The following is a 212,881-nucleotide window of genomic DNA, read 5'->3' on the forward strand; positions in this document are numbered from 1 at the left end:
ACACCAGTTGGTTCATCACAGGCCTTCAGGTCCGGTCCAGTCCTGGTCCCTCAGGTCTTTCTGGTCCAGTTTATTAAAGAAAGTATCAAACACTTATACAGCAAATAATAAGCTTATGAATATTCTGTAAGCCAAGCAATCTATTGGTTAAACTATAGCATTAACTCATCCTCATTCCTTAGGGGTTACATCTCTCTTTTCTCATGTCTTTTTCACTGTTTGTTATTATACCACAGCTAGGCCCAAGGACACTGCTATCTGTGCAGGTGCAGGACTTGGAATTAGCCATGGTTTTGTACTTTTCCATTTTCTAGCAGCTAAATTCCCAACATGTCCCTGCCCCGTTCCAGGCTGCGTTTTGGGGATATTCTGATTAATCTCACACTGCCCTCTGGCTTTGCCCTGCCTGGCTGGCTCAAGGGAACAGCACCGGCCGCTGCTTCCCTGCTCTGCAGCCTGGTGGCAGCACGAGTGCAGCAGGAACGCTGCTTTTCTGTGCCATCGACACACCCAGAGCGCGTCCGGGGTCAGTGCATCACCCGGGTAATCCCAAATTCCTGCCTTGCAGCTCCCAGGCCCTGCCCCAGCACAGATCCTCCTGCCTTCGAGCAGGCAAGGGACACATTCCCTGTGTTCTTCCCTTTTGTGCTCTGATTCATTCACCTGACTCCACATGCACTGCCTGGAGTGCCCCAGGCCAGGCTTGGAGCACCCTGGGACAGTGGCAGTGTCCCTGCCCATGGCAGGGGGTGGCACTGGATGGGCTTTGAGATCCCTCTCAACCCATACCAGGCTGTGATTCTGTGAATACAGGGACAACGATTTTAAAAATATAATGGTTAAATTTATATTTCAGTTAAAACAAATTTGTGGGTTGGAGTTGGGTAATCAGGAGTACATAAATAAAAATTCCAAATGCTGTTTTTTCCCACTTGTTTTACCTCAGGACACATAAAAGAACGTGGGAAACATCAATAAAATAGTTAGTAGGAAAATTAAACAGTAAGTGCCTTCTGTAATTTATTTGAAAACAGTTATTATTTTAAGGAGACAACATTTGTTCAACCTTCATCTCCAGTGAAAGGAAAAACACTGTAAAACCAGACTGAATATGGGAATAGCTATATTTAAATAAACAGTTGGTGTGTCTCCAAAACAGAAACTACTTGGACTGAACAGAAGCACAAGTGGCCACAAGTTGAAGTGGCCTAGGGAGGGAATGGTTTGGAATTGCTTCACTGGCAGCATTTGGGGCCTGGTTCAGCCTCTCCCCATTGCTCTCCAGGTGATCTCTCCCTGTTGCTCTGACCTTTAGGCCTTTCCTGCCTTAGGGCACTGTGAGTGTGTTCAGTGCAGAGACACCACAAGGGACTGGCCCTCGTACCTGCTGTCAGCAGCTGCTTTTGCAGCCCTCAGGGCAGTTCCTCTCTCCCTCTGAGCCCAGCTCATTTGGGAATGGCATTCCCTGCTGGCTGACATTCTGCAGTCTGTCACAGCAGCTGTCTGCCATCCAGTCTGCCTTTGCTTCAACTCTTCACAGTTTTTGAGAGATTCCTCTGGGAAGTGCAGCTAAAAATCCCCATGCAGTTGGTGCATGAGAGTGTAGAGGCAGTGGCAGCACAGGAGAGCAGCAGTCCCTGAGGTGATTCCTGTTCCACAATAGGATGGCAGATGCTTTTGCAGCCTGGCCCCACCTGACATGGATGGTGACTGTGCCAACCACCATGGGCCTTTAGGATGGACCTGACTTGTGGGGTTTGGCCCTCAGGACCCCTTGCAAGCAGTCTGGGCTCAAGCCCTTTGTCATTGAAATTATTGTGAGTTTGCATCAAACGGGTGCCTGATTTCCTCCTGCCCTAACACTGATTATTTGTTTCGGTTTTCCCCTGGACTTAGCTCAGTACAGGCTCAGAGTGCCTTGGGAGACACAGGCCGTTGCTTTGCAGTTGTTTTTCACTTTCCTGAGGTGTTTTTACAGGAGCTGAGCAGCCTGTCGAGTCTGAAGAGACTGACAGTGATGCAAGTGGAGTATAAAAACATCTTTATCCAATTAAGGAAGCTGCTGCTGGGCTCCCTGAGTGCCACCTGGAGCCGGGGCCTCGCTGGGGCTGGGATGCAGCGGGGCTGCGCCATTCCCCGGCTTCGCCTGCCCTCTGCTGCCCTCCCGGGCAACTTCAGCGCTCACAGCTCCACTCGCAGCTGCTTTATTCTGCCTTTCAGGGGCTTCCACAGCATGCACAGATGTAAATGTACAGAGGGATGGAAATCACAGCATACTTCCACAGTGCTGTTACTGGATTTAATCCCTGGAGTGGTGAAACTTCCACAGTGCAGCTGTTTGACAGCTCCAAAAACTGCATAGCTGCAGTGACTGATCCTCATTAGGGCTTTAATTACATCACACAACTTAAACATGTGCTCCTGGGTGCTGCTGTTTGTGGGCCACTGTTTTGTGCTTTATTTCAGGAAGGCTTTTCCCTGATCGATTCCCACAAGTGGCTGAAGATAGTGAGGAGAGCAGATTGCCTGCTGCTCCAGGCACAGGCCAAGGTGAGCTGAGCTGCTTCCAACATCCCTAACATGTAACAGAGATGGAGGAAATCTCTCCCTTTTAGCTAAATTAACTAGAAGGTGTTAATTACCTATGTAAATTAGAATATTTTTTTTTACTCTAGATACTAAACAAGAATGGATTAAATATTGATATCTTTTATAACTGCTAATATTCAGTTTTTAGACTGCTGAGAGTTAGCTGCTAAAACAGCCAGACTGGTTTTATTTCCCACTCTAAAATGAAGCAAATCTTTTCCAAGATTCCTCTGAGTCAGACTGCACTTCAGCAAACAAACTCTGTAACCAAGCAGTAACTGAGGCATTTTGTGGCCCCTGGCACAGCAGCTGCAGGGTGGTGGTGAAGGTGTTTGGTACTCAAGGAAACAAAATGGACGTGGGTTTCTGGTCAGCCACTCAGCTCTCCTGATGGAAAGTGGTTGGTTTGCCTTTAAGTAATCAAACAGCACTTTTTTCTTACCAATCTGTGCAAAAATCTCAGGGTTTTCTGTTCTGTGATGAACTCTGATACTCTGTAAGTACCTTAATGTTTTAAATTCATGGGTTATGCCTGAAACCAAAACACCTCTGCACTCTGCTTTCTATCAGCTTGTTAAAAACCTGGCAAACCTGAAGGCAGCTGGGGCAGGAGTTAGTTCTGATGAACCTGCAGGCTGTTCCTTCCCAGTCACCAGAGCCAGTCCCCCAGTGCAGCATCAGGGGATTCTGCTGCTCCTCACCAAGACAAAACCAACATCACACTCAGTGCCAGGCTCCAGCACAGCTCTGAGGGGCACCTCAGGAAAGGAGGAATTTTAACAGCCTGAAATTAATTTGGTGCATCCCAGTGTTTACTTACCATAAATCCACACAACTTCAGCTGCAGTGATTTTACCACACAGCTTCTCTACTTCGTATCCTAACAGTGGATGCAGCTTCTGGGCTCATCTTTATGATAAATTTCTGGTTTATCTTGTACTCCTTGTTTTTTGTAAGTCACTTACAGTGCAACTTGCTCATCACTTCAAATATGGCTTCAGTAGGACACTGTGGCTCTTAGCCAGCACAAGATTAATCTTCTTAATAATTTTGCAAGAAATAATTTCCCTTCATATTGTTTTCCTTGAGCTCATCCCCCCAGCCCAGCATGGAAGAGGTACAAATGTAATGATTCCATGACATCAGGGGTGTTTAATACTTGAGTTTTTGTGTGGTTCAGGTGTGACTGCCCAGGCCTCAGTTTATGCTATAAACCTTGACATATCACAGCTCTCTTTCCACTAAGGAACAATGTTTAATTTTCAAAGTCCACTGTTGTTTATGAACTGCAAACTAAAGTATTTACCAGTCCTTGTGAGAAACCCAAGGGAGTCCAAATAGTCCAGCCCCAAAATTAATCTGGGGATCTAAACAAGCAAGTGCTCTTTGAAAGTGTCCTAAGGACACTCCAGCCAAGTTCCTTTTGTGAAATCAGAACTCACCTGCCTGGCACTGCCTGGCTCTGGGAGGCTGCCCCAGTTCCTTAATTAATGAGGGCAAATCCAGCTGGGCACTGGCAATGAGTGCCACACTTCACATTAGTTTGACATTTTTCCCTTTAGAAAAGCACTGAGCCAGGCTTTTGTGCTTACCCTGCCCTAAAAATCTTTTTATGGGATTCAAACATCTTCAAGCAGCAGGCATGTAAACACAGGGGCTGTCAGCAGGAGCTGCCTCATCTCTGAGACAGGAGCTTTAAAGTGAGAGGTGTCCTTGTGTTCCAGCAATGTGGGATTAAAATGGGCATTGAAAATGGGGCTGACACTGGAATCTCAGGAAGATGAAGACCTAAATAAGCCAGGCTGGGCCAAGGAGAATTTGCTGCTTTTCTTGTATTTTAGGTTTTTTAAAATTGAAATTTCAAGATCAAACCGAAAGTTCCATTAATTCACTCTCTGAACACTGAATATGCACCTCCCTCACGTCAGCTCCAGGTGCTCAGGCCAAGCTTATCACACACCAGAGACTCCATCCCCATTTCAGGGCACTTTGCTGAACCTGGGGCACTTATTAAAAATACCAATTATGGTACAGCCCAACAACCTACTCTGGGGGGTCAGAGCTATCTGGCAGTTTTCAATAATTTTTAGTAGCATTTCACTCTTTGAAGTAATGCATTGAATTTCCTGCACTCCTTTCAACGTGCCAGTTTCTGTTCAAGGAACATTTAGGTGAGAGCCAAAGTGAATGTGTTGGTTTAGCTCCCCACAGGAGCAGGCAGACCAGGAACATAAATCCTAACTGGAACATGCATTCCCAGAATTGCTAGTCCAGATCCAGAGTTAACTTCTGCTTACTCTTGTGTCATTTTTTGTCACAAATAACAGTGCAGAGCTGGCACATCTTACAGGACAGTACCTGCAGCAACAATAAAACTTAATTTTCCTGCTGAGTCCTGGCAAGGCTTGCCCACTTGGCTAAACCTTGAATTAGTGACAGGTGGCCTTGCATCACTCACCCTTTTCTTGCATATTTTAACCTGATTTTCAAATCAGCAATCACAGTCTTCTGGTTAAGCTGCTGGGAAAAACTGAAAATACAGCAATTTGTTTTTAAATTGGCACAGTTATCCACAAATCTATTGCCTTGTTCCCAACTCCAACAAGCATGGATTTACTCCGAGCAGCTGGAGGGGGCTCCAGGCTGATCTGCTCTCCCGTGTTCCCAGCAGAGCGAGTGCCGCATGTTCCGCGTGCAGTTCGGAGGCAGCTGCAGGGAGGAGGTGCAGGAGCGCTGCAGCAGCTGCGTCCACAAGCTCAGGCAGTTCCTGCCCGTGCAGGGGGCTGAGGAGCAGAGCCCCAGCCAGGACAGCCAGGCCATGGACACCGAGCACGCAGTAAGTGAGCACACACACCCAGAAGCACTCACCTCTGGAGTTTCTCACAGCTCTGAGACTGCCTGCATCAAATGGGAGTTGGGAAATTGGACAGGGCAAAAAATGATCAGAGCCACCAAGTAACCCTGGCTCCTGGCTCCTTTCTGTGTGTTCCTGCTTTGCAGTGGCAGTAGCTGCTACAACTGCTTATTTACAATTTAACCTAACCTGGCACATCTCAGGAGGAACAGAATGTTTCCCCTCTCCAAGTCCTGAGATAACTGGAAAAGGCAGAGACAAACTGTCGCAGACATTTCTTCATAGAAATCCTTTCTTTGGGATTTGTCCATCTTCTGGGAAGCAAAGGGCCCCAGAAGAAGAATGTAAACAAATTGTTATCGGCTGTTGTGAGATGTGGCAGGTGATCCTGTGATTGGCTCATCTTGCATGTTTCCAACTAAGGGCCAATCACAGGAGCAGCTCAGGGGAGATTCCCTGAACACAGAACTTTGTTATTCATTCCTTCTATTCTATTCTTAGGATAGCAGCTCTCTGCAAGCTCTCTCTTTATTCTTTTTAGTATAGTTATAATGCATTATATATTATATATCAATAAATCAAGCCTTCTGATCAAGGAACAAGATTCTCGTCCTTCTCTCACCTCAGCGACCACATCAGGTTGCTGTAATAACAAACAGCATTTTCCAGGGTGATTATTCCAAAATCTCTGCTCTCTTGGGTATTTGGATCCATGGAAAAGAAGCAGTGTGCTCTTGTGAGCATCCATCCAAAACATTCTTTGAAGTTACTCCTAGGAAGTTGTTTGTGACTTCAGTTTAGCCATGAGCTAACAGGCCTGTAGTTAAACTGTCATGTCTTTCATTTTTAAAGACTGGAGCAGATGTGCATGCAGGTTCCATAAAAAGATGTCATTTTACTGCAGAAGGTAGCTGAGCACATTCCCTTCCCGTCAGTGCTAAAAATGGAACTGCTTCCCCCCCTGCACATACCCACACTCTGCTTGGTAACAAGCCCTTATTTGCATTTGGTATTTTCTAGCCAGATGAGCCTCTCCCAGACTCCTGCACAAGCCTTGGAGAAAGAAGATCTGTAGCACAGCTTGCACAGGTAAAAAACAAACATCTCCTGGTTAGAGTCTGTAACTGAGCCTGAGAATGAGCTGTCTCAGATTCCATCTGGGAAATGCCTTCCCTGAGCATTGGGATGCCATCATCTACACCAGCAAAACACTGGGTCTGTGTAATGATCCAGAGCCAGGGAATCAGCAGCAAAACAAGGTGTTGGGTGGTGTAATCACCCCATCTGAATAGGAACAAATGACACACTGAGAGCAAAGAAATACCCAGAGGCAACATCCAAATGAATGGCTCTGGCACTGGGTTGACTCTGCAGATCAGAGCTGAAGCCTGCAAATATCAATCAAGGAATCACAGAATATCCCATCTGGCCCTGCTCTGGCAGTGAGAGCCCATTCTCCTTTGTCCCCAGTCCCTCTCCAGCTCTCTGGGAGCCCCTTTAGGCACTGCCAGGGGCTCTGAGGTTCCCCTGGACCCTTCTCAACCCCGACCCACAGCAAAGCATCCCCCTATTCCATGGACAGCTTCACTGAGCAGTTCTGGGTAAATACCTGAAGTCAACTGTTGCTCATTTACTGGAATTCAGGCCAGGGCAGAAGCAGGTGAGCAGAAAACTCTGCTCTTTTCTGGTTTTGTGCAGTTCCTTCTCTGTGTCTTCCTTACCCTTCTTTCATAGCCACTGGCTGAGCACAGAATCCCAGAGTGGGATGGACTGGAAGGGACCTCAGCGGTCACCTCATTCCAACCCCAGTGCCACAATGCCCAGAGTTCTCCCATCACCATGGGAAAAAGCTGGGAGAGGGGATTAAACAGGGGTAAAAAGGAAATTTTAACATAAAAGCCCCATACTTCTAATGCGTGGGGGCGTGAACGGCCCTGGAATCCGGCTATCTGGTGAGGGGCGAAGGCCAGGGCCCCTGCGCATCAGAAAGCAGCCCCCTCGGCGTCTCTTGGCCTCGGGCTGAGCTGGGGGATAGCTCGGAGCAGTGCGGTGAGAGACGAATTAGGAGGCGACCACTTGCTGGGGGTAAACTGTCGGTTTATTACAGAAGAACCAACAAGGAGGGGAAACACCCAGCAAATGGCCCCGAACAGGGGGCAGGAGAGGATTTTAAGGGAAAAGGAGGGAAGAAGGCAGGGAAACCCGGCTATCCAATAGAAATACATATTTGGAGGTACGAAACATAACTGATATACTAAAGTAACCAACTGTTATAAATCATAGGAGGGGCTCCGGGGCTACAGCCAACCATAACTCCCAGAGAAAAGAAAATTCTCGAAACCTGGGAGGAGAAAAGGGGTGATTGACTGACCCCAAGGAGGAAACAACTTTCACTTTATAAGAGAAACCAAGGGAGGAGCAGTTTCATTTCCATAGCAACCTAACTGGCAGGGTCCTGGGAAAGGAAGAAACCATTTAATACAGAAAATGGGGGGAGCAAACTAACAAACTTAAGAACACACCACAGCATTCTAAAAAACATTTGGCTAAATGAAAAGCTTGCAAGTGCATGCTTGGTTATCCCCACACATCCATGTGGCAGCAGGTACAGCTCATACAGAGTGTAGTGATTACAGAATGGATACCCAGCAGGAACCACAGTACCCAGGAGATTCCATTTCCAGGGTCCATTTCCAGCTGAAATAATTGCAGTGTAAAAGCTACACTGGAATCACACCTGAGCATCAGAGAAAAGCTCACACACAGAGAAGCTGTCTGATGGCACTCCAAGAGCACCAAAGCCAGGCAGCTCCCTGTTCCTGCAGCACCGGGAGGGCTGGGCTGTGGCTGTGTCCCTGTGTCCCAGGCAGCACCAGGGGGGCTGGGCTGTGGCTGTGTCCCTGTGTCCCACTCAGGGCCCCTTCCCACCTTCCGTTGGCAGTGGGTGCTGCGGCAGCGGCCGGAGCTGCCCCCGGTGCTGCGGCAGCCGGCCTGGAGCGCCCGCGAGCTGGGAACCTTCATGCGCCTGTGCCTCATGGACCAGCACTTCCCTGCCTTCGTGGAGGACGTGGAGAAGGAGCTGCACAGGCTGGCCAAGGAATAGGCACACCTGGCACCCCAGCTCTGCTGATTAAAGGTTCAATAACAATGCCTACAGCGGTTTTTGTCGGTGTTTTATTTTTAAAAACAGGTGAATCCACTTTTTATACATCATTGCACTTCAACAAATACACAGAACACGAGTTCATGCAGCTACAGTTACGCACATCATGAGAACCCTGGTGGGTCTATTTCTACAATCTTTAAATCATGAGAAATTACAGTGTCAAACTAAAGAGGAATAACTAGTTGCATAGAATATCACCATGCTGTAACATTTCATCATTTAAACAAAACAAAAAAAAAAAAAAAAAAGAAAATTATAAAAGTTTGCCTGAATTGAATGTACAAGAATATGTCGAACACATCAGTGCAAAAGGATTTGAGAATTTACATGAGTTAACAAAAAAAAAAAAATCACTTAAAAAGCAATCATATATATATATTTATAAACTGAAGGTTTGTTTTTGTTTCCAACTGCATCCCACCACCACCAGCAGCCCCTGGCACCACCCAGCCCCGACGCCCAACAGGACACCCCGCGCTCCATGGTTAAAGCCCTTAAGGAAATTCCAATGTCCCTGCTGCGAGCACCGGCCCGGCATCACTCCCTCCTTCCAGCCATACAGTAAGGAATGAATATCAGCAGCTTCAAAATGAACCACAACGACTTCTGGTTTCCCCTCCCCCAAATATAAATATATACTGTATATATCTTTAAGTTTCGCTGTACTTTACAAAAGAAGTCTCACTAGATGGCAGCGGTGCGGTTTGAGCGGTGCCGAATTTAACAGCTACAGGAAGTAAAAAACAGCGCATGCGTGAACCCGCCTGGCTACTGCTCGTGTAAAGAGAGGAAAGGAGGAAAAAAAAGCAACATTCACAGCACATCAAGCCCAAAAGAGTTTACACCTTCTACACGGAAGCATTATTAAAATTCATCTGGCTAGGTCATCCTTGCAGGAGAGGCTAAATAAGGCATGCGTTAGACAGTCATATTGTTGCTCACTTGGAAAGGAAAGAAAAAAAAAAAAAGAAATCAGACAGAACTGGAGTTCTAGAACCAAGAGTTCCAACCCTTAAATTTAGCAGGTCATATTGCCATCAGTCTCTCAGAAACTTAAAGCTCTAAAAAAGAAACGAGAAAGAGGTGCTAGTCAATGGTGAACAGCGCGAGCCGCCGCAGCCTGCAACCCCCGCGCTCCCACCGGGGCTCCGCTTTTTATGGGAATCAATCAGGAGGGCTCGGCAGCCTTGCCCACATTTTAGCAAGCAGGGCCTTAAACCCCCCGCCTGTCTGAGGAAATCAATGTTTGGTGCCCACCCGTGGTCCCTGAGGTGCAGCAGGAATGTTTAATGTTTAATGTTTAATGCAGGGAAGGCTTTGCTGCTGCCCCCCAGCACTGAGGGCAGGAGGGCTGGGCCTGCCCGCTCCCGGCCGGGCGCAGGCAATACTTACATGATGAGCATTTTTAATTTGTGTTTCTCTGACGTAAGTTTTTGTCTTTGTGATTGTTTGTAGAATTGGTTTTCCTGCAGAAAGAGATGGGAGAGAAATGCATCAAAAATCAGTCACAGGTACAGGGAAAATGGATGTTATTTGTACTTCATTAGGCAGCGTTTCAGCCTTCCTTCAACACAGTTTTAGCCTTTGTATTTTAGCCCAATATTTGTTTTCTAGCAAGATGTTGCTTTTCTTTCCTCCGGTGCTAAGAAATGCACCAGAAGGCCCAACACCATCTGTAATGTCACATGCAATATCAATCCTATGATTTATCACCTCCCACAACCCCCCAGATTTTTTTCCCAAAAACACACTTACATTGGCCCAGCTGGTTCATCATCTGCAGCAAGCATCCCGAGGCACCAGGGAGAGACAAGGGAAGGAAAGAAAAAGAGAGTCAGTGTTTGTAGGGGGCCACAACGAGCAGCAAAGTGATCTATCTACAGCATCAAAGGCCATTCCAGTCGGGAGTGCAAGGATCATGGAGTTACTGCTCTGGATTCGGGTTTAATGGCAGGTATGTTGCTTCAATGGGTTTAGTTAACACTTGGAATGCTGGTCATGAAGGACTGCAACTGTAGCGGACAGATTGGTGCAACATGATCAAGACTCATCTTGTCCCCAAGTTCCAGTGGTTCAATCTCATAAAAAATAGATGAGGAGACAAACCAACGGTTCAGTTGTAAAATCCTGCTGGATGTTTGCTTGCATTGACTTTTTAAAAATATTTATTTTAATTTTTAAGCTGTTTTTCCACTGCTGATGGGTAACTCCTGGTATATACCCCAGAGGGTACACACCCCACACTCATTTTTCCCCACAGATGAAACAACCTCTACACTCCCCTTTTTTCTCAATGTTTAATTAGAAGGGACCAGGTTAGGAGGAGGCTGAAGGGGAACACTCATTTCCAGCCCCAGCCATGGTCCTTGGGCAGCAGCATCCAGAGTCACCAGGAGGAGTCGGGGTGCTGGGACACCTCTGGACACCCTTCAGCTGCAGAGGACTGACAGCATGTCCTGCCCATGGCCCTTGGCAAAACTCATTTAGGAACTGGCAGGGGGCAGGGAATCTGCCAATGAGGAATGTTTCATATCAACTCTCACGACCAATTGGGCTTTGGTTTGGAATTCTCAAACACCATTTTCACCCACGCTGTAGTACAGAGGACAAAAATGCATTTACACAACAGTACAAGAGTCAATCCAGGAGCCTCATGCTCCCACAGATGGATTTTGGGGGGACCAATTCAGGCCCTGCTGGTTTTGGCACTTGACAGTTGCCGTTCCCACCTCGTGCCGGAGGGATTTTTCAGGGAAGTCTTTGAGAAACTCTCAGCAGGATTCCACAAGGGTGCTTAGTGCACATGAAGCAGTTATGGAAATTACAGTCTTACAGTGTAGGCATCCGCATGAGCACACGCCAGGAGTAATGTCAGGGAGAGGGGACATTACTCCACCTGGGCCCTCGAGGCAACAACGGAGAGGCAAAGCCACCGCTAGCACAAACAGTGACCAGAACAGAAAATACTTCAAAAATAAAGAACTAACCACAAACCAAGAGCTTTACAGCCAAAGTAACAGACTAGCGACACACCGGTGTCCACAGAATTCCAGTACCAGCAACAGTAACTATCGGACACGGTACAGAGAACTGGGACTAGGAAGGACAGCCAGACATCAATGTGCTGTTGTATATACAGTGAGATATACAGAGACACATCAGGTACTCGAACACAAAGCACAGCAGAGGAATCTATGGCTTCCTTCCACAAACATCTCTGGGAACCAAGGATCCGAGAGCAGCCCAGCTCCGGGGGGACAGCGAGCCCTGGCCCCGAGGCCAGCGCTGCCTCCGAGACCCAGCTCGGCTCCACCAAGCACCATCCACTGCTTTGGGAGTTTGTTTGGCTGGACTTCAGCAATAGCAAACTGCACCGCGGACACTCGCTACAAAATAACCTTTATCCCTTCTCTGCTCAAAGATTTAAATGCCCGCTTCACATCAGCAAGTTTGTGTTGTCAAAAAAAAAAAAAAAAAAATTTAAAAAGCAGCTTCAAATTGATAAAGGCTGCCATTGGTGATTCCTCACGAAGATCCCACAAAAAAGCCTACTGGGAATACTCTGGTGGATCCTCACGACTGCTCCCTGTCCCATCTCTAAGCTAAACCACAGATAAAAAGACCAAGGGAAATTCCCAGTCAGTCATTAAGTGCTGGCAAAGCATCCCCAGTACAGTACAGACACAGACCGAACCCTCAGCGAAACCAGGGGCAACAGAACAACAGAAAAACCAGTACAAAATCAGACTAAAGAAAAGGTTCAAAACAGCAAACTGAAATCCAAATTAGTTGTGAACGTGAATGAGGAAGTTTTCAAGAGTGTTAACGTCATGACTTGTGCGTTGTATAGACTGAAGCGGAGGTTAAACAAACTCCAAAGCATGCAGAGCTCTCACTTACCACCATTTTTTAAGGGTATGATGCAATTGAAGGGGGGAAAAAAAAAAAAAGAAGTCATAGTAACCGACAAGATCAATATCACCCAAAGCTTTAATGCCACAGCCCTGCTCTAGGACAGTCAGCAGCACCTATGCACAGAAAGGTCCCCCAGCACTGGGAGCAGCCACTGAGCCCCTCCTGCAGCACCTGCCCTGGCACTGGGATCGCCACAACCCCCCTGCTCAGAGCACAGCAATGACCCCTGCCACAGGCAGGCCTTTCCTCAGGCATGGAGTGACCATGGGCTCCCAAAACTGCACATTCTGAGCCAAAATGGGAGATGTGCTGCTTGGCTTAACACAGGTAATCAATCCCTGCAGGCAGAAATAGCTGGGACTTAAAACTGGAAGATGATGACAAGTAGATCTCCCTTAGCTCCTCCACTTGGATGGGAATGTGTTTTGTGCCCCCCCTCCGATTTTCAGCCTTAATTTACAGGCATTTTGTATGTCACTCAGTTTCTTTCACCGCCTTTGGAAAGCTACAGGGTTTATTTTTAGTATCAAATTAATCCTGGGTAGCATCTTGTGACTGGAGAAGTTAAAAATGAAACACTAGCGGCTTCTTCCAGCACTAAGATTCCAATTTTTGCTTCTGAAGGGATTCTACATCTCAGCTCATGCTTTAAAACCTGGAAAGAATCAATCCCAGCCTGGTTTGGGTTGGAAGGGACCTTAAAGCCCATCCAGTGCCACCCCCTGCCATGGGCAGGGACACTTTCCACTGTCCCAGGATGCTCCAGCCTGGCCTTGGGCACTGCCAGGGGTGCAGGAACAGCTCAAAGCTCTGAAGGAGCAACCAGAGCCTGTAACAACTCAGGGTCCTGTGTCCATTCCCACTGGGACACAGCAATGCTGCTGGGAACAGCTGATGGATATGGCCTCACTCTGTACCTGCCTCACCACGACAAATTTAAAGTGTAGGAGAGAAAGATGTGCATAAAGGGAAAAAAAGCCCCACCAAAATCATTGGTTACAAAAGGTAAATGGTTGCAGTTAGAACAGTTTGTTTCTTTCAATTACTTACAGTAATAGCAGGAACAGGGAAAGTCAAGAAAAAAGCAAAAGAGGGTTAGAAAGAATGTGGGGATTGGGATGGAGCTTCTGCAGAGCCAGGAGAGGAAACACATTTAGGGGAAGTCTTTGGATTAGGCTGAGGAATGAGAGGGGAAGAAGGAAAAGGGAGGTGTTATAACCCAGTCACCCCAGGGCTATGGATTTCCAAGTACAAACCACTCCCATTCCTACGGGGAATGGAGCCAAGGGGTTTTACCTTCTACTTACCCCAGAAAACCCTTTAAGCCAGGGGCTGTGCTGACTTTAGACTACTGGATGCAACACCAGCAGAAAACCCTTCCTTTAGGAGCTCTGCTAGGCTACCCTCAGCTGGTGCTGGCTGAGCCAAGGAAACCCAGCAGCTCAGGCTGCACTACAGAGACAAAGCCATTCCCCTCTCTCCCTGCCCAGGGCAGCACCCTGGCATTCCCTGCTGGCACCTCCTCCCCTGGGCATGCAGCCACGTGCCAGGGCATGCCAGCTCATGCAGCTCTGACCCCCAAAGCCATGGAAGCTGCCTGTGGCCAGCCCCTGTGGGTGTGCCAGCCCCCTGTGGGTGTGCCAGCCCCTCTGGCTGCTCTCTGGACGCTGCCTTGCCAGGTGTAAGGCAGGTCAGAACTGACGTTCTGAGAGGATGCAGGAATTCAATCTGAGAGGATGCAGGAATTCAAGCGCCATCTGCCCTCCCTTCCTCCTTCCAGCACGGGATTTGGGTGTGCTGGGAGAACATCCACAGCAAACCCTGCTCCAGGCACCCCCTGATGCCACTGCTTTGGTGGAAACAGGGATTTCATGGGTGCAATGTTCCTTTTCCTGCTCTCCAGCAGCAGGAAAAACAATCAGCTCCCAAATCAGAGTCCTGAGAAGGAGGAAACATCAGCCAAGGAGCTCCTGAGCAGCCCTGGCCCGAGGCACACCAAGCAGCTCACGGACACACAAAGCCAGGTCCATGCAAAACCGAGGCCTGCAGTCAGGAAATGCCAAAGTTAAAGGAGAGTCCCTGCTCTGCCAGCGCCTCCAACAGAGGGAACCTTTACACTGAACTGCCCCAAGTGCACCCTGGAGCCCATCACCCTCCCCAGCCTCCCATGGGCACGCTGAGCCAGGGCACGGGAAGCCTGTAGAGCATGGAGATCTGAGGGAAAGGGAAACATTCAATTGTTGCTTTGGGCTGGCCAGGCAGAATTTCCAGGTGCTGGGGAAAAAGTTCCAGAGGCCTGAGGGATCTCACCCAGAGAACACTTCCCAGGAACTTGTCCCAGGACCAAGTGGGCACTTGTGCCCAGCACCAGGCTGGTCTCACCTGAGGAGCTGACCCAGCACACCCCAAACGTTGTCATTTGTGCAGGTTTAACTGAGCCAGCCCTAAAGTATCACCTGGGCACAGCATGAGGTGAGAGCTCAGTGTGGGCACCTGCAGCTCCCAGCAGAATACAAAACCAGCAGCTCATCCTGCACTGCCCAGTCAGGAGCCAAGGTGTGCTCCAGCAGTTCATTAACAGCTCCTTCTGCTCCAAAAGCCTTTGGTTTTCCTGAGGAAGTGGATTTTCCACAGGAAGTGGCCACGTTTAGCAGCACTGGTTTTCTCCAAATTTTAAAACCAATCCTTAGGAGTGGTCTGAGTAAGCCACACTTCCAGTTCTCTGTGCACTCCTCTCAGCAGGCCAGAGGGTGGCCAGGCCATCAGAGGACACCTGAGGGACAGTGGCAGACACCCTGAGGTGGACGTGTGGCACCTGCAGAGTGGGGACACCACAGGTCCAACAGCTGCACCCAACCCTCGGGCTCTTTCCAGGATCTGCAGCCAGAGCCATCCCCCGGCAGGACGTGCAGCAGATCCAGTGGGGCCACCCACTCTCACACTGCTGTGGGACACAGGCTGACACACACCTGGGGACGCCAGAAGGGCGCTCCAGAGTTATTCCACCCTGGGAAGAGGGGGTGATGGTGCTCATGATGAAACAATCCCAGTGTCTAAATCTGGAGAGGTCCAAGAAGAACACTCCCATCCCAGCAGGAAGGGCAGCACCACCTCACGTGGAGCTCTGCCATGAGCACATCCCTAAAGGTGAGCAATTCCCACTGACACCAGGGCTGGAAAAGCCAGCAGAGCTCCTGGCTGTGCCAGCTGCTGTGGAGAAGGAGTGCTGTGTGTTTGGCCTCAGTGCTGGCTCAGCCACAGCTCCCTCTGCAGCAGCGGAGGCGGAGGTGGGATTTTGGGGGGGAGCTGAAATCCCAAACTCCGAGCGCGCCGCTGCATTCCAGCATTAACTTTGGCATTTCGTAACCATGTCTTGAAAATAAGAGAATTCAGGATAACCCCAGTCAAACATCCCCACGTGGCAATCAGGAGGCTCCTGATGATTTCCCACGTGTGCATTTGTACGTGCCATGCCCCTGGGGCGTTCCCCACCACGGCAGCACGGAAAGCTTCGGTGCCAGGATGGAAAATGCACAACTATCCAAGGAATGTGGCACTCAGGGTGGCATGGTGCCAGCTGTGTCCATCAGCCAGGCAAACCTCATCCCCAGCTATGGACTGTCACACTCAGCATGGATTTCTCCTGCAGGAAAGGGGACAGGGAGAACATCTGACCCCTATGGAGGTGTGCCATGTCACTCCCCAGGGCTCTGCCTTCACAACAGCAGCCCCAGTGAGCACTGGAGTGACCTCAGCTCCCCGGCTCATCATCCTGGGCAGCTCCAGGGGGATGATGAGCCTGCATCCCTCGGGTACCTGGGGAGTGGCCACACCAGCCAGGAAAACTCCAGCCTTGGAAAGAGGCAGGGAACTCTTCACCTCCAGTGTGAGCTCCAGTGTGATCTGCTCACACCGCAGCCAATTCCTGTTGGATTCCATCCATTTGGGGCTGTTGGCAGGGAATATTTGTGTATCAAATTCCCAGGACCTTGTTTTGGTCCTTGTGAAACCCCATCCAATGAAAATTCTGAATGTGGGGAAGTGTGATCACTGACATGGAGGAGGAGGAAAATAAAAATTGACTGTTCCAAGTTTTCCGGGCTGGTGGAGGGCCCTGAGGCCACGCTGAGGGCAGGACAAGCCCTGGAGCCACTGGAAGCTGTTAGTGATGCACAGAACATGCACTATGGTTCAACGGGGAGCTCCACCCTGAGAGCAGCCCCCACACATGCTCTGTAAGCAGTTAGTAAGTGCTACTCAAGGCTTACAACCAAAGCTGGTTTCCTCTGGGGATGCACTACCTCAGCCAGTTCTGATCCAAGCCTCGGCCCTGCTCCCGTTATTCCATTTGCTGTGCTCCACGAGCTCCTCTCCTCGCTGTGGGTCCCGTGGGGGTGGCTGTGCCCACCCCACACACACATCACTGTCCCACAGCCACACCCAGCTGCCCTGGGGAACAGCTCTCACTGCAAGGGCTTGGCCAGCCCAGGATGGTGCTGAGGATCCCTCCAGCACGCTGCCCTCCACCTGCCCCATGGCTGTTCCATCGAGTTCCTGCAGCACCACGACATTCCTGCTGCTTCTCCCAAGGAGTCCTCACAGAGGTTTTCTTGCTACAAACTGGAGTAAGCTGCTAGCAGCACATTAAAGGCTGTTTCTCAGCATTGGTCTGGCAAATACTCAGCCTCACACTGCCCCTTCCCCCAGCTGTGCACAGGGGAAGGTGTGCAGGAGTTCATAGATAAAAGTTACTACTAGTTGTATGTACCAAACACAGATGAATTAATTAATTATTGCTACCATCAAACCTGATAATAAGCCCTATTTTTATAAAATCTAATCAGAGGCTACAATAGACACAGGTTCCAGAGCATTCCTTAACTACAGATTCAGCTACACAGCAGAGTAAGAGCCCTCCCCCCCTCTCTGAACCCTGCACACATTTTAGTTCTGAAGCACCTTTGCAGCCCCAATCCCTTGAAGTGCAATGATTCCTTGGTTGGAGTGTAATGTCCCCCGACAGCCCCAGCCCAGTGTCCATCCACGGGGAGAGGGGAATGCCACCAGGAGTGAGGGTGCTGCCAGCTCTGCCCTGTGCTGCTCCTTGGGGCGCACACACAGAGAGATGCGACAAAGCTTTAAAGACATCCACAACCCCCCTGAGACCCCTGAGATCCAGCCCTGTGGGCTTCATGTCCGGAGAGGGAGGAGAGGAGAAAGGCAGGAGCGTGGAGCGGGGCGGGCTGTGCTGCTGGTCCTTCCTGCAGAGCGGCTCCTCCAGCAGCAGCAGCAGCAGCAGCAGCGGGGCCGGGCGGCTCAGCGGCGGCGCGGGGCGCACTTACCGTCGGGAACTTCGTCCGGCCGCTTCCGCTTCTCGTAGATGACGATGATGACCACCAGGATGACGATCTCTGCCAGGATGCCTAGAAAGGGCCACAGCGGGGCCAGGTGGCTGCGCACGCGCAGGATGGTGGTGACCGACACGGAGCCCACCTGGTTGGTGGCGTTGCACTGGTACTCGCCGGGGTCCTCGTTGATCTGCAGGTTTGTGATGCTCAGCTCGGTGTAGTTCTCTTTGTTGGAAATGAAGAACCTGCCCGAGGAGTTGTTGATGTCCTGGCAGAGGGACAGGGGTGGGAAATGGGAACAGCTTTAAGGCCTTCGTGGCACGGGAAGAGGAGATTTGAGGGAGGAGGCCAGGCCTGGTGTTTGTCTCTATAAACACCACAAAGAGAACCTGCACTCGGGGCTCTGATCACTGCCAGCACTGAGCCACTCCTTAAAACCTCCAGCTCACACTCAGCAGGGAACACTCATCCCATCCTGCTATTTGCTTCACATTCTGGCTCCATCCATCCAATCCATGCAGCAACAGGAAACAGCTGGGCTGGAGGGGTTGCAAATTCCAACTCCTCTCTGCTATTCCCACTGCTGGTCACATTTTCCTGCTCACTACATCACTGGCTACATGGAACAAACAGATCACCCAAGCTCCAACAGGGATCACTGCCACCTCCTCATTTAAAGTCTTGTGAGCTCAACCAGTAAAACTTGGAGGAACTTATAACCCAGTGTGTTTTTAAATCACATTTCTAAGTCAGTCTTGCAGTTTGCAGCGAATTTCAGAAAATCGTTTCAGGGTAAGTTCTTAAATTTGCCCAGCAGTGCAGTGAGCAATTTTTTTCACATACCAGTAATATAAACATCAAGTTTGTATCTACATATTTATTTTACATATTTATATTATTTATATATAAATATCAATTTTATATTCACCCATCCATCCTCCCTGCTGCCAGAAATACCCACCTTCAGTCACACTTAGGAGGGACTGCACGTTGAGCAGCCACAAAGCTCCTTTAACAGCCCATGCCCGACCCCAGGGTGCTGCTGTCCCCCCCCTCAGGGGGTCTGGGCAGGGTTCCTGACCCCATTCCTTACCTCAAACACGCCATTGACCTTCTTGCGCCACACCCACTCGGGGTGGGGGAACCCCACGGACTTGCAGTACATCAGGGCCTCCTGGCCCTCGTTTTTGTTCTCACTCCTCTTGTGCCCAGTGATGTCAGGAACGGCTACGAGACAACAGAGCAGCTTGTAAGTACCAACAGGCTTCTTTCACTCCCCTGCACACAAATCCCTCCTGCTCCCTGGAAGTTGGCATTGCCACCCCAGGGATGTTAGGGATGAACTCTGTGTGTGTGTGTGTGTGTGTGTGTGTGTGTGTGTGTGTGTGTCCCTCAGCACAGCCCTAACCCCTGTGCTCTGTGTGTGTCCCCTCAGCTCTAACCCCTGTGCTCTGTGTGTGTCCCTGGGAGCAGCTCTAACCCTGTGCTCTGTGTGTGTCCCTCAGCCCTAACCCCTGTGCTCTGTGTGTGTCCCTCAGCTCTAACCCTGTGCTCTGTGTGTGTCCCTCAGCTCTAACCCCTGTGCTCTGTGTGTGTCCCTCAGCTCTAACCCTGTGCTCTGTGTGTGTCCCTCAGCCCTAACCCCTGTGCTCTGTGTGTGTCCCTCAGCTCTAACCCTGTGCTCTGTGTGTGTCCCTCAGCTCTAACCCCTGTGCTCTGTGTGTGTCCCTCAGAGCAGCTCTAACCCCTGTGCTCTGTGTGTGTCCCTCAGCTCTAACCCTGTGCTCTGTGTGTGTCCCTCAGAGCAGCCCTAACCCTGTGCTCTGTGTGTGTCCCCTCAGCCCTAACCCTGTGCTCTGTGTGTGTCCCTGGGAGCAGCCCTAACCCTGTGCTCTGTGTGTGTCCCTGGGAGCAGCCCTAACCCTGTGCTCTGTGTGTGTCCCTCAGCCCTAACCCCTGTGCTCTGTGTGTGTCCCTCAGCTCTAACCCCTGTGCTCTGTGTGTGTCCCTCAGCACAGCCCTAACCCCTGTGCTCTGTGTGTGTCCCTCAGCTCTAACCCCTGTGCTCTGTGTGTGTCCCTCAGCCCTAACCCCTGTGTGTCCCTGGGAGCAGCTCTAACCTGTGTGTCCCTCGGAGCAGCCCTAACCCCTGTGTGTCCCTCGGAGCAGCCCTAAGCCCCCCCGAGCTTAGGCTGGCTCAGGGCAGTGCCTGGGCTGACCCCTGGCCCAGCAGATGGCCCCAGGCTGCAGGGCCCACCTTTAAAGCTGCAGCTCCTAATTACAGCACACGTGGCTGGATGTGTGATGGCAGCTCTGAGCTGTTAATCCAGCCCAGGCCAGCCTGGCTGCTCCAGGAAACTGGAATTTCCTCCAGAGACTCCCCTGCTCCACCAGCACACTCCCTGCAGGTGCACACAGAGCCAGCAATTCCAGCTGCAGGCTGAGATCATGAGGGGAATTTCTCAAAAGGAACAAAAGCTCTCGTGCCAGCAGACAGCAGCTGAGCCTGCTCTCCCCAGAATTGCAGCACTAATCTTTGGGAAATGCCTGGCAAGCTGTTCTGCTTCCTCCTGTGCTGTGTCAGAGGGGTTTGGGTGCAGGGAGCATCCCGTGCCTCAGATCCTTTTTGGAGTGCAGCAGCATTATCCAAATGAGATTGTGAAGCACAGCAAAGCCAGGGCTGTAGGAAAGCCTGGGCTCCAGCTCCTGCTGGTGTGTGTTCACCTGGGCAGGCACACAGGAGAGGCCCCAGGCATCCTCCAAGTGCCCATGGGAATTCCAGCAGCATTTCCAACTCAGCATTTCCAGCCCAGCACTTCCTGGGCCTTGCAGGAGTCCTGTCCAGAGGATGAAGCCCAGCCAGATGCCAGCTCTTTAGTTCCAAGATGATGCCAAAACCACTACACCATGATAGGTAAGAACGGGCCAAGAACAAACCCAAGGGGTTTATTTAAGAAAACTGACACCCAAAATGTGTCATATTGCCATATCATCAATATGGCAATGCCATATCATCAATATGGCACAAACATATTTTATGAAAAATCCTTTCCTTAGGATTTTTCCTCCTGAGAAGCTGAGAGGCCTCAGGAACAAAATGTAAACAATGATTATCTGCTGCTGTGGAATGCAACAGGGGGATCTGTGATTGGCTCATGTGGTTGTTTTTAATTAATGGCCAATCACAGTCAGCTGGCTCAGACTCTCTGGTCAGTCACAAGATTTTATTATCATTCCTTTCTATTCCTTGCTAGCCTTCTGTTGAAATACTTTCTTCTATTCTTTTAGTATAGTTTTAATATATCATTTTCTTTTACTATAATATATATCATAAAATAATAAATCAGCTTTCTGAAACATGGAGTCAAGATTCTCATCTCTCCCCTCATCCTGGCACCCCTGAGAACATCACCACCCAAAATGCATCTTTCCACATCAGACATAAAAATACACTGAGAGACATAAACCCTGACCTGCACGAAGGCACCAGATCCAAACAACCCCCTGGCCTTGCACAGACAGGAGCTGCCAGAAGCTGAAGGAAGCTGGAGGAGCATTCCCCACCTGCCAGGGGCAGAACACCTGGAGCAGCTGGAGCTGCTGAGCTGAATTCGTGTGCTCAGGCAGGAAATCACTCAGCCCTGGGCTGGCAGTGCTGGGCTGCTGCAGGACCCAGGCCCTGTCCCCAGCCTGAAAAATGGCATTTATCCCAAATAATGAAGGCTCCAGAGGGGACTGTCACCTGGGGACACACTGAGAGGTGCCACCACTTCCCTGCTGGGCCTGGGACCTTCTCAAAGCAGCACCTGGGTGAGCCCCCTGTGGCTTTTGCTTCCTGGAGGAGGCCAAGGAGGGATCTCCTCCAGCCCAGCGGTGACAGGGACAGGATCCCAGAGGTGGCACTGCTGGAATGCCACCAGGGGCTGCAAATGGGAACACTCCCATGAGGAAGAGCAGCAGTGGCACTCAGCAGCTCCAGGCTGCTGGCTTCCAGTGCCACCCTGAGCAGGGCTGAGCCTGGAAAAGGGGACAGGGCCAGCACTCCCAGCTGGCCCAGTTTGTGTCAGGCTGCTGGCAGGGAGGGAAGGGACAGGAAAGGACAGGGAACACTTTCTGGGACACCTGCACTCCTGCTGCAGGGTGACACAATGACATTGCAGAAGGAGAGGCCAGCTCCCAGGGTGCTCCCAGGGAGATCCCAGCAGTGCCCAGAATACCTCAGCTCCTCCCCGGCTCTGCTGGGCCAGGGCTATTCCTGGAGCACCCAGGGGCTCTGGGCACTGCTGGGGTTTCAGTGCCACCAGCAGACACCAGCCCAGCACTTTCTGTCCCAAACAGTGCAGGAAGCAGAGTCCTGCTGGCCCCACATCCCTGCAGCCCCAGCTTTAGCAGGGCTTCCCTGGGAAGCTTTTCAAGCCAGGACTGCTCCTTGCACCATCCTGCTCTGTGCCAGCCAAAGCCCAGGGTTGATTCCTTAGGTTTAATCTTTCTGTTCTGTGTTGGTGACAGCTTTAGCTTTATATTAAGTGTTACTGGGATCTTTTCACAGGACAGTGGAAACAAAACAATCCTTTTCTAGCTGGAGACTCAAGGACAATCTCTTCAAACTTCAGGCCCAAAGCATGAACAATGTGAGAAGAGGAGAGCAGGCAAGCAAGCAAAGAGGATGAAACTTCATCATTTGAAGCTGTTAATTGGACAGTTAACTCCTATATGCAAATGGACTGAAACTTATAAAAATGTGAGATCTCATGACCAAGCTCTGTTTTGCTTCCATCTTGGAGCCATTGGGGCACTGCCAGGGTGCACCCTTTGAGGGCACTTCAGTAAATCTCCACTTTATTCCCCTTAACTCCATCCAGCCTCTGCTCCAGCTCCTCAGGGCATCAGGGTGAGGCAGGTTTAGGTGGGAAGGATTTGGATTTCAGCTCCCTCTGCTCTGTCTCTGCTGATCACCAGCACCAGCAGAATGCCCCTGGCAAAGGGAGGTTTGGATTCCTGAAAAATCCTCAAGGTGGGCTGGAAACACCTCACAAAGAGCAAAAGGAAGCAGAGTTAATTTAAATTAACTGCTACAAAACAAAGGGAAAATAAATAGACATTCAGGCATGCTTGACATGAGAGGAATTCTAAGCAGCATAGTTTTAAACCTAAACACAGCAGGAAAGGGGTTTGTGGCAGGGTGACCATGGGGCTCCCAGCAGGCACAGAACTCAGTGTGCAGCAGCTTTCCCAAGGGTTTGGGGGTCACACAGCCAGGAAAATTCATCTCCTCATGTACAGGAGGCCCTCAGCCCTTCCAAGCCCTTTACCACTGTAAAGGAGAGGGAAATTTAAATGTGTGACACCTCCAAAGCATGGCCCAGTTACCTTCAAGTTTCTCATTAATAGACAAAATTAAAGCAAGGGCAAAGCACCTAAAAATATTCCTGCACTGAGGGGTGACCTGAACAGGGCTCTGGGAAGTTTCTTTTTCTGGTTATGACTCCAACCCCTGTCTCCCTGTGGAGCTTGAAGGCACCAGGAGAAGGGGGAATGTGAGAGGATTTTTGTGGGCTCAGAGTGCCCAATTGAATTTATTCCTCTAGAAAGGAGCCAGGCTGCAGCAGGGGTTTGCTGAGACAGCCAGGAACTGAGGTCAGGCTGTGCCCCAGGAACAGGAAGGTGCAAAGGGAGCAGGAGGAATCCCTTGGTGAGGCAGGGGCAGAAAGGCCGGGCAGGAAGGGGAATTCAAAAGGTCCCTCCAGCAGCTGTTTCCTCTCCCCTTCTGCCAGGATCCTGGAGGAGCAGGGGCACTGCAGAGCTCTCCAGGGCTGCACTTCATTGTTTGGGGTTCTTTTCATGCTCAGGCCTCCAGAGCTCCCCACCAGCACTGCAGGGATGCTCCAGGTGGAAATGCAGCAATCCAGGATTTCCTTCCATGGGCAGGAGGGGTGCCCTGGCCAGGCCTGGCAGCTCCAGCACCACCACCCCACCAAAACCACCCCAGCCTGCTCCAGTGCCAAGGAAAAGGGGACACGAGATCCCTGCTCCAAGGGGCCCTTTCCCTACACCCAGTATTTGCTGGATTCCCTAATTCCAGCATTTCCCTAAATTCAGCATTTGCTGCATTCCCTAAACCCAGCATTTTCCTAAACCCAGCATTTCCTGGATTCCCTAAACCCAGTGTTTCCCTAAACCCAGCACTTCCCTACACCCAGCATTTGCTGCATTCCCTAAATCCAGCATTTCACTAAATCCAGCGTTTCCCTACATCCAGCATTTCCTGGATTCCCTAAACCCAGTGTTTCCCTAAACCCAACATTTGCTGCATTCCCTAAATCCAGAATTGCTGCATTCCCTAAACCCAGCATTTGCTGGATTCCTAAACCCAGCATTTCCCTAAATTCAGCATTTGCTGCATTTCCTAAACCCAGCATTTGCTGGATTCCCTAAATCCATCATTTCCATGAATACAGCAGTTGCTGGACTCCCTAAACCCAGCATTTGCTGGATTCCCCAAACCCAGCATTTCCCTACACCCAGCATTTCCTGGACTCCCTAAACCCAGTGTTTCCCTAAACCCAGCATTTGCTGGATTCCCCAAATCCAGCATTTCCCTACACCCAGCATTTCCCAGATTCTCTAAACCCAGTGTTTCCCTAAACCCAGCATTTGCTGGATTCCCCAAACCCAGCATTTCCCTACACCCAGCATTTCCCAGATTCTCTAAACCCAGTGTTTCCCTAACCAGCATTCTGATCCAACCGCATCTCCCTACAACCCAGCATTTGCTCAGCCCCAGGTTTGCAGCTCAGGGCTGCCCCCACAGCTCTGGGGAGCTGAGCAGGAACAAACCCCCCCCCAGAAGTCCAGCAGAGCTGGCTGAGGGAATCCAGCTTGGAATGAATTCCCAGGAAAGGCACCAGACACTGCCTGGATTTCCAACTGCTCTACATCTCTGCCCTAAGGATTTTGTTTGTGAAAAAATCCCACAATGGTTTGGGTGAAGGGACCTAAAGCCCATCCAGTGCCACCCCTGCCACGTGCAGGGACATGTCCCACTGTGCCAGGCTGCCCCAGGGCCATGGCAGGGACAGCAGGCACAGCACACCAGGGCAGTGGCCCTGCACGCCCTGGCTGCCTCTGCCACAGGCTCTGGGGAAGCTGTTCACAAGCTGTCAGAAAATCCCTATTTTTGGAGCACGAGCACTTTGGCATTCAGCAGCCTCCTTCCCCTGTGCATCAGCAGTGAGAGCTGCACCCTAATTACAATCAGCATCATTACAATTAACTCTGAGTGTAATTGCTCGAGCACCAACAGGAGCCATGCAGGTAAATATGAGATCACAGGTGTGATGGGCACCCAGGTGGTGTCACTGTCCCCACAGCTGCTCCAAGTGCAGTCCCCATTTGCTGTCCCCACTTTCCCAGGAGAGCATTTAGGTGTAAATTACCTGTGGGAAGTGAGTAGGATCAGTTCTCCTGGCATTCAATCACAGCAATTGCCATTTCCTCCCCCAGAGTGAGCTCCCAGCTCCCTGCCAAGCTCTGCTGGTGGCCCTGCCTGGCAGAGCAGCAGCCAAGCCCTGTGGCAAACATCCCAAGGGCCCTGCAGGGACCATCAGAGCTGGCAGAGCTCTTGCTCCGCTCCCAAAGTTGCATTTCCCCCCTCCAGGAGTGGTTTGTCACCTAGAGCAGCCCAGAGGAGCCAGCAGGAGCTTTGCATTTTAATTAACATGAGGAGATTCAGCAATTAGAGCAAAAGGGCAGGATGGGATAGAAAATCCCCAGGAAAAGAAAAGGAGGAAAATGGAACCTCTCCAGCTGTGTGCCCTGAACACCCAGCCCAGCTCCTCAGGGTGGTGGAATTCCCTTTCCCACACACTGACAAGGCCTGCCAAATTCCACACAAATTCCCAACCTCAGCCTGGAATTCCACTGGGAATTCCTGACACCAGCACTGCTCTGTGGCTCCCTACACCCACATCTGTGGCAAACCTTGCCCACTGTGCAGCTTTTATTCCTAATTTCAGGCTCCAGGATGTGCCCATGACCCAGTGCCCACAAACCCATGGCTGCTCCCATCTCTGAGCTCTTTCCCTGGATGTGTGCCAGCCTTTCCCTGGAAATCACAGCTTTTATCTGTGATAACAAATTATTATTTCTGATATGAACCCAGGCATGGTGAGGAGGCCTTTGCTGTGTTGTGGGGCTGCTGAGGGAGTGCCAGGGGAGGGGACAAGGGGACAGTGAGGGTGCCAGCAGTACCTCTGACCTCGATGGTGGCGTTGGCCACGGGAGAGCCGGAGAACACGAACACACACAGGTACTCCCCTGACTCCTCTGCTCGGGCCTTCAGGATCCTGCAGGGACAGCACACAAGAGCTAATTAACACCCCTTAATTGCACCCACTAATTGTGGGTGCAACCATGGCACGCCCACCCTCCCCAGCACACACCGAGGCAGTTTCCTCCCCCAAAACACTCCTTTTTTATTATTTGTATTATTCTTTTTCAAATTATTCCTTTTTAATAATTATTTTATTCATTATTAAGTATTTTATTTATTATTAATTATTTTATTTATTAATAATTCTTGTCTTTATTATCCTTCCCTTTTTTAATAATTATTTTTCAATCAAGTTAAAAAACCCCCGCAGAAGAGCACAAACCCTGCAATAAAATCATTTGATGACCCCTGGAAACTGCTGAGACACATGGAAAAAGCTGCTCACTTCAGGCTGAGCGCTGACACATTTACACACCCAAACTCCAGTTACAAAGTGAATAATTTCAGATAAGGAGCTCTGCAATGGCAGAGCAGCTCAGCAGCACACTGAGCCCCTGCAGGCACGCCCAGAGTGAGGAGGGGAAGGACAAGGGGGGTGCTGTGACTCTCCCCAGCTCTGGTGGCCATCAATCATTCATGACACAGCTCAAGGCTCACAGGAGCTCCCTGCAGCTGGAGCAGCCACCCCGAGCTGGATGAAGGGTTGGGAGAGGTTCACCCCACTGCCAGTGCTAGGAGAGGCAGGATTTTTAATTGAAGCAGTTTAATCTCTAAATTCTGGAGTTTTCTGGATGATAAAAGTAGCCAGCTCTGAACTCCAAGCACCAAAAACATCTGACAGCAAAACAAAGTGACTGAAAAAACAAGAACTTGAGAGCTTAAGGGAAATAAACAGAATATAAAAGATGAACCAATGTAAAATATAAATAAATGGGGGAGGGAAACACCCTCTGTCAACCACAGCTGTGCTGCTGCTGCTTTTCACTGAGAAAACCTGGAATTCCTGGATTTAAAATGTAACCAAAGCACCAAAGGGCAGAGAGAGCCTGAACTCCAGCATCAGCAAAGCAGCCCAGGAGTGCTCAGGAATTCAGGATCCACTCTGCAATGGAAACTTGGGATTTCTCCAGCTGTGCCTGGGATTGCTGGGAGTCCCCCATTCCCTGGGGACTGTGGTGTTCTCCCACTTCACTCCTTCCCTCCCCAGCAGTGCCTAAATCCTCCTTTACAGAGGAATTTGGAAGGAAAAATCCAGCCTGGCTTGGAACAGCCTCAGCCAGGCCCTTGCTGGGCAATACTGGGCAATTCCCAGGAACCCTGAGCAACACTCCAATCCAGGGAAGCCCCCAAAGCTCAGGCCAGGGCTGAACACTGCACTGAGGAGGGTCAGGAAGGAATTATGAAAGGAAATTAAATTCAGTTTTCAGTTGCAAAATTAACAAGGTAATTCAAAATGAGCTAAAGGGGAAATTGAAAGGACAAATCATTAATCAGGGTCAAACCAACTTCCAAAATGCTGTGGGTGAGAGGCTGCTTTGCTAAGGCCATGGAAACCTGAACATCCCCTAATCAGCATAATTACAATTAAATATCCCCTAATACAGCCTAATTCTGTTTCAGTGAAGCAGGGGGGAAGGGGCCCCTCTGGAGACAGAAAGCAGCTGGGACCAAGCTGTTAAAATGTCCCCAAAGAGCTCTTTAGCTTGGCTTAGCATGGAACTGGAAGGTGGGTTTGCTGTGCATGGAAAGGAAAAACAGGGCAAGAAAAGCACAGAGGGAACAGACTCTGAGGGCAGCACTGAGGGAGCTGCACGGGATCATCCCACAGCCACCAAATCATGACCAAACCACCCCAGCAACACCTCAGGGACACCATCCCAGCCCATCCCCATTTCCCATTCCAGCTGGGATTCTGGGCTCCAGGACAATGTGCAACACCAAACCCACCCATGAGCCCTGGAGAAGAGCTCTGAACTGGCTGAGCCACCACTGTGGGACCACCAGGAGTGCCCCTGTCCCCTGGCTCAGCCCAGGCCACCCGGACCTCGTGAATACCTCAGGAACCATCCCTGCCCATTCCCATTTCTCATTCCAGCTGGAATTTTAAGCTCTGGGATGATGTGCAACACCAGACCCACAATGAGCCCTGGAGAAGAGCTCTGAACTGACAGAGTTTGAGCCACCACTGTGCCCTTCTCCACAGAAGGGAGCCCAGGCCACCCACACCTCAGGATCACCATCCCTGCCCATTCCCATTTCTAAATTTCAGCTGGGATTTTGGGTTCCAGGAGGATGTGCAGCAACAAACCCACCCATGAGCCCTGGAGAGGAGCTCTGAACTGCCAGAGTTTGACAGAGCCACCACTGTGGGACCACCAGGAGTGCCCTTGTCCCCTGACTTATCCCAGGCCACCCACACCTCAGGAACACCATCCCTGCCCTCCCCAGGGCACAAACACCATCCCATCCCTGCTCTTCCCAGGGCAGGAACACCATCCCTACCCATCCCCATTTCTCATTCCAGCTGGGATTCTGGGCTCCAGGAGAATGTGCAGCACCAGACCCATCCGTGAGCCCTGGAGAGGAGCTCTGAACTGACAGTTTTACTTCAGCCTGTGTAAACTGTGAGAACACCAGGTGTGCCCTTGTCCCCTGGCTCAGCCCAGCACCCACACCTCAGGAGCACCATCCCTGCCCATTCCCATCTCATTCCAGCTGGGATTCTGGGCTCTGGGAGGATGTGCAGCTACAGACCCACCAATGAACCTGGAGAAGAGCTCTGAACTGACAGACTTTAACTTCAGCCACCACTGTGAGAACAATGTCCTTGTCCCCTGGCTTACCCCAGGCCACCCACACCTCAGGAGCACCATCCCTGCCCATTCCCATCTCATTCCAGCTGGGATTCTGGGCTCTGGGAGGATGTGCAGCTACAGACCCACCAATGAACCTGGAGAAGAGCTCTGAACTCACAGAGTTTGACTGAGCCACCACTGTGGGACTACCAGAAGTGTCCCTGTCCTCTGGCTCAGCCCAGCACCCACACCTCAGGAACACCTCAGCATCACCATCCCTGCCCTCCCCAGGGCACAAACCCCATCCCTGTCCATTCCCATTTCTCATTCCAGCTGGGATTTTGGGCTCTGGGATGACGTGCAACACCAGACCCACCCATGAATCCTGGCGAAGAGCTCTGAACTGGCTGAGCCACCACTGTGTGCCCAGCAGGAGCGCCCCTGTCCCCAGCCCAGCACCCACCTGTACTCGGTGGTGTTGGAGGCTTTCCTGGTGCCCGGGATCTCCTCTCCGTTCTTCACCCAGTAGCTGGCGGCCAGGGGGCTGGGGCTGCTGGTCAGGTTGCACTGCAGCGTGACGGCCACGCCGGCCACGTGCAGCACCACGTCCTCGCTGGCGTTGATCCGCGGCTCTGCAAGGCAGGGACAGCGTCAGGGCCGGCCCTGGGGACAGCGCCAGCTACTCTACGTGGTGGCACAGGGGGCGGGAGGGGAGGGCACCACACGGGGGATGGCACTGCGGGACACACGGAGGAAGCACAACCAAACCACAGAGCTCGGAGCGGCCGCGCTGCTGGGGAGAGACAGGAGGGGTTAATTAATGGTTATTGGGAATCCCACACTGCAGGGACACCAGGGACACTCTGTGCTTCCCACAGCAACTCCTGGCGCTGCATGGGAGGCTTCAGTTACTCCTCCAGAGGTTTCTCGCTGGCTGGCACTTGGTTCTTCTTATCACTCCCTGAAAGGTGCCTGTGCTCAGCTGGGGTTGGTCTCTCTCTCCAGGCAGCACTGACACAACCAGAGCACACAGTCTCAAGCTGCACCAAGGGAAATTTAAGTTGGATATTAGGAAAAAGTTTTATTACAGAGAGGGTGATAAAGTTCTGGAATGGCTGCCCAGGGAGGTGGTGCAGTCCCCATCCCTGGGTGTGTTTAACACAGCCTGGATGTGGCACCGGGTGTTGAGGCTGGGCTGGACTCGATGGTCTTGAAGGTCTCTTCCAACCTGGTGATTCTCTGAATTCTTCTCCTTGAGGTTTCAAACAAACCCATTTTTACACAAACAGCATTCAAATTTAGGCTTCTCAGTCATATTCTGCATATTCCCCACCCAAAGGCTGCTGTGAGGAGATTGCACAGGGCACAGGAGGCTGAGGGAGCAGCACCCCAATCTGCCAGGGCAATGTGAGGATACACAGCAGGCTGACATCAGCCTGCAACTGCTTTGTGTCTGAGGCAACCTTGAGCACAAACATTTCTAAAGAACAAAGGCAGCCCCAGTGCATGAGCAGAGCCCAGGAGTTCTGCTGGCTGCTCTGGGGCTGTTCCACTGCACAGCCTCACCTGGCCACAGCAAATTCCCATTCTTGAGGGCAAAGCCTTTCAGAAGTGCTAAAATCAGTGAGGGCGCCGTGCTGCTGTTTGAGACCCACGCTGCCCTCAGCCCCTGCAGGTGCTGCTGCTCCCCAGCACTCACAGCTGCCTCATTCTCAGCCACAGAAACTGCTCCCCAAACCTGGCTAAAAGACCTTTCTGCAGCAGGGTCTGCAGCAGGGTCTGTGAAAAAGCACCTCACACAGGACGGCAGGGGTTAAAATGGCACAATTCTTGCTGTTAGTCTTAAAAAAAAAAGGTTTTTAGGGTCAGCTTGGCCTGCAGGCCAGCCCAGAGGCTCTGTGTGTGGAAATGCTGCTGTGAGCCCAACCTGGGATGAATTCCTGACAGATTCCAGAGGTGCAGCTCCAGCTGCTCCTTCCTCCCTCCCCTCTGGCTGCAGGAGGCTGAGGAAGCAGCACAGACATCTCCCTGATTTCTGCAAGTCATCCAAGGAATTTGGATTCTGGAATCTCTGCCATGCCTTGTGGCAACAGTTTGGGATATGAATTTATGAGCCATGGAGCCTCTGGAATGCAGGTTATGAAACACAAGGAGAGAACAGAAAATCCCAATTTTGTGTCAGAACTATCCCAGCTTTCCCCACAGGGAAGGAACATCCCTGTAGGCCATGGCACCTTTCGTGTTTGGATTTTTAATCTAATCCTTAGATTAGTGTCCAGGCAGGAAAAATTATCCATCCTCTGGCAACCTGCAGCATCCCAGTCATGGATATCCTTCTTGGAAATCCAGCTCTTTAAATCATTCTTTAACTGCACAAACACTGCAGTTGCTGTTTGTGTGATTCAATTTTCACTCTGTTTCTGCCTCATTTCTCCCACACTGGTTATTTTATCCTTTCAAGGATTGTTTGGGCCCAAAATTGTTGTGTTATTCTCATATCATGCACCATTCCTGGCCCGCCCTGTGTGCTTTTCCACCCCCAAAAAGCTCATCTGCATTCCCACAAAAACACTGACAGAGCTCTGGGAATATTTTTGGAGTGTGTCTGAAATAGTAACTCAGTGACTGACCTGCAACCTTTTCAGTTTTAGTTTAGCACAACTGAAGGCAGCTGGAAGTCTCATTTCCAGCTTCACCTGCATTTATGTTACTTTGATTTGGTTATTAAAAAAGCAAATTGATGGATCAGTCTCCTGATTTAATTGCAGGAGACAAAGTGCAACTGGAATACTGGGACAGCAGCAGCAAGGAGGATGCTCACCTAGAAAATCACTTTTACACATCACAAAGTGCCCATTTTATGTAAGCTCAGCTTTTACAGTTAAAACCCAAGCAAAGCAACTTAAAAAAAAAAACCCAGCAAGTGAAATTCTGGTTCCAAATGCAGAAGGAGGTGGAAGGCAGATGGTGGCTCCTGGGTGCCAGATTTTCAGAAGCGAGCTGATCTCTGCAGAGGCCAGGACAGAGCCTGTGCTCTGTGGGGCTTTGGTGCCACAGCAGGGCAGCAGCTGCAAACTCAACTCCACTGAGCCACACGATTCCCATTTCCAACACAAACTGAACGGAGCAGCTGAGGCCACCTGGGCAGGCTCAGGGAAGGGGCTCCACTTCCAGGGACACCTTGGGAGCCTCATCCCTGTTCTCCTCCTCTTCCTCCAGCAGGCTCAGGCAGGAGCTGATGTCCACGGGCTCCTCCTCCCAGCAGGAGCAGCTTGGCTGTCCCAGCACACAGGGGAAGGCACTCAGGGTTTGTTCCTTATTGCCCTGCACAGCAGGGCCCCACAGCAGTGGGATCCCACAGAGCAGTGTGAACCCACAGAGCAGTGTGATCCCACAGAGCACTGTGAACCCACAGAGCACTGTGAACCCACAGAGCAGGGCCCCACAGCAGTGGGATCCCACAGAGCAGTGTGATCCCACAGAGCAGGGCCCCACAGCAGTGGGATCCCACAGAGCAGTGTGATCCCACAGAGCAGGGTCCCACAGCAGTGTGATCCCACAGAGCAGGGCCCCACAGCAGTGGGATCCCACAGAGCACTGTGATCCCACAGAGCAGGGTCCCACAGCAGTGGGATCCCACAGAGCAGTGTGATCCCACAGAGCAGGGTCCCACAGCAGTGGGATCCCACAGAGCAGGGCCCCACAGCAGTGGGATCCCACAGAGCACTGTGATCCCACAGAGCAGGGCCCCACAGCAGTGTGATCCCACAGAGCAGTGTGATCCCACAGAGCAGTGTGATCCCACAGAGCAGGGCCCCACAGCAGTGGGATCCCACAGAGCAGGGTCCCACAGCAGTGGGATCCCACAGAGCAGGGCCCCACAGCAGTGGGATCCCACAGAGCACTGTGATCCCACAGAGCAGGGCCCCACAGCACTGTGATCCCACAGAACAGGGTCCCACAGCAGTGTGATCCCACAGAGCACTGTGATCCCACAGAGCAGAGTCCCACAGCAGTGGGATCCCACAGAGCAGGGCCCCACAGCAGTGTGATCCCACAGAGCAGTGGGATCCCACAGAGCAGGGCCCCACAGCAGTGTGATCCCACAGAGCAGTGTGAACCCACAGAGCAGGGCCCCACAGAGCAGTGTGATCCCACAGAGCAGGGCCCCACAGCAGTGTGATCCCACAGAGCAGGGCCCCACAGCAGGGGGATCCCACAGAGCAGGGCCCCACAGCAGGGGGATCCCACTGTGATCCCACCCAAGGCACTCAGGAGGGAGCTCCCACCCAGCAGCAGCAGCTGGAACAGCCTGGCAGGGCAGGAGAGGCTCAAGGGCAGCCCCTGCAGCAGCTCAGGGGCCTGAGGGAGGGAAGCCTCTGCCCTGTGCTCCCCAAAACTGGCTCTGTACACCAGAATTGTGTCCCCCAGAGCTGCTCTGGAGTGTGCCATTCACCTTCTCTGAACAGGATCCCTTCTCCCAGGGTTTTTCTCCTGAAAGGCCTCAGAGAAAAGGAAAACAATTCTGATCTCATTTGCTTCTCCTGTGCTGTGCTCATGTGGAATGTGTTTGGAGATTGGTCACCCACAGGTGATTGTTCCATTGATTCTGCTGTTTGTTGTTTTCACTCTTTGGCCAATCAGGGCCAAGCTCTGTCAGGACTCTGGAAAGAGTCACAAGTTCTCATTATTAGCTTTCCTGTATTCTTTAATATAATATAGTATAATAAAGTAATAAATTGGCCTTCTGATAGGATGGAGTCCTCCTCATCATTCCTTCCTTCCTTGGTGGATCTGCATTGACAATCCTGGAGCCCCAGGCTCTCTCCAGCACACAGCCCTCCCTAGCAGACACATTTCCAGGCTCATTCCCAGCATGGCAGAGCTGCTGCTGGAGGCCATGCAAGCACTGCAGCCCTTTGGGAGCCCAAAGGACACGGGAGGGCCGGGGGGGGCCCGGGGTCACTGCAGCCACCCCACAGCACTGGCTCACAGCCGTTCCTCCACGTGCACCAAGGCTGCTCCATTCCCACAGGGAAGGTCTCTGATCCAGCAGTGCCCACAGCAGCACCAGGCTTTGGGGACAGCTCCAGGGGGGATTTTTCAAGGTACCCAAATGAAAAAAATCAAGATACAAATAGAGTTTTGTACCCAGTAGGGCATTAAAGGGTTATTTGTGCACAGAGCACAGGAGCAAGATCACACTTTTGCTCTGCTCCTCTGTCAGCTGAGGGCACTGAGAAACCACCCAACACAATTTCTCCTGTACCTGCACACTGCAGATTTCATTCCCTCCACCTCAAACTCAGCAGCCATTTCCTTAGGTAAATACAAGTTTTACATCTGGCCCAAAATTCCTCTCTACAGAATCTGACCATATGAACTCCCAAAAAAGCAGAGTGAAGGCAGCAGGGAAGCCTTGCCACAAGCAAAAACAAAAAGCAATTCTGGGCCAAGCACAGCCTCTGCTGCTGCCCTGGATGGAGTCACTGTGCTCAAGGCTGGGCAGGATGTTCCCCCTGCTCCCACGGGCTGCATTAGCAATGGCTGCACCTCCTCAGTGCTGCTGCATCAGAGAACTCCTTAGGAACATGCTGCTGGCCAGGAAGGAAAAGAAACACCAAGAAAAATCCAAACACGAAAGGTCACGTGGAACTGAAAGGGAAGGATTTATCCAGAAGCAGATATGTAACCAAAACCAGGTGAGGAGGCATTCCCAGAAATTCCAAGAGAACAGAAGAAATCAAAATAAAACGGTTAGAGTTGGGAAAAGAACATGGAAATAAATCAAAGAGCAAGGCACTGGTGGAGAAGCCAGGGAGGCTGGAAACCTCCTACAAAACTAAAGGGAGGAGGGAACAAACACAATCCGACAGCGGGCTGGTGTCACACGGAAGCTCTAGCACACATCCCGAGGTTTTCCCAAGTGCTCTGTCCTAAGGAGAAGAGACACGGGTGGCACACGGGGTCAGCACTGCAGGCCAGGAGGAGGAGGAGGAGGAGGAGGAGGAGGAGCAGCCCGCGGCACAGGAGCACAGGACAGGGTGCGGCAGAGGGTGGGGACACGGGGCGGGGTCACCAGACTGCCTCTAGACACTACAGTGCCACTACTGGGGGCCGGACTCACTCTGCAGGACGCTTATAGTAGCCTGGGCTCGAATCCACGTAATGGAGGGATTTTGCCTCAAGTCATTCCTCCTGGGATCGTTGCTGGCCCTGCACTCGTAAGTCCCAGAGTCTTCCAAGGTAAGGCGGGTTACTCTCAGCACACTCACCCCATTGGCCCCGTAGGCAGTGTTAATGGTGACACGGCGCTTCCGAGCGCCATCCCACAGCTGTTTGAAAGCCTCTGCCCGGTTGACTTCCGCATACCACCACTGGATCTCTGGAGTGGGGTTCCCAACCACATCACAGTACAGTTCAAAGGCGTCCCCCGTGAGCTTAGTTTCTGACATGGGCGACTTGACAAACCCGGCTGCAGGGAGGGGCAGCAGAAACGCAGTGACAGAGCGGCAGAAAACAACAGAGCTCGCACACAACACAGCAGCGGGGCAGAAAACACAGTTAGAGACATGGCATCGGCAGTGACACGGCTGGGGACACCCAGGGCATCGGCAGTGACATGGCTTGGGGACATCCAGGGCAGCTGGGGGACACCCACAGCATAGGCAGTGACATGGCTCGGGGACATCCATGGCATTGGCAGTGACATACCCAGGGCATCACCAGTGACACAGCTTGGGGACACCCAGGGCACTGGCAGTGACACACCCACAGCACTGGCAGTGGCACAGCTTGGGGACACCCAGGGCACTGGCAGTGACACACCCACAGCATTGGCAAAGGCACAGGTTGGGGACACTCACAGCTGGGGACACTCATGGTGGCTTGGGGACATCCAGGGCACCAGCAGTGACACACCCACAGCACTGGCAGTGACACCACTTGGGGACACCCATGGCACCAGCAGTGACACACCCACAGCATTGGCAGTGGCACAGCTTGGGGACACCCACAGTGGCTTGGGGACACCCATGGCACCAGCAGTGACACACCCACAGCATTGGCAGTGACATGGCTTGGGGACACCCAGTGCACCAGTAGTGACACAGCTTGGGGACACCCATGGTGGCTTGGGGACACCCAGGGCATTGGCAGTGACACAGCTTGGGGACATCCACGGCACTGGCAGTGACACGACTTGAGGACACCCATGGCATTGGCAGTAACATAGCTTGGGAGCACCTAGGGCATCAGCAGTGACACGGCTTGGGGACACCCATGGCACTGGCAGTGACAGGGCCTGGAGACCCATGACATCACCAGTGACACGGCTCAGGGACACCCACAGCACCAGCAGTGACACCGCTTGGGGACACCCATGGGCGATTTAGGCAGTGACACCGCTTGGGGACACAGTGACACGGCTTGGGGACACCCACAGCACTGGCAGTGACACAGCTTGTGGACACCCATGGAAATGGCAGTGACACAGCTTGGGGACACCCATGGCACTGGCAGTGACACCGCTTGGGGACACCCATGGTACTGGCAGTGACACGGCTTGGGGACACCCATGGAAATGGCAGTGACACAGCTTGGGGACACCCATGGCACTGGCAGTGACACCGCTTGGGGACACCCATGGCACTGGCAGTGACACCGCTTGGGGACACCCATGGCACTGGCAGCAGGGCAGGAATTCCCGATGTCCTCACTCCTCCCTGCCCTGGCACCCTCCCAGAGGCATTTCCAGGCCTGTTCCAGCCCTGGCAGCTCGGGCTGTGCCAGGGTTGTGTCCCTGCCAGGGATCTGCTCCCTCAGGTTTCTTTACCTGACCCACCCACAGGGCTAAAACCCCACAGCTGTGCCAGCTGTGAGCTCTGCTCTGACCCCTCTCCCATCTATTGAGGACTTGCAGGGCAGGGAATTCCCCAAGATACAAGTGACCCATTTTCCTGATCAGCCCAGCTCTGGGAAAAAGGGAATTTCAGTGCAATGAACACTCACAGGCCAAAAGTTCTGTCAGGAACCCACAAAGGGCCCTCAGCAGTTCCCTTGGTGTGGAGAGGGCTGACATCCCTGCTCAGGCCATACAGGACACTCTGGATATCCTAAATCCTCCATACTTACCCGCCTCAGAGCCCCGCTGGGAGCACAAACACACACACATTAAATTCTCCTTCAATCCTATTGCCAAAGATATTCAGGAGAACAGCAGTGCCTCAACACCAGGCCCTTCCCCCAGGCCCCTCCTAAAACTGCAGGATTAGGACACAGCTGGCCAGACAGATTATGCAGCAAAAGCCATCCTGGTGCTCTGCTGGGGCAGGGGACATCAGCAGCGTGGGGAGGGACAGTGTCACACCAGGAAAGCTCAGAGCCTGTCATCCCTGGCCTCGGATTGTGCCATTCCTGCTTGGTTTAGGATGAGAGGCAAATCAGTGAGGTTTGGAAATGGGGACATTAAAACAGCATTTAATGAGTGACCAGTGACCACAGCCACAACCCCCTAATGGCCACAGCCCCCTGTGAGCAACAGCCACAAACCCCAATAATGAACAGCCACAACCCCCAATGACAGCCTACCCATCACACCCCAACAGTGAACCCTAATGCACCCTGCCCTGGCAATGACCAGCTCTCCTCACCATAACAGCATCACTGGCATGCAAAAGCCTCCATCATAATACAATATTCAATCCAAGGGCAGTTCTGAGTTAATATTTTGCATTTCCAGCCACTCACAAACAGCAGCAGTGAGCGAGGCGATGCCACCAGAGCGCCACTGCTCATGGTGACACCCAGCCAGGAGCTGCACAAGGAGCTGGGGGTCTGCCAGCACCGAGCAGGAATGCTTAAAAAAACCCCAAAAAAGGGGGGAAATGGTGAATTATTCCCGAGGCTGCAGCACAGGGGAAGGGAAGGGAAGGGAAGGGAAGGGAAGGGAAGGGAAGGGAAGGGAAGGGAAGGGAAGGGAAGGGAAGGGAAGGGAAGGGAAGGAAGGAAGGGAAGGGAAGGGAAGGGAAGGGAAGGGAAGGGAAGGGAAGGGAAGGGAAGGGAAGGGAAGGGAAGGGAAGGGAAGGAAGGGAAGGGAAGGGAAGGGAAGGGAAGGGAAGGGAAGGGAAGGGAAGGGAAGGGCAGTGCTGCTGCCTTTGGGCCCTGCCAGTGGATTCCAGGGCTGTCCCAGCACGGAGCAGTGACACTGGGCAGGTCCCGGTGACGCAGGAGCTGCCAGAGCCCGGCCTTGCCTTTCTTGGGCCTGTCCCAGAGCTCAGCTCCTGCTCAGAGACAGCAGCACAACAAAACCCCAAACCAGACAGAGCCGTGAGCACGGGAGAGCACCAAGGGACTGAGCTTGGTTTAACCCCAGAGATTTGGGACTACTCTGTTTAAACCTGAAGATTTGGGACTGCTTTGTTTAAATCCAAAGATTTGTGACTGTGCTTGGTTTAAGCCCAGAGATCTGGGACTGTGCTTGGTTTAAACCTAAAGATTTCAGACTACTCTGTTTAACCCCAAAGATTCGGGACTCTGCTCTGCTTAACCCCAAAGATTTGGGACTGTGCTTGGTTTAACCCCAGAGATCTGGGACTAAACTCGATTTAACCCCAAAGATTTGGGACTGTGTTCTGTTTAACCCCAAAGATTTGGGACTGTGCTCAGTTTAACCCCAAAGATTTGGGATTGAGCTCTGCTTAACCCCAAAGATCTGGGACTGCTCTTTTTAACCCCAAAGATTTGGGACTGTGCTTGGTTTAACCCCAGAGATCTGGGACTGAGCTCTGTTCAACCTCAGAGATCTGGGACTAAAACTCGATTTAACCCCAAAGATTTAGGACTTTGTTCTGTTTAACCCCAGAGATTTGGGACTGTGCTCTGCTTAACCCCAAAGATTTGGGACTGTGCTTGGTTTAACCCCAAAGACTGAGACTAAACTCGATTTAACCCCAAAGATTTGGGACTGTTCCTAGTTTAAACCTAAAGATTTGGCACTCTGATCAGTTTAATTCCAAAGATTCAGGACTGTGCTCTGTTTAACCCAAAAGATTTGGGACTGTGCTCGATTTAACCCCAAAGATTTGGGACTGTGCTCTGCTTAACCCAAAGATTTGGGACTGAGCTCTGTTTAACCCCAAAGACTTGGGACTATTCCTAGTTTAAACCTAAAGATTTGGCACTCTGATCAGTTTGTGCTTGGTTTAACCCCAGAGATCTGGGACTAAACTCGATTTAACCCCAAAGATTTGGGACTGTGCTCGATTTAACCCCCAAGATTTGGGACTGTGCTCAGTTTAACCCCAAAGATTTGGGACTGTGCTCGATTTAACCCCAAAGATTTGGGATTGAGCTCTGTTTAACCCCAGAGATCTGGGACTAAAACTCGATTTAACCCCAAAGATTTGGGACTGAGCTCTGTTTAACCCCAAAGACTTGGGACTGTGTTCTGTTTAACCCCAAAGATTTGGGACTCTGTTCTGTTTAACCCCAAAGATTTGGGACTGAGCTCAGTTTAACCCCAAAGATTGGGGACTGAGCTCTGCTTAACCCCAGAGATCTGGGACTGCTCTTTTTAACCCCAAAGATTTGGGACTGTGTTCTGTTTAACCCCAAAGATTTGGGACTGTTTCTAGTTTAACCCCAAAGACTTGGGACTGTGTTCTGTTTAACCCCAAAGATTTGGGACTGTGCTCTGTTTAACCCCAAAGATTTGGGACTAACCTAAAACCCCTTCTGGAAGTGATTTATTTATTCAGGATTTGATCTCAAGCCCCAATGGTGTAGATGGACAAGAGGAGAGATTAATGCCCTAAAACCAGAGAATGTTTCAGTCCCCACACAGAGTTCCAGGGGCTCCCCCTCATTTCCAAACTCTGCCTTAAAATTTGTGTTGAGGAAAGAAAATTAAATCCCCAACTGAGAAAAACCAGGATTTTCAGAGCTCAGGAATTCTTGTAAAACCTGCCAGGGTGAGAATACACAAGGCAGTCATCTCTGAACTGCAGAAATTGTTGTTTAATAATTAAAATATCCTTTTGGAACTCAAATTTCATCAAGGTGCAAAAGAATTAAGGAGAATGGCCCTGGAGGAGCAGAGCAGGGAGAATTTTCATCTCCCCAAGTTAAGTCTGGTGTAAAAAAGGGGTTTAAAAAACAAAAGTGCTTTGCCTTAATAGCCAAGCTAAGGAAAGATGTTAAGCCAGGCTCAAAGACAGCAAAAACCAGGTTTAGGACACACAAAGAATGAACAAATTAGGATCAAAATGAAGAAAAAAATAAAAGGATTTCCAAGGAAGTTTTCAATCCCAACCAACACAACTGTAACCAGGGTACCCCAAAAAGCAGGATAATGCTCCCAGCCCATCCTGAGGCTGCTGCTCAAGGTGAATTAAATCAATGAAATCCCACTTAAATCACAGCACAAACACAGTTCCAAACTCAGAACTGAGAGTCTACAAGGCTAAAATGCAAAAATAAACCAGATTTTCAGTCTGGAGCCACAATAAATAAAAAGTGTAACTGCTGTGGGACTGAATGATTTCAAGCCTGGCTGTCTTTACAGCAAAAACCCACCTGGAAAATCTCCCAGCACAACAAAAATTTTGTATTTCACTGCTCTCAGGCATTCAGGAGAGTTCTGGAGGCTTTATTTCCCTCAATTATGCAGCCTGATTTTTTAAATTCTTCAAATAAATGAACAAAATGGCAAGTGGAAAAGGCAAGAACTGCTCAGCTCTGCTGTGCCCTCACCTGAGCTGATTTCTGCTTTATTCCCACATGGACAACTTGATGGGAATATCCCAGAAAATCCTGCCCCCCTCAGCTGGGCTGTGTTAATGAGGTGCCCTGGCTAATTAACACCTTCTCCTTCTCTTAATTAAGTGCCAAAGAGTTCTGAGGGTGGGGAAATCTGGCTTTGGCAGTGTTGCTGGATAAAAACCACCCTGATGAATGATTCGTTCCTTGCCAGGGCTCACATCCACTGAAAATCCTGGAAATGAGTTCAACACACAAAAAGGGACAGCTGGAAGAGGTGAAACACTCTGATGTTCAGGGACACAGGGATCAGTTCCATAAATCAGGAATTTAGGATGGAAATTATTTCTGAACAGGGAAAAGGACACAGGGATCAGTTCTACAAATCAGGAATTTAGGCTGGAAAAGGATTCCTGCACAGGGATCAGTTCTACAAAAATGTGGAATTTAGGCTGGAAAAGGATACAGGGATCAGTTCCATAAATCAGGAATTTAGGCTGGAAAGGATTTCTGAATGGAGACAGACACAGGGATCAATTCTATAAATCAGGAATTTAGGATGGAAATTATTCCTGCAAAGGGATCAGTTCCTGGGGATAAATCAGGAATTCAGGATGGAAAGGATTCCTGAACAGGGAAAAGACACAGGATCAGTTCCATAAATCAGGAATTCAGGTGGAAGGTGAAGAAGGAAAGATAGTAAAATGATTTTTCCTGCACAGGGATCATCAGTTCCTGAGGATAAACCAGGAGTTTAGGATGGAAAGTATTCCAGAATGGGAAAAGGATACAGGGATCAGTTCCATAAATCAGGAATTTAGGCTGGAAAGGATTCCTGAACAGGGATCAGTTTTATAAATTTATGCTGGAAAGGATTCCTGAACAGGGAAAAGGACACAGGGATCAGTTCCATAAATCAGGAATTTAGGCTGGAAAAGATTCCTGAACAGGGACAGGACACAGGGATCAGTTCTTGGGGATAAATCAGGAATTTAGGCTGGAAAGGATTCCTGAATGGGAAAAGGACACAGGGATCAGTTCCATAAATCAGGAATTTAGCCTGGAAAGGATTCCTGCACAGGGATCAGTTTTATAAATTTATGCTGGAAAGGATTCCTGAATGGGAAAAGGACACAGGGATCAGTTCCATAAATCAGGAATTCAGGCTGGAAAGGATTCCTGAATGGAGACAGGAGCCAGGCCTGGGGATGAATTCCAGGAAGGCACTGCAGCATCCTGCCTGTCCACACCCACTTTCCACAGGATCGATGCTCTCCCATTCTGCTCTCAGCAGGAAGCACAAAATGAGGAATTTGGCATTAATCCCATTAATTTCTGCCAGCTCCAGAGCAGCTTTAGGCCAGGTCTGAGGGGCCCAGGTGAGGCCAGAGCTATCCCTGGGTTGAATTCCTGCCTTCTCATCCTGCAGCTCCCCAGGGCTGGCAGAGAGCAGAACCCAGGCCAGAGAGCAGCATCTGAAATGCAGGAGCTGAGCCAGGCACGGGGCTCCTGCCACAGGCAGGGAACCTGAGGATCCATCCCACAGCACCGGGATTCAACATTCCCTGCATCCAGCCCTGCATCCCCCATTCCCCTGCACAGCAGACTGGGGGGCAAATTCCAAAAAACTCATCCTGAGGGGAATGGTTTGGGTGTGGCCATCCTGGGAATGTGCCCCAGGGGGAATGCCTGGCACAGATGGGGATAAATCGGGAATTCAGGATGGAAAGGATTCCTCAACAGGGAAAAGGAAACAGGGATCAATTCCATAAATCAGGAATTTAGGATGGAGAGGATTCTTGAACAGGAATCAGTTCTATAAATCAGGAATTTAGGCTGGAAAGGATTCCTGAATAGGGATCAGTTCCATAAATCAGAATTTAGGATGGAGAGGATTCCTGAACAGGGATCAGTTCTACAAAGCAGGAATTTAAGATGGAAAGGATTCCTGAACAGGGATCAGTTTTATAAATCACGAGTTTAGGCTGGAAAAGATTCCTGAATGGGAAAAGGACACAGGGATCAGTTCCATAAATCAGGAATTTAGGCTGGAAGGGATTCCTCAACAGGGAAAGGACACAGGGATCAATTCCTGGGGAATTTAGGCTGGAGAGGATTCCTGAACAGGGATCAGTTCTACAAAGCAGGAATTTAAGATGGAAAGGATTCCTGAACAGGGAAAGGACACAGGCATCAGTTCCTGGGGATAAATCAGGAATTTAGGCTGGAAAGGATTCCTGAACAGGGATGAGTTCTATAAATCAGGAATTTAGGCTGGAAAGGATTCCTGAACAGGGATCAGTTCCATAAATCAGGAATTTAGGCTGGAAGGGATTCCTCAACAGAGAAAGGACACAGGGATCAGTTCCTGGGGATAAATCAGGAATTTAGGCTGGAGAAGATTCCTGAACAGGGATCAGTTCCATAAATCAGGAATTTAGGCTGGAAGGGATTCCTGAATAGGGATCAGTTCCATAAATCAGGAATTTAGGCAGGAGAAGATTCCTGCACAGGCATCAGTTTTACAGATCAAGAATTTAGGATGGAAAGGATTCCTGAACCTGGAAAGGACACAGGGATCAGTTCCATAAATCAGGAATTTAGGCTGGAAAGGATTCCTGAACAGGGATCAGTTCCATAAATCAGAATTTAGGCTGGAAAGGATTCCTGAGCAGGGATGAGTTCTGTAAATCAGGAATTTAGGATGGAAAGGATTCCTGAACCTGGAAAGGACAAAGGGATCAGTTCCATAAATCAGGAATTTAGGCTGGAGAGGATTCCTGAGCAGGGATGAGTTCTATAAATCAGGATTTTAGGATGGAAAGGATTCCTGAACAGAGATCAGTTTTATAAATCAGGAGTTTAGGCTGGAAAAGATTCCTGAATGGGAAAAGGACACAGGGATCAGTTCCATAAAGCAGGAATTTAGGCTGGAAGGGATTCCATGGGGAATCTGTCCCTCCTCTCCCAGAGGTTTTCCAAAGGGTTAAATCCCACATCAGGCTCAGCACAGGCAGGAATTGTTCTCTGCTCTCCCAGAGGTTTTCCCAAGGATTAAATCCCACATCAGGCTCAGCAAAAGCAGGAATTGTTCTGTGCTCTTCCCATTCCTTTCCCAGAGGTTTTCCCAAGTTCTAAACCCCACATCAGACTCAGCACAGGCAGGAATTGTTCTCTGCTCTCCCCTTTCCATTCCCAGAGGTTTTCCAAGGGTTACATGCGTTCATGCCCAGCACAGGCAGGAACTGCTCTCTGCTCTCCCCATCCTTTTCCCAGAGGTTTTCCAAGGGTCAAACCTCACCTCATGCTCAGCAAAAGCAGGAATTGTTCTCTGCTCTCCCCTTTCCATTCCCAGAGGTTTCCCAAGGGTTAAACCCCACATCAGGCTCAGCAAAGGCAGGAATTGTTCCCTGCTCTCCCAGAAGTTTCCCAAGGGTTAAATCCATTCATGCCCAGCAAAGGCAGGAATTTTTCCCTGCTCTCCCCATTCCTTTCCCAGAGGTTTTCCCAAGGTCTAAACCCCACATCAGACTCAGCACAGGCAGGAATTGTTCTCTGCTCTCCCCTTTCCATTCCCAGAGGTTTTCCCAAGGGTTAAATCCATTCATGCCCAGGAAAGGCAGGAATTGCTCTCTGCTCTCCCCATCCTTTTCCCAGAGGTTTTCCAAGGGTCAAACCTCACCTCATGCCCAGCACAAGCAGGAATTGTTCCCTGCTCTCCCAGAGGTTTCCCAAGGGTTAAATCCACCTCATGCTCAGCACAGGCAGGAATTGTTCCCTGCTCTCCCAGAAGTTTCCCAAGGGTTAAATCCATTCATGCCCAGCAAAAGCAGGAATTGTTCCCTGCTCTCCCTATCCCTGAAGAATCCCCCAGCCAGCAGCTCTGCTCTCATCCCTTTTGAAGGAATCCAGGAATTTCAGTGCTGCAGCTGAGGAATGGACAAGAATCCCTCCAAAGCAGGAAAAGCTCCCAAAAAAATCCATGTTAACAACTGAAAACCTTTCCCTGGAAAGCAGTACAGGAAGCACAGCCTGAGCAGGCAGCAATTTCAATTTGTCTGCAGCAGCTAAAGAGCTCAAAAAATTTAAAACAGCATTAAATTTCTGTCTGAAAGCCACTGGAAACACCTCAAAGGTTGGTAATGAAAATGATTTTGTGTCAGATTAGCACTGTAAAACCCTCAGCCTGGCTCTCTAATGGCGTGGTGCAAGGGTTTTAAATAACCAAAGGTTTTCAGAGCTCCCCCCCTTCTCCCCTGACCTTTCCTGATCCAACAAATGTGTTTGACAGGAGACTGATCCCATTTCTCTCCAGCAAAGCTGCTTTTCCCCCCTTTTATTCACTCTGCAGGAGCAGGAGCTGCTCCACATCCTCATGAGGGAGGGCAAGGCCATTTCCATGCAGCGACCTTTCACAGAAATGCCCTTTGCTGAATTGGGGATTATGTAACAGAGGCTGAGGAGAAGCTGCTCAGCCACCAAAATAATTCCTGGGTGAGCAGAGGGAACGGCAGCAGCCCAGGGGATAACGCTGCCCAAAGCACAGCTGTGAAACCCTGGCCCTGCTGCTGGACATGGAACAGAGGTGCTTCCATTATCCCTTGTCCAGAGAGGGAAGGAATTGCTGCCCCTGCTCAGAGCATCCAGGAGATGCTGGATTCCAGGAGAATTCCACTGGAATTCCAGGCACAGGGAAGAGGAAAGCAGGAGGAGATGGATTAAAAAGCAGCAGAGATGGCACATGTTGTGCAGCAGATTTCCTCTGCTCTGCACATTGAGCTCTGCTTAAAAATTGTATTTTTAGGGGTATTTTTCCCCCAAGCAATTTTTGAGCTCTTCAGCTTCAGCTGCTGCAGACAAACTGAAATTGCTGCCTGCTCAGGCTGTGCTTCCTGTGCTGCAGCTGAATCCCTTCCCACTGCTTTCCAGGGAAAGGTTTTCAGTTGTTAACATGGATTTTTTTGGGAGCCTTCCTGCTTTGGAGGGATTCTTGTCCATTCCTCAGCTGCAGCACTGAAATTCCTGGATTCCTTCAAAAGGGATGAGAGCAGAGCTGCTGGCTGGGGGATTCTTCAGGGATGGGGAGAGCAGAGAACAATTCCTGCTTTTGCTGGGCATGAGGTGGGGTTTAACCCTTGGGAAACCTCTGGGAAAGGAACAGGGAGAGCAGGGAACAATTCCTGCTTTTGCTGGGCATGAGGATGATTTAACCCTTGGGAAACCTCTGGGAAAGGAATGGGAAGAGCAGAGAACAATTCCTGCTTTTGCTGGGCATGAGGATGATTTAACCCTTGGGAAAACCTCTGGGAATGGAAAGGGAAGAGCAGAGAGTAATTTCTGCCTTTGCTGAGTCTGATGTGGGGTTTAGACCTTGGGAAAACCTCTGGGAAAAGCAGAGAACAATTGCTACCTTTGCTGGGCATGAGGATGATTTAACCCTTGGGAAAACTCTGGGAATGGAAAGGGGAGAGCAGAGAACAATTCCTGCATTTGCTGAGCATGAGTGGGGTTTAACCTCTGGAAAAACCTCTGGAAAAGGAACAGGGAGAGCAGGGAACAATTCCTGCTTTTGCTGGGCATGAGGATGATTTAACCCTTGGGAAAACTCTGGGAATGGAAAGGGGAGAGCAGAAAACAATTCCTGCATTTGCTGAGCCTCAGGTGGGGTTTAGACCTTGGGAAAACCTCTGGGAAAGGGATGGGGAGAGCAGAGAACAATTCCTGCCTTTGCTGGGCATGAGGGTGATTTAACCTCTGGAAAAACCTCTGGAAAAGGAACAGGAAGAGCAGAAAACAATTCCTGCCTGTGCTGAGCATGAGGGTGATTTAATCCTTGGGAAACCTCTGGGAGAGGAACAGGGAGAGCAAGGAACAATTCCTGCCTGGGCTCAGCCTGATGTGGGGTTTAAACCTTGGAAAACGTCTGGGAATGGAAAGGGGAGAGCAGAGAAAATTCCTGCCTTTGCTGGGCATGAGTGGGGTTTAACCCTTGGGAAAACCTCTGGAAAAAGCAGAGAACAATTGCTACCTTTGCTGGGCATAAGGATGATTTAACCCTTGGGAAACCTCTGGGAAAAGGATGGGGAGAGCAGAGAACAATTCCTGCCTTTGCTGAGCCTGATGTGGGTTTAACCTCTGGAAAAACCTCTGGAAAAGGAACAGGGAGAGCAGGGAACAATTCCTGCTTTTGCTGAGCCTGATGTGGGTTTAACCTCTGGAAAAACCTCTGGAAAAGGAACAGGAAGAGCAGAGAACAATTCCTGCCTGTGCTCAGCCTGAGGTGGGGTTTAACCCTTGGGAAACCTCTGGGAGAGGAGGGACAGATTCCCCATGGAAGGAAATCTCCTAGGGAGGAATCCAGCCCAGCTTCCAAGCTGCATTTTCCAAGGGATGCTGGAACTGCCATTTCCCTGCGATGCTTTGCCATCCACGTTTTCAGTGAGATTTTGTAAATTGTAGGGTTGTCCTTGGCTTTTTTTCTGTAGGAACCACAATTTCCCATTTGTCCCCCATCCCTGGGAGCTGGGATGAGGATGGGATCCAGCTGAGCCCCTCCCTGGCCCTGGGGAGGTTTGATCTCCTGACACTGCTGAGATTCTGGGGCCAGAAATAACCTGGGCAGGGCAGCTCCTCCTGCACCCCATTCCTGGGCTGGAATTCCACTCCAGCATGGATCAGTGCATCCAAACCCCCAGCAGGAATCACCTCCCTGCCCTGGCCACTCACTCCTCACATCATTCAAAATAAAAACCCCAAAAATGCCAATTTGTGCTTATTTTGTTGAGCTTGAGTGGGAGCCCCACAGCTCTTCCCAGAGCTTTCCCAACAAAAGCAAAATCCAATTAAAAGCCAAGCAGATTTGGGCTCTTCAAAGAGCCAGCAGGGAAAAAAAAACCAACAAAACACTGAGAGAAGCTTCCTTTGCTCGGTGGAAATTAAAAAATGAATATTTGATACCATGGTATCAAAAATAATTGTGTTTAACCACACTGCAGGGATTTTGTGGTGCCTGAGAGGAAGAGAAATGGTCACCTAAACAAAATCTCATTTCAGCCACGTCCCCTAAGCTGAGTAAAAGTACCTGAGTAAAAAGGTTCTGCTTGTGTTTTATAACCAAGGTTCTGGTTTATAGTCCAGAATTCTGCTTTATATCCCAAGAATTCTGCTTCATATCCAAGAATTCTGCTTTACACCCCAGAATTCTGCTTTATATCCCAAGAATTCTGCTTTACACCCAAAAATTCTGCTTTATAGTCCAGAATTCTGCTTTATACCCAAGAATTCTGCTTTATACCCAAGAATTCTTCTTTACATCCAAGAATTCTGCTTTATATCCAAGAATCCTGCTCTCTACCCCAGAATTCTGCTCTGTACCCCAGAATTTTACTTTATATCCCAAGAATTCTGCTTTATATCCCAAGAATTCTGCTTTACACCCCAGAATTCTGCTTTATATCCAAGAATTCTGCTTTATATCCAAGAATTCTGCTTTACACCCAAGAATTCTGCTTTATATCCCAAGAATTCTGCTTTACACCCCAGAATTCTGCTTTATATCCAAGAATTCTGCTTTATATCCAAGAATTCTGCTTTATATCCCAAGAATTCTGCTTTATATCCAAGAATTCTGCTTTACACCCCAGAATTCTGCTTTATATCCCAGAATTCTGCTTTATATCCCAAGAATTCTGCTTTATATCCAAGAATTCTGCTTTATATCCAAGAATTCTGCTTTATATCCCAAGAATTCTGCTTCATATCCAAGAATTCTGCTTTATATCCCAAGAATTCTGCTTTATATCCCAAGAATTCTGCTTTATATCCAAGAATTCTGCTTTATACCCAAGAATTCTGCTTTACACCTCAGAATTCTGCTTTATACCCAAGAATTCTGCTTTACACCTCAGAATTCTGCTCTCTACCCCAGAATTCTGCTTTATTCCCAGTGCTAAAAGCTGCCCCTCACAGGCTCCCTTGCACTCTCCAACCACATTCAGCAATGCAGCAATTTTACAATTTTACAGCAGATTTAAAGGATTTTTTTTCCCTCAAAACACCTGAATCAAGCCCAGCAGAAGCACTGGAGGATTTATCCCACAGATAAACTGATCCAAGTGTGACAGGAATGAATGGCACAGCCCCCAGGAATTTGCTGCTGAGGCTTTTCCTGAACCAAAGGTGATTTTTCCACTTTTCCATTTCCATCCAGGTTGCAACAAAAGCACCCAAAAATCCTGATTTAGCAGCTGCCAATCTCTGAAATATTTCACTTGGCAAAAGGATGACAACAGGGTCATGTTTGGGAATTCTAAATCCATTTTTTGTCAGGCCCCAAAGCAAGAGAGCACCAGGGCAGTGCCCTGCTGTGGGTTTGGCTCCATTCTCCCACTAATTCCCTTCCTACCTTACATTTATTTTTTCCTTTTTTAGCTTTTTTTTTCTTTTTTCCTTTCCTCCATATGGCTCAAGATTGGGGTCACCAAATCACCACTAAAAATAGGAGCTTTGGGAGCCTGAGACCCCAAAGAGGCAGCTCAGAGCCTGGGGTGAGAAAAGCCTCCATTTGTTGCATTTTTATCTGACAGGGTTTTCAGCACTTTGCTGCAGGTTTTGAACTGCTCAGCAAAGCGCTGAAAATCCTGTCAGATAAAAAATGCAACAAATTAAAGCTGAAGGAAACCATCAATGCAATATTCCAGCTCCTTATCAGCTTCAGCATCCTCAAAACTGGGAGGAAATGGGAATTGGCCTGGCTCTGTTTTGGTTTTGGAAGCAAAAAGTCAATTATAGTGGGGGAAAAGGATCTAATCACAAATATTTTATTAAAAGAAATTAAAATATTGAATTCCAGGGAGCAGAAAAGCTCTCCCATTACCCAGGGGTCACAGCTTTACTCCCAACTCTGCATAAGGAATGGGATAAAACTGAAATATTCCCAAAAAGACAAAATGAGAGGTGACTGTGATCCTACAGCATTATAGGATGGCTGCCATAGAAAATAATTAAGTTTCTAGGGAACAAATAATTAAGTTTCTAGGGAACAAATAATTAATTTCTAGGGAATAAATAATTAATTTTTAGGGAATAAATGCACCAAATATCCCATTTCTTACAGCAAAATGAAGCCCAAAGAGTGGCACACTGACTGTTTTTCACTCAGACTCCCCAAGCACAACTCCAAAGTCCCAATTCCAGCTGTATTTGGAATTTGTGTACCCAGCTCCGAAGTGTGCCTGGGGCACTCTGGGGTTTTACCTTTATAAAGGGATTTTTTTACCTTTATTGGACCTTAAATAACCCCACCTGTTTCTGATCACACAGCAGAGAAGAACAGACGTGGATTTTTTTGTTTCCCAGCAGGAAAATGCAGCAGAGCAGGCAAGGCCCAGCTTCCCAAATCCCACAAAACCAAGGAAAAGCCAACAGGGGATCCCAAAGTGCAGGTTCTGAGTCACAACCCTGAGAGGTTTGGCTGCTCTGGGATTTGGGAAACACTTCCCAAAGATCTGATTCCCAATGCCCTGCAGTGCTCAGCTCCCTGTTTCTGTGATAGGAGGGAGCTCAGAGCTCCTCTGGCCAAATCAAACCCAAATGAGCTCTCCAATAATGAACTTCCAGTTTATTCCTTGGAATCCTGAAGTGATTCCAGACCCTGCAGTGGAAATCCAGCTGGTTGGTCAGTGTTTTTCAGCTAAAACATTCTCATTCTGTTAATCCAACAGGCTGGAGTGATAAATATTTAGAGTTATTTCTTTTCTCTATGTCATTTATTCCTTGGATGCTCCAAAAGGGGAGCCAGGCTGGGAGAGCTGGGGGTGCTCACCTGGACCAGAGAAGATTCCAGAGACACCTCAGGGCCTGAAGGGGCTCCAGGAGAGCTGGAGAGGGACTGGGGACAAGGGATGGAGGGACAGCACACAGGGAATGGCTAAGAAGTGAAACAGGGCAGGTTTGGGTTCAATACTGGGGAATAATTCTCCCCTGTGAGGGTGGTGAGGCTGTGGGATGGAACTCCTGATCCTGGGATCCCCTGATGGATCTGCCTTGGTTTTATGGGAGTTGGGAAGCTGGGCCCTGCCTGCTGTGCTGCATTTTGCTGCTGGGAAGCAAAGCAAGGCAAGGCTGTTCTCTTCTGAGGTGTGATCAGAAACAGGTGGGGTTTTGTCCGGTTTTCAGCTGTTTGGATGGCCTGGAAAGGCCCGGGGTGGCCTTGGGGCAGCCGCGTTTCAAAGGAACAGAAGAGGCTTCAGTTCTTTTCTCGGTCTCGGTGTTTATTAATTGTTTATCTAAAAGATTTTCTCTCGGCCCGACAGAGCTCTGCTCAGCAGCCAGCCATGAGCACACTCCCTGCCCTCCGGGCGGTCACCTATCTTTATACCCAAAGTTACGTGTACAATATTTATCATTTTTCCCCAATACCTTTCACCCTTATTGCCCAGTGCACTTTTAGTAATGACCAATCCCAAAGTGCCACCATCACAACGGAAGATGGAGGAGAAGAAGAAGAAGGACAGGACACGCCCCAATTCCTCCATCTTACTTCTCTAAACCCCCCTGTACAGAAATCCTAAACCCTGTGTTTCACTCTCTAATTAACTGATCCCTTCACCATTCACCCCGGTGAAACCCTCCTATCCTCATACAGGTGTCGTCTCCTGTGTAGGGTCAAAGTCCAGCCCCAGACACTTCTGGAACATTCCAGGACTCCTGAGCCCCCCAAGGGTGCTCTCGGTGACACCTCAGTCCTGAGGTGCTGAGATCCCACAGGGTTTATTGAAGGAAGTGTCCCAGGCCAGGAGCAGCCTGGCTGGTGGAAGGTGTCCCTGCCCTCCATGGATGAGTTTTAAGATCCCTCCCAACCCAATCCATCCTGGGAAATGTGAATCAGCTGCCTGCAAGCATGGGATTCCCTGGGCAGGCTGCTCTGGGTGAGCTCTGCGCACCAGGAACCCTGAGGGGATCACTGCAGGGTCACATATTGAAGATGGAGGGAGAGACCCACCTTTCCTTGATCAGCATCGACTCCGTTTATTCACTCAATCAATCACTTTTTATAACCGTGTTAATTAAGTTCATGCATATTGCAAACCCGAGCTCACAATAGGTCAGAGATAACACACCAACTCCTCCTTTTGTTTCCAATACCAAGATTTGGGTTCTCAAAATTATTTTTGCTTTCCCAAAACAGCCAGAGATATAATATCTACTTGTTATGAGAAAGCTGCCTGAGAACTCTGGTATGCAAGGTTCTCAAGGCCTTCATGTTTGTCACTTTTACTTGTAATTAAAAACAACCTGAGAACTTCTGCTGTTCACAGAAACCGGCTGTGAGAATTTTACTCCTCACAGCTGCCTTCTAAGCCATTTCTGAAAAAATCTCCAACAGTCACACACGGGGCTTTGCTGCTGCTTGGACACACAGAGCCATCCCTCAGGTCTGGCTTTTGTGTGTTCACATTCTGTGCTGCTCCAGTGTGGGGGTCTGGGTTCATGTCAGGGGATGCTGAGCTCTGCATAGAGCAGGGAGACAAAGCAATTCCTGCTCTGGCTGGGCACCAAGGATCCAAATCTCAAGAGCAGAAACAACATCCCTGATCCTGGGGATCTCATGGGGAGCTGCAATCCCTGATCCTGCCCTGATCCCATGGGGAGCTGCAATCCCTGATCCTGGGGATCTCATGGGGAGCTGCAATCCCTGATCCTGCTCTGATCCCATGGGGAGCTGCAATCCCTGATCCTGCCCTGATCCCATGGGGAGCTGCAATCCCTGATCCTGGGGATCCCATGGGGAGCTGCAATCCCTGATCCTGGATCCCATGGGAGCTGCATCCCTGTCCCATCCTGTCATGGGAGCTGCAGTCCCTGATCCCATGGGGAGCTGCAGTCCCTGATCCCATGGGGAGCTGCAGTCCCTGATCCCATGGGGAGCTGCAATCCCTGATCCTGCCCTGATCCCATGGGGAGCTGCAATCCCTGATCCCATGGGGAGCTGCAATCCCTGATCCCATGGGGAGCTGCAATCCCTGATCCCATCCTGATCCCATGGGGAGCTGCAATCCCTGATCCTGCCCTGATCCCATGGGGAGCTGCAATCCCTGATCCTGCCCTGATCCCATGGGGAGCTGCAATCCCTGATCCTGCCCTGATCCCATGGGGAGCTGCAATCCCTGATCCTGCTCTGATCCCATGGGGAGCTGCAATCCCTGATCCTGCCCTGATCCCATGGGGAGCTGCAATCCCTGATCCTGCCCTGATCCCATGGGGAGCTGCAATCCCTGATCCTGGGGATCCCATGGGGAGCTGCAATCCCTGATCCTGCCCTGATCCCATGGGGAGCTGCAATCCCTGATCCTGCCCTGATCCCATGGGGAGCTGCAATCCCTGATCCTGCCCTGATCCCAGGGACAGCAGCAATCTTTGACTGCAGACAGAAAACAAGCAGGATGGGAGTTCATAACCTGAAGCTGTAATTGACAATTACCTCCAATATGCAAATTGACCAGAACTCATCACAGTGAGAGACCCCATGACCAGCTGCCCATTTTTGTGACCATTTTGGTTCATTTTGGGTGCAGCCCTGGCTGGGCTCTTGGCTGCCCAAGGTGGATCCATTGAGGCCTCCTAATAAATCCCTGCTTTATTCCTGAGCTTAGTCTTATCCCTGTTCTAGCTCAGCCTTCTCAAGGCATCATATTTGGTCAGAGCAGACCAAAACCAAGCTGCAAACCTGTTTTTTAGGCATTTTCTAATCCTCTGACCATCCCATCACCTGCCCAGATTTCACCAGGCCGACAGACAGAGCAGCTGCTTTTAAACCATTCCATTCCCTCCAAACCACACCAATTCAAACCCCATTTGCAGCCTGAACCCGAGGCAGGCTCTGCTCAAGCACCACAACGCTTTTCCCAACAAACCACTGAGGAAAAAAAAATAAAAAAATAAAAATAAAAATAAAAAATCACCCCCGGAGTGCTGAGCCAAGCTCAGGTTTAAAAATGCTCCGAGCATCTGTTTTGTGCAAACTCCTGCTGTCCGCCCTCACGGCATCACTGCGGGCCAGCATTCCCAAATCCTCTCTGTCATTTTCCCAAATCCTGCAATTCCATGTGCTCCCAGCTGCTCTTCCAGCTCAAGTTCTGAGTTTGAGTGCATTTTTTCCCTTTCCTCTTGTTTTCCTAGTCTAACACAAATGCTCTAACTGCTTTCTTTAATAGAAATAAATCTTATTTTACATTTCCAAACCAGCAGAAAAGCCCCAAAACCCCTGTGAGTACCCCCAAAATGTAATGAGCTACATCAGTCATTGCTGTGAATTATAAAACACAGAATGCAAAACTATAGGAATTAGAGCAAAAAAAACCTTTTTTTCTCGTTTATTTAAACCAGATCAGGGTATTTTGATCTATTTTTCCTCTAGAAAAATGTCTCACAGTGCAAATCTCCAACACCAAAAGCAGCACCAGGCATCAAATAAATGTTTAACCTGGAGTGAGAATAAATTGCCATGAAAATAAAATTATTATTATTATTATTATTATTATTATTATTATTATTATTACTATTACTATTAGGATTATCGCTATTAGAATTATCGCTATTAGAATTATCGCTATTAGAATTATCGCTATTAGAATTATCGCTATTAGAATTATCGCTATTAGAATTATCGCTATTAGAATTATCGCTATTAGAATTATCGCTATTAGAATTATCGCTATTAGAATTATCGCTATTAGAATTATCGCTATTAGAATTATCGCTATTAGAATTATCACTATTAGAATTATTGGATATTGGATTTGATAGAGCTTTAACAGCCAAGCTCCATCCCCCAGATTTACAGAAGTCAGGATTTGTATTTTGGAATTAACTAGGAAAAAAAAATCACTGTATTTATTTATTCCCAAATATTCCTGTTTTGAGGAGTTTGAACACATAAAGCCCATCCTCAAACATCCAAAGGATCAGAATGTGGAATCCCACACCAGCCAGCCCAATTCCAACCTCCAGAAAGAAGAATTCTGCTGGGAAACTTTGAAAAAAATGGCAAAAAAGGGCTTGGGGTAAGGCAGAGCCAAGCTGTGAGGGCTCCCTGTGCTTTAATCAAAACCCAACTTTGGAGGAACTGGAATTGTCCTGATTGGAGAAAAATACCCCAAAAATATTAAATCTCACTGCTGGAGCCATGCACAGCACGTGTGTGAATTTCAGGAGCTGCAGTAATGACCAAAATGAAAATGAAATAAAATAATGAAATAAAATAATGAAATAAAATAATGAAATAATGAAATCATGAAATAATGAAATCATGAAATAATGAAATCATGAAATAATGAAATCATGAAATAATGAAATCATGAAATAATGAAATCATGAAATAATGAAATCAAATAATGAAATCATCAAATAATGAAATCATCAAATAATGAAATCAAATAATGAAATCATCAAATAATGAAATCAAATAATGAAATCATCAAATAATGAAATCAAATAATGAAATCAAATAATGAAATCAAATAATGAAATCAAATAATGAAATCAAATAATGAAATCAAATAATGAAATCAAATAATGAAATCAAATAATGAAATCAAATAATGAAATCAAATAATGAAATAAAATAATGAAATAAAATAATGAAATAAAATAATGAAATAAAATAATGAAATAAAATAATGAAATAAAATAATGAAATAAAATAATGAAATAAAATAATGAAATAAAATAATGAAATAAAATCATGAAATAAAATAATGAAATAAAATTCCTGATGGGCTCGAGGGTGGCAAAGCCAACTTGGGCTGGGCTGGGGACATAAAGCAGCAGAAATAGGGAGATCCTGCCTGGAGGAGGAGGAGGAGGAGGAGAGAACTCTGAACGTTCTCCTCAGTGCTCAGCCCACACTCAGGCTCCAAAAATGCTCACATTTATCTGGGCACCAGGCACAGGCACAGCACAGCTCAGGTGGTGAGGAATGAATGAGGCTCAGTGGGCACAAACAGGGAGAAAAGCAAAGTTTGTCACTGGCTCCTTCAAGAAGAAATTCATTTTCAGCATGCAGGATTAGCTCAGTTAATTTTCCTGATTTTATGGTCACTTTTATGCCAACAGAAAATCCATATTCTGGTTTTAGCCGGCTGCTTCCTTCTCCATGCATGCAGAGGATGAACTAAACAAGCACCACCTGAATTTATTTGGTTTGATTTTCCCTCGTGCCCAAGCAATTTTAGGGTTTAGAATTCTCTGCCCTTTAGGGCACAACTTGCCAGTTTGCTCCCACTCCAACTCCTGTGTTGGTTTGCTCAAAAACCCCTGCAGGTTTCCCAGATTGGGGCAGCCCAAGCAGCAATTTTAGAGAATAAAATAACATTTAAATCCCAGCCACTCTGGGGTGGAGTTATCACTGCACTGAAGCCTTTGGTTTTCCAGCTGCTTGTTTGGAAATAAAGATATTTTAAAGGTGAAACAATGATGGAAAAATCACATTTTCCTCCCCTCCATGCTTGGAAGCATTAAAGTGATTTTCCAACTTAGGAAGTGCAGGTTAAACACAGATATTCCTGACTGGCTTTTTCCAGCTCTTCCTCCTCATCTTCCCCATCTTTCCCCCAGTTCCATCAGAATCTGCTCTGGATGTAAGCCACGAGCAGGAACTGATCATTTCCCCAGCAAAATATTCAGGAAAAGTTCAATTCCTGCCACATTTCCCTGAGATTTTAAGGTGTTGATGCAAAAGCTTTCAAAATAAAGCCACCCGAAAAACAAAACCCTCAAAATAAAAACCTCTCAAAATAAAACCTTTTAAAATAAAACCTTCATCCCAGTTTTAGCAAGATTAAATCCATAGGTCAGCCTGACTCTAAATATTCTGGGTTGCATTAAAATCTGGGAAAACCACTGGGGAAAAAAAGCTTTTTTTCCCCACCAACACTCAGCATTCCAGCGGGGATTTTCTGCTCCAGGTGAGTTCCACAGGTACTTGGCCATTCCTTCAGCACCCTGACTCAGACTATTCACCTTTCATCGCTCTGATGGCTCCACACCAATAAAAGATAACAAATCGCTGCCCTTTGGGATCCTCCCTGCCCCTTCCCAGCACACACCCACAGGTGAGAAGCTGTTTCCGAAGGAATATGCACAGCTCAGGAAAGGCTGGACCTGTTCTCCACCCGCAGAGGAATTGTTCTGTTTCAGGAAGCTCCTCACGGGCCATTATATATATATATATAATAATATATAATTTGCTGATAATAATAATTTGCTGAAGAAAGCCCAGTTCCTCTGCAGCAGGGCCTTTTCACATTAAAACGAGCAGCAATAAATCTTAAATCACAAAGATCTCAACCTTTGCTTGGCTTGGGCTGCCCCACCCCTTCCCAAACACATTTTCACTCACCTGTGTGAGCTCCCACAGCATTACAGTGTCACTCAGCACTTCATTAAAAATCACAATTAATCAGCTTCCAGGACACACTGCAATCTCCCTCACACCAAGATCACTTTGGTGGGGACAAAGCCCCTTTCCAGCTCTCCCCAAAATTCTGTTTATCGCTGACCTGCAGTGCTGCCAAATGTTTGCAGTGCCCCGCAGCCACGCGGGATTGTCACCGCAGCTGCTGGCACCTGACACCTGCCCTGCACGAACACACGGCCCATTTCCATTTAACTCCTTCCCTCCCACGGCTGGGATTTCTCTGGGAGCTCAGCAGTGCCAAGGCGGAGCACAGAACCACATTTAACCCCCAGCTCAGCCCCATTCCCGGATCCCTAAATCCCAGCCAGCTCCAGCAGGGTGTTCCCAGGCTGCCTCACTCTGCAGAGAGCCTCCGGTTTTCATTCACAGCGCCAATGCCAAACTCTGCTTAACACACACACAGCTCACTGCTGGCTTCACGCTGCAAAATCTGCACGTCCTCGGGGAATAACTCTCACCTGGGATCTTTAGGACGGCATTTTTCCCATTTGGACAGCACTGTCAAACACCCTGAGAGCCCTAATGCTGGCCTGGTGGAATGGGGTGGGCTCTAAGGTCCCTTCCAACCCAAAGCAGAATGTAAGATTCCACACTCCTGCGATTGCAGGATTCCCCTGGAGCAAGGAGCCAAGGCGAAATTCCCCTCAACAACTGCAAAAAACTCTAGGACTGAAAATTATCTGCAGAGCAGAAAGGAAGGAGCTAGAAAGGAGGCTGAAATGATGAAACCAGGGTGGGATCGGTGTGTGAGAGAGGCAGCCCTTCCTCACGGGCAGGGCCGAGCTCCCTGCCTGCCCTTGCCGGCTCTCCAGGCCCGGCCAGCGCTGCCCGCGATGCTGCACCGGGAGCACAGAGCGCTGCCCGGCCTGGCAGCAGCACACGGGCATTTTCCTCGGCGCTGCGGGATCTCCTTGGAGCAGGAGGCTCGGCTGGAGCAGCCTCTTGGCCCCGCTCCGCTCTGCCACTAATTGTCATGCACTTGGCTGCGAACTCGCCGGGGAGGAGGCAGCCGCGCTGGATTTAGCTCACGCTAGCCTACAAGGAGCGGAGAAGGCTTGGGGTGTGGTGGGTTGGTTGTTGCTTCTTTTTTTTTTTTTTTTTTTCCCCTTAATTCCTTCTTTTACTCTCCTATCAGAAGGACCTCTCCAGTTGCTAAGGAACTACGGGCTTTATTGCATTATAAATGATTTAAGGCGGCCCGGCAGATGCAGGTTCAGTAGGCGGGAGGAGATGAGGAGATGTTCCATTTTACCGGCGGCACCAGGCGCCTCGGGAGGAGCCGGGGGGGGGCCGAGCCTGTCCCCCCCCTTTTCTCCTCGTTCCCCCTTCCCCTGAGGGGCCCCAAATCCCCAGGGATTTCCCCCAAAGCCGGGGTCGCCCCCCACCCGCGGGGTTGCCCACAGCGCACCCGCCGCCATAGCAACGCGCCCCCCCCCGCTCCCCCCGCCGCCGCCGCCCTCCCTCACCGTTCTGCGCCGCGGCGGGTCCCGGCAGCAGCGCGGCCGTCGCCAGCAGGAGCGAGAAGGCGGCGGGGAGCGGCCCGGAGCGCGGCATCTTCCTGAGGCAGGGGCAGGAGGAAGAGGAGGAGGAGGAAGGCGAGGAGGCTGAGGCGGCGGCAGGAGCGGCGGCGGCTCCGTCCGTCCTTCTCCGCCGACCTCCTACCGCAGCGCAGCGCCCGCTCTCGCGAGATCCGCCGGGGGCGGGGGGCGACGCCGCCGGGGAGGGGAGGGAACGGGACGGGCGAGGCGGGGGGGCGGTGTCAGCGCCCGCGTCGCCCGCCCCTCGCCGCCATGTTGGCCCCGTTCGGCCCGGGCCGTTCAGCGTCGCCGCTTCCCCTGTCCCGGGGCTTCTCCTCCTTGCCGAGCTCCCGAGCTGGCAGCGGGACAGGGACGCCCAGGCGGCGGGGAGCTGCCCCTTGCTCTTTCTGCCGTGCCCTCAGGGGCGCCATGGCGGAGGCTGCGTGAGGCAGCCGTTCCTCGGGCGCAATGGCGGAGCCCGCCTGAGGGAACCGTCCCTTCAGATTTACCATGGTGGAGCTCACCTGAGGCAGTTTCCCATGAGGAGCGTTGCGAGTGGCATGGCACAGCCCCTTTTCAGGGATCTGTCCCCTCAGAGACACCATGGTGGAGCCCACCTCAGGAATCTGTACCCTCAGGGGCACTGAGGGTGCCGAAGGTGCGACCCCTCTTCAGGGATCCGTCACCCCACGGACACCATGGCGGAGCTCATGGAATCTGTCCCCTCAGGGGCACTGAGGCTTCTGTGGTGGAGCCCTTCTTCAGCAATATGTCCGCTTAGGGGCACCATGGTGGAGCTCTGAGGGATCCATTCCCATAGGGGCACTGAGGACACGGTGGCATGGCAGGGTGCCGCCTGAGGGATCCATCCCTGCAGGTGCCATGTTGAAGCCTGGCTGAGGCATCCTCCCCTCAGGGGCACTGAGGGCAAGATGGTGGAGCCCTCCTGAGGGATCTGTCCCCTCAGAGACACCATGGCAGAACCTGCCCACCTCATGGAATCTGTCCACTCAGGGGCACTGAGGGCTGCCATGCTGGAGCCCTTCCTCAGCAATTCGTCTCTTCAGGGACACCATGGTGGGGCTCTGAGGGATCTGTTCCCATGGAGGCACTGAGGATGTGATGGCAGAGCCCCTTCTGAGGGCACCTTCCCCTCAGAGCAGCAGGGTTGAGCCCCTACTCTGGGACACCATGGCAGAACCTGCCTGAGGAATCCATCCCCTCAGGGCCACTGAGGGCAAGATGGCAGAGCCCTCCTGAGGGATCAATCCCTGCAAGTGCCATGGCAAAACCCACTTGAGGGATCCATCCCCTCAGAGACACCATGGCAGAGCCTGCCTGAGGGATCCATCTCCTCAAGCCCGCCATGGCAGAGCCCACCTGAGGCAGCGTCCCCTCAAGGCCACCATGACTGAGCCCACCTGAGGGATCCATCCCCTCAGGGGCACGGATGGCGCCATGACAGCGCCTGCTGAGGCAGCCTCCCCTCAGTGGCAAAGACAGCAGAGCCTGCCTGAGGGATCCATCCCCTCACGGCCACCATGGCAGATCCCCTCTGAGGGATCCATCCCCTCACGGCCACCATGGTGGAGCCCGCCTGAGGCAGCCTCCCCTCAGGGCTGCCATGGCAAAGCCCACCTGAGGTAGCTTTCCCTCAGGGCCACCATGGTGGAGCTCACTTGAGGGATCCATCCCCTCAGGGCCACCATGACAGTGCCTGCCTGAGGGATCCATCCCCTCACGGCTGCCATGGCAGATCCCCTCTGAGAGATCCATCCCCTCAGGGCCGCCATTGTGGAGCCCGCCTGAGGGATCCGTCCCCTCACGGCTGCCATGGCAGATCCCCACTGAGAGATCCATCCCCTCAGGGCCGCCATTGTGGAGCCCGCCTGAGGGATCCGTCCCCTCAGGGCCGCCATGACAGAGCACCTCTGGCTGGGATGTGAGAAGCACCACACTCCTCCTCACTTCTGTTCTTCATTGCCTTAAAACACTGTTCAGTACAAGGCAAGAGTTGGTATTTGGCTCTGTTCATACTCACTTCAGGAGTTTCTGTGCTGTCCTGCAGGGGCCATAGTGTGTCAGAAGAACCCAATTCCACCCCAAATTGTTCAGCTTAAGGTCCATGCACCCACAAAACACCAATATCAATTTAAACACCATTCTATCCATCTGTGCTTCCACACAAAAGATTTTTCAAGGGCTGTGTCATTTCTGCTCTAGTAGGAAACTGAGGCCACGTCAAGCAAAGGTGTTTGCTCCATGTTAGCAGTGGAGTTGTGAGCAAAGAGTACAAAATGGATGACTGGACAAGCCAGGCATGCTGGAAACTGGCTCTTGGTGAGCTTTGGGTGCCTTTTCTCTATTTTCCTGTCATAAATCACAGATGCCAGGTCAGATTTGCTGCTTGCCTTTGCTTTGTTCTGTGCCCGTGAGCTCAGCTGATGGTGGAGAGATATGAGGCTTGTGGAACAGACCAGCAGAGAAGGAGATGGGGAAAAACTGGCAGAAAATCCTCCAGATGAGATTTTCAGCTTTCTGCAGAGCCCAGCATCACCAGCATGCCCAAAGTGGGGTGGGCTGGGAAATAATGGGTGGTGACAACCCAAATCTTGACTTTGTGTCCCTCCTCCTTCACCCTGCCCGGGTCAGTCTCAGCTGATCATCAGCAAACAGACTCCACCACGTCCTTTTGCTGCTGCTGTGACTCACTGCAAGCGAGGATCAGGCACACCTTTTCCATGAGAACCCTGCTGAAATCCCTCCCTGAGCCCTTCAGGCCTTGGCTGAGGATGGCAGGGGCAAGGCCACACGTGAGGAGCAGCAGTTTTTGGCCATGTGCTGGTGCTCCACGTCATCCTGGCTGCCCCTGGCTCCCCAGGGATGCCAGGTTTGATGTGCCTCAGAGATTCCACTGCGCTGGAGAATTTCCACGGTGCATTTCCATGACTCACTGCTGGTGCCAGCTGATTCATCTGTGTGACACTACTCTGCTTTTTCTCACCGTGGTGTGGAAACATCCTCTTTTTTTCCTTTCTGTGTGGAACAATCCTGACAGCAGCCCTTGCAAACCAGACAAAAAGGGGAACAGAGACCCAGAAATCAGTTTTACACACCACTGCCCCTCACACTGCTTTTTGCACTGTTTTCCCAGGATTTCTCTGTAACTCTGCTCCTTGCAGACACCCACTCTGTATTAGGCCTTACCTCCAGTGCCTGTTTTCCAAGTTTGGAAGGAGTGAGCGCTGGGAGCAGGCTCTGGATCTGCTCAGCAATCCTTGCTCCGTAACCATGGCAGCTCAGGGTGACTCACGCTGCCACAGGCCCGAGCCCAACTTAGCAGGAGGAATTTTTTCCCCCCCACTCTGTCACCAGCTCGGAGTTTCTCTCCACAGTTGCATAACTCAGCTGTCACTTGTGTTCCTCTGGTTCTGCTCTGCTGTCACCTGGAGCATCCCTGGAAGGTCTCCATTGGAGGTTGTTCCCCAGGCAGGGAATGAAGGCTCTGCACGGAGCTGAGCTATGGATTTGTGGTCATACAGCACAAGAAACCAGAGCAGAAAGTTCCCATGGCCAGGAGATGTCCTCATGGGTCTGATCCCGAGTCTCTTGAAGCACAGAGTTCCTAGAAATCCCTAAAATTTATAACAAAGTATTCATGTATGCAGCCATATCAACTGTGGCAGAAAAAAAACCTCTTGTTGTCCCATGGATGAGGGAATCCTCTTCCAACTGGAGTTCTGCAGGAAAAGGGGATTTGCCAGCCCTAGATCCACCCCAGTGGCTCAGGAGTGAGGAAAACCCTGGGATTCCAGCAGATGGAGCCTGAGCAGGGTGATGTGTTTGCCTGGTGTGGGGATGGTGATTCCTGACCTCAGGAATGCCAGAGAAAACTCGGTTTTCTGCAAAGTTCCCTAATCCCTGCAATTTCCCATATTTTCACCTGGGGGGTGGCTAAATTCTGATTATTCTCTGCTTATTCCTTCAGAATGAGGAAGACAGAAAATCTTGGAAGCCAGACAAGCAAAGAGGAAGCAAAAAAGCCCTGTAATCAGCAGGAAATTCAGGAGAGTTTCAGTTCTGAGAGAGCAGCAAAGAGGCATCATCCTTATTTTGTGGGGGAATTTGGAGCTTGTCTTCTTGCAGCTGTGAGTGTTTGAGAGATCCCTGTTATTTCCATGTGTTTAGTGATGTGCTTTGGCACTTGAGAGCTTTCACAGGATGGGTTGGGGTGGAAAGGATTTCAAGGATCATCTCATTCCACCCCCTGGACCTTGGCACTGTCCCAGCTGCTCCAAGCCCCGTTAAACCTGGCCTGGGACACTTCCAGGGATCAGCCACAGCTGGGAACTCCATCCCAGAGCCTCCCCACCCTCACAGGGAAGAATTTCTTTGCTTTCCTCACCTTCTTTTGAATGTGTTGTGGGCCAGGGCAGAGCACAAAACGGAGTCCGGCACAAAACTCCTCTTTTGCAGCTGCTCTCAGGGCTGAGAAACCCTGGATAACATCAGATAATGCTCCCCCAGGGCCGCTTGCCAGGAAAACAGCGATCCCGAAAGGTAACTGCGACCTGATTAATGGCTATTCATCTCCCCAGAGGCACAATGGCAGCTGGAGAACGACATCAACCCCGCGAGATAACATCGGGGTGAGGCTCCACTGAGGCCTCGTTCACACCCTGCTGCACAGGTGAGCCCTTCAGTTCTCATCCTAAACAGCCAGGAAAAAATAAAACTGAACAAAACCAGCGTGCTCTGAGAAATGAGAGAAGGGAGAGCTTGTAAAATCACACAGTGACGTGTTCTGAGGGAAAAGAGTCAAAGGCAAAGCTGCTCCAAAAAAAAAAAAAAACCAAAAAAAACCACAAAACCAAATGAGAGGAATAGCATAAACAAACAAATTAACAAACTCAAGGTAGTCATAAAAAAAATCTAGATGTTGTTTTTGGCTCAGCAGGAAGCTGAGTTGCCATTTCCCAATCCAGTGGGTTATTCCCAGCCAGCTCCCGTGCTCGCAGCCTCCTGCTCCACTGAGGCCTCATTCACAGGTGAGCCCTTCAGTTCTCATCCTAAACAGCCACGAAAAAATAAAACTGAACAAAACCTGCGTGCTCTGAGAAATGAGAGAAGGGAGAGCTTGTAAAATCACACAGTGACGTGTTCTGAGGGAAAAGAGTCAAAGGCAAAGCTGCTCCAAAAAAAACAAAAAACCAAAAAAGCAAAACAAAACAAATGAGAGGAATGGCACGAACAAACAAATTAACCAACTCAAGGTAGTAATAAAAAAATCTAGATGTTCTTTTTGGCTCAGCAGGAAGCTGAGTTGCCATTTCCCAATCCAGTGGGTTATTCCCAGCCAGCTCCCGTGCTCACAGCCTCCTGCTCCACTGAGGCCTCATTCACAGGTGAGCCCCTCAGTTCTCATCCTAAATCGACAGGAAAAAATTAAAGTGAACAAAACCTGCGTGCTCTGAGAAATGAGAGAAGGGAGAGCTTGTAAAATCACACAGTGACGTGTTCTGAGGGAAAAGAGTCAAAGGCAAAGCTGCTCCAAAAAAAACAAAAAACCAAAAAAAAAAACACAAAAAAAAAACAAATGAGAGGAATGGCATAAACAAACAAATTAACCAACTCAAGGTAGTAATAAAAAAATCTAGATGTTGTTTTTGGCTCAGCAGGAAGCTGAGTTGCCATTTCCCAATCCAGTGGGTTATTCCCAGCCAGCTCCCGTGCTCACAGCCTCCTGCTGCACTGAGCCTCATTTCAAGGTTGCCCTTCAGTTCTCTCCTAACAGCCACGAAAAAATAAAACTGAACAAAACCTGCGTGCTCTGAGAAATGAGAGAAGGGAGAGCTTGTAAAATCACACAGTGACGTGTTCTGAGGGAAAAGAGTCAAAGGCAAAGCTGCTCCAAAACAAAAAACCCAAAAAACCAGACCAAAACAAATGAGAGGAATGGCATGAACGAACAAATTAACCAACTCAAGGTAGTAATAAAAAATATAGATGTTGTTTTTGGCTCAGCAGGAAGCTGAGTTGCCATTTCCCAATCCTGTGGGTTATTCCCAGGCAGCTCCCGTGCTCGCAGCTCCGTTGGGCAGTGGTCAGACTGGAGCCTGCTTTCCTCGTGTTTCCTCCCAGCAGAAGTGGCTTTCCGTGCAAAACAAACAACGGGTGATTTGGGGCAGGCTGGTTTGGAATGCACACACGGAGGAATCTCAGCAGGGCTGAGATCAGCTGTTAGGACAGAGCGCTGGAGTTTGCCCGACCTTATTTTCTGCAGGGAAGGAACAAGAGGGACACAAATCCAACTGCTTTCCCTTCTCCCTCCTCTCTGACCCAGCCCAAATTTATTTGTCTCCATTGCGAATTGTTCACCCAGCTCAGCCCACTGTAATGTTTTTCTCCACCCAGTTTTTTAGGGAATGGGGTCCAACAGCTCAGCTGTTCCCTGACCTCATTGTTACCCTGAGGGAAGGGATAACTTTTCTTGGGAGCAGCTCCTCCCAGCCACAGGCAGCTTTGCTACACCCCAGCTTGCCCCTGGGTGCTAGCGAGTCTCCAGGAAAGCACAGAGCGGGGGAACACTTGGAACATCTGGAGGAATTTTCAGGATGTGGCTGATCCGGCAGGAGCAGACGGCAGGTGGCACCCCTGGATTAGCACAGGGCTGGCTCCAGCCAGGCTGGGCACGGCCTGCAGCTGGGCTACTGTCCAAAAAAAAAAACAAAAAACCCAGGGATTTGGGCTCTTGTGGTGGCTGCAGGGACAGCCCCGTGTCCTGGGGGATTCACACGGGACACTCGGGCTGCTCCCGTGGAGTTTTAGTGGCGTGGGTGTGACTTTGGGCATGGGGAGCCCTTGTGGGGCAGCGGGAAGAGGAAGGGACAATGCCGTGGCTGGCAAGGAAGGGGATCAGCCAGGAGTCCCCACATGCTGCACAAGGCAGCTCCCTGGGAGCTGTGCTGTCATTGCCATCACAGAGCACCAAGATTCCCTCCTGGCTCTTGTCCCACACGGTGTCTGTCCCCAAGGGGTCACTGTGGGGTGCTCAGGGCTGGTTTGGGCACAGGGGCAGCTCCGTGTTCCAGCCATTGATGTGTGAGCTGTGCTGTAATGGCCATCACAGAGCACCAGGATTCCCCCCTTGACCCTGTCCCACAGGGTGTGTGTCCCTAAGGGGTCACTGTGGGGTGCCCAGGGCTGGTTTGGGGACAGGGGACAGCTCCGTGTCCCAGCCATCGATGGGATCGGTGCAGTAATGGCAGCTGAGCGCCCCAGCCGCCGCAGGGCGCAGGCAGCCAGGCAGAAAGGCCGATAATCCATCAGCCTAAAGAGCAGTGATTAACATGAAATGAAGACAATGAGCTGCGATCAGTGTGGCAGTGACAGAGGGGACAGCCAGGAGGTCACTGCCGAGCTGGCAGCGGCAGCACCGTGCTGCTTCTCACATCTCTTGTGGGGGATATTTATTTTCCCTTAGCATCTAAATCCAAATGAGCTCTATCAGCTGGCCTTGGAAATGATAAATATCATTTTCCTAGCCCTGCATTAGCCAGGGGTGGTGCTGACCCTAATGGCTCGCTCTGATCAGCGTTCTCTGCTGCCCTGGGGCGCATTCACTTCAGCCAGTGATGCAATAAAAGTGATTTAATTAAAACTGAGGCTCCCTCCTCCCTCGGGAGGGTGACACCCAAAATAAACCCCAGCCATGAGAAAGAGCAGGGCCCGGCCAGGGGGGCACTGATGGATTTTAATGCCTGGAGCAGCTTTACCTGGGACCCCCACTCACCACCCACCCTCTGCTGTTGCTCCGTGTACGCCCAGCCCCGGGGAGCTGCTCTTGGTTTGGGCTGGAATGTGCTGAATCCGGCCGAATTTGTGCTTCCAGCCCAGGAAAGGGCCATTTTCATCCTGTTGGGATCTGCAAGGACACAGGTGGGGTGCAAACTGTCCCAAGATTGAGGTGTGATGCACAACCCACGTCCTAAAACCTTCTCCCACTGGCTGGGGGTTACCAAAACCCCAAAGTCACCTAGGCCAGCCCAAAATCACTGTTAGAACCCCCCAAAAGTGGAGTCAGGGTTGGGGTTAGGTGCCACATTTTGGGATGTCCTGTGCAGGGCCAGCAGCTGGGATTGCTGATCCTTCCAACTCGGGGTATTCCACAGTTCTGTGCCCCACTGAGGGCTGGAAATGGGTGAAATTAGGAGAATTGGGGATTTTAGTGTGCACTGGGGACAATGTTTGGCCTTCAGGCTCCAGAGAAACAAGCTGAGGAAATTGCAATGCAGAGGATTGGGAAGAGCTGGATGCACTCAGTAAAAGAAAAGCAATTTAGGAAGAGATTTTTTTTCTCAGCAGGAGAAAATGAACAAGAGTGAGTGACCAGACTGGGCTGAATATCCCAACTCTTTCACCTCCTAAAGCTCAGAGGAGTGACAGGAGGGGAGCTTTAATTGATGGCAAACATTACAGCTGGTGCTGAATTCTCCAGCCTGGGCAGGAGAGACTTTTATAGCAGGGAACACAGGAGCATTGTGAAAGATGACTGTGATTCTTTGGGCATTTCTAGGTTAGATTGCAGCAAAATTGCAGCAAAAAAAAAAGCAATTTTGCTTTAATCAACTCTCTAACAAAGCCTCGACATAGTGAAGAGCAGAAGCATCAGAAGATAGGAAATTGTCAGCCTTGCTGGAGCTGAAAGATAAGATTGTACTCCCTCCAGCTACAATAAAAGAAGATAAATTATCCTTGGGGGCAATTCAGAGAGAAAATAATGTACAATTAAAGTTGTTTGAATTACACTTTTAGGGAAGCACAAGTGCAGGAATGAAACAGCCTCAGTGGAAAAGCTGAAACCTTCCCATGAGCTTTTAGAAAGCAGAACTAGGGGGAAAAATAATAAATTTTGTGGAAAAAATTATTGTCTTGGTTTGAAAAGACAGGTGTCTGCTGAGGAAGGCAGGAGGCTCCCTTGAAATGGAAAAATGTAAACTCCTTTGGAATTATTGTAATTTTGAAATTAAGGGGCGCTCAGGCAAAGATATGGGAGCAGGAATAACAGTTCTTTATTAGGGAAAAAATAAAATTAAATTAAATTGCAGTAATACAAACCAACCCTGTGGTGACTGTGCCACCCCCTGTGTGTCAGGGTGGTGTCCCACCCCATCCATGGGGGCTCAGCCCTCCTGCAGTGCCAGCTGTGGCTCTGCTGCAGCAGGATCCTGCACAAGGGGGGAGTTTTCCTCTGCAGCTCCAGGGCTGCTGCAGATGGGCCTGGGCTCCCTCTGGCCATGCAGGGCAGCAGAAGCTGCTCCTCTGGGAATGCAGGGGGCAAAGGCTGCTGGGGTGTCCCAAAGCTCAGACTGGATCCAGGTAGGAATGCTTGGCTCCTCCCCTGGGCGGAGCATCAGAAGAGATCTCTGGAGGGAGGGTTGGCTGTGGAAGAGCTAAAGAAAAGTGCCCAATGAACAGAGGAGAACTGCCCCACCTGTAACAGATGGCAGAGAGAGTACCCAGCCCCATTTCCAAACTGAGACCTGGTGATGGAGCTGGGGGCCTGTTCAGCCCTAAGAGGGTCCCTGTGGTGCACATTTCCCACTGCTCCTCTGGGAATGCAGGGGGCAAAGGCTGCTGGGGTGTCCCAAAGCTCAGATTGGATCCAGGTAGGAATGCTTGGCTCCTCCCCTGGGCAGAGCATCTCCCATGGGATGATGGCACTGGCCCATGAACAGAAGGTATTTCCCTGAGGGAGGATTGGTTGTGGAAGAGATAAAGAAAACTGCCCAATGAACAGAAGAGAACTGCCCCGCACCTAACAGGTAATAATAGAATACACACCCCAGCTACATCTTGCAACATAAGACTGATAAATTGGGTAGGGAAATGCTAAAGTAGAGCAAAGGATTGTCTGTGAAAGGGACCCTGGAGGGAGAGGCTGGGCCTGGGAGGAAGAAAAGCAGCGCTAGCCTTAACAAGAGGGAGAGGCAGGGCTGGGAAAGGCTGGACAGTGATTGCAGGGCTGGAAATCTCATCCCTGCAGGCTGTGAGAGGCTGGAGAGTGGAAATCTCAAACCTTAGGGTTGTGAGAGGCTGGACAGTGGTGGCAGGGCTGGAAATCTCATCCCTGAGGGCTGTGAGAGGCTGGAGAGTGGGGCAGGGCTGGAAATCTCATCCCTGAGGGCTGTGAGAGGCTGGACAGTGACAGTAGGGCTGGAAATCTCATCCCTGGAGCAGCTTTGCTTCTCCAAAGCCATGATGGGTTTGTGCAGAAGCAGCCTCACCCTCTGTCCCCATCCAGGGCTCCAGCACTCGCTGCTGCTCCCTGATGTGAAAAACAAAGTTCACTTTTTAGAATTTTTAAAAGTTTATCAAGGGATAAAAGGGATAAAATGCAGCACTGGGGTGCATGACTCTTTCCCAAAAGTACATGGTTAACTTAAACCATGTTCTCTATATATTGTTAAACTACAGGGGGTACATGCATATTCATAAGAGTTTTTACATATGCAAACATTTCTTTGTGTTTAGATGTTTTGATTGGTTCTAACCTTTGATTTGTCCTCGTGCCAACATAAACCAATGTATTTTATTTCTTCTTGTGGCTCCATCCTGTTGTATTTTCACTCCCTGATTACAAGGGTCAATAAATTCTTCTTTTTTTCAGTGCTCTGGTTTCTGTTTCAGTTATCTTGTCTTTTAGATAAGATATTCCCCAAATGTGGGAAATCATCTAATTATTTTACACCATTACATGAAAAAGCATTTTAACATTTTACAGCCTTTATTATGCTACATTCTAAAATATTATATATTAAACTACTATTTATAAAAGCCATTCAGTGCATACATAAACGGACAGATTATACCCTGTCAAAAGCAGTAATTACAAATTGTACTATATCAGGATTTTTGTGATCAATAATAACTTGCAAAAGCTAATAGATAAAAAAAGAACCAAAAGCTGCATTTGCTATTTATAATACAGAGATCATGAGAATGACTTCCAAACTTTGGGAAAACCCTGTTGGTGTTGGGTGCAGAGGTTATTCCAGGCTTTGCTGACACCTGCCCTTCTCTGGGCTCTGTTTGAGCAAACAAGCAGAGTGTAAAGGTTAAAAAAGGCTCTGTGTTTCCAGGGAGAGCTGCCCTGCTTGGAAAATGCCAGATGTGCCTGGGGTGTGTGTTCTATTGCCATCTGTTACAGGTGGGGCAGTTCTCCTCTGTTCATTATGGAGTTTTCTTTATCTCTTCCACAACCCATCCTCCCTCCAGGAGATCTCTGCTGTTAATGGGCCATTAATTATTAATTATCTCCTGTTCGTGGGCCAGTGCCATCATCCCATGGGGAGATGCTCCGCCCAGGGGAGGGGCCAAGCATTCCTACCTGGATCCAGTCTGAGCTTTGGGACACCCCAGCAGCCTCTGCCCCCTGCATTCCCAGAGGAGCAGTGGGAAATGTGCACCACAGGGACCCTCTTAGGGCTGAACAGGCCCCCAGCTCCATCACCAGGTCTCAGTTTGGAAATGGGGCTGTGTACTCTATCTGCCATCTGTTACAGGTGGGGCAGTTCTCCTCTGTTCATTGGGCACTTTTCTTTAGCTCTTCCACAGCCAACCCTCCCTCCAGAGATCTCTTCTGTTCATTAATTCTGTTAATCTCTTCTGATGCTCTGCCCAGGGGAGGAGCCAAGCATTCCTACCTGGATCCAGTCTGAGCTTTGGGACACCCCAGCAGCCTTTGCCCCCTGCATTCCCAGAGGAGCAGCTTCTGCTGCCCTGCATGGCCAGAGGGAGCCCAGGCCCATCTGCAGCAGCCCTGGAGCTGCAGAGGAAAACTCCCCCCTTGTGCAGGATCCTGCTGCAGCAGAGCCACAGCTGGCACTGCAGGAGGGCTGAGCCCCCATGGATGGGGTGGGACACCACCCTGACACACAGGGGGTGGCACAGTCACCACCACTGTTCTGACTCTGGCAGGGTTGGTTTGTATTACTGCACTTTTATTTTTCCCTAATAAAGAACTGTTATTCCTGCTCCCATATCTTTGCCTGAGCACCCCTTAATTTCAAAATTACAATAATTCAGAAGGAGTTTACATTTTTCCATTTCAAGGGAGGCTGCTTCCTTCCTCAGCAGACATCTGTCTCTTCAAACCAAGACAAAAGGTTAAAGAGGCTCTGTGTTTCCATGGAGAGCTGCCCTGCTGTCCCTGTGTTCCCGAGGGCACCAAGGCCCATCCCCAGGTGGGTCCCTGCCCTGGAGCAGCCAGCTGATGGTGAGTGGATGTGAAAAACACTCTGTGAACATTAAAAAAGTTGCAGGCTGATTTAATTAAAGGTATTTAAGAGGTATCCCCCAAGATAACAGGGGGCTCTTGGCTGATGCCACAATAACCTTTGCTCTGTGGTCCTTGTTTCCTACTGCCCTTTATTAAACTTTTTACATTTTCACAGGAGAGTGAACGTGTTTTTCCCATTCTTCCTTCCGTGCTGGCAGCTGCCTCAGAGGAAGGGGGAATGAGAAGGAGGAGGAGGATGCTGCTGAGGTGGAGAAGCCGCTTTGGGAAGGGCTTTTCTTGGAAAAAACCTCCGTGCTGTGTGCCATGGGGCGGGCTCCAAAAATAAGCGAGTGGTGTGCTCACAGTCAGCTGCTCCACGAGCAGCAGCACGGGGTTATTCCATCCCAGCTCCCTTCCCGTGGGATCAGCCCTTTCCCAGTGCTGGGGTAACTGGGCTGGAGCAGCACTGGCTGCTGGGAGCCCTCAGCTTGCAGAGTGTTTCTCACTGCGGGGTCTGGTGGGAGAGGGAAACTCAGCTTTGCAGGGAAACCGGGATGGACAGGGAGAGGGGCAGTGTCCCCCTGCAGGGACACTCACAGGAGCCCGGGCTGTGGGGATGTGTCTGTGTGTCCCTGTGTCTGTGTGTCCGTGTGCAGCCTGGCAGCAGGATGTGCCTCTGGGGCAGTGGGGTGCAGTGTGGGACAGGGCAGGGCAGTGTGTCTGTGTGTCCCTGTGTCTGTGTGTCCGTGTGCAGCCTGGCAGCAGGATGTGCCTCTGGGGCAGTGGGGTGCAGTGTGGGACAGGGCAGTGTGTCCATGTGTCTGTGTGTCCATGTGTCTGTGTCCATGTGTCCATGTGCAGCCTGGCAGCAGGATGTGCCTCTGGGGCCCTGGGGTGCAGGATAGGGCAGTGTGTCTGCATGTCCGTATGTCTGTGTGTCCTTGTGTCTGTGCACAGCAGGGTGTGCCTCTGGGGCAGGGAGATGCAGGACAGGGCAGGGCAGTGTGTCCATGTGTCCATGTGCAGCCTGGCAGCAGGACGTGCCTCAGGGCACTGGGGTGCAGCGTGGACAGGGCAGGGCAGTGTGTCTGTGTGTCCCTGTGTCTGTGTGTCCGTGTGCAGCCTGGCAGCAGGATGTGCTTCTGGAGCAGTGGGGGACAGGCAGTGTGTCCATGTGTCTGTGTGTCCCTGTGTCTGTGTGTCCATGTGTCTGTGTGTCCATGTGTCTGTGTGTCCATGTGCAGCCTGGCAGCAGGATGTGCCTCTGGGGCAGTGGGGTGCAGTGTGGGACAGGGCAGTGTGTCTGTGTGTCCTTGTGTCCATGTGTGTGTGTTCATGTGTCCTTGTGCCTGGCAGCAGGATGTGCCTGTGGGGCCCTGGGGTGCAGGATAGGGCAGTGTGTCTGCATGTCCATATGTCTGTGTGTCCTTGTGTCTGTGCACAGCAGGCTGTGCCTCTGGGGCAGTGAGATGCAGGACAGGGCAGGGCAGTGTGTCCATCTGTCCATGTGCAGCCTGGCAGCAGGATGTGCCTGTGGGGCCCTGGGATGCAGGACAGGGCAGTGTGTCTGTGTGTCCTTGTGTCCGTGTGTCCATGTGCAGCAGGATGTGCCCTGGAATCCCTCATGGCACACAGAGTGCTCTGCCAGGCCCTGTGTGATGCTGGTGGCACCTCCCGGCAGGAACCAGGAGCAGATCTCCAGAGGATCTCGGGATGCTCCTCAGCCCCTGGTGGGAGGGACCTTAACCCCATCCTGCCCAGGCAGAGCCACCTCCCGCTGTCCTGAGTGCTCCCAGCCTGGCCTGGGCACTGCCAGGGCAGCCACAGCTGCTCCGGACAGCCCTGCTTTAGGGTTTGGCCAATTTGAGGTAACTTTAGGGTAAATAAAAGTGTAGGGTGAAGCCTCCAGGTCTGTCAGCTCTTTGGTGTGCCCACGGATGGCGAGCAGCCCGGGCCCTTCATCCTCACCCTGTACCAGGTGGCACTGGCTGCCCTGGGCATGACAGCTCTCTTGAACTCCCACCTGGCTGGGCCGTGGTGTCCCCACGTCCCTGGGGACATGGTGACCCAGGTGTTTGTCCTGCCTGGCTGCCCCTGCTCTGCTGCCCCCAAAGGAGTTTGTTTGTTTGGTGTAGCACCGTGGGGTTTGCAGTTCATTGAAGAAAAGACCTCAAAGAAACCTTTTAGAGATAACAGCTCTTTTTTTCCCAAACCCTGAAGGGATGAAAGCCACGCTGGAAGCGATCTTTGCTGGGCCAAAGAGAAGCCTGGTGGCTTTTCTCTGATAACAAAATACCTGGCTGATATCTACAGATAGCTGGGCTGCTCTGAGCTGAATTCATTCCCCGCGAGATCAAAACCCTGCACGTGCTTTGGGACTGGAGCAGGAACTTCTGGCTCCTTCCTTCCTGCTGTTCTGGTGGAATTTTTGCTAGGAATTTTGCCAGGTGGATGCTCCTGCTGCCTTCCAGCCCTGCTCCAGGGGCTGAGGGGGGATGACAGAGCACCAAGGGTGAGAAGGTCTCATATTTCCTCAATCTGTGGGGGGAAAAATGGATTTATAGAAAATTCTCAGAGCCTGACAGAAGTCTCACATATCCGTATGCAAACCCTGAGATAAGAAATGCTGACTGAGAAATGCCATAGAATAGGACAAACATTGCTGAGAGAGAAATGGAACTAGGAACAACTTTCAAAGTTGCAAATAAGACCAGATACTTTGGAGAAATAGAACTATGAAAGATGCATTTTAGATTATTGGCTTTAAAGCATTTCCAGCATGGTGTCACAAAAGCTGACAGGCCAAGAAATGCTTATAGTGTAATTAGGAAATATTTGGCTTCTGATTGTGATGGTGTGAATTATAACATCTGTATTGTCTCACCCTTCTCATGAGACTGAAAATGGAATAAAAGTTTTTGAAACACCTCTCAGCTGCCCCATCTCTGGGTCAGAAAAGGGTTAAATCCGACAAAAATCCACTTTTTTGCCTTCTTCCTGCTGTCCTTGCTGGATGTGGGGCGCTGGTGGCAGCAGAGCTGCGGGGGAAGGATGTGGGGAGGAAGCAGGAGGAAAGCAGAAGGGAAAAGCCTCATTTTCCATGCCTGGGGGAGAAAAGGGCTCTGGAACACAGCTGGTTCCTCATCCCTTCACTCCTCCCAGAACAGAGGAGCTTTTCATCCTGGAAAAGCCTCTGAGAAAGGGCACGGAGAGAGTGGAACCAAAAAATCAGAAACAAGCTGGGAGAGATGGCCTTGCAAAAAGAGCAAATATTCTGGAGAATTCAAACTGGAAAGATGCATCGGAGCAGGAACACGAGGAGAAAAAATAGAGGGGATTAGTGTTACATATAGGTTAAAAAGAGATGATTTGTGTTAAATATAGGTTAAAATATAGGTAAAGATATAAGTTAAAATAGAGGTGATTTGTGTTAAACACAGGTAAAAATACAGATAAAATAGAGGTAAAAAATATAGGTGATTGGTGTTAAAATATAGGTAAAAATAGGTAATTGTGTTAAATAGAGGTAAATATATATGTAAAATGATATGTGATTGGTGTTAAATATAGGTTAAAATATAAGTAGAAATATAGGTAAAAATAGAATTGGTTTGTGTTAAATAGAGGTAAAAATATATGTAAAATGATATGTGATTGGTGTTAAATATAGGTTAAAATATAAGTAGAAATATAGGTAAAAATAGAATTGGTTTGTGTTAAATCTAGGTAAATAATATAGGCAAAAATATAGGTGATTTGTGTTAAATATAGGTAATATTATAGGTGAATTGTTTTAAATATAGGTTAAAATATAGGTAAAATTATGGATGATTGGTGTTAAGTATAGGTTAAAATATAAGTAAAAATATAGGGGATTATGTTAAATATAGGTAAAATACAGGTAAAAATATAGGTGATTTTGTTAAAGATAGGTAATAATAAATAATAAATAATAATAATAATATGTTAAATATAGGTAAAAATATAGGTGATAGGTATTAAGTATAGGTAAAAATATAGGTAAAATATAGATGATTTGTGTTAAATATAGGTAAAAATATAAGTAAAAATAGAGGTAAAAATAGAGGTGATTGTGTTAAATATAGGTTAAAATATGGGGAAAATATAGGTGATTGTGTCAAAAATAGGTAAAATACAGGTAGAAACTATAGGTGATTGATCTTAAATATAGCTAAAAATATAGGTCAAATATAGGTGATTTGTGTTAAGTATAGATAAAATACAGGTAAAATATAGATAAAATAGAGGTAAAAATAGAGGTGATTTTGTTAATTATAGGTTAAAATATAGGTGATTGGTGTTAAATACAGGTAAAAATAGAGGTGAAAATACAGATGATTGGTGTTAAATATAGGTAAAATGCAGGTGTCTGGTGTTAAATATAGGTGATTTGTGTTAAATATAGATAAAAATATAGCTAAAATATAGGCAAAACCAGAGGTGATTGGTGTTAAATCCAGGTAAAAATACAGGTAAAAATATAGGTAAAATCCAGGTAAAAATGGAGGTGATTGGTGTTAGGAGCATTAGCAGCATTGTGTGGAAAGCTAATAGGCTGAGAACCATTTATAGGGTATTTTAACCAGGAAATAGGCTGGTTTCTGATAGAATGGTGTAAAATTGAGTTTTACACATTTTTATGTCTCACCCTTCAGTGACAGCACACAGGGAATGGCTCCCACTGCCAGAGGGCAGGGATGGATGGGATATTGGGAGGGTGGGGAGACCCTGGGATGGAATTCTCTGTGTTCCATCCCTCTGTTTTAAAAACGTTTATTCCATTTTCAATCTCATAAAAAAAAGTAAAAAACTACAGATGTTATAATTCACAGCATCACAATCAAAACCCAACTACTTCCTAATTACAAAACATTATAAATATTTCTTAAACAATCAACTTTTTACCACACCATACTATAAATACCTTAAATCCAATCATCTAAAACAAGCCCTCATAAACTCTACTACATCTTTCATAATTCCATTTCTCTAGGTAAAAATATAGGGAATAGGTGTTAAATATAGGTTAAAATAATCTTAAAAATAATCTAATCTTATTTTAAAAACTATCCTTTAAAACATTTTTTCTCTCTCAACAATATCCATCCTATTCCATAACATTTCTAAATCAACATTTCTTATCTCAAAGTTTACATATGTGCAAACTCCTCCCTTGCCTGCCAGGGGAAAAAAAAAAAAAACAAACCAAAACCAAACATGGAATGGTTTAAATATAGCAGGTCTGGGGTTATTTTAACTCTCACCTTTCCATTTTCAGCTCTGCAGCTCTGGGTGTTGCAGCTTTTCCCTGTAATCAAAAGGGTGAGGAGCTTCCTGTGCCCTGCAGCCAGGAAAGGCCCAAACCACCCTCATTTTGGGGGTCCCCTTCCAGTGCCTCCAAAATGTTGGGGTTCCCCCTGCATAGTGGTTTTGGTTCGCTAATTTGAGATTTGATTTGATTTGAAAAATCAAAAAAAAAATTTTTTTTGGTTTTTAAAATTTAAGATCGAATTTGAAAATTTGAGATTTTTCTAATTTGAGATTTGAATTTTTTGAGAAAAATTTAAGATTTTTTTTGAGATTTTTACCCTTAAATTAACCTCTAATTTGATGTTATTTTAGGTTAATTCCCTAAATTCCTCCCGTGTCAAACTGTGACACCCCGTGAACCCAGCAGCGCTTTCTGCCCGGCACAGAATGGGGAAATCATTAACCAGGATTTCCCTGGGAAGCAGCCAGATCTCCAGATTTGAGATCTCCAAAATCCCTAGTTCCCTGCACCTCATCCTGAATTTCAGATCTCCAGAATCCCCTGGTTCTGTGCACCTCATCCTACAATCCTGACTTTGAGATTTCCAAAATCCTGAATCTGAGATCTCCAAAATCCCCCGTTCCGTGTATCTCATCCCAAATCTGAGGTTCCCAAAAATCCCTGGTTCTGTGCACCTCATCCCAAACCTGAGATCTCCAAAATCCCGAATTTGAGATCTCCAAAATCCCCAGTTCCCTGCACCTCATCCAGAGTCAGAGATCTCCAAAATCCTGACTTTAAGATCTCAAAAATCTCTGGTTCCTTGTATCTCATCCTGAATCTGAGATCTCCAAAATCCCTCGTTCCATGCACCTCATCATGAATCTGGGGTCTCCAAAATCCCGAATTTGAGATCTCAAAAATACTTGGTTCTGTGCATCACATCTTGACACTGAGATCTCCAAAATCCCTAGTTCCCTGCACCTCATCCTGAATTTCAGATCTCCAGAGGTTCTGTGCACCTCATCCTACAATCCTGACTTTGAGATTTCCAAAATCCTGAATCTGAGATCTCCAAAATCCCCGGTTCCGTGTATCTCATCCCAAATCTGAGGTTCCCAAAATCCCTGGTTCTGTGCACCTCATCCCAAACCTGAGATCTCCAAAATCCCGAATTTGAGATCTCCAAAATCCCCAGTTCCCTGCACCTCATCCAGAGTCTGAGATCTCCAAAATCCTGACTTCGAGGTTTCCAAAATCTCTGGTTCCTTGTATCTCATCCTGAATCTGAGATCACCAAAATCCCTCGTTCCATGCACCTCATCATGAATCTGGGGTCTCCAAAATCCCGAATTTGAGATCTCCAAAATCCCCGGTTCCGTGTATCTCATCCCAAATTTCACATCTCCAAAATCCCTGGTTCCCTGCACCTCATCCAGAATCTGAGATCTCCAAAATCCCCGGTTCCGTGTATCTCACCCCAAGTTTCAGATCTCCAAAATCCCTGGTTCCATGCATCTCATCCTGACTTTGAGATTTCCAAAATCCTGAATCTGACATCTCCAAAACCCCTGGTTCTTTGCATCTCATCCCAAATCTGAAATCTCCAAAATCCCTGGTTCCGTGCACCTCATCCTGACTTTGAGATCTCAAAATCCCAGGCACCCCAATCCCCAGCTCCCTGCTCCCCAATCTCCCTGCTCAGCACTCCCCAATCCTCCTCTCCAGGCTCCCCAATGCTTGGCTCTAAGCTCCCCATTCCCCAATTCCCCAGTCCCCATTCCCTGCTCCCCAGTCCCCTGGCTCCATGTCTCGCTCCTGGTTCCCCAATCACCACTCCAGGCTCACCAATCCCCTCACTCCATGTCCCGCTCCAGGCTCCCCAGTCCCCATTCCCTGCTCCCCAGTCCCCTGGCTCCCTGTCCCATTCCAGACTCCCCAGTCACCTCACTCCCTCTCCAGGCTTCCCAATCCCCTCTCTCCCTGTCCCATTCCTTGCTCTCCAGTCCCCATTCCCGGCTCCCCAATTCCCCAGAGTCCCCAATCCCCTGGCTCGGTGTCCTGCTCCAGGCTCCCCAATCCCCATTCCCAGCTCCCCAGTCCCCTCGTTCCCTGTCCCTCTCCAAGCTCCTCAGTCCCCATTCCAGGCTCCCCAATCCCCTGGCTCCCTCTCCCATTTCTGGCTTCCCACTCCCCATTCCAGCTCCCCAGTCCCCTGGCTCCGTGTCCCTCTCCAGGCTCCCCAGTCCCCTTGTTCCCTGTCCCTCTCCAGGCTCCCAAATCCCCATTCCCGGCTCCCTCTCCCATTCCCAGCTCCCCAATCCCCATTCCCAGCTCCCCAGTTCCCTTGTTCCCTGTCCCTCTCCAGGCTCCCCAGTCCCCATTCCAGCTCCCCAATCCCCTGGCTCCGTGTCCCGCTTCAGGCTCCCCAATCCCCTGGCTCCATGTGCCATTCCCGGCTCCCCAGTCCCCATTCCGGCTCCCCAGTCCCCTAGTTCCATGTCCCATTCCCGGCTCCCCAATCCCTGGCTCCGTGTCCCGCTCCCGGCTCCCCAATCCCTGGCTCCGTGTCCCATTCCCGGCTCCCCAATCCCTGGCTCCGTGTCCCGCTCCAGGCTCCCCAATCCCCTGGCTCGGTGTCCCATTCCCGGCTCCCCAATCCCTGGCTCCGTGTCCCATTCCCGGCTCCCCAATCCCCATTCCGGCTCCCCAATCCCTGGCTCGGTGTCCCGCTCCCAGCTCCCCAATCCCCTGGCTCGGTGTCCCGCTCCAGGCTCCTCCCGCCCGTTCCCGGCAGGAAGCGCTCGTAGCCAATCGTGCCGGGGCCGCCGCCCGCCGCCCGCGCTGCCTCCGCCGCGGCCCCGGTGAGTGCGGGGGCTCCGGGGGGCTCGGGGGGCGCGGGGCGGCCGCAGCGGGCCCGGCCCAGCCCGGGGGAGCCGCGGCTCCAGCCCCGCTCCGTGTCCGTCCCGCGGGCCGCGCTCGGCTCCGGGCGGGGTTCCGGGCGGACGGGGGAGAAAGGAGGGAGGGAGGAATGAATGGGGCTCCCCCGGGGGATTCAGAGAGCCCCACGGGGGTTGGGGGGCTGCGGGGTCCTCCCCAGTCCCTGGGGTGCAGGCAGGGGTGGGTGGCACCCCGGGATGCTCGGGAATCCCACTGGAAGCGCCCTCTTGGGTATGCGGGGCTGAAGGCGGTGCCGGGAGGAAGCGCTCGTTCCCCTTTTCCCCCGCCGAGACAAGGGAGAGCCCGCCCAGCCTCGCTCCGGCCCACTGGGGCATCCCGAGTCGCAATCCCTTCCTCCCGGCAAGGATCACCCCGAGTTCCAATCCCTTCCTCCCGGCAAGGATCACCCCGAGTTCCAATCCCTTCCTCCCGGCAAGGATCACCCCGAGTTCCAATCCCTTCCTCCCGGCAAGGATCACCCCGAGTTCCAATCCCTTCCTCCCGGCAAGGATCGCCCCAAATCCGTGTCCCTTCGTTCTGTCAACTATTGCACCCCAAATCCTTGTCCCTTCCTCCTTCCCAGTATTGCACCCCAAATCTTTGTCCCTTCCTTCTGTCACATATTGCACCTCAAATCTTCATCCCTTCCTCCTTCCAGTATTGCACCCCAACTCTTCATCCCTTCCTCCTTCCCAGTATCACCCCAAATCCCTTCTGCCTCCCCAGTATCGCGCCCCAAATCTGTGTCCCTTCCGTCTGTCGTGTATTGCACCCCAGATCCTCATCTCTTCCTCCTTCCCAGTATTGCACCCCAAATCCCTTCCTCCTCCCAGTATCACCCCAAATCCTCATCCCTTCCTCCTGCCAGGTGTCACCCTGAATCCTCGTCCCTTCCTAGCCCCCAACACCCCACCCCAAACCCCCGATGGGATTTGGGGGCTGTGTCCCCTCTTTCCACACCCCATCCCCACAGTCCCACGTGAGGCATTGCTGCTGCACGCCCACAGCTTGAGCAGGACCTAAAAATAGTGCTGAGCAGAGCCTGGCTTTTGGCTCGAGGAGAGGGACAGAGGGGGCTGAGCCAGGCACCCCAAAAATTACATTTTTATTTCGTTTTCTGCTTCTGAAATGATCTTTCTTTAGTTCACTTAAGGAGAGAAGTCTTCCTTGTTGATGTTATGGAGACTTTTTTTGCGAGTTCTCTCGTGGTTCTTTTACAAATAGCAACTGCCCAGGGAAATTTATTATCTGAAATTTATTATTTGTAATCCTGAAGCCCCTCTTATTTCCTACAAGCCTTCCCACAGCTTGTTTATGGGTTGTGCTCATTTATGGGGTATTGTTTTAAAGATATTTAAAGGTAAAAGTTCTCATTATCTATCTTTAAAATTATCTTAATCTCTGGGAACAGAGATTTTTTTTCTTTTCCTTCCTGGGGCCACAGGGTCTCATCACTCTTTTCTTTTTCTCTGTTTAAACTTCTGCTTACTTTAGCATGGAGGCCTTTGCTCAATATTAATTTGAACCCTTCCTCTCCCCATCGTTTCATGTGTTATAGGGAAAAAGGGTATTTTCTCCATAGCTTACAAGAGGATTTTAATCCTAAAATTAAGGCACCTCCTCATCCCTCCCATTTGGGATTTCTTTTTCATCCATTTCGATGTCTTCATGTTGTTCTTTAACATCTTGTTCCTTTCTCTCACCCGGGGGAGGATTGAAGCACTGAAAGGGTTAACAGCTTCCTCGGGGCTTGCACATGGTCAGTGGGAGGCCAGGACTTCTCCCTGGACCCCGGGGGATAATTTGGGATTATAAAAAAACAGGGAACGGGTGAGGTGTGGTTCTGGGGGATTTAATTATTCCTTGGCTTTCTGGAGGGAAGTTTTTGTGGGATTCCTTCTATCCCCACTTGAGGTCTTGGGGAAACTGAGTCCCGGCACGGTGGTGGCAGCAGGAGGGTTGGGGACACAGCGGTCACCTTCCTGTGACACTGTGGCAGGAACTGTAGGGTCACTGTAGGGAAGAGAGGATTTGTTCCATGTGCCCAGGAAAAGGGGAGGGTTCCAAGGGGGATGAGTCAGGGTTTCCCTCTTCCCCCATCGCCCTTTCCCTCCTTCCCGGCTGCCTGGGATGGGTTTGGTTGGGAAAAGTTCGGGACAGGGGGTGGGAAAAATCCTGGATTGGTCGTTTTCCCTCGTGCTTGGGAGAGAAGGAGAGGGGAAGCATTCTTAGGGCTCTTGGGGTAGAAATGGGCCTCAGTTTCCCCATTCCCTGTGCCTCAGTTTCCCTCTATACCTCAGTTTCCCCCATACCTCAGTTTCCTCTTTGTGCCTCAGTTTCCCCATTCCCTGGACCTTTTTCCCTCTTTGTGCCTCAGTTTCCCCTCGTGCCTCAGTTTCCCCGTGGGAGCCACAGGGGTGGCGGTGACAGTGCCAGGGGCTCTGGGCAGGGACCCTGGCATGGGCTGGGACAGGGAGGGGACACAAAGGGGACAGAACAGGACCCTGGGATGGGATGGGATGGGATGGGATGGGATGGGATGGGATGGGATGGGATGGGATGGGATGGGACAGAGAGGGGACAGGGAGGGGACACAGCAGGACCCTGGGATGGGATGGGACAGAGAGGAGATAGAGTGGGACCCTGGGATGGCAGGGGACAGAGAGAGTACAGGGACAGGATGCAGCGGGACCCTGGGATGGGATGGGACAGGGACAGGACACAGTGGGACGCTGGGATGGGATGGCACAGGGAGGGGACAGGGACAGGACATATCGGTACGCTGGGATTTGCTGGCACAGGGACAGGATACAGAGGAACCGTGGAATGGGATAGGACAGGGAAGGGACAGTGCTGTGACCCTACAGATGTGACAGTGCTGTGACCCCACAGGCACAGGTCCCAGCAGGACCCTGGGATGGGTTGGCATGGCCCAGGGAGGGGACACAGTGGGACCCAGGGAGGGGACACAGTGGGACCCAGGGAGGGGACACAGTGGGACCCGGGATGGCTCAGGGAGGGAACAGGGAGGGGACACAGTGGGACACAGGGAGGTGACAGGGAGGGGACACAGTAGGACCCAGGGATGGCCCGGGGAGGTGACAGGGAGGGGACACAGTGGGACACAGGGAGGGGACAGGGAGGGGACACAGTGGGACACAGGGAGGTTACGAGGTGACAGGGAGGGGACACAGTGGCGCCGCTGCCCGGAGCTAGTTCCTGCGGCGGGAGCAGCGCGGGTCACGCTGCGGCGCCTCGGGAATCCAGCGGGGCCGGGCGCTCTGCCCTCACCTTCCCCTGCTCCTGGCACGCTTCCCGGAGCTTTCCTGCCTCCCTGCGGGCAGGGCTGAGCCTCGCTGCCCCGGAGCTGCCGGGAATCCGCAGCCCCGTCCCTTGGAGCTGCTCCCGCTGGGCTTGGAGCGAAATCCCGGCCCCTGGGAGCTCCGCTTGGAGCACGGGACTGGAGCGGGCGGGAAGGGAAGGGAAGGGAAGGGAAGGGAAGGGAAGGGAAGGGAAGGGAAGGGAAGGGAAGGGAAGGGAAGGGAAGGGAAGGGAAGGGAAGGGAAGGGAAGAAGGGAAGGGAAGGGAAGGGAAGGGAAGGGAAGGGAAGGGAAGGGAAGGGAAGGGAAGGGAAGGGAAGGGAAGGGAAGGGAAGGGAAGGGAAGGGAAGGGAAGGAAGGGAAGGGAAGGGAAGGGAAGGGAAGGGAAGGGAAGGGGCTCACGTGGCTTCCCTGGGGCACAGCTGCTGCTGCCAACTCACCAGCTCCGTTGGTGCTGGGAATGCAGCAATCCCTCTGGCCATGCCAGGCTGGAGCTGAACCCCTTCCTGTGGTGTCTGATGGGGTGGTGCTCCCCAGGAATGGCTGGTGTGGGATCCCCCGGATCCCTGGGAGTGGCTGCAGTGGGATCCATGGGAATGGTTGGTGTGGGATCCCTGGGAATAGCTGGTGTGGAATCCTTGGGAATGCCATGAGATCTCTGGGAATGCCGTGAGATCCCTGGGAATGCCATGGGATCCCTGGGAATGCTGTGGGATCCCCAACCTGTTCCCTTCCTTCGCTCTGTCCCTTCATCCCAGCACCATCCCAACCTTTCCTTGTGTTTTCCCTCAGCTCCGGGTTCCCAGAGAGGCTCCTCCCCACCAGAATTCCCACTCCTGCTCCCTCATCCCGGCTTTTCCCGTGCCAAGGATGCCCTTCCCGCTGCTCATCCTGGCACTCGGCCTGGCAGGTGAGTGGGGCTGGTGGCACCACCTCACAAGAGATGTCCCCAGTGCCACCCAGTCCCGACAGAGCCGTGCCCTGAGCTGGCATCTCCCACTGGGTGTTTCTCCTGGATTGGTGCTCCGTGGGGTGACAGCCTCAGGTGGCACCTCCTGGCAGGGGACAGCTCCTTCCAACACGGGGTCACTCAATCCTGGTGGATCCCCATTCCCAGGAGAGCAGCTGGCAGTGCCACCGCAGTTCCAGCCAGGCTGGCTCCTGGTGTTCATTGTTATCCCTTCCCTTGTTACTGGGATGGGGCTGGAATTGTGCCATGGCACTGGGATGGGGCTGGAATCGTGCCAGGGCACTGGGATGGGGCTGAAATAATTCTGTGGCACTGGGATGGGGCTGAAATTGTACCAGGCACTGGGATGGGGCTGGAATCATTCCAGGGCACTGGGATGAGCTGGAATCGTGCCATGGCACTGGATGAGCTGGAATCGTGCCATGGCACTGGGATGAGCTGGAATCGTGCTGTGCCACCCCAGCTGGCACCGTGCTGGAGCACTGGTGCCACCTAGCGCTGCCAGCCTGGCCAGGGCTGGCTCCCCCTGGGGACCGTGTCCCCACCACTGCCACCAGCCATCCTGTCCCCGTGGGGACAATTTGGGCTCTGTGCCCTTGAGCAGGTTTGGGTGCCCATGGCTGCTCCTGGCAACTGAAGGTGCTCCAGTTTGGTGCTAGATGTGGGATTGTCCCCCTTCCATCAGGGTGGCATGGCTGGGGACAGCCCTGAGATGCCACCTGCCCACGTGTCCCTCCCATGGACTTGCTTGGGTGTTATCCATGTTTGGGTGCTCCTGGCAGCCGAAGGTGCCCCAGTTTGGTGCTGGATATGGAACTGTCCCCCTTCCATCAGGATGGCATAGCTGGGGACAGTCCTGAGATGCCACCTGTCCACGTGTCCCTCCCACGGGCATCCCTCAATTTTCTCAGACCCCACCCAGGAGCAGAACCCAGGAGGTTCTCCTGCAGCTGTCACAGCGTGTCCCCATCCCCTCCCGCAGGCGCCATGGAGATCCAGGTGCCGGAGGAGCCCGTGGTGGCCCTGTTTGGCCAGGACGCCACCCTGCTGTGCTCCTTCTCTCCCGAGGCCAACTTCAGCGTGGCCCAGCTCAGCCTCATCTGGCAGCTGACGGACACCAAGCGCCTGGTGCACGAGTTCTCCGGGGGCCAGGACCGCCTGCAGGACCAGGGCCAGGGCTACGCCAACCGCACGGCGCTCTTCTACGACCAGCTGCAGCGGGGCAACGTGTCGCTGCTGCTGCGCCGCGTGCGCATCGCCGACGAGGGCAGCTTCACCTGCTTCGTGCGCGTGCGCGACTACGACAGCGCCGCCGTGGCGCTGCAGGTGGCAGGTGAGGGACGCTGGAGCTGGGGAGTGGTGGCTGTGCTGCCCCAAAATGTTCCCTGGGCAGTGCAATCCATGTCCTGCTGAAGCTCCTGGCTGTGGGACCTCCTCAGCTGGTGCTGTCCCTTAGCTGAGGATGGGTTTGGCAGCTGGAAGATCCCAATCCTGGCTGGCCCAGCTCCCCATCCCAATCCTCACTCCAGTCCCCCCTTGTCCCCAAAATGTTCCCTGGGCAGTGCAATCCTTGCCCTGCTGAGGCTCATGGCTGAGGGGCCACCTTGGCCAGGAGTGACCCTCAGCTGAGAATGGGTTTAGCTTCATCTCAGGGCTGACCCAGCTCCCCATCTCAATCCTCTCTCCGTTTCCCTCTTGTCCCCCACAGCTCCTCTCCAAAATGTTCCCAGGGGATCAACAGAGAGGGGCCATTTTGGCCAGCAGTGACCCTTAGCTGAGGATGGGTTTGGCAGCTGAAAGAGCTCATCCTGATCAGGGCTGGCCCAGCTCCCCATCCCAATCCCTATTCTGGTCCCTTCTTGTCCCCTGCAGCACCTCCCCAAAATGTTCCCTGGGCAGTGCAATCCATGCCCTGCTGAGGCTCCTGGCTGTGGGCCCACCTCAGCTGGCGGTGACCCTCAGCTGAGGATGGGTTTAGCTTCATCTCAGGGCTGGCCCAGCTCCCCATCTCAATCCTCACTTGGGTCCCCTCTTGTCCCCAAAATATTCCCTGGGCAGCGTGATCCATGCCCTGCTGAGACTCTCAGCTAAGGGACCAGCAGTGACCGTCAGCTGAGGATGGGTTTGGCAGCTGGAAGAGCTTGTCCCAATCCTGGCTGGCCAAGCTCCCCATCCCAATCCTCACATCAGTCCCCCCCTTATCCCCAGAATGTTCCCTGGGCAGTGCAATCCATGCCCTGCTGAGGTTCCTGGCTGTGGGACCACTTCAGCTGATGGTGACCCTCAGCCGAGGATGGGTTGGCATCGTTCCCAATGGCGCTGGTCCCCGGGTTTCGCCCCATCCCAATCCTATCTCTCCTTCCTTCTTGTCCCCCAGCACCTCCCAAAATCTTCCCTGGGCAGTCAACCGAGTGAGGGCCATTTGGGCCGCAGTGACCCTCAGCTGAGATGGGTTTGAGCTTCATCTACAGGGCTGGCCCAGCTCCCATCTCCAATCCCTCACCTCCATTGTCCCCCCTAGCTCCTCTCCAAAATGTTCCCTGGGATCAACAGGAGGGGTGGGCCATTCAGCTGATGTGACCCTCAGCCAGGATGGGTTGGCACTGGAAGAGCAATCTGGTGCCCATCCTGGCTGGCCAGTTCCCCATCCCAATCCTATCTAGTCCCTTTTCCCTTCATCACCCCCAAAATGTTCCCTGGGCAGTGCAATCCATGCCCTGCTGAGGTTCCTGGCTGTGGGACCACTTCAGCTGATGGTGACCCTCAGCTGAGGATGGGCTTGGCACTGGAAGATCCCAATCCTGGCAGCTGCAAGATCCCATCCCAATCCTAGCTGGCCCCGCTCCTGCTCCCAATCCTCACTGCTGTCCCCCCTGTCCCCACAGCTCCCTACTCCAAGCCCAGCGTGCACCTGGAGCCCAGCAAGGACCTGAAGCCGGGCGACGTGGCCGAGGTGACGTGCCACGCGTCCCGCGGCTACCCCGAGGCCAGCGTGCTGTGGCAGGACAGCCGGGGTGCCAACCTGACCGCCAACGTCACCACGTGGCAGGTGGCCAACGAGGAGGGGCTCTTCGAGGTGCGCAGCGTCCTGCGCGTGCTGGTGGAGCCCAACGTCACCTACTCGTGCCTGGTGCTCAACGCCGCGCTGCGCCAGCACGGCCACGCCTCGGTCACCATCACGGGTGAGCCAGGGCTGGGGAGGGGACACTGCCACACAGAGACTGCCAGGAGGGGCTGGGGAGGGGACACTGCCACACAGAGACTGCCAGGAGGGGCTGGGAGGGGACACTGCCACACAGAGACTGCCAGGAGGGCTGGGGAGGGGACACTGCCACACAGAGACAGTCAGAGGGGCTGGGGAGGGGACACTGCCACACAGAGACAGCCAGGAGGGGCTGGGAGGGGACACTGCCACACAGAGACAGCCAGGAGGGGCTGGGAGGGGACACTGCCACACAGAGACTGCCACGAGGGCTGGGAGGGGACATTGCACACAGAGACAGCAGGCATGGGCTGGGGAGGGGACACTGCCACACAGAGACTGCCACGAGGGCTGGGGAGGGGACATGCACACAGAGACTAGCCAGGAGGGCTGGGGAGGGGACACTGCCACACAGAGACTGCCAGGAGGGGCTGGGAGGGGACACTGCCACACAGAGACTGCCAGGAGGGGCTGGGGAGGGGACACTGCCACACAGAGACAGCCAGCAGGGGCTGGGGAGGTGGCAGTGGCACACAGAGACAGCCAGGAGGGCTGGGGAGGGGACATTGGCACACAGAGACAGCCAGGAGGGGCTGGGGAGGGGACATTGGCACACAGAGACAGCCAGGAGGGGCTGGGGAGGGGACACTGCCACACAGAGACTGCCAGGAGGGGCTGGGGAGGTGGCAATGGCATCCAAAGCCAGCCAGGAGGGCTGGGGGAGGTGGTAGTGGCAGCCAAAGCCACCCAGGAAGTCTGGGGGAGGTGGCACTGGCACACAGAGACTGCCAGGAGGGGCTGGGGGAGGTGACCATGGTGGCACTGACACCCAAAGCAAGCTAGGAGAGCTGGGGGAGGTGGCATGCCAACAAGAACCTGCAGGAGAGCTGGGGGAGGTGACCGTGGTGGCGCTGCCCATCCGGGGGTGCCATCCCAGGTAGGGGCTGGGGAGGTGACACTGGCACCCAGAGAGCTGGCTGGGGAGGTGACAGTGGACATCCAAGCCACCCAGGAGACATTGGGGGAGGTGGCCGTGGTGACAATGTCACCCAAAGCCACCCAGGAGGAGCTGGGGAAGGTGACAATGGTGGCACCCAGGAGGGCTGGGGGAGGTGGCACTGGCACCCAAAGCCACCCAGAGCGTGGGTGTTGGGAAGGGATTCCTGGCTGGGCTGGCATTCCCAGAGTGCTGTGGCTGTCCTTGGATTCCTGTCCCCATCCCAGGCCAGGTGGGACAGGGCTTGGAGCAGCCTGGGACAGTGGGAGGTGGCACTGCCATGGCAGGGGGTGGCAGCAGGTGACATTTAAGTCTTCCATGGGGACATTCCATGCCCCCAGGAAGCAGCTCCTGGGGCTGGGTTGTGGTCCAGCCTGGATGTGGGGTCACCCTGGATCATCCTGGATCACTGTGGGCGTGGGCTCACCCTCACTGTTGGGTTGTCCTGGATGTGGGGTCACCCTGGATCATTGTGGGTATGGGGTCATCCTGGATGTGGGATCACCCTCAAAGTTGGGTCATCCTGGATTTTGGGTGTTGGACCACCCCAGATGTGGGGTCACCCTGGATATTGAACCATCCTGGATATGGGATCGTCCTGAATGTGGGGTCACCCTGGATGTGGGGTCACCCTGGATGTGGGATCACCCCAGATATGGGGTCACCCCGGATGTGGGATCATCCTGGATGTGGGATCACCCTGGATATGGGATCACTCCAGATGTGGATTACCCTGGATATGGGGTCACCCCAGATGTGGGATCATCCTGGATGTTGGGTCACCCTGGATGTGGGATCACCCTGGGTATGGGATCACTCCAGATGTGGGATCACCCTGGGTATGGGTCACCCTTGGATATGGGGATTACTCATGGATTGGGATCACCCTGGATGTGTCGGATATTACTCTGGATGTGGGATTCACCCTGGATGATTAGGGGTCACCCTGAAGTGGGATTACCTGGATGTGGGATCACCCTGGGTATGGGATCACCCTAGTTATGGGATCACCCCAGATACGGGATCACCCTGGCTGTGGGGTCACCCCGGCATTCCCGGGTGCTGATCCAGGCCCTTTTCCGTCCCTCCCCGCAAGGCCAGCCCCTGGCATTCCCGGCGGTGGCCCTGTGGGTGACAGTGGCCCTGGCCGTGTGCGTGGTGGCCCTGCTGGGCGTCCTGGCCTTCGTGTGCCACCAGAAGATCCGGGAGAGCTGCCGGGAGGATGAGGAGCGTACAGGTGAATCCCGGGAAAGGCCGCAAGGGGACGGATGGCACCAGGGGGACACCAGGGGGTGGCACTGCCACACGTGTCCCCTTTTCCCATGGCCAGCGCATCTCTGGTGCCTTCTCCCATTTTTGGGTCGTATTCCACATTTTTATGGGGTGGTGTTTGCACCAAAGGGGATTTGTTCCCAAAAAAGCTCCCAGAATGGCTCTGCCACCCTCAGGAATGACCTTTTTTCCATGGATTTTGTCCATGGATTTTGTTTCCAGTTTCCTTTGGGAATTGCCTTTTTCCATGGGTTTTTTCCATGGATTTTGCTCCCCGTTTCTCTTGGGAATGACCTTTTTTCCATGAGTTTTTTCATGGATTCACTCCCAGTTTCTATTGGGAATGACCTTTTCTCCATAGATTTGCTCCCAGTTTCTCTTGGAAATGACCTTTTTATCATGGATTTTTCCCATGAATTTTGCTCCCACTTTCCCTTGGGAATGCCTTTTTTTCATGGATTTTGCTCCCAGTTTCTCTTGGGAATTTCCTTTTTCCATGGGATTTTTCCATGGATTTTGCTCCCAGGAACAGCAGCAGGGGGTGGGAATTTCCTGGGGTCCTCGTGGGTGCTGGAGGGAGGGAAGAGCCTCCCAGTTTGGGGTATCCCAGGTTTTGGGGGATCCAGGGATTCCTCTCCAGGTGGTTTTTAGCTGTGCCAAACCCACCGCTGTCCCTCAGAGCTGGGGCTTTTCCCGTTGGGATTTTTGGGAATGCGGTGCCCTGAAAAGGCCAGGATGCTCCAAGGGGCACCCCCAGAATCCCGGGAATGGGGTTCCCACCTCGGGATCGTTGTTTTCCAGGGCCAGAGGAGCGGGATGAGGAGGGGGAGGAGCCCAAGACAGGTGGGTGCCCCATCCTGGTTCGGGGTGGCCCCTTCCCTATTCCCAATTTTCTGACACCCCTGATCCTGGATAAACCTCCCCATTCCCAAATAAAACCTCCCTACTCCTTAATAAACCTCCCCATTCCCAAAGAAAACATCCCCATTCCTTAATTAAATGACAGAATTCCATAATAAAATCTCCCAGCTCCTTAATAAAATCTCCCAATTCCCAAATAAAACCTCCCCATTCCTTAATAAAACCTTTAAATTCCTGAATAAAGCCTCCAAATTCCCAAATAAAACCTCTCAATCCCTTAATAAAATGACAGAATTTCTTGATAAAACCTCCCAATTCCTGAATAAAACCTCCAAATTCCTTAATAAAATCTCCTCATTCCTTAATAAAATCTCCCAATTCCTTAATGAAATGACAGAATTCCATAATAAAACCTCTCAATTCCTTAATAAAATCTCCCAATTCCCAAATCAAACCTCCCCATTCCTTAATAAAATGATAAAATTCCTTAATAAAACCTCCCAATTCCTTAATGTCAGAATTCCCAAATCAAACCTCCCAATCCCATAATTTTCCAGCATCCAGCAGCTCCATGGTGTTCCTGGGGATTCCCTTTATCCACTGGCACAGGACCAAACCCTGGGAATTCTGCAGGAAAATTGGGAATTGGGGTCGCTTTTGGGGTTTATCCCCAAAAAAATGGGATTTTGGAGCTGTTTCCTTTGGGAATGGGATGGGATTGACCACAAGATGTTTTTCTCTTTTTCCAGCTCTGCAGCTGCTGGAAAACACGGAGAGCAGAGAGGGTGAGTGGATTTTTTCTGCCAAATCCAGGATAATTCCAGTTTTCTCCCTAAAATCCGCGTGGAAAACATTTGTCAGGTTTCAAGGGGTATTTTCCCCTCCCTATTTTCATTTTCCCAATGGTCTTCCATTTCCCCTTTTCCCAGTTTTTCCCATTTTTTCCCAGTTTTTCCTTGCATCCAGTGGCTCCTGCATCCCTCCTTTTGCCGGCCACTCTGGATGGGGAAAAACCTCCCCACACCCAACCCTGGAAGGAATTTGGGGTTTTTTGGGGGGGTTTCCGTGGATTTTCTGGGATGATGGGAATTGCTGGGGTTGGAAAAGGATCCAGAGTTTTCCCAGAATGAAAAAGATCCAGAGTTTTCCCAGCCTGGAAAAGCATCCAGAGTTTTCCAAGCTGCAGCCCCAATAATCCATTAATGTATTAATTTATCAATTTTAATGTATTAATTTATCAATTTATTCATTTAACAATTCATTGGTTTGTTGATTTATTAATTTAATAATTTATTAATCCATTAATCCACTCATCAGTTAATCCATTAATTCATTACTCTACTGATTTATTAATTCATTAGCTCATTAAGCTGTTGATTTATCAATTCCCTTCCCCGTGCCGGCAATTCCATGTTTTCCCCCTCAATTCCCTTTCCCCCGCCCAGGTCGGGAGCAGGAGATTGATTGACGGCAGCCCCGGCCCCGCCCACCTGTCCCCGAGCCAGCAGGCGACACCCCCGGGGCAGTGGCATCTCTTGGTGGTGACACCGCTGGCATGGTGACACCTCCAGGCCGGTGACGCCCCCAGGGCAATGACACCCCAGGGCCGGCGACACGTGTGGTGACATCCCTGGAGCGGTGACACCCCGGGGCAGTGGCACCTCTTGGCAGTGACACCTCCCGATCGGTGACACCCCTGGAGTGGTGACACCTCCGGGACAGCAACACCCTGGGTCAGTGACACCCCCTCTGGGCAGTGACACCTCCAAACTGGCGACAACCCTGGGGCAGTGACATCCCTGGGGTGGTGACAACCCTGGGGCAGTGACAACCCTGGGGTGGTGACAACCCTGGGGCAGTGACAACCCTGGGGCAGTGACAACCCTGGGTGGGACAACCCTGGGGCAGTAACACCTCCAAGGTGGTGACACATCCAGGCCGGTGACACCCTGGGGTGGTGACAACCCCAGACAGCCACATCCCGGGGTGGTGACACCCCTGGAGCAGTGACACCCCGGGGCAGTGGCACCTCTTGGCGGTGACACCCCTAGGTCGGTGACACCCCTGGAGCGGTGACACCTCTGGGACAGCAACACCCTGGGTCAGTGACACCCCCTCTGGGCAGTGACACCTCGAGGCAGTGACACCTCCAAGCTGGTGACACCTCCAGGCCGGTGACACCCCTGGGGCAGTGACAACCCCCAGACAGCCACATCCCTGGGGCGGTGACACCCCTGGAGTGGTGGCACCCCCTGGTCGGTGGCACCCCTGGAGTGGTGACACCCCCGGGACAGTGACACCCCTGGGTTGGTGACAACCCTGGGGCAGTGACACCTCCAAGCTGGTGACAACCCCCAGACAGCCACATCCCCGGGGCGGTGACACCCCTGGAGCAGTGACACTTCCAGGCCGGTGACACCCCCGGGACAGTGACACCCCTTCTGGGCAGTGACACCCCCAGGGTGGTGACAACCCTGGGGCAGTGACACCTCGGTGCCCCAGCAGGGAGGACCCGGAGCTGCCGCCTGCCCCACCCCATTCCCGTTCCCGCCTCCCGTCCTTCCCGGGAAAGGCGGGTGGGGATCTGCCCGGTGTCCCCGTGTCCCTCTGCGTGTCCATCCCAGGGGGACATTCCCCTTTCCCTGCTCTGGTGCTGCCCCGGGCGCCTTTCCCTGCCCTTCCCAAGCCCGGAGCCTCGGGAATGGCGGCTGGATCACGGGGAGCTCCCGGAGCCCCTTCCCACGCTCCTTTTCCCACTCCCCGAGTCCCTCCGGACTCAGCCTGGCCTTATCCGCTGGATCCCGGCGGGGTTTGTCCCACTGGGAACGATCCCGGGGCGTTTTTGGGAAGGGGGCACCCGCTGGCCGGGTGAGGTCCTGCTGTGGGGACACCTCTGGGGACATCCCCAGCTCGTCATTCCCATGGGACTGGGGGCTCCGGGTGCATCCAGGGTCCCCCAGCGCTGTTGGGGACGTGGGGACACCCCGAGTGCTGCTGTCCTGGAGTGCGGGAAGTCCCCAAGGGCTCCTTGGGTTGAATCCTTCTTTAAAATCCGGGATCCGGAGGGTTTCTCGTGCCTTGACAAATAAATTTGGGACCGTGTTGGTCGATCCCTCCTGGCTCCGTGTCCTCTACAGGGTTTGGCTGGGAACGGTGTAAGGGTTGGGATTCCCGGAGGAAAAGATTTCCAGGGCCTGTTGGAGCCCCAGCACAAGGAGGAAAATCCCAAAGGAATGCCCGAGCTGGCTCCTAAATTAAATCCCTCTGCCAAGATGGGGTGGGAATTCCCAAGGGATCCTTCCCCATGGGGTGGGAATTCCTGGAGGATCCTTCCTGATGGGGTGGGAATTCTCGGGCAGTCCTTCCCCATGGGGTGGGAATTCCCAGGGATCCTTCCTGATGTGGTGGGAATTCCTGGGGGATCCATCCTCGTGGGGTGGGAATTCCCAGGGGATCCTTCCCAAGCCCCTTCCTGAATACCCTCTGGGGAATGTTTTTGGTTGTCCTTCCCCGAGCTCAGCATCCTGATGGGAGAACATTCCCAAAATCCAGCCTGGGAGAAGCCTGCTGGCCTCAGGCTGGGATGGAGAGGGATGGATGGTGGCTCCATCCCGGGATTTGATCTCCAGCCTGAATGAAGAACAACTCCACCCGTTACAGCCACGCCCATTCGGCCACACCCTCGGATCCCCTCTTTGCCCATTCCTGGTGATCCCTGGAGCCCAGGAGCTCCCAAGGGCTGTGGGAAGACACCACAGGGCCATGGTGGCCAGCCAGGCCCCCTCACCCTCCCACAGCCAGCTGTGGCCCGCCAGGCTCTCCCGGCCATGTCCTCGTCATTGTCCCTGTCCCCCAGATCCTGTCGGGAGCTGGGGACGTGCCAAGCCCATTCCCTGCCAGGACAGCGCTCCAGGCTCTGCCCACCCATGCCTGGTGTCCTGGGATAACAGAGCTCCCTGGGAGCGCCACATCCATCCCCAGCATCAGGACGGAGTGTGGGATGTTTCTATGGGAACCCAGGATGCTCCCAGGCTGGACCTCCCCAGCAGTCCCAAAAAACAAAATGTCAGATCCAGCACCATTTGGGGGAAAAGCTCGTTTCACCCTGCTTGGACTGGGATCGGATTGAGAGGAATTTCGCATATCCTGCGGTCCCGGCTCTGGGATGACACCGGGATGGATGGATGGATGGATGGATGGATTGGTGGATGGATGGATGGAGGGATGGATCCATGGATGGATGGATGGATCAACCGATCAATGAATGAATGAATGGATGGATCCATGGATGGATGGAGAGATGGTGGGATGGATCCATGGATGGATGGATGGATCAATTGATCAGCGAATGGATGGATGGATACATTGATCCATGGATGGATGGATGGATGGATGGATGATGGATCAACCGATCAATGAATGAATGAATGGATGGATCCATGGATGGATGGAGAGATGGTGGGATGGATGGATAGATGATGGATGGATGGATGGATGGTCAGTCCCAGCTCTTCCCCTTGGATTTCTGCATTGCTTTCCGACCCCAAAGCTGCTCGGGAATGCAGCTCTTTCCACCCGGATTGACCATCAGGAGCCGAGGTGGCGTTTTTGGCTCGGAAAAACCTTGGAAAAGCCTCGTGCCAGGAATGCTCTGGGATGGAAATGTGTCCCTGCAGGATGAGGTGCCGGCGGGAAGGACACGGGAGCATTGTCCTGGGAGCAGCTGCTGCTCCGACCCCTTTGGATACCTCGGAAAAACGCCCAGGGTGGATTTGGAGCTCTAGATTCCTTTGGTTCCAAGCAGGACCTGATTTCTTTCTCTGAAAAATCAGCGTTTGAATGTGGAAAAGCAGGATTAGGGAGCTCAGGAAAAGCGGGGCTTTTTTCAGGTGGATGCAGGACTTGGGATCAGGGATATTTCTGCTGGAAAAGTTGGGAATTCAGGGGGAAGGAGTTCCCAAGGACAGGTCCTCATTCCTGGGGGTTTTGGTGACCCCCTTGTTGTTCCTCTTGGATTTGGGAATGATATTCCACTGACATTCCAGTGACATCCTGGAGCCCTCCCAAATCCCCTCAGCCACAAATGTCTGACCCCACTGATTTTCCCTAAACCAAACAGGGATAACGCATCCCAGAGAAGGGAATTTCCCCCTCCTCGATCCTGCCAACCCCTCCAGCATTCCCACATTCCAATCCATGCCCCATTCCTGCCCTCCAGAATGGAGGCCAGCCCCTCCTGGCACATCTGTGTCATGGTTGGGATTTCTCTGTGCTGGATGATTTATTGAGCTCCTTCGATCCAGTAGAAAAAAAAACATTTAAAATTCCCTGAGCCTGGAAAACCGTCGGGATATTGGAATATCAGGATATTGAGACACCAGGATATGGCGATACCGGGATATTTGTTGCCACCTTCTCACTCGGCGTTTATGAGGAGTACGGATTTATTGAAATATATATTTATATTTATATATAGATCTTTTCCAGCCCCTTTCCCAGGGATTTTCCCCCTCCCCCAAACCCTTTCCAAACCCGGATCCGGGCTCAGTTTTTGTTGGGAATTCTCTGCCTGGCCGGGACGTACGGCAGCAACGTCTGCGTGCTCTTATCGGCCACGGTCTGGGTGCTGCTGTTCCTCATGGCCCTGCGGATCGGGATCATGCCCTGGTTTCTCGGGAGCTGCTCCCGAGGCCCCTTCCTGGCAGGATCATCGGGAATGTCGGCGCTGTCGTCGGCGTCACCATCGTCGTCGCAGCACAGGGCGTGATAGAGCACCTTGTCACTGAAGCGGACGCGCTCCCGCGTCCCCGCCGGCCGCTGGGCCGGGATTTTGGGAACGGCGGCGCTCCCAAAGCATTCCTCGCTGGAGGAATCCGGGGTCCCGCCGCCCCCGCGGGGGCCGTTGGCCACGGGGACCCCCCCGTTCATCAGCCGGGCTGGCGGCGGCCGCGGGGGCTCCGGGCAGTCGCCGGGGTCCGAGGGCGTGGAGGCGTCCAGGAAGGAGCAGAATTCCCAGCTGTCCGAGAGGACGTCGGAGGCGGCGAAGTCCAGCGGGCCCAACTCGAGGCTGGCGCCGCCCCGGTCGCTGCTGGACGTGCTGCTGGCCGTGGCCGGAGTCCAAGCGTCCGGCTCCAGGTCCAGAGCAAAGTCCGACGTCAGGCGGTCAATCTGGGACACGACCTGTGGAGAGAGAGATGGACACGGGGATGGATGGATAGATGGATGGATGGATGATGAATAGATGAATGGATGGATGGATGGATGGATGGATGGATGATGAATAGATGAATGGATGGATGGATGGATGGATGGATGGATGGATGGATGATGGATGGATGATGGATGGATGATGGATGGATGGATGGATGGATGGATGGACGGATGGATGGATGGATCGATCGATGATGAATAGATGGGTGGATGGATGGATGGATGGATGATGGATGGATGGAAGATGGATGCATGGATGCATGGATGGATGGATGGATGATGAATAGATGAATGGATGGATGGATGGATGGATGGATGGATGGATCAATGATGAATAGATGGGTGGATGGATGGATGGATGATGGATGGATGGATGGATGGATGGATGGATGGATGGATGATGGATGGATGGATGATGGATGGATGGATGGATGGATGGATGGATGGATGATGGACGGATGGATGATGGATGGATGATGGATGGATGGATGGATGGATGGATGATGGATGGATGATGGAGGGATGGATGGATGGATGGATGGATCGATGATGAATAGATGGATGGATGGATGGATGGATGGATTCATGGATGATGGATGGACGATGGATAGATGGATGGATGGATGGATGGATGATGGATGGATGGATGGATGGATGATGGAGGGATGGATGGATGGATGATGGATGGATGGATGGATGGATGGATGGATGGATGGATGATGAATAGATGAATGGATGGATGGATGGATGGATCAATGATGAATAGATGGGTGGATGGATGGATGGATGGATGGATGATGGATGGATGGAGGGATGGATGATGGATGGATGATGGATGGATGGACGGATGGATGGATGGATGATGGATGGATGGATGGATGGATGATGGAGGGATGGATGGATGGATGATGGAGGGATGGATGAGGGATGGATGGATGATGGATGGATGGATGGATGGATGGATGGATGGATGGATGGATGGATGATGGAGGGATGGATGATGGATGGATGGATGGATGGATGGATGGATGGATGATGGATGGATGATGGATGGATGGATGGATGGATGGATGGATGGATGGATGGATGGATGGATGGATGGATGGATGATGGATGATGGATGGATGGATGGATGGAAGGATGGTCCCAACTCCTCCCCTTGGATTTCTGTTTTGTTTTCCCACCCCAAAACTGCCAGAGATAGTAGGATCCCTCCTTCCCTCAAGCTTTGGCTTTGAAGCTTGTTGGGAATATCCCCAGGGAAGCCTGGAAATCAGGAAAACTCCTTTTTCCCTTTCCAGATCCCTTTTCCTTTTATTTTTTCTTCTCTTTTGGGAAAGGAAGGGCTAAACTTGAGAAAGAGAGTAAAAAAAGCTTTTTTCTGACCTCTTTATTTTTGGGACAAGGAAAAATTGGGAAAGAGTCTGGGAATCTTTGGGAATACCCTATTACCAACAGTTCTGCTGGAATGGGATTCCCTCTGTTCCCAATGGGAATTTCAGCTCTGGGACAGGGCCAGCATGTCCCTGTCACCTGAGGTCCCTTCTCAGCCTCACTGAAGGGACTGGGATCGAGCAGGGACAGCAGGAGGTGCATCCCAATGCCAATCCCAATGCCAATGCCAATCCCAATGCCAATGCCAATCCCAATCACCTGTTATTGGTGCCACTCATGGCCATTGCCATCCCAGTCCTGTCCCCATCCCAAGACTGGTGTCACTTGTCACTGTCTCCATCCCAATCCTGTCCCCATCCCGATCCTGTCCCCATCCTGATCCTGTCCCCATCCCAGGACTGGTGTCACGGCTGTCCCCATCCCAATCCCGTCCCCATCCCAGTCCTGTCCTCATCCCAATCCCAGTACCAGCCCCATCCCAGGACTGGTGTCACGGCTGTCCCCATTCCAGACACATCCCAATCCTGTCCCCATCCTGGGATTGATGCCACTCACAGCTGTCCCCATCCCAATCCCAATCCCGTCCCCATGTCAGGATTGGTGTCACTTGTGGCTGTCCCCACCGCAGGATTAGTGTCACTCCGGGCTATTTTTAGGATCATTCCCTATTTTAAGCCGGGGGTTAAATCCCCCGCTGACACTCGGCTCCCGCGGGGGATTAACACGGAAAGAAGGATTTGGGATTTGCTCCCCCCTTTTCCTCCCTCATCGAGGCTGGCGGAGCTTTTCCAGCTTGGAGGGGGAAAGTTCCCCCCAATTTCCCAGGAATATCCCCAGGGATTCACCCCAAATGTTCTCCCCTGGTTATAGGGGGGAAAATCCCTCCCAGTTCCCTGGGAACATCCCCATGGATTCATCCCACACCTTGTCATGTGCTTATAGGGGAAAAAATCCCCCCAGTTCCCTGGGAATATCCCCAGGGATTAATCCCAAACCCACTTTCCTACTTGTAGGGAACAAATTCCCAGGAAACTGGGAAAGATTCGTCCCCCACAAGCAGGGGAGGAGGTTTGGGATGAGGGAATTTGGGGGAAATTATTCCCTCCAAGCACATGAGGGTGTTTGGGATGAATCCCTGGAGATATTCCCAGGGAACTGGGGGGAGTTCCCAGGAGCTTCCCAATTAAATCCCATCTGGAATGTTCCCACCCAGCTCAGGCAGATGTGGGACAGCTGGAGCCCCATCCTTGTTTTTATGGGATTTTGGGAATTTTGGCTGTAGGCCAAGCTGGGGGTTGGGATTGGTGGCTCCAGATCCTGGATTTTGGGCTGGGATCAGAGGGGTGGGATCCAGTCGGATCCAAGGGTGGGATCTGATGGGGTCAGAGGGTTGAGATATCAGGATCAAAGGGATGGGATCTGATGGGATCAAAGGACTGGGATGTCGGGATCCAAAGAGTTGGGGTCTGATGGGATACAAGGGATGGAATCCAATGGGATCAAAAGAAGGGATCTGATGGGATCCTAGGGATGGGATTGGATAGGATCAATGGTTTGAGATCCAATGGATCAAAGGATGGGATCTGATGGGATCAAGGGCTTGAGATCCAATGAGATCAAACGATGGGAATTGGTGGGATCCAAGGGATGGGATCCAATGGGATCAAAGGGGTGGGATCTGATGGGATCCAAGGCTGGGATCTGATGGGATCAAGGGTTTGAAATCCAGTGGGATCAAAGGATGGGATCTGATGGCCCCTCCACCCCCACAGGGATTTGGGAAGAGGATTTGGAAGTCAATCCAAGCCCAGGATAGAGAGATCCAGGCCTGGATCCCACCAAAACTGCTCCCAAAATCCCACAAACCCAGCTCCCAAATCCCCCAAAACACAGCTCCCCAAAATCCCCCAAACTTATTCCCAAAATCCCCCAAATCCAGCTCCCAAAATTCCCCAAAACCCTGCTCCTAAATAATTCCCAACCCTCCCCCAAAGCTGTTATTTTTGGGATAACAATCCCTGGACCTTCCCAAGCATTCCCAGTTAATGCCCTATTGATCTCAGCATTATTGGGGGATTTATTCCCATGGAGAATCACCAACAGGATTTTTCCATGGAAAAGGCTGGCAGGGAACCCCTTTGATCCCATTCCAGAAATTCCAGAGAGGATGGGCCCTTCCCATGGGAATTTTTGGGGGATTTGAACAGGATTTTTTCCATCCAAGGATTTTAATAATCTTTTTCCCCACGCAGAACGGCCGGGAATGATTCTGGACACAAAGGGATGGGAAGGAAGGAGGGAGACCAGGAAAATCAGGATGTCACAAGTTCAGGACACTTTGGTGGCCCTGAGGGACCCCAATCCATGATCCCACTTTGGCTCGGAGCCACCAGCCAGGGACATTCCAAAGATTCCATGGTGGCTCCATGGGGACACCCCAATGCACAACTGCCAGGATATTTGGTGGCCCCAAGCAGAGATGGACACTGGGATGGACATTCCCAAATCCTCCATGGACTCATCCCAATGTCACAATTCCAGGACACTTTGGTGGCCCTGAGGGGACCTCAATCCACCTCAGCTTGGAGCCACCAATGAGGAACTCCTGAAATTCCTCCTCTCTTCTGGAAATTCAGCCCAGGAAGATCCGAATTTCTTCCTTTTTATGGAAATCCACTTCAGGAGCTCCTGGATTTCCTCTCTTTTTTTGGAAATCCACCTCAGCGACTTCCAAATTTCCTCCTCTCTTTTGGAAATCCACCTAAGGGACTTCCAAATTTACTCCTTTCTGACACAAATTTCCTCCTCTCTTCTGGAAATCTAGCCCAGAGACATCCAAATTTCCTCTTCTCTGACACTCAAATTTCCTCCTGTCTTTTGGAAATCCACCTCAGGGACTTCCAAATTTCCTTCTCTCTTTTGGAAATCCAGCCTAGGGACACCCGAATTTCCTCCTCTCTTTTGGAAAGGGACACCCAAATTTCTTCCTGTCTTTTGCACATCCACCTCAGGGACACCCAAATCTCCTTCTGTCTTTTGGGAATCCACCTCAGGGAAATTCCCCCCCGCCGCTGCCCCATCTGGAGCCAGGAACGGCCAAACCCGGTTACCAACCCCTTCCCGTTTCATGCTCAGGGTTCTCCCGGGATTTCCGCACCTCTCGGAGCTCCTTGGCCACCTCCTTGAGCTCCCTCAGGATGCCCTCGAGCTGCCCGATCACCATCCTCATGCGGCCGCGGATGCGCTCCCGCTCTCCCTCGCCCTCGCTAGGGCCGCTGCCGGTGCCGGTGCCGGTGCTGCCGGTGCTGCCGGTGCCGGCGGTGCCGGGGCCGGGCCGCTCCGTGCGCTGCGCATCCCGGCGGCTCCGCGAGTCCATCGTGCCCTAGGCGGCGGCCGGGCCGGTGTCCATGCCGCTGCTCCCCGCCCGGCCCGGCCCGGGCAGCTCTCACCATCTTAACGCCGCCGCTCACGGCCGCACCATGCGGGGACGCTCCGCCGGTGGCCCTGCGGTGACACCGCTGCTGGCAGCCGGAGCAGGAGCAGCAGGAGGAGCAGGAGGAGGAGGAGGAGGAGGAGAGGAGGGGGTTTGCCGGGATCCCAGCGGGAAAGGGAGGCGCGGTGTCGCCGAGGAGGGGCGGCGGGTCCGGTGTTGGCTGCGGGGGTGTCCGGCTGTCCTCCTGCGGGGACAGAGGGACAAGGGCCGGGAAGATGCTTGGGAAGGGCTCTGGCCACTCCTTCCCCCGGTTTATGGGGGGGCAGGATGGGGCCTGGGAATGTCGCTGGGAATATCGCTGGAATGTCACCCCCCCTGTGGCCTCCCTCAGTGTCCCCAGGCTGAGCCTGGGTGCAGTGGGACCTCTGGGGGGATGGACACCCAGAGGGACAGGGGGACACACAGGGGGACAGAGGGACATCCAGAGGGACAGAGGGACACGCACAGGGACGGGGGACACACACAGGGACATGGGGACATCCAGAGGGACAGAGGGACATCCAGAGGACAGAGGACACCACAGGGACATGGGGACATCCAGAGGGACGGGAGGTCATGGACAGGGACAGAGAGACACACACAGGGACAGGGGGACAGAGAGACAGGGACACACACAGAAGAACAGAGGGACACGCACAGGGAGAGGGACACGCAGGGACAGAGGGACACCCAGAGGGAAGGAGGGACATCCAGAGGGACGGGAGGACATGGACAGGGACAGAGGGACACCCAGGGGGACAGAGGGACACGCACAGGGAGAGGGACACGCAGGGACAGAGGGACACATAGGGACACCCACAGGGACAGAGGGACACGGACAGGACACCCCGGGGGACGCGGGGACACTCCGCACTCACCGGCGCGCTCCGGCCGCTCCCGGGCTCCGCTCCGAGCTCTTCCCGCTCCTGTTTTCCCCTGGCTCCTTCCCTCGCTTCCTCCCCCTCCTCCTCCTCCTCCTCCTCGCCGCCGGCTCCCGCCTCCCTCAGGGCTTTTCCGCGGGGGCCGGGGCCGCTCTGCTCCGCTCGCTGCCGCGGGGGGGACACGTTACCGGCGGGGACACGTTACCGGCGGGGACAGCCCCACGGGGGGGTGGCAGCGGCCCCGGGGCCCCTCCCGCCGCCATCCCCCCTCCGGATCCCGGCCCCGCCCCGGCCCCGGCGGGGGGAGAACGCGCCGTGCCCCCGAGTGCCCCCCGGGAACCGGGAACGGCGCGGGGGGAGCGGGGCGGGGCGGGGGAGCCGGTTCGGGAGCGCGCACGGGGAGGGGGAGCCGGTAGGGCCGCGTTTCCCTCGCCGGTACCGGCATCCCCCATTCCCGGTACATCACCCAGCCCCGGTACCGGCATCCCCCAGCCCCGGTACCGGCATCTCCTATTCCCGGTACCGGCATCCCCCAGCCCCGGTACCGGCATCCCCCAGCCCCGGTACCGGCATCTCCCATCCTCTGTACCGGCATCTCCCAGCCCCGGCAGCGCCATTCCCCAGCCCCGGTACCGGTACATTCCCGGTACATCCTCCATTCGGTATCCCTCCTCCCCGGTACCGCCATCCCCCGTCCCCAGTACCGGCACCCCCCAGCCCCGGTATCGGCATCCCCTATTCCCGATACCGGCATCCCCCAGCCCCGACAGAGGCATCCCCCATCCCCGGTACCGGTACATCCCCGGTACAACCTCCATTCCCGATACCGGCATCCCCCAGCCCCGATCCCCGCGTCCTCCGGGGCTCCGGGAATGGAGGGTGCCGGTATCCGCAGCTGCCAGCCCCGCTCTCCGAATCCTCCATCCCCTATTCCCGAATCCTCCAGCCCCGACGCTTTCATCCTCCATCCCCTCTTCCCGGATTCCCCATTCCCGCTCCCCGCATCCCCCTGCGTCTGTCTCCGCCGCTCTCATCCTCCATTCCCCGAGCCTCCATCCCCGGTTCCCGCGTCCTCCATCCCCGGTTCCTCCATTCACGCTTCCTCCATTCCCTCTTCCCGCGTCCTCCATCCCCGGAGCCTTCATTCCCTATTCCCGAATCCTCCATGCCCGGTTCTTCCGTCCCAGATCCCCCATACCCTGTTCCCACATCCTCCATCCCCTATTCCTGAATCCTCCGTTCCTGGTTCCTCCATTCCCGGTTCCCGAATCCTTCATCCCCGCTTCCTCCATTCCCGCTTCCCGCTCCCTGCATCCTCCATCCCCGCATCCCCATTCCCCAATTCCCGCATCCCCTCTCCATCCCCGGTTCCCCTCTCCGGGACCCCCGGGACGCCCCGGCGGCGCTGCGGGCTCGCCAGGGCCGGGCTGTCCCCGCGCTCGGGGCGGGCGGAGCCTCCCCCGGTGCTCCCATCCCCGCTCCCGCTCCCCCGGGACGCCCCGGAGCCTCCCCGCGGTGCCGCCCGTCCCGGGCCCTCCCCGGACGCACCGGCGGCGCTGCGGGCTCAGGGCCGGGCTGTCCCCGGGCTCCGGGCGGGCGGAGCGGGCCCCGGGCAGGGCCATGAGCGGCGGAGGGCCCGGCCCGGCCCCGCTCCGGCCGCAGCCTCGCCGCGCTCCGCCCGGCCCCGCGCTGGCGCTGCTGTGTCACCGGAGGGGCCGGGCCTGCGCCGGGAAAACGGGAATTAAAGGCACCGGGAGCGGGAACGGAGCGGGGACGGAGAGGGGATGGAGAGGGGATGGAGAGGGGATGGAGCGGGGATGGAGCGGGGATGGAGAGGAGATGGAGTGGGATGGAGAGGAGATGGAGTGGGGATGGAGAGGGGATGGAGGGGAGGGAGCGGGAATGGAGAGGAGATGGAGCGGGGATGGAGAGGAGATGGAGCAGGGATAGAGTGAGAATGGAGAGGGGATGGAGCAGGGATGGAGCGGGGATGGAGTGGGGATGGAGCAGGAACAGAGAGGGAATGGAGCAGGGAAGGAGCGAGGATGGAGCAGGGATGGAACAGGATGGAGAGGGGATGGAGAGGAGATGGAGAGGGGATGGAGCGGGAATGGAGCAGGAATGGAGCGTGGAGGGAGCAAGGATGGAGAGGGGATGGAGCAGGAATGGAGCGGGAATGGAGCGGGGATGGGGATGGGGAGGGGATGGAGAGGAGATGCAGCTGGAATGGAGAGGGGATGGAGCCGGGATGGAGAAAGGATGGAGAGGGCAGGGAGTGAAAATAGGATCTCAGAAAACTGAGGCAGCATGGGGACGTTCCCTTGGGATGTGTCTCCCTTTTCCTGCTTTTTCCCCCTTTCTTCAAAGATGGTCCCCCTGCCTCCTCTCTACGGGAATTTGGGAATGGTTTTTGTGGGATTTAGGAAAAACTCAGCTGGGATGGGGGAGAGCCATCCTAAGAAAGAGAAACATCCATGGATGGATGGATGGATGGATGGATGGATGGATGGATGGATGGAGGGATGGATGGATGGATGGATGGATGGATGGATAGATCCCTGGATGGATGGATGGATGGATCCATGGATGGATGGGGCAGGATCTCAGCATGGGAGGGATTCACTCCAACCCCAGAATCCATCTGGGAATCTCCATCCACCTCACAACAGGGCTCCCCGGACTCCAGGGATTTGTAGGAATGGTCTTCCCAAGGTGATGTCAGGCCTGGGAAGGGTTGGAATACCCATTGGGAATCTCCTGAAATTCCCACCTTGCTACAATGGGGACATCCTGGAAAGTGAATTCCATGTTCTCATCCCGAAAATCCACAGGGATACCAGGACAGGGATTTGGGGGAATATCAGGACAGGGATTTATGGGAAGAACAGAAATGCAGATCCAGGAATGAAATCCATAGAATGGTTATGGGAAGAGGAGAAACCCCAGTGGGACATCCAAAGGAATTCTGGCTGATCCCATATCCTGTTTTTCCCATCTTCCATCCCAAGGTGAATCCAGGGAATTTCAGTTCGGCCTCAGGTGGACAAAAAATCCTTCAAAAATGGTTGGAGTGGGAGCACTTCCCAAAAAATCCTTCCGGGATCCAGGGAGAAAATCTGGGAAAAGCTGAACCTTGGAGAATCCAAGGATTCCCATCCGGGTGGAGCTTTTCCCATGGGAATTCCATGGAAGACAATGGGAAAATGGGGATTATTCTATTCCCATTCCATGATTTCCCTCCCTCACCCTCCCACCTCAATTTTTATTGGAATTCCTTGGAATTTTCCATGGAAAAACTGGAAATTTTATCCCCAGAATGAATTCCTGCAGAGAATTTTCCCCCACATTTTCCCAGGCTCATCCAGGATTTACTGGGATCCCCTCCAGCTCTAATTCCCAAACCAATCCTGATTTTTTGTTTTCTCCCGTTCCCTTTGCTCTTTTGGTTGGAAGGTCAGTTCAGTTTCCCACCTTTTCCCCATTCCTGCTTCTCCTGGAATTTTAAATCTAGAATTACCTGGACCTGACTCTGCAGCTTCAGAAAACCCGGAGCTGCTCCAGATTTCCTCTGGCTGGGGTTGGGAATTTGGGGATGCTCTGGAATTCAGGATTTGGGAGCTCCAAAAAACCAAAAAATCCCATCCTGGATCATTTTCCTGCCAAAATTCCCAATTTTGGGGGGAGAATCCCATGGATTTGGAGTCATCTCAGCCCTGATTCCAGCAGGAGGGAATTCCAGTCTTCCCAGAATATCCAGGTTTGGGAATGTCCAAGGAATTCATTCCCATTACCTGTGGGGGGAAAGGATGGGAATTCCCACGGGATTGGGATCTTCTGGAGCCCCTGGACAATGGGATTTGTTTGGTGCAAATGTTGGACAGGTCTTGGGGATTTGGAGATTTGGAGTTTGAGATTTGGGATTTCAGGTTGGGGATTTGGGATTTGAGATTGGGGATTTGGGATTTCAGATTTGGGACTGTGGATTGGGGATTGAGGATTTAAGGACGTGGAATTGGGGATCTGGAATTGGGGATGTGAGGATTTGGGATTTGGGGTTTGAGATTTCAGATTTCAGATTGGGGATTTAAGGATTTGAGGACTTGAGGATTTGGGGTTTCAGATTTGGATTGAGGATTTGGGGTTTAGGGATTTGAGACTGGAGAATCCTTTGGGAATCCTCTCCACCCCCCGCATCTGGGCATTTCTCCTGCCCCAGTGTTGGGATCAGAACCTTCCGGATCCCTAGAACATTCTGGAAAGTGGGGAATTCCTGCTGGAATGTCGGGAAGGAGGCGATTCCCCAATTCCAGCCGGGAGTTTGGGATTCCCTGGTCCTGCTATCCCGAGAAATCCCGATCCCAAAAATTCCCGGGTTTTTCCGGGATTGGCCGCTCCAGCGCGGGCTGATGGCGCCCCCTGGCGGCGACACCGCCCGTGACACCCGCGGCGTTCGGGGTTTGGGATTTGGGATCCGGGGATTTGGGATCTGGGATTTGGGATCCAGGGTTTGGGGTTTGAGACTTGGGATCCAGGGCTCGGAATTTGGGATTTGGGATCCGGGATTTGGGATCCAGGGTTCGGGGTTTGGGATTTGGGATCCAGGATTTGGGGTTTGGGATTTGAGATTGAGGATTTGGGATCCAGGGTTTGGGGTTCTAGATTTGGGATCCAGGATTCAGGGTTTGGGATTTGGGATCGGAGGTTTGGGATTTGGAGTTTGGGATCCGGGATTTAGGATCTGGGGATTTGGGATCTGGCATTTGGGATCCAGGGTTTGGGATTTGGGATCTGGCATTTGAGAGCTGTGGTTTGGGATTTGGGGTTTAGTGTTTAGGATCTGGAATCCAGGATCTGGGATTTGGGGTTTGGAGTTTGGGATTTGGGGTTTGGAGTTTGGGATCTGGGGTTTGGGACTGGGGATTTGGGGTTTGGAAACAGGGATTTGGGATCTGGGGTTTGGGGATTGGGATTTGAGAATTGGGTATTTGGGATCTGGGATTTTGGGTTTAGGAATTTGGAATTGTCCCGGAGTTCCATCCCGCCCTGCTCCATCAACTCCGGCATTCCCAGAGGGGAAAACCCCTGGAATTTTTGGGAGATGCAGAGGGGTTTGGGGTCCCACCAGCCACGAGATTTGGGATTTGGGGATTCCCTCCTCCAATCCCGTTTTCTATTCAACATCCCAAAAAAAAAAAAGAAGGAGGTTCCAGCCAAATTCCCGATTAATTCCAGGCGTTCTCTGCCATAATTCAGGATTTAATATCCAGGAGGAAAACTCCAAATGGCCCCGAAGAGACAAAATCTGGGAGAAAATCCCATTTTTGGGCAGGGTTTTCCTTTGGGAAGGGGCTTTTCCAGGGAAAATCGGGAAATGGTGGGAATCGGGCGGGAAAAGGGATCCTTGAAGGGTTCAAAAAGCGGGAAAAGGGAAATTCCACTTTTTTTATCCCGCCTGGATGTAATTCCCGCCTTCTCCCGGAGGGTAGGACCCGCTCCGGAGGCGCTTCCCGGGACTGAATCCCGAGGAATTCCACCCAAAATTCACTCCGGGAGTCACAAAAAGTGGGGAAAAGTGGAAATTCCAAGTTTTTTCCCCCGCCTGGATGCACTTCCGGAGTGCGGGAACCGCTCTGGGAGCGAAGCCTTGGAGCGAATCCCGCGAATTCCAGCAGAATTCCTCCCGGAGGAGGAGGCGGGAGAGGGAGGAAGGCTCGGAAAAGGGGGGAGAAGGAAAAAGAAGAGGAAAAGGCAGAGGAGGAAAAGGGAAAAGAGGAGGAGGACGAGGAAGGTTTGGGAAAGGAGAAGAAGGAGGAGAAAGAAAAAGAGGAGGGAGAGGGAGGAAAGTTTGGAAAAGGAGAAGGAGGAGGAGGGGGGGAAAGAAGAGGAGGAGGCGGGGTCGGAGGAGGAGGAGGAGAAGGGAGGAAGGCTTGGAAAAGGAGGAGAAGGAAAAGGAGGAGGAGGAGGAGGAAAAAGAGGAGGAGGAGAAGGAAAAGGAGGAGGAGAGGAGAAGGAAGTGGAGGGACCAAGGCTTGGAAAAGGAGAAGGAGAAATAGGAGAAAGAGAAGGAGAAGGAAGAAAAGGAGGAGGAAAAGAAGGAAAAAGAGGAGGAGGAGGAGGAGAAGGAAAAAGAGGAGGAGGAGAAGGAAAGGAGGAGGAGGAGGCAGAGGCGGAGGCGCTCCCGGCGCGCTCTGAGCGGGACGGGCCCGAGCGGCGCTGCCCCGGCCGGGGGTGCCACCACCAGCGGTGCCACCAGCGGTGCCACCACCAGCGGTGCCACCAGCGGTGCCACCAGCGGTGCCAGCAGCAGCAGCAGCAGCGGCGCAGCCACTCGGGGCCGTGGGGCGGCGATGGCGGCGGGGCTGTGGCGGCGCGGGGCGCTCTGGGCCGCGCTGCTGCTGCTGGCGGCGGCGCAGGAGCCGTGGCGGCAGCTGATCCAGTGGGAGAACAACGGGCGGCTCTACAGCCTGCTCAACAGCGGCGCCGAGTTCGTGCCCGCCGGGCAGGAGCGGCCCCCGGGCAGCCGCCTGTGGCTGGCGGGCACCGCGGGCACCGCGGGCACAGCGGGGACAGCGGGGACAGCGGGCAGCGTCCGCCGCCAGGCGCCCGCCTCGGGGACAGTGCGGGGACAAGCGCGACATCCCTTCGGGTTCGGCCAGGTGCCGCCCAACTGGCGGGACGGAGCGCTGGGCGACGGCGGCGCGGGGGGACAGCGGCGACAAGCGGCGCGCGGGCGGCAGGCGACAGCCTCGGGGGTGGCCGTGTCGTCGTTCGCCTTCGCCTCGGCGGGACAGCCGCCCTTCGTCGCCGCGGGGGTGGCGGGACAGCCGCCCTTTGTCGCCGCGGGGGTGGCACCGCACGGGGAGCGCCCCGAGGGTGTCCCCGCGTCGCGGAGCGCGGTGGCGGCGGGGACAGGGATGGGGACGGGGATGGGGACACCTATGGGGACAGGAATGGGGACGGGGATGGGGACACCTATGGGGACAGGAATGGGAACGGGGATGGGGACATCTATGGGGACAGGAATGGGAACGGGGATGGGGACACCTATGGGGACAGGAATGGGGACACCCATGGGGACAGGGTTGGGGACAGGGATGGGGACAGGGCTGGGGACAGGGTTGGGGACAGGGACCGGGGCGGCGTTCCCGCTGCAGCCCCGCGCGCTCCCCGAGGGTTTCGGGGAGGAGCCGCCGCCGTTCGGAGCGGCGGGAGTGCCGCTGGATCGCCGCTACTCGCACAGCCTCTACCACGACGGCGGCGCCGAGGCGCAGACCGGGACGGGATCCATGGAAAATCTGGGATTTGGGGCGCAGTTCCCGCCCCACGAGGCGCAGCCGCCGTTCCGGGCGCCCGAATCCTTTGGGGTCGCTCATCCCGAGCCCTTCATTCCCGAAATTCCTCAGGCCGTGCCCGACAGCCAAGCGCGGCTCAGCGTGGGCAGCGTCTACAGGCCCAGCTTTGGGGCCAGAGGTGAGTTTGGGGCTTCCTTGGGACGGGCGGAATTCCCGGGATTGGAGTTTGGGAATGATGGGAACGGGGCTGGGAATGGGATGGGGCTGGGCCGTAATCAGGGTCATCCCATAATTTTGGGATAAGGCTGTGCTGTGTCCCAGGGCACCCCAAATTTGTGGGATGGGGTTGTGCTGTGTCCTAGGGCATTCCTGGGGTCTGTCCCAGGTAACTCCATGCTGGAGCCCATTTTTCCATGGGATATTTGGGATGGAATGGGGCTGGATTCTGGTTATTCATGGGGTGTTTATCCCATTGGGTTTTCCATGGGATGGGACAGGGCTGGATCCTGTGGATCCCATGGTTATCCATGGGATATCTGTGATGGGACAGTTCTGGATCCCGGTTACCTGTGGACTGTTTATCCCATTTTTCCATGGGATATTTGGGATGGGACAGGGCTGGATCTTGGTTATCCATGGGATATTTGGAATGGGACAGGGCTAGTTCCCAGTTATCCATGGGGTGTTTATCCCATTTTTCCATGGGTTATTTGGGATGGGACAGGGCTGGATCCTGGTTATCCAACCAGGACATGCTCCATTCCCAGATTTTTGGGAATGACAGACAGATCCGTGCTCCTGTCACTCCGGGGTCACTCAGGGGTCGCTCCCTCCCCATCCCGATAAAATCCCATGGATTTGGGCTGAACTTTCCAAGAGTTTCCAAGCCCTCAGAGCCACTCCCAGCCCATCCCTTGGGAATCCCATCCCAGCCTGACCCCGTGCCCTGCCCAGCCCCATCCCAGTTTTCTGGGAAAAGCCATCCCGGAGGATTTGGGGTGGTGGGAAGGGCCCAGCCCTGCCCTACACAAACAGGGGGGGAACGCTGCAGGAAAAACTCGGGAATGGGGATTTTTGGGATTGCAGAGAAGCTGGGATTGGGGCACGGGAGGTGAAGGATGGGAGGGATTTAGGAACACATTCAGGGAATGCCAGAATTCCCAAGGCTCTGGAGGGACACTCGAGGACAGCTGCCCTGCCGATGACCCAGCAAAAATTCCGGCCAAATTCCCTGGGAAAGATCCCGGCCAAATTCCCCCTTGGCAGCGTCCGTGTCCTTCCAGGATCCTGCGAGGTGCCGGTGGCTCCAGCAGGGAATTCTGGACACCCAAATTCCTGGAGCTTCCCCCTTTTCCTGGAGAAATTTCACAGGAATCCAGCTGATCCCCTCATATCCCGGGTCACTCGCGGTGTTTTGGGAATGTTGTCACCTCCCTGTCACCTCCCGGGGATCCTAATTGGAGCAAACGATGGCTGGCGCCGGATCCGGTGTTAATTGTTAATTATTAATTATTAATGATTAATTCCACGGCCAAAGCTCCTCGGGAGCCTCCTAATCCCGGCCGGATCTGCCAGGAATGTTCGGCATTGCCGGCCCCCGGCCGGGGTTAATGAGGGAAGGAATCCGATCCCGCTGCTTCCAGCGGGGAATTCTCGGGGTTTCGGAGGGAATGGGGGCCTGGGGAAATCTGGGAACAGGGGCTGGGAAAATTCCAGGCCTGATCCAGAGGTGGGAGGGACGGGAGCAGCTCCTGGGGGTGGGGAATGGGATCCAGATTCCAAAAGTTTTCTCTACCCAGATCCCAAACCCGATTCCTTTTCCAGGGGGCTTCTTCATCCTGATCCCAACCCTGATCCCATCTCCCTTCCTGACCCCAATCCCAACCCAGATCTCATCTCCAGGAGTTTCCTCATCCCAATCCCCACCTGGATCCCATCTCTGGGGGCTTCCTGATCTCCGATCCCATCTCCAGGGATTTCTTCTTCCTAATCCCAACCCCAATCCCATCTCCAGCAGTTCCCTCACCCGAGCCCAACCCAGATCCCATCTCCAAAACTTCCAGACCCCAATCCCTGCCCAGATCCCACTTCTTGGGGTTCTTCATCCCAATCCTGATCCTGATCTCATCTCCAGCAGTTCCTCATCCTGATTCCAACCTGGATCCCATCCCTAGTGGTTTTTCCAACCCTGATCCCAAGCTGGATCCCATTTCCAGGAGGGCTTTTCCCCCTGCCCCCATGGATTGGGTCCCCATGGTTGAGTTTGGAAGGAAAGAGGGATTTGGGAATTCCATGGGGCGCTGTCGATTTGGGTCCCACCAAGGGGGAGTTTGGTGTCACCCCCAGATGGGCCGGGAGCTGTCGGAATTCCCAGGAAAGTCTCCCTGTGGTGGGATCAGATTTGGGATTGGGGTGGCTCTGGGGCTGGGAATCCTGGGATTCTGTGGGGATGGAGGAGGGATTGGGATTGATAGGATTGGGAGGGGACGGGATACATTTGGGATTGATGGGATGGGATTGATGGAATGGGATGGATGAGATTGGAATTGAGTTTGGGATGGGATTGGGATTGATGGGATGGGATTGGGATTGTGAATGGAATTGGAATTAGGATTGGGAATGGGATGGGATTGATGGGATGGGAAGCTGGAATCCCCTTGGTCTCTCCGGCCGTCCCCATTTCCACTCCCTCCATTTCCAGCCTCCCCCACTCCCACTTATCCATGGGATTCTCCCTGTGGGATTTTCCTGCTGATCCCATACACCTGCACAAACAGGGCCCACGATCCCGATTTTCCCCGGGAATGGATGGAAATCTCCTCTGGCAACTCCCAGGGTGGCCGAGGGGCCGGGTGGGAAAACCAAAAACCTTTTCCCAATGGGATGGTACCGATCCGGGGTCGATTTTCCCTGGATTTTTGGGAAGCCTCAGCAAAAACCCCCTGGAATTTGGGGTGGAATGGGGACAATTCCAGAAGTGGGGATCCCGACATCCTGTGAATTCCAAAGGTTTGACCCCAAAAAGGAAGAGTGAGATCCTATAAAAACAACGGGGCCATCCCAGGGCAGAATCCAGCGGGAAAGGGGAAAATCCAAATCCCATAAAACTCCCCGTTGGTCCCGGAGTCGGATTTCGCTCCGGGGCTTCCAAGAATTCCTTGGAATAAACAACAGCAGGGAGGGAAAAAAATTCTGAAAGGATGGAAAACTTTTCCTTGGCCGGCCCGAGGTGGTTTTCCATGGGGTTTTTTTGTTAGGAATTTTTTTAAGGGATGGGGGAGAAATTTTTTCTGAGCTCTCCCCGTTTTTTTGGGTACCCCCGGGAATTACATCAGCGGGAATGGGGCAGGAAATGAGCTCCAAAGGAATGACGTGATCCCTCCCGGGAAGGCAGGCCCAGAAACAAGGAGGCATTGTTCTCCTTTCCAGGGAAAAACGGGGGGAAATGGGGCAAAAAATGGGGGAAATGGGAAAAAACTGGGGAAAACTGGGGAAAAACAGGGAAAAATGGGGGGAAGTGGGGTGAAAAATGGGGGGGAATGGGGAAAAATGTGGGAAAAAAATAGGGGGAAATGGGGAAAAATCCCATTTCCCAGCAGGTCTCAGATCTGATCCCGGTTTTCCCCAATCCCTGTTCCCAATCCCGATCCCGTTTCCCGCAGGGCTCCCGGACCTGGTCCCGGACCCCAACTACGTCCAGGCCTCCACGTACGTGCAGAGAGCTCACCTGTACTCGCTGCGCTGCGCCGCCGAGGAGCGCTGCCTGGCCAGGTGCCGCTCACCCGCGGGGACACACCGGGGACACACCGGGGACACTGACAGACAGACGGACACACCAGGGACACACGGACACACCGACGGACACACCGGGGACACTGACAGACACACCGGGGACACTGACAGACACACCGATGGACAGACGGACACACCGGGGACACCGGGGACACCGATGGACACACCGACGGACAGACAGACACGTTAGGGACACACGGACACACCGGGGACACTGACAGACACACCGACGGACAGACGGATACACCGGGGACACACCGGGGACACACGGACACACCGACGGACACACCGGGGACACTGACAGACACACCGGGGACACTGACGGACACACCGACGGACAGACGGACACGTTAGGGACACACGGACACACCGGGGACACACGGACACACCGACAGACAGACGGACACGTAGGACACGGGACATTCAGGGACCACACGGGGACACTGACAGACACACCGACGGACAGACGGACACACCGACGGACACTGACAGGCACATTAGGGACACACGGACACACTAGGGACACTGACAGACACACCGACAGACAGACGGACACACCAATGGACACACGGACACACCGGGGACACTGACAGACACACCGACGGACAGACGGACACGTTAGGGACAGACAGACACGTTAGGGACACACGGACACACCAGGGACTCTGACAGACACACCGATGGACAGATGGACACACTGACAGACAGACAGACACGTTAGGGACACACCGACACACTGGGGACACTGACAGACACACCGACGGACAGACGGACACACCAATGGACAGACGGACACGTTAGGGACACACGGATACACAGATACACAGGGACACTGGGGACACCCCGACACATGGACGCACAGGGACATGGGACACAGGGGAGATGGGACATGAGATACGGGACACGGGACACGGGACATGGGATATGGGATATGGGATATGGGATATGGGATATGGGATATGGGATATGGGAACGGGACATGGGACACGGGATGTGGGAATGCAACACAGGATATGGAAATGGGACACTAGATACGGGACACGGGACATGGGACAATGGGATATGGGATATGGGAACGGGACATGGGACACGGGATGTGGGAAATGGAATATGGGACACGGGACAGGGGATATGGGACACGGGATAGAGGGATATGGGATACAGGATATGGGGTATAGGATACAGGACACAGGGGAGACAGGAGAGATGGGAAATGGGACATGGGATACCAAACATGGGATATGGGACACGGGATATGGGATACAGGATATAAGATATAGGACATGGGAATGGGACAACAGGAATGGGACATGAGATATGGGAGAGACATGGGATACAGGAATGGGACATGGGATATGGGAACGGGATATGGGACACGGGATCTGGGAATGCAACACAGGATATGGAAATGGGACATGGGATATGGGAATGACAAATGGAATATGGGAATGGGACACAGGATCTAGGAATGGAAAATGGGATCTGGGAACAGGACATGGGATATGGGAATGGGACACGGGATCCGGGAATGGGACACAGGATCCGGGAATGGAGAGCTGGATTGGTGGAGACAGGTAAAAATGGGACGTCTGGGAATGGGACATGGGATCCAGGAATGGGAAATAGGATATGGGAATGGGACACGGGCATGGGATCCAGGAATGGGACGTGGGACATGGGAGAGATGGGATCCTGGGAATGCAGGATGGGATTCTGAGAATGGGAGAGAAAAAATTCCCGGGAATGCCAGAAAGGATTCTGGGAATGGGAGAGAATTCCTGGGAATGGGAGAGGGAGGATTCCTGGGAATGGGAGCGCTCTGGGTTTGGGGGGATGTGGGGAGGAAAGCAGAAAGGGGGGGGAAGGGGGGCTGGGGTGAGCAGGAAATGGGGAAATTTTGGGAAGGAGGGGATGGGGGGAGATGGGGGTGAAGGGAGGGGAGATGGGGACGGAGGGAATCCTGGGATGAGGGAAAAGTGGGGTGAAAGAGGAACTGGAATGAGGGGGAGAGGGGGAATCCTGGGATGAGGGGAGATGGAGACAGAGGGAATTCTGGGATGAGGGGGAGGTGGGGATACCCCGGGGGAGGGAGCGAGGGTCGGGTTGGGGGGTGGAGAAGGGGGAGGGGCCGATGGGGGAGAGGGAGGAGGAGGGAAGGGGAAAAGGGGAGAGGGAAGGATGGGAGAAAGGGAAAAGGGAAGGGAAAAAGGGGAAAAAGGGAAAGGGAAGTGAAGGGTGGAGGGGAGGGAAGGGGAAGGGAAAAAGGGGAAAAAAGGGGGGGAAAAAGGGGGAGAAGAAAGGGGGAAAGGGGAAGGAAATGGGGAAGGGAAGAGGAAGGGAAGGGGGAGAAGGGAAGGGGGAAGGGAAGGGAAGGGAAGGGGAAGGAAGGAAGGGAAGGAAGGGAAGGGAAGGGAAGGGAAGGGAAAGGGAAGGGAAGGGAAGGAAGGGAAGGGAAGGAAGGGAAGGAAAAGGAAAAGGGAAGGGAAAGGAAGGAAGGGAAGGGAAGAAGAAAGGAAAAGGAAAAGGAAAAGGAAAAGGAAAAGGAAAAGGAAAAGGAAAAGGAAAAGGAAAAGGCACCGGGAACAAGCCCAGAATTTCCTCCCTCTATCCGTTCCTTTCCCACCGGAGGGAATTCCATGCAAAAACGGGAATTCCCCCTGAAGGGAGGGGCCAGGGCGGTGCCAGCAGTGCCACCACTGTCCCTGTCCCCGTGTCCCCGTCCCCAGCACGGCGTACGCGGCCGAGGCCACCGACTACGACGTGCGGGTGCTGCTGCGCTTCCCGCAGCGCGTCAAGAACCAGGGCACGGCCGACTTCCTGCCCAGCCAGCCCCGCCACCGCTGGCAGTGGCACAGCTGCCACCAGTGAGTGTCCCCAGGTGTCCCCAACACCGGCACCCAGCCCAGGGGCTGCTCCAAGGGCTTTGGTGGCGCTTTGGTGGCATTTCCCCGTTTGGTGGCTTTGTTTTGGGATGCTGCAGTGCGGTGTCACCTTCCGTGAGCTCTTCATCCCCAAAGCCACCGTGATGGTGGCAGTGGCACAGCTGCCACCACTGAGTGTCCCCAGATGTCCCCAACCTCAGCCCAGCCCTGGGTGGCAGGTCTAGGGGCTTTGGTGGCACTTTGGTGGCCTTTCCCCATTTGGTGGCTTTGTTTTGGGGTCTTCCTTCATCTCTTTGTCCCAAAGCCAACGTGTCAGTGGGAGTGACACAACTGCCACCAGTGAATGTCCCCAGCTGTCCCCAGCCTCTGCCCACCCCCTGCTAGTAGGTCCAAGGGATTTGGTGGCACTTTGGTGGCGTTTCCCCATTTGGTGGCTTCGTTTAGGGGTCTTCCTTCACCTCTTTGTCCCCAAAGCCGCCATTCCTGATGGTGGCAGTGGCACAGCTGCCACCACTGAGTGTCCCCAGGGCTCCCCAGCCCATCCCCAGGTACTACCACAGCATGGCGGAGTCCCCTCAATGTCCCCTGATTGTGCCCACTGTCTCTTGACTGTCCCCTGCTGTCCCCTGACTGTCCCCTGAGTGTCCCCAGCCTGTCCCCATGGTGTCCCCATGTCCCCAGGCACTACCACAGCATGGCAGCATTCAGCCACTATGCCCTGCTGGATGTCCCCTGAGTGTCCCCTGCTATCCTCATGATTGCCCCATTGCCCTGAATGTCCTCTGAATGTCCCCAAAGTGTCCCCCTGGTGTCCCCAGGCACTACCACAGCATGGCAGAGTTCAGCCACTATGCCCTGCTGGATGTCACCTGAATGTCCCCAGAGTGTCCCCTGACTATTCCTCTGAATGTCCCCTGGGTGCTCCCTTGAGTGTCCCCTTGAATGTCCCCTAAATGTCCCCTGATTTATCCCACACCTTGTCCCCTGACTGTCCCCATGATTGTCCCCCTAAGTGTCCCCACTGTCCCCTGACCCTCCCCAGAGTGTCCCAAAGTGTCCCCTGAGTGTCCCCACGGTGTCCCCCTGTCCCCAGGCACTACCACAGCATGGCGGAGTTCAGCCACTATGACCTGCTGGATGTCACCTCGGGCCGCCGGGTGGCCGAGGGACACAAGGCCAGCTTCTGCCTGGAGGACACCACCTGCGACTTCGGCCACCTCAAGCGCTATGCCTGCACCGCCCACACCCAGGTGACACCAGGGGACAATGGCCTTTGCCACTTCTGTCACTTTCGGTCCCTTTTAGTCCCTTTCATCTCCCGTTCTCCTCCCTTTTTTGTCCCTTTTGGTCCCTTTTGTCCCCATTTGTGGCGCTGTGTCTGCACTGCCCACACCCAGGTGACACCTGGGGACAGCATCCTTTGTCACTTCTGTCACTTTTTGTCCCTTTTGTCCCTTTTTTGTCCCCTTTTCTCCATTTTTTGTCCCTTTTTTGTCCCTTTTGGTCCCTTTGGTCCCCATTTGTGGCACTATGCCCACACCCAGGTGACACTGAGAGAACAAAGGAGTTCCCTTTCCTCCCCCATTTTCCCCCATTTTTACACCTTTTTTCCCCCCCTTTTTCACCATTTTTCCTCATTTCCCCATTTTTGCCCAATTTCCCCATTTCTCCCCACATTTCTCCCCTGCAGGATCTCTCCTTGGGCTGTTACAACACCCGAGGGATCCCTTTTGATCCTTCTTTTTATGTCCTTTTTCGCCCATTTTTTAACCTTTTTTCTCCCTTTTTTCGTCATTTTTTCCCATTCCCCCCCCCCATTTTTTCCCATTTTGCCCAATTTCCCCATTTCTTCCCCCATTTCCCACCGAGGGGCTCAGCCCACACTGTTATGACACTCAGAGTCCTGTTTTCCCCCCATTTTTCTCCTCCAATTCCCCAATTTTTAACCTTTTTTCCTCCATTTTTTTTTCATTTTTTTCCCTTTTTCTCCCTTTTCTCCCCATTTTTGCCCAATTTCCCCATTTCTCACCCCATTTTCCCCCCACAGGGGCTCAGCCCAGGCTGCTATGACACCTACAACGCCGACATCGACTGCCAGTGGATCGACATCACCGACGTCCCCCCAGGGAACTACATCCTCAAGGTTGGGGACATCTGGGGACATTTGGGGACATTTTTGGGGTGGAAAATCCCAATTCCGGCCCAGATTGGGATTTTCCCCTTTCCCAGGTTATTGTGGGCTTTCCCAGGTTATTGTGGGGATTTTTTTCCTTTCCTTTTCCCTGTTTTGGGATTTTTTTTTTAGTTTCCTTTTCCCTGTTAATTTTTGGCATTTTTTCCCCTTCCCTTTCCCTATTTTGGGATATCCCCTAATTCTCCTTTTTCCTTTTGGGATTTCTTTCCCTTTCCTCCATTCCAGCCTGAATTTCCATGTTTTTTTTTTTTTTTTTCCCTGCTGATTTTTGGGATCCTTTTCCGGGAATTTTCCCCTATCCCAGGTCCAGGTCAATCCCAAATATTTGGTGCTGGAGTCGGATTTCACCAACAACGTTGTGCGCTGCCACATCCACTACACCGGGCGCTTCGTGTCCGCCTCCAACTGCCGCATCGCCCAGTAAGGAATTCCTGATCCCAAATAAAACCCATCCCAAAAAAAAACCCATCCCAAAAAAACCCCATCCCAAAAAAAAAAAAAAAAATCCCAAAAAACCCTGATCCTAAAAAAACCCAAGCCAAAAAAACCCTATTAAAAAAACCCCCGATGCCCAAAAAAAAACTTCCCAAAAAATCTCATCCCGAAATAAACCCCAATCCCAAAAACCCCTGATCCCCCCCCCCAAAAAAAACCCCAAGCCCAAAAAACCCAAATAAAAAAAATCTTGATCCCAAAAACATCCAATACCAAAAAATCCCCATCCTAAAAATCCCCCATCCCAAATAAAACCCAATTCAAAAAAACCCCAACCTGAAAAAAACCCCAATTACAAAAAAAGACCCCATCCCAAAAAAAACCCACCCCAAAAAACCCCATCCCAAAAAAACATCCCAAAAAATCCCCATCCCAAAAAAAACCCTGAAAGAAAAATCCCAATTCCAAAAAAGAAAACTCATCACAAAACAAAAAACCATCCCAAAAAATCTTGAGCCCAATAAAACCCCATCCCAAAAAAACTCCATCCTAAAAATCCCCCATCCCAAAAAAACCCAAATCCCCAAAAAACCCCCATCCCCAAAATACCCAAATCCCCAAAATTCCCCCATCGCAAAAAATCCCAATCCCCAAAAAATCCCCATTTTTGGGGGATGGAGATTTTTGGAATAGGGATTTTTTTGAATGGGAGGTTTTTTGGGATGGTTTATTTGGGAATTGGGATTGTGCTTCTTTTCCTTGGAATTTGGGGTGGCCATTGGGAATTTCCTCCTTTCCCATGGAATTTTATGGGTTTTGCTCATTTGGGGTCAGGTTTTTTCCTCCTTCCGCACGGAATTTTCTGGGATTTTCCCGTTTTCCCTGCAGATCCTGACGGCAGCGGAACCCCAGGAGTGTCACCCGTCCCCTTTCCCGGGAAGTTCCCGAGGTGGCTCCGCTGCGTTCCCAAAGTTTCCCCTTTTCCCAATAAAAAGCGGGGAAGCCACGAGGACTCTTGGGAATCGTTTTTATCCCAAATTTTCCCGACATTCCCGGGGGAATCCAAGGCTGGAATCAAAGCAGGGACCCCAAAAATCCTCGTGATCCTACAAATCCTTGGGAATTTCTGGGAATGTCCCCAAGTGGGGGTAAGAAACAGTTCTGGGAATTTTGGCGAGGGAAATCCCATACATTTTTATAGGGATTTTTTTTTTTCTGTTTTCCTGCTGGAGAGAGTGGAAGTTGGGATTTGGGAATTTTGGGCTGGGAATGGGGTCAGGAATGGGGACAGTGGGATTGGGAATGGGGACACTGGGAATGGGATTGGGGACATTGGGAATGGGGACACTGGATTGAGGACATTGGGAATGGGAATGAGGACATTGGGATTGGGGACATTGGGAATGGGAATGGGGACAGTGGGCTTGGGGACAGTGGGATTGGGAATGGGGACATTGGGAATGGAACGGAATGGGGACATTGGGATTGGGGACAGTGGGATTGGGGATGTTGGATTGGGAATGGGGACACTGGGACTGGAATGGGGACATTGGGAATGGGAATGGGGACACTGGGAATGAGATTGGAGACATTGGGAATGGGGACAATGGATTGGGGACATTGGGAAGGGAATGGGGACAGTGGAATTGGGGACATTGGGAATGGGATTGGGGACATTGGGACGGGAATGGGGACACTGGGACTGGGGATGGGACATTGGGAATGGGGACAGTGGGATTGAATGAGGACATTGGAAAGAGGGACACTGGGATTGGGGACACTGGGATTGGGGACACTGGAATTGGGAACACTGGGATTGAGGACACTGGGACAGGAATGGGGACAGTGGGATTGAACGGGACAGTGGGAATGGGACACTGGGATTGTGGACATCAGGATGGGACTGGGGACATCGGGACAGAATGGGGACATGGCATGGGAATGGGGACAGTGGGATGGAATGGGGACAGTGGGATTGGGGACATGGGATTGGGTACACTGGGATGGGAATGGAGACACTGGAAATGGTGACACTGGAATAGGGACAACTGGGATGGGATTGGGGACGCTGGGAAGGGAATGGGGATACTGGGATGGGAATGGGGACACTGGGATGGGAATGGGGACACTGGGAAGGGAATGGGGATACTGGGATGGGAATGGGGACACTGGGATGGGAATGAGGACACTGGGACAGGACTGGTCACCCTCCCTGCCTCATTCCGGGGATTCCCTCCCAGAGTGACCCCTCGGACACCGTGGCTTGTGGGATTTATCAGGATTTCCATTGATCCTTGTGGGATTGTTTGGGATTTCCATCGGTCCTTGTGGGATTTATCGGGATTTCCGTCGCTCATTCCGGGGTTCAGGGGGAATTCCGGCGCCTGAGGCCGATGGCCAGCGCGGCTCCGGCCACGGCCACCCCGGCCACCGCACAGGCCAGCGCTGTCCCCACGGCCAGCGGGGCCACCGCGCCTGCGAAGGGACACCGAGGGACATGGAGGGGAGCGGGGATTGTCCCCGGCTGCCACCCACGGTCACACATGTCACCAGTGTCACCCAGTGTCACCGGTGTCACCTCAGGGACTCACCCTGGTGGCCCTCGGGGCGCTGGCCAGGCTGGGCACTCGAGAGCAGCACGGGACCGATGACAACGTCAGCTTCGGAGGTGGCACCTGGGGACAAGGGACAGTGAGGGACAGAGAGGAGGGATCACCCCCTCTCCACAGTCCCCATGTCTCCCTGTCCCCCTGTCCCCATGTCCTGTTGTCCCCATGTACCCCGTCCCAGTGTCCCCATGTCCCCACGTCCCTTGTATCTCCAGTGTCCCCATGTCCCCACACTGTCCCCTCACCGTCCCCGTCCTGTCTCCGGTAGCGGTGGCCGTTCCAGGTCTCCGCTGGCCTCCGGCCGCAGTTGCCCAGCTCGCAGCAGCTGCAGATGTCCCTTGTCCCCTCCACGGGCGCCCAGCTGTGACAGGGAGGTGACACTGTCAGCCGGTGCCACCGTGGAGGTGCCACCGTGGAGGTGACACCACTCAGGCGCCACCTCAGAGGCATCACCACGGAGATGCCACCAGGGAGGTGACACCACAGAGATGCCACCAGGGAGGTGACACTACAGAGGTGACACGTGGGAGGTGACACCAGGGAGGTGACACGGGGGAGGTGACACGGGGGAGGTGACACTCACGTGTTGCGCGCCTTGCTGAAGGAGCAGGCCTTGTTCTGCGCGTCCGGGCTCTGCTCGGCCGGTGTCACCTTCAGGTGACACGTGATGTAGATCTGCACCAGGGGACACTGCTGGGGACACCGCAGGGACACCGGGGCGGCGCTGGGGACAGCGGGGTGTCCCCAAGGTGTCCCCGGGGTGTCCCCAGGGCCTTACCAGGCTGCGGGGGTCGCCGGCGAAGCGGAAGGCGTCGATCTGGAAGCGCAGCACGTCCTGCCGCGGCCGGGGGGTGACAAAGGCCGAGCTGGTGGCATCGGAGCGCCCGTCCACCAGGCAGCTGTGGGGACAGCGGGGTCACACCCCGGGGACAGGGTCACACCATGGGGACAGCAGGGTCACAGCCCTGGCTGGCATCCCGAGTGTCCCCAAAGTGTCCCCAGATCAGCTGGGGAAGTGACAAGTGCTCAGCACCTCCTAGACCTCAAAATGTCCCCAAATTGTCCCCAGCTCTCTCATTGAAGTCACCACCCCGTGTGTGTCACCCAGACTCCAAATTGTCCCCAAACGTCCCCAAGTGTCCCCAAACTCACCTGTTGAAGTTGATGAGGGTGTAGTGGGGCAGGATGAGGAGCCACCCTCCCCCTGACCCCAAAACATCCCCAAATGTCCCCAAACTGTCCCCAAATGTCCCCAAGTGTCCCCAAACTCACCCATTGGAGTCATTGATGGTGCAGCGAGGTGTCGCCACCCCCTGACTGTGTCCCAGACCCCAAAGTGTCCCCAGACATCCCCAAATGTCCCCAGGTGTCCCCAAACTCACCCGTTGAAGTCAATGATGGAGCACTGGGATGGGATGAGGTGTCACCGCCCCCTGACTGTGTCCTTCACCCCAAATTGTCCCCAAATGTCCCCAAATTATCCCCAGACGTCCCCAGCATACCCATTGAAGTCGATGATGGCGTAGGGGGACAAGGAGAGCTCACCAGCCCCTGGGTGTCCCCCAGACCCCCAAACATCCTCAAATGTCCCCAAAACATCCCTAAATGTCCCCAAAACACCTCCAAATGTGCCCAGATGTCACCATATGTCCCCAGTAGTCCCCAGACGTGCCCAGCACACCCGTTGAAGTCGATGATGGCGTAGCGGGACAAGGAGAGCTCATCACCCCCTGGCTGTCCCCAAATATCCCCAGATGTCCCCAAACCACCCCCAAATGTCCCCAGGTGTCCCCAAACCACCCCAAATGTCCCCAAATGTCCCCAAACCACCCCCAGATGTCCCCAGATGTCCCCAAACCATCCTCAGCTGTCCCCGGCAGCCCCGGCGCTCCCGTTGAAGTCGATGATGACGTAGTGGGACAAGGAGAGCCCATCACCCCCTGGGTGTCCCCAAATATCCCCAAACATCCCCAAATCACCCCCAAATGTCCCCAGGTGTCCCCAAACTCGCCCGTTGAAGTCGATGATGGCGTAGTGGGGCTCGGTGCCCGCGCCGGGGCCCAGCGTGGCCACGCAGGAGTCGACGAAGAGGCGCAGGGGGACGTGGCTGTGGGCGCCCACCTCGGCCTGGATGTTCAGCACGTCCCCCAGGCGGAACGCCGAGAGATCCCGCTCCGAGCTCCAGTCCTCTGGAAAACCCCATGGGAAAAGGGATGGGAAAGGGAGAATCCCAAAAAATCCCACTCTGAGCTCCAGTCCTCTGGAAAACCCCATGGGATCAACCCCAAACTGAGCCCAAAATGGGAAATGGGATGGGAAAGGGGGAATCCCAAAAAATCCCACTCTGAGCTCCAGTCCTCTGGAAAACCCCACGGGATCAACCCCAAACTGAGCCCAAAATGGGAAATGGGATGGGAAAAGGGGGAATGCCGAGAGATCCCGCTCCGAGCTCCAGTCCTCTGGAAAACCCCACAGGAAAAGGGATGGGAAAGGGAGAATCCCAAAAAATCCCACTCTGAGCTCCAGTCCTCTGGAAAACCCCACGGGATCAACCCCAAACTGAGCCCAAAATGGGAAATGGGAAATGGGAAAGGGGGAATCATGAGAGATCCCGCTCAGAGCTCCAATCCTCTGGAAAACCCCACGGGAAAAGGGATGGGAAAGGGGGAATCCCAACAAAATCCCACTTGGAGCTCCAATCCTCTGGAAAACCCCACGGGAAAAGGGATGGGAAAGGGGGAACTTTGAGAAATCCTGCTCGGAGCTCCAGTCCTCTGGAAAACCCCATGGGATCAACCCCAAACTGATCCCAAAATGGGAAATGGGATGGGAAAGGGGGAATCATGAGAGATCCCGCTCAGAGCTCCAATCCTCTGGAAAACCCCATGGGAAAAGGGATGGGAAAGGGGGAATCCCAAAAAATCCCACTCTGAGCTCCAGTCCTCTGGAAAACCCAATGGGATCAACCCCAAACTGATCCCAAAGGGGGAAAGGGGTGGGAAAAGGGGAAATGGGGGAATCCTGAGAAATCCCTCTCTGAGCTCCAATCCTATGGAAAACCCAATGGGAAAGGGGATGGGAAAGGGGGAATCCCAGGAAATCCTGCCCTGAGCCCCAGTCCTCTGGAAAAACCAACGGGATCAACCCCAAAGTGACCCCAAAAGGGGGAAAGGGAGAACCCCAAGAAATCCCACTCGGAGCTCCAGTCCTATGGAAAACCCAATGGGATCAACTCCAAACTGATCCCAAAGGGGAAAAGGGATGGGAAAGGGATGGAAAAGGGGGATGGAGAAAAGGGGGGAAGGAAATGGAGAAATGGGGGAAAGGGGGGAAAAGGGACAGGAAAGGGGGAAAAGGGGATGGAGAAATGGGGAAAAGGGGGAAAAGGGATGGGAAAGGAGGAAAAGGTCAGGAAAAGTGGGGATGGAAAAGGGAGAAAAGAGACGGGAAAGGGATGGGAAAGGAGGAGAAGAGTGGGAAGGCCGCGATCCCGCACCGTTCATGAGGCGCAGGGAGAACAGGAGCTTCTCCTGGGAGGCCAGGGCCGAGTTGAAGGGAGACCAGGTGGGACGGATGGAGCCGCTGGAGACGTTATCCCGCCTGGAAAAGGGAGCGGGGTTGGAATGGGATCAGGAATGGGACACTGGAGAAGTTATCCCACCCAGCAAAGGAAATGGGATTGGGAACGGGATCAGGAATGGGGACACTGGGATGGAATGGGGCCATTGGGAATGGGGACACTGGAGCCGCCTGGAAAAGGGAATGGGATTGGGAATGGGGACACTGGGGTGGAACCAGGACGCTGGGAATTGGGAAACTGGGAATAGGACACTGGGACAAGAATGGGGACATCGGGATAGAAATGGGCACACTGGGATGTTATCCCATCTGAAACAGGGAATGGGATCAGGATGGGGACACTGGGATGGGAATGAAGCACTGGCAATGGGAATGCTGGGAATGGGGAAATTGGGAATGGGGAGTCACTGGTGACGTTATCCCACCTGGAAAAGGGAATGGGATCGGGAATGGGACACTGGGAGTGGGGCATTGGATGGAATGGGGACGCTGAGATGGGAATGGGGACACTTGGAATGAGGAGCCACTGGAGGCATTATCCTGCTTGGAAAAGGGAATGGGATCAGGAATGAGGACACTGGGATGGAACAGGGACACTGGGAATTGGGAAACTGGGAATAGGACACTGGGACAAGAATGGGGACATCGGGATGGAAATGGAGAAATTGGGAATGGGGACACTGGGAATGGGGAGCTGCTGGTGATGTTATCCCACCTGGAAAAGGGAATGGGATCAGGATGGGGACGCTGGGATGGGAATGAAGCACTGGCAATGGGAATGGGAATGCTGGGAATGGGGAAATTGGGAATGGGGACACTGGGAATGGGGAGGCGCTGGTGACATTATCCCACTCGGAAAAGAGAATTGGGATTGTGATATGGGAATGGGACAGAGGGAATGGGGACAGTGGGTGGGAATGGAGACCCCAGAATGGGAATGGGAATGCCAGGAATGCAGGATGGGATCTGGGAATCCCAGGAATGTGGGATGGGATGCTGGGGACACTGGGAACGGAGCTTGGACACCAGGATGGGAATGGGGAGCCACTGGTGACCTTATCCAACCTGGAAAAGGGAATTGGAAATGGGAATGGAGACACTAGGAATGGAACAGTGGGAATCTGGGATGGGATCCCTGGATGGGAATGGGATTCCCGGGAATGCCGGGAATGTGGGATGGGGTCCGGGAGAACCTGGGGTAGTGGCACTCGATGGGAATGACGGCCGGGTCGCTGCGCACGATGGCGGGATTGCTGCCGGGGCTGGGATCGTAGCTCAGGAGCGTCCGGTAAATCAGGGAATCCGGAGTGACCTGGGAATGAAACCCGGGAATTCCGGGGGGAAGGGATCCTCAATCCAGTGTGAGCGGGAATTGGGAGGAATGAGGGAATCTGGGAGTAAAAACTGGGAATTCTGTGGGAAAAGTGTTCCTCAATCCAGAGCGAGTGGAAGTGGAAGAAATCAGGGAACCTGGGGTGATCTGGGAATAGAAACCAGGAATTCCGTGGGAAAAGGGAATCCAGAAAATGCAGGAATTGAAAGAAATGAGGGAATCCACAGTGATCTGGGAATGAAAACTGGGAATTTGGGGGAAAAGGGTTCCTCAATGATGAGTGATGGGGAAGCGGAAGCAATGAGGGAATGTGGGGTGATCCAGGAATGAAAACTGGGAATTTGGGGAAAAAGATGTTCCTCAATGCTGAGTGAGTGAGTGGGAAGTGGAAGAAATCAGGAATCTGGGGTGATCTGGGAATGAAAACCAGGAATTCTGTGGGAAAAGGGAACCCAGAAAATGAGGGAATTGAAACAAATGAGGGAACCTGGGAATAAAAATCAGGAATTCCGTGGGTGTCCAATCAGGGGAGTCAGGAGGGTGAGTGAGAATTCCAAGAAATCGGGGAATTCAGGGTGATTTGAGAATAAAAGTGGGGAATTCCGTGGGAGAGGCCACTCCTCATCCCAGCAGCACCACTGGGAATGCTGGGGGAATTCATGGAAATGGGGGGAAAAGGTTGGAAAAGGGAGAAAGGGATGGAAAATCACAGTTTTCACGGAGTTGAATTAAACCCGAGGGAAAAGACGCTTTTCCCACAGGAATGGGAAAAGCTGCGGGAAAACCGGTCAAATCCCCAGGAAATCGCGGCTCCTCCTTCCCCTGGAATGATCCCGGATCCAGCCCCTGGATCTCCGTGAAACCGGGAACAGGCGCGGCCCCGGAGCCGCTCCCGGTGGGAATTCCGGGGTCCCGACAGGACTCACCGGGATTCTCCCACATCCCGCCATTCCCTGGGAGATATCCCGGGATGGGAACGGGACTCACCTGGATTTCCCCCGACACCCCCGGATCTCCTGGAGCCTCTCCCGGGTGGAATCCCAGGATCGGGGCGGGATCCCGGGATCGGGACAAGGACTCGGGAATCCGCACGATCCCGGGAGCCGCTCCCGGTGGGAATCCCGGGATAGGAGCGAAATCCCGAGATCAGGACGAGACTTACCTGGATCTCCCTCAAAACCAGGGATTTTCACGGACCCTGGAGCCTCTCCCGGTGGGAATCCAGGTTGGGAATCCCGGGATAGGAGCGGAATCCCGGGATGGGAACGGGACTCACCTGAATCTTCCCGGACACCGCGAGAGCCGCCCCAGGTGGAAATCCCGGGATGGGAACAAGGACTCACCTGGATCTCCCCTAAATCTGGGATTTGCACGATCCCGGGAGCCACTCCGGGAATTCCGGGATCGGGACGGGACTCACCTGAATTTGCCTTAAATCTGGAATCCGGAAAACCGCGGGAGCCGCTCCGGGTAGGAATCCCGGGATAGGAGTGTAATCCCGGGATTGGAACGGGACTCACCTGAATTTGCCTTAAATCTGGAATCCGGACAACCGCGAGAGCCTCTCCCGGTGGGAATCCCGGGATAGGAGTGGAATCCCGGGATTGGAACGGGACTCACCTGGATCTTCCTCAGAGCCTGGGATTTGCATGGACCCGGGAGCCGCTCCGGGTGGGAATCCCGGGATAGGAGCGGAATCCCGGGATGGGAACGGGACTCACCTGGATTTTCCTTAAATCTGGGATCCGGACAACCCCGGGAGCCGCTCCGGGTGGGAATTCCGGGATCGGGACAGGGCTCAAACCCGGGAATCCCCACAATCCCGGGAGCCTCTCCCGGTGGGAATCCCGCTCGGGAATGCCGTTTGGGAATGCCGGGATGAGGGGCGGGGCTCACCTGGACGGTGCTGCCGCACTCGTGCAGGCCGGCGCTGAAGGTGACGGTTTTCTGGGACGGATCCATGCGGGAATGTTTGCAGGCGGCGGGGCCCAGGCTGAGCTCGGCGGCGCTGACCAAGCGGCCGGTGCCGAACAGGTCGCGGTGCACGGTGACCACCAGCTGCGCCTCCTGGCACTGCACTTCCACCGGGATCTGCGCCCGGGAATGCCACCGGGAATGCGGCTGCTCCGTGTCCCCCCAGCCCCAGGAATTGGGATGGTTGGGATGGTTGGGATCGCTCCACGCCGGCTCCCAGGGCGGAGGCGCCGCGGCCGCGGGGGCCGCGCAGAGCAGCGCCAGGAGGAGGAGGCGGATTTGGGAGCGCATCCCGGAAAATCCCCGCGATTCCCAGCGCGGAGCATCGGCCCGCGTTTATATCCCGGTGGGAACCGGCCCAGATTCCCCCCCTTTGGAATTCCAAGGGCGCCCCTGAGCGCGCCCCCGTCATTTCCGGGGTGCGAGGGGTCGGGATGAGCGTTCCCGGCGGATTTTTGGGAATTGTTTATCCCGGCAGGAGCCGCCGAGCCGCGGGCAGAGGGAATTGTTTGGGCTCGGCGCTGATAAGGAGCGAGCGGAGGCTCCGCTTTTCCCGGGATTCCGAATTCCAGGGATAACCCCAGAACTCCCGGAGCGCTGCTCTCCCCTCGGATGAGGAATTTGGGACGGGGGGAGGGGGGTTATCCCCAAAAAAAGATGGAATTTTGGCTCCCACCTCGCTCCCGGGGCTGGAATTTTGGGGTGCCCGGTGATCCAAACCCCTCTGGATGCGCAAATTCCGGGTTTTTTTTGGGATGCAACGCGGGATCCTCTCCCTTTTCCCAAAAATCCTCATCCAAGGCTCCGCTTTTCCCCGGGATCCCGAATTCCAGGGATAATCCCAGAACTCCCGGAGCGCTGCTTTCCTCTCGGATGAGGATTTTTGGGAAGAGGAAAGTGGGGGGAGAAGGTTCTATCCCAAAGAAAAAATGGGATTTGGGTTTGGATCATCGGGAATGACAGAGACTCCCCCGAATTCCAACCCCGGGAGCCAAAATTCCATCGGGATTTTTTGGGATAGAGCGTGGCTTCCCTCCCCCTCTTCCCAAAAATCCTCATCCAAGGCTCCGCTTTTCCCCGGGATCCCGAATTCCAGGGATAACCCCAGAACTCCCGGAGCGCTGCTTTCCCCTCAGATAAGGATTTTTGGGAAGAGGAAGGGGGGGAATAACGTTCCATCCCAAAGAAAAAATGGGATTTGGGGGGGGTCGCTGTCACCCCATAACTCCAGCCAAAATTACTTTTTTTTTTTTTTTTGGAATGGAACGAGGGGGGAAAACAAGGCCCCGGGATGATCCCCGGAATTCGGGATTCCGGAGAAAAGCAGAGCTTTGGATGAGGATTTTTGGGAAAAAAAGAAGGAATTTCGGCTCCGACCTCACTCCCAGGTTTGGAATTTTGGCGTCTCGGGTGATCCAAACCCCTCCGGATGCAAAAATTCTTTTTTGTTTTTTTGGGGTACAAGCTGGGATCCCCCCACTTTTCCCAAAATCCTCATCCAAGACTCTGGGATCCCAATATTCCAGGGATAATCCTAAAATTCCCAGGATTTCCCCTCGGATGAGGATTTTTGGGAAGAGGAAGGTGGGGGGAGAAGATTCTATCCCAAAGAAAAAAATGGGATTTGGGTTTGGATCCTCGGGAATGACAGAGACCCCAAAAATTCCCACATTTCCCCCAATTCCAGGGATCATGTTTTCCCCTCGTTCAATCCCCCCAACAATGAAGGAATTTTGGCTGGAATTATGGGGTGACAGTGACTCCCCCCCAAATCCCATTTTTTGGGGGGATAGGACGAGGGGGAAACACCACTCTGGGATTATCCCTGGAATTCAGGAAAAACCAGAGCTTTGGATCAGGATTTTTTTGGGGGGGTTGTATCCCAAAAAAATGGGATTTGGGTTTGGATCATGGGGAATGATGGACACCCCAAAAATTCCTACATTTTCCCCAATTCCAGGGATAATCCCAGAACCCTGGAGCGCTGTTTTCCCCTTGGATGAGGAATTTGGGGAGGATCCCATGTTCTATCCCAAAAAAATGAAGGAATTTTTGTTCTCAGGCTGGGAATTTTGGGATGTCCATCATTCCCGGTGATTGGATTCACAAATCCTGGCGGTTTTTTGGGATACAGCCTGGTTTATCCCCCTTTTCCCAAAAATCCTCATCCAAGTCCCCAGGATCCCAAATTCCAGTGTAAATCCTTCATTCTATCCCCCCTAAAATTATGGGATTTGAGTTTGGATCATGGGGAATCACCCAGACCCCAAAAATTCCTTCATTTTTCGCCCTCCCAACTCTTCCCATTCCATTGCATCCAAGGAAAAGGGGAAAACAGGGAAAACTCTCTGGAATAAATCCCATGGATTTTCCAGGCTCATTCCAAATTTTCCATTTTTTTTTTTTTTTTGGTGGGGTTATTTCATGCCCTTTGTTTTCCCAATCCCGGATTTTAATGGATTTTTAAATGGAATGCTTTTTTTCTTAATGGAATTTTAAATGGAATTTCTTTTAATGGAATTTTCAAATTGATTTTAATGGAATTTTAATGGAATTTCTGTCCCCCCTCCCCTTTCCCAGTTTTCCAGCAGCTCCATTTTTCCCAAAATCCCAAAATCCCTCTCCCCCCTTTTTTTCCTGGGAAAAAAAATCTCAGATATGGAATTTTTTTTTTTCCAAAATCGACCCCAAAGGAATTCCTGGCATTGATCCCAAAAGAATTCCAGGGGTTTTGGAGCTGGAAGCGGCTCAGCATTCCCAAAAAATTTTTTGGATCGGCATCAACCCCTCAGCTGCTTCCAGGGGTTTTCTGCTCATCCCAAAATCCCCCAATCCCGGGGTTTTTTAGTTTTTTTTTTATTTCCCTGAGTTTAAAACACTGCGGAAATTCCCGGAATTCCAGAGGCTGAGCTCCTGCGTCAGGGAGATATCGGGAATTTCCCCCGAGGGGGGAAAAATCCTTGGATTCAAGGCTTCTCCTCACCCCAGGAAACTCCGGGATCCCTTCGGGATTTGGGGGAAAATCCTTCGGGATGGAGCCAGAGGAAAAAAAAAAAAAAATCTGGGATTTTATGGGGGGGTTCCATAGGGAAAAGGGAATTTCTGATTTCTTGAGGAAAAATGGGAGAAGGATTTTTTGGGAATTCTCAAGCATCAAATCCGTGTTTTTTTTCCCCATCCCATTTTTCCTAAAAGCTGAGTTTTAATCCCAGGAATTTTGGGAGCTCTGGGAATTCCAAGGGTTTTGCCTCATCCCAGATTTCTTTGGGATTTTCCCAGATTTTCCCCAGATTTTTCCCTCATTCCCAGCTCTGGGGTTGGGGTTTGGGCTCTTCCGGAGCTTTTAGGATCAAAATCTCTCTGGATCCTGGGAAAACTGAGGGAAGATCCAAAAAAAACCGTGAGGGATGATCCCATAAAAACCTGGATTGGGAAGGAATCCATGAGGATTTGGAGCCGGGAATTCTTTCCCAAATCCAAGGATTTGGATCACCCCAAATCCCAAATCCCCCTCGGAATCTCATCCCAAGGAATCCCAGCTGAGGTGATCCCACAATTCCCAGTTTTTCATCCCAAATCCAAGGGGAGCAAATCCCAGCTCTTCCCTTTCCCACAAATCCCCAAATCCATGAAAAACCCCAAAATCCCCTCCAGAACTCCCAAATTTTTCCTTTCCCAGCCCCACAAAATCCTGGGATTTGGGGATGGCAGTGGGAAAACCCCAAAATCCCATAAAAAAGAGGGAAAAAAAGCAGGAAAAGGGAATTTCAGAGCCGCTTTTGGGATTGGGGGAGGGAATTCTGAGCACAGGAATTCCAAGGATTGTTTATCCTGGTGGGATCCGAGAATTCCAAACAATCCTTGGAGCAGGATCGGAATTACGGGGTTTGGAGTTCCTGGGGGTGAAATTTCTGCCTCTCTCTCATCCCAAACTGGGACTTTATCCCAAAAAACTACCCCGGATTTGTTCCCATTCCCGGATTTTCCAGAATGTAAAAAAATCCATGGAAAAATGGGAATTTGGGAAGAGCTTTTCCCTTTTCCCAGAGGTTCTTCCTGGGAAAAATCCCAGCTGGAGGAGGGGGGGATCTGATTCCAGAGGGATTCCTGGGATTTTTGGGATCAGGAAGCTCCAAAGGTAGGAAAAATTGGGAAAAAATCCCATCCAGGATCCCAAATTCCCTCCTGGAAAAAGGCTGATCCCAAATCCCAATGGGAATTCTGAGCTCTTCCCCCTTTTCCAAGGGCCAAAACCCCAGGGGAAAAAAAAAAAAAAAAAAAAAAGGATTTTTGGGATTTGGGGGTCCTGGAATTTTTCTGGGAAAAAAATGGATTTTTGGGATTTGGGATCTCGGCATTCCCATTTTTCCCAGTCCCAAACTGGGATTTGGGATCCCAGAATTCCCATTCTTCACAATCCCAAACTGGGATTTGGGATCCTGGCATTCCCATTTTTCCCAATCCCAGATTTCCCTCTCCAGCCCCTCCAAATCCTTGGGAATTCCTTCGGGGTGGATTTCCCAGGATCTCCTGGGATTTCTTGGGAATTTCAGGAATCCCCTTTGGGATATTTGGGAATATTTGGGAATTCCCCCTGGAGCGAGGATTTCCCGCTCTGGATTGGGGTTTCCATGGGAATTCCAGCTGGGAACAGGAGAATGCCATGGGATCACTGGGGGTTTTTGGGGTTGGGAATGGGACCCCAAATGGGGCAAATCCCAGGGAATTCCAGGACCCCGATCCCGACCCTTGTGGAGTTTGGGGTCACCTGGGTTTGGTGACACTGAAGGGACACCAGGACGAGCTTTGGGGACACTCAGAGCCACCACAGAAGGGCTTGGGGTCACCTGGGCTTGGTGACATTCGAGGATTTGCGGTTCCCCGGGATTGGGGACGCTCCAGGGACACCAGGGCAGGATTTGGGGTCACCAGGGTGAGGTTTGGGGTCACCCGGGGTGGTGGCACTCAGGGGACACCAGAGCAGGGTTTGGGGTCACTGGGGTCAGAATGACACTGGAGGATTTGGGGTCATTTGGGTTGGTGGCACTTAAGGGACACCACTGAAGGGTTTGGGGTCACCTGGGGTGGTGGCACTGGAGGATTTGGGGTCACCTGGGGAGTGACAGAGTTTGGGTTCACCTGGGCTTGGTGACATTCCAGGGACGCCAGGACGAGCTTTGGGGACACTCCAGAGCCACCACAGAAGGGTTTGGGGTCACCTGGGCTTGGTGACATTCCAGGGACACCAGGACGAGCTTTGGGGTCAGCTGGGCTGAGGGCTGATGAAATCTTTTGGGGTTTTTTGGCTGCCACCCCAGGTGACAAACCCGAGCGGTGCCACCCCAGGTGACAAACCCGAGCGGTGCCATCCCGGGTGACAAACCCGAGCGGTGCCACCCCAGGTGCCACGGCGGGGACAATGCCCCGGAGCTCCGGGATCCTCCCGCGGTCCCGGCCCCGCTCTGGCGACACTGGCGCCACTGGCGAGGTGGCGTTGTCGCCAGCGCGGGGTTGGGGACAGGAAAGAGGAGCGGCGGCGCTTCCTGGTGGCTCCGTCATGTGACAGCGCCGGAGCGGATCTGATCCCAAATCCCGGCCCGGTGAGCGCATCCCGATCCGGGAACGCGGGGATTTGGGATCGCGGCACCCCGGCCATAACAGGGGCGGAGTTTTGTCCCCAAAATCCCCGCCCCGGCCTTGTGGCGGTGCCACCCCCTGCGTGTGGCAGGGTGGGAATGGGGCCGGGAATGGGGCCGGATTGGGGTGGGAATGGGGCCGGATTGGGGTGGGAATGGGGCCGGGAATGTCCTTCGGGACGGGGCGGGGCTGGCGCGGCCCCACCGCGGGGACAATGGGGACGGAGCGGGCCCGGAGCGGCGGGGGCGGGGCTCGGACACCGGAACCGCCCCCACGGAACCGGCAGCGCCTTCCCGGTGCCTGAATCCCGGTCCCACATCCCCATCCTGATCCCACATCCCCTTCCCGGTGCCTGAATCGCCCTCCCGCATCCCCATCCTGATCCCGACCCCACATCCCCACCGCGATCCCACAACTGCATCCCGGTCCCACATCCCCATTCCCATCCCGGTCCCTGAATCCCCATCCCGATCCCACAGCCCCATCCCGGTCCCGGTCCCACATCCCGATCCCACATCCCAATCCCGGTCCCATATCCTCATCCCCATCCCATAACCCCATCCCGATCCCGCATCCCCATCCCCGTCCCATATCTCACATTCCTACCCCGGTCCCGGTCCCACATTCCGGTCCCACGTCCCCATCCAGTTCCCACATCCCGATCCCAACCCCATATCCTCATCCCGATCCCACATCCCCATCCCGGTCCCTGAACCCCCATCCCGATCCCACATCCCCATCCCGATCCCACATCCCGGTCCCACATCCTGATCCCGGTCCCCCATCCCGATCCTACAGCCCCATCCCGGTCCCATATCCCGATCCCCATCCCAGAATCCCCATCCCGATCCCGCATCCCCCCGGTTCCCGCACACCCGGATTCCCCCGGCACCGCCCCACAGCTCCCGGTCTCCCCTCCCTCCCTCCGTCCCTCCGTCCGTCCCTCCGTCCGTCCGTCCCTCTGTCCCGCCCTCTCCCCGCCCTCTCCCCGCTCCTCCTCCCGCCGCTCCCGGCCCCGCCGCGACCCCGCAGGTACCGGGGGGACACGGGGACAAACCGGGGGACACAGGCACAAAGCGGAGCCCCCCGAGGGGACAAACCGGAGCCCCCCGAGGGGACACAGGGACACAGCGGAGCCCCCGAGGCACCCACGGGCGGTTCCTGCCCGGGGAGAGGGGGCGGGTGCGTTTGTGGGGCGGGCTGGGAAGGGGATCCCGGCTTTTTCTGGCTCCCCCAAATATTTACTGGCGGGACGGGGGGGGTTTGTCCGCGCTGCCGAGCTGGGAGTGAGGAGTGGCGAGGAGGACACCTCTGGGGACATCTATGGGGACATCTATGGGGACAGGGCTGGGGACAGGGATGGGGATACCCCTGGGGAAACCTTTGGGGACAGGGCTGGTGCTGGGGACAGAGTTGCTGGGGTGTTTTGGGGTCGCTGCCCGGGAGGTTTTGGGGTCACTGCCGAGGGGGTTTCGGGGTCACCACCAAGAGGGTTTTGGGGTCGCTGTCCGGGAGGTTTGGGGTCGCTGTCAGGGTGTTCCCCCTTTTTCCTCCGTCGGAGCAGGAAGGGGCGGTGGCCGCGGCGGCGCCGAAACCGTTTTGCTTTCGTTTCCACCGTCGCTTGGGAAATCCCAAATTCCAGGAAGGCCGAGAGCTCGGGGAGGAACCTGCGAGGGGCGGGACAGCAGAACCCCGAGCGGGATTCACGGGGCCGAGCCCCAACTTCCTCCATCCCACGGGACAATCCCGCATCTCTGCAGATGGAGACGGAACCGGAGCCAGAAGCGGAACCGGAGCCTCACCCAGAGCCGGGCCCCGCCGCGCCGGCCTCCCCTCCGTGCCCGGCGGCGGCGGAGGGCGAGGGTGAGGATGAGGATGAAGACGAAGATTTCCAGTTCCTGCGGTGCGATGGCTGCGGGCAGGACTCGGCGCAGCCGCGGCTGCTGCGCTGCCTGCACACGCTGTGCCCGGGCTGCCTGAGCGACACCAAGCAGTGCCCGCGCTGCCAGGCGGCCACGGGCGCTCCGGCCGTGGACAACCTGCTCTTCTGCAACCTGCGGAGCCGCCTGCAGCTCTGGCGGCAGATCCGCAGCTCGGGCGGGCCCGGCTGCAGCCGCTGCCGCGCCGAGGCGGCGCTGGTGTGGTGCTCGGACTGCGAGGAGTTCTTCTGCGGGCGCTGCCTGGAGGAGCACCAGTGGTGGCACAAGAAGAAGGCGCACCGGGTGCGCAGGGTGGAGGAGCTGCGGGCGGGCTCGGCGCGGCAGTTCCTGGAGGACACGCGCGGCTCCTGCAGCCTCTTCTGCTCCAGCGACAGCCACCCCGAGGAGAGCCGCGTGTGCAGGTGGGAGCGCCGTGCCCAGCCTCAAATGGGGGCGTGGGACCAAACCTCATCCCGGCCCCAAATCTTGTCCTATCTCCAAATCGTGTCCCGGCCCCAAATCTTGTCCTGGCCTCAAACCTCATCCCTGCCCCAAATCTTGTCCTGGCCCCAAATCTTGTCCTGGCCCCAAACCTCGTCCTGTCCCCAAATCTTGTCCTGGCCCCAGACCTTGTCCTGTCCCCAAATCTTGTCCTGGCCCCAAATCGTGTCCCATCCCCAAACCTTGTCCTGTCCTCCAATCTTGTCCCGTCTCCAAATCTCATCCCATCCCCAAATCTCATCCTGTCCCCAAACCTCGTCCTATCCCCAAACCTCACACTGTCCCTGCACCTCAGTCTGTCCCCAAACATTGCCATGGCCCCAAATCTTGTCCCGTCCCCAAATCTCATCCCATCCCCAAATCTCATGCTGTCCCCAAACCTTGTCCTGGCCCCAGACCTCATCCTGTCCCCAAACCTTGTCCTGTCCTCAAATCTCACACTGTCCTCACACCTTGGCCTGTCTCCAAACTTTGCCATGGCCCCAAATCTCATCCCGTCCCCCAAACCTCGTTCTGTCCCCAAATCTCATCCTGTACCCAAATCTCACTCCCAAATGTCCCCTGTCCCCAAATCCCATGCTGTCCCCAAACCTTGTCCCCTGCCCAAAGCGTCGCCCTTTTCCCAAAACTCCTTCAGCCCCCCAAACTCATTCTGCCCCCAAACCTCATCCTGTCCCCAAATCTTGTCCTGTCCCCAAATCCTGCCCTGCTCCAGGAGGTTTGGGGGTGATGCTCCAGCCTGGAATGTGCTGGAGTGGGATGGGCCCAAATCTATCCTGTCCCAAAGCCTCACACTGCTCCCAAATCCCCTCCTGTCCCCAAATCTCCTGTCCCCAAAGCTCTGCCATTGGGGACTGATGGCAGTGACCCCACAGAGACCCCGGGGAGCTCCAGCAGGGATTTGGGGAAAGGCTCCAGAGAGGGCTGGACATGGTCTGGGATGTCCTGGGATGGGCACTGACCATCGCTGACCATCACTGACCATAACTGACTCTGTCCATCCCTGCCCTCTGACGATCACTGACCACTGACCATCACTGACCATGACGGGACCCCTGTCCATCACTGACCGCTGCCCATCGCTGCCCAGTGTCCATCCCTGACCCTTGTCCATCGCTGACCCCTGTCCCTCCCTGCCCCGTGTCCCTGTCCCCCATCCCGGGAGCCAATCCCGGTACCCCTCAGCACCTCCCGGCTGTCCCCCCGCGTGTCCCTGCTGCCACCGCTCCCTGACGCCCCCCGTGTGTCCCCTGCCAGCATCTACTGCCCGCGCTGCGAGCGGGCTCTGTGCTGTCCGTGCGCGCTGCTGGACACTCGCCACGCTCCCTTCCGCGACCTGCGCGCCGAGAGCCGCCGCCGCCAGGACGAGCTGCGCTCGCTGCGCCGGGACCTGCGGCGCCTCCGCCGCTCCTTCGAGGCGGCGCTGGGGCGGCTGCGGGGCGAGGCGGCGCGGCGGGAGGAGCAGCGGGAGCTGCTGCGGGAGCGCGTCCGCGCCAGCGCCGAGCGCCTGCAGGAGCTGGTGCGCAGCGAGGCCGAGGAGCTGCGGGCGCTGCTGGAGGCGCGGCCGGAGCGCGGGCGGAGCGCGCTGGCGGAGGAGCTGAGCGGGGCCGAGGGCGCGCTGCTGCGGCTGGAGGCGGCCGAGAGGCTGGTGGAGAGGCTGGGGCGCTACGGCGGCGAGCAGGAGCTCATGGACATGCAGCCCTTCGTCAAGGCGGCGCTGCTGGAGCTGCGGCGGCTGCGGCCGCCCGAGCCCCCCGAGCTCCGAGAGCCGCCCGACTTCGCCGAGTGCCGGGCGCGGCTGCGGGCGCTGGTGGAGCGCGTCACGGGCCGGCCGGGTGAGCGCTGGGCCGGGCTGGGCTGGGCCGGGCTGGGGAGGGAGCTCCGGGCTGGGCTGCAAAGCGCCCTCGGTGAGCAGGGACAGCGCTGGATCCTCCTTCTCCTTCTCCTTCTCCTTCTCCTTCTCCTTCTCCTTCTCCTTCTCCTTCTCCTTCTCCTTCTCCTTCTCCTTCTCCTTCTCCTTCTCCTTCTCCTTCTCCTTCTCTTCTCCTTCTCTTCTCTTCTCCTTCTCCTTTCTCCTTCTCCTTCTCCTTCTCCTTCTCCTTCTCCTTCTCCTTCTCCTTCTCCTTCTCCTTCTCCTTCTCCTTCTCCTCCTCTCCCCGATTTCCCTGCTCCAGCCCCTCACCCCCAGAACCGGGATTTGCTCCGTGTTTTTTGTGGAGCCCTCTGGGTGTCCCCCAATCCCGGTGGCTCTGGGTACTCTCATTCCCGGCTCCCCGGAGCCTCCCAAGCCTCCGGGGCCACCCCAATCCGGAGGGAAGGGGTTTGGAGCTGCCAGGCGGGATTTTCCTGGCTCTGGAGGCTCCAGCTCGGGGTCTCATCCCGGTTTTCTCCGTTCCCAGATGTCCCTGAGGTCGAGGTGGGCCTGGAGAACAACCTGGTGAGACATCGGGGTGCTCCTGCCCCATCCCAAACCTGCACCTCTCCTTTCCCTCCCCATCCCGGTATTCCAGCGTTTCCTCACCCACGAATTCCCACATCCCACCAGGCACTGCTCCATCCCTGGGGAATTCCATGACCACGGGATCAGCCCCCAGACCCATCCCAAACCCTCCGTGCCTCAGTTTCCCCATTCCCGAGGGTGTTCCCGCCCCTCCACTGGGACCCAAGTCCATCCCAACTCCCCGCTCTTCCCACAGGAAGAGGATCCAACCCATCCCAAACCCCGCAGCGTCTCCCCCAGCCTGGAGGAGATCCATGTGGAGGAGGTGAGGTCCCTCTGTCCCAACCAGGTGAGATCCGCTGGGATCCCAATCCCATCCCAGATCCCAATCCCAATCCTGATCCCACCCCAATCCCAACCCCAATCTCATCCCAATCCCAATCACACTCCAATCCCAATCCCAATGCCAATCTCACCCCAGTCCCAAAACCAATCCCAACCCCAATACCACTCCAATTCCACCCCAATCCCACTCCAATCCCTATCCCAACTCAAATCCAATCCCAACCCCAATCCCACCCCAATCCCACTCCAATCCCAACCCTGATCCCAATCCCAATCCCACTCCAATCCCACCGCCAATCCCATCTGAGATCCCAATCCCAACCCCAACCCCAATCCCACCCCAATCCCGATCCCGCTTTTCCAGCCTCTCCCGCTGCCCTGCTGGAAGCGGCCGCTGCCCAGCACGGAGAGGGGCAGCCAGGTGTCTCCCAAACTCCTGAAGCTGGAATGTGACCACGAGCCAGGCCCCAGCCGTCCCAAATCCCAGTGGGAATTCCCGACGGAGCCCGGCCCCTCCACGTCACGGCACAACTGCGTCCATGCCGGTGACACAGGTGGGCACCGGGAATGTCACCGTCCCTGCTGTCCCGCTTTTCCTCATCCCATGGGATCATTCCCGGCCTTTCTGTGCCCCTGTTGCATGGGAATCTTGGCCAAGGGGGGGGAGGATCCAGATCCGTAGGGTGAGGGATCCATGGGATGAGGAAACTGTGGAATTCAGGATCCATGGAGTGAAGGATCCAGGAGGTGAAGGATCCATGTGGTCAGGGATCTGTGGGATGAGGGATCCATGGGATGAAGGATCCATGGGGTGAGGGAACACTGGGATGAGGGATCCGTGGGATGAAGGATCCATGGAATTCAGGATCAATGGGGTGAGGGATCCATGGAATGAGGGATCCATGGGATGAAGGATCCATGGAATTCAGTATCCATGGGTGAGGATCATGGAATGAGGATCCATGGTGAAGGTTCATGTGGTCAGGATCTGTGGATGAGGGATCCATGGGTTGAGGGATCCATGGAATTCAGGATCCGTGGGATTCAGGATCCATAGGATTCAGGATCTGTGGGATGAGGATCATGGGTGGGATCCATGGGGTGAAGGATCCATGGGGTGAGGGATCCCTGAAATTCAGGATCCATGTGGTCACCACCATTCCAGGGATTGCCCCCACGCTCTGGTTGGTTCCTGGTGCAAACCTCAGGAACGTTGATCCCGTGGGATCCGGAATTTTGGGATTTCCCTTGCAGAGGGCGGCAGCATCATCATCTGCAGCTCTGACGACAGCGACGAGGACACCGTGGTGGTGACGGTGACACCGGAGCCGCCCCCGTGCTGACATCCCACGGGATCCTCCGGCCTCATCCCGCAATTCCCGGCCTCCCATTCCCAGATTTCTGCTTGGACTTTCCTCTTCTTGGCCAATCCCAAATTTATTCTTGGACTGAGCTCTGGTGTGCCAGAGTGGCCTCAAATCCCACCTGGATCTGCTGGGATCTCCCCTTCAATGCTTTGAGGTTTCCTGGGAATGTTGTTCTCCTCTTAAATCCTGTCTGCGTTGATCCCAAAATAAAATTTGGGATGGGAGTTGGGATCTGTGCTGGCGGATCCCGTTCCCGAGCCCCCCCAAAGGTGGGGAGATGATCCCAAGGGTGGGATCCCCTCTGGGATCCCCCATCAGCACTTGGAGCAGGGAATTCCTTGGGATTTGGATTAGGATTGGGATTGGGATTGGGATTAGGATTGGGATTGGTGTTGGTTTCCTGGTGTAATGAGGGCTTAAAATCCCAGGTTTTTTATATCTCCCCTCAATAAATCTGCTCTGGGATAAAATTCCAGCTTCTTCCTCTTCTTCCCACTCTACTTTTCCCAACCCATCCCAAGCAGAGAGAAAATCTGGGAATTCTGGGGTGAAACCTGTCCCAGCTCCCTGTTCTGGGCACCGATCCTGGCATTTTAGGGACAGGAGAAGTTCCCGAGGGCAAGGAGAGATCCCAGGGATAAAATCCCCACATTCCATGAGTGGAGGAGCCTGATCCAGGCACATTCCCACAAAAAACCAGGAAAAGAGGGCAATGGAATTTCCCTTTCCCAGGATAACAGTGTGGGATTGTCCCGAGGGAAAACAGGGAATGAATTCAGGGCTCTGCTTTTATCCCAGATCCCATTTTTTTTTTTTGGGACACCCCAGCCCCAGGAATGTTTTCCATGGATTAAATTCCCGGGATTTGTGCGTTCCTGCCTCAATCCCAGCTGGATTTGGGATTCCCATTTTTAGGGCTCACAAAATTCCCATGATTTGAGTGTTCCTACCTCAATTCTGTCTGGATTTGGGATTCCCAGATCCCAATTTTGGGGTTCCCCACTCCAGGAATATTTTCCATGGATTAAATTCCAGGGATTTGCACATTTCTGCCTCAATCCTGGCTGGATTTGGGATTTTTAGATCCCACTTTTGGGGCCCCCAAAATTCCTGGGATTTGTGTGTTCCTCCCTCAGTCATGGCTGGTTTGGAATTCCCAGATCCCACTTTTGGGGCTCCCCATTCCAGGAATGTTTTCCATGGATTAAATTCCCGGGATTTGAGCATTCCTGCCTCCGTCCTGGCTGGGTTTGGGATTCCCAGATCCCATTTTTGGGGCTCAAAAAATTTCCCATGATTTGAGTGCTCCTGCCTCAATCCCAGCCAGATTTGGGGTTCCCAGATCCCAGGTTTGGGGTTCCCAAATGGCACTCGGTGTCCCATGCGGGTGGCACTTGGTGTCTCCATGCAGGTGAGGTGGCACTGGGTGGCAGTGTCGCGGCGCGGGCGGTGTCGCCGAGCGGGGCTGGCTGTGACAGGGCAGTGCCACCACCAGGTGTCCCCCTTGCACAGCGGCTCGCGGGCTGGCGCTGCTCTGGGGACACCGACACGGGGACACTGAGCCTGTGACACTGACACGTGTGACATTCGTGACACTGACACGTGTGACATTGGTGACACTGAGCCTGTGACACTGACCCTGTGACACTGGGGACGCCCTGTGACACTGACACGTGGGACAGTGACATGGTGACATTGGTGACACTGACACGTGTGACACCGATGCTGTGACACTCACATGTGTGACACTGACACTGCGACCCCGTGACACTGACACAGTGACACTGGTGACACTGACATGGTGATACTGGTGACACTGACACGTGTGACACTCACACATGTGACATTGGTGACACTGGCGATACTGACTCTGTGACACTGGGGACACCGGCATGGGGACACTGACCCTGTGACACTGAAATGTGTGACATTGGTGACACTGACATGGGGGTACTGGGGACACTGACACGTCTGACACAGACCCTGTGACACTGGCCTTGTGACATTGGTGACACTGGGGACAGTGACAACTGTGACGCTGTGACACTGAAACGTGTGACATTGGTGACGCTGACCCTGTGACACTGGGGACAACGACGCAGGGACACCAACACTGTGACACTGACACGGTGACCCTGTGACACTGATATGGTGACCCTGTGACACTGATATGTGTGACACTGACGCTGTGATGTTATTCCCAATCCCACAGTGATCCCAAAGGATCAGGACGTTATTCCCAATCCCACAGCGATCCCAAAGGATCAGGATGTTATTCCTGACCCAGCAGCAATCCTAAAGGATCAAGGACATTATTCCCAATCCAGCAGAGAGCCCAAAGGATCCAGGATGTTACTCCCACACTCCCAGGCTGTGGGATCAGGATGAGCTTTTCCCTGCCTTGATCCTGCCCCAAAGCTCATCCATCCCAAAAAACGGGGCTGGCACTTCCAGGGGGGCAGAACAGCTCCCAAAAACCCCAAATCCTGGAAAAATATGTCTAAAAATACCACAAAAATCCCACTGTCCCAGATTTTCCTTCTATACCAGGAAAATCCCATTTTCCAGGTGTTTTTAGGGCTGTGAATGGCTCTGCTGGAATGACATTGATGATCCTGATGGGATGTGATCAATAATTCCTGGACCCTTTAATAAATTCCCAAATGAACACAGGAAAAAGGGAGTGAGGAGAGGGAAAGGGGGAAACGAGATGGGAAAATAATGGGATAAATCTGGTGTGGGGATGGGAACGGATCTGTGCTCTCCATGGATCCACCCATCCATGGATCCATCATCCATCCATTCTTTATCCATCCATCCATCCATCCATCCATCCATCCATCCATCATCCATCCATCCATCCATCCATCCATCCATCATCCATCCATCCATCATCCATCCATCATCCATCCATCCATCCATCATCCATCCATCCATCCATCATCCATCCATCCATCCATCCATCATCCATCCATCATCCATCCATCCATCATCCATCCATCCATCACCCATCCATCCATCCATCCATCCATCCATCATCCATCCATCCATCCATCCATCATCCATCCATCCATCCTCCATCCATCCATCCATCCATCATCCATCCATCCATCTCATCCATCCATCCATCCATCCATCCATCCATCATCCATCCCATCCATGCATCATTCCATCTCATCCATCTCATCCATCCATCCATCCATTCATCCATCCATCCCTCCATCCATCACCATCCCATCAATCCATCCATGCCATCCATGCATCTCATCCATCATCCATCCATCCATCCATCCATCATCCATCCACATCCACATCCATCCATCTCATCCATCCATCCATCACCATCCATCCATCCATCCATGGATCCATCCATCATCCATCCATCCATCCATCATCCATCCATCCATCCATCCATCATCCATCCAGCATCCATCCATCCAATCCATCCATCATCCATCCATCCATCACCCATCCATCCATCCATCCATCTCATCCATCATCCATCATCCATCTCCATCCATCTCCATCCATATCATCATCATCCATCCATCATCCATCCTATCCATCCATCCATGCCATCATCCATCCAATCCATCCCCATCCCATCCATTCATCATCATCCATCCATCCATCCATCCATCACCATCCATTCCATCATTCCTCCATCCACCATCATCCATCTCATCTCCTGCATCCTCTGCCAGCACACACACCCTGGGCGGGGCCGCTCTCTGTCGCGACTCAGCCGTGTCGGCGACACCGGGAGGAGCCGCTCGCCCCCCCAGCCCCCCTGCCCTGCCCTGGTCTCTCTCCCCGGGGCGGGCTCGGGCTCGGCGGGATCGATCCCTGCCCGGATCGATGGTTCCCGCCCGGGGCTCGGGGCACCCCGCGCTCCCCGATCCCGCTTTCCCGCGGAGGGAACGCTCCGGGGGCGGGATGCGGGAGCAGCGTCCCCCCCGCTCCCGTCCCCGTCCTCCCTGCGGGCTCCAGGCGCGCTGAGCGCCCGCACGGGCCGGCACCGCCGCTGGAATTCCCGCATGGATCGGGAATAGCAGCACGGGAGGCTCCCACCTGCTTTTCCTCCATCCTCCCAGGGATGCGCGGGCGGGACGGGGGGAGCCGCGCCCCGACGGCATCGCCGCCGCTCCGGGAGAACCGCTAAACAGCGGCCGAGCGGCGGAGAACGCCCGCGGGCCGAGCAGCACCGGCGCCCCCGCTTTTCTGGGGGGATATTTCTGTATTTTCGGGGGTACCGGCGGTGCGGGAGCGGCCGCGGGCGGCGCCGGCCGGGTGGGTGGGTGGGTGAGTGGGTGGTGGGCTGGGAGAAGGAAGGGGGTGGCGGGCGGGCGGGCGGAGGGGGAGGCTGGCAGAAATGCAAATCGCTGCCTCTCGCTGTGCCTCGGCAGCCCAGAGCCCGCTCGGCCCCGGCGCCGCTCGCAGCTCAGCCCCGGCAGGCGCGGGGGCAGCGGGCGGGGTCCCCCCGGTCCCCCCGCCCCTCGGCCGGCTGGCAGCGGGAGGATGAGGAGCGCCGGGAAGGGCTGAGGGTGGCGGAGAGGCTCCTAGGAGAGGGTGAGTGGCGGGGGACAGGCGGACAGGAGAGGGGGAATAGGGCGGGGATGAAGTAGGGAGAGACGGCGGAGAGAGGGAGGGGAGAGGGAAGCGAAAGGAATAATTGGGGATGAAGAGATGAAAGCAGAGGATAAAGAAAATGGAGGTTAATTAGTTGGTTATTGAGGGAGGGGGGGTGAGTGTGGGAGGAAAAGCCTGATAGAGCCGGGAAAAAGTGAGAAGGGTGAGAAGAGACGGCTGGGAAAGGGAGAAGGAAAAACCGAATCGAGCCGAGAAATAGAGAGTGAGAAGGGTAGGAAAATCCGGCCAGGGGAGAGAGAAGGAAAACCTGATTGAGCAGGGAAACAGAGAGTGAGAAGGGTGGGAAGGGAGAAGGAAAAACCTGATCAATCCAAGAAATAGAGAGTGAGAAGGGTGGGAAGAACCGGGCAGGGGAGAGGGAAGGAAAAACCTGATCCAGCCTGGAAATAGAGCGTGAGAAGGGTGGGAAGAGCCGGGCAGGAAAGAGAAGAAGGAAAACCTGACTGAGCCGAGAAAAAGAGAGCGAGAAGGGTGGGAAGAGCCGACCAGGGAAGGGGAGGAAAGCGGGGGCGAGGGCGAGGAGGGGATGCGCGGGAGGCAGCGGGCGGCAGCCGGGGGGAGCCGGGCACAGACAATGGGGCGCGGCCCCGCCGCCTCCACCTCCCGCCGGCGGGCGGGGCCGGGGCGCGCTGGCGCTGAGCCCCGCGCTGTGCCCTGCCAGGGGGACATGGCCCCGCTGCTGGCGCTGCTGCTGGCGGCCCTGCTGGGCTCGGGCCGGGCGTGCCCGGAGCCCTGCGCTTGCGTGGACAAGTACGCGCACCAGTTCGCCGACTGCGCCTACAAGGAGCTGCAGGCCGTGCCCGCGGGGCTGCCCTCCAACGTGACCACGCTGAGCCTGTCGGCCAACAAGATCAGCTCGCTGCCCCGCGGCGCCTTCGCCGAGGTGACCCAGGTGAGCTCGCTGTGGCTGGCGCACAACGAGATCGCCACCATCGAGCCCGGCGCGCTGGCCGTGCTGGCGCAGCTCAAGAACCTGGACATCAGCCACAACCAGATCGTGGAGTTCCCGTGGCGGGACCTGCGCAACCTGAGCGCGCTGCAGCTGCTCAAGATGAACAACAACCGCATGGCGCTGGTGCCGCCCGACGCCTTCCGCACGCTCAAGGACCTGCGCTCGCTGCGCATCAACAACAACCGCTTCGCCACGCTGGCCGAGGGCATCTTCGACTCGCTGGGCTCGCTGTCGCACCTGCAGATCTACAACAACCCCTTCGAGTGCTCCTGCTCGCTGCAGTGGCTGAAGCGCTGGATGGAGAGCACGCTCATCTCCATCCCCGAGAAGGACTCCATCGCCTGCGCGCTGCCCGAGCGCCTCCGCGGCGTGCCGCTGGCCAAGCTGCCCGAGCTGCGCTGCGCCGCGCCCGCCGTCACCATCGGCTCCTCGCCCGAGCTGGACGCGGCCGGGCTGCCCGACGGGCTCACGCTGAGCCTGCACTGCGCCGCCAGCGGCTCGCCGCCGCCCGAGCTGCGCTGGAAGATCCGCACGGCCGGCCAGAGCCTGGAGCTGGGCGGGAGCGGCCCGGAGAGCGCGGCCAAGGAGGAGCCGCGGCCCGAGCCCGAGCGCTTCGTGGCCTTCAAGAACGGCACCTTGGTGATCCCGCAGCTGAGCAAGCGCGAGGAGGGCACCTACACCTGCGTGGCCACCAACGAGGTGGGCAGCAACCACTCCTCGGTCAGCGTGGCCGTGGCTGGCCCGCAGAAATACCCGCCGCTGCCCGGTGCGGACCCGCTGGGCGGAAAGGGGCAGGCGGGCGACAAGAAACCCGGCACGGAGGCGGCCAAGAACAGCGTGCTGACCCCGGAGGAGAGGGGCAAAGCGCTGGGCCCCACCCGGCAGAGCCGGCCCGGCTCGGCGGCGGGGCCGGAGCCTGAGGGCCGGGGCCGGGTCCCCCTGGAGCCGCCGGGGCTGGAGAAGAAGTGCGGGGCCTCGGCGGGCGGCTCCAAGTACATCTCCAACCACGCCTTCAACCAGAGCGGCGACTTCAAGCGGCACAGCTTCGAGCTGGGCGTCATCGCCCTGGACGTGGCCGAGCGCGACGCCCGAGTGCAGCTCACGCCCACCCAGCCCGGCGGGGGCCACCTGGGCGTGCTGTACCTGTGCCAGCAGGGCCGCCAGGGCCACGCCCTGCTGCAGTGGTCGCAGATCGAGGCCGGCGTGAACTCGTACTGGTTCCAGGGCCTGAGCCCCGGCACCAACTACTCGGTGTGCCTGAGCTCGCCGGGCGAGGAGTGCCGCGTGCAGGTGGTGTTCACCACCAAGAAGGAGATCCCGTCGCTCATCATCATCGTGGTGGTCAGCATCTTCCTGCTGCTGCTGGCCACGCTGCCGCTGCTGGGCGCCACGTGGTGCCACCTGCTCGCCAAGCTGCAGGCCAAGCCCTACAAGCTCATCATGAAGGCGCAGAACCCCGACCAGATGGAGAAGCGCATGGCCGCCGACTTCGACCCCCGCGCCTCCTACCTGGAGTCCGAGAAGAACTTCGGTGCCGGCGAGGCCGAGGCCGAGGAGGAGGAGGAAGAGGAGGAGGAGGAGGCGGGGGATGAGGAAGGAGCGCGGTGGCGGCGCGGGAGGGAGGGGGAAGGCGCGGCCGAGCTGGAGCGGGAGGAGAGCGTGGCCGCCAGCTCCATGGCGGAGTCGCAGTCCAAGGGCGGCGCCGAGGAGTTCGAGGTGCGCTCCGAGTACAGCGACAAGCTGCCGCTGGGCGCCGAGGCCGTCACCATCTCCCCGGAGATCAACGGCAACTACCGGCAGCGGCCCCGCTGAGCCCCCCAAATCCCCCTGTCCCCGCTCCCACCCCCCGCTCCGCCCGGGGAAAAACCTCCGGGAACGAGCGGAGCCATCCCCGCCTCTCCTTCCCCTCCTCCTTCTCCTCCTCCCCTTCTTCTCCTTCTCGCCCGGTGCCCCCGGGATGAGCCTCCCACGATTTCGTTTCCATTTCGGGCACCGGCGGTACTCGCTGCCGGCTCGGCGGCAACAACGATTCCCTCTCCCCCCGCTCCCTCCGCCGCCCGCCAGCCCCGGGCTCGCTTTCCCCTCCGAGGAAAAAAACGAAAAAACCCCGAGAAAACGGCTAAAAGCAAAAAGGCCGATAGCCCCAAATTCTCTTTGCTGGAATCGGTTCAGTCCCCGCCGCTCCTCGGTGCCCGGTGAGTCCCCTCTGCTCCCCGGTTCTCTCCTGTCGAGGCCGGAGCTGTCCCCGCCGCTGCCCGGTGTGTCCCCGCCGCTCCCCGATGTGTCCCCACCGCCCTCCGGCGCATCCCGATTTTCCCCGGGCGGTGCCGACATTCCCGGTCCCCGCCACTCCCCGGCGGTTTTCCCCCTTCCCGGCGGATCCCGGGGCTCCTCGGTCCCCGGCACTCCCGGGCGATGCTCCCCGCGCCCCGCTGGGTGCCGGCATTCCCGGTCCCCGCCGCCCCCGGGCGGTTCTCTCCAGCCCCCGATGGATATTGGTGCTCTCCGGTCCCACCATTCCCGTTCCCGGTGGGTCCCGGTCCTCCCCGGTCCCCTCCACTCCCGGGACCTGATCCTCCGTCCCCGTCACTCCCGTTCCCGGTGGGTCTCGGTGCTCCCCGGGACCTGATCCTCGGTCCCCGTCACTCCCGTTCCCGGTGGGTCTCGGTGCTCCCCGGTCCCCGCCCTCCCATTCCCGGCAGCTGATTCCCGGTCCCCACCATTCCCATTCCCGGTGGGTCCTGGTTCTCCCCGGTCCCGCCATTCTCGGCAGCTGATTCCCGGTCCCCCCCACTCTCATTCCCGGTGGGTCTCGGTTTTCCCCGATCCTCGCCACTCCCGGGAGCTGATCTCTGGTCCCCGCCCTCCCATTCCTGGTGGGTCCCGATTCTCCCCGGTCCCCACCATTCCCGTTCCCGGTGGGTCTCGGTGATCCCCGCTCCCACCACTCCCATTCCCGGTGGGTCCCGGTTCTCCCCGGTCCTCGCCCTTCCATTCCCGGTGGGTCCCGCTCTCCCCAATTCAGCACCGGGCTCTCCGGGACAGCTCCGCGCCCCGAGGCTCCGGGGGCTCCCCGATCCCCAATCCCCGGTCCCCAATTCCCGGTTCCCGGCCCCGTCCCCTCCCCTCGGTGTGTTTTGGGTAGAGTAGCCTTGTAGCCAAGTGTGTGAGCCGCAGACGCGCCCGGAGCCCGCGGCCGAGGTCGCCGCGGTGGCCGCGGTGTCCGCCAGCCCCGGTGCCGGCCCCGGAGAGCCGCGGGCGCCTTCTCTGCGCGCTTCTGTCCGTGACGAGTCAATAAAAGGGATTGAAAGTGGAGCCGCCTCCGTGCTTGGGGGGAAAAACCGGGATTCTGTCCCCAGGGCGGGGAGGGGACAGCCAGGAGGTGGCACCGCCACGGCCGCCTCCTTTTATGTGTTTGACGCGTTTTTTAATATCGTAAAAACATCAATTCATTTTTTTTCCGGCCATAAAATCGCGTTTGCGTGCGAACGGAATCGCCCAAATCCATTAAATCTTTCCTATAAATTCACCCCGGAGAGGAAAAAAAAAGGAATTCCATTTTCCCCCGGTGAGCATCGGAATCCGCTGGAGCAAGGAAACATCCCACGGATGTGTTTTCCATCGTTTTATGGATCATTTTCTGTCGTTTTCCAGATCATTCTCTACCATCTTAATCATAATTTTATCATTTTTACATCATTTTAGATACGCTTTCTATTATTTTAGATATGTTTTTGTCATTTTAGATACGATTTCTGTCATTTTAGATATCTTTTATTTATCATTTTATGTGTAGTGTATTTAATTTTTGATGGAATTTCTACAATTCCTATCTCTCTTTTTTTTTTTTTTGTTAAAAATCACACCCCACACCTTTTTTTTGAAAAGGCTTTTTTTGCCTTTTTTTCTCCCCAAACTCCTCTCCCTGATGGTGTCACCTTGATCCCCAAGTGCTCCCAGCACTCATCCCAAAATTCCCACTGATTTCTGCTCCCAATCCCATCCCACCGATGAAAGCCCCCCGGCAATCCAACATTCCTTTCTCCAGGGCAAAAATCCCCCAAACCCCTCCCGAATTCCCCCACAAAATCCCCCAAATCCCGGGAGTCCGAGGCTGCTCCAGGTGTTCGGATCTGCCTGGCAGAGCCTGGATATTTCCATCTTTGTTGACATTCCCATAATTGTTGCCATTCCCATAATTATTTGTGGATATTCCCACAATTGTTGCCATTCCCATAATTAATTATGGATATTCCCATAATTGTGGATATTTCCATAATGGTGGATATTTCCATAATTGTGGACATTTCCATAATTGTGAATACTTCAGTAATTGCGAATATTCCCATAATTGTTGATATTCCCATAATTGAGCGTCGTGCTCGGGAGTCACGGCAGGAATGGAAAAGAACAATCATTCCAGCTGCCTTTAATCAGGGAATTGTGGATTCCCAGGAATCCAGGATGAAGCCGGGATTTGCTGGTCTCCAGGAGGCCACGGATAAATGGGGGTGGGGATTTGCATTTTTCCTGGAAAAAATTCCTGCTGGGAGTGGTTAAAGCATCCATGGAGTGCTCAGAATTCCAAAAAATCCTCAATCCCCACAGCTGGAATGAGCAGAGAATTCCAGCCCTGCAGCGGAAATTTCCCAGTTTGACCAGTTGGGAATGTCCCAGTTTGACCAGTTGGGAACTCCCAGTTTGACCAGTTGGGAATGTCACAATTTGACCAGTCAGGAATTCCCAGTTTGACCAGTAAGGAATTCTTAGTTTGAGCAATCCAGAATGTCCCAGTTGGAGCAGTCAGGGATGGCCCAGTTTGACCAGTAAGGAATTCTTAGTTTGAGCAATCCAGAATGTCCCAGTTGGAGCAGTCAGGGATGGCCCAGTTTGACCAGTTGGGAATGTCCCAGTTTGACCAGTTGGGAATTCCCTGTTTGACCAGTCAGGAATTCCCAGTTTGACCAGTAGGGAATTCTTAGTTTGAGCAGTTGGAATGTTCCAGTTTCACCACTTGGGAACGTCCCAGTTGGACCAGTTTGGAATGTCCCTGTTTGATCAGTTGGGAATGTTCCAGTTTGACCAGTTTGGAATGTCCCAGTAGGACCAGTCAGGAATGTCCCAGTTTGACCAGTCGGGAATTCCCAGTTTGACCAGTTTGCGGTGGACAGAGACCGTTCCCGGTCCCTTGTGGGATCTGGGGGATGAAATCCCCACAATCCAAATTTTCCGACCTTTTCTTGGGAATTCTCCACAGGGACACGAGGAGGTGGCGCTGGGGACATTCCCGGGTGCCATCCCTGGTGCCATCTCTGAATTTGGGAATTTTCTCCTCCCTCCTGACCCAGCCCTGGCCCCACAACCCCTCTGTGGGGTCACCCTGCCACCCTGTGTCCCCAAACCCTGTCCCCAAACCTTGTCTGCAAGCCTTGTCCCCAAAGCCAGCCCGCACTCCCTGTCCCCAAATGCTGTCCCCAAACCCTGTTCTCACCTCCTGTCCCCAAAGCCTGACCCCAAAGCCTATCCCCAAACACTGTCCCCAAACCCTGTCCCCAAACCCTGTCCCCAAACCCTGTCCAAAAACCCTGACCCCAAAGCCTGATCCCAAATCCTCTCCCCAAACCCTGTCCCCAAACCCTGTCCGAACCCCTGTCATCACCTCCTGTCCCCAAAGCCTGACCCCAAACCTTGTCCTCATCTCCTGCCCCCAAAGACTGACCCCAATCCCTGTCCCCAAACTCTGTCCCCAAACCCTGTCCCCACTCCCTGTCCCCAAAGCTGGTCCAAAACTCTGTCCCCAAACCCTGTCCCAAAGCCTGACCCCAAACCTTGTCCTCATCTCCTGTCCCCAAAGACTGACCCCAAACCCTGTCCCCACCCCTGTCCCCATCCCCTGACCCCAAAGCCTCTCCCAAACACTGACCTCAAACCCTGTCCAAAAACCCTGTCCCCAAAGCCTGATCCCAAATCCTGTTCTCACCTCCTATTCCCAAACCCTGTCCCCAAACACTGTCCCCAAAACCTGTTCCCAAACCCTGTCCAAACCCCTGTCATCACCTCCTGTCCCCAAAGCCTGACCCCAAAGCCTATCCCCAAACACTGTCCCCAAACACTGTCCCCAAACCCTGTGCCCAAAGCCTGAGCCCAAACCTTGGCCTCACCTCCTGTCCCCAAAGCCTGTCCCCAAACTCTATCCCTGGCCCTGTCCCCAAACCCTGTTCTCACCTCCTGTTCCCAAAGCCTGACCCAAACATTGTCCCCAAACGGGGTTTTAGGTGATTTTGGGGGTCAAGGCTTTGGAGGGGGATGAGATTTTGGGGGTTTTAGGGGGCAGAGGTGTGGGGTGATGGGGTTTTGGGGTTCAGGGGTGTGAAGTAATGGGTTTTGGGGGATTTTGGGGGACTGGGGTGTGGGGTGATGGGGTTTTGGGGGATTTTGGGGCACAGGGAATTGTGGTGTTGGGTTTTGTGGGATTTTAGGGGCAGGGAATTGGGGTGATGAGGTTTTAGGGGCTCTTGGGCGACAGGGATTTGGGGTGATGGGGTTTTAGGAGATTTTGGGGGCAGGGATGGGGGTGATGGGGTTTGGGGGGATTTTGGGGGCAGGGAATTGTGGTGACAGGTTATTTTGGGGTGGCAGGTTATTTTGGGGTACAGGGAATTGGGGTAATGGGGTTTTAGAGGATTTGGGGGAGCAGGGAATTGTGGTGACAGTTTTAGGAGATTTTGTGGGACAAGAAATTGGGCTGATGGGGTTTTCCGGGGATTTGGGGGGCAGAGGTGTGGGAGGACGGGGGTTTGGAGAGATTTTGGGGCACAGGAAATTGGAGTAATGGGTTTTAGGTGATTTTGGGGTACAGGGAATAGGATAATGGGTTTTCAGGCGATTTTGGGGGGCAGGGATATGGGGTGACAAGGTTTTAGGGGATTTTGGGGGACAGGGATTTGGGATAATGGTTTTTCAGAGGATTTTGGGGCTCACGGGTGTGGGGTAATGGGTTTTAGGGGATTTTGGGGGGCAGGGAATTGGGGTCACTCTTTTTTAAGGGATTTTGGGTTCAGGGGTGTGTGCCAACGGGTTTTAGGAGATTTTGGGGGGCAGGGATTTGGGGGTCACTGTTTTTTAAGGGATTTTGGGGTTCAGCAGTGTGTTCTAACAGGTTTTAGGGTACTTTGGGGTGTGGGGTGTGAGTTGATGGGGTTTGGCAGGATTTTGGGGGGGCAGGAATTTGAGGTCACTGTATTTTAGGGGATTTGGGCTCAGGGGTGTGTGCTAATGGGTTTTAGGGGATTTTGGGGGGCAGGAATTTGGGGTCACTGTATTTTAGGGGATTTGGGCTCAGGGGTGTGTGCTAATGGGTTTTAGGGGGTTTTGGGGGGCAGGGATTTGGGGTCACTGTATTTTAGGGGATTTGGGCTCAGGGGTGTGTGCTAAGGCGTTTTAGGGGGTTTTGGGGGGCAGGGATTTGGGGTCACTGCTTTTTAAGGGATTTTGAGCTCAGAGGTGTGTGCCAACGGGTTTTAGGAGATTTTGGGGGGCAGGGATTTGGGGTCACTGTATTTTAGGGGATTTTGAGCTCAGAGGTGTGTGCTAATGGGTTTTGGGGGGCAGGGATTTGGGGTCACTGTATTTTAGGGGATTTGGGCTCAGGGGTGTGTGCTAATGGGTTTTGGGGGGCAGGGATTTGGGGTCACTGTATTTTAGGGGATTTGGGCTCAGGGGTGTGTGCTAACGCGTTTTAGGGGATTTTGGCGGAGCCGAGGACGGGCCCCGCGGGTCGGTGCCATGGAAAACAATCCGGGCCCGGGGGACGGGGAGGGGACGGGCCGGGAGGAGCAGCAGGAGGAGGAGGAGGAGGAGGAGGAGAAGCCGAGGAGGGCCCGGGAGCGGCGGGACCGAGTCCAGCGGAGCGGGGACACCGGGGCTCCACCGGCGGTGACGGGGCCGGGGCGCGGGCCCGGGGAGCGGGGCTGGAGCGGGGGAAAAGCGGGAAAAAATCGGGAGCAAACTCCGGGAGAGGAGGGAAGGAAGGAGGCAGGGCGGTTATTCACGGCTCTGGAATGCGCCGGGAGGCGGCGGGGGAGCCCCGGGGGGCTCTGGAAAAGGGGTGGGATGACACCCGCAGCTCCAGGAGGGACAAAATCCCGGGATTGCCCTCCCAAGTCCCCGGGAGATGGGGTCTGTCCCTCCCTGGGCACCCAAAAATGTCACCTGGAGCTCCCCCAGAGCCAGCGGGGCGCTTTTGCCACCCCTCAGCTCCCGATGGGGTTTATTCCAGACAAATTCCCGCCGGGAATGGCAGGGCTGGGAATGGAGGGCAGGGGAATTGGCCTGCGAGGCTCAGACAAAGGGGTCTGGCTGCCAGCTGCTGGGAATTCGGAGCGGGAAGGAACCTCTGGAGCGCCCTGGAAAAGTCACCGAGAGGGGAATGAGGAGTTAAGTCGGGAAAAATTCCCTTCCCAAGAATTCCAGCGGCCGCGGGGACCCCACAGCCCCTGGCTGAGGGAAGGCGCCGGGTTTTTTCCATGACACAGTCAGCGAGCCCGCTGGAAATCCCGAAAATTCCATGATTTATGGGAAGGCTGCTTGGGAAAGAGCTGCGGTGGCTCTGTTCCTCCCCAGCTCAGCGGGAGGAACCCGGAACCCCCCAGCTCTCGCTCCTCATCCCAAACAGCGTTTCATCCCAAACCCGGAAAAGATTTTCCAGAGGGGGAAGGACGAGCTCGAGGGGGAGAGAGGCCGGGATTTAAGGAATCTCCCAAACCGCTTTTGCCAGCTGGAGCTGTTTCCCATCCCGGCTGTTTGGCCGGGCTCATTCCCGTCTCTGTCCCCAGCAGGACGCGAGGATGAGGCCTCTGCTGGGCGTCCTGGCGCTGGTGACGCTCCTGTCCCCAGGCCTGGCCTGTCCCACGCCGTGCTCCTGCTCCACCAAGAAGAACGGGCGGCTGCTGGCCGAGTGCGCCTACCGCGAGCTGCGGGACGTGCCGCGGGGCCTGTCCCCGAATGTCACCATCCTCACGCTCTCCGCCAACCGCCTGGGCCGCCTGGGCCGCGCCTCGCTGGCCGAGGTGCCCGAGCTGCAGTCGCTGTGGCTGGGCTACAACCACATCTCCTCGGTGGAGCCCGGCGCCTTCGCCGCCCTGCCGCACCTCAAGAACCTGGACCTGAGCCACAACCGGCTGGCGGATTTCCCCTGGCAGGACCTGCGCAACCTCAGCGCGCTGCAGATCCTCAAGCTCAGCAACAACCGGCTGGTCACGGTGCCGCAGGGCGCGCTGGCCGGGCTGCGGGAGCTGCGCTCGCTCTGGCTCAACGACAACGAGCTGGCCACGCTGGCCCGCGGCACCTTCGAGGGGCTGCCGGCGCTGGCGCAGCTGCAGCTCTTCCACAACCCCTTCAACTGCTCCTGCAAGCTCTTCTGGCTCAAGGAGTGGGCGCACGACACCTCGGTGGTGCTCTCCAGGGCCGGCTCCACGCTGTGCGCCGCGCCGGCGCGGCTGCGGGGCCGGCCGGTCACCGACATCCCCGGCGCGCTCTGCGTGCCGCCCTCGGCCCAGCTCACCTACCTGTCCGGCCCGGCCGCGGCCGGCCCCCGGGACGGGCTGACGCTGACCCTGCACTGCAGCGTGGCCGGCAGCCCCCCGCCGGAGATCCGCTGGCAGATCCGCACGGCCAAGCGCCGCGTGGACATCCACGGGCCCACGGTGGCGCGGGACGGCGGCGCCAAGGCGGGCCGGCAGCGCTTCCTGGCCTTCAAGAACGGCACCATGGCCATCCCCGACTTCGGCAAGGAGGACGAGGGCACCTACACCTGCGTGGCGGTCAACGACGTGGGGACAAGGGACGTGTCCGTCAACGTGGCACTGGCCGGCTCGGCCAACCCGGCCGAGGAGCTGCCCCGCGATGACCCCCAGGCCGGGCACCCCGGCGGGCACAGCTGCGCCAAGGGCGACGAGCTGGACCCGTCCGGCATGGGCGAGAAGTTGGTCATCGTCTACCGCGTGGCCGGCCAGGCCCGGAGCGGCGCGGGAGCCCGGGAATTCCGCCTGGGAATTCTGCTGCTGGCTCTGGGGCTGCTGCTCTGGTGAAGGGCGAGCGGCGCCTCGGGATTCCCGATTTTTCCGTAGTTTTTCCTCTCGTAGTGCCTTTGCTGAGCTTCTGGCATCCGGGAGTGCTCCGGAGCCCCACGGGGCCACCACAGGGGTGGGTGGTCCAGCCCTTGCCGTTCCCGTTCCTGGAGGAACTCAGGGAACGTGGGGAGGATCCAGCCCGCATCCAGCCGGGATCTGCCATCAATTCCTGGCTGTCCCCACTTCCCGCTTTTCTCCCTGCCCAGATCTGAGGTGACCACAGGAGGTGACAGTGGTGACAATCCCGCCCCAGAGCCACCACGACTGCCAACGGGGAGGGATCCGAGGATAAAATCCCTGGGAATGAGGTCCTGGGGGACACAGAAGGGACAGAGGATTGGTTGGACCCACAGCCTTGGATTGGGAAGAAATTCACCGGTTTTATCCCTGTAGGAGCATTCCGAGCACCTCCAAGGTCTTGGAATGCCGCGGGAATCCCAAAAACCCCCTGACCATCATCCCAAAAACCCATCTGGGCTGGACCCACTAGGCTTGAGCCAAAGATTCCCAAAGTGTTCCCGGTGGGAATGGGGAAAAGATTGGGAACAGCAGAGAAGCTGAGCTGCCTTGAAGCCATAAACATTCCCCTAGTGCTCCAGAATTCCCGGCGGGACAGGTATTCCTTCTCCAGGTGTCCGGGGAAACCCTCGGGGGATTTTGGGAATGTCCATGGCCCTCGGACTTGGAAACAGCACTGGAATTCCCAGTGGGATCTGGGCACACCCTGCCGCCCCCTGGCCTTGTAACGCCCTGTAGGGACAGCAATAAATGCCTTTAATTAATGCCTTTAATTAATGCCTTTAATTAAGAAATACCCATCATAAACACCTGTAATAAGGAAACAATTTTAATAAATACCTTGAATTAATAATTACTTTTTTATAAACACCTTGAATAAACTCCCTTTTTTTATCTAAACCAGCTGGGCTTCTCTTGGTCTGTGCATCCCAAAATCCCAAAATTCCCTGAGACAGTGGCTCCTGGGCTCCCCCAGATTGTCCCAAACCCTCCTGGATCAGGGGACACTTCTGTCATTCCCAGCTATCCCAAATCCTTCCCAGTGCTGGAGAAACCCCAAAACTTTCCCAATTCTGGAGCATCCCAAGATCCCCTAAATTTCCCTGTTCCCCCCCATCCCAAACCTGGAAGGAGCCCCCACAATCCTGGGATACCCCAAAATGCCCCCCTGCAGCTGCCCGGGAATGGAATTGACCCCAAAAGCAGAGCCTGGAGCTCTCCAGCACCAAAATTCCTTATCCAGAGGGATTTTAGGGACAGGGCAGCCGAGGTGTCTGTGGGGAGCTCCTGGATTCCCACAAATTTTTCCCACTGTGGGATAAAAACCGTGACCCCAATGGAAGTTTTGGGTTCATTTCACAGCATTCGACTTTTAAACTCCGTTTTATCCCTGTGCATAGCGGGATCCAGGATTATCCCTGAAATTCAAGCTGGGATGAGAGGGGTGAGGATGCGGATTTGGAGTTTCCAGACGAGCAGCGAAGCAACAGGAAGGGGAAGAAATTCCCAAATCCCGCCCAGGGCGCCGCTGCTATCCCAAAAACCACACAAATTCCATGGATCTCCAGGGAGCCTTGGGTGGGGCTGTGGAAGCTGATCCCAAAATTCAGCCCCGCCCGTAGCATGGAGCTGCCACAGATTTTAGGGATTTTTAAAATGGATTTTAGAGATTTTTGGGATTTTTAAAAGATATTTCAAAGATATTTAGGATTTTTAAAGGGATTTTTAAAGGGATTTTTAAAGGGATTTTCTAAAGGGGTTTTAGGCTGCCCTTGGAGCTGCAGGGGTTGGGATGGGCTGGGAGGAAATCCTGGGAAAAGGGAGGAGATGCTCCAAGGAAACCCCAAAGCATGGGAATCACCCTCAGTGACCCCAAACCCTCCTGAGGGTGCTGGGAACATTCCAGAGGGAGGGAATGGGGTCCCTGGGATCCTTTAGAGAGCAGCTCTGGCCACTTCCAAGGAAATCCCAGCATGATCCAGCATCTCCATGCAGGCTGGGCTGAGAATTCCCAAAGGAATCTTGGGGTGCTTGGGATCCACCAGGAGCCTGCTCATTCCAGCCCAAGAAGTTGGGAATTCTGGGATTTAAGAGCAGGAAGAGGTGATCCAGCACCACCTCATTCCCATCCCAATGGTGTTTTATCCCCAAAATTCCCCGTTCCCATTCCCTCCCTTCCCAAAGCTGTGGGAATGTGAAGGGAGCAGTTTTCCCGTAAAACCGCCCTAAAGTGGGATCACGGATCAGATCCCGACATTCCCAGCTGGAGCAGATCCCTCAAATCTCTGCTGGGTGAGGTCATCCCAATCATTCCCTGGATTCGGGGCTGGAGTGATCTCAAATCCTGCTGGAAGGGGGAATATCCAAGGAAAACGGCACATCCCAGGAGTAGGAACGAGGTATCCATTTATTCTCCTTCCCCCGCACTTCCCAGCGAGGTTTTCCATGGATCCCAGCCCTGGAAAACCCCAGGATTGCCACAAAACCAGGAATGGAAGAGGACGGGGAGCAGGGTGGGATTTGATCCTTCAAAAATCAGGGGAAAAAAATGTCCCAGGAGCGATGTGGAGCCCAAATGGAGCTGAGATCGGGAAGGGAGAAGCTGGGAATGGGAATTTTCTCCCTCGTGGAGTTCCCGGGGTAATTCCTGGTGGTTGAGAATTCCTTTGGCCAGCTGGGGATCCCTCCGAGCTCCTCTTCCAGTTCTCTGGGAATTGTCCTGTGCTGGAAAAGCGGCTGAGAACCGGGCTGGCTGCAGGAGTGAATCCCAAAATATTTTTGGGATGCTGGGAGCATTTTCCTTGGCTCAGCTCCATCCAGGCTGGGCTCAGAGATGTCACCTCTGGAGCTCGGGAGTAGCTCGGCACAGATTTAGGGATAAACCCTCGGAGAGAGTCCGGAGGCTGGGATAGGGCGCGTGGGAAGCGCCTGAAATTCAGGGATGGGAGATGGAAGATGGGATGGGATTCCTGGGAATTCAGGGCCTGGGAACGCCGAGCTGGGCGCCGTTGGCTGCAGGATCGGCCAGCGCGGTTTTTCGGGAAGCGGTCAGCGAGGGGTTGTGCAGGAGCGTGTAGGCCACCCACCAGCGCGCCCGGATCCGCCGGCTCCGCGCCCTTCCCGGAGCTGGGGGCTTGGGATGCATCAGCTGGAGGCCTGGAAGGAGACGGGAGCAGCAGGGAGAGGATTCAGGGCCTGGAAAAGCACCAGGAGAGAGGGAGAGGGGTTGGGATGAGGTGCAGAGGGATGGATTCCTGCTGGGAAAGGGAAGATTGGGATGGAATTCCTGGCTGGGATGGAATTCCCAGAACTGTGGTTGCCCCTGGATGCGCAAAGTGCCCAAGGAAAGGTTGGATGGGGTTTGGAGCAGCCTGGAATAGTGGGAGGTGTCCCTGGATGGGCTTTAAGGGCCTTTCCAACCCAAAGTGTTCCAGGATTCCCAGATTCCAGCCCCAGCCGCATTTTCCTGGAGCCACCAAGATCCCATCACACCCGAAAGAGCCCCGTCCATATCTTGGAGAGGGATCATCCCTTGGATGGATGATGGATGGATGAGGGATGGATGGATGGATGATGGATGGATGGATGGATGGATGATGGATGGATGGATGGATGGATGATGGATGGATGGATGGATGGATGGATGGATGGATGGATGGATGGATGGATGGATGATCATGGATGGATGGATGGATGGATGGATGAAGGATGATGGATGGATGGATGATGGATGATGGATGATGGATGGATCATGGATGGATGATGATGGATGGATGATGGATGGATGGATGGATGGATGATGGATGGATGGATGGATGAGGGATGGATGGATGAGGTGGATGGATGGTCATGGATGGATGGATGATGGATGGATGATGGATGGATGGATTCATGGATGGATGGATGATGGATGGATGGATGATGGATGGATGGATGGATGGATGGATGGATGGATGGATGGAATGGATGATGGATGGATGGATGATGGATGGATGGATGATGGATGATGATGGATGGAAGGATGGATGGATGGATTCATGGATGGATGGATGATGGATGGATGGATGGATCATGGATGGATGATGATGGATGGATGGATGGATTCATGGATGGATGATGGATGGATGATGATGGATGGACGGATGGATGGATGATGGATGATGGATGATGGATGGAGATGGATGATGGATGGAGATGGATGGATGATGGATGGATGATGGATGGATGGATGGTGGATGATGATGGATCCTGGAGATGTGATGTGGAGAGATGTGAGTGGAGATGGATGGATATGGATGTCCATGGATGGATGGATGGATGGATGGATGGATGGATATCCCCACACCAACCCGAGGTACCACCCACAGGTCACCATCCTGTCCCTTCCCCCCGATCCCCCGGTGTCCCCAGGTCCCACCTTCCTCCAGCCGGGTGTCCCGGGGCGGTGCCGGCGGCTCGGGCCGGCCGGGCTGGAGCAGCAGGGAGCAGAAGGCCTTCAGCAGCGGGTGGCACTGGCTGACCTCCACGCGCAGGTAGTGGCAGTAGGTGCGGTACCCTGCGGGGACACCGTGCCCTCACTGGGGACAGCACTACCCATTCCCACCCGGAGCCCAGGGATGCATCCAGCTCTGGTCTCCATGCCCCACAGTCCCAGCAGGAAAAGCAGGGGCCAGCCTGAGCTCCCCTGAGGTCTCCTCTCCTTTATCCCAGGAGATGAAGGGAAACCCCAGAGCTCATCCCATTTTTTGGGGAATGAATAGCAGGACCCAGCTGGCACCACCTGCTCCAGGTGCTCCATTCCCAACACTCTGAAGCCACCCTCAATCCCAGCAGGAAAATCAGAGGAAGGTCCAAGGTCCCCTGAGGTCCCCCCTCCTTTATCCTGAGACATGAGGTAACAACTGGTGGAAACCCAAAGGTCATCCCCCATTTTTTGGGATCAAAGAGCAGGACCAAGCAGGAATCAGGAGAAGCCAGCTGCTGCCATCATCCCATTTCCAAGCCACCCTCAATCCCACAGGAAAAATGTGGAGGTCCCTTCTTCTTTATCCCAGGACATGAGGTGACCACTGGTGAAGTTCCAAGGTCACCACTTATTTTTTTGGGACAAAAAGCAGGAATCAGGAGAAGCCACCTGCTCCAGGTGTCCCACTCCCAACTTTTGGGGTCACCCTCAATCCCAGCAGCTCCGGGCCCCCATCCCAACCCGCTGTGGTGGCACGGTGACCTCTCACGGTCCCACCTGGGTCGAAGGTCTCCACGCCGCGGTGCAGCAGGCTGATGTCCAGCCGGCAGAAGTGGACGGCGTTGTAGAGGCCGGAGATGACCACGCGCCACACGGCGGCCATGGAGCCCACCAGGACGTTGGTGGGGAAGAGCAGGAAGGTGACGATGAACAGCGCGCGCCTGCAGGACACACGGACCCCCGGGATGGCCCTTCCAGGAGAACTCCGGCCACCCCAAACCTTCTGGCGCCACTCACATCCAGCCCATCCCACTGGGAGAAGCCAACGCCCTCCCAGGCTCCTGGAGAACCATCAGGAGCTCCTTGTCTCCTTGGAGAGTGAAGAACCAGCCAAATTGCGGGGATGGGATTTTGGGATGGAGGCCACCAGCTCCAGGAGAGCCTCGCTGAGCTGCCAGGAGGACACCTGTGTCCCTCTGTCACCCCGGTCTCGGGTGGTGGCACCATCCCTGAGTGAGGGACATCTGCCGGTGGTTTGGGATGGACACCGGCCCCAGGAGAGCCTCTGTGCCCTGTCAGGGGGTGGCACAGGACACCTGTGTCCCTCTGTCACCTTGGTCACGGGTGGTGACACCGCCTGTGAGTGGGGGACACCTGCCAGTGGTGACCGACCCCACCCAGCCAATCCTGAGGGATCTGGGCTTGGGAATAGGGCCGGTGGAGCAGGGCCACCCTCACTGGTGTCACCCCACCAAAATCCAGGCCAGAACACCTGGAAAAACCTCCGTGGGAGCCTGGAATTCCTGCCAACCCCTCCTGGGGACAATCAGGGACAACTGGGGACAATGGGGGACGATGGCGGTGTCCCTGTACCTGTTGGTGATCTCCTTCTGCAGGGAATGCTGCTCCAGGAACTGGAAATGGGCCAGGAGATGCTGCACGAGCACGGCCACCACCAGGGTCAGCCAGAAGGGCCTGGAAGGGCGGGATGGACACTGGGAATGTCCCAAAACACCAGGAATGCCCCAAAACACTGGGAATGTCCCAAAACACTGCCACAGGCAGGAATCTCCAGTGGTGTTGGAAAAACCCCAAATGGAGCATCCCAAACCTATCCAGGACCATTCCTTGGGGTTTTCCACCCTTCCCAAGGGCTCACCACATGTTCTGGATCATCCCAAAGTGCAGGATGGACACCAGGAATGTCCCAAAACACTGGGAATGCCCCAAATCAACAGGAAAGTCCCAAAATACCAGGAATGTCCCAAAACATCACCACGGGCTGAAGCTTCCAGTGGTGTTGGAAAAACCCCAAATGGAGCATCCCAAACCCATCCTGGGCCATTCCTTGGGGTTTCCAACCTTTCCCAGCTCACCACATGTTCCGGATGATCCCGAAGAGCGGGGAGCTGGTGCCGAGCTGGAGCGGGATCACCACCAGGAAGGTGAAGGCCACGAAGCAGAGGAAGAAAATCACCTGCTGGATCAGGAGACCTGGAATGGGAACACAGAGCGGGAATCCAGGATGGAACAACAGCTCTCATTCCCCAAATCTCTGCATGGGGCTTTCCCGACAATCCCATAAAAACCCCACCAGTCCCCAAAACCAGGTCTGCATTCCCAAGGGGTTGTCCCTACAATTCCTGGGGGTGGAATGAAAATTTCCCCTCTTTTTGGGATCCCCCTCCCCATTCCCAGGATGATCCAGGCTGGGATGGGGATGAGGAGCCCCCGGAATGCGTCGAGGACCAGAGGCTTCCACAGCTTTTCCCACCCAAATATTTGGGATTGAGCCAAACCCAGGCATCTTCCAGCCTCTTCCTCCTCTTTGAATTCCCAGCTTAATTTTTCCAAGTATTTTTCTAGTTTTTCCTGATTCCCAACCCTCTGGTGTTCCCAAAACCCACCAGATTCTGTTTGTGGAAAGGGAGCTAAAAACCCTTCTGGGAACTGCTGCTTAATCCTTAAGAAAATTGGGATCCCCATGCTGTGATCCCAAAATTCCATTACCCAGGCATCATCCCACCCCTTCCTTCTCTTTGAATTCCCAATCCAATTTTTCTGAATTTTTTTGCACTTTTCCCAGGTTTTTTTTCCAGTTTCTCCCAATTCCCAACCATCCGATGCTCCCAAAACCTGCCAGATTCCATTTGAGGAAAGGAGACTAAAAACCCTCTTGGAAAAGGGGTGAAAATAGGGAATTGTCACTTAATCCTAAAGAAAATTGTGATCCCCCGTCTCATGATCCCAAAATTCCATTACCCAGGCATCCTTCCACTCCTTCTTCCTCTTTGAATTCCCAACCCAATTATTCCCATTTTTTTTTCCAGTTTTTCCCAATTCCCAATCATCCCATGCTCCCAAAACCCACCATATTCCATTTGAGGAAAAGGGGCTAAAAATCCTCTTGGAAAAGGGGCAAAAATGGGGAATTGCTGCTTAATCTTTAGGACAATCAGGATCCCCGTGCCGTGATCCCAAAATCCCGTTACCCAGGCAGGCGAAGGCCGCCTGGAAGCTGGAGAAGGCCATCCAGCAGACGAGGGATTCCCGGGAAGGCCGCAGGATGTGGGCCTTGGAAAACACGTCCAGCACGGCGCCCTGGTACAGCGCCCGCAGGTTGGACCTGGAGGGAAAATGATCCCGATTGATCCCGGCCCGGGAATGGGGACAGGGATATCGGGAATGGGGCGGGGACATCAGGAATGGGGGTGGGGACATTGCGAATGGGGATATCGGATATAGGAACATTGGGAATGGGGTTGGGAACACAGAATGGGGCCAGGGACATTGGGAATGAGGATGGGGGCATCAGGAATGGGGACAGGGACATCAGGAATGGGAACATTAGGAATGGAGGTGGGGACATCAGGAATGGGGGCAGGAACATCGGACATTGGGAATGGGGATATTGGGAATAGGAACATTGGGAAAGGGGTTGGGAACACTGGGAATGGGGCCAGGGACATTGGGAAAGGGGACAGGGACATCAGGAATGGGGCTGGGAACATTGGGAATTATGATGGGGATATTGGAAATAGGAATATTGGGAATGGGGGCACGGACATCGGGAATGGGGCTGGGAATATTGAGAATGGGAATATCAGGAATGGAGATGGAAACATTGAGAATGCAGCCAGAGTCATTGGGAATGGGGATGGGGACATTGGGAATGGGGACATCAGGAATGGGGGCAGGGACATTGGGGATGGGCCTGGAGGATCAGGAATGGGGATTGGAACATTAGGAATCAGGAATGGGGACATTGGGAATGATGATGGGAATATTAGGAATGGGGCCAGGGACATTGGGAATGAGCATGGGGACATCAGGAATGGGGGTGGGAATATTGGGAATGGGGATGGGAACACCAGGAATGGGGATGGAGACATTGGGAAAGGGGGCAGGGATATAGGGAAGGGGCCTGGGAATATTGGGAATGGGGCTGGGAATATCAGGGATGGGGATGGGGATATCAGGAATGGGAACATTGGGAATGATGATGGGAATATTGAGAATGGGGCCAGGGACTTTGGGAATGGGCATGGGGACATCAGGAATGGGGACGGGACATTGGGAATGGGGATGGGGACACTGGGAATGGGAACATTGGGAAAGGGAATATTGGGAATGGGGGTGGGGTATCAGGAATGGGACTGGGGATATCGGGAATAGAAATACTAGGAATGGAATATCAGGAATGGGCATATTGGGAATGGGAATATTGGGAATGGGAATGCCGGGAACGGGGCCAGCCCCACCTGTGCATGCCCAGGCTCCGGAGCAGCATGGCACAGGTGAGCAGGCAGCACAGCACCAGCGAGCAGATGTAGCACACTGTGGAAAAACAGGGAAAAAATCCAGGATTTGGGATCGGGAATAATTCCGGGAGCAGGATTTTGGCTGGGAATTGCGCCATGGGGATGGGGACAGAAACATTGGGATTTGCGTTGTGCCTCAGTTTCCCCTTTTGTCACTCCCACCTCCAGCTCCCAAGGGGGGATGGACAGGACAGAGCGAGGGAAAAGGGGAAGGGAAATCCAGGAAAATCCCTGGAGAAAGCTGGGATGGGGGTCTTGGGAAAGAGGATCTGCGGGAAAGAGGGAGGAGGGAAAAAATGGGATGAGAGAGGTTTGGGGATCCAGGAAAAGCCCCAAAAATCCTGCCTGGAGCTGGTGGGATCCCAAGGAAGGAGCGGGGTATCCCTGCTCTTTCTTTATCCCTGGAATTCCCTGATCCCTGAAATTCCTTTATCCTGAGAATTCTCTCATCCTTGAAAATCTCTCAGCCCTGCTATGCCTTCATCCCTATTCCCTCATCCTTGAAATTCCCTGATCCCTGAAATTCCCTCATCCTTGTTATTTCCTGATCCCTAGAATTCCTTGATCCCTGAAATTCCCTGATCCCTTTTCTTCCTTCTTCCCTGCTCTTCCCTCATCCCCCACCCAAGGATTTCCACTCTCCAGGGATCCAGGCCCATCTGTTCGCTTCCAGCACATTTCCAAGCCTGCAGCATCTGCCAGCTCTTCCCTCCGGCTCTTCCCTCTGGCTCTTCCCAACGGCTTTTCCCGGAGTCTCTTCCCGCCTTGGCACGCGCCAGCCTGGCACAGCCCCATCCCTGCCAGCTGCTCCCGAAATCCCGCTGGAATCCGCCCAATCCCTGTCATCCACTCCCAAAATCCCCCTGGATTCGGCCTCATCCCATCCCCTGGGCCAGGAATCTTCCCCGCATCCCCCTGAAATCCTCCACATCCCATCCTCCCAAAATCCTTCTGGAATCCTCCCAGTCCCAGCCTCCAGGTGAGGAATCCTCCCAAAATCCCCTGGAATTTGCCCCATCCCATCCTCCAGGCAGGGAATCCTCCACAATCGCTCTGGAATCCTCCCTGTCCCATCCTCTGGGCAAGGAATCTTCTGGAAATCCTTCTGGAATCTGCCCCATCCTGTTCTCTGGGCCAGGAATCCTCTGGAAATGCCCCTGGAATCCTCCCAGCTCCATCCTCCAGGTGAGGAATCCTCCCAAAATCCCTCTGGAATTAACACCCTGGAATCCACCCCATCCCATCCTCCAGGGCGGGGAACCCTCAGGAAATCCCTCTGGAATCCCCACTGGAGCATTGGTCCGGCTGGGATTAGAATTGGGATTGGGATTGGGATTGGGAATGGGAATGGGAATGGGATCAGGATCGGGATTGGGATAGGGATCTGGATTGGGATGTGGATTGGGATTGGGATCTGGATTGGGATAGGGATGTGGATTGGGACTGGAATCAGGATTGGGATTGGGAATGAGATCAGGATTGGGATCAGAATTGGGATTGATTTTGGGATTGAGATTGGGATCTGGATCGGGACCCAGATTGGGATTGGGACTGGGACCTGGACTGGGACTGGGATCGGGATCAGGATCTGGATTGGGACTGAGATCAGGTTGGGATCTGGATTGGGATCAGGATTGGGATCATTATCTGGATTGGGACTGGGATCATGATCATGATCGGGATGGGGATCAGGATCTGGATTGGGACTGGGATCATGATCATGATCGGGATGGGGATCAGGATCTGGATTGGGATCTGGACTGGGATCATGATCATGATCGGGATTGGGATCAGGATCTGTATTGGGATTGGGATCGGGATTGGGATCCGGATTGGGATCAGGATTCGGATTGGGACTGAGACCAAGATTGGGATTGGGATCAGGACTGGGATCGGGACTGGGATCATGATCTGGATTGGGACTGGGATGGCGATCGGGATTGGGATCATGACTGGGATGGTGACCGGGATCGGGATCGGGCTGGGAATGCGGCTCCACCTTCCAGCGCCCACAGGAAGTGCCGCGCCGTGCGCAGCTCCTGCTCCAGGTCCCCGGGCACGGCCGCGCCCTGTGAGGGCACCAGCCCGAACTGCACCAGCAGCACCACCACGTCCTTGGTCATTCCCGCCCGGATAATGCGCAGCGCCGGCACCACGGCCACCAGCAGCAGCACGGCCACCTGTGGGACACAGGGACACCTCAGCTCCGGCCCGGATCCCGCGGGATTCCGGGATTTAGGGCTCAGATCCCGTTAAATTTCAGGATTTATGACTCAGATCCCGTTAAATTTTGGGATTTACAGCTCAGATCCCACGGAATCTGAGGCTCAGATCCCACAGGATTTTGGTATTTATGGCTCGGATTCCGTGGGATTTAAGTTTCAGGTGCCACAGGATTTCAGGATTTATGGCTCAGATCCCATAGGACTTAAATTTCAGGATTTGTGACTCAGATCCCACGGGATTTCAGGATTTATGGCTCAGATCCCACGGAATCTAAGGCTCAGATCCCACAGGATTTTGGTATTTATGGCTCGGATTCCGTGGGATTTAAGTTTCGGATGCCACAGGATTTCAGGATTTATGGCTCAGATCCCATGGGATTTAAGGCTTGGGTCCCAAAGGATTTTGGAATTTTACGGCTTGGATCCTGTGGGATATATGGCTCAAATCATGCGGGATTTTGGGATTTACAGCTCGCATCCTGTGGGATTTTGGGATTTAATGCTCAGATCCCACAGGATTTCAGGATTTACAGCTGGGATCCCGCAGGATTTACAGCTCAAATCACATGGGATTTTGGGATTTACAGCTGGGATCCCACAGAATTCTGGGATTTAGGGATTTACAGCCAGCATCCTACAGGATTTTGGGATTTACATGAGTGTGGAATTCCAGAAGGAATTTTAATGCCATTCCTGGGTGGGATCCCCCAGGATCCTCTGGGAATGTCACCTGGTAGACGGCGATGACGGCCACGGTGACGGATACCACCAGCTTCAGCGGGATCCGGAATCCTGGAGGGAAAATTGGGAATTTTTGGTGGTGGAGCAGGATGAGGGTGCAAAGGGAACACCCTTTGGAATGGGATTTCCACAGGAAATTCCTGCTGGGATGGAGAGTCGGGAATGGACGGATGGGTCCATCCTGCTTTTCCATGGAAACTCGGGATATTCCCTGCCCCCTTCATGGATGGGAATGGATCTGCATTCCCAGGATTTCACCCTCTCCGTGCAGGACAATTCCCTTCCATGGATTTATGGGGCTTCCATGAGGATTCCTTTTCCATGGATATATGGGGGTTCCCATCACACCCAGGACCACTTTTCCATGGATTTATGGGTTCTCCATGAGAATTCCATCATTCCCAGGACCCCTTTTCCATGGATTTATGGGGCCACCATGGGGTTCCCATCATTCCCAGGTCTCTTTTCCATGGATTTATGGGGCCTCCATGGGTCTTCCATAATTCCATGGATTTATGGGGCCTCCTTGGGATTCCCATCACTCCCAGGACCCCTTTTCCATGGATTTGTGGATCCCTGCCCCAAGCACAGCTGGATTCGGGCTCCAAGCCAGGCCAGGTTGGACAGAGCTTCGAGCAACCCAGGATTTTGGGAATGGCCTGGCTGATCCATAAATCCCAACCCCAACCGTTCCCAGATTCCATGGAATTTTCCAGGTGCCCACCTTCCTCGGGAATGTAGATGTAGGAGAGCAGGTAGGAGCGGATCCGGGAGCCGAGGCTCTCATCAATCTTGACGGAGCTGCGGGAGGTGGGAGAGGGTGACATTCCCTGCCTTGGGGAATGGGAATTGCCGGCAGTGGGATTTGCCGGGAATGGGATTTGCCGGGAATGGGAATTTCCATCCTTACCTCCCTTTCCGGTCCCGCTTGGACAGCAGGGCCTTGAGGTACTTCCTGTAATAGCTTTTCCCGGAAATCTGGGGATAACGGATGGATTTGGGGTGGCAGAGCTGCCCTGGCCATGCCCTCATCCCGGGCATATCCCGACAGGAATTCCCAAGCCCGGGCCGGCATACAGAATGTGTGGTGTTGGTATGGGAAAGTGGGAATAAAGTGGGATTTTGTTCCCAAACCCCTGTGGGATCCCTCGCTCCCCCATGAACGGTCACCTCAGGCCTTTCCTGCTTTTCCCTCCTCTCTTCCCAACAAATCTCAGAGCTCGGAGCTCCGGGGATTATCCGGGAAAATGAGGAGAGCCCGGAGCCGGCCTGAAGGGAGCCATTGATGGCGGGAGCCTCTTGTGTAAGGGATTTATCCCGGAGGAATTTCCCGACCCCGCTGCCGGTGCAGGGACAGCAATGGAGAACCCCCAGCAGGGGGAGGGGAACATGTGGAGAGCCTGATCCCGATCCCAATCCCAATCCCGATCCCAAACCCAGTCCCAGGATAGCAACGGAGAACCCCAGCGTCAGGGCCAGAAGGGGAATTTGCAGAGATTCCGATCCCAATTCCAATCCCCAAACCAATCCCAGGATAGCAATGGAGAACCCCCAGCGGCAGAGCTGAGAGGGCAATACACAGAGATCCCGGTCCTGATCCCAATCCTGATCCCAATCAGGTTCAATACTAATTGTGATCCTGATCCTGACCCCGATCCCAATCAGGCTCTCAATCCTGATCCTGATCCTGGTCCCAGTTCTGGTCGTCATCCCAATCCCAATCCCGATCCTGATCCCGAGTTCCCGTGTCCGTACCCTTGGCTTGGGGCTGTCCCCATTGCGAAGGCTGTGCAGGAGCTGTGCCGGGTACCAGTCCTGATCCCAATCCCAATCCCAATCCCAATCCCAATCCCGAGTTCCCGTGTCCGTACCCGTGGCTCGGGGCTGTCCCCGTTGCGAAGGCTGTGCAGGAGCTGTGCCGGGTACCCAATCCCAATCCCGATCCCGATCCCAATCCCGATCCCGAGTTCCCGTGTCCGTACCCGTGGCTCGGGGCTGTCCCCATTCCGGAGGCTGCGCAGGAGCTGTGCCGGGTACCAGAGGCTGAGCAGGGACAGGGACAGCAGCGCGGGGATGTGGGACAGCAGCGAGTACAGCTGGTGGATCTGTGTGGGACACGGGGTCACTGCCACCACCCTGGGGACACTGCCACCACCCCTGGGGACACGGGGTCACTGCCACCACCCTGGGGACACTGGGTCACTGCCACCACCCTGGGGACACGGGGTCACGGCCACCACCCTTGGGGACATGGAGTCGCTGCCACCACCCCTGGGGACACGGGGTCACTGCCACCATCCCCAGGGTCACTGCCACCACCCTGGGGACACTGGGTCACTGCCACCACCCGGGGTCACTGCCACCACCCTGGGGACACGGGGTCACTGCCACCACCCCAGGAACACTGCCACCACCCTGGGGACACTGCCACCACCCCCAGGGACACTGTCACCACACTGGGGACACAGACCACCCAGGGGACACTGCAGGGACACACTGGGGGCTGGCCAGGGAGCCACAGCACCTCAGGGACACTCCAGGGAGCCACCTCCACCTTGGGCCACCTCACTGTCCTTGTCCCGGCCTTGGGGCCACTCTGGGTGGTGACAAGGGAGCCACAACCCCTCTATGCCACCCCAGCAAGCTGTGCCACCTCAGGGCCACTCAAGGAGGTGACAAGGGAGCCACAACCCCTCAGTGCCACCACAGCAAGCTGTGCCACCTCAGGGCCACCCCAGGAGGTGACAAGGGAGCCACAACCCCTCAGTGCCACCACAGCAAGCTGTGCCACCTCAGGGCCACTCAAGGAGGTGACAAGGGAGCCACAACCCCTCAGGGCCACCCCAGGAGGGAACAAGGAAGCCACGGCACTTCAGGGCCACTCCAGCAAGCCGTGCCACCTCAGGTCACCCAAGGAGGTGACAAGGGAGCCAAGACCCCTCAGAGCCACCCCAGGAAGCCACGCCGCCTCGGTGCCACCCACCTTGGGTGCCAGGGGACACTGTGCGCGGTGCCAGGCCTGCGCCCCGCAGTGTCCCCAGGCCAGCAGGGTCCCCGCGGCGTAGCCCAGGCGGTGCCGGAGGCCAGCGCAGGCCAGCAGGGGCAGGTACAGCGCCGGGAAATAGAGCAGGGCCAGAACCTTCCGGAACTCTGCGCGGTGACACCGCGGCGTCACCGGGGACACCCATGGCACCGGGGGGGACACGCTGCCCTGGGGTCAATGCCACCACCCCAGGGACACTGCCACCACCCTGGGGTCAATGCCACCGCCCCAGGGATACCAAGTCACTGCCACCACCCTGGGGACACAGGGTCACTGCCACCACCCCAGAGGTCACTGCCACCACCCTGGGGTCAATGCCACCACCCCGGGGACACTGCCACCACCCCAGAGGTCATTGCCACTGCCCTGGGGTCAATGCCACCACCCTGGGGTCAATGCCACCACCCCAGGGACACTGCCACCACCCTGGGGTCAATGCCACCACCCCTGGTCACTCCCACCACCCTGGGGACACAGGGTCACTGCCACCACCCCAGAGGTCATTGCCACTGCCCCGGGGACACTGCCACCACCCCAGAGGTCACTGCCACCACCCTGGGGTCAATGCCACCACCCTGGGGACACAGCCACCGCCCCGGGTCACTGCCACCACCCTGGGGACACAGGGTCACTGCCACCAGCCCAGCCAGCCCTTCCCGGGGATGGGGGATTTGGGAACTCTGAGCCCTTTCCATGGAGGGATTTGGGCATTCTGAGCCCTTCCCATGGATGGGATTTTGGGTGTTCCAAGCCCTACCCAGGGATGTGATTTGGGAATTCTGAGCCATTTCCATGGATGTGATTTTGAAATTCCGAACCCTTCCCAGAGATGGGATTGGGCATTCCAAACCCTTCCCAGGTGGGGATTTGGGAACTCTGAGCCCTTTCCATGGAGGGATTCGGGAATACTGAGCCCTTCCCATGGATGGGATTTTGGGTGTTCCAAGCCCTCCCCAGAGATGGGATTGGGCATTCCAAACCCTTCCCAGAGTGGAGATTTGGGAACTCCGAGCCCTTCCCAGGGAGGGATTTTGGGTGTTCCAAGCCCTTCCCAGGTGGGGATTTTGGGAACTCTGAGCCCTTCCCAGGATGGGATTTGGGAACTCCGAGCCCTTCCCAGGGAGAGATTTTGGGTGTCCCAAGCCCTTCCCAGGGGTGTCATTTGGGAACTCCGAGCCCTTCCCAGAGTGGGGATTTTGGGAACTCTGAGCCCTTTGTGGGGTGGGGATTTGGGAACTCGGAGCCCTCCTCAGGTGGGGATTTTGGGCAACCGGAGCCTTTCCCAGAGATGGGATTGGGCATTCCAAACCCTTTCCAGAGCACAGATTTGGGAATTCTGAGCCCTTCCCAGGATGGGATTTGGGAACTCCAAGCCCTTCCCAGAGCAGAGATTTGGGAACTCCGAGCCCCTCCCAGGGAGAGATTTTGGGTGTCCCAAGCCCTTCCCCAGGGGTGTCATTGGGGAACTCCGAGCCCTTCCCAGAATGGGATTTGGGAAATTGGAGCCCTCCCCAGGATGGGATTTGGGAACCCCGAGCCCTGCCCAGGCTGTGCTGCGGGCTCTCCGTGTCTCACCGCGGGCGGCGGGCGACGCCGTCGGTGTCCCCGTGGGTGTCCCCGTGGGTGTCCCCGTGGGTGTCCCCGTGGGTGTCCCCGCCGTGGGCGGCAGCAGCGGCAGCGGCTCCGGCTCCAGCAGCAGCCGGCAGAGCTCGGAGCTGAGCAGCGCCAGCACCGCCGCGGCCACGGCGCGCTGCCCGTCCTGCTCCAGCAGGTTCCCGGCGCTGCGGGAATCGGCACCGCTCGGGAATCCCGCTCCTTCCAGGGAGCGGATTCCGGGAATTCCCGCTCGTCCCCAGGGAGGGGATTTCGGGAATTCCCGCTCGTCCCCAGGGAGGGGATTTTGGGAATTCCGGCTCCTCTCCAAGGATGGGGTTTTCAGATTTACGAGGTCTTTCCAGGGTGGGGATTTTTGAATTCTGAGCGTTTTCCAGGGAGAGACTTTGGGAATTCTGAGCCCTTCCCAGGGAGGGGATTTTGGAAATTCTGCTCCTTCCAGGGAGGGACTGTGACAATTCTGAAACCTTCCCAGTGAAGCACTTTGGGAATTCCTGCTCCTTCCCAGGGAGGGACTGAGGGAATTCTGAGCCCTTTGCAGGGATGGGATTTAGGAATTCCGAGTTGTTTCTGAGGATGGGTTTTGGGAATTCCGGGTCCTCTCCAAGGATGGGGTTTTCAGATTTCCGAGGTCTTTCCAGGGTGGGGGTTTTTGAATTCTGAGCGTTTTCCAGGGGAGGGACTTTGGGAATTCTGAGCCCTTCGCAGGGATGGGATTTGGGAATTCTGAGCCCTTCCCAGAGAGGCACTTTGGGAATTACACTCGTTCCCAGAGAGGGGTTTTGGGAATTCCGCTCTTTCCAGGGAGGGACTGTGGGAATTCCAGTTCCTTCCCAGGGAGGGACGGAGGGAATTCTGAGCCCTTTGCAGGGATGGGATTTGGGAATTCCGAGTTGTTTCTGAGGATGGGTTTTGGGAATTCTGGGTCCTCTCCAAGGATGGGATTTTCAGATTTCCAAGGTCTTCCCGGGGAGAGACTTTGGGAATTCCCAGGGAGGGGATTTTGGGAATTACGAGTCCTTTCCATGGAGGGCATTTTGGGAATTCCGAGCCCTTCCCAGGGAAGGATCAGCGGGATTTTGGGAATTCCATACCTGAGCAATCCCGGGACACCGTTCCAGCAGCTCAGGTGGAGCCGGCGGCGCTTGACCAGGAAGGACAAGGCCAGGAGCACGGCCAGCTGGAATGGGAGGGAAATCCATGGAAAAGGGTCCTGGAGTGCTGGGAACCCCATGGAGACCCCATAAATCCATGGAAAAGGTCCTGGCAATGATGGGGATGATGGGAACCCCATGGAGACCCCATAAATCTATGGAAAAGAGACCTGGGAATGATGGGAATAATGGGATCCTCATGGAGACCTCATAGATCCATGGAAAAGGGTTCTGGGAATGATGGGAATCCCATGGAGACCCCATTTCCATGGGAAAGAGACCTGGGAATGATGGGAACCCCATGGAAATCCCATAAATCCATGGAAAAGGGTCCAGGGAATGGTGGGAATGATGGGAATCCCATTGAGATCCTATAAATCCATGGAAAAGGGTTCTGGGAATGATTTGGGAGGAATTTCGGAGTTCTCGTCCCACAGGGAAGCGAAATCCCATAAATCCAGGAATTCTGGGATGGTTTAGGCGGGAAAATCCATCCAAGATGAATGGGAATGGAACGTGGGGATGTGGGATTGGGGTTTTTCCGGGAATTTTGGGGTGGGGATGGGGATTTTGGGGCGGATACTCACGGAAATGGGAGCCATGATGGTGTGGTACAGCTGGGGGGAGATTGTGGGGTGGCATTCCGGGATGGCGTCGGGAAAAAGGCTGGAAAAATGGAAAAATCCCGGATTTGTGTGAGATTAAACCTAAAAGGGCTGGGGAAAATGGGAAAAATCCCAGATTTTGATGGGAATAAATCTGGGAATGACAGGGCTGGCCCCAAAAATTCCAGGGCAAAAAATCCAGGAATAAATCTGGGAATGACCAAAAATTCCAGGATTTTTAGAGGGTCCAAAACTCAGGGATTTGCTCCATGGGAAGGGGACACTCGGGGACACTTTTGGGGACATTGTGGGGACATTCTGGGGATGTTTTGGGAATATTTTTGGGCACTTTTTGGGAATATTTTAGGGACATTTTGGAGACTTTTTGGAGACATTTTTGAGACATTTCTGAGGATATTTTGGGAATATTTTTGGGATATTTTAGGGATATTTTAGGGATATTCTGGGGACATTTTAGGGCCAATTTTGGGAACTTTTGGGATCACTTTTAGGGCCATTTTGGGGCCATTTTGGGCACATTTTTGGGGCAAATTTTGGGGATGTTTTGGGGACTTTGGGGGGACATTTTACGGACAGTTTTCAGGACATTTTGGGAAATATTTTGGGGCCATTTGGGATAATTTTTGGGAATTTTTGGGGACATTTTGGGGGACATTTTGGAGACCTTTTGAGGACATTTTGGGGACATTATTTGGGACATTTTGGGGGCACTCACTCATCGTGGGGCGCAGACTCCGTGGATTCGTAGATGTACCAGTCGGATCCCAAATCCTCATCCAGGAAAATTCCCGGCTCCAGGGGCGAATCCCGAAATCCCACAGAGCCATTGGGGGCCATGGCTGCCCCTCTGCCACCAGGATCCCCACGGCTGGAAAAGCAGGAAAAACCCCGGGAAAGTGGGAAAAATAATGGGAAAGTGGGAAAAATAATGGGAAAGTGAGGAAAAACCCCGGGAAAGTGGGAAAAACCCCGGGAAAGTGGGAAAAAAAGCTGAGAAAAACCCCAGGAAAGTGGGAAAAAAAGCTGGGAAAATTGGGGAAAAATGCCGGGAAAAACACCAGGAAAAGAGGGAAAAATGTGGGGGAAATGCCAGGAAAAGAGGGATGAGGGCTGGAAAAGTGGGAAAATACTCTGGGAAAGCAGAATGAGGATTGGAAAAGTGGGAGTGGGTGGGAAAAATGGGGGAAATGTCGAGAAAATGGGAAAATTCTGGGAGAAGAAGGGGCTGGAAAAGTGGGAAAGAAGCTGGGAAAAGGGGGGAAAATGCTGGGGAAAGAGGGAAAAATGTGAGGAAAAGAGGGGAAAACTGCAGGAAATGGGAAAATTATGAGAAAAGCGGGGAAAACGCCAGGAAAAGTGGGGAAAATGGGGAAAAGTGAATTAGGGACTGGAGAAGTGGGAAAAACGCCGGGAAAAGCGGGATGAGGGCAAAGTGGGAAAGGGATGGGGAAAATTCTAGGAAAAGTGGGGAAAAAAGCCGGGAAAAGCGGCTGTGATCCCAATTCCCAGCTGATCCCGTAGCCGGGGCGGGGCCGTTCCCAAGGGCCGATCCCGAGGCTCCGGAGCCGATCCCGCCTTTGTTTGGGTTTTTTTTGGGAATTCTCGGAGCTGGAAAAGCGGCGCGAAGGTCGCGGGGGGGAGGGGCTGCGGCGCTGTCCCCAAAGTGCCACCAGCGGCGACAGCGCGAGCCCGGGGATTGTCCCCAGCGCCATGCCGGGAATTCCCGATCAGTTTGGGGCCGGGACAACCCCAGAAATGTCCCCAAATGTCACCTGAGGGCTTGGGGACATCCCGGGGCTTGGGGACACCGCGGGATTTGGGATTTGTGCCTCCCTTCCCAAAAATTCCGCCGGGAATCAGAGCCTGCCCCCTCCACGGTGCTTGTCAGGGTGATCCCAAATCCCAGTTTGGGATCGCAGCAATCCCAAACCCCATCCCAAACTCCATTCCCAAAATCCCAAACTCCATTCCCAAATCTCATGTCCCAAACCCCAAACCCCACCCCAAGGCCCATCCTCAAACCCATCCCAAATCCCAATTTGGGATCCCACAAATCCCAAATCCCAGTTTGGGATTGCAGCGATCCCAGATCCCATCCCAAATCCCATCCTGGGTTTGGGAGCTGGGTTAGGGTTAGGGAATTGGGAATGGCGTTTGGGATTTGGGATTGGAATTTGAGAATGGGGTTTGGGATTTGGGAATGAGTTTGGGAATGGGATTTGAGAGTTCCCGATTTTTTCAGCCTCCCCGGACACAGGGAACAGTTCATTCCCAATTTTCCCACACAGGGAAAGGCTCATTCCCGATTGTCCAGGCAGGCTCATTCCCGATTTTCTGGAAGGGCTCATTCCAAAATTTCCCTGATTTTCCACCTCTGGCGCACCCCGGGAATTGTCCCCTCATAGAATTGGATCCCTCAGCTCCTTCTTAACTCCCTAAATCCCAAAAAAATAGGTGGGAATGCCGAAACCCCGGCGGGATCCGCATTGCCGGCCGGGCCCTTCCCAGCTCCCGCGTTTTCCTTGGAATCCGCTCCCGTTTTCCTTGGAATCCGATCCCGCCGCTCCTCCCGCGACCTTGGAGCGCTCCATGAAACTCCGGCCCATCCCCCACCCCCGGCTCCCGGGAACTTCGGGATCCGGGAGAAAACCAGGAATGGGATCCGGGAGGGAATTCCCAAAATAAAACCGGGAAGGGGAAAATTATCCAGGAGGGAATTCCCAGATCCCAAAATAAAATTGGGAATGGGATCCAGGTGGGAATTCCCAGAATAAAACCGGGAAGGGAAAAAGGATTCAGGAGGGAATTCCCAGATTCTGGAATCAAACCAGAAGGGGAAAAGGGGATCCAGAATAAAACTGGGAATGGGAGAGGGGTCCTGGAAGGAATTCCCAGATTCTGGAATAAAACCGGGAATGGGACAATGATCCAGGAGGGAAATCCCATAATAAAAGTGGGAATGGAAAATGCATCCTTGAGGGAATTCCTGGATTCCTGGAATAAAACTGGGAAGGGAAAGAGGATCCAGGAGGGAATTCCCAACTCCTGGAATAAAACTGGGAAGAGGAGAAGGATTCAGGAGGGAATTCCCAGAATAAAACCAGGAATGGAAAAGATCCATGAGGGAATTCTCTGATCCCAATCCCGTTTTTAATCAAAATGATCCAAATTTCCTTCCAGGGTTTTCCAGGGAGTTCTTGGGCCGGGGGTTGGGATCATCAGGATTGCCCTTTATTCCCATTCCCAGTCCCTGCAAATCCCAAAAGTGGATTTAGGATCAGATCCCACCCCAGCACCCCCCGGGAGACCCCGAACTCAGCGATCCAGCCCCAAAACGATCCCAAAAAAGCGATGGGAACAAAGGGACGCAGCTCCTGAACCCCCAAAGCCTCTCCCAGGGTTTTTTTTTGGGAAAAGCCTCTGGAAAAGCAACCCCAGAGCTCTCCAAACCCCACAAACATCCCAGAGACTCCCAAGAGATTCCGGGACCATCCCAAGGGATTGAGGAGCTTTTTCCCAACCCCATTCCTGAGCCCACCCCAAAATCTCCGTGGTTCCCCCATTCCCAAAATCCCAGGAGAGCTGGGAACTGCTCCAGCTCTTCCCAACCCCATTCCTGACCCCATTCCCAGTTCCATTCCCATTCTCAGCCCCATTCCTGTTGTCCTTGATCCCACCCCAAAATTCCCCCAAAATTCTTCTGGTTCCCCATTCCCAGAATCCTTGGAGTTGCTCCAGCTTTTCCTAACCCCATTCCCAATCCCATCCCCAATCCTATTCCCAAAGCCATTTCCAACCCTATTCCCAATCCTATTCCCGACCTCATTCCAAATCCCACCCCAAAATCCCCACAAGTTCCCCCATTCCCAAAATCCTGGGAGCTGCCCCAGCTTTTCCTAACCTCATTCCCAACCCCATTTGGATTCCCAACCCAATTTCTGATCCCATTCCCATCCCCATTCCCAATCCTATTGCTGTTCTCCTTGATCCAATCCCAAAATTCCCCCCAAAATCCCCATAGTTCCCCCATTCCCAAAATCCTGGGAGCTGCTCCAGCTTTTCCCGACCCATTCCCACCCATATCCCAATCCCATTTCTGATCCCATTCCCATCCCCATTCCAAATCCCATTGCCAGTTCTCCTTGATCCAATCCCAAAATTCCCCCCAAAATCCCCTGTGTTCCCCCATTCCCAAAATCCTGGGAGCTGCTCCAGCTTTTCCCGACCCCATTCCCGACCCCATTCCTGGTTCTCCTTGATTCCACCCCAAAATCCCTGCAGTTCCCCCATTCCCAGAATCCCAAATCCTGATCCTGGGATTCTGCAGCCCCCAGGGAAAGGGAACCCAGGGGTTAAACTCCTGCTGAGGGGGCAGAATTTGGAATTTTTGGGATTTTCCTGATCCTGGCATTCTGCAGCCCCCAGGGAAGAGAAAACCGGGATGAAAGCGTTTCGAGGGAGGGCAGAATTTGGGAATTTTTGGGGGATTTTTGGCAAGTTCCGCACCCCCAGGGCAGAATTTGGGATTTTTGGGAATTCCCGCATCCCCAGGGCGGGATTTGGGTCCGCTGGGGGTTAAATCCCTGCTCGGGGAGGGTCAGAATTTGGGATTTTTTGGGGGGGATTTTTGGCAATTCCCGCACCTCCGGGACAGGATTTGATCCCGAAATTCCCACCCTGGAATTCTCAGCCGAGCCGGGAGACGAAACAACTCCAAAGCCACAAAAAAAAGGGGGAGGGGAAAAAAATCCCCAAATCCCGGTTTACCTTTTCCTTCTTTCCTTTTTTCCCCTCCTTCCGGCGAGCCGAGCCGAGCCGAACCGAGCCGAGCCGAGCCGAGCCGAGCCGAACGGAGCCGAGCCGAGCCGAGCCGAACGGAGCCGAGCCGAGCCGAGCCGAGCCGAGCCGAGCCGAGCCGAGCCGGGCTTTGCTAAGCTCGGTCTAAAGGCCGGCCCGGCCCGGCCATGCAGCTCGGGACGCTCCGGGAACTGCGGGAACTTTGGGATTTAGGGAAAACTTTGGGATCTTTATCCCCTCCATGGAGCCCTGGCCGGGGGCCACGCGCGGGGCTTTGGGGATTTAAACCCGGCCCAGCGGGGCTTGGGGCTGAGCTCGGGGGGAGGAGGCGGCTCCGAGCTTTTCCCGGGATTTGGGAGTTGCTGGGATGGACGGGGAATGTCGGGAATGGGATGGGAAACTTCGGGATGAGGAGCGGCGGGAGCGGAGCGCGATCCTTGCCCCAAATCCCACAAATTTCTTGGGGTTTTTCGGGAATTTGGGGGTAAACCCCCTTGGATGTAGGGGGGGGAAAGCACAGGGATTGGGATGATCCCACAGGGATTGGGATGGGAACATCCCTCGTTCCTACCGGGATCAAATCCGGGGGAAGCTGAGCCCGATCCTTTCCCCTAAATCCCACAAATTTCTTGGGGTTTTTCTGGAATTTGGGGCCAAACTCCCCCTGAGATGGAGGGGAGAGCACAGGAATTTGTATTGGGATTGGGATGATCCCACAGGGAATCAAAACTGAGCTTGATTCTTTCCCCAGATCCCAAGGTTTTATTGGGATTTGTTGGGAATTTTGGGAAAAACCTCCTTGGGATGGAGGGGGAAGGGCAGGGGGAGCTGATCCCGATCCTTTCCCCAAATCCCACAAATTTCTTGGGGTTTTTTCGGGAATTTGGGGCTAAAACCCCCTGGGATGGAGGGGGGAGTGCAGGGATTGGGATGATCCCAAAGGGATTGGGATGGGAACATCCCTCATTCCTACCGGGATCAAATCCAGGGAAACTGAGCCCATCTTTCCCTAAACCAAAATCCACAGTTCCAGGGGTTTCTTGGGATTGGGCACTCTTGGGAGGAGGGGATGCAGGGGATTGGATATCCCAAAGGATGGAGGGAACATCCCATTGGTGGGCAAATCAGGAATCTGCCATCTTGCCAATCCCCGGTTCTAGGATTTCTTGGGATTTGGATCTTTCCCACATGAGGATTGGGATGATCTCACAGGATCTGGGAGGATCACAGGATTGGAACCCAAAGGGATTGGGATGATCCCACATGGATCGGGATAATCCCACAAGGATCGGGATGATCCTGCAGGGATTGGGATGATCCCATAGGGATCAGGATGAGCCCACAAGGATCGGGATGCACAAAGCCAAGCCCGCTCTTTTCCCCAAACCCCAAACCCCAAATCCCAACTCTCGCCATTTTCTTGGGATTTCTAGGGATTCTGGGAACACCGAACCCCGGGATCATCCCCAGGGATCCCACAGAGAACGTGGGAAAGGCACAGAAAAGATTTTGGGATGCCAAGGGGGTGGGAGCAGCCCCAAGCCCATCCTCCATCCCACAAATCCCGGAGCTCGGGGAAAAACCTCGGGAATGCGGACAAATCCCCACGTGACCCCAAATCCCGGCAAAATTCATCCGGGCGGAAAATCCCGTTGAATTTTTAGCCCGAGCCTCGTGACCCCGAGGGATCTTTGGGATTTGTTTTGCTTTTCCCACTTTTCCCAGGGTTGTTTTTAAAGGGAAAACGCCGCTGGAGGATCCCGAAGGAGATTCCTGGGAAATGGGCAGAATTCCGAGTCCTCAGGGGTTTTCCTTTATCCCAAATAAAAGTATTCCTGGGGAAATCCATCCTGATTCCTGCTGGGATCACCAAACCCCTCCAGATATCCCGGAAATGTTGGAATTCAGGAATTCCAGGAATCCGGGTTTTTTTCCTGGGAAAGGGTCTTGGCTTTGGGGCTGCCAGGACGTTGAGGGTGGGCCTGGAAAAGCAGGAATGGGGAAAGCTGGGAAAGCATCCTGGATTATCCAGGGACACTTCCAGGGATGGGAATTCCAGGGAATTCCCTTGGGAGCTTCCAGCAATAGGGAATTCCTGTTTTTCCAGTTTTTCCCAGAGCGCTGGACAAGGACCCAGGGAATTCCAGCATCATCCACCTCACCCTCATCCCAATTCCATGGGATCCTCATCCTGAATTCCATTGAATCCTTGTCCCAGTTCTGTGGAATTCCATGGGATCTTCATCTCAATTCCCGCTTCATCTTCATCCCACTATCCAAGGAATCGTCATCCCGAATTCCATGGAATCCTCATCCCAAATTCCATGGAATCCTCATCCTGATTTCCAACTCATTCCGATTTTTGTGGAATCCTCATCCCAATTTTTGCCTCATCCTCATCCCAATTTCCGTGGCATCCTCATCCTTATCCCCATTTCCATGGGATCCTCATCCCAAATTGTGCCTTATCCCGATTCCCACCACATCCTGATTTCTGTGTCATCCCAAATTCCATGGAATCCTCACCCAAATTCCATGGAATCCTCATCCCGATTTCTGTGGGATCCTCATCCTAAATTCCACCTCATCCCAAATTCTGCCTCATTCCAATTTCCAACTCGTCCCAATTTCCATGGAATCTTCTTCCCAATTTTTGCCTCATCTTCATCCCAATTTCCATGGAATCCTCATCCCAATTTCTGTGGGATCCTCATCCTGAATTCCACCTCATTCTTATCCAGATTTCCATGGGATCCTCATCCCAAATTCTGCTTTATCCCAATTCCCACTTTATCCCAATTCCCACCTCATCCTCATCCTGAAGGACCAGGACATCCCAAGAGGCTTCCAGGGAAATGTGGGATTTATTTGGGAATTCCAGCCCAGGGATCTTGGGGGCCAAGAATTGTGGTTGGAATTCTGGGGCTGGAATTTTGGGGTTAGGAATTTTGGGGTCAGAAACTTTGGAGCTGGGATTTTGGGGTCAGAAATTGGGGCTGGGATTTTGGGGTCAGGAATTTTGGGGCTGGAATTCCGGCTCCTTGCGGGTGCCTGGGAATCCCCAAAAAATCCCAAAACTTCCCCTCCCCGGGGCCTCCGGCGCCATTTGATCCCAACTCTTTTTCCCCAGGATAATCCTGTTGTTTCAGGCCTGGAATGTGGGATTTTCATGGAATGTGGAGCTGTCTGGGACAGGAGCCACCTGCGGGCCGGCTCCCCTTTAATCCCGAAAAATGTGGGAACTTCATCCCAAAAAAATGTGGGAACTTCATCCCAAAAAATATGGGAATGGGCCCTGGAGGAGGATCCAGCATTCCTGAGATACTCCGGAATTCCCGGGAATGGGATGGATCGGGGATGGATCCTGAATCAAGACGTGGCTTCATCCAGGATCTGGGAATCTCTCCATAAATTCCTAGCGTCTGGCTGATCCAGAATTTGGGAATCTCGCCCCAAATCCAGGCAGGGCTTGGAGGACCCAGAATTTGGGAATTCTCATTTGCAGCCTCAGGAATTCTGGTGGCTCCAAGGTCCTGGAGCCTCTAAATCCTGGGAATTCTGAATTCCAGTGCCACATCCATCGGTTCTGTGCTCCCGGTGGGAATTCCGCTCCGGCTGATGGATGGGAAAGGCCTCAGCGCTGGAATAATGATTTTCCTTCATTTCTTCAGAGCCTTTCTTCAGGAATTGGAGCCTTTGGATAACAAATTCCCAGGAATTGGAGCCTTTGGATGACGAATTCCCAGGCACGGAGCAGCTGCTGCCACAGATCCGGGATTATCCCATGGATCATTCCCAGTGGCAGGGAGGAAAAAAGAGGGGGAAAAAGGGGAAAAGCAGGGAAAAGAAGGAGGGGAAAAAGAGAGGGAATAAAAAGGGAAAATAGAGGGGAAAATGAGGGGGAAATAGAGGGAATAAAGAGGGGAAAAGGTGGGGGAAGAGGAGGGGGAAAAGTAGGGAAAAGGAAGGAAAAAAAGGGGAATGAAAGGAAGCTGATGGGAAAATGGTGAGGGAAAAAAGTGGGAAGAAAAACCAGGGAAAAAGAGGGAGAAAAAGAAGGAAAAAAGAGGGAATAAAAAGATGGATAAAGGTGGAGAAAAGGAGGGGGAAATTGGGGGGAAAAGAGAGAAAGGAGGAGGAAGGGGGAAAAAAAAGGGAAAAAGAAGGAAAAAGTGGGGGAAAAGTAGGGGAAAGGAGGAAAAAAGAGGGAGAAAAAAGAGGAAAATGGGTGGGAAAAAAGTGGTGAAAACTTGGGAAAAAGGAGAGATAAAAGAGGGAAAATGGTGAGGAAAAGGAGGGGGGAAAAGTTGTGGATTTGGGATTTGTGGAGCTTCCAGGGCTTGGAAAACGGAACCAAAGCCGCTCCTGGCCCTGTTCATGTCGGGGTTTGTCCCTCTGGATTTTCCATGGAAAAATTCCAACTCCTGGAGATTCTGGGGGTTTGGAAAATGGGACCTTCCTCAGAAGGGTGAAATCCCAGAGAAGAAGAGGGAAAAAACTTCCCTGGGAGCAGGATGGGAATGGAATGGCACAAAGCAGGAATCCACATTTTTTCCCCTAAAAAAGAGGGGGGAAAATGTCCTTGGATGGAAAAGCTGGAAAATCGCCATGTTTTCCATCGGCCTGCCTAGAAAAGCTCAAATTCCCACATTTAATTCCCACAATTTTCCGGCATAGCAGCCCTGGAAGTGTCACGGGAGCAAAGGAAAAGTGGGACAGGAGGGGGAGGGAATGGGAGAATTCTGGGAAGAGAATTCCGGGCGGGAACAGCGGCAAATTCCATTATGGAACAGGTGGATTGGGAATCGACCTCGGAATTGGGAAGGAAAATGAATTTGGAGATTTGGAATCCTGAGGCCATTCCTGATGGATCTCCAGGGAAATTCTGGGAATTGGGATGGGATAGAAGGAGGAGGGAACTGCTGGGAAAATGCTGGGATTGTTAACGAGCTCTGCTCCGGCGGGAAATTCCCTAAAAATCACAAGGATGAGGAAAATAAACGGAATTTATCCAGCTCAGCCTGGATCCAAGGAAAAATCCTGGCTGGATCCAAGGAAAATCCTGGCTGGATCCAAGTAAAAATCAAGGAAAAATCCTGGCTAGATCCAAGGAAAAGTCCCAGCTGGATCCCAGGAAAAATCCAGAATTTCCATCCTTGGATGTTTGAGTTGTTGGGCCAGTCCTGGCTGTGCTGATGGCGTTTTCCAAGGAATTTTGGGATTTTCCAGCAGATCCAGAACATTCCAGTGTCCTCTTCCCATCCCACACCTGGCAGCTCTGAGGAATCTGAGATGGGAAACCTCGGAGATGATGGGAAAAGCATCCATGGAAAAGGGATGGATCCGGTTGGATTTTTCCTTTTTCCAGGATCCAGCTGGATCCAGGAGTGACGTTTTTCCCATCTGGATGCTTTTCCTGGTTTTCCACCCCTGGAGCCAGGCTGGGGCTGTTCCTGGATTTGAACAGGAGCAAAGTGAGAATTCCAGGATCTGATCCAATTAATGGAGATGGGGAATGGAGACGGGATTGGGAATGGGGCAGATCCAGAGGGGTGGGATGGGTTGGGATGGGATGGAACAGATCCATTGGGATAGGAACAGATCCATAGGGATGGAATTGAACAGATCCATTGGGATGGGATGGGGAAGGCCCATAGGGATGGGATAGAGAAGATCCATAGGGATGGGATGGAGTAGATCCATAGGGATGGGAACAGATCCATAGGGATGGAAATGAACAGATCCATAGGGATGGGTTGGGAGCAGATCCATAGGGATGGGATGGAGAAGATCCATAGGGATGGGATGGGAACAGATACATAGGGATGGAACAGATCCGTAGGAATGGGAAGAGATCCATTGGGATGGGATGGAGAAGATCCATAGGGATGGGATGGAGTTGATCCATAAGAATGGGGCAGATCCACAGGGATGGGATGGGGTAGATCCATAGGGATGGGGCTGTCACAGGATTTGCTGGGATGTCCCAAGGATCCCAGGCTCTGAGATATCCCAATGATTCTTTGGGATGTCCTGGCCATATTCCAGGGTATCCTGGACAAATCCCGGGATATCCTAACCCTTTTTTGGAATGTCCTGGCTGTATTCCAGGATATCCTGACCCTTTCTTGGGATGCCCTGGCCATATTCCAGGATATCCCAGCCCAACTCTGGGATGTTCCAGCCCTTCCCCCTCCCATCCCTGTCCCCGTGCCGCCTGTTTAATCCGTTATTCCCGTTATTCCGCCCCGGGCGTTTAGCGCCATGAACGGAGCCTGGGGAGCCATCAGGCAGGAAAAGCTTTCCCGGCCTCTCCATCTTCCTCCGGAATTTATGGAGTCTCGGGAGTGGGATAAAGCTGCCACGTTCCCAACAGCCGCTCGTAAATCACCGGCAGCAGGGAGGGCGCGGAGCAGCGGCTGCTCCTGGATCGCTCCTGGATTTATCCCGGATTGCTCCTGGATTTATCCTGGATCACTGCTGGATTTATCCCAGATCACTCCTGGATTTCTCCCAGATTGCTCCTGGATTTATCCCTGGATCGCTCCAGGTTTTATCCCAAATCACTCCCAGATTTATCCCAAATCACTCCAGGATTTATCCTGGATCACTCCTGGATTTATCCCAGATCACTCCTGGATTTCTCCCAGATAGCTTCTGGATTTATCCTGGATTGCTCCTGGATTTATCCCAAATCACTCCAGGATTTATCCCAAATGACTCCCGAATTTATCAAGGATTGCTCCTGAATTTATCTGGAATCTCTCCCAGATTTATCCTGGATTGTTCCTGGATTTATCCTGGATCATTCCCGGATTTATCCAGAATCACTCCTGGATCACTCTTGGAGTTATCCCAAATTGCTCCTGGATTTATCCCAAATTGCTCCTGGGTCATTCCCAGATTTATCCAGAATCACTCCTGGATTTATCCTTGATAGTTCCCAGACTTATCCCAGATCACTCCTGGATTTATCCCAGATCACTCCCAGGTTTATCCAGGTCTGGGAGTTCCCTCCAAAGGGTCCTGGGGTGGTTCAGGGGCCGGCAGCTCCTCCTGGAGCTTCCCTGCTGGAATTGGAGCCATGGGGGGAATGCTGATCCCAAAAATTCCAGGAGAACCCAAAAAGCAGCGGGGAAAACATAGCCAGGAGTGGGCAGAGAGCCATTCCCAGATATCCCAGGGCCATTCCCAAATATCTGAGAGCCATTCCCGGATATCCCAGGGCTATTCCCTTTTTATCCAGGCAAGATGTCATTCCTTGATATCCCAGGAATTTCATGCTGCCATTCCTGGATATCCCAGCAATTCCAGGCTGCCATTCCCAAATGTCCCAAAGCCATTCCTGGATATCCCAGCAATTCCAGGCTGCCATTCCCAAATGTCCCAAAGCCATTCCCGGATATCCCAGCAATTCCAGGCTGCCATTCCCAAATGTCCCAAAGCCATTCCCAGATATCCCAGCAATTCAGGGCTGCCGTTCCTGGATATCCCAGAGCCATTCTCAGATATCCCAGCAATTCCAGGCAGCTATTCCCAAATATCCCAGCAATTTCGGGATGCCATTCCCAAAGCCATTCCCAGATATCCCAGGCTGCCATTCCCAAATATTCCACCAATTCCAAGCTGCCATTCCCAGATATCCCAGCAATTCCAGACTGCCATTCCCAAATATCTCAGAGCCATTCCTGGATATCCCAACAATTCCGGGCTGCCATTCCTGGATATCCCAGAGCCATTCCCGGATATCCCAGCAATTCCGGGCCGTCATTCCCGATCCAGCCGCGGCCGCTCCCAGCCGGCAGCGATTCCTTCCCGCGGCTCCGCTGGGATCCGGGAAGTGTTGATGGAAAAACAAATTATTCCGGCTGCAGGCGCCGCTAATCAGCGCGCGCCGTGAATAATTAATGACCCTCGTTAATGAGGTGCTCAGGGCGGCCCGGAATGAAGGCTCTGGGAATGCTCGCCGGGATCCAGGGATGCTCCAAACAATCCCGGATTTTGGAGCCGCCGCCTCGGGGACACCGGGAATGTCTTTTCCCTCCACCCCCGAACCAGGAACGAGCGGCGAATTCCTGGTTTGGGAGGAGTTTTCCAAAGCAGGAAACAAATCCCAGGAGGGAATTCTGGGGTCCTGTTGGATTTGGGGTTTTTTAGGGCTGGAGGTTTTTGGGATGCTTTGTTTTCCCAATGAGAGCGGCTGCCAGGAAAAGCGACTCAGGTTTATGGGGAAATGAGAGCTGGAAAACCAGGAATGTGAAAGAAAATCGGGGAAAATCCACAACCAAATGTCGCAACTTTGAGTCTGGAGCCGGGAATGTTCCAAGGTGTTGGAACAATGAGAGAAGGGCTGGAATTCCCAGCTGGAATTCATAGGGAGAGTTTGGCTAGGCTTGGCTTAGCCAAGCTGAGTTTAGCTGGGACCCAGAGCAGTTTGGGATACTTGGGAAGTGCCCATGGAATGGGATCAGAGCCATCTGGGATATTTGGGAAGTGCCCATGGAATGGGATTGGAGCAGTCTGGGATAGTGGAAAGCATCCATAGAGTAGGATTGGAGCAGTCTGGGGTATTTGGGAAATGCCCATGGAATGGGATCAAAGTAGTTTGGATATTTGGGAAGTATCCATGGAATGGGATCAGAGCAGTCTGGGATATTTGGGAAGCATCCATGGAATGGGATTGGAGCAGTTTGGGATATTTGGGAAGTGCCCATGGAATGGGATTGGAGCAGTTTGGGATATTTGGGAAGTGCCCATGGAATGGGATCAGCTGCAGATTCCCTTCCCACCAAAATCCTTCCAGGATTTTTGGGATGAGAGCATGAATGAGATACGGGAAGCGTCCATGGAATGGGATCAGGGCAGTCTGGGATATTTGGGAAGTACCCATGGATACGGGATTGGAGCAGTCTGGGATATTTGGGAAGCATCCATAGAATAGGATTGGAGCACTTTGGGATATTTGGGAAGTGTCCATGGAATGGGATTGGAACAGTTTGGGATATTTGGGAAGTGCCCATGGATATGGGATTGGAGCAGTTTCCCTTCCACCGAATCCTTCCAAGATTTTTGGGATGAGAGCATGAATGAGATAGCGGGAAGCATCCATGGAATGGGTTCAGAGTAGTTTGGGATATTTGGGAAGTGCCCATGGATATGGGATTGGAGCAGTTTGGGATATCTGGGAGGTGTCCATGTAGTGGGATCAGCTCTGGATTCCCTTCCCACCCAAATCCTTGCAGGATTTTTGGGATCAGAGCACACAGGGACAGGGGGATCCAGGCAGAGCAGCCTTGGTCTGATTCCCGTCCGGAATTCCGGCTCCCTGAGCAGAGAATCCCTCAGGATGGATTGGGATCATCCCGCTCGGGGAAGCTTTGTCTCCCCCGGTGTCACCTCCTGTCACAGCGCCTGTCCCCAGCGAGGAGAACCCCGGGAAAGAATCCCGGGAAAAGCGCTGATTCCCGCCTTTCTCCGGCTGTTGCCGGGCAGATTCCCGGATTTCCATCCCCGGCAGCTCCGGAGCTTTGGGCTCATCATTCCAAAGGCTGGCAGGTCACGGAAGGGAACAGCCACCCCTGCGTGCCGGGGGACACCAGAGGGACACGAATGGGACACTGAGGGACACGATAGGGACATGGGAATGACACGAATGGGACATGGGAGGGACACGGGACAGGTTCAGGACAAAGCCACCCCTGCAGCGCAGGGAGGGACATGGGAGGGACATGAGAGTGACACAGGAGGGACATGGGGGGGGGGTAGGACAGAGCCACCCCTGGAGGGCTGGGAGGACACGGGAGGGACATGGGAATGACATGGGAATGACATGGGAATGACATGGAAGGGACGCAGGAGTGCACGGGAGTGACACAGATCTGGGGTTCAGGACGGAGCCACCCCTGGGAGGGACACAAAGTGACACTGAAGGGACATGGGAGTGACATGGGAGGGACACGGGAGTGACATGGACCTGGGGTTCAGGACAAAGCCACCCCTGGGAGGGACACAAAGTGACACTGAAGGGACATGGGAGTGACACTGAAGGGACATGGGAATGACATGGGAGGGACACGGGAGGGACACGGGAGTGACATGGACTTGGGGTTCAGGACAAAGCCACCGCTGGGAGGGACACAAAGTGACACGGGGGTGCCACGGGCGCGGGTTCAGGACAAAGCCCCCCCTGCGGTGCCGGGGGTGGCACCGGGTGACACACAGTGACACACAGTGACACACAGTGACACACAGTGACACACAGTGACACGCAGTGACACACAGTGACCCACAGCGACAGCGGGGTCGGGCCGGGGCCGCCGCTCGGCGCTGTCGGGCGGGATCGGCGGGCGCGGCTCTGAGGAGCCCGCGGGGCCGGAGCGGGGCTGGGGCCGCACGCACAGAGCGCCGATCCCGGCTTTGTCCAGGAATTCCAGGTTTTCATCCAGGAATTCCAGCTTTTTATCCCCCAGTTCCAGATTACATCCCTGAATTTTAGCTCTTTCACCCCCCAATTCCAGCTTTTTATCCCCAAATTCCAGCTTTTTATCCATTAAGCCCAACTTTTTATGCCTGAACTCCAGATTTTAACCCCCCATCCCAGCTTTTTATCCGGGAATTCCAGCTCTTTATCCCCCAAAATTCCAGTTTTTGATCCAGGAATTCTGGCTTTTTATCCCTGAATTCCGGGTTTTCAACCCCCCAATCCCAGTTGTTTATCATCAAATTCCAACCTTTTACCTGGGAATTCCAGGGTTATGTCCCTGAATCCCAGTTTTTTATCCCCCAATCCCGGTTTTTCATCCTCAAATCCGAGCTTTTAAAGGCGCCAATCGTGGTTTTTCATCCCTGAATTCCAGTTTTTTATCCCCCCACTTCCAGCTTTTATCCCCAGATTCCAACCTTTTATCCTCCCAAATTCCAGCTTTTTAATCCTGAATTCCAGCTTTTCAACCCCCCAGTCCCAGTTTTTTTTATCCCCCAATCCCTGCTTTTTATCCCTGAATCCCAGATTTTATCCCTCAATTCCAGTTTTGTATCCGGGAATTCCATCTTTTCCTCCCCGAATCCCAGTTTTTTATCCCCCAATGGCGGTTTTTATCCAGGAATCCCAGTTTTTCAAGCCCCCAATCCCGGTTTTCCCGTGCCGAATCCCGGTTTTTAACCCGTGCCGTGCCGGGTGTCGCTGCCGTGCCAGACGCGCTGTCTCGCACCCGCCGGGCCGTGAGCGGAGCGGGGGGGGGCGGCAGCTGCCGGCAATTAACGAGTTCATTAATTAATGCCGGTGGCTCCGGGCCCAGTCCCTGTCCCCGAGGGTGGCAGGGAGGGGACAGGAGGTGACCAAGGGGGTGGTGGCAGTCACCAGATCCCTCAACAGGCTCTGATCCCAGTCCCTGTCCCCATGGATGGGAGGATGGCAGGGAGGGGACACGAGGTGGCCCAGGGGGTGGTGGCAGCGGCCAGATCCCCCAAACAGGCTCTGATCCCAGTCGCTGTCCCCACAGATGGGTGGGAGGGGACACGAGGTGGCCCAAGGCTGGTGGCAGTCACCAGATCCCCCAACAGGCTCTGATCCCAATCCCTGTCCCTGAGGATGGCAGGGAGGGGACAGGAGGTGGCCAACGGGGTGGTGGCAGTCACCAGATCCCCAAACAGGCTCTGATCCCAATCCCTGTCCCCATGGATGGGAGGATGGCAGGGAGGGGACAGGAGGTGGCCAACGGGGTGGTGGCAGTGACCAGATCCTCAAACAGGCTCTGATCCCAATCCCTGTCCCCGAGGGTGGCAGAGAGGGGACATGAGGTGGCCCAGGGGTGGTGGCAGTCACAGATCCCCCAAACAGGCTCTGATCCCAATCCTTGTCCCCATGGATGGGGAATGGCAGGGAGGGGACAGGAGGTGGCCAAGGGGGTGGTGGCAGTCGCTAGATCCCCTGAAGGGCTCTGATCCCAGTCCCTGTCCCTGAGGATGGCAGAGAGGGGACATGAGGTGGCCCAGGGGTGGTGGCAGTGGCCAGATCCCCCTGAAGGGCTCTGACCCCAGTCCCTGTCCCCAAAGATGGCAGGGAGGGGACAGGAGGTGGCCCAGGGGGTGGTGGCAGCTCGGAGGTGGCCCAGGGGGTGGTGGCAGTCACCAAGATCCCCAAACAGGCTCTGATCCCAATCCTTGTCCCCGAGGGTGGCAGGGAAGGGACACGAGGTGGCCAAAGGGTGGTGGCAGCTCAGAGGTGGGCCAAGGATGGTGGCAGTCACCAGATTCCCCTGAAGGGCTCTGACCCCAGTCCCTGTCCCCAAAGATGGCAGGGAGGGGACAGGAGGTGACCCAGGGGTTGTGGCAGTCACAGATCCCCCAAACAGGCTCTGATCCCAGTCGCTGTCCCCACAGATGGGTGGGAGGGGACAGGAGGTGGCCCAGGGGTGGTGGCAGTGACCAGATCCCCCTGAAGGGCTCTGATCCCAATCCCTGTCCCCACGGATGGCAGGGAGGGGACACGAGGTGGCCCAGGGGTGGTGGCAGCTCAGAGGGACACTGGGTGGCGTGCAGGGCTGGGCTGGGCATGCTGTGCTGTCCTCCCAGAGAGGGTGGCACTGCGGTGACATTGTCACATCCATCGGGGTCACAGGGCTCAGGGAGAGGCCGCGGTGACCAGGACATGTTGGGGACACTGTCCCTGGCCTGGTCCCCAAGCCACACTCTTGGGGACCATGCAGGTGTCCCAGACACTGTCCCCATCCTGTCCCCTCCGTGCCAGCTGTCACCATTAACCAAGGGACAGGTTTGGGACAAGAGGAAATGTTGGGGACACTGTCCTCGATTTGTCCCTTCCCTCCAGGCCCTCACCATCAAACAGGGGACAAATTTGGGATGTGACAATCTGTTGAGGACATTGTCCCCAGCTTGTCCCCTCCCTACCAGCTGTCACCACCAACCGGGGACATGAGGGACAGGGAGGAATTCCAGAATTCCCAATGTTGGAAATGCAAAACAGAGCCTGAGGATCCGCAGGGCCAAGAGATGAAAGGGGTTGGAAATAAAATAAAATAAAATAAAATAAAATAAAATAAAATAAAATAAAATAAAATAAAATAAAATAAAATAAAATAAAATAAAATAAAATAAAATAAAATAATCAAACAAAAAGGGGTTGATAAAAAAGGGATTGATAAATAAAAGGGGATTGATAAATAAGATAAAAAAGGGTTGATAAATAAGATTAAAAAGGGTTGATAAATAAAAGAGGGATTGATAAATGGAAAGGGGATTTGATAAATAAAATAAAAGAGGGCCTGATAATAAAAGGAGTTGATGAATTCAATAAAAGGGGTTGATAAATTAAGGAAAAGTGGAGTTGATAAATCAATAAAAGTGCTTGATAAATTAAATAAAAGGAGCTGATAAATTAAATAAAAAGGGCTGATAAATTCAGTAAAAAGGGTTGATAAATTAAATAAAAGGGGCTGATAAATTAAATAAAAAGAGTTGATAAATTAAATAAAAGGGAAGTTGATAAATTCAATAAAAGGGGATGGTAAATTCAATAAAAGGGCCAAACAACAAAATAAAATAAAATAAAATAAAATAAAATAAAATAAAATAAAATAAAATAAAATAAAATAAAATAAAATAAAATAAAATAGGCTTGATAAATAAAAAGGGCTTGATAAATAAAAGGGAGGTGATAAATAAGATAAAAAGTGTTGATAAAAAAGGGGTTGATAAATAAAAAAGGGCTTGATAGATAGAAGGGGATTTGATAAATAAAATAAAAGAGGGGCTGATAAATTAAATAAAAGGAGTTGATGAATTCAATTAAAGAGAAGTTGATAAATTAAATAAAAGGGGCTGATAAAATAAAATAAAATAAAATAAAATAAAATAAAATAAAATAAAATAAAATAAAATAAAATAAAATAAAATAAAATAAAATAAAATAAAATAAAATGAAATGAGGCAGGGGTGCAGAGGAGCAGCTCGTGCATTATGCAGGAGCCGGGGGAGGCAATTAATGGTGAGGGCTTCGATCTCCGGTCCCAGCTCCGGCCTGGGGCTGCTTTCCATGGAAAATGGCAAAAGCTGCTCCTTTTCCATGGAAAACCAGGGCAAAACAGCTCCTTTTCCATGGAAAATGGGAAATCCAGCTCCTTTGCTGAGGAAAAATGGGAAAAGCAGCTCCTTTTCTGTGGAAAAATGGGGAGAAAACAACTCCTATTCCATGGAAAAGTGAGGTCAGGGCCTTCTTTTCCAGGGAAAAGTGGCTCCTTTTCCATTGAAAAATGGGGAAAGCAGCTCCTTTCCCATGGAAAAGTTGGGAAATCCAGCTCCTTTTCCATGGAAAAACAGGGAAAGCAGCTCCTTTTCCATGGAAAAATGGGGAGGAAGCAGCTCTTGGGGGCTCCTTTTCCCTGGAAAAGCGAGGTCAGGGCCTTCTTTTCCATGGAAAAGTGGGAGAAGCAGCTCCTTTTCCATGGAAAAATAGGAAATCCAGCTCCTTTAGCATGGAAAAGTTGGGAAAGCAGCTCCAGGGTCAACTGCTGCCCTCAGGATGGCATTTTCCAGGACATTTCCCCAGCCAGGATTTTCCTTTTCCCAGGGAAAAGAAGTCCCCTGTGCTGCTTTCCCTGCACTGTGCCAGGGAAGATTCTGGAACAGCTCTAGCCATGGCAGGGACAGGGACACAGGGCTGGGAAAAGTGGGAATGTCGTGGATGGATGGATAGATGGATGGATGGATGGATGGATGGATGGATGGATGGATGATGGATGGATGGATGGATGGATGGATGGATGGATGGATGGATGGATGGATGATGGATGGATGATGGATGGATGGATGGATGATGGATGGATGGATGGATGGATGGATCCATGGATGGATGGATCCATGGATGGATGATGGATGGATGTGGATGGATGGGATGATGGATCCATGGATGGATATGGATCCATGGATGAGGGATGGATGGATGGATGGAAATGGATGGATGGATGGATCATGGGATGGATGGATGGATGGATGGATGGATGGATGGATGGATGGATGGATGGATGAGGATGATGGATGGATGGATGGATGGATGGATGGATGGATGGATGGAGATGGATGGATGGATGGATGGATGGATGGATGGATGGATGGATGGAATGATGATGGATGATGGATGGATGATGGATGGATGGATGGATGATGGATGGATGGATGGATGGATGGATGGATGATGGATGGATGATGGATGATGGATCCACCATGGATCCATGGATGGATGGATGGATCAGGATGGATGGGATGGACATGGATGGATGGAACGGATGGATGGATGGATGGATGGATGGATAAGGGATGGATGGATGGATGGATGGATGGATGAAGGATGGATGGATGGATGGATGGATGGATGGATGGATGGATGAGATGGATCCATGGATGGATGGATGGATGGATGAACGGATGGATGATGGATGGATGGATGGATGGATGGATGGATCCCTGGATGGATGGATGATGGATGGATCCATGGATGGATGGATGGAGGGATGGATGGATGGATGGATGGATGGATGGATGGATGGATGGATGGATGGATAGATGGATCCATGGATGGATGTGGGATGCCCAGAGAAGTTCCAGCCATACTCACTGCCCTCAGTGCCCCCTCATGCCCGGGCCGTGCTCCAGCCCTGGCACCATTCCTGTTCCCTGTCCCAACCCTGCCGGATCTCTCCAGCCATTCCATATCCATCCATATCCCGAGCCATGGGATCATTGCTGCTCCATCACCGCGTTGCCATGGCAACTGAGTGGGTTTTTTTTTTTGTTGTTGTTGTTGTTGTTGTTTTTTTCTCGGGATGAGGACAGGAGAGGGGCCTGTCCGTCACCATAGCAAGGGAGCCAGGCGCTCCGAGAGCACGCTCCAGGGAAAAACGGGATTTTATGGAAGTGGCAGCTGCAGATCCCCCCAAAACATTCCCATCCCAAAAAGATGCGATCCCAGAGTCACAGGGAATTCCAGAGATTCAGGGAGGGAAAGGGAGCCTGGAAAAGTGGTGGGAGATCCCTGATAGGACGGGACATGGATTGGGATCTTCCTTTTGGGATGCTCCAGGGAAGTGCCTCAGCCCTGTTTCTCACCCTGGATATCCCAAACATCCCCCATTCCTGTTCCCAGGGGTTCCTGGATGTTCCCAAATCCCCCATTTCTGCTTCCAGGGGCAGCTGGGTCCCACACATCCCCCATTCCCACCTCCAGGGCCTTGAAGGGTTCCAGGACATTCCCAAATCCCCCATTCCCACCTCCAGGGGGTTTCTGGATATTCCGAAATCTCCCATTCCCCTTTCCAGGGGTTCCAGGACATTCCCAAATCTCCTATTGTCATTTCTGGGGATTTCTGGACATTCCCAAAACCCCCATTCCCATTTTCAGGGGGTTCCAGGACATTCCAAATCCCCCATTCCCAACCCCCCATTCCCGTTTCCAGGGTGTTGGAGCCTCTCCCTCCCCCTCTCCCAAGGACTCAGGGATGACCTTGGAGCGGGACCGAGGCCCCAATTAAGGTAATTAGCGCAATTAGAGGCTCGGGGCCCTCCCCGCTCCTTTCAGCGCCCACAAAGCTCCTCAAGGCCGCGGCACCGCAGCTGCTCCGGGGGCGGGGCTGCCCTGGCCCCTGTCCCCAACTGCAATGTCCCCTGTCCCCATGGCTGCCATGTCCCCCCATGGCTCCCCTGTCCCCAGCTGCAATGTCCCCTTGTCCCCAGCTGTGGTGTCCCCTGTTCCCATGGCTGCCCCGTCCCCCGTCCCCACCTGCAGTGTCCTTTTCCCCATGGCTCAGTGGCCTCTGTCCCCAACTGCAATTCCCCTTGTCCCCATGGCTGCAGTGTCCTCTCTCCCCATGGCTACGGTGTCCCCCCATGGCTGCCCTGTCCCCTGTCCCCAACTGCAATGTCCCCTTGTCCCCATGGCTGCCATGTCCCTCTGTCCCCACTGTGGGTCCTCTTGTCCCCATCTGCACTGCCCTCTTTTCCCCATGGCTGCCATGTCCCCCTGTCCCCAGCTATGGAGCCCCTGTCCCCATGCTGCCTGTCCCCACCCACATGGCTGCTGTGTCCCCCTGTCCCCACCTGCCCTGTCCCCATGGCTGCTGTGTCCCCACATGGCTGCTGTGTTCCCTGTCCTCCATGGCTTTGGTGTCCCCTCGTCATCACCTGCAGTGCCCCCCATGGCTGCCTTGTTCCCTTGTCCCCAACTGCATGTCCCCTTGCCCCATGGCTGCCCTGTCTCCCTGTCCTACCTGCATGTCCATGTCCCCATGGCTGCCGTGTCCCCACATGGCTGCTATGTCCCTTTGTCCCTATGGCTGCAGTGTCCTCTGTCCCCAACTGTGGTGTCCCTTGTCCCCACTTGCGGTGTCCCCTTGTCCCCCCTGTCCCCTGACTCCACCTGCCATGCCCCCCTGTCTCCATGGATGCCCTGTCCCCAACTGTGGTGTCCCCTTGTCCCCCATGGCTGCCATGTCCTCCTGTCCTTGACCTGCAGGGGAATAGAATAGAATAAAATATAGAATATAAAATAGAAAACAGAAAATCTAATAGACTAAAATAAAATATAAAATAGAAAACATTAAAAATCAAGTAAAAATAAAATATAAAATATAAAATATAAAATATAAAATAGAAAATAGAAAATAGAAAATACAATAGAATACAACAAAATTAAAGGAAAATAAAATAAAATATTAAATAAAATATTAAATAAAATAGAAAACAAAACACAACTCAGGGCTCTCCGATGCCTCCCGAGCTGTGCCCCCCACCCTCAGCCTCCCGCTGGGATGAGGATGGAGCAGCACAGGGCTGGAATATCAGAAGCGCTGGGAAAAGTGGGATAAGGGCCCAGGAAATGGATCTGCCTGCAGGGATAATAGATCAGGATGGGATAAACCCTTATCTTTTATCTCTTATCACCCTTTATCAGCCCTTATCATGTTTTATAATCCCTTACCATCAGCTATCATCTTTTATAATCCCTTATCACCCCTTGTCAACCCTTATCATCCTTTACCATCCTTTATCACCCCTTATCATTACTTATCTTCCTTTATCATGCCTTATAACATTTTATCATTTCTTATCATCCCTTATCACCCATTATAAAATCTTACTATCCCTTATAATCCCTTATCATTCCTTATTGTCCCTTATCATCCCATTACACCCCTTATCAACCCTAATCATGTCTTACAGTCCCTTATCACCCATTATCAACCCTTATCAGCTATCATTTCTTGTAATCCCTTATCATCTCATAATGATAATGATGGAGAATCCATCCTGGAACATCAATGGAATGGGATGGAGAATCCATCCTGGAACATCAATGGAATGGGATGGAGAATCCATCCTGGAACATCCCCCATGGGAATGGGATGGAGAATCCATCCTGGAACATCAATGGAATGGGATGGAGAATCCATCCTGGAACATCCCTCATGGGAATGGGATGGAGAATCCATCCTGGAACATCAATGGGAATGGGATGGAGAATCCATCCTGGAACATCCCCCATGGGAATGGGATGGAGAATCCATCCTGGAACATCCCAACAGGAATGGGATGGAGAATCCATCCTCGAACATCAATGGAATGGATGTTCTCCATCCCAGAGAATCCCAAGAAAAAACTCAGAATATTTCCATTCCTTGGACTCTAAATCCTGTGCATCCCCATTGCTTGGACCCTAAACCTGAGCATTCCCTTTTCTTGGACCCAAATCCAGAGTGTTCTCATTCCTTAAACCCTAAATCCACAATGCTGCCATTCTGTGGATCCTAAATCCTGAGAGTTCCCATTCCTCGGACCCTGAATCCAGAACATTCATTGACCCTAAATCCAGAGTGTTCCCATTCCTTGGACCCTAAATCCAGAACGTTCCCATTCCGTGGACCCTAAATCCAGAGATTCCTTGGACCCTAAATCCAGAACGTTTCCATTCCTTGGACCCTAAATCCAGAGATTCCTTGGACCTTAAATCCAGAACGTTTCCATTCCTTGGGCCCTAAATCGGGAATGTTCCCATTCCTTGGACCCTAAATCCAGAACGTTCCCATTCCTTGGACCCTAAATCCAGAGTGTTCCCATTCCTTGAACCCTAAATCCAGAATGTTTCCATTCCTTGGACCCTAAATCCAGAACATTCATTGACCCTAAATCCAGAGTGTTCCCATTCCTTGGGCCCTAAATCCAGAATGTTCCCATTCCTTGGACCCTAAATCCAGAGCGTTCCCATTCCCGGGCTGTGTCCCATGGATGTCCCCACCCCATTGGTGACAGGACTTGGGGCACCCCCAGCGGTTTTGGGGTTCCCAGGACCCCCCCAAGCAGAAAATGGAGACCCCAAAACATCCCACCAGCCCCATTAAACTGTGGGGGAGCCGTTTAACGAACCGAGCCAATTAACGAGGCATTAATTGATCCAGGTGGCCGGGAGAGCACAGATAAAGGGTCCCCAAACACCCCCTAATTAATGAGCCCCAAACTCCCCATAATTAATTAATGAGCCCCAAGCACCCCATAATTAACCCTGCCATCCTAATGAGGCCCTCGTTAGCATTCCAAGCCCTGGGCCTTTCCCTGTCCCCTCATCAATTCCGGGCTAATTAACCCCCAGAGCCTGGAATGGGATTTGGGATCAAGGGGATCGAAAATCCGGGAACAAATCCCGATTCCCCTGCAGCAGGGGCTGCCCCATTCCCAAAAGTCCGCCATGAAATCCCTGCCTTGACCCCAAAGAAAAAACCCTGGAAGGGCTGGGGAGGAGCTGGGGTTGGGTTTGGGGTTGTCTGGGATTTGAGATTTGGGATTTGAGATTTGGGGTTTGGGGTTGTTTGGGGTTTGCGATTTGAGGTTTGGGATTTGGGGTTATTTGAGATTTGGGATCTGGGGTTTGGGATTTCATGTTTGGGGTCTGGGGTTTGGTGTTTGGGATTTTGGGCAGGTGGGGACAGGAATGGCCAGGATTGGGATGTGGGATTCCTGGCCATCCCTGGCACCTCACTCAGGGAATAAATGGGAATTTTGAGGTTTTCCCTTCCTAAGGGTGTTATTCCTGGCGATATTTGGGATTTTGCAGTCCCCAGGCAGAGGGGACCAGGAGAGACGATGATCCCACAACATCCCACAGCAATCCCCCAAAAACCTCACAGCCACATCCTGCTGCTTTTCCTGGAACCGGGACAAACCCCACGGAATTAGGGCCGGGATTTGGTTACAAAAGCGGCTCCTTACAAAACAAACCCTCCCCTGATCCCTGATCCCTGATCCCAACAAAAATGAGGCCATTTGGGGTGGATTTTGATCCACGGGGGGCTCCAGCTGTTCCCAGCTGTTCCCAGGTGCGAAACCCCGTTCCCGCTCTCCCCATCCCATAAACCCCGCCGGGACGCCGCAGGACCCCAAGACAAATCCTTTTCCAGTCTAAAAGGGGAATTTCCATATCCATGGGGCAGCACGCGAGCCTCCATCCCGGCTTTGGCCAGGCAGGAGTTAAGCCGCGCCTAGCTAGGCTGGGGGAAGGGAAGGCCGAGCGCAGCATAAAGAGAGAGGGCGGTTTTCCCTCCCGTCAGCTCTTTAGGGTTTTTTATTTATTTAATTTTTTTTTTTTTTTTTTTTTTCCCCGTTTCCATGAAAAGCTCTCCCACTCCCGCCTGTCACATCAATCGCGGCCCCGCGCTAATTGCAGGGGGGTGGCGATGTCACCGCGCCAGGGGACACGCGCGACAGCCGGGGCGGGCGCGGAGCAGCGGGGAGCAGAGGGAGTTTTAATGGGAATTTTTGGGGTTTTGGCTTCTCTGGGGGTGGCCGGGATGAGCTGGGATGGAGCTGTGGGGATAAACGGGAATTTAAATGGGAATTTTGGGGTTTTTCCTTCCTGGGATGTGCTGGCTGTGGGTCCTTGGGATGTGCAGGGGTTGTGTCCCAGTTTGGGGCTGGAGAGGGGAAGGAGCTGCCGGAATTGGATCCAGCCCCCATTCTCTGCTCCAAATCCCAGTCCATCCCCTATTCCCTGCCCCAATCCTGGCTCCATTCCCCATTCTCTGCCCCAAATCCCGAATCGATTCCCCATTCCCTGCCCCAAATTCTGAATCCATCCCCCATTCCCTGCCCCAATCCTGGCTCATTTCCCATTCTGTGCCCCAAACCCCAAATCCATCCTTCATTCCCTGCCACTTCCCAGTCCTCTCCTGGCCCCAAATCCTGGCTCCATCCCCCATTCCCTGACCATTCACAATCCCATTCCCTGCCCCAAGTCCCAAATCCATCCCCCCGTTCCTTGTCCCAAGTCCCAAATCCATCCCCCATTCCCTGCCCCAATCCCAGATCCATTCCCCATTCTGTGCCCTAAATCCCAAATCCATCCCCATTCCCTGCCCCAAACACCAAATCCATCCCCCATTCCCTGCCCCAAACCCCGAATCCATTCCCCATTCCCTACCCCAAATCCCTGCCCCAATCCCAGCTCCTGCTGTCCCTCCCTGCCCCCCAAGCTGTGGGACAAAGCCACCAAGGGGTTCTGGGGACATTCCCACTGCCACACCAACCCTGCCAGTGCAGCTCCGAGCGCTCCCAATCCCAGTTTTAATTTGATTTTTCCCAGATTTTAGCAGGGCTGAGGGAGCCTTGTGTGACCCCTGATCCCGGGCTTTGGGAACAAGGCCGGCCTTGTGCTGGGCCAGGATTTTGGGATTTGGAGATTTTGGGATTTCAGGACAGGCTGTTCCCCCTCCTGCTCATTAAGCAGCTGGGTGTTCATTAACCCCAGGGAGGAGCGGCTTCCCGGGCTCTTCCATTTGGGATTTCTCCGTCCCAGGGAGCTCCGTGTGCTGCTGAGGCCTGGAGAAGTGGCTCTGTTCCCATAAAATCCACCTGGTGGGGAAGGGATCCCCCAAATCCACCTGGTGGGAACAGGGCTGGGTGTGACCCCATTGTGGGACTGGGTGTGACCCCATTGTATGGTTGGGTGTGACCCTACATGGACTGGGTGTGACCCCATTGTAGGGCTGGGTGTGACCCCATTATGGGGCTGGGTGTGACCATACAAGGATTGTGTGTGACCCTACATGGACTGGGTGTGACCCCATTGTAGGGCTGGGTGTGACCCCATTATGGGGCTGGGTGTGACCCCACTGAGGGGCTGTACACCCCACCCTACACTGACTGGGTGTGACCCCATTATGGGGCTGGGTGTGACCCTTTGGACTGGGTGTAACCCCATTGTATGGTTGGGTGTGACCCTCAGAGGGACTGAGTGTGACCAACAAGGATTGGTGTGACCTATGGACTGGGTGTGACCCCATTGTAGCTGTGTGTGACCTATTGGGTGATGTGACCCCACTGGAGGGTGTGACCGCTGTGATGTGACCCCATTATGGGGCTGGGTGCGACCCATAGACTGTACACCACCTACCGGACTGGGTGTGACCCATTATGGGCTGGGTGTGACCCCATTGTGGACGGGGTGACCCTGTGGGGATGGGTGTGACCCCATTGCAGGGCTGAACACCCAACCCTACAGGGGATGGGTGTGACCCTACACGGACTGTGTGTGATCCCATTGTGGGGCTGGGTGTGACCCCGCTGTGGGGCTGGGTGTGACCCCACAAGCAGGAGGCGATCCCTCGGGATATAGGGATCCCTCGGGATTTAGGGATCCGGACCCGTCTCCCTCCGGCTGTGACCCTGCAGGGAACACTTTAGGGGCGCGGAGCATCGCCCCCATCCCGAACCCGCGGTCAGAGCCTTCCTCCCGCCTCTTCCCCCTCCCGCGGCCCGGAGCTGCCGGAGGGAGGGAAGCAGAGGAGGAGGAGGAGGGAAGGAGCAGCGACCTTCTCCTCCCCGCTCCTCAAGTGCCTCCGCGGCACCTTCAAACTCGCCGTTGCCGCGGCAACCGGAGCTCGGGGCCTCGCTTTTGTTCCCAAAACCGCGGAGGAGGGAGCGGGGCAGGGCCGGAGCAGCGGGAGCTCCGCTGGGGCCGATCCTTCCCCGGGAGGGGCGGCGGGGATGGGGCAGAGCTCGGGCTAGAGCAGAGCTCCATTACCGGGGAGGGCAGCAGGACTGGGGAGGCAGAGCTCCATCCCCGGGAACGGCAGAGCTCCATCCCCGGGGAGGCAGAGCTCAGGCCGGGGTCAGAGCTCGGGCCGGCCCCGGAGCACGGATCCAGCTGGTGGAGCACAGGTTGCTCCGTGCGCTGAATTTTGATGGCGCTCCGCAGCAGAATTCCCTGGATCAACAGGGCCCCGGGAGGCCATAAATAAAATATCGTGGAAAAGAGGCCGGCAGGATTCCGGGTGGGCCGTGAGGCGCTGGATTGTCACCAAAATCAGCGCGGTTTTCCGGGAATTCTGGGCTGTTCCTGCACGGGAGGGACCCCCGGGTTTGGGTCGGCACCGGCACGGATTTGGGATTTGAGGTTTCGAGAAGGAAACCCCTGCCCCGGCACGGATTTGGGATTTGAGGTTTCGGGAAGGAAACTCCTGCCGGCTCCCCAGTCCCCGCCGCTTCCCGGGGATATTTCCCTAATTTAAACCTTTCTGGGGGCTTTGGAGGGATGAACACAAACACAGCCGCCGGGAATCTGTGGGATTGGCGGATCCCGCATCCCTGGCACTGCCGGGAGCCCGAGGAATGATTAATCCCGGCCATCTGGCCTGGCCGCCAGCCTCCTCCTCCTGCTCCTGCTTTTCCTCCTCCTCCTCCTCCTCCGCATCCCTCAGGGCTCTCCCCCACACGCCCTGCCTCAGTTTCCCCACCTGTAGGCCGCGCTTTGTTCCCGGCGGGATGGATTCCTCCTGCCTGGGGAGGGGGGAAATGTTGGGAAAGGCCGAGAGGAGGAGGAGGAGGAGGGGAAGGAGGGGGAGGGGGGAGCGCGGCCGCTCCGCTTCCAGAGGTTAATGGCTTTCCCTGGGCTCGGGATAATGGGATTCCAGGATCCCGCGCGTCCTCTCGCCTGTCGCTTCCCATCAGGTCCGCGCTTGGCTTCACCTTCACAGGACACCCCCTCTGCCCGCCTTTGGTGGGTTTATTTTGGGATCCCCGGGGTTTAACCCTTCCCTGGCATCGCGGAGAGCCGGAATTCCTGGCCGGGAGTTGGGGATTCTGCAGGGATCCACCTGTGGCAGCGCTGGGTGCTCTGGGGCGTTCCCGTGGCGCCCAAAGCCACTTTTCCACCAAAAAAGATGGATTTGGGCACGCTGGGCACGGAGCAAACCCGCGGGGATGCAGAGAGCCGCAGCCCAGCCGCGCTCCAGGAATTCGGGGTGCATTTATTTCTGGGGTAAATTAATTTTTGGGGTCTTCCCCTTGAGGATTCTCAACCTTTGGGATTGCCCCCTCCAGCCCCGGCCGTGCCGAGGATCCCGGCGGGATGAAGGCGGCTCCTTCCCCCTCCTTCCTCCTCCTCCTCCTCCTCCCCGGTCCCTTTGTTGCGCCGCTCCAGGTGGCCGCGGGTGGCGGTGCCAACACGTCCTGGCGGATCAGAGCACGGGCGGTGACATCGCCCGCGGAGCCGCCATCTGTCCCCAGGCCCGGCGCTCCGCCAGGCCCCGGGGCACGCGGGCGATGTCGCCGCCGGTGACGGGAGCCGGGCGGGCGACAAGCGGGGTCAAACCCGCGCCGAGCGTGTCCCCGAGCGTGGCTTTGTGTCCCCTGCTGCGGCTGGAGCGGGGCCACCTCCAGGGCCATCTCCACATGGGGCCGGGAAAAGCCGCCGGAATTCGGGGGATTCAGGGGGGTTTCCCCCTAAAATTGGATTTCCCGAGGGCTGGGAAAGGACGGGAGCAGCCAGAGCGTTTTCCCAAGGATTCCCGGTGCCCGAACCCGGCTGTGTCCCTGCCAAAAATCCCTTGGGAAGTGCTGGGAAATTCCCGGTGCTGAGCCCGCACTGCCCATCCTGTGGCGTGGAGCATCCCAAGCCTCATTCCCAAGGCTGGACACAGCACGGCCATGGATCTCTGTGACCCCATGCCCATCCCAAAGCCGGAGCAGAGGGAGGCCCCGACGCTTTTCCAGCCTCCCCGGGAAGCGGGAATGTGCTGCTGTGGAAAGGGATGTGATTCCCGGAGGAGCAGCGTCGGGAAGGAGCTGCTGTCGATAAATTCCCGGCGCTGGGATGGCGGTGGCAGGGCTGACCTTTGGAAAGCTCTCCCGAGGTGAGGCCCTGCTGGGGACAGGCCCATGGCATTCCCGACGAGCCGGTGTCATTCCTGACAAGCCGATGTCATTCCCAATGATGGATGGTGGATCTAGGAGTGGACACGATTCCTGCTGTTCTGTGTGAGCTGGAATTCCAGCTTGGGAAGGGGTTTGAGGGTGGCAGAAGGACAATGAGTCCCTACAGATCCCAAATTCCCTGTTTTATTCTGAGAAATGGATGGATGATGGATGGATGGATGGATGGATGGATGGATGGATGGATGGATGGAGGGAGGATGGATGGATGGATGATAGATGGATGGTGATATGGATAGGATGGTGATGACATATGGATTCAATCCATGAGGACATGCAATGATGAATCCATGGATGGATGGATGATGATGGATGATGGAGGATTCCATGGAGAATCCATGGACCATGAGTGGATGGTGGATCCATGATGGTGGATCGGGTTTCTGGATGCACACCCCCTCCAGGCCTGGACATCTGGCACAGAATTCCCAAACAATCCCACAGGAACCTGTGATCCCCACTCCAACCCCAGCCCTGCCCCTCTGGCTGACACCAGGACAATCCCAAACTGAGAACTCCATGGAAAACCCCATCCCACCTTTCCTCTGCCTCCCATGGGCATCTCCTATGAAATCCCAAATGGGACATCCCAGGTGCGATCCCGGGAATGCCGAATCCCACAGTTGGGAGCCACAAGGACAAGGCTGGGACTCTGGAGATGCCACCCCTCCCCAGTCCGATCAGCGGGGTCGTATCCCGCTTTTATCCCTTGGAAATTTGGTCCCGAGGGTCTGGAAAAGGCAGCACCACAAATCCGTGGCTTTTCCGGGAATTTCCGCACGTGCCGGTATTCCCAGGAAACCGCGGCGGGAGCCGGGAGCAGGGGAAAGGCCAGGCTGCTTAACCCCGGTGACAAATGTCCATCTGTCCCCATCCCCGGGGACAGCCGCGCTTTTCCCGGGAATCACGGCCCGGGGAAGGGCGGGATGCGCCGCCAGCCCCGATCGATCTCATTTCCACATCCCCAAATCCCCTCCGCCGGCAGAATTTGGGGATGGAGCGGCTCTGGAATGAGGAGGGAAAAAGGGGGATTCGCGCGATGAATTATTCACTGCGCAGGGATTAATCCCGGCGCTTCCAGCTGGCGCTAAATTATCGCTCCTGGTCATGCGGGAAAACGCCTTTGGAATTCATTTCCCTGATTATTGTTTGGATCTGAGAGCTGCCAGGGGCTGGTTTTTTTAGTATTTCTTTTTTTTTTCTCTCTCTTCTTCCTCAACCTCTCCAATTCCCCGCTCCGGCTTCCTGTAAGGGATGGAAGAGCTGGGAGCGGAGACGAAAACCAGGGAAGCAGATCCGGATAATTTATCCGGAGCGATGGAAATGAGGGAAGCAATTCCTGCTGAGCGGGGCCAGGGCTCCCCACGCTCTGCCTGGGGCTCGGGATTGTCCAAGGGAAATCGGGATTTTCCAAGGAAAGTCACGGTTTTCCAGTGAAAACTCTGATTTTCCAAGGAAAGTCATGATTTTCCAAGGAACATCACAATTTTCCAGGGAAGGTCAGGATTGTCCAAGGAAGATCGGGATTTTCCCTGGATCTGGGGATCCCACATCCCTGTCCATTCTTGGATCTGATGAATCCCACAATCCCAAAATTGGGGATCCTACAATCCCTGCATTTGAGGAATCACACAACCCCTGGATGTGGGGATCCCACAATCCCTGGATTTGGGGATTCCACAATCCCTGGATTTGAGGAATCCCACAATCTCAGAACTGGTGAACCCCACAATTTCTGGATCTGGGGATCCCACAGTCTCAGAATTGATGAATCCCACAATCCCTGCATCTGGGGATCCCACAATCCCTGGATTTGAGGATCCAACAATCCCTGGATTAGAGCATCCCACAATCCCTGAACTGATGAATCCCACAACCCCTGGATTTGAGGATCCCACAATCCCTGCCCATCCCTGGATCTGGGGACACCACAATCCCTGGATCTGGGGATCCCACAGTCCCAGAATTGAGGAATCTCACAATCCCTGGATTTGAGGATCCCACAATCCCTGGATTTGAGGATCTCACAATTCCAGCACTAAGGAGTCCCACGATCCCTGCTCATCCCTGCCCATCCCTGGATCTGGGGACCCCACAATTCCTGGATCTCGGGATCCCACAATCCCTGCCCATCCCTGGATTTGGGGAACCCCACAATCCCAGAATTGATGAACCCCACAACCCCTGTGGGCTTTGTGAAAATCCCAGATCCCCGGCACCAGGACGAGCAAATCCCAGGAACGTTATCCCAGGCGCATCCCTAGGAAAAAGCACCTAGACCCCAATTTTTTCCCTTTTTCCATCCTTTTCCCCCTTTTCCCTCGTCCTCCGCGCTCTCCCTCCGGAGAACAAAAGCCTTTGACATCTGCGGGAGACAAAGAAATCAAAGACTTGAGCAAATCGCTGCTGTTCGAGCGAATTAACGTCGGGAAACTCCACCTTTCCCAGTTTTTTTTTTTTCCAGGTTTTTATTCCCAGGGGAAACAGCTCAATTCCTCCTCCCTCTCCCGCCTCATCTTTTCCCTTTATTTTTCTTTTTTCACCCCAAATCCGGCGTTTCACCCCCTAAAAAAAAAAAGCTGAGATAAATCCCAGGGGGTGAATCCCGGGAATGCCGAGCCTGGAAAAGACAAATCCCGAGGGGTTTGTTTCCATCCCAGATTTAATCACCAGCCGCGTTTTAGGCTCGGTTTAACCCGGCCCGACCTCGCTCGGCTCCCTTAATTTGGCACCTGCGACCTTTGGGGTGTCACCGACCTGGCGGTGTCACCCGAGCGGGGGTTTGGGGACATCCAGAGCCTGGAAAAGCGGGAGAATCAGGGAAAAGCTGCTGATGGCGCTTAAACAGCTTTAATTTATGGGATCGCTGCGCTGAAAGCCCCGCCGGAGCCGCGGCTGGCGCCGATTGTCGCTGATTGTCACCGCGCCAGGCTGGAGCTGTCACCGAGCCAGCCCGGGCCGGCCAAAAACACCGGGATCGCCTTTGGTGCCTGTGCTTCAGCCCGGTGGGAGCACCGAAATTGGGGTTTTTATCCCCAAATCGAGGGGGAGGCACCGGGGAAAGGTTTGGGTTGGGAATCTCAGAATTGGGGTTTTTGTCCCCAGGTAAAGGAGGGGAAAGGTTTGGTTTGGAGAGTCCCAGAATTGGGGTTTTGTTCCCCAAAACAGGTGGGACACGCTGAGGAAGGATTTGGTTGGAGGAATCCAGAACTGGAGTTTTGTCCCCAAGAAAGGTTTGGTTTGGAGATCCCAGAATTGGGGTTTTGTCCCCAAATCACAGCGGGGAAGATTTTGGGTTTGGGGATCCCAGAATTGGGTTTTTTCTCCAGGACAGGTTTGGTTTTGGGAATCCCAGAACTGGGATTTTGTCCCCAGGACAGGTTTGGTTTGGGGATCCCAGAATTGGGGTTTTTATCCCCAAATAAAGGGAGGAAAGGTTTGGTTTGGAGATCCCAGAATTGGGATTTTGTCCCCAGGACAGGTTTGGTTTGGGGATCCCAGAATTGGGGTTTTGTCCCCAGGACAGGTTTGGTTTGGGGATCCCAGAATTGGGGTTTTGTCTCCAAGAAATGTTTGCTTTTGGGAATGTCAGAATTGGGGTTTTGTCCCCAGGACAGGTTTGGTTTGGAGATCCCAGAACTGGGATTTTTTTCTCCACGACAGGTTTGGTTTGGAGATCCCAGAATTGGGATTTTTGTCCCCAGGACAGGTTTGGTTTGGGGATCCCAGAATTGGGATTTTTATCCCCAGGACAGGTTTGGTTTGGGGGTCCCAGAATCCCACACTGGTTTGGGTTGGAAGGGACCCCCAAGCCCAGCCAGGGACAGCCACACCTCCCCTGTCCCTCTGTCCATCTGTCCATCCTCTGCCATCCCCGTTTCTCCGGGAATTTCCCCCATATGGAACAATCCCTCCGCGCCGCCATTTCCACCCCGCCCGGTTTGATTGACAGCTGCCAATCACGGCCTGGCTGCTGGAGCGGGGATGTCTTTGTTAGGAGCGCTCGGTGCCGCTCCCGGGGGAGCGCTCGGGGCAGCGCTAATTGAATTAAGGCCCCGCCGGCCGCAGCTGCGCGGGCCCGGTAATTGCGGCGGGGCCCGGAGCGCCGCGATCCGCACGGAGCGGTCCCGGGGGGCGGCGGGGCGGGGGCGGCACCGGCACCGATGATGGGGTTAATGAGGCGGGCACGGCGGGCGGCACCGAGCGGCTCCCGGAGCCATTCCCGGAGCCATTCCTGAGGCTGCTCCAGGAGCCAATCCCGCTCGTTCCCGGAGCCATTCCCGGCCATTCCCGGGGCCGCTCCCGGAGCCATTCCCGGTCATCCCCGGAGTCATTCCCGGGGCTGCTCCTGGTCATTCCCAGGGCTGCTCTTGGAGCTATTCCCGGAGCCGCTCCCGGAGCCATTCCTGGCCATTCCCGAGGCTGCTCCCGGAGCCATTCCTGGTCATTCCCGGGCCCACTCCCGGAGCCATTCCCGAAGCCATTCCGGGAGCCATTCCCGGTAATTCCCAGGGCCTCTCCCGGAGCCATTCTCTGGGCTGCTCCTGGAGCCATTCGTGGTCATTCCCGGGGCCTCTCCCGGAGCCATTCCCCAGGGCCGCGCCCGTCGCCATTCCCGTCGCCATTCCCGTCGCCATTCCCGTCGCCATTCCCAGGGCCATTCCCGGGGCCATTCCCGAGGCCATTCCCGGCGCCATTCCCGACCATTCCCAGCCATTCCCGGAGCCGTTCCCGGGAATGGTCGGAAGCCGCTCCTGGATCAGTCCCTGGAATGGCTCAGGAATGACGGGATCATTCCGGGAGCGCCTCTCTATCGAGGCTAAGCCAGGCCCAGCCCCGGCTCAGAGCCCCCCAGGGCCCCTTGGCTCTGGCGGGGCTGTCCCGGGATAGCTCCGTGGGTGCCGTGCCGTGCCGTGCCGTGCCGTGCCAGGCCGCCCTGTGCCATCCCCGAGCAGCAGCGCTCGCTCCGCGCCGCCCTCAGCCCATTACGCTCCCGCTTCCCCTCCTAACCCGATTAGGCCGAGTCCATCAAAGCCGGGCCGGAGAGGGAAATGAGGGCCCGGGAAATCGAGTTAGCGCTGCCGGCAGCGTCTGGCACGGCTCTGGCACGGCCGGGGGGGCACCGAGGGGGAACCGGGGCTGCGGCACCCGGGAGAGATCCCTGGGGATGGGGAGATGCTGCTCCTCCTCCTCTTCCTCCTCTTCCTCCTCTTCCTCCTTCTCTTCCTCACCTCGGACCCACAAAACCCCTGAACCCCAAAACCCCAAACCCACAGCTACTCCCTGTCACTCCAGTGGTGTTTTAGGAGCTGAATTCTGGGGAAAAGGGGACATCAAGCTCAGCCCCATCCTCACCTCGGACCCTCAAAACCCCCAAAGCCTCAGACCCACAGCTCCTCCCTGTCACTCTGGCAGTGTTTTGGGGACCTGGATTTTGGGGAGAGTGGGACATCAATCTCAGCCCCATCCTCACCTCAGACCCTCAAAACCCCCAAACCCCAAAACCCCGAACCCACAGCTCCTCCATGTCACTCCAGTGGTGTTTTGGGAGCTGGATTTTGGGGGAAAGGGAACTTCAAGCTCAGCCCCATCGGAACCTAGAACCCCCAAATCCTTCCTGGTGCCAACTCCCAGCTCTTCCTTGTCACACTACTGGGACATTTTGGGAACCTGGATTTTGGGGTTCCTCACCCTGGACCCCGAAAATCTTCCTGGTGCTGACCCCCAGCTCCTCCCTGCCACTCCCAGCAGCATTTTGGGGGCCTGGATTTTGGGGAAAGGGGACATCAAATTCAGCCCCATCCTCACCTCAGACCCTCAAAACCCCAAACCCCAAAATCCCAAACCCACAGCTCCTCTCCATCACTCCAGTGGTGTTTTGGGGATCTGGATTTTGGGGTCCCCCACCCTGAACCCCAAAACCTTCCTGATGCCCACCCACAGCTTCTCCCTGTCATTCCAGTGGCTTTTATTTTTTTATTTTAGGGGATTTTTAAGATTTTTTTTAGTTTTTACTGTCTCCTTCATCCAAAATCCAGGTCCCCAAAATGCCACCAGAGCGACGGGGAGGAGCACGATCCCAGGAAATCATTTCCATGGATATTTTCCCTTTTCCAGCCCAAATTTGCCAGCAAGATCTCAGCAATATTTCCCACAGATATTTCCCAGCCCACATGTGCTAACAGGATTCCAGAAATATTTTGCCCCAATACTTTTCCTTTTTCAGCCCAAATGTGCCCAAACAAGATCCCAGGAAATAATTTCCATGGATATTTTCCCTTTTCCAACCCAAAGGGGCAACACAAACCCAGAAATATTTTCCATGGATATTTTCCAGCCCAAATGTACCAATTGGATTCCAGGAATATTTTCCGTGGATATTTTCCTTTTTCCAACCCAGTCTGTTGGGATGAGCATTTCCTCCTTCTCCTGCCCTTTCTCCAATGGTTTTTCCACTGTTTTTTTCCCTGTATTTCCCTGTTTTCCCTCTGTTTTTCCCTGTGTTTCTCTCCCATTTTTCCCCTGGTTTTCCCCCTGTGTTTTTCCTGTTTATTCCCTGTTTTTTCCCTGTTTTTTCTCTGTTTTTTTCCCCTGTTTCCTCCCCTGGTTTCCCCTTGTTTTTTCCTGTTTTTCCCTATTTTCCCCCTGTTTTTTCCTGTTCCTTCCCCTGTTTATTCCCTATTTTCCCCCTGGTTTTCCCCGTTTTTCCCCTGTTTATTTCCTGGTTTTTTCCCCTATTTTTTTCCCCTGGTTTTCCCCTGGTTTTCCCCTGTTTTCCCCCTGGTTTTTCCCAGGTTTTCCTCTGGTTTCCCCCCATGTTTCCCCCCTTATTTTCCCCCTGGCTTTCCTCTGTTTTCCAACTGCTTTTCCCCCCTTTTTTCCCCCTGTTTCTTCCCTGTTTTTCCCCATTTCCCCCCTGTTTTCCCCCTGGTTTTCCTCCCTATTTTCCCCCTGCTTTTCTCCGGTTTTCCCCTGTTTATTCCCTGTTTTCCCCCTGGTTTTCCCCTGTTTCCCCCCTGGTTTCCCCCTGGTTTTCCTCTGGTTTTCCCCCTTGTTTTCCCCCTTGTTTTCCCCCTGTTTCCCCCCCCTATTTTCCCCCTGTTTATTCCCTGTTTCCCCCCTGGTTTTTTTCCCAGGTTTTCCTCTGTTTCCCCCCCTCTTTTCCCCCCTCTTTTCCCTGGTTTTCCCCCCTGTTTTTTCCCTGTTTTCCCCGTTCCCTCCCCTCCCGCCCGGAGCAGGAATTATTGTCACTCTGTCGCTGCCGCCCATCTCCTGCCAGCTCCGGCCGTAATCGGGAGTGACACCCTGCTAATGGGGACACGCCACCCCCGGGGCGGCGACAGCGCGGCCACAGCGCGGGGACAGCTCGGGGACAGCGCGGGGACACCTCCCGGTGATCACAGCGAGGGGACAGAGTGGGGATCACAGCTTGGACACATCCCGGGGATCACACCCCGGTCACCTCAGGGACACCTCGGGGACAGCTTGGGGACACCCCAGGGATCACAGCTCTGAGACACCTCGGGGACACCTCGGGGACATCCCAGGGACAGCTCGATGACAACCCGGGGGTCACAGCCCGGGGACAGGGCAGGGACAGCTCCCGGGGATCACAGACTGGGGACAGCTCGGGGACACCCCAGGGACACCTCGGAGACACCCAGGGGACAGATCGGGGATGCTTCGGGGGGATCACAGCTTGGGGACAGAGCAGTGACAGCTCGGGGACAGTTCCCAGTGATCCCACCCCGGGGACAGCTCGAGGACACCTCAGGGACATCCTGGGGACAGCTCCCGGTGATCACAGCCCGGGGACAGAGCGGGGACACCCCGGGGACAGTGTGGGGACATCCCTGGGACACTCAGGGGACACCACGGGGATCACAGCTCGGGGACACCTCAGGGACACCCCGGGGACAGTTCCCAGTGATCCCACCCCGGGGACAGCTCGGGGACAGAGCGGGGACACTGCGGGGACACCCCGGGGACAGCTCCCAGTGATCACAGCCTGGGGACAGTGTGGGGACATCCCGGGGACACCCAGGGGACGCCACGGGGATCACAGCTCGGGGACACCTCAGGACACCCCGAGGACACCCAGGGACAGTTCCCAGTGATCCCACCCCGGGGACAGCTCGGGGACAGAGCGGGGACACTGCGGGCACACCCAGGGGACAGCTCCCAGTGATCACAGCCCGGGGACAGAGCGGGGACACCTCGGGGACACCTCGGGGACAGGGGGGGGACAGCTCAGGGACACCCAGGGTAGACACAGATCGGGGATACCTTGGGGGGATCACAGCTCGGGGACAGAGCAGTGACAGCTCGGGGACAGCTCCCGGTGATCACAGCCTGGGGACAGCGCAGGGACACCCTGAGGACACCCCGGGGACAATTCCCAGTGATCACAGCCTGGGGACAAAGCGAGGGCTCCTCAGGGACACCCCGGGGACAGCTCGGGGACACGGCGGGGACACCCCGGGGACACCACGGCGATCACAGCGCTGTCACTTCTCCCCTCGCGGCCGCTCCTGATCAAGCCCCGCTCCCGGCGCTGCCCGCGGCTCCGGCAAAAAACGACAGAAAAGCTCGAAA

At 54.0% G+C, this 212,881-nt stretch overlaps 10 protein-coding genes across 28 annotated transcripts in view; 6 read left to right on the forward strand and 4 right to left on the reverse strand.

Annotated features, from left to right (window-relative positions):
- The window catches only part of REC114 (REC114 meiotic recombination protein), an 18,493-nt gene extending 8,912 nt beyond the window's left edge, over positions 1-9,581 (forward strand). For 2 of the 3 annotated variants that reach the window (XM_064722547.1, XM_064722549.1), the window contains exons 3-6: positions 2,467-2,550; positions 5,258-5,425; positions 6,464-6,532; positions 8,385-9,581. In XM_064722547.1, the coding sequence (XP_064578617.1) occupies positions 2,467-2,550; positions 5,258-5,425; positions 6,464-6,532; positions 8,385-8,546 (483 nt within the window). In that variant the 3' untranslated portion in view covers positions 8,547-9,581. The remainder of the gene's footprint in view (positions 1-2,466; positions 2,551-5,257; positions 5,426-6,463; positions 6,533-8,384) is intronic. The other variant, XM_064722548.1, reaches the window with a different exon arrangement.
- On the reverse strand, positions 8,600-35,649 carry NPTN (neuroplastin). The gene is made up of 8 exons (XM_064722550.1): positions 35,067-35,649; positions 29,403-29,571; positions 26,123-26,217; positions 18,966-19,099; positions 17,867-18,140; positions 10,365-10,386; positions 10,002-10,075; positions 8,600-9,670 (listed from the first exon to the last, which is right to left on the reverse strand). The coding sequence occupies exons 1-7, from the start codon at positions 35,632-35,634 to the stop codon at positions 10,015-10,017; spliced, it is 1,323 nt and encodes a 440-aa protein (XP_064578620.1). The 5' UTR covers positions 35,635-35,649; the 3' UTR covers positions 8,600-9,670; positions 10,002-10,014.
- Positions 35,650-79,038: 43,389 nt separating this feature from the next.
- CD276 (CD276 molecule) lies at positions 79,039-92,889 on the forward strand. Of its 6 annotated transcripts, XM_064722540.1 has the most exons (10): positions 79,039-79,106; positions 83,295-83,412; positions 84,455-84,805; positions 86,358-86,654; positions 88,768-88,908; positions 89,745-89,786; positions 90,554-90,589; positions 91,250-91,642; positions 91,942-92,110; positions 92,213-92,889. In XM_064722540.1, the coding sequence occupies exons 2-8, from the start codon at positions 83,373-83,375 to the stop codon at positions 91,270-91,272; spliced, it is 930 nt and encodes a 309-aa protein (XP_064578610.1). In that variant the 5' UTR covers positions 79,039-79,106; positions 83,295-83,372; the 3' UTR covers positions 91,273-91,642; positions 91,942-92,110; positions 92,213-92,889. The 6 variants fall into 6 exon arrangements, with proteins under 6 accessions (XP_064578610.1, XP_064578609.1, XP_064578607.1 ...); XM_064722539.1 differs by having other exon boundaries at positions 91,250-91,676; positions 91,942-92,889; XM_064722537.1 differs by having other exon boundaries at positions 91,942-92,889.
- Positions 92,890-95,230: 2,341 nt separating this feature from the next.
- On the reverse strand, positions 95,231-103,432 carry INSYN1 (inhibitory synaptic factor 1). Its single transcript, XM_064722356.1, has 4 exons — positions 103,311-103,432; positions 101,760-101,927; positions 100,567-101,086; positions 95,231-95,984 (listed from the first exon to the last, which is right to left on the reverse strand). The coding sequence occupies exons 3-4, from the start codon at positions 100,783-100,785 to the stop codon at positions 95,349-95,351; spliced, it is 855 nt and encodes a 284-aa protein (XP_064578426.1). The 5' UTR covers positions 100,786-101,086; positions 101,760-101,927; positions 103,311-103,432; the 3' UTR covers positions 95,231-95,348.
- Positions 103,433-108,032: 4,600 nt separating this feature from the next.
- On the forward strand, positions 108,033-119,363 carry LOXL1 (lysyl oxidase like 1). Its single transcript, XM_064721844.1, has 7 exons — positions 108,033-109,232; positions 112,717-112,825; positions 115,573-115,710; positions 116,822-116,978; positions 117,776-117,871; positions 118,227-118,342; positions 119,246-119,363. The coding sequence occupies exons 1-7, from the start codon at positions 108,110-108,112 to the stop codon at positions 119,250-119,252; spliced, it is 1,746 nt and encodes a 581-aa protein (XP_064577914.1). The 5' UTR covers positions 108,033-108,109; the 3' UTR covers positions 119,253-119,363.
- A 931-nt stretch (positions 119,364-120,294) lies between these two features.
- On the reverse strand, positions 120,295-128,162 carry LOC135452082 (zona pellucida sperm-binding protein 3-like). The gene is made up of 9 exons (XM_064721845.1): positions 127,775-128,162; positions 125,739-125,857; positions 124,463-124,566; positions 122,978-123,155; positions 121,745-121,865; positions 121,550-121,641; positions 121,212-121,327; positions 120,949-121,032; positions 120,295-120,832 (listed from the first exon to the last, which is right to left on the reverse strand). The coding sequence occupies exons 1-9, from the start codon at positions 128,141-128,143 to the stop codon at positions 120,723-120,725; spliced, it is 1,293 nt and encodes a 430-aa protein (XP_064577915.1). The 5' UTR covers positions 128,144-128,162; the 3' UTR covers positions 120,295-120,722.
- Positions 127,670-140,531, forward strand: PML (PML nuclear body scaffold). Of its 8 annotated transcripts, none has more exons than XM_064721843.1 (7): positions 127,670-127,716; positions 135,250-135,830; positions 137,167-137,744; positions 138,309-138,346; positions 138,606-138,698; positions 139,059-139,248; positions 139,860-140,531. In XM_064721843.1, the coding sequence occupies exons 2-7, from the start codon at positions 135,250-135,252 to the stop codon at positions 140,006-140,008; spliced, it is 1,629 nt and encodes a 542-aa protein (XP_064577913.1). In that variant the 5' UTR covers positions 127,670-127,716; the 3' UTR covers positions 140,009-140,531. The 8 variants fall into 8 exon arrangements, with proteins under 8 accessions (XP_064577913.1, XP_064577910.1, XP_064577909.1 ...); XM_064721840.1 differs by lacking the exon at positions 127,670-127,716 and adding an exon at positions 133,292-133,452; XM_064721839.1 differs by lacking the exon at positions 127,670-127,716 and adding an exon at positions 133,624-134,521 and having other exon boundaries at positions 135,054-135,830.
- Positions 140,532-144,433: 3,902 nt separating this feature from the next.
- Positions 144,434-147,831, forward strand: ISLR2 (immunoglobulin superfamily containing leucine rich repeat 2). 2 transcript variants are annotated; one of them, XM_064722266.1, is made up of 2 exons: positions 144,434-144,630; positions 145,373-147,831. In XM_064722266.1, the coding sequence occupies exon 2, from the start codon at positions 145,379-145,381 to the stop codon at positions 147,473-147,475; it is 2,097 nt and encodes a 698-aa protein (XP_064578336.1). In that variant the 5' UTR covers positions 144,434-144,630; positions 145,373-145,378; the 3' UTR covers positions 147,476-147,831. The 2 variants fall into 2 exon arrangements, with proteins under 2 accessions (XP_064578336.1, XP_064578334.1); XM_064722264.1 differs by lacking the exon at positions 144,434-144,630 and having other exon boundaries at positions 145,235-147,831.
- Positions 147,832-153,401: 5,570 nt separating this feature from the next.
- LOC135452468 (immunoglobulin superfamily containing leucine-rich repeat protein-like) lies at positions 153,402-156,691 on the forward strand. 3 transcript variants are annotated; one of them, XM_064722552.1, is made up of 2 exons: positions 153,402-153,598; positions 154,498-156,691. In XM_064722552.1, exons 1-2 carry the CDS (start codon positions 153,449-153,451, stop codon positions 155,749-155,751), a joined length of 1,404 nt encoding a protein of 467 aa, XP_064578622.1. In that variant the 5' UTR covers positions 153,402-153,448; the 3' UTR covers positions 155,752-156,691. The 3 variants fall into 3 exon arrangements, with proteins under 3 accessions (XP_064578622.1, XP_064578623.1, XP_064578625.1); XM_064722553.1 differs by having other exon boundaries at positions 154,501-156,691; XM_064722555.1 differs by lacking the exon at positions 153,402-153,598 and adding an exon at positions 153,637-154,098 and having other exon boundaries at positions 154,501-156,691.
- A 1,509-nt stretch (positions 156,692-158,200) lies between these two features.
- STRA6 (signaling receptor and transporter of retinol STRA6) lies at positions 158,201-179,237 on the reverse strand. Of its 2 annotated transcripts, none has more exons than XM_064722075.1 (18): positions 178,988-179,237; positions 174,936-175,088; positions 174,182-174,260; positions 173,535-173,620; positions 172,402-172,607; positions 170,767-170,933; positions 169,766-169,888; positions 168,694-168,761; positions 168,508-168,584; positions 167,773-167,834; positions 166,817-166,997; positions 164,758-164,833; positions 163,489-163,622; positions 162,373-162,490; positions 161,870-161,971; positions 161,054-161,217; positions 160,229-160,366; positions 158,201-158,967 (listed from the first exon to the last, which is right to left on the reverse strand). In XM_064722075.1, exons 2-18 carry the CDS (start codon positions 175,055-175,057, stop codon positions 158,789-158,791), a joined length of 2,082 nt encoding a protein of 693 aa, XP_064578145.1. In that variant the 5' UTR covers positions 175,058-175,088; positions 178,988-179,237; the 3' UTR covers positions 158,201-158,788. The 2 variants fall into 2 exon arrangements, with proteins under 2 accessions (XP_064578145.1, XP_064578144.1); XM_064722074.1 differs by having other exon boundaries at positions 158,201-159,006.
- Positions 179,238-212,881: the final 33,644 nt, after the last annotated feature.

The sequence above is a fragment of the Zonotrichia leucophrys genome, chromosome 10, assembly GCF_028769735.1.
Source record: "Zonotrichia leucophrys gambelii isolate GWCS_2022_RI chromosome 10, RI_Zleu_2.0, whole genome shotgun sequence".
Classification (NCBI taxonomy): Eukaryota; Metazoa; Chordata; class Aves; order Passeriformes; family Passerellidae; genus Zonotrichia; species Zonotrichia leucophrys.

Bases quoted from the DNA above. Each gene is read 5' to 3' on its own strand.
- NPTN (XM_064722550.1), bottom strand. From the start codon at position 35,634: ATGGATGTCCCCGAGCCATGTCACTGCCTATGCTGTGGGTGTCCCCCA. The intron at 26,218-29,402 runs GTGGGTGCTGGG...CTGTCCCTGCAG, and splicing joins TCCAACACCACCGAGTACAG to GATCCTGAAGGCCCGAGCAG. The intron at 19,100-26,122 runs GTACTGCTGGCA...GTTGTCTCGTAG, and splicing joins CGCCACCATCGAGGTCAGAG to CCGTTCCTGACATCACTGGG.
- CD276 (XM_064722539.1), top strand. From the start codon at position 83,373: ATGCCCTTCCCGCTGCTCATCCTGGCACTCGGCCTGGCAG. The intron at 83,413-84,454 runs GTGAGTGGGGCT...CCCCTCCCGCAG, and splicing joins CCTGGCACTCGGCCTGGCAG to GCGCCATGGAGATCCAGGTG. The intron at 88,909-89,744 runs GTGAATCCCGGG...GTTGTTTTCCAG, and splicing joins GGAGGATGAGGAGCGTACAG to GGCCAGAGGAGCGGGATGAG.
- INSYN1 (XM_064722356.1), bottom strand. From the start codon at position 100,785: ATGGACTCGCGGAGCCGCCGGGATGCGCAGCGCACGGAGCGGCCCGGC. The intron at 95,985-100,566 runs GTGCGGAAATCC...CTCTCTCCACAG, and splicing joins TGGCCAAGGAGCTCCGAGAG to GTCGTGTCCCAGATTGACCG.
- LOXL1 (XM_064721844.1), top strand. From the start codon at position 108,110: ATGGCGGCGGGGCTGTGGCGGCGCGGGGCGCTCTGGGCCGCGCTGCTG. The intron at 112,826-115,572 runs GTGCCGCTCACC...CCCCGTCCCCAG, and splicing joins GAGGAGCGCTGCCTGGCCAG to CACGGCGTACGCGGCCGAGG. The intron at 115,711-116,821 runs GTGAGTGTCCCC...CCCTGTCCCCAG, and splicing joins CAGTGGCACAGCTGCCACCA to GCACTACCACAGCATGGCGG.
- LOC135452082 (XM_064721845.1), bottom strand. From the start codon at position 128,143: ATGCGCTCCCAAATCCGCCTCCTCCTCCTGGCGCTGCTCTGCGCGGCC. The intron at 123,156-124,462 runs GTGCGGGATCGC...GGGGTTTTCCAG, and splicing joins CTCCCTGCGCCTCATGAACG to AGGACTGGAGCTCGGAGCGG. The intron at 121,328-121,549 runs GTGAGTGTCACC...TCCCTGTCACAG, and splicing joins TTCAGCAAGGCGCGCAACAC to CTGGGCGCCCGTGGAGGGGA.
- PML (XM_064721843.1), top strand. From the start codon at position 135,250: ATGGAGACGGAACCGGAGCCAGAAGCGGAACCGGAGCCTCACCCAGAG. The intron at 135,831-137,166 runs GTGGGAGCGCCG...GTCCCCTGCCAG, and splicing joins GAGGAGAGCCGCGTGTGCAG to CATCTACTGCCCGCGCTGCG. The intron at 138,699-139,058 runs GTGAGATCCGCT...CCGCTTTTCCAG, and splicing joins GGTCCCTCTGTCCCAACCAG to CCTCTCCCGCTGCCCTGCTG.
- ISLR2 (XM_064722264.1), top strand. From the start codon at position 145,238: ATGCGCGGGAGGCAGCGGGCGGCAGCCGGGGGGAGCCGGGCACAGACA.
- LOC135452468 (XM_064722552.1), top strand. From the start codon at position 153,449: ATGGAAAACAATCCGGGCCCGGGGGACGGGGAGGGGACGGGCCGGGAG. The intron at 153,599-154,497 runs GTGACGGGGCCG...CTCTGTCCCCAG, and splicing joins ACACCGGGGCTCCACCGGCG to CAGGACGCGAGGATGAGGCC.
- STRA6 (XM_064722074.1), bottom strand. From the start codon at position 175,057: ATGGCCCCCAATGGCTCTGTGGGATTTCGGGATTCGCCCCTGGAGCCG. The intron at 166,998-167,772 runs GTGACATTCCCA...TGTGTCCCACAG, and splicing joins CCGTCATCGCCGTCTACCAG to GTGGCCGTGCTGCTGCTGGT. The intron at 164,834-166,816 runs GTGGAGCCGCAT...GTTTTTCCACAG, and splicing joins CTTCCTGTGGGCGCTGGAAG to TGTGCTACATCTGCTCGCTG.